Source organism: Tinamus guttatus, unplaced genomic scaffold (genome assembly GCF_059628265.1).
Source record: "Tinamus guttatus ecotype Peru unplaced genomic scaffold, ASM5962826v1 Tinamus_guttatus_pri_ptg000621l, whole genome shotgun sequence".
NCBI lineage: Eukaryota > Metazoa > Chordata > Aves > Tinamiformes > Tinamidae > Tinamus > Tinamus guttatus.
Genome location: NW_028289155.1, coordinates 1 through 251761, shown reverse-complemented (window position 1 = coordinate 251761; position 251761 = coordinate 1). Strand labels below are relative to the sequence as shown.

The window sequence follows — 251761 nt, the reverse complement described above, 5'->3', positions numbered from 1 at the left end:
GTTATCATCTGCCCAGGCAATTTTAGGAAAAAACTATAGCTACTGTGGATCAGACAAAGGATTTTTCTGTTGAATCGATAGCTAGCAAATTCCTAAAATGAAAATAAATATATGAAGATGCTGCTGGTGCTAAATACTGTTGCGTAGGTTTCTAAGTCTGCTGATATTTGCCACAGTTATATTGCAGATCATGAGCAATTCTTAATGCTCTTTGCTGAAAAAGTGAGCTGCTACATTTTAAGCATGATTTAATAGAGCAAACACATTTTGACAAGTACGCTGATATTTCATGCATATTTTGATCACTTTGATGAAGTTTTTATGCATTATCCATTGCTATGACAATTAAACCTGTAGTATAAAACCTGAAAGGGATTAATACCATGAGAATATAAGTAAGAAACATTTTCCTAAACAGGAAAAAACTGCCATCATCCTCTTTCCTAGAGAATGAAGATAATCTATCAGACTATGAGAGTTTCCACAATAAAAGAAGAGGAAACAGAGAACATGTTACTACAGTAGCATTAGGGCTGGTTCAATGAGCAATCAGAATATATGTATCCAATTAACTTAGCCCTTTTTTCTATTCTCAGTCTGTTTGCACATCAGGCCTGTTTCCTGTGAATTTGGCTTTGCTGTGTTAGTACAAAACACACTTCGGCATCTAGCTCCTTTGCAAACTGTGCTCATGATGCTTTTTTTCTATTCACTGACTGGATCAATACACATTTTTAAAAAGGATATTGGATACCTAACATGACCTTTTCTGGTTTGACTGTTTGTATAACTAATCATCTTGAAATTCTTGCATTTTAACAATTCAGAAGCGTATTCTTAGATATTCTCCAGAATACTATAGTAACTTCCAACAACTTCCTAACCTAGAGCTGTCTTTGCATTTAGTAGTCCTAAAGGAATTTTCATCAATGAGTTTGTCCAACAACTTTTGAAAACATGTAAGCTTTTTGGTATTTCAGCAGCCTATTGACAATTGCATAGTTTAAATGGATATTGTTTTGAACCTACCATATGCTGACTGTGTGTGATAGTCCATCATTCTTGTATGGGAATATGCAGTGAACAAGCTTTCTCTACTCACCTTCTCCTTTGCACATATGATTTTATATTATTGCTTCCTTTTGCCCTCTTGTAGGCTGAAGAGTCTGAGTTTATATAGCCATTGCTCATAGGTCTGCCAGTCCCTGTTGCTTGTCTGCATTTTGCCCATTTCTACTGCATCTGTTTGCATCACATCAGAACTGCACAAGGCATTGCAGATAAGGATGCCCTCTAGATTTATACAGTGGTATGATAGTTTTGTTCCCGGTTCCTTTGCTAATATTTTTTAACATTTGAATTGCACCTTTGAATGCTCCTGTGCACCAAACTGACAGTTTCATAGATCTATTTATTATAACACAAGATCTCCTCCCTGAGTGTTAATAGCTCAAAAGCCATCAGTGCATATGTGAACTTCAGGGTTGTTTCTCCGATGTGCATCACTTTACATGTATTTATATTAGGCTTTCGTCAGTCATTTAATCATTCAGTTACTTGAAGGGATTAGGTCTGAGGATACTTTATAGTCACGCTAGCAAATCTTAGTGTCACACCTTTCCTTTCTCACTTATTGTCTGTGACATGTTGGGTGTTCTGTCTTTGTTATTAGTGTCAGAAGTTTTAATCTTGTCTCCCCTGAAGGTGATGGATACATCTGCAGTGATGTCAATGGGAAAAGACGTATGGCCTGCACTTGTCACATTATGTGCCCTTTCCATGTGGTCTGCATCCTGTTGGTTTGATTTGGTAACTGTTAGTATTCATTTCTTTCCTGTTCCATTGCTTCCAAGCTTCCAAACCACAATAAAGATGCAGTCATTCTGCCCTGGAAGATAATAATTTCATTACAAGTTTAATAATAAATCATCAAATAATCTGGCATTTTGGGGTTCTGGGTATGATTCTTGCTGTTTTACTGCTAGTCCTTGGGAGATTTTACTATCTGAAAAATTTAGTCACTTTATGGAGATAATTTATCAGTGGTTTGAAAATTGGACATGCAAGATTTATGGTTCAGACAAACTAATGATCTCTTTCTTCAGTGCTTTATCAAAGTCTGGTCTGCTGCCCATAAGCTAGTCTATGTCTTGGTGGTTTTAGGGGAATATGTTTTGGTGATTAATAATGTGTTTTTACCATCAAAAATTATTGCACTGAAGCCATGAGAACAGTTTGGATTCCAGCACATTTATTAGATTGTATCTGCCTATGCCATTGATGCCATTGTGACAGCTTCCTGTATGTGCTTGTAATAATAATAATAACAATAACGACAACAACAACAACAATAATAAAAGCAATATGGGTATTTGCATAGATTGCTGAAAAAATATCAGATAAAATACATCTGTGCTTTTTTCCGTTCTGAGAAGGTCTTGAATTGCGGGCTTCTGCCAGCTGACAAATTCCTTGGGTCAGGTATGGTTGAATGAGTTTTCACCTTGGTAAGTCAAAATAAAGATGTGTGCGTGGTTATTTGGGGAACTCACAAGGTGAAAGGAATATTCCAGTTAATGGCTTTTGAAAATGCAAAGAAGCTGGGAGAGTGCAGATGCTTTCAAACTCTGAAACAGTTCACACTCTGTTTAGGTTGCATCTATGATGTGACAGAACAGAGATATATGTCTTGACAGGAAGAAGCCAAGAACACTCCCTTTCTTTTAGAGATATTTCTGTTTTTCAAACACTGAACAATTTTGAGACAGGGAATTTCTGTGTTCCCCTTCCTATATATTTATATTTTTATGTGAGGCACATTAACATTACCACTCACTAAAACTTCTTATTAATAAATAGCGTAACCCAATAAAATGCCTTTCCATGATTTAAAAATACCTTATGGGAGACTTTTCAGAAGCACAGCTGGCATTAAGCTCTTTGAAAGCTCCTTGAAAGTCAACAGAAACTGTTGTTACTTTTGCCCCGTATGATGCTGGATGCAAAATGCGTATGATGCTTTGCTTGCTTCTGGGGTTGCACCCTTGTGCTTTGGAAGTAGCACAGTGTCACTCTACTGTGAGAAGTGAAACCCAATTTCTTTTGGCTTCTAATGAAAACAATTTCCTACTTTGGGAATTAGCACCCTTCTGCCAAGGCATTGATCCACAGGCACACGACACTGCTTGTTTCTCCATTTGCAGAATAACATTCTGGTGTGTAAGGCACCACGATGAAGTAAGGCTAGAGAAAAGGTGAGAATGTGGAATTGTTGGCAAAGGGTTTTGCTTTATTTAATTTTCCTTTGGATGTAGGCTGGAGCTGCTAACATTTTGGTTAATTTTCTTCCCAAATACAGTGTTTTATAACTTATGTTTTGAATAATCTCTTCTGACATACACTCTATTATGTCTATTGCACTCAATAAAACAGTTTAAAACACTAATTAATACCTACATTTCTGTATCATATTCTGTCCAGTCTTTTTGTTAGGCAGACACATTTCTTGTCATTTGTTGATGCATCTGATAAATGTGTTGAATGTATGTTTTTATCCTGCTCGATCTCTAGTTACTTGCATATTTAGCCATTATACAGTGTCACAACATCTACTTGTTAATAAGAATATGAGCTATCTGGCAGCCATTTTCTAAGTGTTTAGTAGTCAAGAAAAATAGGGAACATGGAGTGTATAAAAGATAGATTTTTCTCTGTTATCTTAGAGTATATCTGTACAATAAGGGCTTTTTCTTAAAAAAAAAAAAAAAAAAGCTCTCCTAGAAGAGCTGTCTAGTGTAAAATGCAGCTTAAAGTGCAGCAAAAGCTGTTTTGCAATGTAGCTCAATCACCTTTCCAATAGCAGAGCATACCCCAGACTCTTGCATGAGGCTCCTAGACTAGGTGGCATAGAGAGGTTAGCCAGAAGGGGACAGAAGGCAAGTGTGGGGGTGTTAAACTCTCCATATGCACCTCGTTTGCAAAATTTTACAGTGTGCACTCAGCTTTGCCAAAGCATTGCAGTGAGACCTTTGATGCAGAAGACTCAAAGATGGTTGTGTCATTTTCTCAGAGCTTTCTTCCATGCACATGTATGATTTTGTAACTGCTTCAGGCCACCAGGCTTCTGCATGATGGAAGGCTGCAGGAGGCTGTGTGTCCTTGGGGCAGGTGCAGGTACTGTAATCAAATTCAGACTCCTTAGTGTCAGTTTTGGCAGCTATTTCACGGTGCACCCAGTGTGACACCCTTCACTTTCAAGTCTCAGGATGATACTGAGAACTAGTGCTTACTAATATTCCTCAAGAAAAAGATTGCATCTCAAGTGACTTTTTTAAGGAGTCGCGAAGACCAGTGCAATCTTCAGATCTTTCTCCTGCAGTCAGCTCTTTGAAAAAGACCTCCCCTGCCAGTTGTCCCAGGAAAGACTTTGTGTCTTCTACCAGCTTTGCATAAATGCTGCAGTACATTGACTTATGGAATTCTGTATCCTTGGTGTGGAAACATTGACAGCTGGATATCCTGTGCCTGGAGAAATAAGCACCAAATTCAGGAAAAAGAGAGGGATTTGAGAGGAGTTTCAGGAGATAATATATACCACATGGGCAGTCTAAAGAAGCCTGCTTCATGTGGTTAAGACCCGTATGGAAAAGAGAAAAACTTGAGTTTTAGTCACATGGCAAATGCTTTTTTGTATGTTTTTCAGCTGCTGCATGCCTGGCAGCAGTTTGGATAATGTTTGGTCCTTATGGAACAGCAGAGATCAAGCAGGACCAAGAGCTGTGTAGGTGTCTCTTGGTTTCTCTAGAACTTCTAGGTGTTGCCTGTAGAAGAGGCTTCCTGTGTGAATAACGGTTGTGATTGCATGTGTCAGGACAGACTTTGTGTGTAGTTTTAAAAGCACAGCTACATCTATTTATTCATTCAGCCTTGCAAAACTGTCATGGAAATTTATCAGCTCAGCCACAAAGACTAATCTTCCAGCTTTAGCAGGATGGAAATACTAATGACATTTTACTCGTCCATCAAATATAATTACTTGTCCCAGCTGAGTGGGCAAGTAGAATTTGCTAGACTCAATTAAATACCTACATTTAGGAGAGTTTATATGATGTTCTTGTTGTAAAGTACTTTGATTCTTATCAGAGCTGTATAAATTAACCACTTCAGTGCTTTCTAGGAAATCTCATATGGGTCAGAACTTGAATTCATTGCCACCTTTTGTGTTGTTAAAAGTGGCTTACACTGAGAAGCAGATAATAGAAAGTGTCTACAGTAGCTAAAAAATTGCCACTGAATGCAGTAGCAGTAAATACATAATACTAAATGATATATAATGTATGAAAAGACCAGCATTTTCTCTCTCTGTCTGTCTCTCTCTCTCTCTTTTTTTCTTTATTCTTTTTTTTTTTGTGAGAGTTTATTGCTTATTTTTGCCAATAAGGAGCCACATCTCAAACTGAGATGAAACTGGCAGCTACCAAAACCAAGTCCAGCCTTGGAGATCCTCTACAGGAGTTTGAGAAGGGCCCTCTTCCCCTGGGCTGTGACACTTGTGAGAGTTCCCTGCTGTGCCTCAGGCAGGCAACCCCTGGCCATCTCTGCTGTCCTACATAAGCCATTCTTGGGAAGTCCCTTTGCTTGCTGCACTTGTATTACATATCTCTTTGGAAGAGCTAGAGAGGGAATTCTGTGCTATCCTGAGCACTGGAATCTGAGATGCAGAGGGATTTTAGAGCATCTTCACAACGTGGTCATACCTTCGTTAGGTTTGTGATGAGAGAGTTCTCTGGAGCACACAAACCCCATGTTTGTGACAAATGTGTCACATAAAGCTCTGGGTAATGAATTTGTCCATATGAGCCTTCTTTATAGTTGCTGTGAGTCTGCTAGTGATCTGAAAAAATGATGGGCAAGTAGTCATTGCCTAGAAGGACTGTGCAGCAGGCCCATTTGTCCCTTTCCTTTTGAGGGAAGCAGATTCTTTGGGCTGTTTCTTAGGACCTTCTACATACCTTAATAGCTAAAACATTTCTTCCAAATAGCTAATTCCCACAGCTGCAAAGCCAAATGTTCTCCAGGTGGTAGTTGTAGGTGTAATTTCTGACAAAGAGGAGATTGGTTCAGGATTTATGTAATGAAGTCCTGGATGTAGGATAAATTGAATAGCTCCATCTATTCTGACATAAATCATAAAGCACCTGCAGTCTGAGTGACTGTCCCTTAAATGTCACAGGTACATGGGTCATTGCGGAAATATTACAGGTTTGAGTCATACAGTTAAATAGAATCATGGAAATCAGAAATCAAAGAGAGCTGTCAACCCATCAAGCTCGTCACCTCACTTGTACTGAATATGTTCTAGAACCCAACCAGAGTAGTGTCTCTTGGCTCCACTATCAAATCAATTTAGTGCTAATCTTGACAGATACCAACCAAATGCAAATGGTAAAGGGCTCCAATGACAAAAAAAAATGTGTTCAGAATACCATTTTTAAAGTATTCCTACTTAGGCCCTGGAGGGAATATTTCTGAATACTGTAAGAAATTGAAATAATGACAAACGGAAGAAGACCATCACAAGACAATCTCAGAGCATGCTCTGAGATGTTTTACAATTGATACTATAACAATGTGGAAAAAAAAGAATAAAAAACCATTTTGTTTTTAAAGAACTGAAGTCTTCCATCCGTATTAAAACCTCTTGACCATCCACCAGTTAATTGATCCTATAGCAACATAATGACCATTCAGCAGCATTAAGCATTCAGAGTTAAGTAACAAATCTGCTCAGCCAGACAGTGGCATTAAATAATCATACATACATAATCTCAACTAGTCAATAAATCAAAACTACAGAAAAAAAAAATCATTACTCCCTCTCATGTTCTTCCCAAAGATCTCTACTTCCTTTCCAACAACTTTGCGTATAAAAAGCTTTTTGCAGGGTGCCTTCTGGAAGGCCATCCTGTTGAGATGGCTTGGACAAGGAGTGGGAACGGTGCCAGGCCTCAGAAGGAAGGCTCTGAAGGGAATCCTTCCTGCAAGAAGTGGTTTTCTATTCATGTGCCTCTCCTTCCTGCAAGTGAGGAAAGATACTTCTGCAGAAAAGCAACTAGTAGTTAAATCTGTTATGACTAGATTAATCTTTGCTCTCACTTGCTGCATTTTTACAGACCACTGGTCAATATACTTAGTTTCTTACCGCCTTGTTTTTTGCTCTACAAGGCGTGAATCATATCAGCTCCTTCCATCACAGGGAAAATAAATATGTTGTAAATTGTGTGACAGTCAAATACTAGACCATGGGAGCCGAAGAAATATTTAGAGCAAATTATAGGGCATACTAGATCGCAACTTGTGAGCTACAATCCACCCAAACACCAGTCAGCAGAATCCCCATCTGCTGTGTGTGAAATGCTCCATGGTTATTGCTTCATACATGAGTGGGTACAAAGTGAAGCTTTCTCAAGAGTGTATTATAGGAAGTCCAGCTTATATTTGCTTGGGTTTTTTTGTGTCTGAAAGTCTAGGAGTTGTCTGTTGTTGCTGAAGGTTATTGTAACATCAAGGCCTTTTGTTTGAGCACAGCTGTCAGGTCTGTCTCTGTGGGTCATCCCATAGGCTGGAATGTGAGCCATAGGAGATGAGGTGGTGATCAGCTCACTACTGGGAGAAAAGCCATGGTGTGGAGGTGTTCCCTTGCCACCAGCTTCATTATTCTTCTTGAAAGAGACATTTCTTCCTGGTGCCTTCCCTGGTGCAGATGTCACAGATGGTGTGAATACATGAAGTGTGGGATGACAGTGAACTGGAATTTTCTCAGAAGAAAAATGTCTACAAATTTCCAAATAATGCTTCTGAAACTCCAAAATAAACTTCCACAGTTTGTTCTTCTTTCTATGTGATGCTAAGACGATACTATAATAATACAAACAGCTCAGATTTGAAGGTTACATTTGAAGAATAAAAGCAATGAAGAAATGCAGATGGGATAGAAATGCAGAAGAAGGATGAAAGAGCTGTAAAGACCAGATAGAAAATTATCTATCTGAAGCAGGCAGGAAAAATAACGTGACATGTAGAAATGCTTAGAGATAAACACTTTATGAATATTGATCCATATTATTCATGGCTTCCAAAAATGTTTTTGGAAAAGAAGTGGCAGCCCCACCTTAGGAAATTCAATGTTTGAAGGGGCAAAGACAAGAAAAGGAAGAAAAGTGCTTGCTATGAATACAGATATGTTTCCTGTATACTATTACAATAAATAAACTGCTCTGAAATTATTCCCCTCTGCTGCCCCTTACAGTTATCGTCCGATAACTTTTGGTTGAGAGAAACATGGCATTTCTTGAAAAAGAATCCAAATGCAAAATCAAGCACCCGTAAAACCAAAGATTACACAAAGTCTGAATTTGCAGTTCCTATAAGCTCCGTATAGCAGTTCTTGCAAATTACACAGAATATAACAGTTCAGGGTCACCAATGCATCAGCTCTATAAAAATGTGCATCAGGCACCCGAGCTCCCTCCAGTGCTGGCTGGATTGGAGTCTCCTGCAAATCTATCTAGACAGTAGCAGTATGTGAACAAAACCCCTGCTGATTGCGTGTGCAGCACAAGCCCAAAATGAGTTTGTCACTCTTTTAAACTGCCGCATACATGGGTGGAAAATTGCTGGAGAGTGAAACGAAGAAATGGCAGAAGCGGTTTTGTTTGCTGTCAGCTACTGGTTGCAGGTGCCCTTATACGAATATGGTGCATAACCAAGCTCCTGGCAGCACAATCTGTGCAGATGCACTAGCATCAAGGATAGGGTGTTCAGATGTCAGTCAGAGGTGACAGGGGTCATGTTCCTGGATCTCAATGGTTCAGTCACAGTGTTGGGCCTCTCGGTTGGCCTTCCAGCCCTTCGCTTCTCAGCTGTGTTGCACTCTAGCTCCTAATCTTACAATTGCATGTTTGAAAATAGCCAGAATCTGCAGGTTCTTAACAAGCTGTATGCACGCTTGCAATTGCAAAGCTGGAGTCTCAGCTTTTTTATTCTCTAGGGTAGCTAATATGCCTATTTTTCTTTAAATGAACTCAGCACATTGTGTCACTGACCTTTTCTGGGCCTCAGGATTATCCTAGTTTCAGGGAGTTGTTTTTTTCTGCTTATTGTAGGTTTCCAGAAAAGAATGGGGAAAATCAGTAGGTGGACTCCGAAGGCGGTAGCATACTAGAGAAAACACTGTTTTATAAACTAACATTTCCTAACTCAGCCCATGTGCCCAGGCCTTAGCTCTACTCCTTTTGCCTCCTTGCCCAAGCCTGTGTCAGAATCACTTCCATCCACTCTTGCCGTTAGGCCCTGCTTCATTAGTTGTGACTGCACATGGGAGGCCTTCTCCTGAAATGTGCTCAGTGTTTGCCAGCAGACACACTGAGAACCAAAGATACGAAGCCTCTCAAATGGCCAAGTCCTTAATGGGAATGAGCAGTAGCTACCCCAGCATATAATACAAACTGGAGCAGTGCGTAGGGTCATGCCTGTCACAGGGCAGCAAATGACTTACATAAAGAAGCCCCTGTGATTAGGAACAGGTGTCACATCACTTTTTCTATTAAAGTGATCAAATGGGTTGAAATCCCCAGTGACTCTGCTATTGAGGTTTGTACTCTGTACAGCATAACACAATTGACTGGGCTCTCAGGGGAGAGGGAGCTTTACACAGGAAATGAACTCTGGTCGGCTGAATTTTCTTTAATAATTGCCTGTAAGTCTATTATGTGTGCACCACATAAAATAATTCAAATAATTACAGGTCTTCCATTTTTTTTTTTAAGACCAGCTTGTTACTTAGGATGATATTTGTCTTGAAAAATCAAATGCAGTTATTTACTCCATGATCAAATGCAGTTATTTATTCCATGAATTGTTTCTTCCTCCATCTTCATTATATGCAGGGATTTACCACCGACAAAGTAAAATCCCCTGAAGGAAGGCTTAAAAGTATAGCAGTATGTGAACTGTCTGAGCAAAGTAAAAGGCATTGAAGGGTTAGGCTGATGCTTCTTGCAGCATTAATGATGAGTGGAATGAACACATTTTTGCTGTGCACAGGTTTTAAAAACTGTTCCTTTGAGTCATGAGAGGAAATGGTGACTTATGTGGTTATGAATTATCATTTTCTTCCTAGAATGAGAAGGAAAGAAAATCTTCTAGGTATTAAACCTCAGGTGAAAATGAGGGTGGTAAGGGGAACTGAGCCTTAGATAAATATAAAGTTGTTTTTCTGTTGAGATAAGTCACCTGCTTCAGCTAACTGCATAAGCGAGAGCAGAGCTCTGCAGGCCTGTAAGTACCGAAAAACACCAACACAGAATCTAAGGAGGGTCTGAGCGTAACTTATTTGTGCTAAAATCACCAGCTGTTAAAATCAGATTGCCCCAGCTACCATGCACAAAAATGCCATCTCTGGGAATCTTAGTTTTCCCATCTATATCCCAGTCACGGAGGATGTTTGGCTCCTCAAATTGTCACTATCTATAACAAGGAGAAAAGCCACTGCTTCTTAGTACTGCATTTTTCAAAGGCCTCTTGTGTAGCGACAGCTATGAAAACACCAAATTTCTTCAGAGACCAATGAATTCTTCATGTGCCATGAAAGACACTTTCTGTAACCAGGTATATAAGAAACACCTGGCTGATCTGGTCCCAGTAATAGATTTATGTGGTGTCCTCTAGACTACAGCCATCTCTCTCACCCTCTGGCCATAATCTCTGTTTTCTCTCAACCATAAGGAAAGGGGTCCAAATTTTTCACTAGCTGCTCAGGAAAAAAAAGGACTTTGGGCCTGAACCAACACTCATATAAGCAAGTGACAGCTCTGTAGTTTTGCTTTAATGTGGCGAGCGTTTACAGCAAAACAAGACTGACTTCTTTGCCTTGCCTAGGCTTGTTGATGGGGCAGGATTTATGCTTTTGACTGGGGCTGGTTTTAGTGTGTTGCAAATCAGCGCCTGGGCAGGGCAGAGGCGAACGTTGAAAAAATCAGTTTTTTTTTCTCTGTGAAACCACTTACAATCTTTGGAAATCTGCTCTTAATGGTCTGCACTATGTCCTCAGCCTTCCCAAGGAACAGGCTTCCATCTCCCTTCTCGTGAGTGAAAGCCAGGGCAGGTGTGTTTGATTCTTCTTATTTTCCAAAACCTTGTGGCTCACAGGGCTCTTCTAAGAGGCTCTGAAAAGAAGTGCTTCTCCCTGCAAGATGTAACGCCCTTGTCTGACCACACAGGCTTGTTCAGGAGACCAGCAAAAAGGCAAATTCCGCCCCTCAAAAGCTGCCTTAGGCAACAGCTTATTTTAAGGGGCAGGTGAAAATTAGGCACTGATTTACAGCAGTTAGTGCTATTGCTCCTGTACCAAAGCATGTAAAATAAGAGTGCAAGCACAGATTTTTCCTTGCAATCAAACAGTTTCTGGCTCTTCTTGATTTGTGCAAGTGAAGTTTTGGATTTGAATTTCTGTTCCAGGCTGTGTTGTGTGTGTGTGTGTTTTTTTTTCTTCAGTATAATAATGATATATGTGATAACGTAAAAACCAACACCGCATTAAGAGGTTGGAATGAATTCCCAGTATCTGAAAGGGCAGCATTCACACTTTTGTGTCAGATGACATCCCAGCAATTTTTTTTTTTGTGAATGCCCAGTTCCATTTGCTTTGTAATTAAGCAGTTCTACCTCATCCCTAAATCCCATGTCAAATGTGGTATCTTTTGCCACTGCTGCCCATGGATTGCAGTCCTCCTGCAGGTGTGCTGCAGAAAGCCATGAAATGCAGCTGCCACAGAAGTGCCTGGGAGAGCAGGGCCCAAATTACTCCAGCTGCATAGCAATCAGGCTAAATTGCTGTCAGTTTGATGGAAAGGACAAATAGGTTGACAATAATACATGGCTGTATTGACAGACAGCCATATAAGAAACACATATATAAGCTGAATAGAAAAAAAATAAATAAAAGGTAGGGCAGGATTTCAGTGCATAGCCTAACAATTAGATTGCCCGTTTCTGTTTTATTTCTCCACTAAATGCTATTATACTTGACATTTATGTGTATTCACCACTGTAATTTTAAATTGTATTATTGAAATAAAGAATGGTATGTGAAAGCCACAAGTAATGGCTCATTTGATGCTTTGGCTCATTGTATTTTTGACTTACAAAAGACTTGGCAAGTGGACTTGTAATGATGGGAAAAAATACGCATGGTTTGGACATGACTTTTAAATGAATAGAACCATCTTTGCAAATGCATGTTTGTGGTCTGAAAGGGAGGGTTCTCACATGGGGCATTTTGTAGTCAGAAGTCTACATACAGCTGAGCAGACTGCTAGCAACAAGCTGTGGGGGAAATCATGTGAAATGATGCTTTTTCTGATATTTTCTAGTGTAGCCAACAAGTTATGTAAGGTTCAGTACACAGAGGTCAGCCTGTTTCAAAAGGAGGCTTAGAAAGAAGACATGAAAGAATAACAAAAGGATGTGGAAATGGAGCTGGAGCACAGAATAACTTGCAACAAACAAGCAAGCTAAAAAACAACAGGAGAAGGTACTATAAATATACTAAAAACATGAGGAAAGAAAAAAAAGTGAAAACCAATTACTTAATGTGAAAGGAGAACGAATACCAAATGACTCAAAAAGGCTGAAATATTGGATACCCTCTCAGTTTCATTCTTCTCAAAGAAGTCTAATTGTGGACTAATGCTTTACATGATTAATTTTTGCAAGGAGAGAGGGGACCAGGTAGAAGCAGGAGAGGAGAAAGGGTTACAAAATATGTAGATAAGGAAAATGGATTTAGTTCAGGAGTGCCTGATTAAAGTTGCCCCTTGGTACCTGGGGGATTGACCACAGAGTTCTGATCTACCAGTACTTCTCTTTGGGGTATGGATGGAAAGCTAACAGAGGGCACAGCAGGTCATCTGAAATGGAAGAGCGACCAGCATGAGAAGTCCCCATTTGAAGGGGAGAAAATGAAGTTTTAGAGGGTGGTAAACCAGCCAGCTGAACTTTGATAGCCCCGAGGAGAAAGGACCTATCCATTTATAAGGCTGTAGAGGATAATAAGGTGATAAAAATAGACCATGTGGATTTGTCAAGTATAAATTGTGTCATCCCTGTAACAGAATAAGAACTGCCAAGTGGATAAAAAGTAAGTGGTAGATGTGATATATTATGACTTTAGCAAGGCTTTTGACACTGTCCCAAATGACATTTCCTAAGCAAACCAGAGGAATATCCATTAGGGTAAAATCATCTTGAAGTGCATGTAAAGCTGCTTGAAAAGTTATCAATGGTTTTCTGCCAACATGGGAGAGCATTTCCCTGGAATTTACCAGGCATCTAGCGCTGGGCCTTGCTGAAGTCAATATTTTCTGTAATGATTCAGGTGATGGAAGACAGTGTACTCTCCTGATACTTCCTTTTGATGCCAGCCTAGGAAGGCTTACAAACCCTCTGAAGTACACAGTTACAGTCCAAATTGACCTGGATACACTTGACAAATAGTTTGAAGTCAGTAAAGTGAAATAAAATGGAAAGAATAAAAAATAAGTTTCTAAATTTAAAATTAAATCAAAGAAATGCTAACTACAAGACTAAAGGAAGATGAATTGAATGCAAAGATAAAAAATAGGGAATATATGTTGAGGCAGGGGCAGCACAGATAGAGGCCTGCTGTTAGAGTGAATAATAAGGTGTAGGCATTGAGGATGCTGTTGTAAAGATACAAGTGAATGTCATGGGGATGTATAGAAAGGAGTAGCATGAGCAGGATATGGGAAACTGTTATTCTGCTCTATAGCCTTTTCTATGCTTTGAGCCACACTTTAAGAACAATATGCACAAATCTGAGGAAGTCCAGAGGAAGCCAACAAACATGACAAGATTTTATTAAAAATAGTCTCTGTTCGGAAGGCTGAGTTTGGCATCTCTAGTGTAGAAAAAAATCTTAGAAAAAAGAGAGCAGTGAGTCAGAAACAGAGTAAGAGTAAATGGACTTAATTTTCAGTAAGATTTAGGTTGAGTATCAGGAAAAACTTTATAATTCTAAGAATAATTAAGCATTGGAACAAGCTTGAAATGAATAATAATAGAAATAAGAAATATGACCTTGTGTGAATAAGCATAATGCACCCAAACTGGTGATGCTATTTGATAGCCCAAAGGAGAAAAGACCTCTTCATTTATAAGCCTGCAGAGGATAGTAAGGTACTAATAAGGTTTTCTCTGTCCACCACCCAGGAATATTTGCAATCATCACAGCTGTGATATGAGGACCAAACGTACACCAAGATAGCTTCTATTTCCTTTTACTCATTCTTTGACTGCCTCTACTCTAAGGCAGGATTGCAATTCATCATCTACATCCTTGCAAAGTCAGTTCTTCCTTTCTTACTCATTGCTAGTTTTTTCCATAGGGTGTCTCAGATTCTGTACAGAGCAAGTTTACAGTTGCTGATTCCTGTTGCTCAGCAATGTTTTAATGCAACTACATGCATTATATTTTATATAGTACATATATATGTTGCTATAGTTTAACACAAAATATTATATTCAATAATAAAATAAACTTTATTTTAAATAATTTAACCAGGGCAGTTTTCAGTGCAGGTTTGCAGATTATAATTGACTATTCACTGTCGTTTGACCGTGTACGCTCTGGAGGATGTGCATGAGTAGACCTGTATGATCCCAAGATACTGAATGCAATCCTGGTGCCATTGAAATAACTGATGATCATCCTATTGATGTCGGTGAAGTGAGAATGGTACCCAAGTAGACTAGACCAGAAAGAAAATGCAGTCAGTTGGAAACTTAAAAATTATACCAAGTCTGAAGGCATGATGAGATCTGTATTGCACACTTAAGCAGAATGGACTCCCAGATTTGTACATCCATATTTGTCAAGCCTAGATGAAGGATTAACTACAGAAATCCATTAGCTGTATTACTGTAGTCTTGCATTTTCTGTACAAACTGTTCCCAAAATATGCCAAGTTATTATCTTGGCCAAGTGCTGAGACAATACAGGATTTTTTTTTTGTCTTTGCATTTTCTGGTAGGAGAAGGTAACTATCCTGCACAGTAGGACATGTGAAGGATTTTGGAGAACGATCAGCACTTGCAGTTTTTGCTAACTGGGATGTGTATAGGTCACAGTCAATATTTCAGTGAAGCTAAATCACTAATTTCACATTCCCTATTAGCATTCCCTATGTAAGCTTTCTCCCCCAGCCCCACAATATGCACATAGACAATAGGATCATGGGGGCTAAATATCTAGACTTTTGTAGAATATCCATGTTCCTCATAGGTAACATACTATTAATCATTCTCACGGATAAATATCATTTGCAGCAATGGGTAAAACACCTTACCGGTGTATTACAGAGATGGAAAAGGTATATCACTATTCCCTGGTGACTTTACCATAAACTGAAACAGATAATTTGTTTTGGATACTGGATCAGAAATATTTTATTTCATCAGTAAATGAAACAAAATATCTGTTCTGTCTTACTGGTCATAGCTGCAGGCAGTAATATTGACTCAACCAGCAGAAACTGAGGGTTTTACGACTTTTTTAGGAAGATACTTAATTCCATTTATGGAATGTCCCTTTTTTAACATTCTTGTTTATGAGAAAACAAATGCGTAATGCAACACAGAACGAGATCTTTTTATGGTGCAAATTCTGATTGAAATTGAAATACATTCCATTTCAGAAATTGCATGCTGTTCTGAAAAGTTAAATATGAGCTTGAAAAGGTGGAAATAAATTAGGTTTTTTTTTATTGTCTCGCTAGTAAACTTTAACAAATAAAATTTAATATCCTTGAAGGACAAATGATTCAAAGCATTGAAAACATAAAGCCTCTATGGATTTGGGTCATGCACTCAATCATTTTTTCCAAACTTAAACATAAGCTATGAGAACCACTCTTAGTTCTTTATACATTAAATCTTGGTCTAACTCCACACTTCTGTCACAATTTGTTATTGAGATATAAATCACTAAACAGAAATCTGCATAAAGCCTCATTATAGAAGGAGCTTCTGTTAGTACCATTGATTGATTTGCTGATTTACTGCATGCTCATCACTGATCACAGTAAGTTCTCTTTTTGCTAAGTATATTCCACATGCATCATATGAAGTTTGTATATATGAACGCAAATATACAGAAGCTGAGATACTCAGGCATTTCCAAGCCTGGTTGAGCTTGATAAAAATCATAATAAATCATCATAAAATTGCAACATGCATTTTTAATTATCATCCCAATTAAGGAAATTACTTATCCCTAAAAATGTACTTCCATCCCATTAAAATCCCCAGCATTTAAGCTTATGCTTAATTCTGTTAAGCTTGTGTTTAAATTTCCTGAATTCTAGACCTTGTATAATATTTATGTTTTGGTGATCAAATGCTCCAATGTGTTAAGTGCACATGCTTATGCTTTTATATTTCTTTTTCTAAAAGCAAACAAAAAAGCAACCTTTCCTGTTGATGCTTGTGTTAATACAGTGACAGTTTATTTCAAAAAGCAGCTTTGGAGCCTGACAGATATTTATACACAAAGTCTGCTAGACATGTTAGGGCATATGTAGGCTGAAGTATCTAAAACAGACTCAGAGTTATCCAGGTCAAGATCTCCTTTGGTTGAATAGGTAATAAAGGACATTATTTCATGATTGCTTCGAAGAAGTGTTTTCTCCTTTATTATATTTTCTTCTTTCAAGGGCATGCTCAGATTAAAGAAGGATTTTATAAGGTTTTTCAGTGCTATTGATCAAAGTAAATGCAGGTGTTGGCACTTTTTTTCCCATCTGCAACTAGTCAGAAAAAATACACCCATCAAATTCAGGACACTCTGGCCACAGTGATGTATTTATTTCTACTCAGGTTTGACTGTCATCCTTCATACCTACCAGTAGAAGCAAGGTGGAGAAAAGCTTAAGAAAACATAGAAGATGAAAAATGTTTTCTTGGTTCAGTCTTGGAAATTCTTAGTTTGAACGTGGACTTTCTTTTGGGGTTTGGGCAAGTTGAAAACATTTTACCACCTCTGAAAGAAGGAGAGTTAATTTCTTTTTCTTTTTTTTTCTTTTTTTTTTCTATTTATAATCTGTTTTGTCACTAAAATATCTGCGAGGAAGAACAAGCATATCTTGGAGGCAGAAAAATAACATCTGATGTCACCTTGGGCAGACAGCTCATTTGAAGTATGCAGTGGTTTTTTCCTGTGTGTGCCAGAGGAGTCTGGGCTGTCCTTGGGCAGCTGTTTAGAGGAGGATCTGACCCTCCTGCTCTGTGCCTAGTCTTACGACAGATTTGCAGAATATTGGGCTTTTCAATATTTGTATCTGCCTTACCTTAGGCTGGCTGTGCTGTCCTGCAGCGTGACATGCAAACTCTGTGATACACCCAGAAGTGGCTCCGTGCTTGCAGAGTTCAGGTGTCGCAGCTGACTTGTCTGCCAGACTGGATTTGCTCCATTGGTTTGGTTTCAGCAGACCATTTCTGTTAGACTTTTTTGTTCCTAAAACTGTGAATCTATTAATTTTTGAAAAGTAATTTTCACGAGAGTACTCTATGGCTTCCAGTGTAATTCTCATGTTTATTCCAAGCAGTATGGTGACAAAAACTCACCTGTGTCTTCTGTTAAAATCATTGTAATCCATGTTAAATTGCATATCTTTTGACTGGCTTTTCTATTTCAAGATTTCCAAGCTTCTAAGATGCTTGACTATATGCAAAACAACATCAAAGTTTGCCATTCAGAACGGAAAGATGAACTCTCTTACTTGAAGATTTTGACTCCTTTCAAATTTTAGTATTGTGCCTGCCTTTGATGTCTTTGAATACATCAAATGGTGTGGCAGCATCTGTCCCTATGGCAGGAGAGTGAGAGAAACTTTACAACATTTCTTGCAGTTCTTAGTCACTTAGGAGGCTGAAGAAGGCGGCTGGATCTTAGATTCAGATTGGGATAGTGAGAGGGTTTTTTTCCTTTCTTCTCTTTTCCTTTGCTGAGGAATATGTCCCTTATGCCACAGGGCACGAAGGGTGCTGCGCATTTGAACTGCATTGAGGAAAGTCTATCTTTAGTGAAAGGGATGTTTAAGAAACAATACCTTCAGTCCAACTTCTGTATAAGTGCTTTGAATGAGCTCATCAAAGAAGCTGTCAGTTAGGCAAAGGCATTTTGGGCTATACATTCCTTTTATTTCTTCTTCTGTAGTTCCTAGATGTCAGATCTTTTCTCTCTGATTTTCTTATTGTTCTCTCCATCCTAGGTAGTAAAAGCTGAGAAGGATGAAACCTTGAATAAGCAAGGTACTTACGCAATGGTAGTTTAATTAGAGTTAGAAAAACTATAATACTATTTTGCTTTAGGTTGTATTCTTCTGAATTGTTAAAACCACAGTAGAATGTCACGTCCTTTGGTTAAATGCAGATATTTCAGAACAGAAAAGTCTTGGCTGCTAGAGCCATTAATCTACGGGCACACTAACTTAATAAAGCCGTCAATGTCATTGCTTCCCTATTCCCATGCCCAAAAGATAGCCTCTAAATTCCTTTCAACCAAATGCCAGTGTTATTCATTGTGTTTTTTTTTTTTTTTTAACAAAGACCCATTGGGCTTGATTCTGTACAAAACAGAACAACCAGATGGTCCCTGCCCTGGAGAGTTTGACTCGGAGCAACTTTCTTCTGGCAACTTTCTATGGTTTCTCTGATTTGGACATTAATGCTGGCAGGCCACAACTCTTTGTTAGCTTCTGCTCCCCCCTGCTCTTTTCATATGTTACAGATGCTACAGTGAGCGGAGATGATCCTTTTGATATTCATCCTGTTCTTTACAGCCTGGTGTCACTTTATAAAATCATTTAGATGCTGGTGCTGAGTTATGGCAGATCTGCCTTATTCTTTGACCTCCAAAAGCTCTAGCAAACCGGTAGTTGTCTGATGCATTACTGCCCTTCAGCAAGAACCCCAGAGTTCTGGGTGAAGGCAGAAACATTAAATATTTAGTCTATTAGGGGAAATTACTCTTTGATGTTGAGTAAATTACAAGAATTACAAGGGTTTCTACCTTTTATTAATAAATTAAGTCTTATTCCTTTTCTTCAAATTGAACAATAGTTTAAGCAGAATGAGAAGGGATAAAGGAAGTTACATGCCCTTTGCTGTGGAGAAGAAATCCCCTCACTTTTCTTCTCTTTACCTATGTTTTCACTTGAGTTCTCCAAAAAGTTTTAAGCCCTTTCTGATTTTCCTATAGCACTTTTCTGCCACTGTGTTGGTTTCTTTTCTTTCCTCTCTGACCTCACTTCCCTAGAGATGAAAAGAGAAGGGCAATTTGGTACATTCTCCCTTTCTTTCAGATTAACTGGAAAAGAAGGAAGAAGAGGAAAAAGATAAGAAAGGAAAAACTGGGGAGGAGAAGGGCAGAGAAGAAGAGTGAAGAGTGAGGAAAAAGGAACTTTCTAAGTGTTATCTGCATAAGTTTTTCTGTATATTTACTAAAAAAAAAATCTACTTTTTTTCTATGAAAATTTCACCTGTGAGATATTCTTTGTAAAAAGCTACTTACGCTGAAAATATCTTTCAATTAAAAATAGCTTTTTTGATGACCTCTATTGTCTTTTTCCTTTGATTTTTTCCTACATTCAGCTTTCTCATTTCGCTTGTTGGGATGTGCCAGAGCTAGTCTCATATTTCCTTTTGCATCTGACACCACACTGAGCTGCCTTCGGTTTCTCCCCAATTACTCCTCCTGTCTCCAGTGCTGTTGAGTTTTCTGAGGGTTTTGTCTTCCTCTGTGTTGCCACAGTGCTTCATTTTCCTTTTCTCCTTTGGTTCATCTGTCCTAGAAGCCAAGCTCCTTTTCTCTTCACCTTTCCATGTATTTCTTGAGCCTGACCTGGTGACTTCCTCAGAGAAGGTCACCCCAGGGTGGTGCATGTTCACAGCGCTCAAAGTCACCAGCATTTGTACACAACTATAGTTAAAGGGTTAATAAAATAATGCAGTGTGAGTCTAAAGCATGTCAGCTTAAAGGTTATGCAATGAATTCAATTAAATTGGCAGTGCAGATGCAGGGAGGCAGGATTCAATTCCTTCTCCCAACTGGCAGTTATCCTCCCTAGCTGTCACTAAAAGGAAAAAAAAAATCTAAGTCCTAGAGACATCCCTGACTGCCAGTGCAAATATTCGCGTGAAAGTACAATAAAATCCTTAGCACATAGATAGGACTTATGCCTTCTAAGTAATGTACTTGACAGTCCTTAATCCTGTTGACTTTAGGCATTTTCTGAATATTCTTTATACATTTCTGTAAGAATTATCTGAAAAGTAGGACAGCAGACTTTCCATCAGAAAATGGTACGTCGGCATCAAATCCATTTTGCAGCTAGCAGATGTAGATTGTCCTGGAAGTAAATGGAGGATTTTTGAAGATAAGAAGAAACACCTTAGATCCAATTACAAATAAGAGAAGTAACCTCAAAGTCAAAGTGTTTTGTAAGCTCCAAGCACTATGTCAGCTTTTGGTCTCCCAACACTGTGGCTGACCCTATGATTCAGCATGAATATATCACATTTATGGACATTAAGGTCAAAAGGGACTGTCCCATCTGAATTCCTGTGGACGTATATAGAGGTCACTAAACTTTCCCCCAGACATCCCTGTATTGATCTCAATAGCTTCAAACAGGCTAAAGAGAGGGTTTTAAAAACGTGCTGTGGAAAACAAAATCAGGGAAGGAAATGCAGATGTAGCTTAGGTTCTTTGTTGTGGTCTGAATTATAGTATTTTAGAATAATGAATTATAAATAGATGTCTCCAGGTTATAACTGAGCTAGACAGGACCACATATCCTTTCCGTGTAATAGAACAAAAAAAATGCTTTTTATACAGAAATATTTTAAACTCGCCTATTTTCTATTTTCTCCCATAATTTTAAACATAGTTGGGAAAAAGAATGATGTCGTGGTCATGGCAGCTTTACAGGCTGGTGGCTGCGGATAACTCCTGGATACTGTGTGCACAGCCTGTTCTGAAGTGATATAAAGCACCAGAGGTGGCTTAAGTACTCAGGTTCTGATACCTAAATACCATGTCTATGTGTAAGTTTTAGCTGTCTGAACTCCTATTACAGCCTGTGTAGATCTAGCCAGTCCTGTCAACGGTCCCTGGAGAATTAAAGATTTTGAGAGACTAATAATGATTCCTAACTTGAAGTGCTTTCATTTGCAAGTGGAATCCCACCCTTAGTGTCCCATGGCTCTTGCACGGATTAACTGGGAGAGCTGTTGGGTTTTTAGCCATCTCCAGGCTACTGTTCCTACCTCTCGGTTCTGGCATTTGTCCTGTTCCCAGTGCATCACCGCATCTCCTTCCCCAAACCCTGACCCTCGGTACCACGTTTAGGGATCCACATAGAAGCTTCAGGAACAATTTTTCAGTCACAACAGCGATCAGCAGATTTTCCCCATGTGAAGTCCATGTAATTCTCTGCCTGCCTCTTTGTCAGTACTGGTGTCGTTTCCACCTCTGATAGTCCAGAATATTAATTATCTCTGCCCTAGCTAGTGAGCCTGACCTACTGGCTACCTCATCCATCCTATTCCTGTTTGAAAATGTATTACTATTAAAAGACTTTCGCTCCCACCCCAACAGAGGTACAGCAGCACAGGTGACATTGCTGTGAATCAAGGACAACAAAGCATCAGTAACACAACAACTCTTTGTTCATGGAGGGGAAAAAAGAAACCAAATCAAAATACTGCCTCGGTGGCAATTTTTACATTGGTTGATAGTTCCCCACAGCGTGCTAGGTATTTTCCAGATGTGAAAAACTCAGTCTTCACTTTAACGGCTTCACAAGTGTTCCTAATTAAACACCATTCCAGCACATAGTTTGGCAGGTTGGAGAAAATTTCCTTGTAGATGAATAGCAGCGAATCAGAACATCCTTGTTTGTAAAACAGCCACTGGTCCTCAGACAGGTCCTCAGACAGCCTGCCAGGCCGCAGGCTCTTAAAATTGCCAGTCACCAGTGCCCACATTGGAATAAAGTCACAGTTACTTCAGTTGCTTACCCTAAGGAGCTGCCAACTCAGTCACACTCCTAGAGGGAAATAATCACCCTGTTAAGGGGAAATAATAAGTCTGTTAAGTTTTTTATTTGTAATTGCTATATTTTGATTCAGTTGTCTTATAAACTCTTGGCTTTATTCTCTTCTCATGCGAATTGGGCTTTCTTTATAGAAAAAAAATGCACGCCATATTAATAATATTACTTTTCTCAACTGTGTTAGGGATATAATTAAACTGAATGGAAATAATAATTTTATGTAGCATTTTCGTTACAATTTGGGCATTTTACTGACCATAAAAAAATCTGAGGAAGTGGAAACCATTTTCCTGCCTGCTTTCAAGCAATGCATTTCTTTTTGATGGGCTTCATGATCTTGTTCTTTTGTGTTTGCAAAACTGCTGCTTTCATGGCCATGACTATGTCGTGATATTTTTACTTTTATTGACTACTGTAGGACTTTTCTCTGTGATTCTTTCCAGAATGGTGACTCTGAAAAAAACCCAAAAGAGAGCTATCTTCTTTGCACTAGTAGAGGTGGGACATGTTTTTATGATAATTCTTTATACAGATACTGATTTGTGAGGTATGAACATCTTATATAATTCTAACGAAAGAATGAACTCTACTGAGCATTAAAGTTAATCTAGACCCTAAAACTACCAATGGTGTGACAAACAGCAAATAACCAGAGCAAACATTCACCTTTTTGTGGAGAGATACTTTTCCTGACAATTGTCAATGTCTTTTTATTTTATAGGTTTTCTGTGCACATTGTTTAACTTCATTTTTTCTGATGTAGAGCAGCATTTGTAAATATCCAGATCTTTAAGAAAATGCTATTTTCTTCCTCAGTGCTTGGCAAAAGGAGCAAGGAACTTGAGTTTATGAGCTTTTCTGTAAGGATTAAAAAGAGTAGTTGCTTCCAAAGTTGTGGATCACTGCCTTCCTCTCTGAGAAACCCTGTCAACTTTTATCTGCTTTTGCTGTAAGCCATATACCATTGCCCAGCAGACCACTTCCATGCTACAGATTGCAGTTTGCAAGTCAATTACAAAGAGCTTTAATTCACTGAATTATTCCACAACTGACAGAATAAAGCCACACAGATACACAATATGCAAACAGTACAATGTAGTATACAAATACACAAACACTGCAACACAAAATAATATAAACCTTTTCTAGTGCCTCAGCCAGTGAATCCTGCCAATGAGCCCACTGTAATTGGCTTGTCAAAATAAATCAAGACTTAAAATCTGAAGAAGAATTCTTAATTTTACTCCCATCTGTGTGGAGTATGTTCCCTGTGGCTCCAAAAGCACTGAAAAAAAGTCAACTTTTAAAATGTTAAACAGGAAGCTAAGGAGTTTGATAGTTGTGCGTCAAGAATGTTATAGGATATCTAAATCACTACATGGGATGAATAAAAAAGTGGATCCTCAGAAAAACAAGCCCTTGTTAGGAGAGAGCTGAAGTCTTGTTGCATGGCACCCATGGTGTTTAGGCAACCAAAATAGACTCTAAGGGTGGGATCTAAATTGTAGGCAACCAAAAGTGAGCCAGCTATCTAAGCTCCCATATAAATCAATGGACTGAAGATGAACTTTATGTAGAAACCTGGATCTCATCAATTGAACTGTGCTTTCACCTCCATTAGCTGCAGTGACGAGATCTCCATTGCTGCAGTGCGACCTGGCTTGCATGACCACACTTATGCATCAGTCTGCAAGACAAATCCCACCCTCAGTGATACATAATGTTCTTTACCTGCTTTGTTTTTCAACATTCCATGATACTGGCTATAAACAGTTCATTATAGCCTTGGGGGAGGTTTTCATAGTGGAGGTGGTAAGTTTTGACAGAAGGCAAAGAGGACATTTGGCCCAAAAGAGCAGCGAATAGATTTTGGTACTATAATAATCATTCTTGCTATTTCCAGATTTAAAAAATGATGAAAAGGAACCAGTTGATGAAGTGCTCATTCTGGGTTATTTAAAGTTCATACCTGATGATCTGTTGAAACCAGAACTGTTGTTTTTTACCCTTCTCTGTTGTTTCACAGCCATCTATACACTGAGGGGAAATTCAGCACTTTTGCTTAGCTCACATGTGTTAGGTTTTCTGCACAGCCCTTGCAGCTAGAAGCAACATTTCCAAAAGAAAGATGCAATATTATTTCATGTTAATGAAATGAATGTGACAGCAACCTGAAAACTTTGCTAATCACAATTCTGCCTAGGGATATGAGACAGAAAAGCATTACTCCTGCCCTGTTTGGTAGGGTATTAAATACTGATTAGACTCCACTGAAGGTAACAGGTGCAAGAGGGAGAATGAGCCATCCATGTTTCAAGCAGTGCTTCATTTTGTTGCAGTGGGTAGTTTAACCTGTTTACAATCTATTTTTCTAGCTATAAAAATGTCTACAGATGATTCAGAATTGACAGCTCCGTGGTGGGACTTAGCACTTTTAGATGTTACAAACCCCATTAGTCACAGTCCGGCTATCCCGTGGCAAATCTGTTTCTTCATCTTTTTCCCCCTTTCATGGTGAAAGGAGATCGCTGTCCCATCACTGGGGACATGGCATCTTTACAGCTGTATCTCCAACTTGTCACCGTGAAGCTGCAGCTGTCAAAGCTGTTGAATAGGGAGGACTCTGCAGCTGTAATCTTGGATGGCTTTTGGAGAGATGGGGGACACTTGTCTTCCTTAACTTGCTGCGGCAACAGGCACCTAACCTGCTGCTCTGTCCTAAAGTTTCCACCATCTCTCTTGGTAGCTTGTTCTAGCCCGAAGAATGAGTGAATGAGGAAATCAAAAGGGGCAATGCAAGATGCTTTTCAAAGCATGTTTAGTTTAAAAGTGTAAAACCAGGAAAGAAGGAGACGTTCTCTCTTTCTCCCTTTCTAAGTAAGAGCTCTGATAAAATTTAAGTTTAGCCTCATTGAATCATGTTCCTCTCTCTCATTTCTGTTCTTTAAAATGATAATTTTAGACAATCAAGCAAGACTACATCTCGTGACAATTAAGGGAAGTTCAGTGGGAACAGATTGGCCTCTGAGTTCATAAAGCAGTTACCTAGAATGATGCCAGGGTCAAACAAATTATCAAAATCCGTAATGTTACTTTATGTAGGGGACAAATAAAGTGTTAGATGAGGGCTGGGGCTGCAGGAGAGACGTGTTCTGCAGCTACCCTTGGGAAGTCACTGTATTCTGTGTCCCTCTGTTTTCCTCTAGCCCTCAGTATGGATTTTTTTTTTTTGATGGTAAATTCCTAATGGCAAAGACTGTCTCTTGGTAGATGTTTGAATGATACCTAGTCTGTGGGCTGCAATTTCAGAAAAGGCTGTAGGCAAAATCGTAAGGATCATTAATTATCCCTTCTGTGAGTAATTGCATTTTCTGGATGAGCAGATTTTTTTGCAGAACTATCAGGTTTCTAAATAACAGCATCTTTGCATATAAAAAATGTAAGGAATAGAAAAAAAATCTGCCCTGAAGCATATGAAAAAATACAATAACTGAAGCAAGGCCTTACTAGTTCTGTCTTCTATTTTTTTTTTAGACACTTTTCTATGATACTCAAGGGGACATCGAGTCCCTCATCCCAGATTGCAAAGTGGCCAATGATGCAATGAAGTGCACAGTGACTCTAGTAAGGTGTAAGGATAGTCAAGGACTCCAAGGTGATACTGGAGAGCTTTTAGTATTTCCCACTCAGGAAACTTGAAATCCAGTGGGCAAAGTGCTTAGGTGAATTTAAGCCTTACTGTGACTATCAGAGACGTCTGATTCACGTGTAACCATTATTAAAAAGAGCATGGTTTTCTACTTTCTAGGTTCTTTGCTGTTCAATTGTTTGGTCTGCTTTCAGTTATGTGATTGTTCTCTTCAGCCTTTGAGTATTGAGGTCAGCGAGGGACCAAGCTGTTTCTAGTTGTCCTTGAAATGCAGGCAAGAGAGGCTATACAATGTCACGTTAGCATGCTCCTTCCTCTGGAGTCGATTCTTTTGAAAGGGGAAATGAAGCAAAATGTTCAGTTTAAATACACCATTTAATCCTGTTGGATTGTTTTCTTTGAATTTGAGGTAGGCAGGTGAATTTCTAAAGTCTCAGAGGCAGTTTTGATAGCAGGAAACAAATGTGAGTGGTTTCATGTCATGCAGTGTAGTGTTTATGTAAACTGCCTTTCGAGCTGCTAGGTGCCCGGGAATTCTAGAAGTGCATTTTTGAGGTACAGAAGCTATTTTTATGCACATCTAGTTAATTGCAGAGCCCCATCGTCAGGGGTGGCACCCCTTGTTTGAAACAAAAGCTTGGTTTGGACTCCTGTTAGAAGGAGCGTTTGGAGAGAGCAGCCAGCCTGGGGCTGCCCCGCAAGTGAAGGCCAGCCAGGAGGCACAGCAGGGCTGGCAGGAATGTTGCCAGCATGGGCCAGTCCAGTAGTGCAAGGCAAAATGAGCATCACAGGTGTGGGGACAGTGGCCTGGGACAGGCAACTGGCTCCATCTCGTGCAGGTCCTGTGCCTGCAGCCTTCCCCCAGGCTGTGGTTGCGCTGTGTCCAAGCTGGCCTGGAGCTCTGGCAGCCCCAGGAGTGGGACGAGGATGTAGAGGCTGTTGCTGCACCCACATTGCTACCTGGTACTGACTGTGCTCCTTTTTTGTGTTTCCTGCCTGCCCCTGAGTTAGAGATTATAATGTGGCCCTTCCTCTATGGCCAGCCATCCACATGAGTTTGTTGAAGGCTGCTCTCATACACGGAGATTATTTCAGGCGTGAGGTTTTCCAGTGCAGTCTCTGGTGTCAATCCAAATGTCCTTTGCATTCTTATATTTAGGTTCCTAAGTCATATTTGACTATGCTGTGCTGGTCCGGGAATGCAAGCAACTTTTTGCTCCAAATGCAGACATCCAGTGAGTAAGAAAAGAAAAAATAATCAACTATAAAATATTACAACTACAAAATATTCTACTTGTTTTTATTAAACACTATGCAATGCTAATTATATAAATAACAAATAATTTGCAGGAGAACTCAGTTATACTCCTGACTTCTCCAAAACCAAGGTAGAGTTGTGAAGGAAAGGGGATATTGTAGCACACCAATGTCTTTGTATGCTTTCCTTCATGAGGAACCTGGAGAAAACTAGAATTGCTGACACAGAACACAATGTAACATCCTCATTCTGATGTTGCAGCAGTTCAGATCCAATCTCTCCCTCCAGGGCTACTCGAGGATTTTGTAAGAGCTGAGTGGATGTCTCAGTGAGACAGGAGGTGTCGTGATTGCCATTGCTGTAACTCTCGAGATATTATGGAGAGTCTGTTTGCATGATCTGAGGTTATTTGATATCACCGGTTCTTTGGCAAATCAGAATAATTGGTTTCCATTTAAATGAGAACACAGAAACATCAGTAATTCCCTCACTAATTGTTTTGTGTTTTGAAAACGAGCCGTTGAAGGAGGCTGCACCATGTTATAGAGGACTCCAGCGTCCAGTGCTAGGGAATGCTGTTTGGAGATGAAAAGGAAGGTGGAGATTTACGGGCATAACTAAAATAGCGGTGCCCCCACACAGTGGCATCTCTGCATGCAGCACACGTGTTCCCAGCCACCTGGCCTGGTGGCAACCCACAGCTGTGTGTCACAGCTGGAGCCAGCCCGGAGGGGAAGGGCACTACATCAGACTTGCTCTGTTCTCAAAATAGAGAACTTAAGGAAATCAAGGATCTACAGTAGAAAAGTCTGCTAGAAATGCAGCCACATTTTCTGATCAGCCTATTATAAAAACATAATTTGCTCACTGTAAAATGAATCCCTTTTCTTCTTTGCTTTCATAGGAAGAAATGGGAAGTGGCATTAAAGTTATTCTTAAGAACTTGAATAGGAACTTCTTTCTTGAAGTTTTCAGTGTAGCCTTTGGCAAGAAACACTAAAGTCGAAACATAAGGCACAAAGTCTCTATGCTGGTCTTTCCTATTCAAAATAAAACATAATATCTGCAGGGGAGAGAAAGGAAAATGGAAGTGATTGAACCCTCTAGGAAAGTTGATCTTAGAAATAAGCTATGATAAAAATTATAATGAACAGCAGCAGAAGAATCCTTCTTGTAATGTTGTTATAAGAAGGAGCAGAAGCCTGGTGTGGCCTTGCTTGCATGTGGAGCTGACAGAGCTCCCCACATCAGTCTGAAACTTCAGTCTTCAGTCTGAAAAGCCGGAGCCAGTGACAAGTTAGAAATAAACCTCAAGGAGGTCTTGCACTTTTAGGAAGATGCTACCTGTGAGAGAGGCAGAGATTACACAGGGAAAAGGCATGCAGAGCAGCATGTGCATTCTGCAGCGGCCTTTGAAATGGTGGGAATCTCAAAATCATTGAACTATTATTAATAAATGAAGAGATCATGCTGCGCTGTAGTATCTAAACAATTCCAATCTGCTAGTTTGCCCAGGAATTTTAAAAACTGAAATTTGAGTTCTGATAGTGCGGTAGTAAGTAAGGTACAGCTGGCCAGCCAGAAGGTGTGAGGTTTATTACCAAGGGTTGAATATCTTGTCTTTATGCCTGCCACACATCACTGTGAAATGGTCTCAGTTAGGATTTAAGCCTCATTACAAAAAGCACGAGTGCTTGATTTTGAGGTTATTTGCAGTCCATTGTTTGTGTATATATATACATATGCATATACCTACTTTTTATAGGATTTAAATTCAGAAATGAAAACATAAGATCATGTAATCACTTTTAAGGGTCAGCTATCCCTGTGTCAAACCGTGCAGTTTTGCTTGACTAGAGCACAGCACCCTATTTCCACCAAAGTTATAAACACAGGAAAATGTTCCCATTCTCTTGGAAGTGACGAACACCTGTTTGGAAAATCAGAATCTCTGGTATCTCCAGATATCACATACAGAAGATCATTTTGTTTGGCAGGAGGGAAACGTTTCAATGTTCTTAAACCAGTTTTGTTCCAGATTGCTTAAGTGAGCTATAATGGGTGCATTGTTTTCATTCAAATGTATTATTGAAGATGCTGTTCAGAGGCCACGTGCTGTCTTCTGTTCCTGGGCCCTTCCTCAGTGTAAAGGGTATGTGATTCTAGACATTTATGTCAACCATACAAAGATTGTGACACCTAAAAACCAGGTTTCTAAAGCAAATGAGGCTGCCTTCCATCTGTGGTGTGACCAGTAGAGCTTTCCAGTTGCTCAGGAGGAGCAGCACACTAGCATGTAGGTGAACTTAAATGAAAACATTTGCACTCACATCGACAAAGCAGAACATTGTTTTGCAGTAATGCTGATATGAAAAAAAAAATGTGTGGGCAGAAATCTTCTATGAAAAGTGTTGATTTTCTGAAAATTGTTTCCTACAGCAAAGAAAAAGTTATTTGAATGGTATATTCCCAACCCACACTAACACCACGTCTGTCTGAATCTTAGTATTGCCATCTGGCACCCAGTTGGAGAACCACAACAGCATATGTTTCTTTTACGTTACTATTTGATATTTATGAGTAAGACAATTTGATAATATATTTGGTTAATTACCTTTTAAAATTGCCTGTCCAGGAAATTCATGGGAAATGTGGCATTAAACTTTATTGAACGTAAGTGAGCAGGAAACTGTTTTCAGCCTTAAAATAAAGAGGAAATCTAAAGCAAGAGTACAGCACTCAACCACAGTGCAAAGGAAAAACTTTTCTGCAACATGCTGGGTTGATGGGGCAAGGTTTCAGTTCCCAGGCAGGGAGTAAAGAGCAATCAGATGGTTAAAATGTCCATTTTCCTGAACAGGCTGCTTTCCAAAGGATATAGGAAATTTTGATTGAAAATCAATCAAAATCATTTTGTTTGAGAAATGGCACCATGATGTTGCCTGTCATTCAGGTACCTCACTCCTCTCAAAGGGTAAGCCTCCTTGGAGAGACTATAGCTATGGCTATGTCAGTAGCTAATGCACGGCAGGAGCAATCAGGAAAGCAAAACATGGTATGGGGGGTCCTGCACTATCCGCATTGCAGAGTGGAGTTAGTTGGATCTTCTGGACTAAACATCTCTGCTATGTGGGTGACTTGAAGCTGCCTGGAAGAAGACACCTTTGCTTCTGTCCCAACAGACCACGCTGAGAACATCCCCACTGCCTTTTCATCTGCTTCTTATAGATGACAGTAGCACTTCCAGTGCCCTACTGTGCTCATGTATCTGAGGCACCACACGTGAAACAAGCTTTATCGTATCCTGAGCAAAATCAGTAACTAAAACACTATTTAGAGGCTCCAGTCCTTCTAGACTTATGATGAGTTTGCAGAGCCCCATGATAGCTGGTGTTTCACATGGTGATTTAAGAACATATGTTGGGGCATGCTCAGAACATGCTGGAGGACTTCCCATGGTGAGGTTTACTCAGTGTTTCAGGTCCTTAGGGGCTGAAACACATTAAATCCACAGCTGGAGTGGATGTGGTCTTCTGATTTTATTCATCTGTTTATTGTGCCAGACCCACTTGGTAGATAGCACCAATACATGGCTAGCAAGGATGATAGTGGCCTCTGCTTCAGCAGTCAGTAGTACTCTGAACTGAACGCCTAGGTCAGCTGGCATTTCTGATGCCCTCTCCTCTTAAGAGCTGAGGCAGCGTGCCATGAAAACCTCTTATCCCCATATAACATGGGATAATCGAAAAAAAAACTCGGATGGGAGGCAGATGAATGACAAATCTCCATTACCCCCTTGGCAGAACAGTCAAGTCTAACTATTTTGGTTTCTGAATTAAATCATTTACTGTTGAACTATTCAATAATTCAAAGAAAAAAATAGCCTTTTTTAGTGCCACTCATTGTGAAATACTTACTAAATACATACTAAAATTGTTTTACCTTTGAAAAATGTTTTGATCTTCCCTAATATTTTTTAAAACGCCCATATATACACTTACCCGAACAAGAAAAAGCTGTGATTCTCTTAACACAGCACAGCAAGGGTAGCTGTGAAGGGTGTTACAGTGCTACATGGAAGCTTACATAGAATAGCTGTCATTGGAATCCTGCTGTAAGTTGTCATTAATTAATGACTGCAGAATTTTTATTATTGATAGCAGTTTTAGAAGCAGAAATATCAAAACCTGATTCTGATCCTTTAAATTATAGCCAAAGGTGTTGAGGGAAGAACTGCCACCAACTTCATGGGAATGTGGCTCAGATTTTGAGAGACTGCATAAAACTACATATTACTTTAGTAGAGCCTCATTTCACAATGCAACATAATTTAACAGATTTAAATTGCACAACAAAGAATGTCCTATTTTCTAGGAGCAGTATAAAACCTAAAGGTACCTTTGGAAGAATGTGTTCAGAGAAAATGAGAAAGGAACAGATGGGAAAGCATTTACATAGGAGATGGCAGGCAATTTTATTTTTTCTATTGGCATGCTAATTAATGATCTTTCCAAAGAAGGAATGCTGTATAAATCTCCTAAAGGAAGGATAATAGCAAAAGATACAAGGTCAGACATACTGCTAAACTGTGCATGAATTTGAATGCAGAAGTATTGCAAAATCATGTGTCAGATTAATAACCTATTCTAAACAAAATCTTGAAGTACTTGGTAAATACAATTTGAAATGCAGATAGGAGATATAAGGAAGATGCACTGGAATTTGAAGCTGCAAAACCTAAAGTCTTGAGCCGTCCTAGATTGTGCAGCAGTATTTTGTCTAAATCCATAGCAAAGACTGAATATTGAAATGGAAAGGGGAAATTCAACATTGTCATTTCATCCCCTCCCTTGAGTTCATGGATTTCTTTGAAGGTCTGTGTAGTTTAGCTGAGAAGTATAATAAGAATGAGACTTCAAAGGATTCAGTATAGCCAAGATGATAAACATTCAAAAGTGTGAAGCTTTTTCTATAACTTAGAATAATACTAATAGCAATAATATTCATAATACTTGATGTAACTAAAATCTGTGTAATGCTATTACGTCTGTTGCATTGGATAGTTAGCAATTATTCAGTCTGCTCCAGAAGGAATATGGTTCACAGCTATTGCATAGTCTGAGTCTTAGTGTCCAGGGCACTGTTCGTGAAAAGGAAAGAGGAGAGGAGAGGAGAGGAGACGAGAGGAGAGGAGAGGAGAGGAGAGGAGAGGAGAGGAGAGGAGAGGAGAGGAGAGGAGAGGGGAGGAGAGGAGAAGGAGGGGAGGGGAGAGGAGAGGAGGGAGGGGAGGAGAGGAGAGGAGAGGGAGGGGAGAGGAGAGGAGAGGAGGGGAGGGGAGGGGAGGGGAGGAAAAAAACCCATCCAGGTGCCTTAGGCACACCAAAACCATGTCAATGTTGGATTTTTCCCCTTTTCATAAAATTAATGGTGAAACTGTCCAAGGTTGCCAAGGAGGGCTGTGCCAGAGAACAGTAACCCAAGAATCTTCTTCATTTCAAGCTTTGTCTGAGTACAAGACCATAGCGTTTGTGTCTCTTTCTGCAGTCTTTCTAGCTTCATCTCTCCCACAGAATCACAGAATGGTTGAGGTTGGAAGGGACCTCTAGAGACCATCTAGTCCAACCCCCCTGCTCCAGCAGGGACACCCAGAGCACGGGGCACAGGGTGGCATCCAGGTGGGTTTGGAAGATCTCCGGAGAATGAGACTCCACAGCCTCTCTGGGCAGCCTGTTCCAGGGCTCTGTCACCCTCACAGGAAAGTTCTTCCTCACATGGAGATGGAACTGCCTGTGTTTTAATTTATACCCACTACTTCTTGTCCTATCACTGGTCACCACCAAGAAGAGTTTGATGCCATCTTCTTCGCATTCTCCCCTCAGGTATTTACATATATTTATAAGACTCCCTCTCAATCTTCTTCCCTTATCTCTTATTCTTTTTTGGCCCACTCTATTATCATTTCTCCTGAGTTTCTGTCCCTGCAGCTGTCTGAGAATTCAGGGTGTTGGCAACTATAGGTGTGCTGAATCGCATTTTTAAACACATAGACATTGTAAACCTAATATATGTTGTTAGCTGGAGACCAAATGGGAAATATTTTCAATAGTACAGCTGTGAGGAGAGGAGAATTAAAACACTTATTCTGGGGGAAAAGCCACAGGGCTATGCTGTGAGCAACAGGTTGTCTAAGGACTGAGATTCTGGGAAGAGTTTGATCTGTATTGTCTGCAGGAAATGTGTGCTTGCACAGAGCCCAAAGTGCTGACTGTGAAACTCAACAAGGAACTGCTTGTTCAGAGCAGGTATTTGATCCTTTCTTTGGATCAGATCCACTTGTGAATGGCTGCAGGCTAAATTCACAGGGAAGACTGAGATAAACTCCATAGTTCACCATAACTTCCAACTTAGGCAGAAATAGCTTGCTGACAAAGTCCTTTGAGCAGAACAGGGGGAACCTTGGAAATATGGAGCTACGTGGTTTATGTAGCTCACCATGTAGGACCCCTGCATGCCATCTAGACTGTGGAACCCAACTGCCTGCCCTCCTCACCATTCCCAGATATGCCACCTCCAAATACAGGCGTGTTGCTGCTACTCTCTCTTCCCTTTACAACCACCTCAGACACGGACAAAGGGCTGGCAACTCCCTTCTTGATTCAGCGCATGGATGTGAATGAGGTAGAGTATCTTAATCCTTGAATTTAGTCATTGTCTGTCAGCTAGAGCACTTACCTGGGAGGTGAGAAAGACAGATCTCTGTTCCTACTCCACAGTGAGGAAGGCTGGCAAAAATTATTTTAAATATGTAACTCAGATGGAATGGCTTGAACGGAGAAGACGTGGACTTATATCCTGTTACCCACGCAGCCAAAGAGAGAACAGGTAGTAGTTTGGGACCTCAGATGTAAGAAGGAATTGTAGGCATCTAGCTGTGGATGTCATTGTAAGCCAGGTGTCCAAAATCTTAGACATCTAGTCACACCAGCAAGTGGAGTTTAGGAAGCAGTTCTGTTCATTCTGTTCTTTCTAATTCCAGTTGAGCTCTTTTTCTCATTCCCTATTCCTTTTCTTTTTATTTTCATAGCTAGCGGAAGCAGCCCTCTACACAGGAAACTTACCGTGACTTACGTCTTCTCACCTCTTAGTGAGAAGCCAAGGGCACGAATTTCACGAAGCAGTCATATGTCCAGAAATTACCTTTGCAGCACAAGGACAAAGCTTCATGTATCTGCAAATTAACCTTAGGGAACCTACGGGAAAACCAGAAATAGAGAGATGGGATGGAAGAGCCTGAACAGTAGTGGCAAAGACTTGATTGTCAGAAGTAGCAGTTCACAGCTAATAAAGTCTGAGTTTCAGCACCTCATCAGGTGGGAACCAGTCCCCATTCTGACATTTTAAAAGAAGGAATTCAGGTGGAAGAAATAACCTTCATGATTTTGCTCTCTACTTTTAAAAACATACGAGATCGAGATTCATTAACTTAGAGGACAAGCAAGTAGAATTCAGAAAAGTACATGTACATTCAAAAATAAATACAGCTACAGATATAACAAGCCAAACATTGAAAATTCATTTAAACTGGAAATTTCAGAAACATGATTGCATTATGCACTGCTATATTTGCATGGAAAGGTGCAAACTTGTAAGGATTACATGAGCAAAAGAAGCTAACCCATTTCGAACAATAACATTTTGAAAGATTTTATAAAACAACCAAAATTCTAAAGGTAAAGGTGGATGTTAGCTCAGCTGGATTATCATCTAACCTAATAGAAAATGAGACTCTGGCAATAAAATAAATAATGCTGTTTAATTACAGTCATGACCTTTAGTAATTGCTGCATTATTGCTTTGTATTGTAAGAGATTTATTGTATTTACTGAAACAATTGTTTTTTCCTCTGCCAAAACCATCAAGCATTGGAATTAGAAATTATCTATTAGATTATCTGGTTTGTGTATTCCCTGCTGTGCAATGTCTTGTCCGGCTCTGCTGTAAATATCAAGTGATGTTTTGTGCAAAACTCACCGGAAGGTTATTCAATTCAGCTTCACTGAACTTACACTGGAAGCCTATTTGCCTCTATTCAGTTAAGATATATGATTAATTCTATTTCATTCCTGCATGAAAGTTTTTGTATGTTTGTTTATTTGTTTCATGCTTCTCTCCATGGAATACAGTTTGGCCTGCTGCTGCTTTTTTTTTATTATTATTTCCTTCTTTTTCTTGAGTTAAAGCCTTATTGAAAAGGGAATAGTTTTATGTCTATGTACACAGTTTTATATACGACTGCTTTTCTGATACTGAGGAAAATTTGAGAAGGTGCATTTCTGCATCAAAATCATACAACATTTGTGCAATTATTAATGCAAAATAAGGCAAACAATGACCACCTTAGTTGGGGCCACCTGAGAATTTAGAGTTAGGCGCACGTGAATGCTCAAAGAAAACAGTCACTCGCATGGTAGAAGAGAAAGCCCAGACTTGCTGGAAACTCAACACTGTATTAAGGAGTTGGAATTAAGTAATTTACTCATATGAATAAAGCATAGAACATTATTTTTAGAAGCCTCACTGTTCTGATTGACCCAATAATTTTTCTGCTAATCTCATGGCTGGTCCTCCTGAACCAAGGGCTATCCCCTGTCCTGCAGAATTCAGAAAGTAACATCATTAATGATAATAGTATGATTTTGATTGAATTTGCTACCTTTTAGTCCAGCACATTCCACTGGGGTCTGGAATCTCATTTCAAAGGCAGATAAGCTACCTCAGCCAAACTTTCAAAATCTCATTCAGATTATTTAATTGAACCTCTCTCTCTTGCATGTAGATAACAGCTTATACTCAAAGATTTAATAAGTGTCCTGGTCTAGATAGTTCCCTCTCTGATCATTAGAAGAGGCAGGGCCATTAATATCAGCTTATCAGGTTTTGCTGCCCTGTCATATTTTCCCTTCTTTTAATTTTACTGGAAGTCTTACATTAGCACAGTGCTTCTGAAGAAATGTACAGATTTTTTGGCCTGATCTTCCTGCTGCTTGTTCATACTTTGAAGTGCCAGGTTATTTTGTTGAGCAGCCTGTTGTAGCAGCAAGCCTTTTGTTTCCTTCTTGTAAAAGAATAAACTCACGCTTCTGTCACCCTGACTGCCAGGCACGTTCTCCCCTATGGCCGATGGATAGAGACAGACCTAGAAATCCTTCCTTGCTCTCCATTTGGCAAATCTAGAGCATGTGCTGCTTCTTATCCCCTCCCTGGGCTAGGTGTAGTAGATTACAGTGCCTCATCTGTGTGCTCCATATGCTGACATTGCTAGGAGGAAGGCGGCTAGTACTCAGCTCTGCAGATCTGTGCTTTACGACATTCGGTCTTGAGCCCTTCTAGGTAGGGAGTCATTCAGTTTATTTGTCCAACATTGCAGTCTCATGTTATCTCAGGGTGTGATGAGCCATGGGACTGTGCATCAGACTTTCTGCAGCTAGGAAAACCATTTGGAGAAGCCTGTGTCCACACTTTCTCCTGTCAGACTGCAGAACTTGTCTAGCTGAGTCCAACCTGAGCACAAATTTGCGTGTCCAATTGGTTGTATGCAAGATAAATTTGGGTTTAAATAGATGTCTCAGTTGTCTCCAGAGACATTCCTGAAGTCCATCACATCCTCCTGGGGTGAGCCCTGTGGTCTGTATGCTCTAAAGACAAAGCAGATATCTCCAGATCCTCTTTTTCACTGAAAATTTTCTGAATAGTTCATTTCAATTCAAATTTATCTTTAATTGACATCCAATTGACACATGAGAGGCTCCCAAAGTCCTGCGCTAGCTCACTAAATGCCAGTGACAACAGAATAGTGGCAACTTCAAAGACGCAAACTAGTCCAGACATCCAACAGCGAAGCTTTATTTAATCATCTCACTTATATGCTGAATAGATTGCCTTCATCTTTCAACATTTATAAAAATCCACAAAAAATGCGAAAAAATGTCCTACAATGGTCCTGATATTATCTTCTACAAAGAAAAAAAAAATCTATAACCTTTCAGAGAACTCAGCAGGACATTGCTTTTCCTTTGTTCCCCTTATCGTTCTTTGCATTCAGGATGAAATTAATGATTTTCTCAGACGCTTATTCCCTTCAGAAGTATGTTTAGAAAAATCATCTGTCTTGGCAAAACATGCAGAATTCTTCCCAAATAGGTCTTTTCTAATTAATGAGTCTTTCCTCAAACCTGAATGACCTTCACAAGCTTTTCAATTCAGAGGATATAATTCTCAGCCCACAGAAATGTTGGTCCTAGAGTGTGCCTGAAAACAATCTTATGAATGTGTATTAAGCCACACACAAATGATGAATTGTTCCAAATGGGTATTAGCCTAGTCTTGTACTTGCTTAATGTGCCTTCCAACAGAAGAGGAGCCGTTTTTAAGGGTGGCATCAGGAGAGAAAAAAAAAAAAGGAAAAATGGTGGATGTAGTTAAACCATAGATAGCTATAGATAGGAACTGCCATTTCCTACTCTAAATAGGGAAGAAGATTATGTTCTATTTTAGGAACCATTCTATTCCAGATAACAACATTTCCTCTGTCTGTCCTCACTTTGTCAGGACAGGAAATCTTTCCTCTTGCCATCTCACTTTGCTTTTCAGCACCCTCCTCCTCCTGTAACCTTCTCTTATTCATACCCTTCTCCCCAGGCTGCTTTATCACTGTTTTCCTGAGATTCTCTATTTCTTTCTTCCCTTGCCTTCAATCTCCTCAGCTGTGCTCTAAGAGGATCTTTCTTATCCCGTATCGTTCAGCTCCAGGCTTTCCTTCCTATCCGTGCTCATAAATTCTTTCTCTCACAGTCTCCTTTCCCTCCCCTTTCTGTGCAGCTCAGGTAGAGGCAATCTGCATTCCTGTGCATCCAGAAACAGCCCAGCATATGCCAGGGCTGCACATCATACTGTGAGCTTTTTGCCTCTTCCTTAGAGCTCAGCAGCCACCAGGTTTTCCTTCCCGGTGCACTGACAGTTGGAAAAGGCTCTGCCAGAGAACCTCTTTGGCATATGTGGTTTTGAGGAGAGGTGGGATGGCATTACATAAATGTTATGCCATATTTGGCAGAAATTCCTAGAACTGAACTTTCCGTCCCTTTGCTATGCCTGTTGCTCTTCACCAAATACTTGTGTGTTTGTGCATACATACATCTCTCCCTCAACCACAATGCTTATGTGCTTTATAGAGACGGGATGTAGATCAGAATGGTTATTCTCACTCTAGAGGTGGTGAGACCCTGCATGTGCAGGGGGATTGGACTAGATGACCTCTTGAGGTCCCTTTCAACCTTAAGCATTCTATGATTCTATGATAACTGATTTAGGAGAAGAACCAATTTAGGCAAGGTTATGTGGGTCACAGGAAAGTTAAGAATGGAGTCCAGAGTCTTGAACCCTATAAAATTATAATCATCCCAGGTTGACAGCAAACACTCAGGCAAGTACAATGGTATGTCTGCCCTTGATATGTCACTGCTCAGCCTCGTTTTTTGGCATGAATTTGGATACTTTCAATGTTAGAACAGATGTAGGAGGAAGGAAAAGTGAAGGATAAAAAGCTGTTGTTGGGCTTTCTATGGAGTCTGTGAAGCTACATCTACTGTATGACTGCATTGAGCCTTTGCGCTACTTTAGTTGTTTATATGAAAAAGGCAGTCAAAATATACAATTGAGTGCAAATTAGACACCTGGCCATTCAGGTAACATACAGAAAAAAATCCACAAGTGACATTTTCAAGCAGAGATAAACAGTCTTTTGGATGCTGTTCCCACACTCAGGGCTGCTTCTACAGATGCACTTTTGTAAGACTGGGTTTAGTCCAACCAGTTTCTATTGTAAAGCAGAAAGAACAATTCTGGCAAATGCTTGTTGTAGGAGAGAGGCCACACAGATGTGAAGGATGAGATGAAAGAGAGGAATTTCAGCAAAACTCAGCAGGGTTATCAGCTCTGTCTGAGCTCTCTGAGCAATGAGCCACTCTTTTATAATACATGTGACAATGTCAAGTCCCTCTGTCCACCTAAGACTTGGCCACACTGGGCTATACATGCCAGGTATGGGAATGACATTTGCTCACAGCATCAGCTTGAGCTGCACAAAGTAAGGACGGTCTCTGCTCTGCCTCAGCAGCATCAAACAAGGCTGATGTCACCTGTCACAGCGCAGCTTGGTATCATCTCTGCTCAGTGCAACGCCTTCCTGGTACAAACCTCTCCAGTATAAGTTCATGTAGCAAACTGCCTCTAATGGCTGGTGTAGTCCTGTGAAACTCATGGGCAAAACATTGCTTTTATATTCTACGACTGTAATTTAAGGGAACAAATACAGGCCAAAAAAGAGTATATGAATTTTCCTGTCTTCTGAATGCTTTCATACATACAGCTACAAGGAAGCTTTCAGTGGCTCAACTGGCAGAACAACAATTCTATTTCTACTGTCATTTTCAAGCCTTATTCAGTTTCTAACAATTAATGGGATAAAATAATCTACTTTCCTGTGTTATTAAAAAAAAAAAACAAAAACTCATTCAATTTCTCAACTTGTACCAGCGTGTTCTAACAGAAACTGAGGCAGTTTGCCAAAGGCTAATGATTCAGTTTTATATGATTAGTTTCTTTAGCCAGATCCAGATATTTAAAGGAACTAATAATTTGTTACATTGCTAATCTCTAAATTGCCTGCAAAGACTCACATCTAACTACAGCACTTTAGTACTTCAATCATGTTATTCTTTTGTTAATATTTTTCTTCCATGTTGTTTGGAATCAATACACTAATGTAAGAACAGAGTAACTACAAGATTATATGACCCATATAATTTCTCACAGCTTGCCATCAGAAGGAGGTATAAGCAAAAACAACATAACGGAGAAGCAGCTAGATAGAAGCTGGAGGTATAATTAGAGAAAATTATGTGGCTATGAAATTGTCTGCCTTGTACTGTATATAGCTGACCTTGATGTTCAGTCACACTGTCCTTAGCAGGGGACAAAGCCTAACCTCCTGGCAGTATTTCTGCAGTTCAAAGCAAACTCTGGTATTACAGAGTGACATTTCAGTGGTGCCTCGTAATTTAGGTTGCCTAAATGCCTTAGCATAGGCTCAAGTGCAACCTGGAATAAAGTCTGATATTTAGAAACTTAATGAAAATCAGTCGCCTTTAAGATGCCCAGGCTAGACCTTTGGATCCTGGTATGCTCAGGATTATTGATCACTCATAAACATGTAGTCTTCTTGCATACTGTAATATATTATCCTTCTTGTGTGTCTCTGTAAGCATCAGCCGACACAACTGGGGTTCATCAGCAAACCTTCAGGCATCTGTACAATGCTGACTGTAATATTGCATTTCCTGGTCCACCTCATGGACTTAAGTTCATAAAGAGTTTAAAAGGCATCTGCCAAATCTTCAGATAACAACTGTGAAAAATCTTTCCTTTTTCATTGTGTGTCTGAAGTACCTGTGGGAGCTTGGATGTTGACTCTTGAAGTCCGAAATGGTCCTTTCTTCTCCCCTGGCACTTTACTGGGAAAATCTCAATTTAAAAAATATATATTTCTTAATTAGAGGGAAGAGGGAGAGCAGTAGTTCTTCTCCTATAATAATATTGACTCAGATTGGACTCCATAGCCAATGCCCATCAAAATTGTCGTAAAAATTAACATACGAATTACCAGATCAGAATGTCGTAGACTAATGCTCCATCTGGTCCAGTGTTCTGTTTCCAGAAGTGGCTTACACCAGATGCTTCACGGCAGTAATAAAATATTAAACATTTAGAGAGTGCCATAAGTGCCTTAACCAACCACTAACTTGGTCATTGGGCAGCTGCTAGGAAATCGAGTAACACAGGGAGCCTGCCAGCACTTCTGCTTTTCTAGTAAATAGAGCAAAGAAAAGCATGTCCCTGTGGAATAGCAGTATCTGTGAAATCCACTCCTGTGCAAATTCATAATTCATCCTGACCATACATGCACACATCCAGATGCACACACAAATCCTGTTCGCTAAGTGCAAAAATGTGCAGTGATGGCCATGCAATGATTTCATCAGAGGTGAAAAGTTCCTCAGGAGACTTGTGGGGTAGATTAGTATTAATTAAGCTAAAACATTTCCATCTGATCTAGTCACCCTAGGCTGCCTTTATAATCAAAAGAGCAATATGAGCACTTCCAGGGCATGACTCTCCTGACCTGGTTTAGATGTCTACTTGAGGACGCAGTGACTCCACTGGCTCCACTTACTCACTCTCTGTTGACTACAAAGGGCTCCCGGCTGACTAATTCGGATGGAGACCTCTACAGTGGAGATGTCTACATTTTGTCATATGAGTCCCACCATTGTGCCAAAGCTAATATTTTTAAAATAATACGGGGTTTTAAAGAATTAAGATCCAAAACAGTTAAGACACTTGGGCACATATTTCAGTCTGCCCCTCTCCTTAACTTCCCTTTCTGCCCGGACAGTAATTACATCTAATGCAGTCTAGATGATTATGGGAGTAGAATATGGAACTTTTTAGTTTTAACTAGCAGTTCAGAATGATCTGTCTTCATAATGACCAAAATGTGTTAGCATTAGATGGCTGTGAAATGGGTTGATTGCATCACTAATGGTTGATGGCCCTCATCACACCGAATGCCTTGTGGTTTAACAGTAATTGGTCACCTTGGTGGAGACCTCGACAAAAAGTCTATCTGAACAGAGACAGTGACTAGGCCTACATTTTTCTTGTAGGTTTTGTCCTTTAAACAAGGTGAAAACACTCTGAGAGGGAGGTTGCATGACCTGTAGTTGTAAAAAGAGTTGTCTGCTTTTCCCAAATCTGGCATCTCCTAAAATGTCTACAGCTGCATGTGTTCTAATTGCTTTATATTTCTGTGTTTTTTTATAACTCAGTATTTAGTTATCTAAAGCACATTTTCTTAGGGGGTGCAAAAATAATGACACTCAACTAGTTTTCTAAGCATTTTCTTTTAAGTCTATTTTGTTGATCTTTTTTGTCTCCTGTGGTAAGGGTTTAATTGACTTATGGGCTAAAAATGGCAACGGAAATCACAGCAAGGCTAGAAGCCTATTATCATTCTTAACAACCCAGGTTTACAAAGGATATATAAACAAAAGCAGAAAACTGAAAACCAGAAAATGCATAGCATTGTGTCACTAATCAATGTCAAAGAGCAATATAGAACAGAAAAGAAAACACATTCCCCCAAAGAGGCACCTGCTGCTACATACTGTGCAGAAATCTTTACATGTATCTTATAAGGTAGAAGAACTGAAACTGTCTTTATAAGAAGAAAATATTACAAGGTCTGAAAAAGAATATTACACCATGGATGGAAAATTAATTAGTCAAATATGAGGCCAGGGATTGTTTATCTGTTGCGACTGCTCTAGAGACACACGATAGCAGTTTTATTTATCTAAAGAGTAACCGCAAAGAGGAGGGGAAGATATCCTTAGATCTTGTGTATGTGCAGCATGAAGTGATGGGCTTGAAAAATTAGCTTTCTAGCCGTTGGATCTGGAATAGATTACTTTGGTTGCTATCAGATTTTCATCGGGGAAGGTTTCTAAGACAGGGCTGGGCAAGCATCTGTCATGAATGGTTTGATTCTCTAGTCCTACTTTCTAAGCCTTTTTTAGTTATTATTATTTTGCAGAATCATTTTTCTTTATTTCATAGAACTTTTTAACAAGGTGCGATGTGACTCAACTGTGTTTTTTTATCTGTAGAATGGGTATAGATGTCCTGATATCTGAGCTCAGCTCTACTATGGAAAGTAGTTAGTGAAGCATGGCCTTGTAACAGCTTGTCCTGAAGGTTACTGCTCATCTGAGTAGCCTCAACTATGCTTTACCTTAAAACTGAGATACCCAGAGACATCTGGTAACTCAGAGAACAGTGTATTTACCTATGGTATTTGTATTCTATGCTTATTTGACAATCTGTAATTAATTTAGGGGGGAAAGAGCACAGAAATCAACATTTCCAAAGTTTTTTTCGAGAGCCACTCAGTATGTGACCTTCGAAGTAATAACAAAATTTGCTCCAACTGGTTCAGCCAACTCAGAGTGCTGTCAAGTGCATTGGATCTCCCTCACTATTGCACTCTTTGAGCAAAAGGGACTCTCATATTGATTGATAGTCCACAACTCCTGTTACTTTTCCTGGTCCTCTCTGCAGTCTAGAAGTTCGTGGTAGTAGGTTCCTGACTGCCTCAAGTGTGCTACTGCTGTTGCTGAAGGAGCTCAGACTTTCTTCCATGGAGTCAGTAGCACAAATGAGGGCTTGTTGTTGCTACAAAACTGCCATGTGGGTTTCTCGTGTTGTAGAAACCATATATATAAAAGGAAAATAAATTATTGACTGTATTTACCTTAGATATTAGTTTCTGTAGGAAGCTTTTGCGTCTTGGGACTACATTTTATGAAGGGACTGTGTATCTCTTGGATACCATGGTCTAAACACTGGTAGAGATGTAGCAATGTTATTGCTTTGCCTGTTAACCTGTTAAGTGCAGCACCTACGTAGAGACACTGAAATGCAGAACATATGCGATGTAAGGATTCTTAAATGCCTCCTACTGGAGCCCAGTCTGTGTAGCTGAGTTTAATGAAGACAGTTCTTGCAAAAATAGATTAATATCTAAAAGGAATGGAGCATTTTTCTATGGATAGTGATGATGCCTGGCTGTCTTGGAGTACTTTGTTTTGCCCAGAGCAAATGATGAATTTCTACAGACTGGAAATCAGCCACTGAGTGTAGTTTTTAATAACTAAGCAATAGGTGCTACTTTCAGTAAAGGCTCTACGCCTACATTCATATCTGAAGAAAGGCTATTTTTCCTTTCATATTTCTTCAGCAGAGTGCATGGATGTGGATGAAGTATTCGTTTGAGTTAATATATATGCAAATAGCAGAGACCATTAAACATACATTATCTCCTCCTGCTAATGATGTTTAGTACTTTCACACTGCTGTAGTGTTGCTTCTTAGCAGTGCTTTTTCTTCGCAAACTGCTGAGTCTCGCCCGGCTATTGCTGGTGTTTGCAAGGAGCAGGGAGCAGGTTTAGAAATTCACTGTAGCTCACAGTTTGAGGGGCTGGAGGGTAACAACACAGGCGTATGGAACTGCTTGTCCTCAGCTTGCCAACATAACTGTTTGTACAGCCATGCTGTGAACCAAATCAATATGCTGATAAGTGAACCCGTCTGCCTTGAAAATAACCTGGTAAAAAAGATCAATTTTCTGATCTATCTCACAGCATGACCCCCATGAGCAGTTACATTGGCACAACCAAAGAGGCAGCTCATTGCCACGTGCTTCACATTTAAAGTGGGACATAATTAAAACTGCCTCCTTGTTTTCCTTCTGTTTTTATTGAAGTAAAGTGAATGTGTGTTCATGCTCAGCCATCTTTGTGGCTCACATGTGGCTCTTGCTTGGAAATAGCAGGTATAAGAAGGGCTGAGGATAGCCTCATTATTCTCCTGACAGCAACAGTCAGCAACAAAGTAGACCATGTAGAACAGCTCTGGGGGGGACTTACTGCTGTGCTGCAAATGCTGAAAGATGTCTGTGCAAAGACCTGCTTCTAAGCACACAGCAAGATCGGCTCTGTCAGGGGCAAACTGAATGCAACCTGTCCTGGTGGCAGAGAAAGAGTGAAACGCATCAGGTTTCTGGGTTTTGGCCAGAAGATAGCTTAGGTATGAGAAAATTCTGCTTTCCAGGCATCTAATTATGACCCATGACTCGTTCAGAGCAGAGCTGGGCATGAAATCAACCTGTCACTGCAGCACTAGCATTTGCACCCATTTTCATCACTGAGCTGTACTAAAGCATTGCCAGGTCTCAGCTGTTACAAGATCATCACAAAATGAGATGAAGAGTTGGATGTTTCAGTGCCCATTGTTTCACCTCTGACAAGTGCTTCTCCTGCCATAGCTACCCATTCTGTTTGTTTGTTTGTTTTCTTGCTTTCTTCATAGTTTCAGCTTCCCACTTGCCCTGCAAGTACCTGCCTATTGAAACCTGAAGCAGATTTCATGGGTAATATATGCTCACCAGGAGTGGCAGAGGATCCTGACTGACTCTCACAGCACAGCTGAGCATCAGGTCAAACATGTAAAGAAGTAATATGTTTAACTCCCTCTTGAATGCACCATGGCCAGGATACATCTCTGTCAGGAAAGAGTTCAGCATGGGACATCATGAGCTTGCTTGAAATAAGGCTTCTCTGAACAGAGATAGTCAGATTGTGCTGTCGGTTTACCCTTTGCCATCAATATTTGCTTCCAAATTCTTCCTTTTTGGCAGAAATATATTTTTGGTAGATCCTAAAGCAGCTGCCTCAGTTATAGTATTGCCAGCTCCTCATAGGAGGAGGAAATTGTTAGCAACTTTTCAAGGTATTTTTCTAAGCTTCTTTGATATGTATTTTCATTTTAATGATAATTGGAAATAAATGTATTAGTAAGAGCATAGCCCTATGGTGTTACTAGGAGAGAAACCGACATTAGGGACTCTCCTGGCTTAACTAGCCTTGTTCCCCTCCCCAGGACATTGCATAATCCAGTCCCTTTCATAAACTATTCAGCCTTGATCTTGTGATATTTTTCTTTTCTATTCTTACTAGTAATTAGTTCTAGAGTTAGGTGGTTAGAAACCATCTTCTGATTTTTAGCTTAAATTTATTCTTTTTTTTACATACTTTTGTGGCTGTCTCAGTGCTGACCTTGCGTTTAAATTGCTCTTCTTCCACATTTCTACTTCCTTCCCCAGTGTATTTGTAGATGGCAGTCATATCCCCTCTTAGCCTCACTTTAATTAGGCTTCTGTAGTGCCTCTCATATGGTAGCTTCTCCTTCCCTCAGTAATCCTCCAGCCAGTATTTGCTGTTCTGTTTTGCTCTCATTTCTCTTGAATGCAAGTGACCAAAATTGTGCTCAGAATCCCCAGTGAGGTGTCATCAGAACTCTGTGCAATCCTATTAATTTTTCTCAGTCTTTACTGGAAACACCTATTTCAGTACCTCCTAGAACTACAGATTTCTTTTTCACCACCTTACACACTGGTAGCTTATAATCCTCCTATGATCAGCTAGAACAATCAAATCTTTTTCCTCCCTGTTAATTTTAGGTCTGCTGTAGGAACATGATTATACTTACAGGAACATCCATGCAGCCCCGTTGCTTTCAGCAAATGTCGCTGAGGTGAGAATCTGAGCTTGCAGTAAATACTCTGGGATGACTTTACTCCATTATATTTAACTAAATTACGGTGTAAAGGATGAGCAGTTCACCTTACTGGAAGCAAAGCAGCAAAACCCATAGCCATTACCGGCTAACACAAATAGCATGTAGTGTGTAACCCTTGAAGGCAACCATATGGAGAAAGCTTATACTGAGGAAGAATCTATAAGGATTAGGAGAGAGTTTGCAGTGAGGAATCATTTTTCTTGACAAAAGTGTTTATTCATTGGCATTTTTAAAAACCATCAATATGTTCTTTTATTGCCCATGGTCTGCATTTGCCTTTGCTGTCTCCCTTTCTTCATCTAGCTATTTCTCAGTGTCATTCATGTATTAGATGTTCTGTGGTTTAAAAAGACAAGGCAGTAGGTAGAGTAACATTTTACATGTACTGTTTGAAAGCTTAGTTTCAGATCAGAAATTCTGGAGAAGAAGCAGGGGGGCATGAGGAAGTGGCTTGGTAAGTAATAGCTGGCCTCTACCCTGAGCTCCTCCACCTCTCTCATCTTAGCAGAAATACCTTGAAAATGTCAGTGCTTTGACATCTGTGGGTTTTCAGGCTTTTAAAATCTAGCTATTTTCCTGAAGTGTGCATGTCAGGGTAATAAGTATGGTGAATGAACTACTCCAATTTGTTTACCAATCAGGATTTTATCCTGAAATGATGTTAAAATGCGTAGGTGTTGGAAGTCAGTTTTCAGCAGTTTATAATGTCAGAAACCCATAAATTGGTCAAATCATTTTGGGTGATTCTGAATAGCATTTAATTCAGAAATAACATTTTTTTTAGCTTCTATTCATAACACTCAAACCACAAAAAATAAAGCCATGGGGTAGCATCACCTTGACCTTGGTGTGGTCACACAGTGCTATTTATAAACATTGACCACCCCAAGCAAAGGAAGGTATTGAAATATTTTTGCTCATTACAATATGTAAAGCTGAAAGCTCATCTCATTTTTTGAGGACAAAGAAATATACAGCAAAATCTTTTAGTGGTCAGAGAGACCAGTTCGGTTTAATGATTCAGTATCATTTTTATAACTGGAATTTGAATACTACTTCTGTACAGCTGTAGATGTATAGTGATATATACACAAAGAGAGGAAGAGAGGAACAGCACTAAAATACTGACCTATTCAGGTGCTCAACAGCTGTGGACCCAAACTCCACTAGACTTAGTCTTGGAAAGATCCAGTATTTTTCTGGACTGATTCAACCTGTTCCATGCTTAAATGACTTTCTGAGCAGACGAATCCAATTTCCTGGGTCGGGTCAGTCAGGACAGCAATTTCTGTAGCATTGCTCTTTGTTTCATGACTAGAATGTGTGTTTGTGAAATGAGGCTGTCTTACAGAGCGTTGAAGATTGAGTTTTGGAGGCAGAAGCCATTACATGAGTTGCAGCATGTCTCTTTAAGAAGATTTATAATTATGTTTATTTTTTTTCCTGGTGTAAAGGCCAAACTTGCATGAATTGCTTACTGGACAGACAAGTGTTAGAATGAAGCTGTCAATCCCATTTTGAGCAGAGACACAGTTAGATGCAGAAGCTGTACGAGTATACAAAGAGCAGCTCCTTAACTGCTCCTATAGTTAACACAATTGTTCCCAGGTCGTTACTTAACTCACTTAAGATTGTGCTACATGACTCAGTTCTGACAGATAACATCAAGAATATTTTCTAGAACGTCCCATAAATCTAACTAATCAAAACTAATGTAACTAGTAATTAACGCTAAGGATTTTGAAATATTCTTATCTGTCTTTTCAATGACAAGCAGTTTAGTAGAGTATTGACAGAACGACCAAAAACTAATTTTGAAAAACTAAAGTTCGGAATAGTGCTGTTAGATAATTCTGGAACTCATTACGGCGGGGAAGTACTTACAGAAAATCTAGTGATTTACAGTAAGATATTTTATATAAAAACTACATATGAGTCACTTTCATTCTTTATTAAACAACTATCAGATTCTACTGCCATTAAAATTAATGGCAGTGCTTCTAGTGGATCAACATTAGGAATTTAACATCAAATAAGAAAATAAAAAAATCAAATAGATCCCTAAATCCAGTCTACCACTTCTGAAAATAGTACAGAACTGCTCTTGATGTCAACCAAATCTGGTATTCACTTTAGAAATGCAGTTGTACATTTAATAAAACATTTCATAACCATTACAAAGCATGGGTCAAGTCCAGAATTTATTGGTCAATGTACATCTTTATGAGTATTTTGCTTTTCAGTTTCTCAGTGACTCATTGCACAAATAGACCCTTAGCATTTCTGTCTAGACCTTTCCTTGCACAGGAGGGGAGAAGTTTCAAATGTGCTGCATCATTATTAAGTAATAATATCAAATAATGACTTTAAATACTGATAAATAAATCTGATCACGATGTCACCCTGCAGAGGGTTTTAAGACTGTAAAGAGCAACTTTCTGTGATGACAGAGTACCGAAATAGGGAATATGGCAATGAAATTCATAGAATTCATATAAGTAGCATTAATCCCTCTGCTGTGAATGACTTTCTTCCAGATTTCTAAGCTGTAACAGTATCGTGATTTCAACAAGAATTGACACTAAAAAGGGTGTCCTCTGCGAAGCTACATCTGCAGATGTGGCTCCTTCCTCACCAGAGCAAAGAGTCAGTGTGGAGATGGACTTCGAAGTCAAGACGACCTGTAGGAAATCACAGTGTTCTGCAAACAGCTCTGTTTTCTCATTCCAGAAATAGCCATGAAATAATGAGCTGTTGTTTTACCACAGTGATATATTTAGGACACTTACTGCTTTCTTTTCCATTTCCTGAAATTATAAAAGGGAATAAGAGGGAAAAAAAAATCTGTATGAACAGTAAACCAAAATGGCTTTTCTCTTTTTAGGGAAACCTATGAGATGCATATCATGAACCGTATTGTTCAAGGTTTTTCTATGCTTGGGAATTCTCATGGGATTTCTATCCTGGAAGGACTGTCTAACAGCAATCTTTACTTTAGAAGGTGAATTAACACAATCTGTTGTATCATCTGCTGATTTTCATGAACCTGCAAACTTCACATCTTGGACCCTCTACCTTGTATGATTTCTTTCTGAAAAAGTGCTAAAGGGTTAAAAATACATCTGGCAGGAGAGACAGAGTGCACGATAGCAATTATATAAGCCTCATATCCTTAGGAAACCAGAAAAACACACTAATAACCAGTACCTGAGCTATTTCTCGGCATCATTCCACTGCAATATATTGCAAACACTTTTGTAATATCTTGTAAGTTCCATATACTTTAAGTAGCTTTCCTTTTTTTTTTTTTTTTAATACAGGATTAAGACAATCCCTGTGTAAAGACTAATCATGACAGTGCTTTAAAGTGCCATGACTGTCAGCTCACAGTTCTTATTAAAAGTTGGACAGCTGACACAACAGCATCTTTTTTCTTCCTACCAACCTACATCAAGTATTGGATGGATGTGATCTCAAAGGAGGGTTTTTTTTTTAATGTCATGTTCAGCTATTGGTTACTTTATGCTGAGCTGTGAACTGTGTGGTTATTGGAAGCAGCATTAAAAGCTAGGGAGTGCCTCTGTTTTCAAGAATATCTATCACTACTGTTGTAGACACCCGACTGACTGTAGAGTATATTTGCAGCCACATAGGATATATATTTGACCTGCAGACATCAGGAATGAACAAATCCAAATTGTCCAGAGTGAAGAGATTTAAAAAATTGTGGAGGGTGAGTGAAAAATATGCATTAGTTTATTATAGAAATTGCAATGGAAATAAGTTACAAGCAGGTGATTTTGGTGTTTGAAGACCAAATGTCCAGCTGCATGTATGTTATTTGATCAGACTTGTCAAAGCAGCGTTTAATTATGTGTTTATTTGTTTTGTAGGTTAGTTTCATCTTTACAAATTTCTTTCTAGATACTTGTGAGAAAAGTTTTTAGAGCATTTGAAATGGTAACGACATTCATAGATTAAAAGTACTAGAGAAGGCTAATTTATTTTCTTTTCATTGTCCTCGGAATTCACATTTAAGGGAATTTGGCTATAAAGAAAGCATAAAAAGAACTTTTACACTCAGGGTATATATTAGACCTTAGCTGTGTAGTAGAGGCTTAAAGTTCATGTGGCATTGGAATATCAGATGACAGTCACATTAATTTAAAAATAATAGAAGTTCATACTTACTTTTTAAATGTCTGCATATTTTATAGAGTTTTATAGAATATTTTATAGAATAGAAATAAGACCACACAAAGAGATCATTTGATGCAACAAGTGCAAAGGGCATGTATCTGATGTCTTATGAACTGTTTTCTACCAGTTTTATTGAGAAGTTTTGGGTCAGTTCTCAGTGATAAAAATGAGATATTTTAAAAAAAATTCAAATCAGTTGCTTGGATGCTTTCAGAATATGGGAATCTCATATCATTTAATGAACTTAGATTGTCTTGCATATAACAGTTACACAGAGTTTATTTTCTGTTATCTGAAACTGTTGACTTGCTTCCCAGTAAAATTGATTTTGAGTATTTAAATTTAGCCTCGATACGAGATTCTGTCAACAATAAGAAATGGTTGATTTCCATGATATACAGCAATTTGCAATCAGGATGTAGAGGAGTAGAGATTTTTTGACACTTAAACAGTCTGCCATGAGAGTAAAGTCTGTATTTATGTTTTTGTTTATAGAAAAATGTCATTACCTGAGTGAAAATTATATTTTAATCATCATACATGTTTTATTTGTACAAACAGACACAGTTTCCTTAGAAATTAAAGCATATCCATTAAGCATAAGTAGATATTATATTATATTAAGTGACATGAGGTAATTACCACAGTCAAAGCATGATATTTAAATGGGCTCAGGGAGCGGTTTAGTTTTAAGAGACAAGATGTCCTTCTTGAATAGAAATATTTTATTTGCATATATCTATGTATGATGCCATGCAGCTGAATGCTTTACCTCCTATTTATATGAGCTAATAAACTGTAGACTATTAAGCATCCTTTAATTGATGTATTTTCTGCTCCTGTCCCTAAAGCAGTTGTCTCAATTCCATCATTGTGATACCTGATATTTCTGACTTATATAGTTCAAAATTAAATTTCTGGAGAAGCAAATATCAGTTTTAAATGTTACTGTTTATTTTTTCCTACTTCAGATGATTCTGAGTAAAAGTGTGTCAAAATCCTGAAGCCAGCTTTTATGGTTGAGATTAAAACAATAGAAGTAGGCATTTTATTGTGCAGTATGTACATTTTTAATAAGCCATAATATATTTATGCAGGAGATTATATTTCTATGACATGGCACATACTCCCTTCCTCCACTTAACTCTCAGCATTAACTCGCTCAATATTTATGGATATATCAAAATTATGATTTACAGTGTACTTATCGCTAACATCCCTTGCAATAGCTCTCTGTAGTTCTTGCCATCTTTGAGAATAGAGTCATAAAATGAAGAGATTAACACATAATTAAATTAAATCCTTAATTATTTGGGGATGATGAATTCACTATGTGATTCCAGAAAAGGTATAGAGAACCTTCTTCGCAGAGAGTATAAATTGAAACCAATGGAGCTATGATGATTTATGTCTGCTGGAGGATCTGACTCATACTCTTAATTGGCTACTCTTCTTTTAAAAACATATTAATAAGAATTGGATGTAGGAACTGTTTATTAAAATATGAAGGTTTCAAGATAATTTTGAATTATTATGTACATTCAGAATAGCATTGCTTGAAAATTATCAGTCATTTTTCACATGAAATAGGATGTCCTTCAGCAAAAGGCAGTGAAACTTCACTTTTGTTTCTCTTTTTTTGACCTCTGTGGAAAGCCTCTCACCATGTTCAATGATGTCTTGATCTGGCCCATGTTTCAAGTGGATCTCCAAAGTATTGGCATATATCATGGACCGCTCAATCTTCTGAAGTGTTCAGCAACTATCTGCTCCTACCGATTAAGTGGCTGATAGCAAAACACTTCTGAAATTATGACCAACTCAGCTAATAGAGGACAAAAAGCCAAACATATTGGGAAGCCAGGAAAATTACTTAGGGAATCAAGCACAGCAACAGCAACAAACATTCAATCTTACTACACTCAATTTTGAGTTTATTTGCTTAAAAAAGTCTCCCTACAGTCCATATAGGCCAGGTTATAATGAGGATTGAAGATTATAATATTTAATTTACCTACTGAGGAGACTTGAAAATTCATTCATTGGTACCATTGTTAATTTTGAAGAGATGTGATTAATATTTGTAGCATGCTCTGAAGGAATACAGTGCCATTTTTGTTACTAAAAAATAAAAGCAACTGTTTGTTATAGAAACATGAAAATTGATATAAACATGTATAATGGCAACGTCAAAGCCACTGAGTCTCTTGTGCAAAGCTTTATTTAGAAAATGTTTAGAGCACACATTATTTACTCAATAGTGCAACCCATTTTGATCAATCATACAATAAGTGTTTAAGTTCCATATTTTTCATGGATTTTTGACCCAATAGACTGTGACGGCTATAAAAAGCTATTATGGCCTTTCGTGCCAAGTGTTTGAAGGGGATGTTTGGAGTAAATATGGCTTTAAAAAATCTCTATAATTTGCTCTGAAAAGTACTTATAGTGATGGGCTGAAACAATTCCCACTCTTCGGGACTGTCTCATGAAACCGTCACTGTTTCCATCAAGCATCTGTATTTTCCTACCTCATAATTTGTTCTACTTGTTCTACTGTTTGTTCTTTATAATTTGTCCTACTTTATAATTGTTTGTAATTTGTTATGTAAAGCGTATTTTAAGTCATGAATCATTAGAAAAAAGCATTGGTTCTGGAGCAATTTCTCTGTGTATTTCATTGCTTCTTAAAAACATATCTTGATAAATATTATTTTAGATACTTTGCATTAGGATGTGTAGGACTTGTGATATAAAAAGCAAGTCTTATTTAAGTGCTTTTAAGATGCAGTAACATTTTAAGTGTTATTTTCTGACCCTCTAACCCTAAAAGCAACAGAGCTAAAATGATTAACCTCTTATCAGAGCGTATATCCAGTCTTGTAATCCTGAACTTGGATCTTGCTTTCATCCTAGCTCAAGTAGCTGTGACTGCAGTTTTATTTCTGAGCAATAGGGTTTCAGTTTCCAATTAATGCGGTCTCATAAATTCTGTTTGCTCCCCATAACGCATCCACTGGCTAGCAATACAGTGTGGATTTAAACCTTCTCTTAGAATAGCATTGCTCCCATGCAGCTTGCAGGACAGATACTTATGGGTCGTGCTTTGCCATAGTGACTTGCAGGGATTCTACCTTTTCTGCCCGAAGAGGCGTATACACCTGGTAAAAGCTAATGGTGCAGGACTTGTGCAAAGTAAATCTGTGTTTTAGAAAGGAAGTAACTCAGAACATTCCCGTAGGGCTTATCTTCCACCTCTCCTGATCATAGGTTTTAATCTCACCCACTCCTATTTCAAGGACGCCTCCTTCGTTCTCCTGTTCTGAAGCAGGATGGGAGGGAAAGGCGAGTGGAAGAGGAGGCATCCACAGATCTTCGGATGAACCTCGCTGAGGGTAGGCAAGGCAGGTCTGGGGCAGCCTCTTGCCCCTTGGTGAGCTGTTCCTCGCTGCCCACAGTGGAGCTGCAGCTGCAGTGTGAGCGCTGGGGACCTGGCCGATGTCTACCTGGTTAGGAAGGAATGGAGCTTTAAGAGGCAAAAGGAGGGGGTGAAAGCTCCAGGTTCAAAGCACTGGGGAGAGAGGTGGACCTGAGGCCTAGCTAGCCATCCTGGAGCACTGGAAAGCTGATGGAAGGAGGAAAGCTGCTTTCTCCTATGCACAGAACAAAAGAGGAGTCAGGATTTATAGCTGTGTTCCTTTCTTCTTTCTTTCCCTTTGATGGCTTTGCCATTCATTGGGGGTGGAAGGGAAGGGAGAGGAAGGCAATGGATCCAGCAGCACCCAACCCTGCTATTCTGTTGCAACTACCTGCCATCACTGGGAGTCTTTTTTCATATTCTGGGCCTCTAATAGCCTGGCTAGGAAGAAGGTTAGTGACTAGCGTGGCTAGTAATCCCCTTATTTGGACAAGAATTCAGACCCAAAGAGGGCTCCCAGTTGGGTTTCTGGCCATGCTGACCTGGAGTCACCTCCCTGGAAGCCCTTTCGCTAGCCAGGTCAGGAGGCTCCATCATTCTTCCTTCCGGACTGCTGGTTTGCACCAAGGACACAGGACACAGCCCCACTAAGCAGATTCGCTTGGAAAGTGTTCAGGTGGATGGACGGGGAAAGCTATTAAACATCGAAGAATTGCATGTAAATGGGGATCAATCATTTATTGCTTTTTGTTTATGAAACTGAAAATGTCGAATCACTCATCTCTAAGAGACTACTTGGCACTGCTGCTCTGTGTGTGATGCATTTTGCTTTTGAGAATGACCAAAAACAAACAGTATTGATTTAAAATAACAACAGAAAATATTTTAATATGTTCTTGGGCATGGCCATTAGTGCTGCAGAAGTCTTCCCTGAAAAGACAGGTGTTGTATTCCCTGCACTGTCCTTAGTTATTGAGGTCTGTCCTGCATGATATAAAAATAGTGAAACAAGCTATAAACTATTATTAATGTAGACTTCAGATTTCGCTGTTTTTTTCTCCTTTCACATCTCTTATAGTGTTACTAATTACACTTAACTATTAATATCTGGTGCATTGATTCAAACATGAACTACTTAATTCAGTGCATAGGTAAGTGATAGAACTATCACTGCTCATTCTCCAGTGTCAATAAGGGACTCCCAAGTGTGGTAAAGCTGTTAATTGTATATTAGATTATGGAATTTATTCATTCTTATGAATCTCACTCACCAGGATTTAAATTACTTGATTTAATTTTTAAAAAGTACTTTGTAAAGCAATTTGAAAATGTATTCTATTGCAACTTTAGATTAACGTGTATAATGAACTAAATTGCAAAAACTATTTGAAAATGCTGCTTCTACTTTTGTATTTTACAAGCCCCTTTGGCTAAAAAAACTATCTAGAAAGTTAAGGCGCTGATTTTGCAAATTGTTTTACAGGTAAGTAATTTCATTCATGAAACAACAGTACTTTAAGTTTTTGTGGGGCCTGGAAGGATTGAGCATTTATTACGTCGTCAGGCAAAACTACTGAAATAATTTCCACTTAAATTAATTTGCTGTATTATTCAAATTGAATATAGCTAGATGTTCATTATCCTGGTAAAACTGTGCCGTTCTTATATATAGCAACTGTAATGTAGTTAAGCATACATACCCAGATGAAGAACCTGAAGATGGTCTTTGGGAAGATTGTGTATTCATCTCAGTTACTGTGGGAAATGTAGGACAAAAGTTCTGCAAGCATCAAACTGTGAGGCAAACCTTGGGGAAAAGGACAGATTAGGGCATTTTGACTTTCTTAGCAAGTTCATTTCATTATTTTGTTGGAAAATACAGGAGATGCTACTTATTTATTAACTTTATGTTTCATTTTGATTTGCACTAGAAGTAGCGATGACAGTAGAACCTCTTTTAGCTCATAAATAGCATTTTAAACAAAATCTTACAGAAGAAATAATCCTCACAAAATATGCCACTGTGGTCAAGAATTTTAAAAACATAAAGCTAAAATGGAAAAGTCAGCAACCAAATGCAATCTTCATTTAAAGAAGTGTTTTTTTTTTTTCCCGAGAATAGTTTTTAGTCTATGATTCTCATTTCGTGATGGAATAGACTGCTAATAATTGTACATATATTCTTGTCTGTCTTATTGATGCTGTGCTGTAATAATCACTGTTAGCAGTGAAAACACACTATATAAAATTTGCTTTAGCATTTCCAGTCAGTATTTTCACTATGAATTCTGAGATCCAAAGTTTCTGGAGGGAAATCCTGGCCTGCTTGAAGTCATTGGCAAACAACCAGCAGCTTCAACAGGTCCAGAATCAGATGCTGAGGGTCTTCTGGGTGAATGAATCTAATTTATAAAACCAGGTGGCACATGGCATTAGATTCATTGCATTTACAGTTAGGTAGCTCCAAATGGTCTGTTCTTATTTAAATGATATTCAACATATTCTTAATTAGTTTATTTTTTTTTTTTTAATTCTAAGTAGAAAGAGAGGAGGGATGGACAGCACTACAGTTCAGTTCTCCTTTTGAGGAACATTGGCAGCTTATTTGACTTTGAATTTTGCATTATTTACCTTCAGAGTGGAGAGATCTCTTATGATCAGAATTCAATCTCTATTTCGTCTTTTCTGAAAGTGCCCATGTGGGCTTGTCAGCATGCTTTTAGCTCCTACAAGCAGAGCTTCTCCGTGCTCAGTGATGCAGAGGCAGTAGCGTTTCAGTGATTTATTTCAATAGCCATCATGATCTTCTTGTTGGTGGAGTCTTGGGTTTATTAAACTATAGAAAGGCTCTGTAATGCTGTTACTAGATAGGGCTCTGTAATGCTGTTACTAGATAGAAGTTTCAGTACAGTCCCCCAAATAAAAATATGAATTCCCAAAACATATCTAACTTTTCCCCTCTCTTCCCAATCAGGGAAAAGGATGAAAGCTGTGAGCTTTTTTTGTTGTTGTTTTCTGAAAAGTATTTAATTTGGAAGAAGCTAGAATGTAATTTATTTACATTCTGCAAAAATGTCATTTTATGCAAAAGTTACTGTAAGATTTCCCCACATTTAACATTACACTGGAAGTGCCACACTTGTGTGCCTTGAGTGCTAGAAATCCCTTACTGGCTGGTTGAATTGCTGCGTTTCCTCTGTGAGAGAACAGGCTGACGATCAGTGGGTTGAATCACTATTTACTTGCAGTTCTGGTTGTTCGTAGAGGCCTGTTGAGACAGATGGATGATCCTGCTCAGCCTTGCGCGAAGGCACAGCAAGGGGCAGCTTCTGCCCTCAAGAGCTTTCGGCACGAGCAGACAGAGAGGCAAACAAGGAGCAAAGACTTGCCAAAGGTTAGGTCATGGTCCCCACACTGAACACGGACCTCATCAAGTTTCTTCCTTGCTCACTGTCAAAGTCATACGCACGGATGCAGAGGTTTTACTCCAGAACTCAGTTACTGTTTGCTTTCTCTGAGTGGAGAGCAAGTGCTTGTTACCCGAGGAGTCGTGCATCTTTGGTGCTGGAAACAGCTGACGAAAGCAAGGAAACGTGAGCCTGTTCTAAACTGTCACCTGTAGAACAACGCTGCTGTTTAATCTTGCAGGCAGTCTGTGCTAAATTGAATATTTAATCTGAAAATTTTATCGGCTATACACATGTAAATTAATGTGTAGAATTTAATGCAAGTAACACAGCCAGCGGAGGTCTACCTATAATCATTTATTATTGCTATTTTTTAAAATGACTGTTGAGATACCAGGGACTCCTCTTGACCTTGTCTTCTTAAAGGGCAATGATGACTTCTCCTTCGCCCAGCAACAGCAGTGGAGGATGGGAAGGTGAAAGCACCCTTGAAATGTGGTGTGGAATATCTGTTTTGTAGATAATTGCAGCATTTAGAGAGGACACAGAATTAATGGTATAGTGTCCTTGTGGCAAAAAAGTACATGTATTAGAGAAACATCGCTAATGGCTTAGAATGCTTCTGCAAATGCAGAAGTTCGTGTAATTACACAAATACGGTAAGTGTAGAAGCTGTGTAAAAGTAATGATTTCTGATAGCAGTAAACAAAATGTCAACTCTTTCAGTTCATAAAGAACTTGTTTATGTAAACTCTGGAGTTTACTGAACTCTAAGGACTTGCTCCCTTTGCTCAAATGCTTGGCGAAGTTCTCTGGGACAAGGAAGCCTTGCCTATTTGTGTCTTCAGGCAGGATGACTAGCCTGGCCACACCACATTTCATAATATAAAAATCGGAGTGGTCTTTGGTCTAGGCTGAAGACACTTTAAGATGGATGTTTGCCCGGGAAGATGATGATGTCATCCTTCCTCTCCAGTGAATTTTGGGCAGTTTTATTGCAGAGTGACAGAGAAAAAAAAAACTATTTCCTATCCCTAACAGCAACTCCCTAATCCATTTTGTCCTTGCCTCAGACATGCCATTGTCCTATTTAGGGTAGTTTTTTCTTTCATTATGATTTCCTATTATTACTCTTGGCTCCCAAGTAAAACATGCATGAAGCAAAAGAGAAGCATATTTGTATGTGCTGGCTCTGCCTGTTCCACTCTAAAACCTATAAGAGGGAAAAAGGGGACCTCTTGCACCCTCCTGAAGTCGGTATTAATTTTGTCATTCTTGCTGTTTGAAAGGGAAATGCCCTTTTCATTTTCTGTACAAAGGCATGGACAACAGCTGGAGTTGAATGATGCCAACAGCTCCCCTCATGCTGGTAGGAAGCCCAAGAGGCATTTTAATAAGCGTGAGGAGGAATGGAGACCTGCTAGGGCACATTCGAGAGCATGTAGCTTAATTCAGCCAGCCCCAGAGACTGAGAAAGGGAGGATAAAGGTCTTTCTCTTGTTGACTGATAGTCTCAACCATCTGGGAAGGCAGTTTTTGATATTGAAAGCTCTCTATCATTCATGCCAGAATTTCCATTTATTTTGAATGTTCCCATTCAGTTAATGTGTTAAAATAGCTGAGCTGCGGTAAGTATAATAAAGCTGTATCTCACAGATGTCGCTAATTCAGGGAATAAAGAGGTGCAGTGACTCAGAGGAGAGTGTAGTGATTTATCCCAGGATGGTATTCACAGCTAGAGTTGAGCCTTCTACAAAACCAGAGCCTTTGCAAGAAAGGAAGGAGACCTTATTTTGTTGGCCTTTGGGGAATATGATCTGACTCCTACCTAGAAAGTCTATGTTATGATAGCATTTGGGATCATCTGGTTTGAAGTTTGAATATCATCTGTACAAAAAGTGAAAGGATTTCTAATGAGGATTTCTTATAATTCCTTCTCTTATCCCAGTGGTGTTCCCCATACTGCTGGCAGCAAGCACTTAATGGGCAATGTGAATGAAGCAACGAGGTTTGTGGCTGCTTCCCACATTTTATTGCTTCTCTGGAACTATTCCCGACAACGAAGAATCTCTCAAATAATGACTTAATTGCCAATAAGTAGATTGGGTATTACTGTCCTCAACATCTGCTACAATTTCAAGCCTACATATAGCCAGTGCATAGGGCAAAATGTCCCCTTGCAGAAGGACAGATGATCCTACGTCTTTCTTCCCTTGCTGAAGAGAAGTCCCTCTTGGATCTGTGTTGATAGATGGCTCTGACTAAAAGCCACACGAGGGTGGGATGTGGCTCTGGCCTATCAAGAAGAATGGAGCATTAGGCAGTGATTCCAATTGCAAGAGTAAGGCAGGAAGAATTTCATACATCCCAAAATCCCCAAGGTTTTAAGAGTACATGTTCAATCTTCTGCCCACTTTTGAAAAATATCAACAATAGTTATTAGGTTCAAAACAGGATTTACTAGGAATAATCCTGTGGGCTGTGTTAAATAAGTATTTAATGTTTTTTTTCCTGCAGCATGTAAATCCCTGTTGTCTTAAATCTAGATGCCTATCTCTGCAGCATGAGTGTCTTTCTTCAGTTTTACTGGAAATGTGTGGAATTTCAATCTTCAGTTCTTGAAAATTCATATAAACTGAGGGAGACTTCAGGAATAGATTTTTTAGGGAAAAGGAAACAATTTTATGCATTTTCCTTATGTATTACAACAGACATTTTTTCTTTATAGAGATACTGCAAAGAAATGTGACACACAGAGACTGCTAACTCTCAGCTTCAATCTTGTCCCCTGTCAGCTCTGCCAGAATCATTCGCTTGCTCAGGAAATGCAGCGCTAATGTCATATATTACTTAGAATAAATTTAGTTTATTTTTAAAGCAATAAAATAATAAAGCGAAGCTGAGATCTTTTTGAAAGACACAGGGATGTTTCCCCACAAATCATAAGATTTCTGGTGACTCATAAATTCCTTATAGATTCTTACTAGACAACTTTTTGCCTGTTAAATGTGAACTTGCTTGTGGTGGATTTATCACTAATTGGTTTAGTCATCTTGGTGTTACACAAGCTGATATATAAAAATCACATTAAAAAAAAAGAAGAGCAATAGGATCTTACACTAGGAAGCTTGTGCTAGAGGTAGGACAGTCTCTCTGGGTTTGCTTTTAGGAAGGCATGGCTGCTCCAAGCCCACTGTTCGGTCTGGAGAGGAGAAGACAACGGGATTAGGCAGTGGCTGCCAAGGAGAGGCTTGAGGAGATGCAGAGACTTGGGTTCAAAGCCTCAAAACTGAGCTCACACCTCTGCTTTCTTTTCCCTGTGCATGGAGATGGTGACCTAACTCAGATTCTGATCCCTGGACACCAGGTACAACCCTGGAAGCAGCTACACCATGCAAGTGGAGAGGAGTCCTGGTGACAGGGCAACCCCAACACACAGGGAACAAGAGCATATGGCTCCTATAATAAGCCCTCTGCTTGTATTCATTTCTTTCCCATACTCCTATATACCTTGTTGCCTAACACTACTTTTAATTTTTCTGCTCACAAATAGTCTACAAACACCTACGTGGTCTGAGGTCAGCTCAGGAACCATGGATGAGGAGCTGGAAGCACCTCGAGAGGGTGTTGGAGACAGGGCGAGCTCGCTGTAGTTCGTTATGGAAAGCTCTCAGGCTCTTTCCTTCACCCATGAGGGTGAGCGTGCTCCTGCTTGCTGGTGATTGAGTGCTTAGGAATATGCAGGAATGCCCTGGAGAGCTCACCCTCACACTCCTTGCTCGCCCGGCGCGCCGCTGGACGGCCTGGAATGCTCTGTGCCTCCGAGACCCTGCCGGGCTGGCGCGCTGGCCTCTCTACCCTGCAGGTATTTATAAAATGTCTCCTTTTTCCTTCCTTGTCCTTTCTGCACCTAAATTTCTGCCAGCTGTGTTACACCAGCACAATAGTGAGGGGACTTTACTTTCCTGATTTATCATAAAATATCCCAGAGCATATCCCCATGATTTCTCTTCCTGCTGTATCAAACTCAGAATTTTTTTTTCCTCCTTAGTCCTGTCTTTCTTGCTTTCTGCTGTGAATTCATTCATCTCCTTCAGTACTCTTTCCTGGGCTTACATGTGGAGTTAGAGGAAATGATCAAAGGGCTGGAACAATTAGCGTATGATAGAACATTAAAATATGTATAAAATGGTTTGACTTAATGATGAGTAATGGAGACAGCTTTATATCAATTGACATGTTTACGAAAGATGTAAACATGAGGAAAAAAGGAGATATTTATTGCAGCAAGGTGGAGTTTAATTTATATTTAAGGAATGAAATTTTAAATGGAAGCATGTACACTGCATATAAAGCAAAGCTTCCTGCCTGTAAAATCTCTTCAGCTATGGAATAGTTCCCAGGGGATGCAGCTAAATCCCTTTCCCATTATATGAAAATTTTCAACTGCCCCAGAAGAAACACTAAAATATTGATTTAGGAGAACAGTCTTGCATTGGTAAAAAGATGGTCAGAATGATCTATTTTTTTTTTCCATTACTAATTTCAGGGATCAAATGGTCTCTGAATTTGCCAAGCTCTGTCGAAGGTACACAATCTCAGAATTGTAGTTTCTACCTTTTGCCCTATGTAGTGAGGACAAACAGCAACTAGTGAAATGAATTCTAGCCTTCACAAGGCTGCATCTTGTCTAATTGGTCTGCAAGCTATATGATATTTTAGTTTGATGCTGCTTAAGGGAAAAAAAAAAAAGCTTAGTGTTTCCTACTTGCGTCAGCAGTGGTTTAACTAAAAAAGTATTAACCTTTTTCTTTCTAGCAGAAGGAGTGGTTGTGCAGTGTGACTGGTGGGAGCCTTCTCAGACTATCGTCTCTAGCAAAAGTTTTGCTCATTCCACAGTATTTAGAATTTTTCCAGGACAACACAAGCAGTAGTTAATTCTGAAACAGCCCTCTGAGGCAAGCAAGCATCGATATCCCCATTTTTACAGGCTGTCCTCTTCAGAAAAATGTTAAATCTCTTCCAGAGTTGGAGTCTTGAAGTTAACATCGACTGCAGCATTAACTGGGATTACCCAGCACCTTTCCAAGCCAGGTTACATCTGAGTGGCTGCAAATGTGCTTAGCTGCCCAGCATTAGTCTCCTGAGTTAGAAAAAATGTTTTTACAGTGCCCCCAGGGAACTGATGTCAAAGGGAGAGTTGTAATGTAAAAGTAATGTAAAATTACACTGGGCCAGCAGCTGCAGTCTTTGGGAGATATAGGGTCATGGGAACCAATAAGAACAGTATCTCTTCATGGCCTTCCAGAAAATAGTCACATTTTGCATCGCCAAAATGTATATGTAATTCAAGGTAGTGCACTACAATACACTTTGCTGTTGGGAGCCGAGAGATGGAAAGGAAGAACTCTTCCCAAGGCAACTCTTACAGAACTAAATAAAACAAATTTACTTCTGATTTTAAATACTCAGCCAAAGACAATACAGAGATGATGTGGCAGATTAATGTGTTAACAGTTGTGCAGAATATATGGAATGTATAATTATGTGTATAATAACTGTAATAATTCTGATAAAGAAAATGATTGTGAAAAAGAAGACAAATTGTTAAAATCAAAACTGAAACATTCACTCAGAAAACAGTAACCAGTAGATGACCTATTAGGGAAGAAAATCTTCCCTAACTTACCTCAGTTCATAAGCCTAGTTAAGATTCAGGAGATGTTTTGGATCATCTGCTGCTGTAAAGCTCTACCTAAAGCAGATTAAATGCCAGAGACACCATCTTGGTGCAGAACCAATCTCTCCTTTATTATCTTATCACGTATATGAAGTTATCTTAATGCTGTAAGGTAACTCAACATTATTGAATTATCCTAATACAAACAAGGTAAACAAGTATCTGTATTGCTAACATGGAGTTATTTTTCTCTATACATGGTAATGAATATATGTACTTGCTGATCTGAATCTAAGATGACTTTCTGACTTCTACCCATAGAAAGCTGTGGGTCACTTCTGCATCTCTTTAATTCTAATGGTTTCTTTATTTTCTTTTCACATAAATAAAGCTAAGCAGAACAGATGAAACTTACAACTGCTACTTGTGTATGCTAAGCTCCTTCACGTGCTATTATAGGATTCCTCATATTATCCTTTGCTAAGTGATACATATAGGACTTCAGTAAGAATTAAGATTAAATGAAAGGACTGCACTTAGCTCAATCTTTTTGCTGTTTTTAGGCACTACTTGGGATTTGTCAGAGTCATCTATGGATTCATCTCATAACTAGCCGATAGGTTTCCTTTGAACCATTAAGTCTCACAGGTCTCTTCTTCCTAGATCTGAAGAGGGTTGTGAGAGGCTCTTTCATTTATAAGCTCCTGGCATACTCAGATAACTTTCTTACATGATTCAACACAGTATCAAAGTCCATTATTTACTTAAAAACCTTAATCCTTCTTCTGTCCTCCCTGTGGTGGAATACAGTCCGAATAGCTGGTGGGTTAGTTACAGGAGCTGTACCCTTGTTGGGAGATTTTCCATGTAAATAAACTTTTCATCAATGGCAAAATCACCTCATTTGTGAGTCCAGTGCTAGGAGCAAGAATTCCTTTTATCCCCACAAACTCAATACATGGACAGGAAAAAAAGGAAAAAAAAAATTAACAGGCTCAGAAACAAAACAGCAGTTTGACACAGACTGGAGTTCTTGCTATCAGAGACCATTCAAAAGGATCCAGAGGCAAATTCTGTGAATTGTTGTATTCCGTGTTCATGTGTGCACATGTATATTCACATATACACATATGCACTCAAAGGGCATGCATCCCATAGTTTTATTACATAGGAGTGTGTGTATGTGCAGGTACATGTACAATAAAGACTCAGAGGAGGGTTATATTGCTGCACCAAAAGGTGTTCAGAGAGAACTTTGAACAGTGTAGAGAGAAAGCCATTCCTGCAGTACAAACTGGGGGGAAGATGAGCCTCACTTAAGTAAGTGAAATGAACTCTCTATGGGTTGAAAAACCTTTCTTCAATACTGCCAAACCTTTGAAGCAAAAAGCTTCATATTGTGAGGAAATGTTTGAAGTAAGAAAACCACCTGCCTGTGGGAAACTTGTAAAGGATACCCACCTGCACCGATCAGTGTAATTGCATAATGCAAGCTAATACTATAGGTCAGTCTCTCTTTATGCTGCATATTTCCCCAGCCCAAATGTCAGCATTTAATTGATGCACTGTAGCTTTAGATAAACTCCTAATGAATGCAATGTCATCAGTACAGTGTGACAGTGTACAGGGCCACAAGACACAAGAGTGGGGACAACCAGCCTTGCTAGTTGGCTGACACAGAGTGAGAAAACCTGAAGTTCCCTAATCCAGAGACACAAAGTGATATATTTCTACGTGCAGAGATTGAGTGCAAGAGTGGAGCTGTCTGGGCTTTCACATCCTGGGGATCTGGCATGGGGGCAGAGGGGCAGAATTCATAGAGAATTCAGCTGGAAAGAGAAGCAGATAATCCAGGTGGAGGTTTCTCACTTACAGAGAAGCACTGCCCTAATGATTTTGCAAAACTGCCCCAGTAGAGTTGGGCCACCACCACTACTTTTGCCCAGGCACCAGCACCTACCTGCTAACTTTTGCTATAGGTACTATGGGCTTGCAAGAGTCCAACCACTAAACACCAAGACCACACTTGAGACCTATGGCTATATTTCTTGAGATATGTCAGCCTAAACTTGTGACTAGTGTTTGCCTCAATCAAGCTCTGTCAGCTGTTCTCCGTCACAGTCACAACCTGTGTACCAAAAAGGCTAATCAACATGAAAGGAAAGTTGCAGTCTGCTCAGAGTTTATGATGCCTGAGGAGGTGGTAAAATAACACTTGGGTAAAGGTACTATTATGCAGTTGCGGTAGATATATACTTTTTTCTGCAAGGAGAAAATTACCCTGCATCATTATTATTATTATTGTTATTATTTCTATTACTATTACTGTTATTATTATTATTACTGTTATTATTATTATTAGCAGTGCCCTGATTCCTCAATAGTTGCTATAAAACACTTGCATATAACATGGAGGGTACACTATGATGGCTGTGCAGAGTCCAACAATCTGACTGGCTGAATGTCCTTTACCTTGTGAATTGTGAATGTCCTATAAATATTTTAAAACTTCTGCTTCAGTTACAGCCTGGAGGAAATCTGTACTGAGGGTTCGTTTTTCTGACAGCTATCTTCAGAGCTGCAATTCTGTCTGTTTTAGCTGTTGAAAACTGGATGAAGAAAAACAGGCCATTGCTAGTTTGGGACTATTCTCAAAGCTTTTTTGGTTCTGTAGGCTTATGTTGCTGACATCACCCCCTTGCATATTCTTTCAGTCTCAGGCCATTTTCCCAGACTGGTCCCTTGGTAAGACCTATTTCAATAGGCTTTGGGATCTGCTGAGTGCAATGCTCTTGCATATCTCACACGAAAGGCTATAGGAGACGTCAGTGAGGACAGGCACAGCTGGGACAACCCAGTGCCCTCGGTCACTAATGCTTTGGGAATCATTTGGTTTACCCTGCAAATTTATAATCTCCATTAAATATATATGTATGTAATATTCCCATATTTCACAAGCCTGCTGGGAGGGTAATACCCCCTGAGGAGTGAGACTTGTTCAGGCACGGTGGTTAGGACTGGGTTTGTGAATACATCAATGACAATGAAATACCCTTGAGTAATCTCTGTCTTAAAGCAAAATTTGGCTTGCCTGATGATCCCATTTTGTCTTGTTGGGTGACTAAAAGGTTATCATAATATCAGGGGATCATATAATTCCTCTGCTGAGTGGCTACATGCAGTGGGGCTACTTCTTTTTCTACACAAGCATGAAGGAAATTAGAGTTTCAGGATTCTGTGGCTAGGGCAATTGCCATAACTTTAGGATACACAAGAAATAGAGCGTCTGTTCAGCCGTCATTTCCATTAGGGTGACTGATAAAAAGGTGACAGTTAACTCCAGCCTATCTGTAACAAGCCAATTATATTCAATAATAGTAGGAATAAAAAATAATAAGAGTTAGCATTAAGAAATACTCTCTCTACATTTCAACATATTTTTCTGAGCAGCTTGCATTTGATATTTATACCTACCAATTATCCATACATATTAGCTAGAAAACTCCTAGCCTGGCCAAGGATTTAGAAATATCTTTTATTATTAACAAATATCTTGTAATATATACATGTATTTTACTTGTGCAGACCTAGAGTCATCTTACCATTTTGCAAAATTTAGGCTGACTTAATCCCATTGAAATGTTTCTGGGACAGTTACTCCCGTCATATCTTGTTTTCTGCACTCTATAATAAGTACCAAGCAATTACTCTGTGGTTATGTAATTTGCAAAATTGATCTGCTAACTAAAAGTCTGATTCACTGACAAAGAAAAAGCAAAGGCAAATGAAATGTCTTATGTAAAGGTTAAGTGCATATTTTATTTGCTGTAGAGAACATCCTAGCAAAGCTGGGTGTATCTGAACAGCCTTGTGAAAAGGAAGAGTTTTTTTTATTATTTAAAAGTGATTGTTCTGCAGTCAGTGAAATTTCTGAATCCTGACTGTTGCTGAATGTCTCCTGGGTAGATTCTCCATTGCCTACTAGTATGATTGTGTTTATCCTCTCCTAATTTCTTCCGTGGGGATGATAACTCTTGTCTTTCTTCTCTACTTGGCTGCCTATTTCCACAGAACTTGTGGGAACTTTAATATACTTGTAAACTTCACTTCTTTGTAAAATTTGGTTGAGAGTAGCCACAAGTTCAGAACTTAGCAAGGCAGACACATACACACACACACACACACACACAGCATAGTGACCTTGGCTTTGTTCCTATAGCAAAACAGATTGAAAAGTCAGATTAAAGATAAATCAGTCAGTGAGGAGCTCTATGAATCCTATTTCCCATGTTTTTGAGGAAGTTCTGGTGCTCTGCAGGGTCTAAGTCCAGCCTCTTGCTCTAGGTGTCCCTGCTTGAGCAGGTGGGGTTGGACTAGATGTTCTTTAGAGGACCAACCCTTCCAACCTCGACCGTTCTGTGATTCTGTGATCTGAGGCAAGGGCAGTGAGAGGGGTTGTAGATAATTCATGAGTTGTTAAGGATCCTCTGCAGCAGATTTTCTGGAAAGAGAGTGGGATATATGACAAAGAAAAAAGTAGAGCAAAAGCTGTTGTCTGAGTGGAGTGTGACTACACTGTAAATGCTAGAGACTGCACGAGATGTTTACAGTTTTGAGCCTTCCTGTTTTCAGTGATTCACATAAAGAAATAATGTGCAAAGCTCCTTTTCCCTGTGCTCATTTTTTCAGGCTTTGAAAGTAACAGAATTGTTTCACTAAATTATGAATCTGTAGCCTCACAAGGCAGATTCAGTTTATATTGTGCTTCATACAGTAAAATGCTCCAAAATTTGTTAAAATAAGAAAAAATTTGATTGTTGCCTATATCAAATCCCATTCAAATATTTAGCATGAAAATGTTTTTGTAGTTTATGTATCTGATATCTGAGACTTACAGCTTGTTGCGCCGTTTCCATAGTACAAATACCTTTCTCAAAAGACCATAGTGTAGAAAAGGAGGCATAAGTCTCTAATCTTTGCAGCAAATGTGTTTCATATCAAATGAGACTCAGCTGAACATACGCTCCTCAGGGAATCAGGAGATTTGGATATTCCTTGAGCAGCTTTCAACCTGTGAGCTCACCTGTGAACCACTGGCACTATATTAAGTGGAACACAGCCTTTTCTAGCACAAGATGAAATGATATTTAAGCATCCTATCAGTTAATGGGCAATTAGCACAAGGCTTTGTTCATTATTCCATCGAAAAATCGCTCTCAGTCAAATGACAAACAATGAGAAATGCTTTAATTGATCCTAAATTATTTTATGGTAATTAGTCAGCTGCAGTCTTGAGGAAGCAAGTTAAGGGTAATGGCAATATTTCCTGGAAAAATATTTGGATACAACAGGGATTAGCTTGAAACAAGGTAGGGCTCTGTGGTCCTGCGTGCACCAGCAAAGGTATATGCCTGTACCGTAGGTCTCCGTGTTTGCCATGTACTAGTTGAGTGCCTGCCAACTCAGCGCAAATGTCCATCCAGCCAAAATTCTGCCCCTTTTCATGTCTTAGGTCATGCTTCACACTTTGTCCTAATGTTAATAACTCTATAAGACATAAATAGCGGAAACTTCATGTAATTTTTAGGCTACTTATGACCTCTGTTATAATATTAAAATCACATAAGCACAGTTTTCCACCCCATTGCCCTCCAGTTACAGTGATGTTTTGCTCTGTCTCTTGTTAGTGTGTTGTTACTTGTTGTGCTGTGGCTCTTGTTTGAAGGTTTCTTGGTAAAAGTTTAAAACCCACAGACACAATGTGATGAATTATGGCACTTGCTTCTTTAATGCTAATGGAGTGGTTGATTTTAGCATGAAAGTCAAAACCATCCCTAAAATTGAATGTATACAGCTAATTCTGTAAATGCATGAAACTTTTTTTGTGCATTGCAGTATTATACTTGTACATGTAGATTGATGCTATTAATGGTAATGCACAAAAAAGCAAGCAAAGGCATGAACCAACAAATTATTTAGAATCAGTACACTGCAAAACTTACATGATAACTTTTATATTTCTGAGCATGAAACATACAATTTCTGCTTTAGTCATAATCATAGGATAGTCCAAACGTCCTGCATGTTACTCTAATAAATGTGTGTTTACTTTATCTGCTGTTAAATATTACATTAGTGAAAAGTAATTTTCTTTTTCCTGACTATAGTTACCAATAAAATAGTGTCTATTCCGGACAGGTAATTGAAAAGCTAGTGCTATTCCTGTCAATGAATACAAAAGGTACCACAAAAGGTAGTCTAGCAGCTTTTCTTGTATAGTTGTAATTTGCACAGTGCATCCTGGTTTTTTCTTCTCTAAATCAGGCAGCTGTACAGCAATTACTGTCAGCATAAATTGAGCAAGCTTGCAAATTGTCTTCAAAGTCATCCAAGAAAGCAACTTTATCCTTCAAAGTAACTGAAATATTATGTTGATATTATATACAATTATTCAGATAATTTATAACTTTTCTTTGGGACAAGTTAAGTGCACTTTATGTGTTCTATCTGGATGACTCCTAATGCATGGAAACATGAATTATTTATAAGTTGTCTTCTGGTTATAGGAGTCTTTATATAGCTTTTGTTTGCTAATGTATTTGATAGGCTATTTTGTGCACTAACACATTGTATGGATAATGCTAGCAATAAAATAAATACTAAATTATACATTCTGTAGTTCTGCATTAAGAGCTAGTGCAGTGTGATTCATCATTTTTCCTCTCCTCTGCTTCACAAATCTGAAGATAATTGATACTCTGAAGCTATCATCTAACTCATCAAAAATACACTCCTGCTGAACTATTACTGTATATGTTGATGTGAAGTTGGCATTCTTGATGAATTTGTTAAAGCAGTGAAAGCCTAAATATCTAAACCTGAAAGCTTCAATATAAAACCCAGATTCATTTTTGACTTCTAAAATTTATGATAGGAGCAAATAGAATTTACTGTTATTAACCCAGAGAAATAGCTGATCATAAACTTGAGTGCTCATGTTTGAATTTTGACCTCTAGCTAAGCTGATGATCTAACCGCTCCTTCACATGTCCCAAAAATATGAGAAAAAATATAGAATATGAGAAAAAAAAATAGAAAAGAAAGAACAATCTTATCCTCTCCTTTTGCCCTGAAAACATACAGAATGCAAAAGGATTACAAATGTTTATTTCTTTTTTTTAAATTTCAGTGGATGAAAATATGGATGAAAACTTTGCTGATGCAAAATCCATGGATGTCTCTCAGTGCAAAGTGGTGAATCTACCTGGGTACCTGCATAATTTTAGCAATATAATGTCTTGGAGCTGGTAGATGGACTTGGGTTCCCTTTTACTGGGGTTTGTAATGAGCAGAAAAGGTGTTTCTCCCTGTGAAAAGCCTGTCCATTGCTCTCCTGATGAGTTCTTTGCAGTACAAGTGAGCGCAGAGGGTTTGGAAAGGACTCTGTCAACATGAAGAGCTCTAGAGTGCGAGTGGCACGACAGTGGCCTCTTGCCAGAGCCTCTGTGGTAGCAGCTCATCACATCTTTCCCCAGTCAAGAATACCTGTCATAATAATTAACAAACAGGATTAATACAGTGTAATTGTGTAATACAATGGTTTGAGTACTTATCATCAATTAGTAATAGAGCTAACGGTGTTCACTTTTGCCCAGGGGCACCTTGCACTTTTGAATCTCCTCAAAGACGTCTGAGAACATCAGAAGATGCCATTTACAGGCTAAACTTGGTCATTTTGGTTGGTCATACTCTCCTTGGAAGCAACTGCCAACAAGATAGCATTGCTCACGACCAAGGTCTTAATAGACTTCTACAGTATCTCAGAGTCCTTATTAACATTAATATCTCCTGTCTACTGGCCATCTTTGTACAGAGTTGCTCTCCAGCCATGGTTTGCACAACTGGATTGGACATATCTTTCCCTCAAAGGAACTTTCCTATTTCCTATCCCATCCTTGACCAGGTGACATTTGATCACGACTTAAATATTACTGCCATCTCTCTATACACGTGGCAATGCTAAATCTGACTCAGGCATATAAAATGTAACCTGGTGGTTTTAAGTACTTTGGGATAACATCACTGTTCAGCTTAGCGAAGGATCATATTATCAAAATGTAGTTGCTGTGGTAAATACATGCCTTTCAGGTATGATAGCAATGGATATTGCAGCAGGGACAGCAAAAGAAAGAATAATTGTAGAGTACTGGAATAAGATACAAACATAGTTGAGGTGAGAACAGATGTAGGAGCGGGAACTGTCTTCTGAATTAGTGAGAATTACATTCTCTGCATGGAATTTATGCTTATGACTTTAGCCTAGTATCTTGGACCATTTCCATACCTGTTTAAATCCTTAGGTCATGCTCTTCTTTTGCCAGAGCTTGTACCGTATTATATTTCCTCACAGCTAGTATCTGCATATCTTTCAGTCCTCACTGAATGTTAATTCTATGCCATTACTGAGAGGCCCCAAAGGAGAAAATCCCATTGCATTCATTAGAAACTGAATTACAAGAAAAAAGAGTCTGCATTTCCAGTTTTTCACCAAGTGAGTTCAGATGACCCTGGCACCAGATCCTTGCTCTGGAATGGAAACTGAGTCCCGGTCTGTCTGGTTTGCTCAACCGTGTCAAAAAGGTGTTCATCTATTATGTTTGTGTCAAGTGTCTTGCCTCTGGCAAGAACAATATGTAATGTTTCAGAAAATGAAAAGGACGAAAAGAAAAAAAACATAATGCACTTAGCCAGTTTCATGACACTGTTAATTCGTTCTTGGTGCCCTACAGCCGTTTTAGTGCATCCTCCAGCCTCAACTCTGATGGAACTTGTTTCAGGTTGTATAAATAAAATAAATGATTATTGATCATGAACATTTTAACGTATATTCAAACTAGCCTATCTTAATAAACTCGGAGCTGCTTTCCCTTTGTTTTTAGAAAGGAGCAATTTGGACACAATGTCTAACAGCTAAAGAGAATTGCAATGCAATTTTTTCCAAGTTTCATACAGACAAAAATAATTCTTATTTCATTTGAATAGTTTAGTTTCACTTATTAAACATTTCCCATTCCTCTTTTATGCATTCATATATCTCCCCATATCTGTCTGATATAAACAAAAAGGATTCTGTTAATAGTATTACACCATTCTTAAGGTGATTCTCATTCCCTGGTCATTCTCACCTGTGGATGAAGCTTTTAAGTGGCTGAAAAACACAGTGCATGTGTTAGCATTTCATGAGTCAGATTAAGAGTTATTACTTTGAAAACAATCTACCATTAGCTTTTTAAATTTGCTAATGTTTTCTTAGTGATGTGCTAGAAATGCTTTTCTTTTCTACTGCATTATCTTTCCTTCTGTTCTACATTTTTATTGCTTATGATAAACTTAGTTGCTGGTCATTTGAGTACATTAGTTCATGGGAGCTATACATACCAGAACAAATTGCAAGAAATAGATTTTACTTGTAAACATGTTATAAAGATGGTGATTTCTATTTTTTAAAAAAGATTGTTCCATTATTATCTTAAAATTTTGAAACCCTTCTAAAGTTCCAGGAGAGCCATTGGTGAAAAGTCATCAGAGTGTAGTTAAGAGTGTGGAGGGATCGGCAACTTTGATGGAATCCAAATCTTTTTAAACTTTGTGAATTAAGATGTAAGCACTTATTAAAACATATCATGATTCAATTAATCCAGAATATAATGGAAGTATTGTTTCTATATTACTTAATCTTTATGCTTCTTATTCCACAAAATATTTCAGAGAACAACATGATGTACTAGTAATGATCACTGCTTTAACTAGAGCTTATGAAGTTTCTCCACCGTCTTGCAACTTCCATGGTCTTCTCATACTAGGGAAGCTTTAGAATCAAATACCCCTGGAGTAGAATTCTCCATTCTCAGCACTTGCAATGTGATGTTAGGTTGTTCTTTGTTGTTGTTGTTTGTTTTTTGTTTGTTTGTTTTCATGGAAATGTAGTTACATGGCAAGTTAAGGGCGCACATACTACACTACCTCCTGGTATTGAGATGAATGTGTAAGAACTGTAGGTGACAATGTGGGTGACCATTCCCAATGATGATGTAACATATATTCCTAATGCAACAGTGTCTTATTTATAAACTTTGTCCATTCTGTTTCATTTTGGCACCTTTAGAGTATCTTATGCCTCCAAGTGTATCAACTCTCTAAGTTTGCATTGGAGAGTTATGTATGTCAGTGTACCCGCACCTTTTACAATGGCAGAAATCAGGTAGAAAATTTCACATCTTCAGGTGTTCTCTGTCACCTGTTCATCTCATCTGTGGGCTAGTCCTAATCACGTAGTATACTTGAAAAGTAGTTTCTCACTGGACAGAATATGGAAGAGAGCGTTGGACACTTCGCAGATCCGGTTTGGCCGTGCTTAGCTTTATTTGTGATTAATTGCACCAAGCCAAAATGAGAGCCTCTGCAGAGCCAATTACAACAATTCATCCACATTTAGAATTACAGTTTCAGGTGTGTCAACTGTGGGAGACCCCAGCTCATTGAGTGAGCTGTGATACTTTGAAAGGTCAGAGCTAGAAGGCAATGCACAGCTAGGAAAGTCTTTATCTAGAGATTCTCCTTGGTCCAAGAAATAAGAGAACTGCTTACTTGCCCTCCTTGTATCTGTCAGCAGAGGCTACTAATAGGTCCTTTCTTTTTGTCCCACATGATTATTCACACGGATTTTAGTCTTTTTCCATCTTTCTTTCTAATAAAAGAGCTTACAGAAGTCAAGAGTAGTGGATATTAACTCTCCAATTTATTTTAAGTATGTTACAGCAGCCAGACTTTTCAAAAAGAGCAAAGCTAATATCTTCAGAAGTTTTTCCCTGTTAAGATATAAATTGCAGACTCTCCCCAGTATAGCCTGTAGAGTCATTGTTAAGGAGATTAGGCCATTTTGCACAATCGGGTTTAGAATCCCTTCATTTAATAAAAAACATGAAGTTAGTGTGGTCATCCTGAGGAGAAGAGAGAATATTAATGAGGGAATCATAGGGTTTGATCTCCCAAAATAATTTGATTAGTTTTTATTTTAACAAGGTAATTAGAAAAATGATTCACATTTTACTGATTTCATTTCCTATGGTCTGTATAAGGACATAAAATTATTAATAAAATGTCTATGTGGAATACTAATTTAAGTATATCTTCTTACATGCCCTACTTAAATTTTGTGTTCATCATTATTCTTCATGTATTGCAGTGCTTTACAACTGAGATTTCTGAGATATATGCTATCTACTGACATTAATGGGAATGGCACATCAAAATCCACTAGGTGGCTTTGAAAATTTCAGGTATATTTTCAGTGTACTGTGAAAATACTGCTAAATTTATCCTTAGACCATCCCTTAGAGACAGGTAAATATCCTTTAAAGGGTTTTTTTATAGAAAATGAACTGTGCAGAACAGAGACATGAGAGACATAATGGGCCTTATCCTATTGACTTAATCTGGCATTGGAGGTATAATGATGAGCCAGAACAATTGAGCATTCATCAACAAAACTAGCCTGATATTTTATCTGCCTAATACTTTTAAAAAAAGATGAGGTAGGTAAAAAAATGCAGTAGTCTTGGATTTCTTTTTCTTTTTTAATGTGTGAGGCAAGCGAGTAAATTTTACAACACAAATATTTTGAAGTGGAAATGTATTTATATTTGACACTGTGATTCCTCCTGGGATTGTTACTCTGGAACTCCATATTCCCTTGACAGAATGATATGAAAATGTATTATCTTCTCTTCTGGATCCATGAGCACCTCTGATCATGACCATCACAGGGCAGATAGCTTGGTTACTGCAGGTAGTCTAGGTCACCCATAGATAAGGTAGCTGATCTGCCATTAGACAAAAAAGCATCTTTTTTAATTGTAGTCATTTGGTATGAAAATTTGGAGGGTTTTTTTTTTCCTTTTTTTTTCATCCTAGACTTACATCTTTCAGCTATGGCTTCAATTCTCCATCTCCAAAATTGAGATTATCATTAGAGTTTAGTGCTAGAGGTGCAGTGAAGATATGATCCATTCATGCTTTCAAAAGACTGGCATATTACAGTAATGATAAAGATAAAGAAATGTCCTGGACTTACAAAATTTATAATCTCAAAAGGTCAGGCAAAGAATGTGAGCAAAAACATCAATATCCTTGTTTTACGGCTGAACAAGAGAGCCACAAAGAGAAGTGATTTGTCGAATGTGGTAAAGCAGAATTGAAACAAAATACACAATTTGTGATGTATCCCTTAAACACAGGACCATTTTTCCTCTGTTAGCATAAGTGAATGCAAATATTTTCATTGATTGTCTTTAACCATTCACTGTTTCATCTCAGGAGTGAATTAGAAATTAGTGAATTAGTGAATTAGTGAATTAGATTTCATTTTAAGATTGCAAGTATTTTAAAATTAACAGGGTGAACTCATTGTCATAGGACAGTCGCTTGTCTTTGGCTCACGACCTTGCTCACACAGAACTCTTCCTCAGCTTTTTGTTGCCCTGCTCAGGCACTACTATTAATAATCCAAATTCTACCCTTTTTATGGCTTCCTATTATTTTCTTCTGTGCTTTTTGACTTCAAGATCTTTGGACTGGAAAATCTGGCAACTACCAGTCAGTTTGATCTGTTATTCACTCATATTCAGCATGAGCTTCCTTCAGACAGTCATGAATGCTGCATCAGGCTTGCTCTTTTTGTATAAGTAAGGATGATCTCTACAGCTTTGCTGTGTTTTGTAGAATTTATTGAGGCCTGAGGCAAGCCGCATTAAATAACTTATTTATTTAAAAAATGAATTTATCCGAGGAAACACATGAAAGGGCTGGAATTACTGTGGAGAATGGTTCACCTTCAGGTTAGAGCTCCGTTTCCATGCCGAGTGACGGTGCGCACAACCGGTGACTCATGCGATTATTGTGCCATTGGAACAAGCTGTCATCGACTGATGCATGATGCCACCGGCAGGACACTGTTTCCTAGCAACTGCGGAGAGTTTGTGTCTTTACATTTAACCCTTCCAAATTTCAACATACGCTTGGATGCTACCAGGATGTGTTTGCACAGAGGCTTCTGCTGCAGTTTAATCAATACTTCTATTTCACTGTGCTTTGAACAACGCGGGGCAGGCTAGAGGGCTTCTACAAATTGACTTGGCTAAATCAGATGGATCAATCCATGATGCCGATGTGACAGCTTGAAACTTTTTCCCCTTCTCTCACCTTTCTTTTTCTTTTCCTCATGCCTGTCAAATGTGGATTTGTTTCTGCTTTACTGTGTGTCCAATAATTGTTATGTTTTCATTAATGTCTACCTTAAAACATGCTTCTCTTCAAGGCTCTGGATTCATGACACATGAAAGGAATTTTTTTAAATGATCAGCTGGTTTAAATAAGCCAGGGGAAGATCTAGTGTCAATTTGAACTGGAAAATTTTCACTTTGTTATGGATGAATGGATACAGGGTTATGTAATGCAGTGTCCATATCTCTGTTAGGGCAGGGATCATTTTTTTTTTCTATTCTGCGCAATTCCAAGCATACTGGTGGATCCATTCCCAGCTGTTGTGCAGGTGGTTGGAGACACTCAGAAGACTGTTTTTACTAAGTGATGGCTGCCAGCTGCAACAGCAGAATGCATTTTTTTATAGTGGTTTCTGGAGCTGAACTCCTTAGTGCCACCACTCTGAATGACTAAATTGACACCAGTTTTCTGAAACAAACAAACAAACCAATGGCAGACTGGTGCATGCAGCTCCATGGTGTGCTTCCTATCACGTGTGACACTTGTGCAATGTGCTAGTGGGATAGATGTCCCCAGGTGCAGGGGAAAACTGGTAATGAAACTCTTTGCAAAGTCTTTCACTGCACCCTCTTAAAATATATATATATATAGAGAGAGAGAGGTGGATTTTGTAGAATTCAGTCTCAGCAAACTGAGTAAAAGAAACCACAGTGTAATTGATCTGGAGGTGTGCAGGAATTAACAAGGCAAGAGAAAGCGCTTAATAGCTAATGTTAAAGAGAGGGCTTATGCACTGATCAGTGTTTGGTACACTGACTTTTGACTCATATTGGAATTGCATTGACTTAGTTGTTCACATCACTCCAGGGAGAGGTGTACATATACATGGAATTACCTCTGTGTTTTGGCTTTGGTTTTATGAGTTAGATTTCTTGTTGCCTATCTCAGCCAAAAGACAGAGGCTTATGAAGAGGATCATGGCATTTAGGCTGCTCATTTGTACTCAGAGTCTGAGATGAACATCTAGCATCTGCTCAGCGTGTGCACCTTGAAAATTCCCAATATTAAAACTAAGCAGAGTTGCTCCTTTCCCAGGTTGCATTGTAAATGACCGAAAAGGGTGGCAAATATGCAGGCACCAGCTGCTCACACTGTCTAGCTTTCCAACATAATCTTGTGAAGGTCCTGTGATATAAAGCCCTTCATTTGTCCCTACTTTCTAGGTCTAGAATCCCTATTGCAAAGCATTTAAGTAGGTGTCATTAATTTATTTTTGTGAAACATCTCACTGCAGTGACAACCTTACTGAACGAACGGAAGTGTTTTGCTATAGAGAAATCTATGTTCATTAAAGAAAAAAGTTTCAGAGACTTCACAGGTTGGTATGATATCGCAAATCTTTCAACATCTATTAGAGCTGAAACTTGGGGCCTGAATGCTAATGATGCTGAAACTTAACCCTGAGGTGATCTTCCAAAGTTGCCTAAGGAGGTTTTCATAAACCTGCTCTACAATATCTGCTTCTTTGCCAGTGAAAATTAACCTCTACTTGAACAAAAATGAAACTTCACCTAACTCATTTAGAAATAGCAGCGGAAAAGAGAAAATCAATCCATAATGAACAATATCACGTTAAGAAGATCTAATTAGAAATGGCTTCTCCTTTATTGCACTGATAATGGTAAGCTTTAAGAATGACATCATTACAAAATCCAATATCTTATAACTGAGTGATTTTTTTAAAAAAAGCTTAAACTACCTGATCAATAACTTCACACACTGCATAACTAGATTGCATCAAAATCCTTAATAAACGCTGATGTCAGAAATGTGCTAATTTATTTTCAAATAAATGATATGTTATCTTGTGCTGCATGTACACCACATTGATGTTTGGGAAAAGAGAGAATATCTCTTTATCCACGTCACAATCAGAACAAAGTTTTCTTGACTTAATCTTACTTGTTTTTCTTCAGCTACAGCTGCATGGAGCAGTTTTCTGAATTCATGCATCGGCTTCTCCCTAGAGATATGTTGTTGGGATTTATATGCATTTTTTAAGGCTGGGACTTGAAGATGTATTAGAAAAACGGAGAACTCATCAAGATAATTTTCTGTATTATCTATTTAAAAGCTTTTCAGTATTTCTTCAGAAAGAAACGAAATTACAAAAACTTCTATTAACTGGAAGTAGACTCTAACTATAACTTTTTTTGTCCAAGAACTAGCTTCAGTTTTGCAAAAGCAACACACCCACTAATGACATTTTATTCAGCCAGTGCACGATTTAATACTTAGGACAATACATCAAGGTTTGGATGCAGCTAAGACACAATAATGTGCTGCATACCCGTTCTATCCAATGGCCCAAGGTATAATTTGCCAGTGGCAAAATTATTTTTCTAAATGCATACAACTGATCTGGACTCAAAAATGTTGCCCACTGAGGGAACAGAATATCTAATGTGTAATCTTTTTGTAATGAGCCTATTACTCTGGTTTCTACGTAGAGATCTACCAGGCATAACTGTGGGCAGTTTGCTCGCACTCTCATTAAAAAACATCTTAGTAAGATTTGCTGCTGTTTGGCAATTAGCATGGCTAGATATATTTGTTTATAACAAGACCAGGAGATAATTAATACATTTCACATAGCAAGTTTCACTCATGAAAATAAAGAGGAGCAAGATAAGATCAGCTGTGTTTTCCTTCTAAGCAGAAAAGTGTTGCAGTAGTTTCAAAAAGTCTAGAGCAAGGATTCAAGGTTACACAACAAAAGAATTTCTGCAGCATGGAACTTAACAGATAAGAAACAATGTTCTGCCCATAATACTTCTAACTGAGATTTGAATTAAAAGAGTCAGGGATATTGGCAGTGGAGATGAGCACTGTAATGTACTGTTCTGTAAAAGGAGTTCATCACTGGTAACCGACTTTGAATTATGCTTTACTAGATTTCTTGCATATGTCAGAAATAAGTAATTGCCAATTATCCTGCTCAAAAGAGCTGGTGGGATACAATCATTTCACTTAAGCATAAATGCAGAGCTGCAGAGAGCTGAGGAAAGAATTCTGCAGAGGAGAAGCATCAAGAGATAGTTTCTGAAAAATTGAGATAACTTGAACTCTCCTGCAAAGGCTAATTTTAGCTTGGTTCTAGGATACAGGCATTTGGAGGTACTGGATAATCTGTAGCAATGTGCCAACTGAAGCAGTGGGTTAATCCCCGCAGTATGCTTACTGAATAAGGCAATATCATTAACTTCATTTTTCTCAGAAGAAACTGAGACACAAGAGGCAGTGGCTTGCTCAGAGTAATTGTAGGAAGAGAGAATGAACCCCAGTCTCTTAACCTCATCTTCCTATTCAGTGGATTCTCCTTTTTCTGGATAACTAGGAGAGAACTAACTAAACAATATTACTCCTTAAAATTTGGATTGTGTTTCTTTTTTTGTCTTTATGTGAAAACTTATCAAATCCATATGGGAGTATATTGGATGGTTAAATCAGAGCTTAGAGTCAGGGCTTCTGAATACCATCCTGGACTCTGCTATCTCATTTTAGGGACAGCAAGTTAATTCATTTTGTTTAGTATCAGGATCACTTACTAGTTTCCCCACTGACTAAAATGTATATAATTATACAGTGATAAGGCAGTCCTATGAGACATTCCTAGAAAGGTACACCTGGAAACTGCACACACTAGAAAAAAAATGAATAAAACAAACAGGAAAAAATCAATACAACCATGTCATAATTATAAAACTTTGCCTATAGATATAGCTACTGATCTGATATAACACCTGGTGTGACTGAACTCCCTCTTGCATTGAGATGCTAAGTTTGGCTCCGAATGTCAAACAGTTCTAGGTTTTGCAGATTTTTGTGCTTTGTGTATATGTTTGTGTTATAAGCGTATTTGATTAGGAAGAGGTTGTGTAAATAGATTGCCATGAGTCAGACTTGATTGCAGCTCAGAAGAGCTGGGAATTCTCTATGAGGTATCCTCCTGGTCCTCACTACCAACATTAAATTCCTCCGGACCTAAGGATTGCAGACAAGGCCTGTAATAAGTGCATGTGGGACAGCCAGCGCATGCCCTGCAGGCAAGAGAGCGGCAAGATCACCTCCTGCACTAGCTATGGGAGAGCTGTACTGGACATAGGGGTGATTATCATCTAAGCCTCCGCAATCACAGCTTTCTGCATGCGTATTAACAGCCGGTGCGAGGTAATGAGCACCCCTGCAAAAATAAATAAATAAATAAAAGAATGCCTCTAGGAGCTGTTCCCTGAAGCCATAGAATTCCGGAGTAGCTCTTTTCATTCCTGAGTGCAGAATGACTGGCCCTACCTCCCGACTTACTGCTATCCATGCTGGGCCTTGCATGCTGGGCCTTGGAGAAGTTTGTCAGTCTCCTGTGACATCTGCTCAGCACGGAGTAATCTGAGGACAGGACAGGACATATCTCCATATGAGGAAGAACTTCTTTACTATGAGGGTGACAAAGCACTGGAACAGGCTGCCCAGAGAGGTTGTGGAGTCTCCTTTGGAGATCTTCCAAACCCACCTGGATGCCACCCTGTGCCATGTGCTGTGGGTGTCCCTGCTTGAGCAGGCGGATTGGACTAGGTGATCTCTAGAGGTCCCTCCCAACTTCAACCATTCTGGGGTTCTATGATGGGTATCTGAAAGTGCAAAGGGGATTCAAAGTGCTTTTGCACCATTGCAGTATATTGGCTGCGTGTGCTGGAGTCAGGGTATAGCATTAGGCCTTGATCATTCTTCTGTTTCTAGGCTTTGGTTCCTAAAACAAAGAAATGAAACTGCTAAGAGCAACACAACAAGGGGTGAGTTTCACTCCGGAAGTCAAGTGACTCCCAGATTACCATTTAAATTAATTTGTGAGGTTTGGCCTGACCCTTCCAAACTATTTAGCTGATTTGGCAGCCGGAATGCAAGGCAGTGTGGGGACTGCTGGCTGCCTAAAAATTCAGAGGAGAAGCTAGGTAAGGCAGTTGTCTCTAAAATGAAAATCTTTCACCTTCTTAGTCTGTCTGAACCTTAAATTTACAGAGGGAGAATTAAGGGGGAAGGGGCTGGTAAATTTATATGTCAGTGAAACTCCGACGAGATTAGAGATAGTTGCTGTGATTGTGCCGTGCAAGCCACGGTTTCACGGGGTAACATGTGCCTTCTGGTCTGCAGGGTGATGCAATGCCTGAACCTGGCACGAGGGTTAGTTGTTTGTCCTCCATCAGTTCCATACCAACATCAGCTGAAATAGCTTCACCCACTCCAGGAAGATAATTGCAACATCTATTGTGTTGAAACATCTATTGTGCCCATATTGAGAAAATAGGATCAGAGAAATGTTATCTTTTAGATTAAAGCAAGTAGAATTACTTTTTTAAAAAAATCTTTTTATTGTGAATAAGTAGTGTGTTTACATCCTGTTTCTCAGCTTGCCTGGAGGCTTGATAACTCAGGAGACAGGATGACCCCCTCAAGAGGATCCAGCTCCTTATCCTTCATGGGAGCCTGTGGCTTTGACAGGATTCAAATCTGGAGTGCAAAGTAGACCGAATTCGCAGCACTGCCTTCTGCGGGGAAACAGCTGCTGCATTTTAATTTTTGACTGGAGAGAAAAGTAGGTTAGAAGGTTCTGAGTTACCCCCTGGAGCTTCATCTGTGTCTGAGTACATAACAGCTCTCTAGGAAAAGAGTGGCATGGCATTTTCAGTCTTTCTTCCTTGCAAAATCTACTGCACGTCTTGCTGCCCATGCACAAGGAGAAGAGGAGAGTAAATCTCTGCAATTAGCAGGATATTCTGCATTGAGGAGCTCTGGAAGATTTCTTTCTGACTTAGAATAGGGTGCCTTTAAAACAACTGGTTCGTATTGTTCACTTGACAACTTTTTGTACTACAGAGCTCCTAACATGCAGCAAGCTACATCCTGGTTTGTTGTTAACCTGCTCTGTAATGTCGTATAGAGGTTGCAGTGAAAAGAAACAAGAACTTAAAAGCACTGATGTCAGTCTGTTGGGATTTCAGACTCCAAAATACAAGTCAACAAAACTCATTTCCGTGTATATATGTGACCTAGTCATTCCAGGTGCTCTCTATAGTCATAGAAAAGAAATTGGCAGTTTAATTTAGGTCTCCCCAATCTTCGGGTTGACGGTATTGGCAGATGCCTGTTGACAAGAAAGCCATCAATCGTCCAGGGAGCCCTGGGTGACTAGCTCAGATGTGGCTGTCTTCCTTTAGGCAGATGAATCCCACCTCCAGGAACTGAAGTCTCCCTCCATTTTTAGGACTCTTCATCATCATCCAGCTATGTACCAAGAATAAATCCACATCTAATATTATGCTTTCTTTGCAAAACTGTGGCAGAAGTCTGTTCTCCTCCTCTTCTGGGTTATTACCCAAATATCATCCGGAGTACAGTGTGCCTGGAAGGCCTTTTTGGAAATGTGCTCTTTCTTCTTCAGCCCTTCCTTATATCTATTCTGAGAATTACATCCTGTTAGAGTAACACGCTTAGTACCTTGACCCCAACTTCCCCCTTCCCATCTTATTTTGGCTCAGTTGTTCTGGCAAATACTGTAGTGGTTAGTGGGTTTGGCTGTATCTGCCTGTTCTTTATAAAAAACACTGAATTACTTTTCTCCATGCATTTCTGTGTCCCCTCTGACTTTACCTCTTCCTGAAACAAGAGCTGCCAGCACATAACACCTAGCCCTATGTCACCTTTTAGGAGCCTTTTTAATAGATGAGAATCTTTTTTAATAGTGGCTCTACCACTATGAAGTGAGAATTCAAATGGTTTAAAACTAAAATATACATTTACTTTGGTCGCTCACCTACTTCATTGCTGCTCTGCTACTGGAGTGATACCAACCACCCTCAGTGATTTATTGCATTTTAATTTATTGAACTGTTCTTTCACCTTTTTTTCTCAATACATCTGCCTTTGCAATTGCCTCAGCTTCATTACCTGCAAAGTGTCACCTTGGGATGGATATTTCCCCTTCACCTTCTGAAGTAAAAGAGAGATGAAAAAAAATCCATTTAGTTTCTCTGCTCCCTGACTGAATCATTTAGCTTCTCAGTCTCTTTGATTGCCCCTTTTACACCATAGTGGTGCTCCTAACTAACTTCCCTTTGGGCTTCGTGCAGCTGATGGACTGGTAGCTGGGTTATTACTCAACCTCCTAGTTTTGGTTAATTCATCTTCACCTTTCAATCAGCCCCTCTTTGGTCCTAGGTTTGCAGTAGATCGTGTGAGTGACTTTATTACTAGCCTTACTTTACTTGCCTAATCTCATGCATCCTGCTGGATAATTACATGTAGGGGAAGAAGAGCTGTCTTTTAGTTTTGCTTGCTTAACTCCGGACTTTTTTTTGAGTCTTACAAGCTCTGCATATTTAAACTACATGCAGATTTTTATTATTATTATTATTTATTTATTGCCAGAGATATCCGGGGAAAAAAGAAAAGGATTTTAAATAGAAAAGGAAGTCATAGTAAATTATTTACAAACTTCTTGAAATTTTAGAGAACAGCAAAAAGTCTCTTAAATCTTTGTAGCAGCAGATAAAGAACACCTTGTTAGCATCCCTGGAGGTTTGCAAGTTAGTAAACAAAAGTAGACATTGAACGTAATAAGAAATAGTCCATCCCCTGAAGTTTGTGGCTTTAAACTACTGCAGGATGAGAGGAATTAATGCCTCTTCTGCAGGGCTTTCTCTCTGCTGGTGATAGGGTGGAGGCCTGCAGTACATGACCGCCTGTTGGCTCTTTTTCATCCATGTCCTTGGACCTAAGAAATGACTGTGTTGAGAGCACTATTTCTGCTGCCTCTTCTGCTGCTGCTCCTAGCAGAATCTAACTTTAAGATTAATCTGTTTTAAATGTGGCTGCTTTGACTGGCTGACTCAGTCACTACTAATTACAGAGCCAATGCTTGTATAATACTGGAATTTATGTAATTCTTTCCTCATTTTTCCTTGACTGCTTTTCTAATATGAAGATCTGTGTTTATTCCCGTTCTACATTATATTCTTTTTTTTTTTTTTTTGCTATTAGAAATCTCAGCTTGTCTTTTCTCTTTTGTTTGCTTACTTTCACGGAAAAAAAAAAGGAAATTTAAAGTCATGGGAGCAGATTCTGATCTCAGTTGCACACCTAATTTGTTCCAAGATTTAAACATCAAGAATGATGTCTAATATATGCATTGTATATAGCAGCACTGTGGTTAATTCTCTTTTCAGGTGTCTTGGATTTATTTCTGTTAAACTATTCTTCTTAGATCTACTTGCCAACATCCAACATACTATTATCTGATCCCTATAAATATCTAGTTCTTCTCTTTTCAGGTCTATTCATCTCACCCAATTCTTCCAAAACACTGTTTGGCTTCCTTTCCCCCTCTTCCCAACTTTGTTCTGACGGTCCCTTAAATATTATTATTTTTTATTGCCAGCAGTCTGCATAATTTTTGTGTAAATCAAGCTTGCTTAATAAGCTCCATCTTCAAATGTTTCCTGGTGACTATTTCATTTAACCACCATTCTTCCAGCTTGTCATGTCCTCAGCACATGGAGACAATGCAATTATGTTGTGTTTACTGAGCTATGTCTGTTTAAAACCTCTGTAAAATCTGTAAAAAGCAAAAGCTGGCAGTTAAACCTGCCATTGTAGCGATCGGAATATAGAGCTTCACTGTTGGGTTATAAAACAGGTGAATGTCATGATTCAAGCGTCAGCTGAAGGGCACACTAAAACAAGAGCCAGACATCATGCACTTTGCAGCACCCTGAACTAGTTCTCATTGACTGGCACCTCTGCCTGTCCTGAGCTGTCTAAAGCAGTTCACTGTTCTTTTATTTTCTAACCCACTTTTTGGATTGAGTTCCTGATTCTGACATGATGAATTCAGCAGCTCCAATTTGGCCTTCTACAGCATTCTTTTATATCCCATTTAATGACTACATGCTTTATATTGAACTTTATGTTTCATTATTGTGGGATTTGACTATTTCTGCCATATTAAAGGTGACCTTTAGACTACATTCTCCAAAATAATCTACATTTCTTAGAGTTGACCTCTCCTTTATCAATCCAGAGACTACATTTCCTGAATTACATATATAGATCAGCAGCTATTGACAAAGTTCACTGTCCAGTTTTCAAGCCCTAGAAAAGCAACTTCTCTAACTAGTTTCTCCTGTGGAAAAAAAAAAAAAAAAAAAACAAGAAAACCACCTTCCTCAGCAATCTCTAAACTTCTGTGTCATTACCAGTAGATAACCAGTATAACTGAAAGTGCAGAGGAATCCATATAAGACTCCCTTTTTGAGAAACCAGCAGGCACCTGAATGAGTGGACTCACTGTGAAGAGGAATCTACAGTAGTTGCTACCTGTCCTGGCACCTATGAGTGTCTTCTTGGCAGTAGAAATTTTGTAAAGTTGTATTGTTTTCATCCTCCTAGAAGACTGATAAGGATACTAACCTTTCTACCACACCCAGGCATCTGAAATGGGAGGTCTTCTTGTATGGCTTGTGCAGCATAACAAAAATTCTGCATTAAGACCATGGCCTTCTCTAAGTACACATGGTATTTCATTTAACCATCAGGAGTAGTTAACATAGCGCTCCTAGAGGGGAAGCAATAATTTCAATATAAAGGCATCTTATAATATAACTGTTCTTCTACAACTATAAACTGTTCTACAAAGCAGTGCATTTATGAGATGTCTTTTGTTGGTGTAGCTTTATCTACTATCCTAGAATGCTTATTCTGGCTCTACTTGCCATAACTAAATCAGTAGAAACATTGGCCTTTGATCAGGCCAGCATGCCATTAAGTCTTGAATTGGGGTGAGAAAAGTGCATATCGTAGACTGACAAAAGACGTCACTGGGATGGAAGAAGAAAACTGCAGGGTTAGTCCATGTTATCCACGGGTGGTGCAAATCCAGCTGCAAGAAAAAACCTCTCAGGTTTTGCATCAATGTATTAAAGTTTGAGGTTCAGCTGCTGCAGTAATAGCACCAGAACGTGAGCAGAGAAGGCCGGGTTGCAAAATAAGGGCTGTTCTATCTAGGAACCAAAAACTAGAGAGAAAAAATACTTTTATTCTACTTTATTAATGCAAATGTTAGGAAGGACTGCATTGAGTGTGTCCTGCTTTGTTTCAAAGACCTGCCATTTAGAAGATGCCTGCAGGAAAAATTCAATAAGAACATATCTGTTTTTCTCTCACCAGAAATGTCTTTGTCATTAAAGAGGGGGAAAAAAAAAAAGAAAAAAAAAAAAGAAAAAAAAAGGTCTGAATCACCAGAATTGCTTGGAACTGAAGAGAACATAATGAACAGAACTTGCTTCAGAGAAGTTTTCCTTTCTAAAAGAGTAGGAGAAATGAAGCGTCAGTGCCTAGGTTTGCACAGGAAATCTGCAAAGTCCTGATTAATACAAAAATTTCTCAGTTTCTCATTCTGTGCCTGCTCCTCCTGTTCTTTCAAGCACTAGTATTTAAATAAAGAGATAACTAAATAAATAGAGCAAGGCTAACTGCTACAACTCACAAGACCTCATAACATAGAACTAAAACACTCATGTGGTAAGTGGGGGGACATGGGGAAGCAATTAAAACAAATTGCAAAGCTTATGGATAGAAACAAAAATGAGGGCCTTTCTATCCCTGAGTAATCTCAGTTGCCAAAGTACTTGCAGGTGGTTTTCAGCCTAATCATGTTCAGCTGGGAGTAGCAAAAGGGACTCTGAGTGCTGACCCATGGTAGGTATCTGGACTAACCTGCCTCTAAAATAACTGGGGATTGAGGGAACAACTGACTCCTACCAGAGCTTCCTTGGGTGTGTTTTGCAAAAGGTTCCCAGGAGAGAGATATTCACACAGAGGTCAGTAATCTTCCCAACCTCTTCGTCTGTTCTTATATGGACTTTGTCTTAAAAATTATCGATAGAGTCCTGGTGAAATTAATGCAAAATAGATTTTGGAACATAATGAAAATTCTCTTCTGACAGTCTTAGGGTTATTGCAGGCAATCTAAATTCCGTAACTCCTGAATTAAAAAAAGCAAATCCCTGTTTAGTGGTGTGGTGTATTTGAAGAGGATATAAATGCCTTCTGTGTTTTTGCTTAGTGTTTTTTTTGATAATGAAAAATGCAAATTCAATGAGGACAACATATAATGTCCTTGCATGCAATTTTTTTCTTCTTGCAGAGGAGATATGTTCAGTATTTTTAATAGCACCATCTGTCACAGTTGCAAGTGCCAAGTTGCAATATTGATCTTGTCACTTTGGGGAACGGTGTGATATTCAGTATTATAAATAACGTTTTTCTTTTTTCTGTTCATGTGTTTAGTTCTTATATAGAAACCAAACTCAAAAAGCTGCTCTTATCAGCTAATAAGTTATTTCTTAGAATCTGCAACAGAGGTATTATTAGGACTGAGAAGCAATATTTGTGTTATTAACTGTCAGACCTTAGTAATGTGAATAACTTAATCTGTCTGTGCAATTTATATGATGACAGCGATAGTTGCAACTAAGCAAAGATAATGGCTTCTAGTGACCGTAAGTCATCACTGGACACTTGTTTTCTCTTTGAAATAGAGATCATTACGCTGATGAGATTTTAAATAAAGAACACTCAGGTTGAGGTTATAAAGAAAGTATTGCATTTCTCTGTCTTATGTATTAAACAGCAGGTCCCTGGGTGCTTAAAGGCCCTGTCTCCTTAGTATTTGAGACCTCATTGGCTGGATTTTTGCTTTAAGTCTTCATTTAGGCTGCCTTAGAGAAGGGAAAATGCAGTCTGTGGCTGACTCCTGTTCTAAGCAGGCTCCCCAGAGAGATGGGGCTCTGCCATCAGGCTGGGGTTATCAGCGACCTTGTAGGGCTCCGTGTGCTGCTCTCCTCAGTTCAGACAACTTTTCCCAGCAGCGTGCTGGCTGGACCAGGATCTCCTGCTAAAGTGGAAACCTCTGGGTACTCTCCTACCCCATTGGCATTGCTGGAATTAGATCTGCTTTTTAAAAAGCACTGGGCAAAACCCTGGCGCTCTTAGACGGCTGAAGGCAAAGATGCTGGGCAGATATAAGAGGGTTACATTGCCAACATTACCAAGTGGTAATGATATTTTCCATATGATATATGGATATAAGGATACAATTTATGGGTATTCCTTTTTTTTTGTTTTGTTTTGGGTATTCTGTGTATCTTTTGCCTGTTATAACAGAATTTCTCTTGGGATTTGTAGTATTAAAGTGTTAGAATATAAATACTTCAGTAATGTTTCTCCTGTTAGTCTTCCTGCTGCTGAACATATATTTATCCCCTGCATGCAATTTCACTCACAACGTCAAGGCAGCACATGGAAATCATAAGTACTGCATTTTATAGACTTTTTTTTTTTCCAACAGTTATCATTAAATATCTCACTTGGGGAGAGAGAGAGGAAAAAAGGCATTTACATAAAACATCAAAAGTTTGTGGTAAAATAATCCACTACAATACTGTACTTTGTTTCTGACAGGCTGTGCAAATTAAATTAATCTAGAATATTGCCCAACTATATTCAAGGTTTGGATTGGTTCTTTTATTTGTTTTATTTCCTTTAACTTGAAAGAGATTTACTAAGTGCAGTATTTCTGCTGGAGGAAAATGAAATCTAGCAGATAGATTTCCAGGTGCTGAATGGAGGGTTCTGGAAAAGCTGTTCTCTAAAACATTGCTTGTTTCTGCTGCTTGCCTGCTCAGATACCTGCTCAGCTGTGCCTGGCTGTTAGTGATTCATTAAAGTGCTACCTGTTATGAAGGATAGCCAGGTTTGCAGCTATGGATGCAGTAGAAATATATGCAACTGGCACACTGAGTAGCTTAGAAAGTCTGTACAGTGTGGGCTTTTATAAGCAGTTTATAACAGAAATCAGTCAACTGCTCTGAAACACTCTTGCAGATATGGGTAGTGGCCACAACCATTCCTTGCTGGGGTTTTCCTGTGTGTGTGTCACTGCTTCCAGGTGTTGGCTGTTACTTCAAGCTCCTTTACTGAGGCCCATTGGACTTGAGACCATGATGCCTGGCTGAAGGTGGAAAAGGAGATGATAGTAGATGAGTGTTTACTCATCTTTTCTGTCATTTGGTGGCGGAGGGGAGCCACCACGGTCATTACCAGGCAGCAGGGTGCTGTAGGGGTGCATTGCACAGGGAGCTCACGTCCCCACCGTGCCTTACGCGTGTCCATCTGCCTTCCCCCATGCTCAGGGTGGATGAAGCCACAGACTGACCACATAGGCAGGAGTAGAGCTGCTGGGAAGACAACAGCCTCCCTCTGCCTTGGAGGTTGCAGGCCCCACAGGATGATGGCTCCAGGCAGGAGCATCGGGGGGACAAAGCTCTGCAGGGAGACATGTCGGGAGCAGGGAGGCAAAGGGCTGGTATGGGGAGCAGGAGGGCAGGGCGAGAGCGTGTTTGGTTGGTAAATGAGCAGAGAGAAAGGGAGGGGAAGGGATTATATGAATCTCTGTGATCAAAGAACAGATTCTGTGTGCTCGCTTCACCCTGAGGTGCATCTTCTGCCTGGGCTGGATTACAGGGCTTGCTTCTGAGCAGAGACTTCTGATGCAGATGCAGGTATTTCTTCTCCTGATCAAACAGGAGAGCTGCATAGAGTTACCTAAACTGTCTGATTAAGCTAAATCCCCTAAAAGGCCTGTGCTGACAAGGGTTCCTAAATATAAGATCTTTTATATAGCTGCTTGCAGCCCACACAGATGAGGTTCTACATCTGGAAAATTAAAATAAAAAAGCTGGGGAGGGGGCAGGAGGAGAAAAAAGAGCAATTAATATTCTGAGAGAAGGAAGTGGCAAGTGCATCCCGGAGAACACAAACCAGAACACGGGCATTGCTAAGAGGAAAGCAGAGAGAGATAGGCACTTGGAGTGGAAATTAATTAAACAGCAGATTTAATCGGAGGTCTATGGGCATTGTTCTGAAAGAAACCATGTCAGGCCTATTGCTGTTAAAGTACTTATATCTGTAAATAGATTGTACAAATTCACAAAAGCAAGAAAACATAAAAAGCAGCTGTTTTGGAATTATGACCACATGAAGTAACTGTGAATAGTAGCTATTGCTGAGCTGTAGCTATCAGCATGCTGAATGTGTAGGGACTGGTATCCTGCATGGTAGCTAGGAAAGATGAGTGCAGAATGATGCAGTCTTGCTTGTGGAGGAAGACGATGTTCTTGTTGTTAAGACATCAGCATTAAGGAAAACATTTGTCTCTGAATATTAGCAGAAAGAAAGACTATATCCGAGTTGTCTGGTGTTAGCGATTGGGCCAAGTATCATGAAACTTCTTTATTAGAATGGTTGCAAGCACTTTTAGGAAGGTTAAAAAAAGACGGTAATGTTAAATGTAGTAGGACTGCTGAAAATGCATGAGTGCTATAAATTTCCTTGTTATTGGAGGTCACCCAGATCTACATTTCCAAAAGTGGCTACCTGGTGTCTGGGTGTCTCCGTTTCCTGATGTAGACATCTCGTGTGCCCAGTACTGAGACATACTTTAGATCTCCCTTGGGAACATGTTTCCTTTGCCCTGAGTATCCGAAGATGCAGCTGGGAAATGCTCAGCACTCATTGTTATTACGGTGTTTGCCGAACCCTTCTTTGGAAATGAGGTGTGTAGAGTCAGCCAGAGAGTTCAGGACTTTTGGGGAGTGAGCACAAACCAGGTGTTTGACCAAAGCTTAGTTTAGTTAGCTTAGCTTAGGGCTGCCCTGCTCCTTGCAGTAGCTGCAACCACCTATGCAATTGAAGCATCCCAGAAAATAAGAATGGGAAAGAGCTCCAAAGGTCATCTAGGTCAGCCTCCTGTCTGAAAGCAAGTTTAATTATACCCATGTCACTCCTGAGAGATGTTAGGTTGCTTCAGATTTTGCTCTTTAAATTAAACTCTTTCAAGTTATTCCTCAGACGTTATGTTTCTTGGACATCTGTTATCCTCTTTGGACTTCTCCGTTTGCTTTGTGTCCTCTCACAGCCCAGGGCCCAAGTATGGAAGATGATACACGACATGTGACCTTTACAGCTGTGGAAAGGACTGAGGATCTTACTCCTGTTGTTTTGTACAGTTCCTGGCTCCCTAGATGGGTTTACTCACTGACTTGGTGGCAGGGTCTGCAGAGACCTCCTTAATGACTTGAAGAGCTCTTGGGTTCATATTATGGGCTGCTTCAAAAAACAAACAAACACCTGGGACCAAGTCTAAATTCACAAACTTGTAGAAATTGCCTCAGGGTAAGCAATTCAGAGTTGATTGAAAATTAGTACACAGTTTTTGATAAATGGCAAAGAATCTATTTACAAGAAACTACTTATTGCAGCTGTCTCTGTTAGGTCAGGTCTCACTTAGCATCTTCATTTAATGATCCTAAAGGAGAAAACAGCCTGCTAATGATTTTGTGTGTGAGGCTATATGAGGAGGAAATGTGAATAATAGACAGGAAAGAAACAGACTACAAAGATACACTGGGATGGTAAACTCCCACAGGTAACAGTTAATTTTATCCCTGAGTAATATAAATTAATGCATTTGGGTGAACAGAGGAAGGAAATATGCTTTAAAAACAAGGTGAAAAGGGCCTAACTGACAACCTTTAAAGAGCAAATAAACTTGAGTTTATAATGTGCTTTTGCTCCAAAAAAAAGCTGAAACCAGTTTGTACTACTCTAGGAACATACTGGAAACTCCTAGTTTGTAGGAATCTCTCATTTCTGTTGGACTGCTACTGGTCTGCATGCTTTCCTGCTGAAGAGAGATTTGAATACACACCCAAAAAGATGAAGGGGAAACTGTAATGAGACCAGAACTAGGATAGGCTAATTAAACTGAGGGACAGACAAGCCTAAGGATATAGGTTTCAAATGGAAAAACAGAATTAACATTATACAAAAGGGAAGAAGATGAGGAAGTGGAATTAAGAATGGGAAACCTGAGCCACCAATAAGGTATCGGAGTTGATAATGTGTGATGGATAGTCTAGCCTCTTGCTTAGAAAGGCTTAGGCAGGGCAAGAGCAAAAATCAGTAGGGAAAGGCTGAATTGTTGCCAAGATGTCCTCATTCTTATTTTCATTTTTTAATAACTCTATTTTTCACATGCTTCTGATGGAGAAACACACAAGGAAGCGTAACATAAATGAGAATACGGCCTTAAGACTCTGCTGAAAGCAGGTTCCCTCCTGATGGTTTAGCCCTTTAGTCCCTCTGAGGAAAAAGAGGAATGCAGCAATCAGACATATCAGAAACTCAAAAGATTTGGCTGTAAAAAAAATCACAGAATTTTATTTCAAATGATTTCTTTACTTCCACTTGTGAATGTCTCAATGCCATTGGAAGAAAGAAAAATACCCTTCTAAGCTATAACACATCCAAAAACAAATCCCAAATGAATACATGCATATGCATATATAAAGAGAATGTTTAATTACTAGTTTTCTTTAATAATTTTTAGGCTTCTTGTCAAATACAGTTGTCAGTACCATATTTATCCATTTTACTTCATCTGCCTTGTCACATCATTCCACAAGAAAAATAATCATTGCCTATCTTGCTATAGCTTTGGGAGAATAAATTCAAAAAAAAAAAAAAAAAAAAAACCTCTGAATATAGAGAAAGCAAACAAAAAAAAAGGATAAATAAAAGCTATGCCAGTTACAGTGCAACTGGAATACAGCTAAACAGCAGAAATGTCCTTAAATATCTCACAAACAAGATGGCAATGTAGAGGTCAATGGGGGGATTAAGAGACATGAGTAGGGAGTGACAGATGAGGCTGTCACTGCAAAGAGCCTTGGTGAATTTTTTGCCATTGGTATTAAGAGAAAAAGCTGAAGGTCACATTAGAGACTAGAATACATTTTCCTGAGGGCAAGATGAAATGTTAAAAGGTTTTATGATTATGCTAGAGCAGATAGTTAGGCAATTAGAACTGTTAAAAGTTGACAAGGCACCAAGTCCAGATAAATTACATGCCAGAACTGAGAAGGAAGCGGCAAGTAGCAGTGAAAGCTTTGGCAGAGATTTTTTTGATAGTTCTCCAATGATGGGGTGGTTCAAGAGGACTGGAGAAAGAAGGGTTCATGCAGTTCTTATATACAAGTGAAGCTCAGAGAGAGAAAAAAAAAAAGTCGGTGTAGATGCAATTTGTTGGTAATAATGCAACTGATAAGGGAGAAAAGTCTCGCTTCTGTAAGTGCGTGATAGAGGATTGTTTGCTTGGACTCCGAAAAAGGGAGTTCTTGGTTTATAAATATCCTTGAATTTCTGAAACACATTATTGCACCAGGAGACAAATATCAAATAAAGTATATATTTTATCTGGATTTCCTGAAAGCATAGCATGCAAATCATTGATCTAGTAAATAAATCCCCATTAGCTCCTGAAAATGATTAAAAATTAGCTCAGGAAGAAAGAATAGGTAGTGTTATAACTTTACAGAGGGAGAAGAGAGCTGCAGGGCAAACTGTTATACTAGTACTAGCATTAGGTGGGCTCTACAGATTCTTATGCAGTGTTCATACTGTTTTAAACCATGGAGTTAAGTTATAATAGAGGAAAAAGGGGGACAAATCTTGTCCTTCTTTGTGTACCTGGTGCTGCAGCTCAGGTTCAACAAGTCTCAAAATTGTGACGGACACGAGATACCCTTTAAAGTCTGTGTAAAATCTTATGTCCACCATTGGCAGAGGCTACCTCTGAGGTACAATTCCATACTCAAAGGAGCTTGATTCTGTCTGGGTTGATGATTGGCCTTAAAAGTATTAATGATGGCAAAATAGATTGTTTCAAGCATGGCTGAATGTGATGTCACAGAATATTTAACAGGAGATGAAGAATGTGGTATGATAGTTTCAACCTTTTTCTCTCTGATGCATTCCTTCCCTAGGGAGTTTTCCTATGCTTGTTCAGAGAAAGGAGCTGCCAGAGGCGATGGCCATGGTAGCTGTCAGTCTCCATTCTGTGTGTGATATTTTGCTTGTCTGTGAATGCATGAAGTGATAAAAGTTGGTGTTACATTGACCCTGTTGTGTCAAAGACAGTAGAGGTATACTGGAGGGAAGGCTTTCTTTGCTGCTTTTTTTGTGCATATCTTGGGTATTTTATAGACTTTTGCAGGAAGGAGAAAGAGCTGTAATAGTTTCATGCAGATGAGATTTTTATACAAAACAGGTGGAATTATAGTCAGACTGTGACATTGTAGAGTTTGTCCCATGATGTAGAAGGAGCGTGCTTTTCATGCATGCTCTCCTGCAGTTCTGTGTTGTATTCTGCCCTGCCAAAATAACCCTCTTGCATTGATCCGGAAGGATAGGAATTGTAAGCAGTCAGCACCTTCAGGGATATGACACTGCAATAATCTCCTCCTCTAGCATAATCATCATAGCTGAACCACTGTTAATGTGTTTGCAATTCATCTGTTTGAGCATTTAAGTAGTAATTATTAGTGGCACATTCTTTTGGGTGATCAGCCCAAAGCTGCACTGGAATAGTGTGACCTTGAGGTTTTTCTATAGACAATGGAAATTAGTTGATAATGGACAACAGTAATTGCTTGGATGACAGTGCACCTCTGGAGCTACATCACCACAATACATCACCAAGGCCAGGAGCTTAGCAGAATTCGGAAAAAAAGGAATTAACAAAATGCAAACAAGATGTTAAAATGCATTAAAAAAATTGGATGGAGGATAATACAGAGGGTAATTATAATGTAATTATATAAATATAATTATAAAAGTAAGCTGTAGCTTCATTGGGAACATTGCATTCAGAGCTGTGCCAAGAGATGGTTTATGAGAAAGCTTTGAGCATTGGGCAATTCTAACACTCAGATAAATTGTTAAATATTGTTGTTACTTCTCCTTTGGAAAAAGGCAGTGTAAGGAATATCCAACTGCAACACAGGACTTTCCAGTCAACCTGTGGGCCAAATCCAGCTTTTGAAAGAAGTATTCTGCCAAGAATCAACTGATTCCAGGCCAACTTTTCCCCTGGGATCATTAGAGGAAGTGCCCTGCCTGTGCTTTGAGACTTGACAGATCATCTGGATATCTTTTCTCCTTCCTCACAAAAATGCCAGGAAACGATCATGGACACCTGTGAGCAAATACATAGTTTTCTCATAGCAGATACACAGGAGGGAGAACACTTTTCCTTCTTATCCACTTCCCCAGACTTTACCTGCAAACAGTTGTAATGCTATAATGCATGATCTGCAGAAGGTGGATCAAAAGCTTCTGGATAAGTAAAAAACCTTTGGATACCTCCACTTTTTCATTCAAAGCAAATATAAGGAAATTACTTTCCCATGTGTAATTCATTGCCATGGGAAGGTACTGAGCAGAAGAATTCTTCCAGCCTTGGAAAGAATATGGAAACTTGTATCAAAATTAAGAATGTGGCCATTGCTCTTCATTAGTTGTGACACATTTCTGGTAGCATGGTAAAACTCATACTGCATTGCCGAAATCAAATTTTAAGTATTATAGATACACATAAAAGCTAAGCTAGGAGCTTAGCATCCTTCCTGTCTTTTATGGTTTTTTTTGAAATATACCCATTTAATTAGTCCACTGATACACTCTAGCCAGGTTTCTAATCCTGTGCATACACAGACAAAGAACATTTGCAATTACAAATATAAAGTTTAGAAATAAATATTTTAGAAGAAATATTCATCTCTCATTCATAGGAAACTTTTTATTTTCATTCAGAAACGGCTTTACCCACAAAGTATTTGTACTTACAGGCTCCCTATTAAGTTTTTATTACAAAATTTGTTATACTTATGCACTCAAGCAATTTGGTATTGCTGTGTCACAGATAATGCTAACAGAATTAACTATGAAAATACAAAAAGCCTTTATATATTCCATATTGAAGACGAGCTTAATTTCATTTTTGGCTAGGAGGCCTTCTTCAAGATGAAAGGAAAAGTATATAATTTTTGTTATCCTTTGTTAAATTGTTTTATTTTTTTTCCTTTTATTATTTTTTTTTCCATGAAACTTGAAAATGGGTAATATTCTTGTGATGGTTCTATTCCATAGTTTTATTGCTGGGACAATATTGTTTCTGTTGCAGCTAGTGAGCAGTGGTTTTTAGGTGTTCTTAAATAGATCTGAGCGTGAAATGGTGATGTTCCTGTGCTTTCCCAGGCTTTGAATTCATTAGAGCTAAGTATTGTCAAGTTTGCTAAATCTTCTAGGGGAAGAGCCACTTCATTGTCACATCTGAATGCTCAAGAAGTAATAATATATACAAAATGAAAAAATGAGAATATCGACATTTTTAAAAGAAATTTATTTTGGATCCTTTGTATATCTTTTCTGGAGTTTGCTCTTTTGCTATTAATCAAGTCAAGCTTTTCCCTTTTTCAATGTCTTTGTATTTATGGTGTCGTGTTTGCCTTGCCTTTGTCAACTGTTCTTGTCAAAGAAGTTCTAAGCTGGAGACCAGAGGTGCTCGAGGTGTGGGATCAGCTTTGCTGTGTTCCCGCAGCCAAGCGTGGTGTCCAGGCTGCTGCCAGCTTCTCTGGGACCGCTAAACTGCAGCAATGTATTTTAATCTTGTTTTGTTGGGATGGCTCTGCTGTTAGCTTGGGACCATGTTCGCTCTTCTGTGGCATAGGAATGTCCTTTGAGGTGCATGGATCAAATCTGCTCTGCTTAAGAGATGTTGTGCATGCTGTGGTTATGTTCCTGCTCTGGCCCTTCAAAGGCTGGGGCCAGGCAAGTCCCCTAAGGTGGACAAAGGGGACAAGGTGAAAATGCTATTGCAGTCACCAAAAATCCTTCTCCCAATCCTTCTCCCTCTATTTGCTTTGCCTGTTTTCCAGAGTACCTCTTTCTATCAACCTCTCCAGGCATGCGTGTGTAAACTACTCTTTTTCTCATCAATACTTTTGCTCTTGGCTTTGCAAATGTATTTTGGTCCTGAATAATGGATGCATCTCCAAAGAAGTCTGGAGGCGACGGGGGAAGGTGACTAGAGCCCGCTCCTAGTTGCTGGCCAGCTTGTCATTGAGAGTTGCTTTGATTTGGGAACAGCTGCCTAGTTTCACCCCAGCAGTGACTATATTTCTGCACTGGGTAAAGCAATTATTGTCGGTATGCCTTGTAAATTTTGAAAGGCATCTGTTGTTCCTCTGAGGTGAATGGTGAAATGGAAATTGATGCTGATAATAAACATAATTATAAAGAAGGCTGCTGGAAAGACTCCTGATCTGTAAGGGGAAAAGTGACATTTTAAGAGCTGTGTGTGGATCTAATGAGAATCGGTATTGCCTTTTAAAGCCTCTTAGTGAGGTTGGAATGAAAGATCTGATAAAGTTGCCTCCATTATGTGATGCTATATTATGTTAAATTTCTGTTTTTATCAAATGTACATGATGGCACAATGAATTAGGTAGTAAATTCTTGCTCCCTCTATCTCATTTTCAGAACTGTGGGGTTTGGATTTTTATTCTTTTTGTGTGCTTTGTGGGTGGGTTTTTTTTTTTTTTTTTTTTTTTTTTTTTTTGCATGGGTATGTGGGACTTATTTTATATACATGATGTGTGTTTTATTCTGCTTTTAATACAAAAGGGATAAGAGACAGAGATTCCTTTTGAAACCTTTTCTGAGTTCAGCAAGGCTTAGACTGGTAAATTCCAAGCCTTCATTGGGGAATTGTAGGGCTGCAAAATACCAAGAAAAATATGAACCTTTGTGTTTGTTACAAAGCCTTAGGCTTGGTCTGCCTATAGAATACAGTCTTAACTACAGTAGTGACAGAGAGGAAGAGGATGAGCATAGGTGATGTTTGAGAAGATTCTAACTACTTGGCAGTTTGTACCAGGTGTATAGATTCAAGCCCAGAAATTTCGCTCTCTAGTTTAGAGACTGTTTTGTGCAAATGTCAGTGGCAAAAGAGTAGAGTTGAAAATAGCTTTAAATAATTACTGTGAAATTAAAGGACTATTTTGAAGTTGTAATCGAGTTTGATGCATCAGGATTATGTTATTGGTAGCAGTTTCTGGCTCATCCAACGTTATTATTGTAGAATCAATGTTTTTCATTTAATGTTTTCTGAATCATTGTAGTCTTCTATGGTGTGTAATTGAATAAAAGACAAGATTCGCTTGGAAGAGATGCAGATACAAAGTACTAAATTTCTCAGAGGAAGAATGTTTTCACTTTGTTTAACCCAAAACATCAGTTTATTTGCAAATGTAATTGATACTGGCTTGAATAGCCTTCCTAGAGTACATTAAGTGGAATAGCCATCAAAACAATATTAGATTTATGGCAGATGAGTGTAAATAGTGCAGAATTAACTGTAATGGATTCTGGACTCTAAATACACCATCATGGCCTGGTATGTACATGGATCAGATACTTAGTCATGTTTTTAGATGCCTTTCCTGTGAAAGGGGAAAAAGCCCTGTGCTTTGACATACCCCCTAACATTCATTTTACACAAGTTAAGGTGTAACACCGAGACATAGGATAATCCCAAAACCAGCATAAAGCCAAGGTATTGGCTGCAGACTCAAAATTTCCGTACCAGAGCCTGGTGCAGTAAGTAGAAAAGTAATGTTGAGTTCATGGGACTGTGCTGAACCCCAGAGCGTGGGAACCTGCGTGGGGAACTGCACCTCTTCAAGTCCTGCTCAACCCAAATGGAGATGTAACGGGCCCAAAAGCTATTGAGGGCTGATGTGACTCATTCAGGCTTTTTGTATCCAGGAAGGGTACTTTGAAATGGTCTATGAAAGGAGGGGAGAGATGTGATGGCGCAGACACAGAGACTGTATTGTAGCGCAGGGTGCCTCAGAAGTGAGTAGCAGAGAAAGAAACGTCTGTCCGACACTGACTTAGTCAGAAAAGCTCGCTAGCAGTTAAAATGATCTCTTTGCAAAAAGAAAACCATGAACTGGGCAGATGGCAGGCAGAATACTCCTCTTTATATTACAAGTTATTTTCAGCTGGGACTGTTGCTGTGTGGAACCGATCTCCAGCCCGAAGCACGGGGAAATCCTGATCTGTGTTGCTCCTGGGTGCTGTTGTAGTACAAACAATTAAAAATGAGTTTATTTTTCTTTTAGCATCATTACAATAAATTCCTAATATGCTGACTATATTGATTACATGCTACTCTACTGCAGCATTATTTTTTTCAATAGATGCCTTTCAATTTTCACTTCAGCTCTCAGAAATGGATTTTCATTTATACTGTATCTGCCTTGCACTTCCCTGACTACGTAAGGAGGCTTTAAAATGGATGTGCCTTGCACTCACAGCCACTCAGAGCCACTTTACAGTTCCAGAGCAATGTCAAGAAGTTCTAGTGTCCAGGCGAACACTTGTAGGACAGTCAAGGTGGAAGTGCTATCAGCCATTTAAAACAGTTGTCTATCTTTTGATTAGAGAACTTTAAAGCTCATTTGTGGTGCAAAAATTTGAGAAGTAACTTTAGTTTGCTTTAGTTAAGGAAACTATATGGAATTCTCCAACTGCTTTGCTGCAAATTTATGTATATACATTTGTATATACATACAAGTAAATGATATTGCAGACTTTATTTAGCAAAGAAATACAAAAGGAGTTCATTTTTATTAATGTCATCCTAATGGACCAGCTGATAAGAAAATGGTCTGTATATGAAAATGCAATACTGATTGGACTATGAATGTATATTTATATGCTTTCTACTACTACCAGAAAGATAAGACAAAAACCTCAGGCTAGTATCTAGTTTGTAGTATGAACTATTTTATCAGGCACAGGTCATGCTACTGCCAATACTATCCAAGAGGAAGTCAGTTTAAAGAAAATATTAAATTAAACCTTTTAAAACGAGAACTGGTTTGTTGGGGACTTATGTAACTTATAATCATGTGCAACCTATTCCTGGCATTTGTGAAGAGAATAAACTCTTTTGGAAATAAGATGAATGTTTTGGACATCTTATCTCTCAACTTGACTTCTGGACCTAATCAGAAATTTGATTGGCTGGTTAGAATTTTCCCCTTTACTTTGACTACTCTTTGACTACTGGAAGAGGCCAAACTGTTAGACCAAGTACTGCTTAGGTATCCTGTCTGTTAAGGGTTTTTGTGATGGTTTCTCTTTCGTGCTCAGATTTACTGGCAAGGATGAACGTGTATATTTTTCCCGTCAATCTATTATATTTGCTCCTCATATTAATCCCTTCAGAGAATCATAGAACCATAGAATCATTATTGTTGGAGAAGACCTTCAAGATCATTGAGTCCCACCATAAACCCTTCCAAATCATGCCTGCTAAACCATGTCCCTGAGTGCCTCATCCACCCGTTTCTTGAATACTGACTCCATCACTTCCCTGGGCAGCCTGTTCCAATGCTTGACTACTCTTTCCAGGTAGAAATTCTTCCTAAAGTGTTACCTGAACCTCCACTGGTGCAACTTGAGGCCGTGATGCTGGGGCTTGTTCTCATGTAGCCAAACTGCAACCCAAGGTGAAAAGCGGATGTCCAGTAGATCAGAGAATTCTTTGGTTTGTTCTGTAAGGCATATAGAATTTTGACTTCTTTATTTTTTCTTTTTTTTGTTTGTTTGTTCCCACAACTGGCCAACTTTTCACTGCTCTGCATGTCTTTGTGTGCATCCACTTTCCACACTAGCAGAAGCCTTGATCTATAAAGGACTACAGAAATAGAGTGCTCATTCAATGAATAAATATAGGTCTTAAGATGCCTACTATCCCTAGAAAATAGGCTCAAAATAGAATTTTGCGGTAATATTTCTCGGGTGCATCAAGTCTGCCTGTTGCTGTTTTAAAACGTCCAATCTGCTCTGCAGAGCAACAAAGTGAGGGGTGTTGGGACTTCTTTCTTCAAGTGTCAGAGTCTATATGGAGATGTCGCAACTTCTTTCTTCCAAATATCAGTGTGTGTGTGTATATGCAAGTGAACCTTCATAATCTTTTCTAACATAACAGGTTGTAACTGCAGACATTTCACATTTGGAGAGTAACACATTGGGTAGAGTTAGACAGAGACCCATGGTCTTCCAGAAAAACACACTGTTAACAGAGAAACATGATCCAAGCGTGCGAGTCTGATATTGATTTGCTATTGCCTCTTATTGCTGATAGGAGCCAACAGCTTAGAATCTTTCCATGCTTCATCTTTCAAATAGGCCATGGGTTGTGATAGTGAATGGCTTGACTGACAGCATAGAGATAGAGTGGATGCAATTTTTGTCTCTTTGTGGACATTATTTTTGTGCTATATTATACTTAGGCAATGGCTTGTGGCATTTGCATCTGTGATGTACAGATGATCTGATTCTTTTTTCTTTTTTTCCCATTTTCTGATTTTTACATTTTACATTTGTTCTGTTGGTATATCTCAGACATGTATGTAATTGTATATATGTTTTGTATTTGTGATAAATGTTTCTGCCTGTGAGACTGTTTCCTAAGGGATATATGTTTGGGGGGAAAAAATGCCTATTCTTGTAGAGTTAGGTTTTTGGAAGCAGGTACTTCAAAATTATAGACTTTCCTGTTACTCTCAGATACCTCAAATTTCTGTCCTTATGCTACCTTCTGAATTAAGGCAAATCATATTTTCTGTATGAGATAATTTGGAAATGCGCTCATTTATTCAGCTGTACGCTGCTTTCAGATGTTTGTAATGTTATTTCTTTCTGCCTTTAAAATATGATAGGACAGGAAGGTTGCAGGTGTCACCTCAAGCAACAGCACATGGAAAATAGTGTTGCTGGACACAAACTCATGGCTTTTGTAAAAGGCAGCATATTTGTTGATTTGAGTATAAAGAAGAAGTTAAAGTTGTGAACATCTCAGTAAGTAGTTATATAATAATGTTTGGAGGCTACTATATAATTTTAGTCTTAATCACAAAAAAATAGTAAAGCCATACTCAGAATTTGTTAACCTGGCACATTCTACTGGGATAATTTTGGTTTACTGACAAGATTTACTCAGTTGCTTGATGTTTACCACGTCTGGAACTCTTTAGCAGTATTTAAACATCGAGAGCAATCCCTGTACCCAGATCACTGCCACTTGCTCTCGCTGCTTCAACCTTCCGGTACCTGACTTGTCAATCCCGAAGTAACCCCAATTTGGGGTGGGAAAACACAAGGAGAGGTCTCAGACTCCACAAGAGACTCCATCCTGCTAAGGCTCTGAGACATCCCGTTCTGCTGATGTTATTTTGTGGCATCATCAGTCCCAGAGGTAATGTGGGCACACACGGGAGCAGGACAAGAGATTTCCCTCGAAAGGGTTAAACCAACTTCAAGGAGGGGGAAGTGGAGGCAAAGTCCAGGTGCTCTCTGCTCTTAAGCACAGAGCTGAGAGCTTTTGTGTTTCCTCTTTTTGCCGCAAACTGTGTTTGCTGCCCTTGCTCCAGCTCTGCTCAGAAGCCTGGAGTGGCATCACTCCAGGCCCGCCACATCTCTGCAATCAATGAACATCAGGAAGGGAGGATATCTTCTATCAGAGGTCTTTTGCTCTATTCAGAACCCACTTTTTTTTTTTTAAAAAAAAAAAAACAGAAAAAAAAATTCAGTGGAAGTTATAGAGCATCTAGGTCTTATACAACATTTCTGCATGAATTTCAGTGTGGGAAATTCTCCTGAGATGCCAGTGGATCAAATAAATGGGTGAAATGGGTGAGAACAGGACATGGCTGATTCTTCCTGGCTTGATTTAACTTACTTTACTTATTTAGATTTACGTATTGTATGTGCTTGTACAGCATGTGGAAAGCTTGCTACTTTCTGTACGTGTTTCCTGTGAGTTGGGGATCTGGTTTGAAAAAAATAATGTCAGAACTGAGAAGTATTCTACTGAAGCAGTATGAACAGATACATAGTGCTGTTGCATTTTTGAAAAGCAAAAGCAAATCTTCAAAGGTGGTCCAAATGGCAAATCGAAACTGCCCTTAAAAGGCAAGGGATTGCTTGGTTCCTATTAGATTATCATGAGGAAAGTGGACTGTAGAGGTTGTACCAGTAAGAAGTCGGATCTGTTCATCCTTTTTTATTTTTATTTTTATTTTTTTTCTACACTCTAGCCTTGGATTAAAGATGTATCTGAGCACTTTGTTAAGAATTCTGGGTAGGCTTTCCCAACTTGCCTCTTTTCCATAAATAGCATTTCCACTAGAGGGCATTCAAAATACTGGCAACAAGTTTTAGTTGTCATTTGCTTTAATAAATATATTGTACAAGACATACAATCTAGAAATATGTGTTCAGTGTGGGTACTAAAGCCCACACTGGCAGGGAAAAGTCAATTAAGTGACATGTTTATTTTATCCAGCTAATGAAGTAGAATTACTCCTAGATGTTGCTTTCTGCCTCTTCCTCACATCTTCAAAGGCTTGAAAGGAGGAACCTGAAAATATTGTAAGTTTTTTTTTTTTTGTCTTCTCTGATAATAAAAAAGAGAATTAGACAGGAAGCATGTTGGAAGTGTATGCCTGCTTCAGAGAAGACTAAGTATCTGTTTTTGTTGTTGAGATTATAGAAAACTCTATTTTGGGGTGCTGGAAAAGCTTATCTACCATAGAGCTCGTAGGAATGCAGCAACATATGTTTACCGTAACAGCTTTCATTTCAGGAGATCTACAAACACTTGGAAAAAAGCCTGCACCAGGATACCAATGTTTGGAACCATCACAGCCCACATCAGTAACTCCGGGAAGGGAGTGTGGGGGAACACCACAAACCATCCAGCTCTAGCAAGCAATGTGGGTAGGCAGCGAAGCTGATGCTCACATGAAAATATTAATGTAGGTGCCAGGGTTGACACTCTGGCACTTCCTGGTGTTATTCCAAAACGCTTTTGAGAAGTTGCTACCATGTGTTGATAGATCACCACTTGTGGGGTCCCACAGCATCCCCCCTTTGGTATCATACCCTTTGCTGTAGGCTGTAGCAGGTCAGTCCTGTCAACCCTGTAAGATCTGGCGGTGAAAGCTGTCCTGTTTTATCTGCAGAAACTGAGGACATTTCGTCCTTAAGCCGGCATCCTTTATGAGACCTCATCGGATGTGGTGGTATAACTTGCACAACTTACACATTCATCTTAGAAGTGTTATGTTATTATAGGCATCCATCTACTTTGAGTGCCAGTATTTGCGTAACTCTACTATTGAAAGTATACGGATCATGTTGTAAGTTCAAGTATTTTTATCTTTTTTTGTTTGAAGATGATATAAAACTAAATGAAAAATAACAGCCATTGCAATGAAAAATCTACTTCATAAAATGAATACTTAAAAATCCACTTGCTCCAGCTGTGGTTTTTATGTACAAGGATCTCTCAGGCAATTGTATATGCTTACATAAGATCTCTTTCTCAACATTTACATTTAAACCAGTCATCATCCTATATCCAGATCATTTATTCATCCTATAAATCCCTTCTGTAACTAAAAATGATGAAACTCTCCCATTTCTAAGTGCAAGGCTACTAAGTAGCCTAGTATATTTGCCAATGTTTTGGAGATCTGGATTCTCTGCCTGATGGTAATTCAGAGATTTATTTTGTTGTGTCTGTGCTTTTAATCACTGACCATCTCTTTTGCATTTCCTAGTTTGGGTATTTGAGCCATGAAATATATATTGTGGTGATTCCATAGAGCTAATGTTTAAATATAAAGCAAAAAAAAAAAAAAAAAAGAAAGGGCAGGGGGTGAGGAGGACAAAGAAATAAATCCTTCCAGTCCTAAAGCAGCAGTAAAAAGGAACCCTCCTGCAGCAATGAGAGGTGGACTCAGCTGCTATCCAGAAATAACCAGAGAGGGGGAAAAATGACAGTGAAGATTGATCCCCAATAACATGGGGAGCAAAAATACTAATCCAAGCTGTGAGGAGGCAAACTTTGAAAAACTGATTTGGAAACTATTCACAGCTGGCACTGAAGTTGGGGCCTCAGAAGTCTCTCTTGTGCAGATAAACAAGCTAGAATGAGGCATCTGTTGCATTACAGTTGCCAAGGTCACACCAGCAGGAACAGACAGCGTGGAAGGAAAAAGGCAGCAGCAACAGCACGTTGCCAAACAACTATGGCAATGCAAATCATGTGCCTTTGAGGCAGTATTGATGTATTAAACTATATTCGCTGACTCGAAGACTAACCCCTTGGTGCATCAAAAGTAACTTTCTGTCAAATATAATCCACTTAAACAGTAAAGTCAGACTATTAGAACACATGCTTAATCCTTAGGGTAAGCAAACCCCCGTGAATATATATCCAAAAGAGGGAAGGGCAGAGGTGTCTGTTTGCCACCCAAGCGTGATCCAGTTTAGACAGGAAAGTGCTATGCAAAATAGCTCCAATCTACAGACAACCAAGCAGACTTCATGCTTGCATCTCAACCCTGTCTCATTTGTTTACCAGGAACTTTGGGATCTTCAAATTTGGAACATCACCAAGAAACAAATGGTGGAAGAATACAGTCACTTAGACAAACCTAGCATAATCACTTTAAACCACCTCTCGATGCACAAGATTTTTAATAAGGCAGTGAGAAGAAGACTCTGTGATGCACAAAAAGTAGCAACTCCATGGGGCAGGTACATAGACCCATGAGTCACTCTTGACATTTCAGTTCTGTCAGCACCATACGTTGAATGCGGAGGAAGAGTACAACAGATAACAACAGTCTTCAGGCTCAGAGAGCTGAAGTGCATCCCCTGTAGGAACAGATATTCATCCAAATACCAAATTAATGAGCACTGACTAAAGAAACTAGTTTTAATCTCTTAAATGAAAATACCACATCTTCTTAATGATCTTGGTCATGGGTAATAGAAATGTGATGTATTTTTTTTTATCTGTAGCTTTATCCATAATCTACTATTGCCTCTAGCATGCTCAGATAACATTTCAAACTTGGAAAACCATCCATCTGAGCAGATCCCCAAGCCACAGCAGTCCTCAGTGGAGCCTCTCAATTCAGCCAAGTATAGAGATTCCCTCATGACTGTCTTTTGGCAAAACCAAGTTATAAAAGACAACAGGAGAGGGATAGCAAGAGCAAGGCTGTTTACAAGATAAAGCTAATTAAAACATATCCTTACAGGCCAGGGCTTTTTCTCCCTTTATATAAAATTGTTTCTCTGAGGTCCTTGACAAACTGAGAAGTCTTGCCGAAAGATAGGAATTACTTTGGGATGTGATTAGATGGTTGTGTGGTCTTCTAAAAGGTAAAGTTGAGAGGCAGCACTGGAGATGGTATGCAATCAATAAGAATGTTAGAAGCCTCTTGTAGGAACAGAGCTGCATGTCAATTGATGTAATTGTTAAGTCTTTCAAACTTCCAGTTCTTATTGGGGATATTTGCTGTGCAGTAATGTAATTTTATTATTGTCACGTTCATGAAGAGTGGAAAAGCAAAAACTGAGCTTTTAGAACAAAACAAAATGAAATTCTCCCTCTCTGAGGCTTATTCAGATTAGCATGGAGAAGAGACTTTCAGAAGGAGCAGACAGGATGTCTGGTGACATCTAGAAGCATAAACTTCTGTAAAGAGATTTTTTTTTTAACTAAAAGCAATAATAAGCTCCCCAAAGATGTGATATGCCTCTTGAGCTTCTGAGCTCTACACTGAAGAATGTTACAGTGTCATTTATTCCACAGGCAAAGACTAATGCTACATACGTCTGTATGTAACAGATGGAAAAACAAATACATGTGATTAAAATTCTTGAGTCTTTGACATAGGAAAGAGATAGAGAGTGGCTATGTTCAGGAGTGAGATCCTCTCAATAACCAAGCACGGAGATGGAGAGTTACCGTCAGATTGTGTATCATAGTGATTTCTTTAAATGATGCTTTTGGTGGATGATATGCCATTTGAGGCAGCTCCCTCCTGCTCTGGGGCCACATGCGTCAGGAGTGCTTGATCTCCAGCATGGTCTGTAGCAGTGGATCATGGATCCCTCAGGCTCCCTGCATCTGTGGTAAAGTAACCCAGAACGGTGAAGGAAAGGCCATGCCACAGGTGTGTGTGTGCGTGAGATGTTGGTACAAGGATGGGGAGAGCAAGATGCATTTCAGGAGAGTGAATCAGTTGCTGGTGCAGGATCATGATGGCGCCAAGGTTAGCTGTCCTGGTACAGACCTTTCCCACTCTCAGAAGTCCTCTAGGAAATTTGGAATGGTGTGGGGAGAAGGGGGCTGCGAGTGTATTAAATTAGACCAAAGCAAATGGACTGCCCTCTCCAGGAGTATGCTAATGATCTTAGAAGCATGGAACATGCTTCAGCTGGACCTTATTCTCTAGGTATTTTTCTATTACTAGAGGAGCTACTAGCTTTGTGTGCTTGTCCTGCTTTCTCTTTCCTGGAAAGCAGCAGAAACTAAACACTGTTCCCCTTGCATCCTGTAGGCTGTTTTGATGCAAGCTAAATCAGTTGCATTTCAAATGACTGAATGCTAAAATCCAGGCTGCAATATTGTTAAAAGCTCTTCTTACCCTCCCATAGTGGATGTCTGAGACAGCAGACTCCTTTTCACTTACTTAGTTGTCTTATTAATATCCCCTAGCTCCATAATGCTGTATCTTAAAACCTGTAATCTGTAGGACTTTTCCTTTGTCCTGTGAGACAGTAAGAGTTTGTGCATTTGTTTTCATGTTGCCACAGATTGCCAGAAGACATTCTTTCTTGACCATGCACCTTTCCTGAACTGCCCTTTCCAAACTAGGCAGAAAAACAGGATCACATACGTACTGAGGGACTGGCTGGTTGAGTAGAGTTTTCTGCTGGAAATATCACATTAGCACCGCAGGTACTAGCAGCTTAGAGTCACTAAAATTTCAGTTGGATCTGGTATTTATCTTGAAGAGAGAGAGCTGCAGCAGGCTGTGCAAAGATATAGTTAACCAAGCGGTATTCATTCCTACACATGGGCTTCAGTTTCCTTAATGTAGGAATGAAAGGGAATAAATAACCTGCTCTGGCATAGCCAGAACTCCAGGTTTCAAAGGAGCAGAAGGGCTGTGCCTCCAATAATAAGTGCTGTTGCTGCTGAAAGCTCGTTGGTGTCCTTGCTTAGCTAGTAATCTCTTGACTAGCAGCCTGGGAACTCTCCACACGTGCAGGCTGCTGTTGGATCTGGCCTAACACGTGGTGCATGTGAATGCTCTGCACAGACTCCTCAGAGCCCATTGCAGCTTCCCATGCAGGGGCTGGATCCATACTCAGCAGAGATATCCATCCATATGGAGAGGCAGGATCAAGTATGGTCATCTTAGCAAACAAATCGGCTTAAAAAATTTTGGGGTGCAGTAACAGGTTGTTTCTTCCTGTAGCATGTGTTGGTGTAATGCATGTTCATTGCAATTATTGTTTTGGTTTAGGTCGTAAGAGTACATAGGCTATCATGGCAGTGACTTTTTAAGATTTTTGGCCCACTTTCTTTTATAGAACCTTTGCATGTTATTTTCTGTTTGTAACACACAAGATGTAAAATGGTCTTTGACCCCCAGGGAGTTTTGTGGTGGTTGTTAAAATGCTCTCCAAGGGAGTGCGTTTTGAGACTAATTCTAGATCCTCTTCCAAGTGGTCTCGGGGAATGAAACACTTCCCTTTTAGCACCAAAGATTCTATGACACATGTGTGACTAATTTCTTACAAGGTAATTAAAAATTATCTGTCCTACTGCAGTGCTATGTGGATTTGTTGAAACAAGCAATCTGGGTGAAGATGAGCTGTGAGAGTGAGAACAGGTCACTTCACCTGCCGTTTGCTCTTCTAGCAGTGGCAGGAGAACAGGCTGTCCCTCTTGCTAAGGTGCCAGAGGAGCTAATTGATGTTAAGAGTGGGGATACTGTTCAGGTGGTTGTAATTGGTGTGCTGGACATGCCATTTGGTTAACAAGGAGAGCTCTCTGTGGTCATAGTGGTTGACTGCCTGGTATGAAGCTCATTCATTAACAGAGGGATGCTCAAAACCAGAGGTCAGCTTGCGCAGTGGGGAGCAAGCTTGGAGAAAGCCCTTCCATGGCACCCAGAGTGGCTGTCTGAGACAACCCCCCCCAAACCCAGGGGATTGGCAGCAGGGGAGGAAAGTCCTGATGCATCCTGCAACCCATTGGGGAGGAAAAATGTGCAGCGCTGTGATTAGGCAGGATGCTAAAGGTGGGTACACTAAATGGTACAGTCTGCACAAATCCTTCTGCCTGGCTAGCTGCTGGGGCTGGCAGAAGCTGATCTTCCCTGTGATAGAGAAGTATTAATCTTTCACAATTGATGACTCGGCCAAGCGGTGAAGTTGGTACCCAAACACAGCACAGAGATCAGGACAGACAGCCTCAGACGTGCTTGTATGGAAGAGTATGATTCTGTGTCTGTTAATAACCAATGTGTCTGAGTGGCAACAGCCACTGTCTGCTCTTCCAGTGTTTCCTCAGGATGCCGGTTTGGCATCCTCTGAATCCCTGTGATGGTGATGGAGAGCTAAAGGATGTGGTTGTCTCCTGCTTCGGCATCCCCCTGGTTCAGGAATGATGGAGAGGTACCACTGGGCAGAGATACTGGAGCATATCAGTGACCCTGGGATCAACGTTTCAAAATGTCAGGATGTGCAGTGAAAACACTCAGCGTGGCAATGCACCTAGGCAGTGGAACTGAGCCACATGCATTTGTGTGGTTAACTGCTGGACTAATTAGCACAATTAACTCATAATGTATCTGACAATAAGCTTATTGGAAGGAATCTAACTTGTAAGGAAGAACGGTCATTTCCACAGCTAGTGAAAACTGTGTCTTAAATTGTTAACTGTGAACTAATTGAAAATGCTTGGAGAGGGCATGCAAAGGTAAATAGGAGCAAATGTATTTATTTTTGAAAAGTAGAGCTAACAAGTTCAGTGATTGCCAGTGTAAGTAGCAAGGTGTGAGAAGTACAGTGAAAGGGACTATGCAATAAGAAGGATCAGCTTTGCAGCAATTTCCAGGGCATATTGTAAGGAAGCACAAAAGCAAGATGCAGCTTGCCTTGGTTTGAAGTCCTCCTGGAGATAAAAATAGCAGAAGTGTGGAGTAAAGCTAGACTCAATTGCTACCCCCAACAGGTAGAAAATATACCGAACCAATTGGAAAATTCAAAGTGATACAGCTGTACAAGTCTTTGAACATAATCCTGTTCTGATGGCTGGAGAAAAATGCATGGGGAAGGGTAGCCTCAGTATAAACACCTGCAAAATGTTGTAACTAAAGCTACTGAGCTAACTTAAGCTACTGAGACAAAAGAGATTAAATTGCCATGTATGCTGGGATTTTGCTGTAGTACATCCCTGCAAGACATTGACACAGGCAATTAGAATTCAATGTAAATTATTGTTTCTTGTTAGAGAGGTGTTTTTCACTTTTTTAATGAGCTGTCGCCTAGATCCTGGCATCTGGGACCAGACAACATTGTCCAGTTTCCTGCCAGCAAAATTATGTCTTGCAGATTTTTTTGTCAGTTTAGATGAGCTGATGTGCTATATTGTGGTGAAAACGCAGAAACACTTAGGAGGTTTTAGTGGTGGTTAGTGGATAATCTCTAGGAAAGCTCACCCCGGTGTTAACCTGGTGCTGCTTTCTGCTGAGTTGTGTTCTTGGTGAATGTGACCATGTCTAACAAACCTGTGATGTAAAATTGAGGCTCAAAAGGGACATAGTAATTGATGGCCAGGTAAAGAGTTTGATAGTTCCCTTACTTATTTTGGCTGTCTGCAGATTTAGCAGAGACACAAGCCCTATGTCAGATCTAGCCCAGCATGTTGGGTCTGCTGGAAGGAGGTGAGGAGGAGGCAAAAGCAGTGTCATGGCAGGTTCATCTCAGCCCGTGTTGAGGTGAGCTGGGCATTGCATCAACCCTTGCAAGTGTAGAGCAACCATCATGCTGCTCTAAAATGTAGAGTAACCATCATGCTGCTCTATGTTTTGCCAACTGCACCAGCTGCCCCCAGGGCTCCCGTGGCCGTACGCTCCACGTCTCCCTCTGGCACCCCTTGTGCTCATGGCGAGCTGAGTAAGTGGTGCCTTGGTTGACATCGTCGCCGTGTCCATGGTCAGAGGGCTTAACAGGAGTGCAGCACCGTGGGCAGTATGAGCGAACGGGCAGAGCAACCTACATGGCAGCTCCAAGTTTGTGGAAGGCAACAAGGGTACCGGGAAAGGCAAAGGGGGTATAGACATGTGCCTGGACAGGAGCTGGGGACACGTGACATCCCAGCAAAAGTACCACCAAGCAGTTGGCTCACCAGAGATGGCCGTGCACATCCCGTTAGTGAGAATCCCATCTGTGTGCCCTGAAGGACTCCTGCGTCCTCCCCAGCTGCCCTGGGAGCTGTCCCCTGAAGGGGAGAGAGGGCTTTCCCCCGGGATGCCAAGTGCACTTCAGAGCAGTTTCCCTCCAGAACCAGAATCACAGAATCCCACAATAGTTGCGGTTGGAAGGGACCTCCAGAGATCCTCTAGTCCAACCCCCCTGCTCAAGCAGGAGCACCGCAAGCAGCGAGGAGACAGCAGCAGGGAATAAATCACGGGGAAGCCGGGAATTGGTGACCCCGGGCGCCCTGCGGCTCCCTGCGCCCGGTGCCTGCCCAGCTCCACGCTGCACCGTGCGAGAGCGGCGCGCCGGGCTGCGAGCCGGCCGGGCATGCGCAGCGCCGCCGCGGAGGTGGGGAGCCAGGACCACGGCGCTGCCTCCCGCTCCGAGCTGCCAGTTGCTGGTTGCCAAGCAGTTATCATTGTTTCTCTGACGATTGCAGAGGCTGTTGCTAATTGAAGAAGCCCCCACAGCATCCTTCTATTTTATTTTTTTATTTTTTTCCCTGCTCCTTCTTCTGCTTTTATTTTAGAGGCTCAAGGGAGAAGGCAGCTAGACTAGTGCTTTTTATAATTTTTTTTTTGCACTGCATTTTTATTTGTTTCTTCTCATGGGGGTGGGAAATTTCTGACATGCTGATTAAGTGATGGACTAGTTACTCATCCTTATTCCTTCAGTGTATGCGTGCGTGCATGTCTGAACACACACACAAGCTTACACACATATCCACACACGCACACACACACACACAGTAAAATCCTGTTTGCCACTGCAGTGGGCAAAAATAGGGGAGCATGACTACAGCCAAGGAGCAAAATGCATCAGGGAAACAAGCCCAGCAGCAAGAACAGGTAATGCTTATTTTCCTTGATTTTTTTTTTTATTATTATTAAACAGATAACAGATTTGCATTGCATCGCTCTGTTTCTTGTGTGATTTATTTTATTTTTTTTGGCTTGCATTCCTAGAATTGCCAACTGAGTTAACAGCCAGTGGCAAGAGGAAAGTCCTGGGTAGCTGGGTTCAAGGTCTGCCTGCTCAATGTGTGTGTGATGGGGGGGATGGACCTGAAATTGTGCTATTTTTAACAGACTGCACCGTTTTTCCGAGGCTGGAGAGGTTTGTTCTGTAACTAGTTCTGCATGTGCATGCGGCTGCAATATGTTGGGACAGAGGCCCCTTCTCACTGGAGTCATCCCAGCTTTGCCTTAGGAACTTGCCTGTTTTTTTTGCAGCTACTTTGCAGGCAGACATGAATTTGCAAAAGTCGGTTCCAGCTCCTTACTTTGTCAGGCACTTTCAGTGAATCTTTAGCCAGATGGCACTTCAGGGTACAGCATGTGCTGGGGTGCTGTCAGTATCCAGGGGCAAACCCCAGCTATAAGGGCATAACTCTCATGGAATTTGGTGAAAATTACACTGCTTGCACCCTGGTGGAATTTGATTCATTTTCCTTCCCTTGGTGCTTTATGTGTTTTGGTAGAGGCGGAAAGTTAAAGACTTAGTTTTCTCTCCGACCTCTGATTTTGATGGAAGTATTCCTATTTCGTTGCACTTATGAGGACAGAATGAAGTGGAAACTTTCCCTGTCCAAAGGCGGGGGGGGGGAAAAAAAAAAAAAAAAAAAGAAAGCAGAGGGAGGTGGAGAAGGGCACCTTGCTAGCTTTAAGTGGTGGGTATTGCTAGGAAGTGGTGACACAGAAAAGTCGGACTGAGGTACTTGGGCTCCGGCTGAAGGCTGCAAAGACTCGGATGCTCAACAGCTCCATCCCGCTCCCGACCCGGCTCCCCTCCGTGCGTGCGGATTCCGGCAGCGCCGCTCTCCCCTTCCCGCGTCCATGGCCTTTCATTGCCTCCCTAAGACGCTGGAAGTTCGCTGCATCGCTTGGGATGGCATGGGAGTCTATTTTAAACGGATCCGTTGGGACACAAATTAAATCTTAAAATAGTTCTTCCTTGCTTGATGGGCTAAGAGCCTTGCACTATTTTATTTTTATTTTTTTATTTTTTTCCCCCTTGGTGCATTTTTTAGGGAAGTGCGGAGGGGAAAGCATAGGGCACCCTCACGCTAGAATTAGCAGGGTATAATCTGCATTTTTCAGGGTGACATTTTACTAATAGCCAACACAGGACTGATGGTTCAGTTGAAATAAGAAAGCAACTTTGATGCTGAGAGTGAAGAAACTGCCTCCAACTAAGTCTCCTTCTGCAGTGCTTTTCTGCTTCTCTTTCTATTGTTTTCGGAGTATGTATTTTTGTCACTGTTTGCTGCAGCTTAAAATTAATACAGCTGTATTTGTGGGAGGAAGGAATGTAAAAATTGCCGTGTCTGAACAAAGAGAAATGTGAGGCTCTCTCCTCCCCCTTTTAAAGCTATATAAAAGTGACGATTTTGGTAAGTCAAAAAGTGCAAGTCTTTTGCCTTTTATAAAGAGTCATTGTTTTTATGGCAAGTAGTGTTGCCCATCAAGTGCCATTTTGCTAGTGACTTGCTATGTCTTTGCTACTTCTTTTTTCCTATATGCAGTAAAATACCCAGAATATGCTTTCGGTATTTTGCAGAGACTTGATTGAATATATTCAGTAGTTGATTGAGTAGCAATAATATTCATGTGGTGTGCTTAAATATTCTAGAAGTACACGCGCTCTCAGCTTTGTCCTAGAGTGAGCATGAAATAGAAACATCAGGCATATATAAATATCAATGATATTGATGAATATTAATGTTTGAGTCTGTAAGCAACTTTCCTTACTCCTGTTTTTTTCTTCTTTTTTTTCCCTTAATGTGTTATTATTAAAACGATTTGACAGTGGGGGGGCAACTCTGATTTTTGCCCGTTGATTTCAGTGCACTTTTATCTTTTTAAATCACATGCAGATCTAAAAAGTAGTTTATAATTGAACAAAGACTCTATCCAAATTCTGTATCCTGTGGGAAATTGGCCTGGGTATATCAAGAAATACTGCTTATTTTCTTGCTAAAAAATGACTAAGCAACTGAAAGCTGTACCTGGGATAACGCTGAAGGCAAACTGCTAGTCTCATAGCAGAGGGTGCAGTCGTTTTCAGGAGCAGCTGCTGCTGTCATGAGAGATTGTGACTGTCCATTTCCTGTATTCCTGGTTGTGGCATCTCCTTGTTTGGGAGGTATGCAAGTTACAGCTGCCTGAAGTGTATTCCCTGTCTCCTGCCATGCTCGCCAAAACAGAAAATAGTCACTAAAAGATACCACAAAACAGCAGGGGGGGAAGTTTAAAAACATCTGCAGAAGCTTTGTGTGGCTAAGTGGAAGTCTAATCCACACATCCATAGAGAAAGGAAGATGAAACACATCTTGAGATTTGTAAAAAAAATAATAATAAAATATATATATATATATATATAATAAGAAAAATTATTAGAGGGTGGAAATATGCAATGCCTTACCTGTTTGAAATCCAGGAATAAACATCCCTCTCTTTGTTAATGAAAAATGTCTCTGTAAAGTTTCCTCCTGACCAGCAATGTTGGTCACCTCCATTCTGATTCAACTTTCAAGAATTCTAATAATTTGTTTCCTTGCACATCTGTTTCCTGAGTCTGAGCTTAAGTTTTTGCCTTTATTGTTCAGAAACCATTCAATAAGTGATGGGTGATGCTGTCTGTTAGGTGCAATAGCTTGATCAAGATGTAAACTGGATGCAGGTGCCCCTACACATTTAGGTGCTTTTGCCACAGCACTGGTTTGTTGTTCAAATGGTTGGAGAGGATGTGGTGCATTGTACAATAATTACTGCTGTATTTCTGCTAGATCCAATGCTCGAAAGTCCCTAGAAAAGCTCGTAGATGTTACTAGTTTAGGGACCAGGCTTAAGAGGACTAATAAATGTTGGTCTCCGTCTTGGAGATGGTTAGCTGTGCACCTGAGTATATCATTAAAACCACTTTTCTTTAAAAACAAGCAGGCAAACAAAAACCCAAAGCAACAACAACAAAAAATACCCCAAGAAAATAGCAACAGTAGGTCAAACATTGGGTCAATGCACTATAGTAATTTACACCAGCTGAAGATCTGAAGATAGTGTTTTAACATAAGCCTGAAAATGTATTTGCCTAATATATTGCATGGAATTTAGCCTAATTCTTCCTACTTTTAATGACCTTTGGGACTGAAAATATCTCTACAGTCATACATAAAAATAAGGAGAGATTTTTTTTATGAAATGTGGTAATAGGCATAATGCTAAAATGATTCTTTTAAGTATTTTTAAAACTGAGTCAGCATATCAAGGACATCAGGATGACAAATAATCAAAGAACACCTTTATAATCTTTGAAGGGTTGATTGGTTAATTTGGTACTTGAGCATTCAGAATAAATGATTGTTCCTGTTCCTTTTCCTGTATAAGGAAGAGCTGTCATGGATTTATAGGGAGCAAGATCTGGCTCAGAAACATGCACATATCCTAGACAAGGTTATTAATGATTGTTTGCATGCAGCTCCATGTACAAGACCAAAGATTAGGTAAGGAGGCAAAATAGCTCAAGGGCTGCTTTTTATTGGAGTGAGCAGTGTTAAGAAATGGTGTCAGATCAATAGAACAGTTCTGCCTATTAACTGTCATTAATATAATCAATTTCAAATTTTACAGCACAGATGAAATTCTAAATCGTACGTATCCTAAAGAGGAGAGAGAACATGCTTAACGTGGAAAACCTAGTCCAAAATAAGGAATAAAAAGATGGAAAGATTAATATTTCACACTTCTAATGTTCCCCTGCCACTCAGCACTTCACAGAAATAGCTTATAGTATGTTACAGAGTGAGCAGTTTTGGAATATTTAATATAATATGCTAAAATGCGTCTCTGTTGCAGCAAATTTGCCTAAAGAGAGAAAAGACACCCTTCAGGTGCATTCTGCAGGCTTTTCCCCTACGTAGCTGTATTTCAGGTAATTCTGGGATTCCTGAAGGGAGAGATGTCAATCCTTGTGTGCCCTGTTGTTCCCTTTGAGGTCATAAGTTTCTATAACCATTACAAGCTGGGTTGTGTATTGGCACCTTATTCCCAGAGTAGACTAAACCTAGAAGAGACATTAGTGAACTATCTATGCCTGTGTCTACTTTAGGTAGTGATATGGACCCATGAGAGAGGTGTTGAGCTCCCAAAGCCTGTATACACGTTTAGGAGGTGGAGGAAGGAATATTTCATGCTAGGTCTAGACTGGTGTCCATTAGTGGCTGAAGAGCATTTTCTCATTTAGTTTCCTTCAAAAAGAGGCCAGTTTGTATGCTCTGAGACCACTTTACAGTGTGATCTAGAGCAGGGTAGTTGGCTATGAGCAGGAGGTTTGTCTCAGTAGTGCACTTCTAGTCTAAATGAAAATACTAGGTGTACTCCACGTGTCTTCAGCAGGGATAGGAGAATGTCTTTGAATAAGTGTAATTTAATGTGAGCTGTGTTCCTGGATCTGAAGATATTTTTTAAATGTTCATTTTTTTTTCCCCAAGAGGTATGACTTAAAATCATTCCAGATCTGCTCTGCTCTACCTGAATGCTGTCCAGTAAATCTTTGTCACTTTTTGAATGTTTCATCTGAAAGTTTCAACTCTCCATAACACCAAAGCCTCCTTACATCATGGGAGCAACTCACATTGGCTTCAAAGAGTGCAGGATTCCTTCACATTGTAAACGGGTTGCAGCAGAGAGCTGGTTCAGCCACATAGTATATCTTGTGAATGTTAGCTGTCAAAATAGGGAAGGAAACTGCCCTTATATTTGTCAATACCATCCACAGTGTATCCTGGACTAAAAAGATCCACGACTGCCTTTGCTGCATATTCTTAGCAACATTCAATCTAAGACTTGTAGATCTTTATATTTGGAAGCAGACTGCATGTGCTGCAGGAAAGCTGGGATTTACGGTGCTGTTAATTGGTGTAGTCGGACTCCCGGCTGTGGAGCCCCAGCGGCACAAATTCCATGGAGAGGGAGATGGAGGCGCAGCGTGGCATACCTCTGTGCCCTGCATTCAGCGGTGGGCTGGGAATAGCGTGGCCTGGAGCTGTGGAACAGGTGGGAGTAGGTCTCCCAGGAGATGAGCTAATTTAGCATATTATCTCAGTGACTTGTGATAGCAGTGCTCCTATGTTCTTGGCTGCAGCTGAAAACTGTCATTTCCCAAAGGTGAATCCTTGCTTGTGAGAATCCCTCTTTCTCGATGACTTGATCCAGTGTTTTGGCTCTGCTGGTTATGGTTGTCCAGAAAAGAGGGAGCAATGTCCGCCCACTTGCAGAAACTGGTTAGCAAGAGAAAAGAGAGGAGAAACCTGACTTTGACTTGCACAGAAAACAACTGTCGTTGTTTCATAATTATTATTATTTTAATGAACATTAGGAGTTTCAATGAAGTTTTTTAAGAAAAGTGTTGGTATAAGACAATACTGTTCTTTGATAATAAATGCTCTATAAATTATGTATCTTATTGTAGACCCAACACAGGCGTTCTCCAGGAAGTCACAGAGCACATTTATGTTTCATTCTGTTAATGGCTTCTGATCTATTTCTCAAGAGATTAAATTTCCGTAATAGTGCTCCTGAGAACACTCTATTCAAGAACATGAAATTGCATCAAACTGGCAGGCTTTTCAAGCTGTTAATTTGCTATGTGGAATGCAGGCAGCTAAACAATGAGGAGTGGGGACATAGATGACGAGGAGCACATTTGGCGTAATACCAAAGTCTTGGAAGAGGAAAGCTGTAGAAAAGTGGGTTTTTTTTTTTTTTTTTTTTTTTTTTGGCATTCAACACTGAAATGGAGGTGCCTCTGGAAGACCTCGTATGTGTCAAGACTCTGTTGTGCTTGTGATTTTCCATGTGTACAACTTCTAAGTGGTGGTGTGATTCCATAGCAAATTACTAGAGACTCCATAAGCTTCAAATCGTGGTTAAAGTCAACAGGGACTCCATAAGCTTCAAACTGTGGTTAAAGTCGACAGGTCAAGCAGAGATTACCCATGGGAGGTGCCATATCATTACTCCTTGAGATACTACTGGTTGACTTCTGCTCTCCCTATTCTTGGCATAGATACCTTGTGTTGCACTCTTTCTCATTAAGTCTGTCTTCTAGCTTGGACAGAATAACCTGTCTGCAAAGTAAATGAGTTATCTAGGGTTTATACAATTAGATTCACATTCCACAAGCAAAGGAATCTTCTTGCAAAACTTTTTTTCTTTTTTTTTTTTTTTTTTTTTTTTTTGTGGTGCATTAACAGAGCGCTATGCACTGCTATAGTGACTTAGCAAACTGTTTTTACCTGCTTTCATTTCTTACACCTTTAGTACTGCTGCTTTGTGATCTTTCTAATGCATTAAGTTGCCATGAATCATGGTCGCTTAAGACAATTTTAGAAAAGGTAGCACTTTTAATACAATAATATATATTATTTATGTGTTTTTTTTTTCTGTATATTTCTAATTGGTCTTTCTTTCTTTCATCCTTTCTTTCATCCTTCTGTCTGCTCTTCCATGATTCTAAAGTAGGATTGAGTGGAAGATTCAGAGAGATGAGAGTGCCAACAGCAGTAGAACAGAAAAGTTGAACTTATAACACCCCCTACACACACACACACCCCTTCTCCAAAAGACTGTCAGGGGTGCAAAGAACTACCTGGAGAAGAGAAAATAGTGCGTTGAGCAAGCTTGCAGAGCTTTTTCTAAACAGGAACTTGAAAGGAGACCTGTATTTGAAACCAGTGAGGGTAATCGAGAATGGAAGAATCAGTAAGAACTGCTTTCTGATTAAAGACCAAAGCTTGCTTGGGATTATTGGGGGACTGTGAGTGATGGTTTGGCAGCTGGAGCTCAGGACTCCGGTGCTTCTTGTGCTTCAGACTTCCTACATGACTTGGGGCAACTATGTTAGACATACGTCCTCAGTGGTAGTCAACATCTACCCTCATGGAACTGTGGGTGTCCGTGGTCCCCTTATATTGGAATGTAGTTTTGCTGTTTTTTTTTTTTTTTTAAAGGCATTTTTATACCTGATGGTATCTTGTGAGATAAATACATGAAAGATTATGAGGCTCAGAGATGTTACAGTAATTGAGGCTGCACAGGTAAGTACCTGAGATAGCAGGGAGATGTACTGCTTGACATTTAGAGAATGTACGGAAAGGGCCATAACAGAAAGCTTAAAAGCTAATACTCCTTCTGAGGACTTAGATGTGAATAAGAATTTCAGCAGAAAGTAAGATCAAGGTGAAGGTAAATCCTGGTAAAACTTCAAATAGTTATAACCAAACTCTCAAATGAGAAAGAGAAGGAAAACTCATGGAATTTTAGGATTGCTTCTCATCCTGAGATTTCTGGAACTAGAAGCATATTTACAGCTTGAGGTAATATTTAGACAGGTGCTTCTGCTGTTACTAGCATAGTGCAGAAAGGCCTTTTCTGAGGAGGAAAAATTAAGTCCTAACGATATGAATACTACAGTGTCATTAGGAGCCCATAGAGCTGAAATGGAAAAGTAAATACTGTGAAGATAAGCCAGGAAGATATGTGATTGTGATCAAGGCTATGAATGAAACCTTCCAGAAGTGGAAGTCAGAAGAGTGCTAGAGCTCAAGGTCTGGGAGGGTTTGTGACAGCTGGTATAGCTGTGAGGCAAGGTTAAGGCTCAGAGCCTTGTGAGTGTAGAGGGGAAGGCTTTATGCAAAGTCGTGGACTTGGAGAGAATTGTTAAATAAGATGGAAAGGAAATGCTCACCTCCCATTTCCTTGGCAGGACGTGCATAAACTTCCGTAGAACAAGAAAAATGAGTTTTGGGAGGTGCAACTTAAATATGGTGGATTTGGAAGTAAAGAAGCTTATGAAGGAAAAGGAGGCTGAAGATAAGAAGCGAAGCAGGGGAGGGAGCAAAATTAACTACAGCTCCATTGTACAGAGCAGCAATAACACTTCGTATTCCTGGGGGAGCTTTTGGCTGAGGACCTCTAAAAGCTTTACAAACCATAGTGAGTGGTTTCAGTGCCCCAGGAGGTGGCAGTGGATGCTCTGAGGGCAGCACAGGGGCACTGTGGTTGCATTAACAAAGATTGGTGTACAAAGTGATGACTAGCCACAAATCTTGCAGTACAGAGGGTGTTCAGAGAAGTCTTCAGTCTCATCTTTGCCATGTGTTTGTGTTGGGTGTTGTGTTGGGTAAAACTGCACTTGTCTCACTCTTTCAGTTCTTGCGTGTAACTCTGTTTTTCTACTGCCTACCTTCAGGGAAGCGGTCTGTGTTTTTACCATATCCTACCCAATGTCTCTTCAGAAATACCTAGCCTTCAAAATAGGTACTTTAACGTGTTAAGGCATTCTCTTTTCTCTGGCACCATGGGATGATGTGTTTGGGGGAAAACCAGCAGGGATCTTTGTGAGAGAAACCACCTCCCGGAGGAAGAAAAGGGCTAAACTGCTGTCCCTGCCCAGGGAAAAGTCTCTGCTTTCCTAATGCTGCCTTGTATGCTAATTCATGGCTGAGTGCCTTGATTGCCTGTACCCATTGCTGCCTGAATAAAGATTTTCTGAGGGAGAACCTGTGCCATATGCATGTAGTATGGTAATTGCCTAGCAATGCGTGGCTATTACTGTAATGCGATACTGTTTTGTGGAAAAAAACTGCAGGTAGAAACTGCGGATAGATGATGATGTCTTACAGTGAAATTTGTCCTAGTCTGCTGGGCAACATCTGCTCACAAAGGTGTAACTGTGACCCCACTCTGGGATCGTCTCTGGCTGAATAGTCATGCAGAGCCACCATCGCAGTTATGTCTCGGGCTCCTCCAACGCGCTTGGTGGTAGAGGCTGGTAATGGGACCTTCTCCTTGGTCTCTGCAAGCAAAACTTTCTGCTCAAAGGCATCTTAGCTTTAAAAAAAAAAAAAAAAAAAAGTCAAGAATGTTTGCATACAGAGAGTAGACTAAGCTCATTAGAATTGATGGGTGTGGAGATGGAGAGAGTTAGTCGATAGTGGATAGAGATAAGTCACAGGGAAGATGTCTAGACCTAGGCCTTATTCTTTTGCCTCATGCTTTGGGTGGTCACGTCTCTTCAGTGGATGTATGAAGTGGCACTATCTTCTCACAGGAAAGCCTTGTGTCCATGTCGCACCAGCTTTCACAGCTGCCACTGGACAAGTCTTGACTTAGGGAGGAACCAAGGTCTGAGTATCCCTCATGGGAATAGAGGGATGTGACATACTGAAGTATTTATGAAGAGTTGAGCTGAGTTTATAAAGCAAACAATGGGAAAACCTGTTAGGAAAAGAAGATTTTGAGTAGAATAGCAAAAATAAGGAAATCAAGACTTTTTTTTTTTTTTTTTTAACTTTTCAGCTTATCTTCCTGTATTTGTCAGTCTGAAAACAAATGGCTGGGGTTTTTTTTGTTTATAAAAACCAACAGACATGAAAATAAAAGTACAAGGATCTACAATCCCTTGACTAAAGTAGTTTATATTACTGCTTAACTGCTGCTGTGCTTGAAATTGGAGAGATAATAAGCCTTCAGCTGAAGCAATTAGTCTGCAGTTTTTGACTCCATTACCTTCACTTATGTCTCTAGCTGAATAGTTGCACTAAGATATTTAAGGCTTAGTTGTAGTATGTTATTGTCAAAAATGAATTCATAACTTAGACATTGATTTATTGCTAATTTAGCTTGTCAGAGATACCATAATAAACATGTAATTGACTGGGGGTGAACGTATGCAGTTGTATATTATGTGAAATTTATTTTGTATTTTAATTGAGCTTAATCATACCCTGTGACCAGCCTCTTAATTTCTGTGTAGGGTTTAAAGGGGTCTGATAGTTAATCTTCATATGGTTGTAGGAATTAATTAATGTACATTGAGTTGTAAGCAGGCTTGGGACAGCCTTGCACTTTGCCTTCCTGTTTTCACGGCCAAGAGCAAATGCATATGCAGCATTTTGTGGCTGATGGTGGAGAGAAACTCAAGGATATACAGGAAAAACATATTGCCATTCAGCCCATACAAAAATGAGAGAGAGCAGAAGAAACACAAAGTCATTGCTTATTAGATGTACAAAGCAGGCTTCTGCAAAGCAGATGAGATAGCTTGAGGGAAGAAGTAAGCAAAAACTCCAGGCTCTTTTTTATTCTTAGATGTTGTGATAACAGATAAAGGAGGAGAATTGATCAAAGTGAGGAAGGATAAGGAGTCTGTCTTTTTATTTATTTATTTTGTATTCCTTAAATTTCCTTTCTGTTAGATGCTATTGCACTGAGTATAATAAGCATTGACTTCTCCTCACAACACAGGAAATTTGTATAGAATCTTCTTTTTTCCCTTTAAGAAGTCCTGACTCTTCACAGTTTAAGAGAATGTAGGAATACTACTGACCTTCTTTTTAAATATTTTTAATATCGCAATGTTTGAAGCAAAAGTTAACTTAGAAATACTCCTGAGAATACTGACCCACTGAATGTAACGAGTATTTGAGATTAATATTGCTCAACTTAATCGGTAGAGGCTTCAATTGCATTAAATTGAATTCTTTTCTGTGGTCTTTTCTTCATAAGGTGTAATACATGGTTTTACATGGATTATATTGATGCTTGACTTTGCTGTTGCAAGTCATGCTATAATTAGAAGTTTTATTTCCACACTCTAAGTTAAATCAGCCAGATAATACAAAGAACAGTTGTGAATGTATGGGACAGCAAAATCCAAGGAGAAATTGATTGAAGTAGCCCTGGAAAGTACTTAGCACATAAGACTTGTCCATTAGTAAAATGTATATTGATTAGCGAACCTTTTGACTTTCCTTGCTAAAGGCTTTTCAGTTCTCTCGATGTTTAATTACCCAGGTATCTCTTGGTAGGACTTGCCAACTTTAGTTACTAATCTTTTACATGGTAGCCATCACTTTCATGCACAGGTGCCACAGCACCTTTAGGGTTGATAGTCAGTAAATAGATGATATCTGCACTTTGTTTTTTTATTGTAAACAAGAAAAAGGTCGTTGTTGATATAAGGAAAAAAAAATCAATCCAAAGACTGAAGGATCAGTTAACCAGGTTATAATCTTTATTTAAAGAATATCAGGAAGCTTAATGTTTGTTACTTGATGTGTCTAAATGCTGTTTGTGCCCCAGCTGCCCCTCCTGCAGTGTTGACACAGGACTTTGCACAGTGAAGGATGGTGTGACATTGTCTCCTTGTCCTGGGTTTGCTGGTGCCCTTTCACCCTTGGTTCCTTAGGGCAACACAACCGTGAACCATAGGCATGTTTTTCTCTCCCCAGACCATACAAATGTCTGCACTTCTTCCTCCATGTGGCATGCTTGGTGAGAGAAGAAAGCTGACCAAAAGAGGAACTTTGTGTATTAGGGTGACCAGTCTCAAGTCCGAGTGTGACTCTGCTCTTTTGGTCCTAGTGTGTTAGGCAGAGAGAGGAATAGGAAGGGCTGTCAAAAGAGTTCAGAATGGCCATATTTAAACTGTAGGTGTTTTGCCCAGAATCTCGTTTCCGATGGTGGCTGTAAGTGGATGCCTAGGGATGAGTAAGAACAGGACAAGCATACGAAAATACTTCCCTCAAGCTCTCTCCCAGCCTATTTTCAGCCCGGTGACTTCTTAAGTTAGATGTGATTTCTCTCTATTTAGTAATTCACATTACATTTCTCTATCAAGTAATTATCCAATTTTCACTCAAAGCTTGCTAGAGCACTGAAATAGCCCAGGCCTTCTCGAGTGCTCTTCCCTTTCCATAGTATTGTTCTTGGAGACCAGAAGCCTGTGTTACTCTTTATGGGAGCCTTTGATACAAGTGAGTTAGAGTGTGTATCAGCACTGGTAAGAGGTTACATGTTAATAGAGTATCTGTTAAGCCTATAAGGACTTCTGGAAATTAGATGTGTCTGGAATATGATGTAGAGCTGTTCAAAACCAGCGGTCAAATGGAGAAAAATTCAAAGGTCTTCATTGAGACTAGGCTATCTTTCACCACTGTGAAAACCCTTATATAGAAAACTGAGGCTTTAAATCTACACGAGCACAAAACTTATTGCTAGCTGTTCTTTTCTAGCTGGCCCCTTCTCTTTTCACATGGGTTTTACAGTACAAAAAAAGCCGAATATTGTAAATGATCTTCTCTGTACATTTCTATCATGGTAGAAACAGTGCTATTTCACAGGTCAAATTTCTCCTATTTGCTCTGACATGTGAACTCCAGTGGAGCTCTGGGGAAAGAATGGACTTAATGATTTGGACCATGTTATATATCACCCATGTTTACATGCTGGAACAAGATTCCAGGTCTGGTCTTCCTATCATTCATTTCAGGAGATTGACTGGAGCACCTGTTAGCTCCCATCCTCTTCTTGTGGGGAAATAGTGTTCAGACTGGTCTACCTGGAGGTAGGATGTGACTAGACTGCCCCTGGGGAGCAGGAGTGTAGGCCTTCTGCCAAGCCTCCCTGCCAAGTAGTGTAAACTTCCTATAAATTTCTACAGGTTCCTATAAATTCCAGAATTTTTCCATCCCGCTATAATGCTTTTAGCATCTGGGTATATCAGTAAATAAATTGCCATCTTGTGTCTTTTGCCAAAGGATTTTTTTTCCTAGCTCTTCAGTGATCCTAGTACAAATTACAAGGAAAAAACACATGATCACCAGGTGTTACAGTGATCAATGGCCACTGTCACAGGCTGAGCCAGATTTGAACTCTTCAGTGTTTGCCTTGGAGATTAGAGATGTTTGGAATCATAGTTGTACTACTTTTTTTTTTGCTGTAAAATGTAGTTCAATCATGCAGCAGTATTACCATCAATTCTCCTAACTCATAAGATTTTGAGGATACCTTTCAGATCTACATATTTGGAAATTTCAACACTTTTGTACAGTAAGTTAACTTTTGCTTAATAACTTAAAGGCATCTACATTAAAATAGAGGGGGGAAAAAAAGAAATTCAGCTTTGAACGGGTGGGGACTTATCAAAACAAAGAATTCTCATTGTTCTGAAAATTATTTCCTGCTGTCAAAGTATGTTATAAGCTCTATGGTTTTGTATCTTTAAAAAATGTGAAAAGTTGAGTATTTGCCCTGATTTCTGGTATAACTAGACTTAGTAGCCCTGCATCCTCCCAGTCAACATATCAGAAAATCGTGGGATCACAAAGCTCTTCCCCATCTTGCTCTAAGATGGTGTGTTGCTACTGCTATTTTTTAATTTTGTTTTTAAAAAGTCTGTTTTTTGCACACAAAGATTTGACATAATTGAGTTCTCCAAGAGGACATGTATAATACACATGAGAAATAATGTATGTACTTGAAGGCTAAAAATATAAGCCTAAATGAATCCTAGTGGGATGCTGTGTTCTTGCTACACTTCTAGTCCTCTCACTGAACCTAGAGCTTATTTCTGTTTGCTCTTTTTCCCATTTTGTTTATCTTTCCCTTGACCTCTATTTAAAACAAAAACAAATAAGAAAAATCATATGTTTTTGTTTTTCATTTGGACTGGACAGCTAAGTTGCGGTGGCGACTGTAACACACAGGTTCTGCCTGATACTGCAGACAAGAATATATGTGCCAGAGGTTTCGTGCAGGCAGCAAATGAGTGAGCACGGTGGAGATGCATGAGCATGTTCTTTCTCCAGGGAGACAACATCATACATTTTTCAAACCGTGTAAACCAGTTCTATATGCTGTTTTGTCCTGTTCTTTTCAGGTTCCTATACTTTTGACTACAAATACCTATGGTTTTCCAGAAACAGTGCATCTAATATCCACTAAAGCTATACTTTCCCTAGCCAATTTCTTGAGTAGATGGTTTGTGTCAATCAAGGAGAAACTTTTCTGGGGAGGAAAATGGAATTAATTTGTTTCAAGCCATTCATGAAATACTGCTTGTGTTTTTCCGTATGGCTGGCTCCTTGTCAAGTGCTATGCATAACTTATTTATTTTTATGGCTGCAACTGTTGATGAAAGAATAGATGACAGTTGCTCTAAGGAGACTGAGTTTAGATGACACTGAGATGTTTGTACTTCATTACTTTTCATTGACTTGACAGTTTCCATACAGTTTCTTTCCATCAAAATGGCCTTCAATTACCAAATGAAGATTAGTGCATGGCCCTAAGCCAAAAGACTGTATAGTAGCATTTTTTTAGTTGTTATTATATTCTTCTTTAACATGAATAATATAACTAGCTCAAGAGTAGTTGGACTTTGGTGAGTTTTTGGAAGATTGATTTTTGTCAGCACTATGCAAAAGGGAAGACTTAAGCCTTGCTGAAAAATGTGTGACCCTGACTTATCCATTTGCACTAACTGTCTTTGAAAATTTTAGATAGCAATATATATATTTTTTTCTTTTTCTTTCATATCTTGGGAGGGACAAGAGTACACTCAAATACTGTGTATTAATCCACATTATTATCTTAGATGAATAGAGTAATAACAACACTTACCTCTGCTTTGTGAACCTGGATTAAGCAAGAGAAGTCTGCAAAATTTATTTAAAAAAAAATAAAGAAAATCCATTTGTGAGTTTTGCCTGCAGGAATTATGGATTTTAGGGAAGCAAGGTCTTTTGCAGAAGTTGCTGTTGCTAATCTTTCGGAATCTCTCCTGGGAAGTGGTGTGTAAAGGGGCTGGGAGGCTGGAGGCAGTTTTGCTTCCTACTGCCTGGCTGCGCCTCTCTTGCTGCCCTGGTTGTGCTGTTCCGTGGGGACGCAGATGGCCAAGGATGGCATTGAAGACTCCCGTCCGTTTTTAGCAGCAGATTCAGTGCCTGCGAGCCATTTGCTCTGTTGTTGTTGTTGTTGTTTTGTTCCATCTTATAAGCAGGAAGATGCTTCAAACTTGCGCCACAGAATACTCAGGATGAAGTTTAAAAAAAGCTAGGATAGCTCCCCCTTTTTAAATTCGTTGTTATTTATGGTATTTCAGACAAATGCCATCTTCAGATTTCTTTGTGTAATGAAAAATGTGGTCTTGCCTGTTTGTTGTGAAGCGCGGGCACTCCACAGGGATGAAACACAGCCGTAATAACTGGAAAATTTGCAGCGTCTTATTTAGGTAGCTGGGATTTGGCAAGAGACGGCCAGTTAACACAAAGCCAGGAAGAAAATCAAATAGCTGTGGGAGACGTTGAAAGTAACAGATGAGAAGAGGTTGCTTGCAGAATTTTGATTCTACACAATAAATTATTGCTGGCAAATTGAACTGCTGCCCACTGCTCAGTGATGTTAGAGAGCTGGCAATAACGCGTATTTTGGCCAGGCAGTCATCTACTATCTTTTTTTTGACAGGCAAGTAAAATCTGAATGAGGAAAAGGAGTAATTAATCATTACTTTATATAACCTTTACCAGCATAATACAGTCTTGACATTTGAATCCCAGTATGCAGTGCTCATTTAAATGAGATCTGTTTTTTCTATTGTTGTGAGATCCAGGGGAAAAAAACATGTGGAAGTACTTGGGGGTGTTTCAGGGGGAGTCTAATAGAATTAGGTGTTCAAATCCAACTGAAAATGACAGTCTCAAATGTTTCAGCTTACTGTATAGCACACACTTGGCAAATAATACCCAGGAGGAAAATTGTTGAGTCGTGATGAATTGTTGAGCATCCAAAAGCTATTGTTGGTCTCACTGGGGACTGCTGAAAGCTCAGTGCTCTTGAAAATCAAGCCAATTACGTAGGTGCTCATGCACAGGCATTGAAGGCTCACTTTTCTTGTGCATGAAAAGGGATGGATTTTTAAAATCTTTCTGCTGTTAGTGGACATTTATTCCCACTCTTCTGCCCCCAGCGCATTTTCTTCAGAAAACAACTAAAAAAGACTGCGGGCTTTAAACAAACATTTTCAATGCCATAGAGTCAAATTAGGGTATTTAGCTTTGGGAAATGGAAGGTGGTCTTCTGGTTGGTGTTAAGCATGCCAAGGTAACAGTATTTCAGATTTTAGGGCATGAGATAATCCTTCTGAATTTGTTTTCCTTCTTTGCATCCAAGGGATAATATTGGAACTGATATGCTATTTTAGTGATGGAATGTAGTTTTGTTTTCTTTTTTTAATTGGGTTTGGAAAAACATCAAGACAGGAAATGGTGTAAAATAACTGTTTATATTGTTGGTAATAATGAAATATAATTATATGGTTATTTTATTTAAAAACATCCCCTTAAAGAAAGGTGTGTGTTTCTGAAAGAGCTGACCTAGCTGCATGTCATGCTTAACACTTTCTTCATGTTTTGTCTTCAAATTGCTCTTAAAATATTCCTCCTGATATCTCAGTGATGTAGGTAAACTGTATTACCTACGTTTGGCAGAAAGGGAAGCTCCGTATAAGAATGAAGTAACTTGCCTAGGGCTAAATTGCTCCCGTGTTTCAGCTTCCGAGCCCATGCAATGCAATGTTGTTCTGTGCTGTGGGGACCTACCAGTTGCGGTCAGCACTAGCTCCAGGCAGTTTATTCCAAAGGTGTAAATGTGCCCTACATTGCCTAAACATTTTTGAAAATGCTAACAACGATTTATTCATTCTTTCATCCGTTTACTTAAGATTTCTGCTTTTCTAAAGCGGATCTTGGCATCTTTATGGGCACCTCTGGAAATCTGACAACTGTTTAAAGAAACACTTCCTGAAACAGACTCTAATAAGAAGCTGTAGGTTGTAACATACTCAAAAATAAAATAAAAAAATAAAAAAATAGCTATACACTTGCCTTTAACTTCCCTCCCCATTTGAATAGAGAACTGAGGCACTAAGAGATCATGCAGCTCCATACTAGAATAGGCACCATCTCTCAGTCGTTACATACTTTTGCCACTGAACTAGTGGCATTCTCGTAGGAAATTTTGGCCCCTGGTGTCATCTGGAACATGCGAATGTACTTATTTCCCTTGAGGGGAAGAATTTGTGCCATTTTGTAGCCTGCAAAAAAAAATGGCACTAGGAAGCTGTTACCATTGCTGCTATTAGCTTTCCTACCAGGCAGACAGTTCTGTGGCCATTTGTCGTTGCACTGGAACAAAGAAATATGAAGAGACTGCAGAAAGATCCCAGTTTTTCTCTTTTTGTTTTTCAAGGCTTGGCAAAATAACTGCATTTTCAGTATGGCTCAACTAGTGACAGCAAGGCAGATCTGGCAAAAGGCTGGAGGAATGGGGGCCTTCCCTTGAAAACAGGTGAAAAAATGGGTTTTGAAAGTATTTTGCGGGAAAAGAGGAAAAGTCAGTAGTAAAGTACTAAAATAAACCATCACCCACACTTTCCTTGAGTTTCTTTTAGGTAATCCTGCATCTGAAATTAAGGATGATTTCTGTCTTTAAATGCTCTGAGTGTGCTTTCCTCTTCCCCATAACTCTAGAATTATGAGCCGTATCAACCCGACTGGATGATCCTATCCTTTCCTAGAAGGCAATGATTCTGGCACTTGGAGCACCTGCAACACATTTTTTTTCAGGAATAAGAATCCAATTAAGATAGATCTTCATTTCTAATGATTTCAAATGACTCTCCTCCTTTGGTGTAATAGTTTGATTCAAAATGTATTTGCAGTGCTACTCTCCTGGTTTGGGGCAACTGAAATTGGACACCCGGAATTAGGAAACACTTTGACTTGAATTCTCTGCTTCCCAGCTGTGCAATGGATTAATGTCTTCTTTTCACCATGTAGAGGTGCTATGGAAAGAAAGTGGTGAATATATGTAGCAGTCAAATATTGTAGTGATGAGATGCATAGGAACTGCTATGAGAAAATTGATATCTTTGCCTTTAAAGCAGGTCATGACTGTGTGCTGCAAATATGGCCACACACACAATGGTGAGGATGAAATGAAATATTGAGGAGGCCTCATTACATGCAAGCACCAGCCCCTTGATGCTGTAGGTGAAGCAGAAGGAAGTGTGTGTGAGCATGTAATTAGACTCTCGCACAATGCCGACGTGCAAGGGTGAGTTATGGCTTGTGGACCTTGAGGCTTAATTCTGACATTTCCCAACTTACTGCTCACACATGCACCTTAACCTTCTTTTAAAGTACATTTTATCTGTAATTGCTGAATCAGGGTGAGACCATCAAAAACACTCGGCACTTTCCTGTCTCTGTTGCCACCAAAGATAATAGGACCTCATGGACTTCAGTGGGAGCAAAGTTAGGCCAGTGCTGAGCACTATTCAAGTCACAAGCTACCATTAGTATTGCAGATTCTCTGCAAAATATCCTGGGAAAAAAGAATGCAGTACTGAAGAACTTGACAGAGTTCATGCGTTATCACTCCTAAAGACTGTTAGCTTGCACTATTAAGAACAGCCCTGTAAGTGATATGCTGAAATTAGGTGTTGGCAGTGTTTATGTTGTTTGCTAGTGCATAACATGAGCATGCACAATTTCTCATATTAACCTTGAATGCAGACTTCACTGACCAGATTCTGAGCTTCAGAAACCTTGAGGCAACCTACAAAAATGTTTTTATGATATGAACTGAGTGGCACTGAAATGACCCAGAGTCGAGTTTATATTATGCAAGCATCAGAGATCAAAACCCTATTGTGCTGAGTCCTTATCAGACACTGCCAGGGAGATTTTAAACTGACAGGCAGTTTAACCTGACAAAATGGAAGGAAAAAAAAGAGAGAGAGAGAAATTTCTTATTCTGTTTTACATACTGAGGAGACAGACTCTGACTTGCAGGAAGCTGAACTCACTTTGCATTTGCTTAAGAATTGGAGACTTCTTCCAAGTCAGGCAGGAAATCTCTAGTAGGATCGTTAATAGAATCTAGATCTGTCAGGCTGTAACTGTAATTTTAGCAATGTAATTGCTTTCTCATTTCCTTTTCAGATTTATTCCTCAAGCCTGCATGCTGAATTTCTGTTTTTATCTGCTCTTTTAAGTGTCCCTTTCACTTATGCAGAGTCTTATATTAGTAGCAAATAGTTGTCTTTCTCTGGAAAAAAAGGAAAATTTGTCTATTGTAGTTTTCCTCATAGTGTCTCTTTTGGACACTAAGCTTTGGAAATTGGAGTGTACTGAAGTGAAGGTTACAAAGTATTCCCACTTTGCACAGTGAGGCTTCAGGTGAGCTAGCAACTGAATAGAAATCCCTGTCTTATATTTAGAAAACTGTCCACTTTGGGAAAGTTTTTTGGAAAAACATCTGTCAACTCTCTCTTTCGTGGAAGCACAGTGGTTTATTTTATGTTTTTTTTTCCCATGTTTTTTCGTGAGTTCCACCTACCATGGTGATGTAGAATAACCAATAGCAATAATAAATAGCTTCAGTAACTAGGTGCAGACTGAGATGTACAACCAAGAAGAACCTCTTTGCAGTAAGGACTATAATCCTGATTTCTATTTCTGAGACAGCTACATCCAGGCTAAATGTAACTAGACCAGAGGGATTAATAATAGTTTCTTGGATAACAAGAAACTGTTTTTTTTTTTTTTTTTTCCCCTGGGAAAACATTATCTAAATCTAATTCTATTGACCTTTCAACATCTCTGAGCAAGCAAATTTAGCTCCTATATTTAGCTTATAACTTAGTTATTCATACTGCAATAATATCTGGTAACTCTAGTCATGGATGGGAAGATATTATGATAGCTTCTGTTTCCAAAGAAGTATAAAGCAACAGAGCATGTTGATAATAAGCACAAATTGTGAAACAGAAAGAAATAGGAAAGCAATAAGAAGGCCTCTCTCCTCCTGGGACTTGATAAGGCTTCTAAAGTGCAGAACTGTATTGAGCACATTACAATATCCAGTATCAATGAGTAAAAATGAATGATGTGGACATCCAAAACTAGTGCAACTGTTTGGAAAATAAGTGATTTTTTTTTTCCCTCATTTGGGCTTTGAAAGGAAAGAGACATCATGAAACAGGGACTTGCAAATGGAGTCCCTTCTCCAATTTTGTATTCAGGAGGGAAATTCAGAGCACAGCACAAAAAGCCTGGCTGGGGGTTGGCATGAAAGAGAGCCTCTGCATTGCTTATTGCCTGCAGTGGTTCTGGCGTCACGATTCAAAGGGGAATTTGAACAAAGTGATTTCATTATTCCTCCTCTCACAGTATTTCAGTGCTTTCTCATTTATGAGTGCTGAACTTTCTATTCAAAATTTGTTTTAAATAGTATTGCTGTGTTTTGTTTCATATTTACTGTGTTTATTATTGGCAAAACAAAAAAAATCTAACAAGCCTAATGAGATTATAGCAATCCATATGATGATGAGATTTTAAATGTTAGATATAAATTAGTTTCAGGAATAACAAAGTTTCAATCTCTTATGCAGCAGGAATATGTCACTATGTTACCTGTCAACCATATGTTCTTAAGACTAGTGAAGATTTCATATGCTGTGCATCCTTGGGCTCTCAATGAGTTCCAGAGGTCTCTGTCCCATGGTGGCTTGAAATCTCATTCCTTTATGAACTGAACATCAAGATTTAGTCCTACAAGGGGCAGGATTCCCATTGCTGAAAGACTGCAACCAAATTTTGTGTGCTGGTGTGCTCCTCTGTGTTTCATAGGCACCTATGAGCATGCTGCCAGGACCTCAGAAGAAGAAAGAAAGAAAGAAAAGAAAAATATTCAATTTAGCTGATTTAGCAAGGTAGAGCTTTAGCCCAGTATAGTTCTGTAAGAAGAAGGAAATATATGAAAATGAGATTTTCCCCAGAAATTGAATTATGGAATGCACTACAAAGATCCCATTTAATCGGGGAGTTAATGACTGAAGTATTTTTATATTCCATTTCCTCTGAGACCTAAGCTGTTTTTCCAGGGCTGGCTGAAGAGTTTATTCCTCAGCTGAATAAGAAGAGCGTTTGTCAGCACTGTGCCAAGGGGACCCTAGGGAGAGGTTTGTGGGAAGTAACTTCTGGCAGCCGCTACAAGGGTTGAGCTTTTCAGCTCTTGAGCTGTTCCCTTTCTGCAGGTTGATTCCTTGAAGGACCTGGGACATCCCACCCTCTGCAGAGTACCCATTCATCTGTCTGAGCTATTGCTGGGCTTACAAGTGACTAAAACACAAATGGATGCTGTCTAGCCCTTAATGAATGAAAAGTGGGTTCTTCATTGGGGCTCTTTTGTTAGAGCAAAAAAGATATGGTCTGATATCTGCAGCAATTGGTATCAATGCTCAAGGTGTAACCTTCTCTGAATCATAACTGAAAATACCTCTAACCAAGCTGTTATAACACACAACAACAACAAAAAAACCCTCAAACTTTAATTATGGGAACTGGATTACTGTGTATAGATAGGGAACAATGTAGTGTAACCAGTAAATGAACATCAGGTTTCATGAAATGTTAGGATTATTCTTAAGGCAAGTGTATCTGGAGCTACTAAACTCTACCACTTTAAACACGATCGTCTTTCTAATTATATTGATTTTTTGCACGTGTGCCCATCCGACTCTTGTTTTCTTTCCCAGTAACTCACAATGCTTGCTAAAAGCTCAAAAGCTTATTTATCTTCCATGAATGCTAGACAATCCATGATATTTCTGTGAAATTCCATTTCTTAGCAATCTGCTCTATATTATATTTTTTTTCCAGATTTAGCCACAGGCTAGAATGTTTTTTATCTAATATACAAATTATTCAAACAGGTGATGCCTGAGAAGTATTGATGGAGTTCTAAGGTTATAAATCTAGAGAAAATCAGGATTTGCTTAATATATTCCTGAAGCTTCTTTCTGCACAGCTGTTTTAATAATATTCCAAAGCTTTCATGGTCCACTGTTAAGTAAAGGATGCCAGTTGTATGAATATGGGTAAATGTTTGCACTGTACTTATTAATTACTACTAGTTAAGAACTCTAGCTTTAGTTTTTTGTGCAGTCTATCTGATACATGGGAGATATTTAATAAGTCTCCAATTACAGATCTACAACTAGCTCTGACCTCCTGGTAGCTGCATTGCCTTAATGGGGCTGAGAGATCCTCTCTGTGTCTGCTAGGGCAATGTCAGTCCTTAGAAAAAGGAAACTGTTCCTGCATTTTGTGTATATGCATTTCTGTCCATTGGCAAACATGCAGGCAGGAATGCCTTGGAAGCAGGTTCTCCTGTGGTGCACGCTACAAATCTTTCCTTTTGTAATTTGAAGTAAACACTTGGAGTTCGGCTTGTAGATTATATACATCAAAGACATTACTAATGTCTCCTAATAAGCAAAATTCTGGTTATGCATAATGGTTGCTATTTATTTTAATGATATTTCCCAACTTTTTGTGTGTATGACTTCTGAATGGGCAGTTTGGTACATGCTATTTCTGCCCAGTTTTATGGTTTTATTGCCAATATCATAAAATGTCTGCTATTTAATATTTTTATTTGGAAGCTGCAAATAGAAATTGGGAACAGGCTGCCCAGAGAGGTTGTGGAGTCTCCTTCTCTGGAGATCTTCCAAACCCGCTTGGACGCAGTCCTGTGCCACGTGCTCTAGGTGACCCTGCGTGTGCAGGGGGGTTGGACTAGATGATCTCTAAAGGTCCCTTCCAACCTTCACAATTCTATGATTCTATGTTTAAACCTACATTCTTCTAAGCATATCTACCATGACAGGCCAAGCATAATATCATTGCTGATTATGAGTAAGAGTATCATATAATTTACTAATGTCTCTGAAGACTAATATTTTGTTTGATGGACCTACAATATATTTAAATTTCAGAAAAAAATAAATTATATCTTTTTCTAAATAGTGAGTTTCAAGAGCGGACCTACAAGAACACGTAAGTAGGAATCTACCTGAGAATATTCTAGTAGCGACTAGCTTGGAGACTGAATCGCTGTGGTAATTAATGGTTGTATAAAGCCTTTAAAGTTGCATTTTCTTGTAGAGGCAGTAGGAAGCCAAGTAGGATGTCCAGTGGCATCTAAAATGGTACTAGAGCTCTATGAATACAGAATAGAATCCTACTCATGTAGTTAAGTATTCTTTCTGGTTTCTTGCAATGCTCTCTCAAAGCTGATATTATCTGCCTTCCATGAAATCCTGCAGATCCAACAGCAGCATTTCATTTCTGAGCATTTCTCAGCAGATTTTTCCAGCTGACACTTTTTTTTTCTTTTTAAGATTTTAGCAGAGTTGTCTTTTCTGTAATCTTTTGTTTCCCTTAACTATGTTATGCTGTATACCTAGGCTTAGCCAATAATCATATACTTTTACAAATGACTTAAAGAATTTAAGATAACAAATGTCTTTATAGAGAAATTATTTCAACTTGTGCTGAAAAGAGGAAAAAAGCTGACATTTACAGAATACTTCTTGTCTACTTGAAAGAATTACAGCTAGGATTACCTTCATTATTCAAGTTTCTAGTACATAAAAGTGATTTTATTTTCTATACTTATCATGAGCTAAATATTGTATTTATGAATCACAGTATCTGAAGGCTGTTGCTTCAAGAAAATGCACGCAATATAGACTAAATGATTATGAAACAAGTTAAATCTAGCTACTGTTTATGTAGTCCTCTAGAAATCCACATTAGTATTCTCTAAGAATGATAGGAGACATTATTTTGTATTGCTCAGCAAAGGATAGCAATTATTGCCAAAAGATTATGTACTTAATTGTTGTAATTTGTACAGAAGAAATTTCTCAATTGCTCACATTGGAGCTAGAGGTGAACCAGCATGTACCTAGAGAGAATCGTAAAAAAATAAGTGTCTCTTCAAAGACCAAATTCCTGAACTACTTTTTGTTATGCAGAAATGCAGCAGGGAATGCAAATGATACAGTGGCTGTATAAGAATCAGAAAAAGTGTATCAGAGTTAATTATATAGACAAGCAGTGTGTGACAAAAAAATGTAATAAAGTTATTTCGCAAGATTCACTCATAGTTAAAATTGCACATTCTCATTGGACAAAGCTTTTCCATATTGTCATTAATGTCTCTTACATCAAGTGAAATAATCTGCTTTAGGCTTGTTTGGAAGGACACATACAATCATGCTCTCTGTCCCTTCCTGTGTCTGTCTGTCCCTGTTAAAAACTTTTGAATCCCGCAGACAATTTGGCCAAACTTAACATAGGTGCAGTAATGATCACAAATGCAAAAATTACTGGCTTCATAATAGAAAAATAAAAAGGCTAAAATTAATACTTCCTCAGAGATAGGATACAAAATGGGCTCAGCATTTACATGTTTTGGTTGTCCTGCAAGCTAGTAATCAGCGCATTTAGTAGTTTCCTTTTCCATGGCCAATTTTCTTTCTTAGGCTGCAATCCTAGCTAGAAAATTTTTGTAAAGCTTACTATTTTTATGTGGTTTGGGTGAGATGTGATGCTCCATTTTCAGCAAAGGTAATATTCAGGGAAACGACATCAACCAAAATCCGTAAACCGTATGTAGACATACATCCAAAAATGGGAGTTAATGTTTAAAAAAAAAGTGTCTGAATGATGAAGTTTGAGGTTCTGAGTGAAAAAATGATGGAAGCTGTTTCCTTTGGCTGCAGCCTCAGGAATCCTGTAGGTTTTAGCACTTGTCCCACAAGCTTTCCTCTGCCAGAGAAATTCAGATGTCACAGTGCTTTTTGTCAGAAGCCTTGCAGCTCGGGAACAGTGCTCTGCATGCAGGGTGATTCCCAGCAGGATGGCAAGTGTTGGTAAATGTGAAGCTGATGGCTTTTTTTCCCCCCCCTTTTTTTTTTTCTCTCCTCAGGGGAAAACCAGAGCAAGGCTCTCACAAATTTTGTAAATCACAACTCAAAATAATATAATTTGCTTGAAGGACTCCAAGCAGACTAATGATATTGAGTAGGAACTGCGTGTGTGTGTTCATATGTGCTTGGTAATGTTATATTTCTTTCCCACGTAGGTCTAAATAGGCAAGCAGTTAACAGATGTGACAAATCAGCAATCCTCAAATGTGTAATAAGGCACTTGAGCTTTATACCTGTAACACTTAGCTTTCCTTCATTTCCATAGTTTTCTTTGCTTCTTGTCCATCAATCTCCCCTCTCCCCATATTCTTGTAACAGACATGCATATTTTATATATATATATATATATATATATATTTATTTATTTATTTTCTGCCTTAAACATCTGAATGATCTTTGGGCCAGTGTCCATTTTGAATAAATTACTGCCTCCAGTCTTTTATCCAGTTCTATTAATATCTACATTCTTGGTTAATGCCAGTTTTGCTTATATTATCCGCATAATGAAGTTACAACCTTGTATCCAATGATGACTTAATGACACAATGATGACACGCTAATATTTGCCTTCAAATGAGCCTGTAGAAGTCCGTGTGTCCTCTACTTTGCCCCTGGTGTTTCAGTACTTCTCTGATGTCCAGATGCTGCTGTCCACGTGCAACCATATGATCTTCACTGAGACACTGTGGGGAAGAAAATGTGCCTCTGAGCACACTGTGCACAAACACAATAATGACTAATATTAGGTGCAGAGTAATTTCAATTTTAGATGGAATTTGCTTCAATAGCAGATATTTTTAGCTTGATGAACTCCAGTAGTTCCAATAAGGGCCTGATATGCTGAGGATATCTGTTGTGCCTCGTTATGATTCCCTATTCATGGCAATGCTTTTAATTTCTATCAAATGCAGTTGAGACAAAAAACTTACAGCTACTTCAGAGCCAGATGAGTGTCACCAGGCAGTTAAATTTTTCAAAATGTGTTTAAAAGTATACATGACTTAGTTTCTAAACCAATGCATTTATTATAAACAAAGCTGCTGTATGCTCGCTTTTTCACCCTTATCTTTTGGACTTCTTTCCATTTCTAGTTGCATAAACATATTAATTATGTATCTGTAATGAATAAAGTATAAGTTGTTATTGCAGTTAGTATGTTCTCAAGCCTTTATGTTAATGCTTGTGTCATATTTATTGACAAATCCTGTATACCTGATATCTGAAAGTAGACTCATTAAACTTGGTACAAAGTTTCTTCTTCATTAAGGACAGTTTATAAAACAAAGACAGGTGAGACGGTGACTTTCAACTGAATATTCTTCTCTCGGTGTTCATCAAATATTGGAAGTATCCATGAAAACTCATTTTGTTTTCTTCTCCTCCCCTCCCTATATAAAAGGGTAAAGCGAGAATCAAAAAATACTCAGTAGTAGAGCTTTAAAATACCACATTTTCAGGATATTGGTTTTTTTTTTTTTTTTTTTGCAAGATTTGCCCACTGTCTGCTATGCCAAGGAAGCAATCCACCGCAGAAGAAAAACAAATGGTATTTTAAATGGACATGTAAACACAGCACAAAAATAGTTTATTTGTTTTAAGCATGGATATATCTATAGTTATTTTTTCTGCCTTTGCTTTCTATGTTTCAACCATCAAAAATTCCAGGTTTTGATTTCTCATTTTAGAGAGCTGCAGCAAGTCTATTGTGCTGCTCCTTATCTCAATTATAGGGGATGTGGCCTCTCGACTCTATCCCTAGATCTTCCTGTACTAAAAATTGCAATTAGTCACTGAATGACATTTTAATTCATGTAACTATATAAAGCATAGTATTTTCTTGAGCTATCTATTTATGAAAGCCACCCTACAATAGTAGCACCTGCATCGAGCAGAGGATGATTAAATATTAAAATGCCTTAGTGTGTTTTCTGAAAGAGCACAGGATCGTGTGTGTGTTTTGCATGCAATATTTTAGAAACATTAAATAGCCACTTTCCAATTTTGTATGTGCTAACCACAGGTTCTTCTCTGCACAGAGGATTTTCAGTCTTAGGAATGTAGGTTATTATTTAAACTTTTCAGTGCTTTGCTATATCTTTTATGTGTTTGGGGCGTTTAACAATTCTGCTGCTTGTTTGCTTGGGTTTTAACAGGCTGATCCAGTGTGAAGCCTCTTCACAAGCCAGTGCTCTGTATTCTGATGCAGGAGGGGAGCTCTTGCTGAATCGTGTGGCTTGGACAAGGCAGCAGGCGCTGGCCTCAGGGCACTGAGCTGGCAGGAGAGGATGGCTACGACTAGGTGTGTGCGAGAGCGATAGTTTGTATCTCTGTGTGCAGAATTGAGCTGGAGATGATTCCCCCTCCAATGCATCTTAGATAAGAGAACCTCATTCTTTTCTAGGTGGTGATGCTCTGTTTTTAACTGCTGGCATTTAATTTGTCCTTTCTGAAAAATAGCTACTACTAACCCAAGTCATCTCTCACTAAGTCCATTTTTCTCATCACTACCAGTTTCTGAGTTATCTCTTGTTCAGAGAAACAACAACAACAAAAAACAGTATTATGAAAGATGAAATTTTATCCTAGCTTACCAAGAACAAAGGATGCCTCATAACTTTAAATGATGGTACAATTCCCCTTAATGCATAAAGACAAATACACATAACCTTCCCAGGAAGTGGAAGAGTAAGAAAACTTCTCTGACCTGAGATTAGCCTTTAGCTTTCATCATAAGAACTGAAATGACTGAAATGCCTAAGAACCCAAATATAATGAAATAGGCCTTTGGAAAGCCTGAATTATCTGCTCTTATTGAAGTAAATAATGTTATTAAATTATTTGAAGTGTTCACTCTGTTTGGGAGTTTTAAACTAGACCATATAGAGACTGGGGTTCCACTTATCTAATCCTGCCTTCTCTCTGAAGGATAGCTCTTTACACTGAAATGTGCTGCTATCAAAGAGTCCAGCTTCTTCTGGGTTCCTCGTAGTTGTCTATGGGGCACATATGCATCTCTCTGAGGTTAAAAGTGTTAGTGACATTTCGAAATAGGGTAATAGGGTACTGAGTGGGTACTCAGCTAGAGCATCGTTCTGATCCTGAATATAGAATCTAAGGTTCACTTTGTTGTTTTGTTCAGTTTGAATTTTTTTTTTTTTTTACATGACTGGAATTGTAAAGTACTGGAGAAATTTTGCCAGTGTCCTATTTCAAGAAAATCTTATTAATCACTTTCAAACATGCTGCATAGAGTTTCCAGCTGTGTATATTGTTGCTGAGGAAGGCAATTCCAGGCTGATATTTTCATTAATGATCGCAGAACATTTTGCTGACTTCCAAACATTGAACTGAGAGAGGTTATACGAAAACTTTTTGTGGTGTGAACTACATCGTAAGAGAAAAGTTATACCCTAGTCCTATTCTATCTCCCTTAAGTATTATACTAAATCAAAGGAGCAGCTAAAGCAATTACCTGCAGAGAACAGGAGTCTTAGGAAAGCACTGCAGGTGTTTCTAACTGTCTCCTAATACGTTGGCAACTTGCAAAAAATATTGGGAGTCAAGTACTTGCAAAGGGTTTTAAGTACAGGTCGAGGAATGTACAAACATGAACATCAGCTTCTGCGAATCTTTTGTGGTATTCCATATATCAATGTCTTTCGACCTTTATTATTAAGGATAGCATGCTCTTAAATAAATATAAAAAATAGACTACACTTAACTTCAAGTGTTACTTCCACTTTTCTCTGTTTTATTTAGCTACTTATATTCAGGTGCAGGAATCTCTGTTCCATTTTTGCAGTTGTTTCATGGGTTGTCTTGCCCTGCAATGTAGACTGGCAGTCATGATAGTTTGGGAATCTCTGAGCCAAACCTTTTTCTGATGACTAGTTCCCCTGGGAAAGCTCATTCATCTAAATTCTAAGTTAGAGGATGATATCCACTCAAAATTTTTCAAAATATATTTAAAAATTAGATGTTTGCAGTTACTGAGGATAGCTGAGCATTCCTACTTCTCCATAGTACACATAAACCAGGATTTTACTTCTGCTTATAGCTAGTTATGTGTTTGCACATTTCTGACTTATTGCTCATATTGATATATGACATGAGATGGTTGTTTAAACTTTGTCCAAATGCCATTATATTTGCATCGTATTCTAAGTATAGAATTTTTGCAATGTTTTGCAGTGATTCATAATAGAGGCAATGATTCAGAATTGGGGGGAAATGACTGAATATTCCGACTGCTCCTGAAGGCATTTCTATCATAGGAAGATACCAAGAAAGGATGTGAATATAGCATCAGAAGGATACAAATCATGTCAGAAAAAGAAATTGGGATGTGAGAATAGAGTGTTTTGAAACACTGTATTGGGTGGGAGATAAGCCCGTAGAAGAGATAAAGTCAGGTATTTATATGTTCCCACATGTTCTTTGGGGAAATATAAACTTCAAGCTTAGATATTTCAGAGAATATAGAATTTAGAGAGCAGCAGTTATGGAGGAATAATTTAAAAGCAAAAGAATTAAAAGCTCCTCTGCAAAGAGAAATATACCTTGCTTGATAGAAGTGCTTGCTGCTTTTAAAGTTTGTATAGTAGGTATTAATGACCTATTTGATGTAAAATATGTTCTTCATCCTTGGTTGGCATTTGTAGCACTGCACAAACTGCAGCAATACTTTAAGTACTTTATCATATATAAGTAGTGAAAGTTGTCTTATTTTTCTATATCCTCTTGATAAATGATTGCTTAGCTCGTTGAAGCAAGACTGTTTTATTGAATTCTGGTGGAAGCGTCCATGAATGATGTATAAGGTCTCACTTAATTGGTCTTTTGGTCTTTCCATTGTCTCCTGAATTCACTTTGCTTCCTGAGTAAGTTTAATGAACTTGCTGTCTGTAGAAAGCATTAATATTGATATTGCAATAGTGCTCAGAAAGTTAGGTTTGGACTGGTCCAAAGTGCTATGCAAGCACACATAGGTTTGGACATGGGACCAAACAGCTATAATTTCTAGTTGCCAAATCTGTTACTTTAGTTCTGCATGATGCAGCACTTAGCTTAAAACAAAACGAACAAATGAAAATCCTCTGAAACCACCTGGTGGTAATTACTACTCATCTGCAACAAAGATGTTGAAATATGCAGCAGAGCAGGATTCACAAGACTGAGAAGTGGGGGCCATTAAAAGCAGTCTGGTCAGACGGTCCATGTTCTTGACTGGGAACTGTGCAGGAATAAAGGCAACAGGTAGTTCTTTGGTCTCAGCAGCTCAGCTTTCTTGTGGGGGAATGGTTTTACCATTTCTGCAATCACCTAGTTCTCTCGAGTACCACTGCATGGATGCCAGGTAACCCAGCCTGAATTACTGACTGCACAGTGTGATGAAAAGCACAGGCAAAAACATGCTTCCAATGTTAAGCAAGTAGTAAGGGCTTGCTAAAGCTCTCACTCCCCAGCTTACTGAAAGAGTGGTGTGGAATGCAGAAGTGTTGGAAAGAAGGAGTCGGCCCCTTACTTTACTGAGAGTGAAGGAGTTTTCCATAGAGATGGAGACAGACCCATGAAATAGCTGTTGTACACATGCACTAATTGGGCAACCTGACCCAGACAATCTGTGGGCACCACAGCTTCGCATGGTGGTGCAGTACCAGGACCCTTGTGGGCCTCACAATCCCATATGAACCTCCCAGATAACACATGGATATCGGAGATGCCAGCCTGGGTTTCTTGTTACCTGGACAACTGCTCCGATTCCAGGCAGTATTTGATGATATTCTGTATTTATTTCTCTAGAGATATGAATGGTAAACAAAAGCACTCGCAGGCTGCAGTTAGAAATATGCAAAGATGGAATGATGTGCAGGCAGAATTATTTATTTTGATTGGGAGATTGGACTGGTGCGGTCACAGTCATTGCGATCACCTGAAAATACAGTTACAGAAGGAAACAGAGAGGTACTTTTCAAAGAGTACTAACGCAAGAGAATTGGACTGAGTTCCTACTACTGTTTCATCACTGATTATGAGTGTAAACTTGGTCAAATCACACATTCATCCTGGACCTTGTCTCACTTTCTTGCTCTAAGACCTCTGTGCTTTTAGTTCATAGGAATTCTGTAGGTAAAATTGTGCCAATTGTGCCAAAAAGTGTTTTTGAAATTACTAGATAAAAACACTGTATCAACGTAGAGCCCAGTTAAATTATTTCACCCTGAAATAACCATACCAAGAAGTTGCAGCAAATTTTGTAAAAGCAAGGCTGGTAGTGACTCTAGAATTGGATTATTTCACTAGCATGGCCATCCCAAAGGTCATCTGGCCCTACTGTTAGGAGGACATTAAAATGAAGCTCCCTGCTCTGTTGGTGTGCAGCCATTCTGAATTGTTTATATCTGGCAGATGTTTACATGAGATTTGCCACCGTGGGAAAGAAAATGGATATGATGAAAAAGATTTTTCCACTCTGTTGTGATGGAGCCCCTACAATTCCTCAAACTCTGATTTTACATTCAGAAATGTGTTTTCTGATTTTGTAGCTGCAGCTGGAAATTTTGCAGAGAACATGTCTTATGCCTTGTGTCTACCTTCCTGCCTCAAGTGAGTTTGACGAAATACTGTCAGTTATTCTCATCTCCATTGGATTTATTTTCCCATTTAGGCTAAGGAGTTTCAGTGTGCTCCGCAGTTAGATACATCTAGCAGTCATGGTAGATTTATGTCTGCTTTTTCATTTTTGGCTTATATGGTTCCGGTTGGCTTTTTTTGTTCTATTTCATTGTTGTTACATGAAGAGAGAAAATAGAAAAGCAAAAGACGATATTGAGTCTTCTGACTTCTCACTCTGATTTTTATTAGTTTATGTCCTACTCCCTAGAAGTGGGATGTTTAGAGTTAACTCCTGATACCTTCTGAGGAGTATATGCATTTTCTTTGGATATGACCTTCACACACTTTCTGATCAGATTTTCAGATCTGCTTTTATGTTCTTCCTTCTGGTTTCAGGAGCAACTCTGAGTGTTAAATATTTGTTATGGAGCTTTTAAGTTCTACCCTTTTACTCCCCATTTTCATGTTTCTGAAGTGTGGCAGGTCAGGGGGTGCTTTGCTTCAGTACATAATACCTCTAATGTGAGGGGAATTATTTGATGTAGTAGAGCATAAAGCAAGACACGATCTTCATATATCTATGTAAAGTGGTCTGGGAGGGGAAATAAACTGGTGGCTAAATTAATTTCAGAGTGATCTTTAGTAAATTGGGTTGTTTTAGCTAGGGGAGGACCAGCCCTTCGGTCAGTGAGTCTCCTGTATGGTGCTTCTGAGGATCTACAGAGCAGTGCTTGCAAATTGAGAGAAGAAAGAAAACCAGAACGCTAAACCTGCCTAAATAGGAAACAAAACAAGAGCAGATGGTGATATGGTGTGGCCTGGTTCCCTGTTACTATTTACAGCCTGCTCAAGGTCTCACTTCCTATTTTTACAAAGCACTGATCTTTTGCAGAGCCTGCTTTGGCCGTAAATCTCCAGTCTTGCTTTGCTGTTCTGTTGTTTCTGGAAGATCTCCAGCCTAAGTTCTGTAGGCTCCTCTCCAGCAGTATTCCCATGGAACAAGCCCCTCAAAATCTTTTCCTCCATAGTGTGAGACACTTCAGGCGTCTGAAAGGGCTGCAATATTAAGTTGCAAGTGGAGAGCCTGGCAGGTAGCTGAGCCCCTTTGAATGGGGGTCCTGGTCATGTGGCAGATCCTGTCATCTCAGCTCAGTACAGTTCATCAGGAACTGCATAAATCTAGTTGCAGGGAAGCATGAGGTGGGAAGCAAAAGTGTGGTGTTACACTGAATATATGAAACTTAACAGATCTGAAAAGCCCTTTTGACTACGGCTGAATAATGCAAAAGTCTGGCAGGGTGGAATACCTGCCATCATTATGGGAATTTTGTATGGGTTGCTGGAGAGCTTGTAAGACTCTCTGGAGACTCAACAGGTACCTCAAAGCATACTTCTAAGTCAAATAAGACGTGTGTGGGGAACTAAAAACATTTGCATAACCTTGATATGTCTATGTAGGAAATAACTTCTACATCTGGTGAATAAAATACTGTGTAAACTTTCCATGATCAAAATATGACATTAACACAAAATGAATTGTAATTAATCTCAGTTGACTGATAATTACCTGTAAAATCTGATTAAAGGGAAAACTAAATTTGCCTGCAGTAATTAGTGTTTTGAAACTAAGTCTATGTTCAGGTAAATATGTCTAGTTTGCTGTGCTAATTTATCACCAGTGATATTTATGAACATTTTATTTTATTTATACAAAGGTTATAGAGAATGAAGGACAAAATTAGAATAATGAATCTTTGTTTATTAACACAGCAACAGAACAAATATTGTATAGGCCTTTTATAGACTCCAGCATTATAATATTGTCAGAGAAACAGCATTTCAAATCTATTAGCATAGAAATAGGGTTATTTCCTGTTACTTCAAGTGTTTTTGCTTGCACGGGTTTGTCATTCAGCTGTCAGGAGAAAGGCAACAAAATTCCTTGTGAATTGACCCCCAAGAAAGGACTGGTGATTCTGTTATTCAAAGACAAATGGATTCTGAAATATTCACATAATGAAATTCACAGAGCAAATGGACTTTAATAGCTGAAAGGGTTTCATAAAGAAACATAAAATCACAGCTGGACATCCAGGGTGACTTTTCAGTAAGGAGAGAAAGCAAGAATATTCCACTTTTTGATGTGATTGAAAGGAGTAGGACACACAATTCACTGTTCGGATAGGTAGTAGATCCTTTACTCCATCTGTTTCTTTTTAGCACAAATTAATTGTCTCAAGAATATTCCTATACCAGGAAAACTTTTTGGATGTTATCCAGAGATAACATCCAAGGATGTTATCCATATCCCCCCTTAACCAGGGGGGTTGGACTAGATGATCTCTAGAGGTCCCTTCCAACCTTAACAATTCTGTATGTAATGTTCAACACCAAAATGAGCAAGCTACAAAGTATTTTGTACAGAAATCTCACAAACTTACTTTTGTACCACTACAGAAAAATCTAGCATTCAAAGTGCACCCAACACATGCTATATCTAGGCAGCACCTCATTTATTCTGAGGGGAAAATGCACCTATCCTATCTCAGCCATCTAACCTTAATCTCCATACAGCAAGATTTTATGGAAATAATCACGTCTTTGCACAAACTACCTGAATACCACATGCATATGCACTACTAGAACATGTTAGGAACTTTACACTACCACCCCATATGGGAATCCGCACAGAAAACCATTCCTTTATTATATCCTTCACTGGCAGCATAATATATCCTCACCGCCCTTCTGTCCTTCAAACAGCTCTCCCAAACCACACCAAACTGGTTATCAGAATCCAGTTTCCACATGCCATTAAGCACTGTGGAATCAGATTATGTCAGAGCAAGAAATTTTTTTTAAAAAAGGAGCTGCCATATCTCTAAAGCTACCACAAAAAAAAAAAAAAAAAAAAAAAGCTCTTGCCAACAAGTCCCCGCTGCACTTTGCACATGGAAGTCTTAGAGTGTGATGCACTGTCTGTAATGCACTGAATGCCCTAATGAAGCTAAATGTGTGAAAACAGACAATGACTTTATACAAAAATAAATTTGCACCGATAATCAGAAAAGAGCAGAAAATCTGGTAGAAAGAGAACATTTCTTGCAGGCAACTATTTTATCTCTGACTTCCTGAGCCTAGTTCTCAAAGGAAACATATAAGATATCTTTGAGAGAGGAAATTGAGGTCTAAAATGCAGTTATTTTGGTTGTTAGAAATATGGACTTGAGTCATTTTTATGCTGCATAATATTTTTTTCCTATGCCATATTCCTTGATAAACCCTTTCTGTTCTACCTTCTGTCCAGCTGATAAGGAAATGAGCCTTATCACCTCTCCCCTTGGTTACCCTTCATAGCACTGTTCTGTCAAGTTGTTTAACTGATTAACATAACTAAATGAAGCTCAGAACAGTGTGTCCTAGGTTGTACTTAACTTGAAGCTTTCTGTCTCCCTTTCAATCCAAATTGAATCCATTGTTCTAATAAAAGATATTTAATCTTCAAGTCATACTAGTCTTCCCTGGGTAAAAACATTGTATTTAGGTATTTACTGCCTTACTGCTGGTATATCCCTTCTGAAATTACTCTCCTGTAAAAACAGGCATGCAAAAATTGAAATCAATTTTACTGCTGAAATAGGAATTGGAAGAACTTTCTTGATGTGACTCCCTTTCTCTGTTTCTCATTAGGGTAAGGATGAATGGATGTTCTCCTGGTAGGTCTGTGCCGTTGTGGGCTGTTTATACCAAATCGAATAGGAAAACTGTAGAAGTTTTCAACTACTCTCCAGAGAAATGCAGTCCTGAATCAGATCCTTAACTCTGCCCTGTTGTGCCTCAAGATTATAGTATTTATGGTAAATTCCAAAGTGATCCCATTATCTTTCTTGTGACAGCATCTGCCTATGCTTAGTAAATCAAGGTGGAGCAGAGTTTGATTTTGTATAGAGAAACTGATGAAACATTTATATAATTTAAGCTTGATTATATCTAGGCAGTCTCATCATTTTGAGGGTCTAGTGTAACTGAGAAGAAAACTTATCCATAAATACTAATAGATAGTATGTATAAATGTATATATTATATAGTGCCTATATTTTTCAATATTTCATCATGTGTTACTGTTAGAAGGTTAGCTATGCAGTCCACAGTGATCAGAGTCTTGTTTGACTGTTTGGGGGGTTGCAATTTGAGTTCTTGAGCATGCCAAAATCTTCATGAGAACATTAAACTGAACTGTATGTAACTGAAACAAGTATCATATGTGGCACTGGGTGAATATTTTCAGGTGTCAGAGATTATAATTGTGGATTGTGAGCTGATCAGGTTAGTCTTCAAAGTGGACAATTCCATGCTCAAATGTTAGTCAGAATTCCAAGTTGAAAGTTTTATGTACGTTAGTAGAAGATTACTGTCCTTTAGGGTTTTCCATCCACTAGCATTAATTTAGCTTCCTACTGTCTTACAGACCTGCTTGCTTAATTCTATAATAAAATTAATATTGAATTTGAAAACAGTCAAGTTGTGCATCTGTGGAACTGTGCTGTTCTATTTTTATTACCTTCAGTTTTCCTTCCTTCCTTTCCCATATTCAGTTGTTTCATGAGGTGCAAATAAAACTGCACTTGTATTTAAGTCAAGATGATGCATCAGCTGCTATGCATGCAGCTGTGAAGCCAGCTTTGACTAGAACCTGTTGCAATAGGAATGATGCATCAGAACCTGGTCTGATGTGTAAAAAAAAACATAGCAAGTGCATTGTAATGAGTCCTTAGTGTCAGACTTTCAGGCTACAGCGTTTATACTCATTCTGGGATGAGAGAGCATCTCCCATTCAGTTTATTGTGCAGAGCAGGAGGTTAGCTTGAAATCCTAGCTCTTTAAAAAACATGTTTTCATTTTTCCTAGCTGTATTTTTCTGCAGCAGTTTCTTTGATACTTCCTCATATTTAAAATCCACCCATTTTGCTGTATTCTTTCAGAACAGCTGTGTCACTTGCTCACAAAAGCACAAATGTTTTTGGCCATTAACTACCAAAGAAACTTTTTTCTCTTTCTAACATTTACTTGCATCCTATTCTGGAATAGTCATAAAATTGCATCTCTCTTTTATTGGCTCTGTGGATAATAATTGAAATGAATCCTAAAAAGCTGAACTACTGGTACCTCCCTTGGCAATCTAGCCTAATGGAAGTATCTACAGAGATTATTGTCTATTTAGAGGGCAGGGAACATGTCTGTATTTTATTCCTGCAAGTGGAATTTAGGCACTCTAGAAATGTCATGAAGAAAAATATCTGAAGTGCTGAATAAATAATCTCATGACTGTTTAGTTTTGTCCCAATACCACTAATGCAACCTAGCTTCTGTAAATAGGACTGGAGTTCTTCAATACCAGCAGGTTGCTACTCTGGCACATGTCCACCTCAGGGAATTTTGTCACCAATTTTGTAAACACAGTGAAACCAGTGTATCAGGTCCAAGCTTCTTCTAGTTAAAATTATTTAGAAACCTGACAGAGAGAAAAAGGGTAAAAAATCTCCTCCCTCTGGAGAATCGCTGACAGTAGAAATTAGCGATGATTTAAGAGGCTGGTGACCAAAGTTTCATAAAACACGAGCCTTCATTGAAACGTAGTCACAGTGAGCAGCCGGTTGGCTCTCTCCAGCATCAGGCTGGTGTTCACAGTTCACGTGTCCTGTTGCTGAACATAAGGGTTTCACGTGGTAGGGTGGTACGTAGCAGTTTATATGAAAGGTAAGGTCAAGAACCTTTCCCTGATTCTGCTGAAGAACCAGGGGATACACAAAAAATGACACTTCTAGTCACTTGGAGGCATGTCCTACAGTGATGTAATTGAAATGCAGCAAAACTGTCATTTATAGATAAACCTTCTAATCTGAGTGCTGGAAAAGGGTAGATTTGAGAACTGTGTACACCTGCAGTTTTTCAATGTCTTTTTGAATGTGAACAAATGTTTTTGAATGTCAAGAGTTCGAAAAGGCATTTGTAGAATCAGATGGGGAAAAAAATCTCTTATGTGAAACGCACCCCCCCAAAATTATATGGTAAAAGGCGCAAAATGCAAATTGACAGAAATTGCTGGGTGAATTGTTCTATGGACAATTTAGGGATAATTCCATTGTTATTTAATTGAGTGAAGAATGCATTTCTTTTGATGATTAATATCAAAGATCTGGTAAATATCTAACCAGATTAAAAGATCTGTGGTTATAATGCACTGACTAACAGGATTTTAACAATGTTCTCTTTATGCAGTGGCCATGTGAGGTTTCTGGCACAGGGAGGAAGAGAGATTTCTTTTTCCCCTCTTAGTGTTGAGACATAGCTCTGATTACTGAGGCTGATTCTTCTTTTGTAGAAGAGACAAAAACAGTCAATGATTCAGTCTATTAAAGCCGAACTGTACTGAAATGACTGGTGATTCTGTGCTGGAAATCAGCAATGGGCTACTGCTTGCATTAGAATAAAAACCAATGCTGATAACATCATTGATTCGAAACTATCCAGTCTACATCTTTAACATTCCCAAGAAAAACGAAAGGAGAGCTAACTGCTGAACTAATCAACAGAGACTGAGCTTCTCTCCAGCAAACAGATTATCTTCAAAAGAAAGAAAGAAAAAAATAGCTTAAAAATGGGAAAGAAAAAACTGAGCAAACAGATGGGAAAGATGTATAGAGAGGACTATAAAATGGAAGCTCTAGAAAACAGCAGAGTGTCAGCGAGCTTTATGTATTTCTGAGGCAAGAATCCAGGTAAGATTAAACCACTTAGCTTCATAAGAAAAGGGCAGAGCAATCTCTTTCTGCCTCTGACAACAGAAGAAGGAGGTGTGGAGATGTGAGTTCTCTAAGACAGGCTTGCATAACTTTCGGTGCTTGTATTCAAGTACCTATTTTTCTCATAATTTTTCTACAGTTGTATTTTGTGTGTCACTTTGACCCCAATAACCTGCGGGCTAATCAGGTGCTTGAACCACCGGTTAAAAGAGTAAATGGCCTAGCAAGAAAGCTCAGCAAGATGTACTGAATGAATGCAGGCAGGAATAATGCAAGTCTCCGTGAATTTGGAGGAGCAGCTCCAAGCGGGCGGCCCTTGCAGCCACGGCCGACTTCAATCCGCGCCAGCTGCTCCGCCGCCTCCTCCCACTCCCGGCGGGAGCCGCGGAGCTGAAAGGGCTGACGCTGGTTCTCCCCGCTGGAGGTTTCGGGAAGTCTCTTCAGCATAAACTGTTCCTCTCGGCTGTTTCAAGTCTCCGAAGGAGGTGTGATCAATGACAAGTCAGGGTGAATGACAGGTTTCCTAATTCAGATCGTGACCGGCAGTGAGTTCAGTATTGCCAGACTACTGATTAGAAGATCTGCTTGAACTTGGCTATCTTTTTCTTTCCCTTGAAATATGCAGATTGTGTTAAAAATGGAGAAATTATTCCATATCTATGTCCTCAGTAATGCTTTAGAACCATGAAACTGAAGGAAAATCTTCATAACACAGAGCTGGATTCTCAGTAGAGAGAATTCGGTTCTAATGTTTGCGGACATGCTCTGAACTGTCCCAGATGAGAGCGTGGCCCAGAAAAATGACAGCTCTCTTTGTGTACTATCCCACCGCTGTGCTTTAACTGGGATTATCAAATTGCCTAAGAGAGTTCGGGGACTTCATTAGGTTTTTAATTTCATTTAGGTGTTTTGAAAATGCCAGACAAAATTAGTGCATTTTCTTCCGCTGTAGACTGGACAGTCTTTTATTTCCCCCCTGTTGTGCAGGTGAATTTGCAGGGTGAGGGAGGATGGTAGAACCGCAGTTCTGCTCCTTTCCCTTCCACAGGTAGCAACACCAAACATTTTTTTTTTCTCTGCTGCAATTCCAAAAGCAAAAATGAAAAATGGATCTGAAGTCTGGGGAAAAATTTATAGATTTGAATCAAATTGACCATTTTGTTATCTGTCTTGTCGTGTGGCTAAAATATCTTTTAAAAAAAAAAAAAGTTTGAAAAGGGGATAGTTTGGGTCATTTTACTGACATGAGAAGGAAAATAAATCAACTATGTATTAAGTTGTCAGAATCTCTTTGTTGTCACTGGTGCTGGAGAAGTGTTCTGCCTCTTACATTTTGGCTAGCTCTAGATGTGCTTTGCCCCTGCCCATCAGGACTGGCCTTCTGGCACGCTCAGGTCAGTGACAAGGCTACTTTCATAATCCCAGCACTTCACCCAGGCTGCACATAGACAAGTCTGTACCTGCCCCCACATAAAAGGGTTGGGGCTAGAAAAAGAGGTCTTGTTTATTTTTCTGCCAGTCTCAAGTTAAAAGGTATTGAGGTTATCTACAGCTAGCAAAAGTTTTCTGCACTCCTTCCTACCCTTATTCCAGCGGCAGCTTTATAAGATGATGTTCTAGGTGAGGAGAAGAAGTTATTGCATAATAAGTTATCTAAAATTTAAGCTAGTAAAATTCTTGAATTTCTTGGTATGATGTCATGAATGCAGATCAGTTGAAACACTACAGCTATCTCTCCTTCTAATTATGTATCTACTGTTTGAATAAAAAAAGTTAACCACATGAAGATTCATTTAAAATAATAGCCAAATAAACTACACTATTTTTCTTTAATCTCGAACCAATACTTTGGTGCCAATACCAATAGGGATTGTTTCATTAATACATTATCTCCGAAAGACAACTGGCTTTGTTGGAGTTGAAATAAGACTAAATGGATCTGCTATTGTAGTTAATCTGTTAAATCACAGCACTTTCCTCTAAGTTTGTAAAATAATCTTCAGACTAATGAAGAAGGGTCAATCGTGCATTTTTGCTAGAAACAAATTGCTATTAGTTGTGTCACGATCAAGATGAGGTCAATAAGTGCTGCATTCTTTATGGGCTAGGACAGTGCCAGAAGATAAGTCATTTTTTTCCTAGATTTCAAATCTGCACATATGAATGTCTAAATTCTGCAGTGTAGAGTCTCTCTCAATAGCTCCCATTGTTTGTACAAATATCACTGCTTGTTTCATCTAAAAGTGACCCGTTGCTGAAGCAGCTTGCTTAGTTGAGGACAACTGGTGTTTAATGCTGTGGTACAACTGGGAATCATTCAGCTTCCACAGACCCTTCTGTGACTTTAGGGTATTGAGCAACTTTGGAAAAATAAATATTATCCACAGTGCCACTCTTCTGGCTTGTGGTTCACTGGTAGATGTGGACCACGGGGGAATGTTTGTGATAAGTAAGATCTGCCATATGTTGAGTGGAAGGGAGGGATATGTTAGCTTTTAGTACCCAACCTTCTGGTTGACGTCTCAAGGGATAACAGACAACGTAGAGCCATCTGCTCTGCTGTGCACCTCTGAACCCCTATGGAAAAGGTCTAGCTGGATCAGGAGGACACTGGCAATAACAGTGACATTGACTATATTTGAAAAGGGCAGGCAACAGTGAGGTGCAGGAAATAGAGGAAAAAAAAACCCAGCCATCTCAAAGGGGAAGGGACATGAGAAGCATACATAAAATGCCTGAGTAAAGTAGACCTCAGCGCACATTTTTTTCTGTGTTAAAACCTTTGTTCAGAGCTGGAGTTTGTTGCCTTTGTTTTGTTTTGCTCATTTTTTTTTGTAAGAGAGATTTGGGTAATCTTTGGCCAAGATAATTATCTGTGACCCAAGGTTAGTACAATCTTCAAAAAGGACAACATAGGAGTATCAAGCCCTGTTAGCTTCTGTGAGTAAAGGGTACTGGGAGCACCTGCTGGGAGGTATATTCAAGTGAGAGAGAGGAATGGAATCATGGCCTGGTAAACAGTCATATAGCATCTCAGAGACTTGGGGAGTCTGTAGGGGGACATAAGTTGCACCATGCCTTTTATTTGTGATTAGACTTGAGGAGAAATACTATTTTTGTCTAATAGAAATGCTGAAATATTCTCCTTAAAAAAAAAAAAAAGAGAAAGAAAGAAATACTCTTTTTTTTTTTTACATTTCATATGAGAGAAAAATAAACTGAGGCGGTCAAATAAAAATAAAATAAAATAATAATGGAACCAGTAGCACAGAAATGAGGGTGTTTGCAATGCTCCTAGCTCCCCAAGGAATGCTCTGTTTGGCAGGTAGATATTCTGCACTGGGTATTTCTCAGTCTTTCTTATTGCAGCTGCATAAACAATCAAATATTAATTTGACTAGGAAAACAAATTGTCCATGTGATGAATAAGACACTCAACTGGTAGGTGAGAGAAAAGGTTCAAGTCTCATCTCTGAATCTGTTAAAATAAGAATTTTTCTAACCTACTTTTGAGGTGTTGATCTTTGTCACGGAGCTATATATGTATTTTTTTCTCTCTGTATTGCTGTTTCCAATGGTCTTTTTTATGTTCACACCATTCTAAACATAAATCATCTTTCCTAATGAAGGCTTCATCAAAATTGTCACATTCCACCAAAAGTGTTGTTTTTCATCATGAGAAAATAACATTGTTTAATCATCAGATTAAACACTTTTATTTAAACAATTCTAACTAGCTGTTATGAAATACCTCTTTGAAGGGACCTCATAGTCTCCCTCCTATGAAAGAGGAAAAATGAAAATGAAAAAAGCCCTTTTGCTCATTTTGCCTTTTATGAATTGCTATGTATTATATGTATAATACTTATAAGTATTATATTGCCTTTTGCATGTTGCCAGAGACTTTGCTATCAGAAAACACAATGTGGTCTCCTTCTCTGTCCAGCTATTGCCATTATTATTGCCATTGCTATTACGTAGCCAAGCACACCATGCTTTGCCTCAAGAGAGCTCCCCAGCCAAGGCAGTTTATTAACCTAACTCAAGAAGTGACCTGTAAGATTAGGTGTCCAAAAATGATCATGGTCAGTGCATGGATATACTTTAGGAAGGGAACAAAATTGTTTTGTTGGTTGGTTGGCTGGTTGGTTTCGTTTTTCAGGAGGGGAAGGGAATCTCAAAATAGAAATTTTAACATGCCAAATCAGCATTGTGAATTAACTTCTCTTACCTGTGCTTGACATTCCCAGTCAAGTGGAAACAGAGCACACACACTTCACTAATATTTCTATCTTTCAGATGTTTGCATCTTTGATTTTGATCTGTACTGATCATGGTAAGGTTAATAATCAAAGATAATACCCAGGGCTCAGTCTCCCATTTTTTTTCTCATAATTCCCTCAGAATCTGTGCATCTGAGAATAAGAGACAGATATTGGATGAGACCCAGCAGTGATGTTCTGAACCGAGATGATGTGCTTTGAAAACTAGGTCTAATTGTTGCTTCATTTCCTGTGCCTCCTCTTTGAAGTTAATGAGGCTGGCATGGGAAGAGTGGCATCGGCTGCTGCTTTTGCTGCCTGCTTCGGCTCATCTAAAATTTTAAAAGCGGTTAAGACACAAGAGAATTGTTCTTGAGATCTCTGTTACGTAAGAGATACAAGATTTCCAGTTATTCCAGGAGAAGAGCTCGGACTCTTGTTGTCATCACTTTTAATGCTGTTATAACAAGTATGCTCTGTATTTGTCAGTATTGCAGCAACATAGTGTGTTATTGAATTCAGCTGGGTAGCAGCATTTGCCAAAAACGCTCATCCACCGAGGCGAATAAACAAAGTGTGGGGTTTGCTTTGTTTTTCTTTCTTATTAGATTAAATGATTAAAAGCCAAGTCACATATACTTCTCTCTGAGCTATTTTAATCAGCAAACCTGCAGGAGCAAATGTATTACAGGGGCATCTGTTATGGGAGGATGGAAATGATCACAGAGAGGTTTGAGCCACATAAGCAGGAATTTCAGAGGAAGGATAAATCTGTTTCTTAATGCAGTCTAGTTACAGTGCTCCCCACGGCCAGCCCCACATTCAACTCTTGCCACTGGAGATATAGTAAGGGCAACAAGGAAAATTGTATTATTCAGGGATCCATCCTTAATTTTGTCACCCCGATGATCTTTTGCCTTAGGAGAGGGTGACTTTGCCAGCATGAAGCATGCAAAATCTGCAAGTCATTCGGCCACACTTATTTGCACTTGTCCTGCTTGTGCTCCCGGGCAGCTGATTGCGATCTCCAGAGGGCTCCTGAGAACTCCAGGTGCCAGGGCACCAGCCAGACCAGGGATTGGAGAAGATGCTTGGTGTCGAGAGAGGAGCTGAACATCCTTCTTTGAACCCCTCTCAGCAATAGCAGTGCTGGGAGCCAGTGGGGCTCATTGTGTTGCTGTTTGCGTCCCACAAGAGGCAACCCAGATGCCAGGGCAAATGCTCGCTGGTGGGAGCCTTCAGGTGTCAATGCGAGGTCACTCGATGGGAAGCCTTCGGAGAAACATCACAGGGATGAGCGAAGAGGAGCATTAACACTCCTCTGCCTCTGGCCACCCTCCAGGTAGTAGTAGCAAAAGGGCTTTTATTTAATCATTGCAGAGATGTTGGTCTCAGGAGTCCAAAAATCTTGCCTAGAGTTCTCCAAAAATTGTGGAGAAACTGTAGCATTACTTTGCATTGCCTCTTGGTTTTCTTGATTCCCAGGTCAAATCACATTATCAAACATTTTTCTTGCACGAAAGCAGAAAAATATATATCTTTAAGAAAAAAAAAAATGATTCATAATCACATGATGAAAGGGACAGAAGCTTTAAGGAAGAATCAGGAGTTTGCCAATACTGATGAGTAAATCCACATGCTCACAGCTCTTATTGAATTAATAGGAGATTTGGGGGTTGAAAGGCCCTGGAAAGGAAAGTTTTAAATCATTAAATGCTCTGATTTCTCCATGGAGGCATACTTCTTTTAAACTTTTATTTACAGCCTTCTGGTCCCTTTTCCTCTCTAGTCATCTTTGCTTATGTGTAGCCTGGCATTACAGCAAACCATGCTGCCACTGCCCTTGGCTGAACACTGGGCCCCTTCTCTTCCCCCGAAAACTACTGTCTAAGTAAGAAGCAGAAAGCAGCCTTTAGCAGAAGATGAACAGCAGAACTGCTTCCTTAGGAAAGGTTTTAGAAAATAATGGTCTGTAGCTTGTACAGATTGGTAATTGGAGGGAATCTGAGGTTTGCTGCAGTGGTTCTCCACTGTGGGAGGAGGAGACTTCACTTCTATAGCAGCTGGCCTCGATGTGCATCAGGCATATTTGGGAAATCTCAGCAGTGGCTAATCCTTTTGGTTTTCTGTTTGGCTGGAAGTGGGAAAGCCTATTAAAAATGAGCATGACTTCTGACGATCCTTGAGCTTTTGGGTCATTAGCAGACAAGGGCAGTGACTACCTGTTTTTCTAGTAAGTTTACTGTCCTTGCTGGCATGTAAAAATACACTGTGATATAAATCTGAGAGCTGTTTCTGTATTCTGAGGGAGAAAAAGGTTGGTGCTTGGAGACCTGGATGACCAGTGCTGTCCTGTGTGGCCCTGGAGGTCTCCTCATTCATTGCAGACAGTAGGAGTTCAGTCTCTTTTTTTCTTTTTTTCGCTGTACCTTGAGCATCTTTCAGGGAGCAGGGTAGTAGTATCTCGGTGCTTCCCAGGAATTTTGGAAGGACAAGCGTACTGGAGATCATGAATTGCCTGAGCACTGTTGTACTGTGCAGAGGGCATCTGTAGAAACTCATCAAAGATCCATTTGTGAAGTCCTTATGAATTACTTAAAGTGAAGCTAATATAGTTTAGCCTGACTAATGATTTAAAAATCAAATCAAATGCTCAATCAGATGAATGAAGTTGTGAAACTTTTTTTTTCTATTTATTTTAATATGATTGGCTTCTGTAAAGCATTCCTAAAAGCAAGGAGTCCTTTTGCTGATTAATCTTATTTAGCAATCCCCACAGTCCCACAAGACTGAACTGATACAAGCTGTTTCGTTCTGCTGTTTCAAAAGACAGATGAAGTAAGGAATTAATTATAATATTGATTCCAAATGAACCATGTTAGATTAAACGCTTTGTTCAATACCAGGTAATTTTTAAAATATATTAAACAAAGTATTATTTACAATCTCCACTTAACCAAGAGGATCCAAATATTTTATGTGACTGAAGAAATGGATTCTGAAAAATAATTGTAAAGCCTAAATAAGTAGGGTAGGCACACTTCCGAAAGTTTTTTTTGCTTTAAAAAAAGAACATAAAATGTCCTTACAAGGGCAGACAAAGCATTCATCTAGTCTAGTGTTTTGTCTCATACAGTGGACAGTAGCAGATATCTGAGAAAGAATAAAAGGAAAGGTAAAAGTGCAGTTATATTTTCTCAGAAGGATCTCCCTTCTCCCAGATATCCCTGGAAAAGAACTTCCACAACCAAGGATAGACGTCTGTATATTTAACCGTAAATATTGTCACTGGTATCAGTGGCATTGCTATGGGTTTACACTATCAAAGCAAATGCAGTGTCTAACTTTTAGCTTTCCACCAAGAGAATGCCATTTGGTGTCTTTTGGATTGGAAAATAAATAGAAAAAGGAGATTTTTTTTATTGCATTATACCTCCATAAGGCCACATGTACACCTTTAATGGGAACCAGAATATAATAAAAGCCAGGAGTGCAGGAGCATGTCAGTGATAAAAATCTCACATCAGGATTAAGAAGAAGAATTATACGGCAGTTTGCTGCTTTTTTGAGTCTGAAGATTTCTCTGAAGAATATGAGGCGTAGATACAAAATGTTTCTTGCTGACAGAGATGCTCATATTGTTGCTATGTCTTGCTGATGTTTTTCCCTAAACTGATATATTTAAATAACATCTAAGGTTTGTGTCCTACAGTCCTATCAGTTTTGACACTCTTTAAGCTATAGAAATTGAAGCAAGATCAGTATCTCTGAGCCAAAAAGACTTCTTCAGACTGTAGAATTTTAAACGGTAGCCAGCATCTCAGGATTGTCCTGGCAGCTGATCTTAATGCATGGATCTCATGGTCCTAATTCTTCCTCTGCCTTCCAATGAGTCAAATGTCTAGTGTGTTGCTAGGTTGAGATATGCTGATAAAGATGCCACCTAACAGGAGATGGAAAAAAAGTAAAATCTTGTATTTCTACGTTTTGCCTGTTTCTCATCAGTTACCTGTTGCTTGTGCTCCTGATTAATCTTAAAGTCTGAACTATAGGTCCTGAATATCCTGACTAGAGTAAGAAGTAGATGAGAATTGTGAGGGAGACTCCTGGCTTGCAGTATATTGTTTATGAGGCTGTGAGAAATTCCTCATGGAAGAGTCAGAGGCATCTTTTAAAGAGAGTTTATGTGCTGCCACATAGTGAAAATTAGATTGCGCCTATAAAGCAGGTCTCTCAGGAAAGAGAGGTAAAATCCTGGAGCTCAGTAGACCTTCTTTCATAACTATATTTTGAAATTTTCTTAGCCATTTTCTGGATGAAATCTCACCAAATCCATTTTCTCTGTGATGGTGACTCAGTGGGATTGCTCTGTACATACTGATTAGACTTCAGAATACTCGTGCATAAAAAAGAGCTTGAAGTCAGGGTGAATGATAATATTCAACTAACCTTTTTCTAGCTAAATTTCATTTATGTCCAGTGTGGAGAAAAGCTGAAGGTTTTTTTGCATCCTTTTCCCTGGACAGAATGCTGGAGCTCCTGTCTGCATAGATAAAGGCAATGGCAATAAATTTCCACTCTACAAATGAAACATGTTTATTCTCTGCTAGATTTTCACTGCACAGCTTCCTTTCTTTCTTTCTAAGTTGGGTATACTAAAGTATCTTATATTCTGTGATAATTTAAAGGGTCTTTTTTTATTTTTATTTTTTTTTGCATTTCACTTTTCAAACTGACAGCAAAGGATTCCTACATAACTTTTCATAACTTTCTTTTCAGTATTAGGAATACCACATGGATAGGCAGTCTTGGCATTGACTTGAGGCACAAACGATGTTGAGTTCAGCTCCGTCTGACAGGCACGTCCTGTGTGACTTTGGGCAGTACGAGTTTGTAATAGCCATTTGCTATAAACAGAGGCCATCAAAGATTGATGACAAGCCATTGGTTTGCAACAGCTTTAATGGGTTGATTATCATACAAAATTTATGAGTGTTTAGCATGCATGTGAAGATCTGCTTAAAGAGAGTTCGAAAAGAAAAAAAGGAAAAAATCGAAATCTTGTAATCATTAATCGAGGGCAATTGCACCTTCAAAGAACTCTCTACAGAGTGATTTGCAAGTCTACGGAGTGAATCTGGATTGAGAGCTTCACCTGATAGAAGAAGAAGTGGCCAGATCCTCATAAAATATTCTGTGCAGGGCTTCTGCCTCTGCAGTAGACTAATAATCAGGGAACCATATGCTGCATTTGCTACTTAAACTGAGATAGCCATCATTTCCACTAGTGAATAATGTAATATTTTGCATGTAATTAGGAAAAATGAATTGAAAGTGTATCATTTTCACATATATGACAATTAGAAATGCCCCGAACTGCAATTTATGGGCATCTATGCTTTGCCATTAGTCATCTTATTTACTGTCAAGTAAATGTGTTTTTTGTAGAATTCCTGTGAAATTGCAATTACATCTAGAGACCAAGTAGATTAATTTCATCTTCATGTACTGTATGGATCTTTCCAGAGGTATTCTGCATCCTCTCTCTTTCTGCTCCATTCATGGATGATTCTGAGTCCAGTAAGACAGGGAGAAGGGTGTTCTTTGCTTTCTTCAAATCAAAACCTGAAATAATATAATTTTACTTCCTATAGAAATACCATGTTTCCCTCTGCCACTGACTATCGTGGCAACTCTGAGCAGGCAGAATGCATCACTTTTATTGGTTGGAACTCCTGGCCTAATCCAGCAACCTTTCCTCCCCTTGCAAAAAGCAGTGCAATTTAGAAGAGAAAGGACCATAGAATCAGGCTATGACAGATGAAACAATCGAGTTCTTTCATGAGATAAAAGAGGATAATAAATCATGCCAGGGTTAGCATTTGTTTTTCTCTTTTGGGAACATGTGCTTCCAGAAAAACCCTCTCCTTTAAAATGTGTGTGGCATATATGTATAGTTCCTGCTTTGAAGACTAGTTGAGATTCTTTGATATTAGTTAATAAATTCAAGTAGTGCTTGGAGAATGTAAAGAACCATGCTTAGCATTTGTATTCAACACACACAACCTTAATACATATATGACCATGCACTAGTGGAGTCAATATTTATACTGTAAGGCAGAAGAAGTGTCACAGCTGTGATCGTATGCACCCATCCTCTCTCCCATTCGTTTTCTATGCTTGATGACTTCAGAAATGTATCCAAGGTTGTACAGTTGCTTTCTTCAACATTTATTGCAGACTCTTGGAGGGACGCAGTGATTGAGGCGGGGAACTGCAAGAAAAGAAGGGTTTTTATCATTATTAAAGCAGCTGCTATGGATAACTTTTTTGGGGGGTTTTCCCTGTTAGGAAATTGTGATCCTTGTTTTCTGCTTATCAAGAACTGACCAAAGAGGTGTTTCATCTGGAGAAATCCTGAATGTCCAGAAATGCAATTGAATCCAAAAGAGTCATGATCTAGATAATAATAAATACAAAACTGCATGTTTCAGAAGAGCTGGTCTTTGGATTCCTATCTGTGGTTTGGGTTGAAACATGCTCTCAAGCAGCCCTGTCCATCCCATGTAGCCATAAACAGGAGCTTGAAGCAGTGCTGAAACTTTCCCCTTGAGACTGAGCCTACTGCAAATATGCACTTGCCAATAAATTATGTAAATAACAGGAGAATCTAGACTTCACACTATGCTTATATTTCATCTGAGAGTGTAGAAATGGTCTTGGGAAACTTTGAAGGGAGTTAATAGTCATTTAAAGGTGACAAAGTGGTGATAGTGAAAAGGGATGGGTTGAATGGTGCATTGTGGAAATGGATGGGTTGAAACTGGACAAAATTAATTAGTGAAATAGCTGTACTGAGTGTAGCCACAGAGGGAAATAAACTTTGTGAAATCCATGAGATTGGGCTTTAGGCAAAAGGATACTGTGTGACCAGGGATATGGTGTTGCATCCAAGTGCACACAGGCCATGCAACCCTGCTGGGTTAGTATGGTGTTAGTATAATTTTAGTTTAGTTTTTGTAAATACCTAATGCTGATTTCTTTTAAAACATCCTAAACTGGGTTGGAGTATTTAGAGGCAAAACACATTAGCACTCATCTGTAACAAATGTGTTGCATATTCAGATTATTCATAGGGTGCTTTGGAGAATAAGCTAGTAATGGGTATTTCACTGGACATGTGGAGTTTGTGGTTTGTGGTAAAGGACAGACTAGCCATGGATTAGAGCAGATGCTGGTCATTACTTGTGCCAACGTGTGACTGCATTTAATTATAATAGCAGTGCTGAGGCAGATTATTTTGTTGGGCTCTTTACGTATATATCTTCATAGTGAAGTGAGTACATTAGAAGGAACTGTTGCATATATAAAGTGCAAGAACTACAACACGCTCATTTTAATCATGTCTGCATGATGCAATGTCTAATATTGGAAAATTGTAGTCTTGCACGTGTTTTCAGGAAGATCCTTAGCTTGAGAGCAATAGGTGTTCTTCTCAATGTGCCGTGAGGATTTAATGCATTTCAGTTTGATGGAAGCTACATTTTTGCTTGAATTCATGAAGCAATAGAGTAAACTCTGGTTGCACATAATAAATATACCTGAACACCTTAAAATACAAATATAGCTCACCATTTTAAACCACATTATGTGGAATTGTCTATACTGCAATATGATTCTCTCTTGGAGACTGTTTTATGTTTATATGTTCTCACTGGTCATATTTTCAATTTTTATGGGTTATTTTATTATTGTTTTGCTAATGACAGTCAAGCCTGTTTCTTTCTCTCCCATAATGCATCTTCAGCAACAGAAAGTGTGGTCTCCTGGCTGTGAGTTTGCGGTTGTGGAATAATTTTTAGCAATTAAATACACTATTGACTAAATTGTTCCTTCTGTTCTATAATTCCTCTCACTACACTCTGAATGGGGAACAAAAAAACAGCCACAAAGAGCACAAATTATAGAGAAGAGAGCTGTGTAAAATTACTCCTCTCTGACTCCAGCTTCTAGATCTACCTTTCAGCTTCAACAGCATCTTGTGGTCAACAACCCATGCTGCTCCAGTAGAAAACCACACTCCCCATGCAGCAAATACTGCATACAGTGAATACAGCTGGAAGCAATATTGCCTTTTCTGATGTGCTTTGGCGTAAAAACCAGAAAGAAGAGTGAGCTTAGCAGTTGGTGGCGTTACAGTGTCTACAATGTCTTGGGAAGGCATGTGTGGCTTGGGAAGAGGTTTGCTCTAATGTTTATACTTTGATGTGCTTCCCTTATACCTAAGGGAAAGTCTATCTGCTTTTTCCAATGCTTCTTGTCTCTGCCTATTTTGTAGATCCTGTACTGTCTGCATTCGGTGTTATGGCTTGATTTCTCCTGGGCCTAGTATGTAGTTTTAATGCAAGATGAATTACAAAGAAATCAGATGAAAACATCTGTACCTGTTTCTTTATACGTGTGGAAACTAATGAATGCGGCTCACTTTGCTGCGCGTGTTTGTTGGACTGCTTTCTAAATCAAGTTGCTGTCTACTTGGTGGGGTCACTGTTATCCACCAGTGTTCTCGGTATTGGTGTTTTATTTTAAGTGTTCGCATATATCTTTTGTTTTCAAAATAGTGATTCTATCCTTTTGTGTTATACTGTCACCTTGTTTTTCACCCTATACTTGTTAGTATCCTTGTAATAGGGAGTTCTTCATCCATTGCATGATTCAGTGATCTCTGAGGTGGATTTTCATGTGTCCTCAAATTATGCTGTTCCTTTATCTTAGGGAATTTCTGTTGTTTGAGGTTAGAGCTTCTGATGCTTTTATTGTATTTGGAATGGATGCAAAATGAGGAATTTCAGCTTAGTATGTGGTAGGTTTTGACTTAAAGTTAGGTGTAGCTAGTTGGGGAAGAGGAGAGGACCACCCCCAACTGTAAGAGTCTGTGGCTCATTCTGGCACCAGAGTAGAGTGAAACACAGAGTTGTAAGTGGAGATAGCCCAGAGGACTGGGAGAATCATGTTCTCCAGCAGAGCATCACTAGAGGTAAAATAAAAATCTTCCTCATACACACTTGTTTTAATTGCATATCTGGTATGGAACTTTGCCTCAAGTTTCACTAAGTTACTTGGTGAAGTTCTCTAAACATTTTTGCTTAAAAGCTACGAACACTTTTATTGCAGTGAATTTTAGTAAAAATAGGGTTTTGGACCATCAACATTTTGCTGCTAGGATACAAACCTAGTGGTACCTGGGACACTGGTTATTTGTTTTCTATGACATGTTTGTTTTAGCTAAGACATGTTTGTCTTAGATGTAGCTGTGAAATCCTGTGTTGTGCTGGATCTTATCACAGTTTGCAATCCTTTTATTACACTGAAGTAACAAGGGGATCATTTCATTCTTTGAAGCTCAGTCTGCAACTGACCTTCACTTAGGCATTTTATACTATATAAATATTTTAAGTGAGCCATGCATCAAGATTAATGTACTAGGTGTCTACCAAATCATTAACACTGCAGGATGTAATGAAGTTGATGTCAGGGCTTTTTTATACAGGGTTTGTTATCATTAAGATACAGTAATCATGTAAATGTGAGAGCAGAATCCCATTTCCTCTGCATGTCCCATCTCAAACAGATGTGGTAATGTTAGGAAAGGTAAGCAGTAAGGTAGTAAGTCAGGCATGATTTATCTCACAGTGCTGACTGAGTTCTGATTAAATAATGTACTTCATCTTCTCTCAAGGAGATAAGGATTTACCTTATCTTCCATTTGGCCTCAAAACCATAATCTGGATAGCCTTAAGACAGAGGGGAGACTTGTCAGAGTAAAAACCAAAGACTGTAAGGAACACAGACCAGGCTGTGAATCAAAACTCAAAGTTTACAACAAGAGTTGAAAAGTCTAATCTTTTTCTTCAGGGAGAGGCAATAACTGAGCAAGAAAAGGCAATGGAATGGTACTAACCAATTGTTAGGGCAAACAGGTTAAGAATATAGAAGAAAAAAAATCAAATTCCACAAATTCTGCTTACAATTCCCAAATTTCAATTAATACCATCCATTAAATTTATTCATTTAGTTGGGGTCCCCACACAGGCTGAGTTCTTCCTAGGAATGAGGAGGAAAAATTACTTGTAATGAGTGTTTTTGACAATAGTGAAAGGTTCATTTTGGCATTTTCTTTTGTTTCCATTCGAGTGCATCCCAGCTGGTGAGGACATTAGTCCATTTGATGAACACGAGCCATGATTTGTATTCAGACAGAAATTCTGTGTATTTGAACCTGTGTTCACACTGAGAAGACTTAGTAGCCTTCCTGCACCTCCTTGTGAGCTGTAATTAGCCACCCAAATATTCACTGATGCTCCCTTGTTATCTCTGGCACCATCAGCTTCTTTCTCCTTTGCTTGCTATAATTCAGCCTTTCTGAAGCTTCAAGGACATTGATGTGGATTTGTAACTGTTTTGAGCTCTTGGTGATTTTCTGACTGTTTGGACTCCTTGCAAATTAATTGAGATACTGGTGTTGATTTTCATGCTTAATTCCATTTTTCTTTGTGTTGTGCCGCTCTTCTATCTCAGGTACCAACTTTGCTGTGCCTGCTCTTAGGACCTCTTGTGAAAATGCGGTACCTTAATTATCTTCCTCCAGCATAAACTACTTTTATCTTTCCATTCGCTTTAACATCTCATTCATCACTGGCTTTTCTCACTCCCTCATATCAACATATTTCAGTGATCCATATTAACAGTGAACTGTCTTAATGATAATCATCCCACCTTGGCTACAGTGATTCTTTAGTCAGGACAGGAGACTTCTCTTGATTATTTTTTTTCTGTGTCTTATCTCCAGACAGTTTTTGGAGATGGAATATTTGAGTTATGTCCTTGCTACTGCTGTGTTTTTTGCTCACAGTCTTCACATTCTCAGCTTCATTCTCAAAATGTCATCTATCTCCTTCGAAATATCAGAAGGCCTCCTTCTAAGTTGTCAGTACATCTTTACAAGTATTTTATTTACAGGGTAAAATATCAATACAACATTTTCAGGTGACCAAGTCCTTCAAACATGTCATCTGCTAATAATATAGTTTTTGAAAATAAAAGACCATGGTGGCCTAGTATCTAATAGGTGGGACGTAAGGGCATTTCTAAAGACTTTAAACTTTACATTGATATGTATACATTGATGGTTCTGCCTTCTAAACTGTCCTGTCTTTTTAAGTAAATTGTTCCTAGCTGAAGTAAACTTTGTTTGTTTGTTTTCGCTTTACTTATTTTTGTGAGAAGTAACTAACAGGAGATTTAAATGATCAATTTATAACTATCTGAGGTTTATGCCTTATTTCACAGTGATTTATTTTTTACGTAGAATGTACTTTTACTACAAGTGACATTTCAATAGTGTAATGCAGTCTCTGGAGTCCTTGAACTCTTTCCAAGCAGTGAGCGTGCTGGGGTCTAAGCCAGTTTGGAAATCTGTCTGTTGGGTTGATGGATTATAGTCCATGTAGTGAGCACTCAGCCTCCACAAGGTTCATGGCATCTTCACCTTTAAGTATCTAATTTATGTAGAAATGGCAATAAATTATTTAGAAGGGCATGCTTGCTGATATCAGCAGTTCTGGAGCAAGTAAAAACGGTATGACTTTGAAAATCATTGGAAATGTTGGCAGATATTCAAAAGTTCTTTATAAGTTCAGGCTATTAAATATTTGAAAAATAAAACAGCTTGTTTTTCTTCTTTTCCCTGAGATTTTCCTATCATTCCTTTAGAAATTTATCTGATCTTTCTTGAAATCAAGTCCTCACTGATTCTGGAAAAACATGCATCTCAGAGACATATGAGAGGATAATAAATGTTCCATATGATATAAACATAAAAGACCTTCTCTGTTGCCTCCTGGTTCGTTAAGAACAGTTTCCGAAACCTCAGATCTGAACCAATAAACTAAACGGTGTTATGGGCTGTTCATAGACTGCAAATCACCTCCATATCACTTAACACTTTTGCACTCCCATTCAGGTTGGCCACCTAAAGCTCCTGGGTCTAACACAGAACCTTAGCCTAGGAGAGGGCTTGTTGGTGGGAGTCAAAGCCATGTCTGGGAGCTGCTTGGGCCAGGCCACGTTTAATTACTCAGCATAGACGTATCTGGGCAAGGATCTGGTTTAGCACAACATAGAGCACATCTGGTAGTATGAAAGCTTGCCCTGGCAGCCTAGCTAATCCTATTGAAGAACAGCAAATGTTGACACCTCAGGTTAAATACCTAAATCTGTATGATAGCATCTACCTGAATGAACTTCAGTGTTTTTCCCATGCTGAACTCCTAAGTTCTTTATTATATCGACGGGAATTTGAAGACAACATTTTGAACACAGTGAGATAAAATTAACATATATTAATATACAGGCTTATTAGAATTTGCCTCGGAGGACAGAGCAAAACCCAAATGTGTTATTGCTACACTTGGAGTTTGCAAGATACCACCAAACAGAAGAACATTTGCAAGCTCTAGCCCTCTCTCTTTCCTCCAAAACTTCCTCTCTCCCTACCAAATATCCCTCCCAAGCAAACACATTAGGTAAAGACACAAATGAAAAAAATATCCTGGTGAGTTTCTGTTTGGTTTTAAATGAAAGTTAGCATTGCACTGCTTTGTTAGCTGACCATCTCTTACCAAAAGGTTATGTGGTCCTTGGATTAAAGAGAAATATATAGATAGATAGATAGATAGATAGATAGATACTGAGAGACTGGAGACTTGGATTAGTACCACTGACTGGCTGACTTGCTTTGCCCATTTTTATTCTGTTCCTCTAAACCTCTTGCCTGTGAAATGTGTGTAATGCGCTGCAGAAATCACCAACTTGGTACTTCCAGGGCTGTGATGTGTAGAAATACTATTTAACCATGTACCTTTGTTAATGCATTGTGATGGATAATCTAATAAAATGCAGGTGCAGTGTCATGCAGCTGTGCTGATTCTAGTTCTGGAGCCTATTCAGATCCAGATTTCTTTAATGATTTTCTTTAATCCTGAAATTCACTGACATAGTGATGCAGCCTAATTCTTAACTTCTTCTTAACTTAAATCTGTTTATCTAAAACTTTTATGATTTTTTTGAGAAGTCTAATTGAATGTTACAAACAGGATTACATTTTTAACCTCTAAAGTATAGCCTGGAATGACTATGGGAGGCTGGACTTAAAGCAGTTTTCTGTTACTCTTGGTGACAGCATAGTAAGCTTCTTCTCATGAGTGTAATGTGCAAACAGCTGCTTTCTTAGCATGGAATTGGTGGCTTATGATTTCTGAAGTCTCCTAATGATTTGGAAAGCTAGTGTTTTTTCACGTGAGAGAGTAACTATAGGCCACAGGATCTGGTTTCTGTGTGTGAGCATGACTTGTAAAGCAGTTAAAAATATTCCTTGTTTACTATGGTAGGCAGAGATTGTTCTATCTGATTAGTTTGGTGCTTTACTGAATGTTATAAATGCTTAAGTGTGTGTGGTAGCTTATTGTTTTGCCTAAAAGGAGATATCCATCATCTTTAAGTAATAATATTATTTTAACCAATAAATATATGGTAAATGTAGCTGCTTTTTCTCATGCTTATAAGCCAGAATACCATATAAGAATAAGCCGTTTTAGGCATAAGTCTACTGTAATATGCTATCTTAAGATGGAATTCAATAGCAGATTATAGAGTTTCTTGAAGTACATCCAAATTCACATAGAATGTGCTCATATTAACAAATTAATTCTCTGATATTTTGTCAATTTTTGTCAGGTGGTAGAGAAAGACTCTGAATGCACTTTGTTAAAGACAGGGTTGGCAAAAGTGCTTTAACAAGTTCAGCGAATTTCCTGGTTTTCTGCCGCTTTCTGTCTTAAAAGCACACTAATGATGTTAAAACATTTCAGGTTGTCAACACTGATTGGCTTAGCAGAGGCTTTAGGGTCAGCGCTGTTTCTTACAGTGAAGCTCTTTCCATGTAATGTTTGGATAGTTTCTAACTCAAGGAGGTCAAAGCTTTGATGAGAATTTTTAAGTTCTACTGTCAACTCTAGCTATTAGCAGGATTATAGCCACCATAAGTAAATTGTCTTTTATCGTTGGAGTTGTACAGCATGCCTATAGCCTGCACCTCACCCTCATGCAATGTAGCAGAGACCAACATAAGGACCATTGTGTCCTTTGGACGCTGCAACATTTCTTCTAATAATTACCAATTTATCCAATCATCCCATTACCTCAACAGGAGGCTGCCTGAATTCAGAGCAATCAATGAATGAATGATTAGTCAGAGAAGGAATTATAGCTGAAAGAGGAGCAAAGAAGAGGTGTTTGTACATAAAGTTTTCTTTTCAAATAGCATCAGTTGTGCTCACTGATTTTTGTTCTCCTATACATTCCTTGGATGCTGCAAGAATGTTTTCAGTTTTGCCTTCCTTTCTAAGCATTTTTAAATGCTTTGATGTGTGCTGGACTCTTTTTTTATTCTGTATTTGGACACTTCCCTCAAATAAAAGTTTGGATCTGTCTGGCTATGTCAGGGAAGTTTTTCTCTGAGAGCTGCTATAATCAGTAAGTCACCACCCATGTCTTTCACTAGCTGGACTTCTTATAGGGAGGAAGACAATTCAGAGTTACAAGACAAAATAAAAATAAAGGTTGTATCCTAAGACATGTATCCTAAGACAGCATGGTCTAAAAGATGATTAAACTGACTGAGGTGTTTCTAGAAATAGTTAAACCACTTGGAGAACTCTCAGTCCAATTAGAGAAGACAGTAGAGGATGTCATCCTCCTTCAACTCAGTGTTCATTTAAAAAGTTTGTAGGTATATGAAACTATAGGTATATAACGTGATTCTAAAATAAGAAAAGTACTGTGTGAAAAATGAAATGGAAAAAGCAATCATTGTGAAGATGGAACCAGGAGATTTATATTTCACATTTAATTTTTAATCATTATCAATTTCAATAGGGAAGTGAAAATAGAATATCATCAACTAATGTAAAGGGGTATTTTTCCCAAAAATGTTGAAGTCTTTATTATGAAGTAGCACCTGTTACTGCAAAGAAAGTTATTAGATTGTATAAGCATGCAGTAATTCCTGTACAAGAAATTAGATGAATAGCCCATAATAAATCATATACCACAAGAGCATGCAGTTAATATCAAGATTAATTATGCACTGATTTGTAAGTCATTATAACACAGATAGCAATATTGAGGTTTAATTTTTCTCTAAAAACTGATGAATTCTGATATGGCTATTTAACTATTTATAAGCACCCTTGAGATGCAGGCTAAGGCAAGACAAGAAAACGTATTACAAATTCATTGGTTTGCCTTGTATAATGGAGTGGTTAAATCTCCAATATCAGTCATACCAACGCTTTTTAATTAGAGTTTCTGTTTGCTGACCCAACCTTGTAAACACCTCTTTGTTTTTGTATTCTGAACTGGGTGGTAGCAGTTTGCTTTTACACTTCTCATAATTTTTCCCTTGTAATGATTACAGTGAGCCACCACTTTTATCTGATTTATTAAAATGATTAAAAAGCAGGAAAACATGGCACACAGTCTGCCGTCCTGATGAAGCTTTATGAGATGTTTAATATGCTGTTTGTGTCAAATATAAATTACATTCTTGAGTAACTGGTGTGTTAGAACCCATAATATTTTCTTTCCTTCCCTGGAAAGATCCATGTAGAGGTAAAGACAATCATGAGTTTGGTTCAGCTCTGCACACCGTGTGCCCAGAGGGCCGGGTGTGTGGGCAGGTGGTGCAGGAGCTCGTGCACGGGGCAGGTGTCCTCGCCCTGGGAAGGGGTTTGAGCAGAGCTTGCTGTTTTCCTTCCCAGGACGGGAGAGAGGCATATCTGACTGCCACGTAGCACCCCCAGGTTTAGGGAACCAGGATCACATGATGTGTTGCAGGACTCATATTCTGAACCAGAATCCTTATCTAGGATCCTTATCTAGGAAGCCCTTAGACTCATATCTGCGCCCACTGAATTCCATACAACTTGAGCACAAGTTTAATTGATTTGTAAAAAAAGAAATGTATCTCATTAAATGTTTTCCTAAGTCCTACTACTGTTCTGTCCTCCAGGACACATGAGACCAAAGGAAACCATTGCCTCTGCCCAGGCCCTGCTTTCTCTTGTCCATGCCCAGTTTACAGCATGGGAAAGAGAATCCTATCAGAAAGGAGGGAGAAAAGTCATAGTGCAGTATCATGCATTAACTGACAACGTTGTTCCTTAATGAGTACGGAAAGGATATAACGAAAGATTAAGCAGAGCTATGGGTTTTAGGAGCTGACCATAATATACAGTGTTAAAATTGTATTTAGATGGAGAAATCAACATCACTCTAAGGCACACCCTGTGTAGTTGCTTAATAAAACATAGAGAAACACACCAAAACAATCATGTTTTAATTTTTGGAAGTTGTTCCTGTTTACTATTCCTTTGCTTAATTGCACAATTTTCTCTTAAAAAAAAATATGCCTGGATACACACATGCATGAAATTTTAAATTCAGAAGAAATACACACCCCATGCCTTATCAGTTTAAGGGCTTGGCTTAAATTGTGCATACAAGCCATCTACACTAAGGCAAACACCATCCCTAATAGGTATGGGAAGTGTTTTTGAGGAGGCTGATATAAAGCATGACCCTATTACCGGGCAAGCCCAACATCCCCACCTGCATCCACTCATGGTCATGCTCTTGACAGCCTCAGGCTCCCTGCAAGAGGCTCGAGCACTTTCCTGTGGCTTCTCTGACAGCTCCTGTGGCAGCAGAGGGAAACAGGTTTCCTTTCCCTTCTGCACAAATGTTTTAATAATTGATAAGGAAAGTGGTAAACCGGAACCAAACATGATATCTATTCATGCTGCATAATAAGCGTTAATAAAATATACAGAGATTGCATCTACCTGTGCAGGAGAGTAGAAAAGGAGCAGCACACCCAGCGGTGTTCTGCAGGCAGGGTTCAAACAGTCCTCCCCTGACAAGGTGATGAAGAAGCTCTGATTGCCAGCAGCGGTGACAGTTGATTAACAGTAACTGCCTGCTCTGGTTACTCGAAACGATTCCGTTGCGTCCCCCTTGCTGCTTGTGCCGCAGATGCGCTGCTTGCGGGTACAGATGTAAGACCAGGGAACATGTGTGTCGTTATCTGGCCTTGGTGGTGAGACGGGCAGCTGCTTGCGTGGGGCGTAATGTGCCCAGGGTGAGACTTGGCCTCTAGTGCAGAACAGAAGGAAATGAAGCTGCTCCTTTGCTGCGTGCCCCAGCCAGCAAACTGCTCTTGTGGCTCTCCTGCGCTGCAGCGTTCCTCAACTTTCCCAACTAGAACAGGCAAACGCTGTGGAATCAGGCAGGAAAACATTAGGGAGAATGCTGGCAAGCACTGCCCCTAAACCAGCCTAGGGTTTCCCAAGTGTTGATTCAGGAACGAACACTCTGGCTTTCAAAAACTGCTGACCTGTTTCGAAGCCCCTAGAAATATATATATATTTTTTTCCTGTATATGAGCAGGTACTTTGGCTCTTAAAGGGAACCCAAGAAATGGAAAGAAGCTTAGAAAATAAGGCATGGAATTTTATGGAGTGAAACTGAATGAACTCAAGCACCTAAATGGCTTTTAAACTAGCCTCGGTTTCATTACAATTGCCCAGATGACCCACAGATGACCTAATAACTCCCTATTTATTTCCACGAATCTCAGTTTATGAAGTGAGCATGTTTCATCTCCGCAGGACTGTGGAAAATAAAACTATGGGGAAACCGCAGCAGCAAAACTTGCAAATTAACAAAAAGTCAGAAGGATATAGAAAACATGGCTTAGCATCTCTGCTAATAGGATTAATAAAGTAATGGATCAATTTCTGGGTTAATTACTGGATCAACATCTGGATCGGTACCAGGGGATCCTGTCAGTGGGCTTCTGCCATGTATGGTTAGTCCCTTCTGCCTGAAGGGGAGCCCATGGAGTGACCATCTGATGGCAAGAAGGATTAATTCAAAGTCAGTAAACTGAACTAGTAGAGGAATGGAAAGGTCTATACAAAATAGTCTGTTAGCCATTTCTCTTGACTGGCCTTTCCAACCGTCTGGGCAACAGATAAATGTGCTGTTTTCAGAACTCGGTTTCCTAACATGAATACAGAAAATGAGAAATTGTTTACTAATTATGATGAATGTGGTATGTGAAGTGTAGATAGTATAGAGCAATATAGGCTCTAGTCTGTGCTTAGTGCCAACCCAAGTGCAGAGCAGGGTTAGTCTTTCAAGGGCTTCTGGGTTCAGAACTCTCGTTGTCAAAGGATCAGTGCTATGCCATCCCTGTGGAGGATGATGACTCCCTGCCTGGATGGCAGGATGGCAAATGTTCTCATTTCCCATGAAAAGTTTCAGGACAAAACTTCCTGGCATTTCAAAAAAGAAAATTTGATATGAACTTTTAGCTGTCTTTGCTATGTGTGCCAAACACCTTTTCTTGTTCTGAGTTTGACTGTATTGTACAGTGGCTTGTTAAGAGCTTGGGATATTGATTATTTCACACACCATGTCTTCAACCAGCATAGGGGATGTGCTCTATGACTCAGTTAACCATACTGAGTGTGTCTGGTCACATGGAACTTGCACCTGGACTCCTGATATCTCTAGAATTATGCTACCAGTCCTAGGGAAGAATAGAACTGTGCTTATTACCTGTGAGAGATATTTTTAAAATTTTATTTATTCTTTTTACAGAGGCAAACACATTTAAACTCTTTGTCCTATCCCCCAGTTAAGCCTGTCCTTTTTCCTCTCAGGAGGAAAAAAAAGTGAAATCACAAATAAGTAGTGATAAAGCCATTAAAGAAAACAGAAATTAAGGGAAAAGTGGGGACACACAAAATCATATGTATGTGATTTTTAATAGAGTGTGGCTGCAAACTGAGCCTAGGTTAACTGCCTCAGTATTTATTGAAGTTTCTCAGGCAGATATGGTAGCCCTGAGCTCCATGATTCAAACACAGTGTTGCTCAAGTTGCCCAAGCTGGCTAGTGAGGACACCTCACACCAACCACCATCATGCTGACACGCAGTCAGCAGTATGCATGGTTAAGGGAGTGCTTTCACGTTTGCAGGTCTCTCTTTCCTTTGGGAGACCCAAAGAGGTCCATGGGAAAGAGGGGAAGAAAGAGGGGAAGAAAGAAGGAGAACAAAACTTTTGTTTCTGTAGTTCTGTGCCTTGGTTGAGTTTCTGATGACATATTTTTCATTAATTATTCACTGTAGTCAGAATCTCTCGCCATATGGGGAGGGGACTGACTGAAACCATGAACCTTGGTGTCACTTGAGCAGTGTAGCTCGATCCTGGCTGCAGGGGAAGGGGCTACAGCTATTGACTTGCCAAGTGGCTCTCCGGAGGAGTCAAGGCCCAGCTCCTCACAATTTACAAAAGAATAGTTTGTTTCACATTTCAAAGAAAATTATGGCTGATGGGTAAAAAAGAGCTGAATTCTTGTAAAGAACTGAGTAGGAGTATGTGTAGGGGAGAAATCTCTGCTTTGCTGTGCCAAGAAATGGAAAGAAAAAAATTACATGTAAATACATATTCCTTTGCTCTAATGCAGTGAATTACTGAAAGTCACTCCTTCAGCCCCGCTATGTGGTTTGACAGCAAATTTTTCAATTTTTAGGTGAAATGATGGACTTTGAGCTTTTTTTTTTTTTTTTTTTTTTTTTGGACTGGCAACCAACAGAGCAGTACTTGATACTCTCTTAATTGATAGCTCAAACCTACTATAAAACAAGAGTATAAGTGGCATGCAGCAGCCTGTTTAGACATGGAAGAAAATAGTCATATTTCTTTATGTGCCATTAGGTGAAGAACTGCTGGCAGGAGGGGTAGAAAATTGCATGACACTGAAAAGGACAGGCAGTCCAAAGTCCTGGAGTCTGACTTGATCAGCAATGTCAGGAACAGTGGAGGAGAGAGGAATGTCAAGAGCTGAGCAGCCTTGACCTTTCCTCCTCAAGGCAGAATTTGGCAGTGCCTGAAGGTTTCATCATTAAATAACTGAGGGTCTTTACATTGAAAATTATCTGCTCTCTATAGAGGCAGATTTCAGGGATAAACCAGGTGAAGAGCTGTTGAGTGTGAAAAAGAGAAAACTAAGTATTTCTATAAGAGATTTGGAGGGAAAATAATGCAGCACTGTTCAGTCCCTCATTTTGTTGCTGGTACCTTTTGACAAACAGAAATGACCATTGTATCAAGTACATATTAGTCGTGTCATATTCTTTCTTCACCTTGCTGACACAGAACAGGCCGTTAAATCTTACTATCTTCCGTGCCTTTATTTTGATTCCTGAGTTTGGTGACAGTTAACCTCATTTAAGCAAAGCACAATGACTGATGATAGTTTTAGGAAAGACTTCATAGAGCTGTTTAAGCTCAAGCAGTTGTTCTTATAGCAACTTTGTGTGTGACTGTGGATGCGCTTTTACTATACAGGTATGTGCTCTTACTATACTGGTACTCCAGGCAAAGAGGGTAGTATGTGTATGGATTGTAGTAGGAGGGGAAGATGAGACTACAATTTGCTAGTCAGAGAAGGGAGGATGGAGAGCCCACACATGCAATCTACTGGGTTTCAATTTAGTGAACTACTATTATTTATTCGATGCTATAGAGATAGGAATCTATTTCAGTTGTCTTGAAAAAGCGGGACTTCAAATGAGTTTTGTTGTCCTGTTGCTTAAAGTTAGTTGAAGCCTGAAGGTGTTGGTTTGGCTCTTCCATGTAGATACCAGAAGTCTTGCAGAATGGATAGTTTTGAGTGCAGAAGCAAAATCTTGTTTTTCTAAATATAGTGAAACAGGCGTGAGCAGAGGTAGAGGGACTGTGATTTGGTGGGTGTGAGTAGAGCTGACAAATGGGATATGTCTCACCAGAGTGACTTTATATTGCCTTGCACAAAATGTTGGGCTCTGAAGGCTGGCAAAAGGGAAAGAGCTGCTTCTACTTATGATTCAATGTTATCTTTCACTGATAATAGCCTTTTTGTAATCAAAGAATGTAACGCATGTTGGTGATTTTTGTGTGTGCACCGATGAGCAATACAATCACAATGCAGTTTTAAATTAAATTCTTTTGTTCCTTTTGCTAATTTCAGTTTGATGGTTTCCTCCAGTGCCAGAGCCTAATTTAAAGCAGGAAAAAATCCCTTAAATTGATTTTTAAAAATGCACTCACATACACTACATTAACCTTTTCATTCCCTTATGGTGTATGTCAAATCAAAATCATCCCTGTCACTCTGATTATGGCAGAGACAAATATGTATGAAATACATTAATTGGTAGAGTTCCTATTCTTCTCTGTACAGATTGATCATATAGTAAATGAAATCCTGGTGGTGCTAATGTTTGTATTTCTCTTTAAAAATGACTGTGTCCCTGCCCTGGGTATTTGCCTTCTCCTGCTGCCATATCTCATCACTCCAGAACTGTCTTGTTAGTTATGGGAGCATTTTTTCCTTTGGATTTAGATAAGGAGAACAAAGGCACCAAGGATCTAGGCCTAACTTCTGGTGAAACTGCAGGGAATGAAGGGTCTAAACACCTTTGAGGACATGGCCCTGTATGTGGTACAATGCAGTATCATCCATTTACCTTTTGGGTGGTCCTGGGGAGATTGATGTAGTACCCTGTGAATAAGCTAAATAGGAATGCTCAATAAGGAAATCTATACTAGCAGAGTTGTTGAAGCATCTCATGAGTTTAGCATGTGTGTAGGTCTCACAAAGTAAGTGCAGTAGACAGGGAGATGAAGATGGAGGACCTTATGGATCTGTTCAGATCAGGAGCTGATCTGAAGCTTTTCTGCACCATGTGCAGTAAAGTTAGTAGACTTTCTGAGACAAGTCCAAGTCTCTGTGGCTTTTTTACTGCCAGTGAATGAGAAACAGAATGAAATCTCCCTCATCACTGGGCCTGTTAAGCAGTATGACGTTCAGGAGTGAAATCACAGCTTCCCTGAGGATGAAAGGTTGGCAAAGTGCAAAGAACAAACTCCTTGTGGTCCTTGGGCACTTGCCTTTTCCTTTCACATCTCTGAAGCATTTGTTTTTGTGGGATGCAATGAAACACCCACATACAAGTCATCATGTCTGCTTGTGTTACTTCTTTCAAGTCCTAAAGCACATTTGTTTCAATAAGATATTCTTATATTTAACTTCTGTTTCAAATGCAGAAGGTACCTTTTTAGTCCACACTCTCTTGCTTTTGACATCACATTTGAGAGACTGACAAAATTAAAGGGAGAATTTTGATTACAGAGGAAACTTTATGCCTTGAAACCAGTGAAAAGAACGCAGATAAACCAACAGTGTATTTGAGGAAAAGAAATGTTATTGTCAGTGAGGTCTTCTTTCACTCCTACTAGGAGGCTATTGAGATCAATTGTCCCTGAGTGAGATTAGAAATGATCACTGTAATCCAGTGGCTTTGCTACAAGATGGCAAAGACCCTTGTGAAATAGATCTTACTGGAGAAAAAATAGATTGTGTGTCAGGTAGTTGGTATTTTGAGTTGGATTGTGGATGTTTCTGTTCTGTTAATTCACCTACCTGTATCCAGAATATTACTGAATTATGGGTTTTTATTTCAAGTGAAAAATGAGGAAGAAAAGTGTTCCTTTGATACAGAGAGTCACACTTCGGTGATTCTGCATCACAGTTAATATAACACAATATGGGAAACAAAGTTAACCTATTGCTTTCCTTAGGAAAAATGACTTGGTGTTGGTTGTTTGTGTTTACAGCTGTCTAGAAAGCTTTGAAAATGAAAACAAATGCCTCTGAACTTGTTTGTAATGTGCTGTGAGAGCCCTAGTAAAAATAAAAATCAATTAAAGCAGACCAAGCATAAGACTCGTAAACCTTTGAAGACCTTGGAGTCACTTTGTCTGACAGCAGCGTTCAGTCCTGAGCAAGTCCACTGACATTTCACACCACAAGCCCTAGTACCCTTCAAAGAGCTGTAATTCTTCAAACTGCAATTTCCCTAAGCTAGGGATGGACAAGCGCCAATAGGAATTAAGACTTTCTTTAAACTTCATGATCATCAGGGTATCCAGGAAGTGCCTGCTATTACTTAGTTCAAGAATATCTGGAAAGAGCAAATCCCAGTGGGAGAGGAACTGAGATGTTACATGGACTCCATGGGATTAGAGAATAGACTTTGCTTTATTTGCTGCTTTCTGTTGGGTAATGAGTCCAGGAATAAAAGATACAGGCATCGGAGAGACAGAGAAACTAAGCAAAACAGATCTTGGCTGGATAGGCTGAGGTGAATGGGTCTTATCAGGAAAAGAAATTCTGGATCTTACCCCACAACCTGCTTAGGTATTTCCCATTTAAAGACATAAAGAACATAGGAAACAGGTAAGATATATCTCAGAGTGAACAGATGCAACAAGCCCACACTTACACATTGCTTTTGCAGTGCTGAACTTGTTAAATGTATCCAAAAGTTGCAAATACCTTTATTTTTTCATGAAAATCTTGCTTGTGTGCTACAAATGGGACCAAGGCCTTACAGCTCCAAACATCAAATATGACTTTACTGCTTTGTCTTTTGATCCTAGAAACAATAGAAAACTGAAGATTCTATTAAAGATAAAATTGTAAAATAAATAGCATCTTATGGAAATATTATTACAATAACGAATAATACAATTGTATTGTCTTTGAAAAGTCTGTACATCAAACAATTTGTATTTCTTAAAACATCAAATGATTGGTGTTTGAAATAAGTTGTATAAAAGTTGTACAACATTAATCTTTGAATTTTAGCATCTGGAATATCTCCGGAGTTTGCATTTTACATGCCTTGTATGCCATACTTGGGAGGGGGATGGAGTTGAATGAGACTTTATGTAAAACAAGTTTTAAGACAAATGGGTAAGGCGAATGGTCGTTGCATCAAAAACAAGGCCACTGTTTAATGCTGAGGAACATTTGCTACATTATTTAACATGATAGTTTAATCTCAGTGGAGCAGAACATCATTAGAATCCTGCTGAGGAAAGAAATATGTGAATTTTTACTGGTTCTTTACTGAACTTGGAGATCATTTCAGTGTGCATGCATCAGATCATGTCATGATGTCTATTCTGTGAGTTTGGACTTTGTTCAATGAGTAAAAACTGTTTGTTTTGTCTCTTTCTTAAAGGACATTCAGGTTAATCTTCATTAGTTAGGAAATCGTATTATTATAGGCTCTGATCTGTTATTTCCCTTTAAAAATTCTCAATTGCCACCACAGCTTCCTCTTCCCTTCAGTGTCATCCCACATGATCAGTTTGCCCTTTGGCTTGATATGCAGCTGGCTCCTCTTGAACTTCAGGACTCAGGGCATTGCTGCCTGACCCTGGCTTGCTTTGGTTGGGTTGTGTCACTGCTGTGTCGCACCCTGACCGCCTAATCTAATCCACCATCATTTTGTAGGAAGCAATGATAAAAGGAACATATTTTGAACAACAACAAAGATTTATTTCAAACAGTAACAGTAGTGAGGGCTCTTCTCTATTGCTTTCTGTTCACTAAGCTCTGCTGAGTGTTAATGAGAGTCTACATTGGCCAACTGAAGAATGACCCTCCCCTAGCCCCCAGCTGTTTTAATTCACACATGAATTCATGTAATAATTACTATATCACTGATGTGTTTGCAAGTAATCTGGCAAGGTATTTTTTGCTTTCTTAGCATGCAAGGCAGTTTCTACCTCCAGAGCTTGATGGACATCTCAGAAGGATGCAAAATGAAACTGATAAACCTGTTTGCTTCCCACCTGCTGTACACAGCATTTGTGTATTCCAAATAAACTGCTTCTGGCTGTTTCTGCAGGTCAGCAATGTGAAATCTCTGCTGTCTTCATGGCTGTTTCTCAGATTGCTCAGAAACAAATTATTTAGGAATTAAATTTTGTTCACTTCATATCTTCCTTCCTGTGCTATTTAGAAAGACATTACTTAGAAATTAAATTAGAGACAAAATATGTCTATGAGTTAGGAAAATGTATTATTAAGCTGAATTTCTAATGCTGTCTTCTTAGCCAGGGAGATTAAACACTTCACTACTTCACTTATCACAAATTTTTCAAAATCTTCATAGGTGTTCAGAGTCATAAGCTGAATGATACTGCTTTTTATTTATTTTTTTAATAAACACTGTGTGTCTAAAATATGTAATTGCCATTTTACAAATGTAAGCAGAATGTCTTTCTGTTGGATTTAAGAAAGGGGAAAGACTTGAAAGACTGTTTTTCTAGGTTCTCAAGTCTTGAAGAAAAGCTTCTTTTCGTATTTCTTGAGATCATCACACTTCAAAATATAGAGTAGAGAAATGATATCCTAGCAAGCCTTGGCAGCAACCCTTTGCAGATGCTTTCTGGTGTGTATGAGCTATATTAGGGCTTCAATGACCATCACAACTCAGCTTACAATAGAAGCAAAGCTTCCACAACATTTTAGTGGCAAACCTGGAGCAAAGCAACTGCTGTAGGATACAGAGGTCCTGCACATTAATGATACAGTCTGTAGCATTTGGGCTTGCCAAGTCTGTTCATGGATCTTTTCAGAACACAGACTCTTATGGAAGAAAATTCATAGCTTCAAGCCAAGTACCATGGCAGATACTTCATCCTAGAGGTGGATTTGTTTCTGTTTTAGGAGATAAATATGTGTGCTTATATCAAACACTGAAATAAAATCAAAGAAATGCAGTTGATTTTACAGGGTCTATCACTATTGGGAATGGATCTTTAATTATCTTGAATTACAGTAGCGACTTGGGGTTCCAGGGAGGAACTGGAGTCCCACTGTGCCAGGAGCTATAAAACATCTAGGCTACAACAGAAGAATGAACGAAACTTAAGGTGGGAAAGTGAAGATGAATAAGATGACCTTAAATCAAGGCTATCACAGTTCTTGCCTAAATGTTATCTCTAATCACACCCGTGTGTTGCACTATGCCCTTTCTCCTGTGCTTGAGTCACAAGATGATCATGCTGTCAGCTGGAGATACACTTGCTGCTTCTGGTCTGACTAGTGTTTGGAGCTCAAAATTTTGTCATCTTGAGATAGCCTTTTGGCAGGATTTTCAGAATCCATGTTCAAATTTCTAATTTATTCTGGAAATTCCATTATTCACTCTATCCCAAAGCACTAGGGATATTCTGTGATTGTGTCAAATAGTAAAGTTGCATATTTTTACTTTGTAGGGTAGGAAGATGTCGCTATACTCAGGTACAAAAGTCCTGTGAGGTGCCATTTCAAAATGTAGAGAAACTAAATTAATCATTTAGTGCTGCAAGATCTGGAGAGGATCCAAAACCTTTTCATCATAATGCTGGTAAAAATGATGTGAAGTTATTAAATATCCACTTCTGCAGAACCATACAGCCAGGAATTCTAGATAATACTATGTTTAGATATTTTTACAGATTTTTTTAAAGTTAGAGGTAGCTCTAGGTTTCATTTGTAGCTGACACAGACTGGCTTTGCTCCAGTGGAGGCCATGATGTGTGGCAGTCAATGCTAGCTGAGCCTTCTGCTCTAGCGTTGTGGAAGACCCATCGTGTGTTAAATCTAACAGAGAGGTGTAATGTGCAGATGGCGTTCGTTTTCTCCTATTGGTTTTGTAACAAAAACATATAAGACTGGAAGTTCTATCAAAGCAGAAAATATGTAAGATTTATTTTTACAAAAGGGTCAACATTACAGATGCAGCCTTTTTTTCTTGCTCATTCTCCAAAGTTCTGTTATTGCCAACCTCACAATATTTGCGTATGTGTACCTGGCCAAAAATTATGAGAGCAGACAGAGCTATAGGAACAGAAGGAGTGGCTCGAGGACATTTATAAAAGAGGTTTTCATGTGTGAAGGGTAAGATTGTTGCAGGTATGCAGACTAAGAGATTTTTTTTTTCTCACTGTGCTGGAAGCAGACAGAACTGATATTATTAAGCTGTTGCTCCTTATTAAGAAAAAGTATCTTTTATCACTCGTAGCTAAAGAAAAGCGTGGTGTTTTACCTTGTGTTCAGATGAAACTTCTTGTGCTTGAGTTTGTGGCCATTGCCTCTTGTCCTGTCTCTGGCCAGCACTGAAAAGGCTCTGGCCCCATCATCTCTACCTCATTCCTTTAGATTCTTCTCTGAATTGGTAAGATCCTCCCTCAGGTTTCTCTTTTCCAGGCTAAACAAGCCCAGCTCTCTCAGCCTCTTCCCGTAGGAGAGATGTTCCAGTCCCTTCACCATCTGAGCAGCCCTCCAGTAGTCCCAGTAGCAGCATGTCTCTTTGTACGGGGGAGCCCAGACCTGAACACAGGACTCCAGATGTGTCCTCACCAGGGCTGTGTGTTATTGTATTAGGATATTTCCTAAGAGCTATAGCCATCAAGGAGGATTGCACTGGGCCAGGCACAATACCAAAATAATTCTTGCCAACAAAGACCCTAACTAAGTCCTAAATTTCCGACAGAAAAGGCGATGGAACCACACGGGAGAGGAGTGCAAGTAGACAGGATTGATCCGCAGTGGCCTCAGCAAACCCCTGGCTGTGGCTACTGCTACACGCACACAGGCTTATTGCCATTTTCATGGTGATTAATATTTCATTTTTGCTGCACAAGGTTAATAACCTACCAGGATGAGGTATCCATTCCTGCCCTCATTTGTAATACTATCTAGCGGCTGCAATCTGCAGCAATTTTATATTATAAAGAACTAATTAACAACAGAAATATTTTTCCACTGAACAGCATAGGAGTTTTACCAGGCATAACAGTGTTCCTAGGATGTGCCTTAATTCCTGAGCAATATTTTTATTTCGGTCCGTATTCTGAAATCAATGAGATTATTTCCTGGAGAGGTTACACTCAGTATGGTGGGTCAGGAGGCAAATGTTTTAATTCAGAATAAGGTGGTGTGAAAGATGAAGGTAGAATACGTATTCCTGCATTAACTGTGTGTTTGCAAGCTTTCTAGAATATTGTTTATTTACTGTGTTTACGGGAATAGCATTTCAGGTCATACTCAGGTTATTTAATTAAAATTTTAGAAGCAAATCAGCAATACAAGAAGCAGAGTTTGCAGGCATGGCTCAACAAAACTGCTGCTATAAACCCCGTTCTGTCCCTGCCGAAGCCAATAAAAGTCCTTGCATCTACTTTTCTTTCATGCCAGTATACATCCCTATTTATTTATTTAGTCTGATTTACGCTGGTGTAAGTGAGAGGAGAGCTCAGTAGTCTCCTACATGCATATGTAGCAATGCACCTGTGAGATTTTCCATGGATGCAGATCAGTTCACGTATCCTGTGTGGTCTTTAAGGGAATGAACCAAATAGGACATATCTCAGGGCCCTTTTCTTTAACTTTTGCTTGCAGCAGAGCCCAATAAGAGGCATTTGTGGAAAACTTCTTCCATAGGGGAATTAGCACTGTCAGAAGAGGGTAGCTAGGTTAAAGGAGAAAGGAGGCTAAAGTCTGTTGCATCAGTGGCCCGGGTGTAGGTCATGATCCACTCCAGGAGCAAACATTGTATCCAGAAGAAGCAGTTTAACACATCTGGATTTTGTTGATATTGCACAAAAATGGCAACTCCTTGTTGAAAAGGCCTAAGAGCTCCATTGTGGCTGGTGCAATATGGATATTTAAGAGTTATTGGTCCATGACCAATATTTCTTTAATACCAATACTTAGCAAGTGATGCCCCATATTGTCTTTAGCAGTATTGACATGCATATTAAAAAAAAAAAAAAAAAAGTGCCTGAAGAATTTTTGTTTTAAGAATATATTGCATGCACCTAGCTGGCAACCTCTCATCAAGTTTCAAATAAACACGCCAGAAATAATTTTGTTGACAGCATCTTGTATTGGAGCATTTCCATCCTTCATCCATAGCATGTCAGCACAGTGATTCTTTCACAGGCAGAAAAATATGTCCTTGCAGATCTATAGCTTAAAGCCTTAAATACTGTAGATGTCTGTTTTATGGCTTCAAAGTCAACTTCACAGGTGGGCAACATTATTTTTCAATCATAAATGGAGATGAAAGTGATAACATTTATAGGTTTTCAAATACAGCATCAGTGAAGTGTGCTTATTTTAAAACCTGTGGTAACGTCTGCTTTACTTACCTAATCTTAAAACTATTAAGGTTTTATGCTAGAGAAAGAAGTGTATGTGTGGGAAAACAAGCTGCAAAGGAAAAATAAATAAAAAAAGGAGAAAAACAGACTGAAGCTTTTTATGTTGCTTGCAGAGGTCGTTCAGACTTTGTATTTGTTCTTCATCATAAGCAGAAAGGACATATGACTGCTCAAGCTATTGCCTTTTCTTTCCCAAAGATTCCATTTAAGATGATATTGGTAATATAATTTTGCCTGAGCAAAAAAACACGTTTTCCCTATTTTCATTTGTGTAATACGATGTCAGATTTTAGTATTAAAAACATAGCAACATCTTCAGGCTTAACAACCATGATTAATGAGAGGGGTCTGTATTTAAATCCGCATACCAGGATCTTTCAGGAAAGGACAAATTATGCCTTGATGCAGCACAATGGAAACAAGCATTTTGGGAAGCTGTTTTAGAATTATTTGCTGACTTGGATCTTTACCTACTTGTGGCTTAATTACACATCTTCTGAGGTTCTTCCTAAGCAGGGTAATAAACACAGATACTTTTTTGAAGCGATACGAATATGAGGTTCCATGTTTGTGGGAACCTGTTTTTGAGGGAATTTTCTGTCAAGCCCGTGGAGTATTAGAAATTGGTAGAGAAGCCATAATCTTCATGGAGTAAAAGGCAGACACAGTTACACAGCAACATCCCTGTGGAATTAAGAAAAATACAATTTTTTCCTGGACTTAAGGCTTTTGTGCTAACATATGTATGGCATACTGTGTGTGCTGCAGATGTCATGTAAGAGTAAGTGACTCCTTCAAAAGCAACTTCAAATGAGTGAGAAGAATAAAAATCTTGCTTTCCAAGCCTGTGGAAAGAATGAAGCTGTTTATCTTTTTTTGTTAAAATGTCATTTATCTTATCTTGCTTTTTATCAGAGAATGTTTCCTCGTGGAATTTTGAAATTTAAATAAAACGGTCCTTTTAGCTTCCTTGCAGTGTATTAAAACCCATTCCACTTGGATGTAAAATTCAGACTTTTGCTTCAAATATTTTTCAGCCCTTATTTGCAACTGTTTTATAAACGAGAAGAGTAGAACATAGTGGGGTTTGCTGAGATGCTGTACCATATAGCTATGACAAACTTCTGTTTCTTTTTATAATTATATCCAAAAAATGTAAAGGCAGGGAAGAGGTATATATTTCATTGTAAATCAACTCTACATCAAGAAGTCTACAGTTTTCATCCTATTTGAGACCTTTCTCTGTTTTTTTGCTTAAGCTTGTTGCTGGTCAATAGTGAATAAAGCAAAATTGGTTTGTCTGCAATGATTCAATAAGTTGGTAAATCTACTGCTCTATACCCCAGCTCTGTGATTCAGGAGGAACTGTCTGCAATTAGGAGCATATGGCTTTTGTGCTGTGGTTTGTTGTCTACAGTACTCCTGGGGCAAGGCTGTATATGTTGTCCTTGTATATTTGCCCAACAGATATCTGGATTCTGTCATTGTATTCTTGAGAAGCTGTTGAGTAGGATGAAGCCTGTCCTTGCAGAACTGATTTTTCTATTAGATAGGCAAACTCTATGATGGTATAGGAATGAAGATTACCTGGGGCACATTCATAGTATTTCATTGACTAGCCATACTCTTAAATAAGAAGAACCCATCAATGGTGGGTTGCAAAATGTAGAAGAATGTAGGGCATGTCTGAAGGAATACTGCAACTGGAAAAACTGTTCTGAAGTAACCAGGAAAAATATGTCCAGCATGAAAAATAAAGGATACTGTAGCTAAAAGGTATCTTTTACAGGTAGAGTACTGCTTCCTCCTGTTTCTTTCTATACAGTGTTTCTGTCGGGCTTGTAGTGCTGTCTGTATCTTACTTCTACCTCATTGTCCAGGGCAAATTGCTCAAACTGGGCAGTGGTTGGGTACCACCACAGAATTTTTTCAGATACTTTGTCCCCCTTTTTCCTTTTGTCCCTGTGGTTTACACTGTGCCTTATTGTGAAAGGAAAAATATTTCTGCCACTGAGTAACAAGACCAGGATTCATTTCCTGGATTTATTTCTGTTTTGTATGCAACCCTGGGAAAGTCACAGAGTCTCTTCTGAGCCTCCATGCACCACCTGAAAAATGGGGGCCCTATGACTTTCCCGACTCACAAAGCAGTTGCAAGATTAAATTAATTAATATTTGTTAAGATGCTTAGGGTGAAAGTGTTCTATAAATGCCGTGGTTTATAATCCCACCTTTCACTTGTTGGCAAAATTGCATCTCTCAAGGCTCCTGACCTACTTTTCGGATTTTTTTCCTCCAGTAAGACATAAACTATATGTTTGTTCCATCTAATTATTTTTCATTTCAAATACAAAGCAAAGTGCAGCTGAAGGAGAAGCAAGTAGGAGTAATAACTTTTACCTCTATTACCAGATAGGAAAGAACTCTCTTGTTAACTGAAGATGTAGAATAAACAACAGATTTACAGATGGTACCTCTATTTTTAATGACTCACAGCTTAGCTCTCTAGTGCTCACTCATAACCTTTTTCAGTTAGGTTAGATGCCAGAAAGTATAGGAGAAGAGTCCCAACATCATCCTTTTTTTTTTTTTTTTTCTGTAAAGTAGATTATTGATACAAAAAAAAAAGTTTGTTCCACATTATTTTCCCAGTGTTTCCCTGACATCAAAACTGACATTTGCCAAATTCTCTGCTCATTATGTATATATATAATGGGAAGTGAAATTATCCTCAGGATTGCAGAAGAACTGAATCTATTACAAGGCTTAGTCTTTTTATTTTTTTCCAAAGAAAAGAAAGGGATAAAGTGCAATAAGTATTTAAGATCTTTTGCATGTGAACACAGCACTTCATAAAATCTTCACCGTGAGAGCAGAGGTTGTACACATGTAGAAGACATATGGTAAAACCACATTCAAGTCAAACCAGTCAGTCAATACTGATGGAGTATTTATTCTAATATTTTGAGATCATGATTAAATATAATGTAGATGTTAGACATGGCATGTCAGCATGTCCTTAGACCTACCAACGAATGGCCTGAGGGAGGCGTGAAGTTTTCTGAGGCGATAAAAGGTCACGGTGGGGATATTCTCCTTGGTTTTTAATTTCTATACATGACCCTGTAAATTATTTATCTTCCCATATCCTTCTCTGGCATCTTATCATCAAAGTCCCTTTAAAGCTACTGCAATACTCTGTTCTCAGCCTTAATGAGAAGAGGTAATCAATTGCATTTTAATAAGTGAATTCAGCTATGTCTTGGTACAGGCCGCTGGGGCCTGGGCATGAGGAAGTGGTGGGAAGGGTGGGTTGTGTTGCTGTGTGTCCTCTGGCCCTCCCAGTCCCTTGGTCCTGCCTGCTTGAAGACCACGTACCCTGTGTTGGCCTTCTGCTCTAACCTTTGGCTGTTTTCCCCTTGTTCCTAATTAGTGGCTGCCAAATTATAGTTCTGCAGCTTTTAGGGGCAGCCTGGGGATGGCAGATCCTTCCTCTTCATCCCTCTGCTCCTGAGGAGGAGTCTAGGGAATTAGAGGCAGAGGGAGGTGGCTGTCAGCAGTGACAGTGCCCCAAGGATCAGAGCAAGGCTTACCTGCCCTCACACAGGAAAACTCATCGCAGAGGTGAAACACCAGATTATGCTTGACTCCTTCCATTTATTGATTATGTAATCTGATGTGGAATGAATTAAATTAATACCATGATGTATTAAACTAGCATGAGCTATGGTTAGCTTGCTTGCTTCCATTATCACAACTATGGAGTACATGGTGTGGTTTTACAAGAAAACCTTGCTGTTTTGTTTCCTTGTCTAAGCGCCCTTGCTAAATGTTCACTTTCCTTTGATATTTCTAGGAGCTGGTGGGGAGTAATCCTCCACAGAGAAACTGGAAAGGAATTGCAATTGCCTTACTTGTTATTCTCGTTATCTGCTCCCTGATTGTCACCTCTGTTATACTCCTGACGCCAGGTATTTATCACCTTTAACTCACTTTCATTGTGTTTTTCCTCTGTAATTTCACACTTCTAAGGGCAAAATGGGGATTGCAAAATGATTGCAAATCATCCTTACTGTTCTTTAGAGTGATGTGACATTGAGTTCAAGGCTTTCTCAGGTAGATTAGTTTAGAATTTTGCATTTCTATGAAAGACTAGGACAACTGAACTGAAGATACTAGTGTGAAACTTGGTTGCCAAAACACAGAGTCATTTAGATACCCATGGTATCAGCTGTGAAAATGGACTACTCAAACAGTACTGGATGCTTATATTTAGGCACCTAAATCCCATCCAATCTGCCTGTGTATTTGATTGATTTTAGATCAGACTTTAATGCTACAGCTTGCCAAATCAGTTCCAGATAACTATGCGCTAGATAGCACTTAGACAGAAGGTAATTAGTATCTTCCCAGTGAGACATTCTTTAAAATAATCCTATCACCAAGTTTCAGCAATGTTCTATACAGATAGCCTTTGTAAACTCCTCGCAGTAGCTGCTGAGGCTATAGCCTTGATTTTTATGTGATATCATTGAGATTATTGATCATTGCATGTTTATACAGTAACTTTCTGAGACTAGTTACAGAGCAGAAATAAAGCGCTTTTGTGGCTCTGAAAAGCTTGTGATCCAGAAAAGAAAAGGCAAACAAATGAAAGATGAGGCACAGGAGACAAAAGGTGTCACGAAAGGTTAGAAGTTACAAACCATAGAAGGCAAGATGTTCCCTGTGGAGATGTTTAGAAGAGAAGAAATGGGGATCCTCCGTGGATGAGTGCAGGCGGATGATCCTAGGGGACAACATGATAGAAAGTAGTCAGCTGAGAAGAGGAACAGAGTCGAGGAATGAAAACAGTGTGAAGAGCATAGGGTGATGAAGTGACAAAGATGAGATGTAAGTTGTGAGGAGGAAGTTTAAAAGAGCCTGTAGTACGTGAGCTGACATGCAGTTCAGCTCATGTTGGCTCTCCTCTCTGTCTCAGCTCTCACTCTACAGTTCTACTGTAGGGTAGGCAGTGATAAAGTAAGAAATACAGGATTTCACTGAGTTAAATTTGAAGATGAGTGAAACAGTCCTCTTTCTGGTCATTTAACTTCATTCTGTGTGCAGTTTATTTCCTGCTATCCCAAAGTTTTCAATGTGCTGAAGAATTTGGTGTTGGGTCCTTGGCTGATATAAACAGATGTAGCATTAGCTATAGTGGTGCTGTTTGAAATGCAGTGGGGACCTATCTCTTACTTTAAGACTTTTTAACTATGTTAAAGATTTTATCAGGGTAGAATCTGGAGATTTCAGCTGGGTTAAGGCACGTTTGCATTTTTTGACTGTCATGCCAGACAGTAATTAAATTCAGTAATGTTAAGATTTTATTAAGGTTTTTCTTTAAATTGTTTTCACTAGGGAGCAGATTTAACACCCTTGGACAGTTCAGTTCATCTAAATGTTCTCTGAGATGCTTTGGTTGTATCTGTTGGGATCTGTAATCCCACCAGGAAAAATATGTTTGCAGTGATGAATATTGTTCCTTCCCCATTAGCTTGGAAATGTTATCTTTTATTTTACAGAAGTATGGTGTAGACTTTTCAAAAATGAATGTTCAATCTTAGATTCCTAAATTCATATTTAGGGCCTTCCAGAAATTGTCAGTAGTTCAGATAAATCAGACTGCATAAATATGAACATGGTTACAGCTCCCACTTATATATATATCCATATAGATAGATACATGAGCAACAGTTTAAATATACCTGCACAGTCTCCCATACACTCTAAATTGGAGTCTTTCTTTTTCCACGATTACCTGTAATAAGGATTTTTTTTTGTAAGGATCTTATATGATGTGGAGTCAGAATAAAATCCTTTGAAAATTTAGCACTTGTTTTAATTCTGGGCTCAGCATAGATTTTATGTAGGACTTCTAAATTTTGCTCCAACTTCTCTATAGAAGAAATGACACATAAAACTCACTAATGACTGTTAAGACTAGAGGCACTGCAGAGGTGGTATTGAGGCAAGTGCCTCAACAGAAATAATGTACTCAGCATTGACACCCTACAGTTCTCTTCTGAAGTAGTGTGCTCTAATTTTGAAAGACAGGAGTACACATGAGTTATTATGATGAGTTTTTATTTTATGTGGTTTGATATGGAAATGTGGAATCCACATATTCAGTATTATACATAAAATTCACATGTGTATTTGTGTGTTTATATTTGTATGTGCGTACGCAAAAAATATAGTCTCCTTGGGATGAATATGTGTATATGCATATAGCCATAAATCGCACAGTTGTTAGTATGTACTTAGCAACAGCTCCAAATAGCGCCTTAGAGGGAGTCTCTTTGTTTATATCTTTGGAATATCCAATGTCATTTTCTTTGCTAAATTTTCATGGTTTCTGAGATTTCCAATTACTCTATTTGCTTAGACTGGATTTGGATTGGAGTTTCCCTGCAGATGTTTCAGAACCTTCTCCCACATATGATTACAAAACTTTTGAGCTCAATACTGTGTCTGTATTATTATTATTATTATTATTATTATTATTATTATTATTATGGATGCAGTCTGCTTCATGGTGAGACTCCATCAAGGATAAAATCAGAGAGTTTAAGCTGCTGCTGTGACTTGGCAGCAGCAGAGTTCAGTCTTCTCCTGGGCCACTGGTCCTGGAGCTTGTTACAAGGACACACTATGGTGCAGGGTAATGGGAGGCTCATTCCACAGGCTTTGCCTGCCAGTCAGTGTTAAGTGAGACATTGAGATTGGCTTGGCAAATGTAACAAGTACTGAATTGCTAATCCTGACTGTAGATAGTACTTCCTAGCAAGGTAGGATTGGGGAAAACCTAGGAGCCTGTCCAGAAGGGGAAGAAAGAGGGGTCTGCACTTACCTTCCATATAATTCCTCACTAGAGGAGATTTGTTTATCCTTTGGCAGCCAAATTGAAAAATAAGTGATAAATGTTTGATTCAAAGCAGAGGAAAGGACAGAGGATAACAAAGGAAGGCAGTGAAGCAGCTCTGTGAATGTATGTTCATGAGAAACTGCTGCCAAGTGTGAGAGCAGCATTGGTGAAAAAAAAAAAAAAGACTCCCAATTGGAAATGTCTTAGGTGGGGTGATGAAGTCTGACATGGGCAGAACAAAATGCTTGACAATACTTTAAAATTTTTAGGTCTTTCTTCTGATGACAATGTTGGAGTTCAAGCTGACACTGTCCTGCCAGTACAATATCCCTTATCCTTTTACCTCTGATTTTTTCCACTAACACCTGTCCATAGTGGCCATCTCACTCTCTTGGAAGTCGCCTTCTTTCAGTATTTTGCCACTGATTTGAAGGCCTATTTTTTCAATGCTACACTAAGGCATGTGGTGAGCAGATGCTATAAAAACAGCAACGAACACCATGAATGTCTAAAGAGAGTGATTTGAGGCATGTCTGGAATACAGGGTAGAATGCAGGCTTGCAACTGTGTGCAAAGAAAAATGGTTAGTTGGACCCATGTCTTGCATCACGGTGGCAAGTTTCCCCTCCACTGTGAAAATCTGCACAGTCTCCTGCAAAAGAGTGAGTGAGATACAATAGAGAATGAGAAAGGTTTGCTTAGCAGAGCAGATGCCGATTAAGCTGTTTAATAACTGAGGAAAAGGGATTTATTTACCTTCTTGAGTTTCTTTTGCAAATCAATTCACAACCTTAAAAAAGGTTTTACCTCTGTATTCAGCTTTGGAAAGGCTGAAATCCCTACTAGCTTGAATTTCTTTGAAGGAAGACATTAATTGTGCATAAGATCAGCTCACAAACTGTGAGCACCATTTCTTGCATTCAGCAGGCATCGTAATTACAACAGCAGTGCTTTATTGATAGCTAATGTTTTGATCTTATTTTATAAAACTCTAATAACAAATCAATATTCCTGTGATTTGTACGTCTTTTGATAGTCTAGAACAGCATTTTCCAAAGAAGCAATAACTGGTGAAAGCTTGTATTTAGTTATAATATACTGCATGCGTGCAATCGCCTACTCTGAAGGAGTCTATCACGTGTGGGTGAGACCTGCCATTCCACCCACCTCTGAAAAATAAGAAGCTCTTCATATAAATGATAAATGTGTGGGATTTCACCCTAGGGAATGAAATCCCTGACTGATGATTGCTCACTTGTCGCAGTGTGTGATAACTGTATGAGTCCTCTCCGAGAAGTGTTGTGTGTGTATTTGTATTAACACACGCCGAAGTTAATATTCATGTTCACACACACACACATCAAAGAGAAGATCAAATTCATCAGAAACTTTGCTTCAAAACTAAAAAAAAAAAAAAAAAAAAAATCCATTAAACATTTTGCCTAGGAAAAGACTGCTGTATAAGGCCCTCTGGTAAGACAAGCAAGGACTTTCTGCAGCTCTCTTCCTGAGCTTTGTGGAGATATATATCAAGTTTGTTCCTTTCAAATCTGACCTTCAGATGAAGAAAAAGAAAAAAAGAACATCCAATTCCATATTATTTTTTTTAAAAAAAATCAAGGAAACATTTTTTACAGAAATGATGCTGACGGTAGTCCTTGGGTGGCATTAATTCACAGTACACTGTCAGACAGCCAAATGCATTGCCCAGTGATCCTAGTGTAACTTTGCTAGTCAGGAGTAGCAAGGAAACGTCCTTCTGTGAGCAGCTGTGCAAGTGTTTAGTTTGTTTATTCGTAACTGTTGTATGTGAATGTGTCTTATACACCATTTTAAAAGCATATAACATGGCTTATACACCATTTTTTCTCTCAGCATGTGCTCAATGCTGTTGTGTTGGTGGGATTTGATTTGACTCTCATGTCCCGCGTTCTTTGATTCCCCACACTGTTTGTATGCTGCTGTGCAGTTAGCACCTGGTTGGCAGGGGCATCTGGGCCCTCTCATGGTGGGGATATCAGTGCAAAGGAGGTGGTGGCACGTGTCTCATCCCCTCCCTCCATAAACCTAAGGAAGCCCCAAGGTCTCTGCAGTTGTGTGTGGACACAGCTTGTGTTCTCCACCTGGTTTGTGTTCATCAGCTGGTTCACCAGTCACAGCTTAGACTCTACAGAGTGCTACTGGGGACAGCGTGGATCCTACAGTTGCAGTTCTTTCTCTGCAAATGTTTCCATGGGTGTCAGAGGAATGGAGAAGGCATTCTTAAAGAATGCTCCAACTGACCTGACCTACGTATTAGATAAGAGATCAGTAAATCTTTTTTTTTTCACTAAAAATCATTGATTTTTTTTTCTCCCGATATAGAAGGAACTGATGTTATCCATGGTGCATTACAGGATCTATACTGCTGGAGACAGTAACAGTCTCCAAGAGAAAGATGTTTGAGGGAGGCTGATGTGCATGTGTGCTTCAGTTACTGCCTCTCCCTCTTCCTGATGCCCTTTGAGAGGTGTTTGAGCTTCCACGATGCTGTGGTGAGACCAGCCTAACGTTGGCACAGAGTGAATGGTTGTGCCTGTCCCTTGCTGTGTACCAGGAGGAATCGAGCCTTGGGATATAGTTTCTTCTTTGGCATGACTTCTTGAGAACTGGTGCCTGAACCAGCTGTGAACCTGCAAGACTTGTGCTCTGCATGGCCTGAACTTACTGGGTCCCCAGCACAAGGACCTTGTGCCATGGTGGGAACTGACTGCAAGAGCTTCCTCTGACCTATGTTTTTCCTTTTAATAAATAAGATTATGACAAAGAACTTGGCATGACATTATCACATAGAGGGATTTGGCAGACAATTTGTATTAGTGTGCTTTGTTCCTTTAGAAGCCAAATTCAGCAGTGTGATTGAAAGCTCGACCAGGCTTAAAATTATGAAATTTTCAGAATATGCTATGTTTTGGTAAAAATACTAATTTATATTATAACAGCTTTTAGTGGGACAAGATATTTTTCGTAGTTAATTTGCAATGCTTTCAAGTAGCTCTGGAGCTTCAGCTTAGTGAAATAAAAATAGACTTTTCTCCTAAAAAAAAAAAAAAAAAAAAAAAGCCCTGAACACTGAAAGGAATTTGTTTCCACAGTTTCTAATCACCCGTCTGTTCAGTCACTGTAGCAGGTTTAGTACTAAACAATGTTAAAAATACTTAAGGCTACATGATGCCAGTAGACCTCAGGCACTAGAATGCTATAGTGATGAGAGACACTGAAGCACAGAGACCTGCTGTGGAAATCCTCAGAATGTGGCTTAATCTGCTTCATTAGAGAGCAAACACATTTAGGACTGATTGCAGAGATTCCATGAAAATGTTTTTCAGAAAAAAAAAAAAAAAACTGAGATGCAAGGTGTACGCTTTTCATCTGTAAGATGAACTTAACGTATACACTTTATGAACTTTAACATATATGCTTTAATGATAGGCCCAAGAACCTCTGCTGTGTTTATATAACCACTATATTACAGAGAAGTATTGAGGCAAATGAGAAGATATTTAACTACAGGAAGAGAGGCCAGTGGTCAATCTCAAGAGGTTAATTTTGTGCCTTGTTTAAAAATTCTGCAACACCATAAGCTACTTTCTAGTGTTTCCCTTTCCCTTGCCTTTCCCTTGCCTTTCCCTTGCCTTTCCCTTGCCTTTCCCTTGCCTTTCCCTTGCCTTTCCCTTGCCTTTCCCTTGCCTTTCCCTTGCCTTTCCCTTGCCTTTCCCTTGCCTTTCCCTTGCCTTTCCCTTGCCTTTCCCTTGCCTTTCCCTTGCCTTTCCCTTGCCTTTTTGTAATAAGTAACCACACTTTCAGTCTTAAAATTGTCATTTAATCGTTATTTACAGATTAATATATATATTCTTATTGTTTCTGTGTCACACAAGACTTAAGATGATTGTATGAAAGACAGCAGAAGAGGATGAGTGTATCTTTGCAGGGTAAAGAGTGTGCTACAGAACAGAGAAGGGTGAAGGAATTGAGGGACACTGTCTGTTACCATCTGAATTTCCAGAATCTGAAAATTGCAGTCTGATTCTTCAGTTTGAAGTTTGCATGCTGCAGTCGAGTATGCAAGTGAAGTTTTATGTCCTTTTGCTAAAAATGAAGATTATTATCTACACCACCTTACTCAGGGGTCACATCCCACAGGCTTTTCAAAAATATCTGTGCAGTTGAGTGCTGGATTCTTGCTGAAAGTCCTTTGGAAATATCTAAAATAATCTATCTGCAACTTCAGAAGTCAAAATACATCTGCAAGTCCAGTCCTGTGTGACATTTTTAAGGGAATAAAAATCTAAATTCTGGAAGCTTGGTTACTTTATAGTTTCTATTGTTTCAATTAACAATTGCAGAGCAGCCCTAGTATTCAGAATAGTTTTAGTATCTTTCAGTACAGTCAGAACTGTGTAGGGCTGTTCTTACCTTTTTTTTTTAATTTTTTTTTTGACAGTGTGTATGTTTTGAACCATACAGTGATGTTTTTGCAGTTATTGTATTCAAGCTTAAACAGCTGTGCAGTATTAGTAAGATGGTCTCTAACTATGGACTACAAACTGGTCCTTTTATAATGCTGACACTACAGAGGGGCCTGTGCACGGCAGAAAGCTCAGTGTGGATCGTTGCCAAATGAGATATGATATGGCGCTCATAGCTGCTCTATTTTCAGATGCATCTCAAATTAGCAGTAAAAGCTGTTTGCTTTCGAATGTTTTACAGTGGAAGATAACAGCTTGTCTCAGAAGAAGAAGATAACGGTGGACGATCTGTTCAGTGCTGATTTCAAAATTCACGACCCGGAGGCTAAATGGATATCTGGTGAGTTAGACCTCAGCTGCAGTGTCTTTTCTTCACTTATTTCACTCTCCTGGTCCCTCGTCTTATTTTCTTATTTATTCCATCTGTTCTTTCCTTTGAAATCCTATTCTCCAATTTCCTATTCTAACTTCCCTCACCAAAAATATGCAAACAACAAGGCTCTGTTACTGTTTCTTAATACACAAATCCCCCTGGGCTCGTGGCCGTGCAGTGAAAACTGCAGCCCTTGTCCCCAAGAGCTTCCCGAACTCCATAGGCAATGGGGCAGGCAGTTGGAGGAAGTGCTTGGAACGCTATCACGAGCATTATTTTGCATAAACAAATCTTCTGGCTTATGGTCCCTCATGAAAACATTTTTTTTGCCGGCAGAGAGGTGAAGTGTTGCTAAGTAACTAGCACAGCAGTGGTCCAGCAGCATCTGGGCCAGTGCTTGCATGCAGGCCTCTTCTCATCCTATATTGCTGTCCACTTCCCATTCCAGGAATAATCCTGTAATTAATGCAGGCAGCTTTTGCCCAGGTAGGTGTGTTGTGAAGACGTGGATTCCCGCTCTTGCTGGCACTTGCTGCTCCCTCAAGAAGCCTTGGCTGGAATAAAGTGACTTTTGGCACACCATTCATTTGTGCTCCAGTCCAGCTTCTATTATTAGCTAAACTCTTAGTCTTTCTTCTGAATTTAGTGGGGAACTGGATCAAGTCCTTCCTCGTGTTTGGCTTGCCTTGGCTGTTATGTCCATGGGGAGCAATTTTAATACCAGAAATGAAAAGAAAGAGCATTCAAGGGCTGTGCAGAATTAACACATTCCCCTTCACCCTCAGCCCAGCTGTCTCTGACTTTTCCCACCACTTCAGCTGTGCCAGCAAGAAGCTCCTGGCAAACACACGTGCTGCTGGGCCAGAGCTCTTTAGGAGGTTGTGTACCCTGGAGGAACACTGCAGCCCACAACCACTTTTTGTGATGAATGAGGACAGGAATATTAGCTGTGCCGCGGGCAGGAGTTATTTATTTAGCTTTCTGCTTTAGGCACTGATGTCCCTAGTGGCCCTAATGAGGGGAGAGGTGCTTTATTGAGACCTTTACTGCTGATTTTTTATTTGGTAGGCTATGTTGGAATGATAATGAGTTAAACGGACTTTAGTGGGAACAGAGAATCAAGCATCAAAGTAAATAGTTTATTACCTCTCTCTGTGATGAATACAGCTTTTCATGGGTACAAGATGATTTTTCTACCCACAAAACTGCAGTCTTCTGCACAAATACAATAGTCCTGTGTTTTTTCCGATCATGATCACCCACTGGCACCATATACACTTTTATTAAGAGTCCAGTAGTGTCAAGCTTGAAGCTCAGTCTCCCTCCTGCTGCTCTTGCTGACTCTAGTGCAACTTAACATCAATCAGCCTTGCTCCAGCTGAAGTTACAAGAGTATTATTTCTGTAAAGGACAAAATACAAAGTAATGCTGTGCACACCTGTGTTGATATTTTAGAAGAATTTGTCCTGCTGCTGTACTGCTAATGTCACATATTCTGGTTTTATTATATCTAGACAAATTTCATGAAGCTGATAGAAATTCTCTAGATTTACCCCTGGGTAACTTAGCTTTTAAGGGCAAAACTCTAATCAGCAATGACATTCATCAAAGGACCCAAAGCCATTTTACAACATTGGTTATGTTTTTGCATTATAGTTGCTTTGCACAGCTCTCTGTAGCTGGGTAAGTGACAAAATCTTGATTAAGGTCACTGACAACTGAGATGAAAGACCAGTAGCTCTGATTCCCAGGCACATATTTCTACTGTTCTAATATTCTTATTTTATTAAATGCAAATGAAAGACTCTGAAAATGCCTAAGTCAAATTTTGGTGCAATGAGAGCGCTGCAGTGGCTTAGCAGAAAAAAAAATGTATTTTTATAAGTAGGACTCAACGGACAAAATGAGTTTAAGCTCTGTGAGGAATCAGCACAGTTGTTAGAATGTAGTTAGTTGTAATATATCCTTGTTTTCCTTTTTCTACTGTTAATTATACATCAAAATATTTTGGTCATTCAGAGAGCTGCAAAACAGACTGAGAAATACAATCATTTTGGCTCCTTTCAAATCTACGTTTCCTTCTTTTTTTTCCTCTCTTCATTATTGCAGAAGATGGGAGTTTGATAGTCTCACTGAAGATGAAGCATGTTGCATGTTTAGGAGTATTTGAATCATCCAAGTGATTTTCTTCCAAAATAGTTCAGCTAGTAAAACATCTGTGTTCTTTCAAATAAGCGAGAGGCTTTTTCAAGCACACCGAAGGAACAAAGTCTTACTTTTGACTTCAGCAAATCTTAGACCGAGTGGTAAAATTCCAACGATTACCTTTATTCAGGATAGTTTATGCAGGATAGCAGTTAAAACCATATTGAGAGCTCACGGAAGTTGCTAGGATGCACTGCTGTTTAATTTTTTTTTTTTTTTTTTTGATGCGGTGGGTGGGTAAGGGAAATAACAAATTTCCAGTCAGTATCTATATCATACTTTTGATTTCAAAGGAGTTAAGAAAATGATACTCAAGGTCAAAATCGACATAACTCCATTTCCAATGCAAAGACTGCAAGCTTTCCTTAAGCTTTCAATGGTGACTTGAGGTGGCCCATGGATATGTTTGCATCCTTTTTATTGAAACTGCTATTAAATTTGCTGGCATAAAGTGAGAGATGAGCTCAAAATCGAATTTTGTCTGAACCTCCTACAATTTTAATGTAGCTGCTGTAATTCTAAATTCCATTTTGTGTTTTTCCTGGTGGTTTAAGGCGAGGAAGGGATGTTTTGTTTAATCAGCTGCAGCTTTTGGGGCCTTCCTCTGTGGCAGTCCTCAGTGTCACTGCATTAGTAAGAACGCTCCAGAGTGGAGCAACATATGTCATAGACCAGAATTAATTGCTCCTGTATTTGCTATTAGTTCCATTTCTTCCAAGGATTGTTGTTGCTTAGACTTGCCCCATAGCATTTTTTAACCCTGGATTTGCTGTGAGGGTTTATTTCTTCGGGACCGTATAGAAGAAGGCACAGCAGTATATATAGTAGATATACAGCAGAGGATGTTTGATACGCTACTGGCGATCAGATAGCACACCACCACATCCACCTTGCCTAGCAATCCAACCACAAATCCCAGCTGTGGCTCTTTTCCAGATACATCTATTCAATTCCTCATCTCTTGCACCGCTCTATTCATCATTCCGTACATCGCATCCTGCGCTCTTCTATTATCATCCGCTATTGTGAGCTTTCCTTAACTGTACAACTGCAATTATGTTGTCCATATGCTAAGCATGCATGCAAGCTCCAATTATCATCTGTAATATGCTCATTTCACACTGTGTATCTTTAAATGTTGTATTTGGACATCTCCTCATTTGCATATCCTCCTCCATACAACATCGGAGTGTCCTGCGCAGCCTTTTGTTAGTCCTCTTCTGAATGGCAGATGGCCGGCTCGTTAGCACAGTCTCCACTGCTTATCAGTTAGGCTCAAGCACCACATTACCTTGCAGTTAGACTTTGCAGTTATTAGGCCTTTCCCATATTCCACTGATCTGTGTTTCTGGTGCAGGATTTTAACTCCGATTTGTGAAAATCTCTCTGCAATCCTGCATAGTTCCCCTACCAGTTGCCCAAAACCTGGATAAACACAGGTGTTAATTCTTGATACTGAAGAACAGCTGACTTGTCCCCAGTACAGTAACTGTTGCTGAACACAATGTGAGAAGCAGATTGGATTATGATTTTTTTTTTTTTTGAGCTGCAATGAATTCTGCCAGTTTTGAATCTGTCTTCCTGGTTTCTCTTCCCTATCCCTTGGGGTCATGACAGCAGTGGCCATTTTTTGCAAGGAGACAGAAAATGATCCTGATGCTAAGACAAGCAGCAAAGACCAAATTTCCAGCACCACTCTTGGACAGTTACACCTATCTTTTTTTTTTTTTTTGATTTGATTTAATGGTAAATACATATTGCCTGCACTAAAAGGGTTTTTCTGCTATTGTTATTAGAAAAATACAATAGCAGCCTATAATATACTGTCCTTGGTTATTGTGATTCATTGGGTGCAAGATGCCATGATTATTTCTTGGAGGATATTTTCCAGCCTTCTTGCTGGCATCTGGCAAGACAGAGTGCATATAGCAGTGGTTGCTGCCAGGGTTTTAGGCTTTTTGGCTGTATGTTAGTGACTAGAGGCTCTGGCTAGGAGTGTGTCTTCTCTTGCTAGACACTGGCCAGACACCATGGGCCAGGCCTTCACAAAAAAGGTTATAGTGCAGGTAAAAAAGTAAGGGGTGAAGAGTGCAATTTACCCACGCAGTGAGGAGCCCCGAGGCACAGAAACGCCAAAGAACTTGCTCAGATTCATAGAAAGTTGACTAAAAAAAAATCTGAAAATCAAGCCTAGCTGTCACAGGTTCCTGCTCAGCTCTCTCAACCTGCAAAATTGGCTAAATGTTGTTTCTTCTTACCCAGAGAGGAATAGAGAGCAAATTAGCAAAAGGTTCTGAATGCCATTTTCAGAAATGACTTAGTTATTTGGAAACCTCGCTGGCAGTGAGAGCCAAAACCAATCCATGTATAGCTTCTGAAAATGGAAATTAGTCTTCTGTGTCAAAAGTCCTCTGAAAAATATCCTAATAACTGATATCCTAGTAGAGTGGTCATTTTGTCTGTAATTCTGAACTACATGTGTTTCACTGTATGTTTTACTAATAACATTACAGAATCTTTTAAAGTCTAATATTGAATTTAATGACCTAGAACTAATGCATTTTATTTACCATGCTGAAAAAATTGTCTGGTAGTAACTGAGGTAATTTATTTCAGTTTACCTTTAATAATAGTGCTTAGATCAACAAACTTGGATATCCTAAATGCCCCCAAGCCTATTCTGGGCAATGTTAATTCATCGCACTGTATTGATAAAAGCACTGATGCATTTCAAATGATGCAGATGCATGTGGAGTAAATGAATTATTTATAGTTTGCTTTACATAGATATCACAAATGTTGTAAGTGCTATTTTTTTTTTCGTTTTCATAAAAGGGTTTTTGTTAAGGTGCTACTCTTACAGCACTGAAGACTAAAATTACATCATTAGGGAAATAAAACATGGTTACCTGGAGTGCAGGCATCGCCAGACTGCTGAATCAAGGGACAAAACATTGACTGTGGGCTAGTGACCATCTCAACTGTAGGGCAGTGGGTGACTTTCCTTGGGCTGCTAAAGTGAGTGTAAAAATCATTGTCCTGAGTTTGTCGCCAAAAGAACAAATTCCTCCTCCTTGTGCAGTGCACTTTCCAACCTTGTGTGGGTTTTTGATCTGGATTAAGAAAGTGGTATAGGTCAGTGCAAGGGTCCTTGAATGCAAGTGCTACATTTGGGGCCACAGACTCATCCCAATTCTCGACTTAGGTTAAATGGGGGTAAAATAGGTACCACTCCCAGATGCTTATCTTGATATAAATCTAGCAAATTCATAAATGGCATTCACCCTGTGTGAATATTTGCTTTGTTTCACAGCTTGCTAAACTGAAATTCCACATAATTATTTTCAATGTATTTTATGTGAAATTTACGTGAAAATGATTTAAAAGAAAGGGCTTAAGGGGCTTGATGGTTCAAAGAAATCTTGTCCTGCTCCAAATTCTGGTGTGGAAACATCATATCCTAACTGGTGCTTTGGCTTTGCAAATGTCCTTGAAACATTTTCTTCTATAAACAACTAGTTATTGGATGATCAGCACATCTGTTCATGGCATTTAAGGTTTGAATGAACTGCCAGCCCTTAACTACAAAGATCCCCACTGCCTGGAGGAGTGGTAGGGGCAAAGTACTGAGGTAAACACAGGACTGTAAAGGAAAAGGCTGATTAGAGAAAAGAAGGAGCATTGACTGAAGGAGAGTCCAGGTCTAGCAAAGCATGGGAGCACCTGGCAGTGCTGGACCCACAAGTCCATGTGAAGAAGAGGCCAGGGTGGAATTTGGAAACTGTTGGTTGCTATTAATAAATACACAGGTGCTACTTAAGTAAGTGCATAGCAAATGTCTAGGTAGTGTTGGCAGTGAAAACCTCCTTGCGCTTTAAGATGTTTAATTGCTATTCTCAGTCTAAATGCTTTGCTCATGTCCTGTGTTGCCAAAACAGCATAAATAAAGGGGTTTATCTAGGCTGTTACAACAGGAAGGAAGGCAGGAATCTGTTAAACCATGAGAAACATAGCTTAGATTTTAGACCTGGATTGTCTTCTTCAGGGATTTCTGCAGATTTCATATTCCGAGAGCACTAAAGGGAAATCACGTCCTTCCCTGCTTTTCATCTGCTGGGCTTTTGCCTAGGTTCAGGCAGTGACAGTAACCTGCACAGTAAAGACAGAAAACCCTGCAGTTAATGGCTTTTTAATGTACTATAATAGGCCATGGAGAACAGCCTTTCTGCCATGTAGCTGTTTTGCTCATTACTACTAGATAGAATGAGATGAGAAATCAATTTAGCTCTTTTAAAAATTAATATAGTCTGCAGGAGCGAGCAGGGGATGCACTCCATACCTTGTCTTTAAGAGTGACCCCGTGTGTCAGCTCTGCAAGGCCGGGACGCTGTAGCAGTAGACCAAAAACCTAAGAAAGTAAGTCCATAATGGTCAAATGCTATTATTATTATTATTATTTTTAAGAATTATTTGATGTGCCTGGGTATGCTCCAGGTTGGAGAAGTGGGAGAGCCCAGAGTCCTACAACAGACAGGTCCCCGCAGGATGTCACAACAAACAAACACATTTACAAGCACTGCTCTGTGAGTGCCACCACGCAGCCACTGGATGAGGAGGAGTATCATGGCCTCACTTCTGCTTTTTCTAGGTTTAGGTGGCTTTCGTGACAAGCACATTTACTGTCATGTTTAATTCTGATACTATAATATTCATTTGTGCAAGTAGTGAAACATCTTCTTCCAAAAAAATATTCTTGATGCTGCAATACTTACATTAGAGGATTTAAATAGATTTAAATTAGAATACAGCAAACAAAGACTGTAAGAAAGGAGTAATAGCAGAGTTAAGGAATGAGTCTGGGCTGCAATAGTAAAGACAGACAATCTTTTACAGTTGAGAAGGTCAAGATTTTCATGCACCTAAATGTATATTTAGGAACCTCCATTGGTGACCTACTTTCTCCAAAGCTTTCTGAACACTTACCCTTCTTCTTGATGTCAGTAGAATCTCAGCAGCTCTGAATCAAATGCCCTACTGAGGTACCAAAACATAGCTCTAAATACCCCAAAATGTGTCCCCTGACATTCAGTGTAATTCCTTTGCATTGACTCTACATCACTGCATAGCACCAGGTTGAGTGAAGAGTCCAGTCTGAGGGCAGGAATGGTGTTGTGGAGGTCACCTTTGGAAGGTGAGATGGAAGGGAGCCACGAGGAGGGCTTTGGAGGAGCCCTGCTGGGTGGTGTGAGAAGGAAGAGGCTGCGGAGTCACTGGTGGGATGAGGCCAGGAACCCGGGAGTGCCTGGCATCCACAAAACTGTGGTGTGAAAGGAGGCTCGAGGAGCCTACGCAGGGCTGGAGCTGTGAAGAGGGGTTGACAGGGAGCCTGGAGATCAGGAAAGTGGTGTGAGAAGTGACTGAATTGCCCAACACTAAGGGCTGGAAAATATATGCAATTGCTTGGGGGATTTTGTGGGGAAGAGTTAATGAATCAAAGAGGACTGGAAGGGGAAGGATATGGCCTGGAAAGTCACTCTGGTTCTAGCGATAGTTCTACCAACACCAGTCCCGGGTAACTAACTAATTCCATTCTCATTGATTTTTAAGAGAGAGCAGACAGGATATACTTCCTCCCCACAGGCAATCTGATGGTAACATGTTGGAACAGCAAGCAGGTTTCCAATACTTTTTATAGCCCTTAGTGAAAACAGATTCCCCATTTCACTTTCAAGCCCAGCTCCACTAAAGTTAGTGCTTTTCTCTCCAAGTAATCCAAAAATGAGACAGTGCCTCCTGCTGCAAAAGTACCTGCCAGCTATCTGGGAATAATTTGAAGCAGTAACAGGTATGGAAGCCCTTTTGCACATTAAGTTTGTTTGCAGATTTGAGGTCAGAAGCCATGAAAATTTAGTGGAAGCTGTCCCTGTCGTTCCTCCCCATGTTCATCCTTCCTGCTGCACCCAGCGCACAGCAACATCTCCAGGCTTCATGCGACGTGGTCCAGCACGTCCAAGAGGGTCCAGGTTCATGACTAGGGACTAGTGCAAAGCTGCTGAAATCAGTGCTGGGTCCCTTTGCCATTCTGGGCAGAGAGAATTGCACCCAATTCCCAGAGGAGGATCTTTTTATTAAAAAAAAAAAAAAAAAAAGAGAGAGAGAGAGAGAGAAGAGCAGGGCTGAAAAGGGGAAACTCTGCCATAGGAGGCTACTGCCTCTGTGGGTGGCTTTTGAAGGTGCAGCTCACATCAGTGGTTATTTCTACTGTTAGGAAAAGAAGCACACACACCTGTTCTGCCTCCGTGCTTAAAAATCGGAATCCAGGTTGGAAAGGATCTAGTTTTTCTTCTTTTTTTGTACTGATTTGAAATCAAACCCAGCTGCTTTCAGAGTCAGTGTAGTTGCACTAGTTTTACAGGATAGCAAGGGGGAGGAGTAGAAGACTTTCTGTCTGTCTGTTGGGTAAAAACCCGGATTGCATGTAGTCGTGCAATGAGTATGAGTTGCATCTATGTACAACTCATAGATGCATTTACCCGTTTACCCTTGCAAAGTTAGTAACTTGAGCTGCCAACTGCCCCCATCTGTCAAGTGAACCGGTACCAAAAGTGGCCCTGGTGTCCCAGAAATTGTCCTTAATGTGCCTTTGAAAGGGTGGTGGTCATTGCAGCCTGGATGGTTGAACTTGTACTTAAAGTTGTTTCCTTTGCCTCTTCAGGGCCACGTAGCACTGAAGGGAGAGAGGAGGGAGCAGAACAAGGAAGACTGGACTAAGGGTGGGAAAGATCTGGGAAAGCGAACATGTAGGAAAAAGCCGAGAGAGGAAATGAAGTGCATAATTACAGGTTATGCCTACATCCTGCTGGGACCTCCGGCTGGGTTTTCCAGGACAGATTATGTCTTTAGGCTTGCTCGTTGTCAGCCTTTAGATGCCTTCTTATTTGGAGGAAATCTGCATTTGTAATGGGCTTATTTTTGCTTCCCTAGGCAGAAAGAGTTTCACTTTTCCACACTGTCCCACCCCAATCCGATTCCTTTCTGAAGACTGTGGCTCAGCACAAAGTGCATTTTCCTCCCTCTGTCACTGTCACAGAGCCTGCTCCGCTGCTCGTAGCCATTTGTGCAGCATGGAGTGCTCACCACGGGTAATTAGAGCAGTGTGTATTCTTCCACGTGCTCTCTGCTAATGAACATTAAATAAATATATGCAGAGATACAGCAATTTCTTAATTTAGAGATGGAAATATTGTGTGTCTGGTGATTAAACTTTGTATCAGATACTTGTAATTGAAAATTTAGCAGGCAAAGATTTACTTATCTAACAAGGAAAATCTCTTGTGAGTTTGGATCTCCTGGCCATGTTCAGTGATTGAACATATTAGAAGCAGATTTTTTTTCTTTTTGTAGAAGTGGTAACAGACTTCCATAACTAATTAACTGAAATTTAGAATGAAATGATTATTGCTTATCAAAAGAACTACTTTAAAATGCATCTATACAAATCTCTTATCAATGAAAAATCAGTTAAAAGCAGAAGAGACCAAAGCTTTGCCCTTCTGGATGTTCTGTTTCTGAGGTGGTGGTAAGTGCAAGCAGGGGAAGGGGCGAGTGCGTGAGATCATCCCCCAACTGTTCCAGCTTCCTGCTTCTTTTTCTTGATCCTCTTGAGGTTTGATTATTTAGTAGCCGAAAATATATTTGTCTTCCAAGTTACTTCTGTAATATCCTTGAGTCTGCATAAATGTCTTGCATCCAAAGTGTCCTTTCTTAAGGACAGGCTTGGTACCTGTTGTGTGAAGGACTAGTTGCTGCTGTTCACTTCAGTGTTGATCCCACTTGCTTTGCTGGATGGTTTTTAGTTCTGGTGCTGGAATATATGGTAACCCCCAACCACCTTTCTCCTGCTGCTCATGGTTTTGAAACACCTCCAATATATTCCCACATTCAGTTGTTCCTCACAGTGGACACGGACCAATACCTTGGCCCATCCTTATCCTTTCTTGAAGATTTCTTTAATATCTTTTTGTATTTTTATACCAAACTTATCATATTTGAGAGGAGGGGGTCAGAACTGCACACATGTAGGTGTCTAAAATAGAAGCATCAAGGGCTTGGCTTCTTAAATGTGTTCAAATGACTTGGGTTTCATGATGTTTTAAGGCAAATGTATTCATAAATGTAATTTGATTGATCCCAAAGAGAAAGTAGATTTTGCACTGCATTGGAGTAAAATCTGCATATCTCTGGTAGAAAAGGTGACTTTGCAAGTGATTGTGAAGCAGAAGTTGCCATACATGCTGCAAAATAATCCCTGAACTAAGCAGTATAACACCTCTTTAAAAAAAAAAAAAAAGGCTTATAGCTTCCAGCTTATCAGGAAAAGAACTCAAGGTAACATAGCAAGTGTAAAGAAACGAAAGAAGAAAAGAAACATGCAAGGAAAAAGGCAGTGGAGAAAAAATGTCTATAATACTGGATAGTTGGTGAGAAAGATTTCTGAACAAGCAAGCAGAAGCTGCGTGGCCAGGCAGGGCCTTCACAGTGCCACCATCTTGGGGTAACCTCCAATTTTTACTTTGCTACACCTAAAGTACAGGTCTCTGGGGCCAGGTGTTTTACAAGAATGCTTCCTTTAATTCAAAAAAAAAAAGTTAAATAAAGTCTAAAAGTATTTAGTTCTCAAAAATAAGAACTTATTTAGTTCTAGAATGTGAATGAAACAAAAATAATGTTTTATTTGATTAGAAAATATATTTAAACAATAACCGGTTCTTCTGAAGCCATAATCTTGATTTTTAAATCTTTCAGCTTTTAATAATGCACAAAATTGAGACAATCAGTCCCAAAGAATATTAACATTACAATGTGAAAAAGGTTTCAGCATAAAAGCAAATCTGCAATAAAAAATGGATTTGTATAATTTTATTTATATTTTATTTATTTAATTTTACCATCATTTATATCATGGCTTTTTGGCATGCACTGGACTTAATGCTTGTAAAAGCACATGTAAAAGTGAACAATACTTTGCAAGGTTGATAAATTCTGCATTTCCAGGAGACGTTGGGATGTCCATGTCATCGTCTGCGTGGTCATGTATACCAAATAAGTCAGTCCACATGTTACCCAGAAATGTTGTTCTTGCTGTAGGAATATCTGACTGTAGTGGTACCTCCAGGTGGATTGAGAAGTATCTGCAAAACTTTGACAAAACATTCATGAATTCTGTTGGTCAAGGGTTCCAGAAAGTATTTATATCCAATAGTCTCATCTATTATCACCCCAGTAAATACTCATTCCCCAATTGGAAGTCAGTTTTCCCATGTCCTAGTGAACAAGGGTCCACATGGAGAAGCTGCTACCACAGCTGGCACATGTTGGTCATCCAGTTGGCAGGATCAGGAGAAACCAGGGCCAGATGGACTGAGACCTTCTCCTCTGCACCATTAGCTAAGAGGGCTAATGTGTGTAAGCCAGGTAATACAAAGATATTTTCACTGTGTTTATTCTTATTACTTCAATTCATGGACTGACTTATTCTACAAGATGCATTTCCTGGAAGGATTATTCATAAGCTAAGATGCTTATTAATAATTTGGAAGTATCCTTTCTTTCCTTACTCTTCTTCCCAACGGGAGCATTCTTACATTTCCCCAGCCTTTTTCTTATTACAATGTGTGTCTTATGTGTATTTATTCCATACATTCAGTATTTTCCTTCTTCTAGATTTTATTTCGGGGTAACAGTTGTGAGAATTTTCTGTCACCTTTTGCATTTAGCATTTAGCTGAAACTGAAGTCAGGAGTCTACACAAGATATGGCCTTAAACCCAGAAAAATGCAGTAAACTGTTGACCTTTATTCTTTATTTATTATTTCTTTTTCTATTTTTGCATTCCTCAGAAAAGGATATTTATACAAGTAGAATTTTATTCCAGTAATTATCATATTATCTTTTTCCTGCCTTTTTTTTTTTTTTTGTTTCTATCTCGATGGACACAGCATGCCCAACACAGCCATATTATCAAGCCAGGATAGATCTGAGTATGGAAGACAGGAGAGGATTTGTTAGAATTCTATATTTTGTATCTGGTGGGTTTATTTATTTATTTATTTCCTTTAGAGCAGGAAAGGGAGAACATAATGATCAGTGCTCTGTTGCCATCAATTTGTTTTAAGGGAAACAATATTGGTTATATTGAGGAGAAAACAATACTAAAAATAGTATGTTTTTACCCAGTTTGAAGGACTCTTCACCATCACCTTGATCACTACAGTGAACTTTGGTTGGTCCATCAAAAGAAAGAGATTGCAGTGGGAAAAGGAAAGGTCCAGAGAAGGACCTTGTTTCTCTGCCTCTCTGCTTCTCCATGGCAGAAGCATGGAGAGGCACCATAAAAAGAAAAAAAAAATTAATGGCTGAGGTGATAAAGAGGTGGTGTAAGGATATAGAAAATAACAAAATATATTAAGTCACATTCCTTTGTTTGAATAAGATCAAGGGGTGTTCTATAGTTACAAAGCTGTCAGCTGAATGTTTTTGGCCCAGGGAACCCCTTGAGAAGGTTTTTTGGATGAAATGTTGGTGAGGATTCAAACTGGAGCAGTCATTCCTTTGGTAGAGCCCCCACAAGGAGCTTGCTACCTGCAGCATGGAGCTAATCAGGCTCTGCAGAAGCTGATGCTGCTCTTCTGGACTGACACTGCCTGGTGTTAGCAGAAATTCAGTTAATCACCTCGCTGATTTGTTATGGGGTTTCCTGTGGGAGCCGGCCTGGTCAGTGTAGGCAAAGAGCTTTGAGACTTCAAGGGAAAAATATATCCTTATCTGATGCAAATTTTTTCATTCTCTCATTTGCTGTTAATTTAAAACTCATTAGCTTGCATGCATAATTGCAGCTTGTTCCTCCCAGTAGCCATCCCCTTGCATTTGGTTACAGTGAATCTCTGTACCCTCTCAAGTGTCTTTCATTGCTAGGTCCTCTACCTGCAAACACTTTCAATTATTTATTAATAGGTCTTTGCATGTGTTGAACACGTTTCCATAGATTCTGTAGAGCAGTGCCCTCTTGTGACTAGTCCAAAACCAGAAACCACAAGCCAGTAGCAGAAATGTGTAGGATGTTGTTGCGTTTGATATCTTATTGGTCTTGCACATTCCAAGGCTTTGAGCTTCAGTGATGACTACATCTTTTTCACACTTCTTTTACAACTGAGGCTCAGCGTAGTCATAGGCAGTACCATAGGCACATCCGGAGTGATTAGTTAGTATAAAAGGGATCATGAAGTGCTGCATGCAAAGGTGAAGCTTAGCCAGCACGATAGACACTGTCTGCTTTGCTTGTTGATGTGCACAGCCCTGATGCAGCGTGTCCTGAAACATCGGTTCTCTGTTCATGGCGACAGTAATGAAAAGGAAAATAACTTCTTTAGGTGTTCTTTGTCACAGCCACTAACAAGTGGAATTTGGTTAAGGGCAAAGAGCAAGAGATGAGGAAACGCACAGAGGGATTAAGGAGGCAAGCCACAGGGTCATATTTGAATGAGAATTTATTCATGGATTCCTTTTCTTCTCGGGTGTCAAGTGGATTATTACTTTTATGTGCAGCACTCATGCTCCCCTGTGTGAAGCCAGACCAGATGAGACAGAGAAGACCTGGCGATTTTGGAAGGGAAGAAGGATGTCTATGTAGGGCTCAGTTTTACCTGGCCCAATGGCTACCTTTGTCGAGCTGGGGCTGTAACAGGAAAACAAAAAATAACGACAAAAAATAACAACAACAACAAAGTAATGATTATTGAGGAATAACTCCTCCTACTGAAGAGTTTTTTGTAACAAGAAATATATAGGGCTTTCAGAAAGGCAGCAGGATGGAGTCGAAATGGATTCACCTTTGAGGATTTCTTGTTCATCTCTCTCCTAATTGCAGTCTCCTGCATTTTTCCCCCTGCTATGTGTGTTATAAAAGCAGAGAGATGCAGGGAAGAGGAGTTATTTGAAGTAGAAATGAGTTCCCTGTTTCTCACAGGGACTTCAGCTTCTTGTGCCTGTGCCACTGCAGCATGGTCTGAGCCTGTCGAGCTCTCACATTAGGGCTCTTTGAAGCAGACTTCAGTCTAGCGAATGAGGGGCAGCAGTAGAATTATTTCTGGTTTCAGATTTGGAACTAAGCTTTCATAGGCGTGGGCAGCCTGGATTTCAGTCATGGGACTGAGACCTCTTAGCAAGGCAGAAATTTTTTTTTTTTTTTTTAGTTTTGATCTTGAAAACTCTGGATTAGACAAGACAAAAAGAGGAACAGAATAATATTACTGATTTTTACAATTATGAGTTTTCCCAGGACCCAGCCTTCATAGAGCTTTTGGCAAGCTAATTTGTAAGTTAGACTTGCATACTGCTAAGGGTTTTTTCCTGAGCTACGGGTGTGTTTTATTTTGCTGGTATGGCTGTAAAAGCACTGCATGGGTGCACCAAGTACAATCTGCTTTTAAGCAAGGAACAATTAAAACTACTTCTAACGTAGTAAAGCACAGCCACCAATACATTATACAGCATTTAGCTGCATTATTCTAAATCACCTATTTATAAAAGGTTTTCCTTTCAGCTTCTCGTGTAAAATAACTAACTAAATAAATAAAAGATAGAAGCAGTAGAAGGCTAATGACCCATAATGCAAGAACGATAAAAAGGGGATTTCAGTTGTCTCCTGGAATTAAAGTGATGTTGTTAAAAGCAAGCTGCTCTCTGTCCCCTGTTGCTTCCTTGCCTCAGTCTCAGGCAGTATAAGAGACTGTTGCTGATTTCTGCACTGCAGATCAGTAACGCAGAAATAGCAAGAATTGGTGGTGAGGGAAGCAGATTTAAGGCAAAGAGCTGCAGTGGGGGAGCTGATGGCTGATAGATGCCCTATTCTATAGGATGAAGCTTAAGGAGAAGCTCTCCCTGGCACATGGACAGAATGAAGGTAGCTTCAGATCCTTCGCTCCGAATCCATATTTCATTGCCTTTCTCCAAACTCACCTTCTTCTCCTCACTCTCTCCCTCTCTCTCCATTATTCCAGCATCAGTTTACTGCAACACCAGGGGATGGGGAATGCAAAGCCTCTTCTGCCTCTTTTTCCTGGGAAACAGCTCGGTACCAAAACAGGCCTGGCTTGTGCTTTGGGTACTGAATTTCACATTCAATTGTTTATGAGTACATGAAATAAATATCAAAGAGATGCATTGCAGTAAGTCTTGAAAGAACAGAAGATCATAATATTAAAAGTGCAACTTGATTTGGGGATTGAATCTGTCTGGCCTTGAATCTGATTTTATTTTTATTATATTCTCCACAGTTAAGTTTTACAGCACTTAGGGACTATGCATGGTCTTAGCATCCATTGACCAATTACTGCCCATGCTGTCCTGAGGAATACAACACACCTGCCCCAGGGAACACAGGTTTGAGAGGGCCTGTTCTCATTACTATGCAAATGCTCTTGGCTTCAATAAAGCAGATACTGTCCTAAGTGAGTAAATAATCCTGCAGGCTTAATAAATAAGATTACATTTCCCCTTTCATTAAAGCAAAATAAAAATAGCATTTATCTGAACCTACCTGGACTTGTCCTTCTTCTCCCTTGTTCCCCCTCATATCATAGTCAATCTTTTTCATCCTATCTGATACATTTTGTTAATCTTTGATTGTTTTTTTCTGTCAGTTTTACTTTTCTCTGGTTAATTTACCCTTTTCTGTGGTTTACCTCATTGCTTTCATTATTTCCCAAGACCTGAGGCTCTCTGTCTCAAAATTAGCCTCTGAAGACAGTAATGCTGTGGTTGTGCGATCTCTTTCAGCATTAAGGGCTCTTTAACCATCTGGGCCCCATGCAGCGCATCTTTATCTTATCCCATTTGCTCTTCCTTGTCACTCAGAGCTCTTTTTGACTAGAAATGCCAAGTTCTCCACAATTTAAATTCCCTATGTGTTACAATAGGATGTTAAGGGGAGTTGTTTAGACACCTGGTTTTAATGTACAAAGCTGCTGCTTTGCTCAGCAGTCCTGGGAGCTGTCGCGAACATGGCCAGTAGCAGCCGAGCGCGCAGCGGTTTTGGTGCCAAGCGGGGTTCGGGTGCTATTCTAACAGTTAAACACTGCAATTCAGGATAAATTGGCTTCCTTACAACAGGGCCCATCCTCCCCAAAGGCTGTAATCACTGCAGCCGGTACTTTTCTTTACTGTGCAATATCCCAGGTTTGTTTTCTCCGGGCAGACCCCTCTCTCAGCTTGGGTGTGCATGTCCTGGGAATGAGTTTGGCGAGTTGTCCAAGACCTTGCAAGGAGCAGACCTGCTCCTTTCGCTATCTCTGGCTACCATCTACCAGGCTGGTGCTCACCTGGCCCCTCAGGAAATTTGTCTACAGACCAAATAAGCAGAAGGTTTTGTTTTCGTTTTAATTTTAAATCCAGTTCCCACAGTCATGTGTTTTTCCAAACGAATATGGTTGTAGTACTGGCCTTGGCCAATCTTTTCTGTTTGAAATACCATCTGTCCTACACTTGTAACCTTCCTTCCTGTTATCTTGTTAGACTGTAAATGCTAACTAGTAATGTCCAATCGATACTTCCCTGGGAGGACTCCAAGAAACCCTCAGCCAGCTCAGGAATTGCTGTCAGTGTTTGAGCAAATGGAAACTGCTGTTTGTCCCAACACTGAGCTCCCTGCATGGTGGTCAGGGGTATGAAACACTCGTGGAAGAGCTTTCTTTCAGATGTAAGATAAAATCCTGAAGTCCTGACTGCTTTGAGTCATTAAAGCTCCCACGATAACTTTTTTGGAAGAGATGGGATGATAACATCTTTCTCTTGACTCATTTCCAGCTCCAGTAATTGCCTTCAATTGAATAGGAGACGGTATTTTCACTTTACATAAAGCTCAGAGGACCCTTCCGAGCTCCTGACCTTCCAGTTAGTTGGTCGGATGCTAACTGCCTGCCAGCTGCCATGGGTAATGACAGAAGGGAGGCCTAGCATCCCTACAGGTGGGCAGCAGAATTTGCTCTTTTGGGCCACCTCTTGCAGTGGTCCTGTGATATTAGATATGACAGTGAACAGCTAAATCAGAGCCATGTGCATTGCCTGTGCGATGTGTGGAAGCACCATGTCAACTCGCTCCAGTAGGGCCTTCTGCAGTCTGCTCTGTCGACACAAGGTAATTTGTTTGCTAGTCTTGCTGTCACATTTTTATCCAGAGACTCATTTATCTGAAATTGTTCTGAACTTGAATTTCCTTTATTTGACAATCTCCCTTAATCTTAGGGATTGAGAACAATAATTCCCCTGATGCTGCCTTTCATCAGACTTAGGCTCATTCAATTATCTTTCGTGCCTGTGGAGCTGAAACTACAGGAGTCGAGATGTTGCTTTTTCATTTAAGTCTATAGCTCTTAGTGACTGGTGCTGTCCTAACAATCTTGCTATTGCTTCATTCTTTTTCACTAAATCTTATTCCTAACCTGCTGCATGTGAATTTTACTTTTCTGATTTTCATTCCCTGCTTGTTAAACTGATAGAAATTTTCAATTTCATTAAATTTTTTTTTAGAGCTGGCTTTGAATTCTTATTCCTTCGTATCTTTTATCACATAGTTCTGGTTTCTACTTTCCATAATCTCTAGCAAATAATGAAAATTCTCCCCAAATGCATACCATCCTTACCAATTATCTTATAAAAGTGTCTCTCACATCTAATAATATATACTTACTTCGTGTCATCAGAGAGGCATTACAGCTATAAATTCTTGAGTCTTGACATTAATGCAAATTTGCATTCCGGTAGCTGGAACTTAACACTTTAGGTTTCCTTGCATCTGTCAGTAGTCAAACTCACTTCTTAAGAGAGAAAATAGTCCCAAACTTTCTTGTCCCCTGTGTTGTCATTTGATGCCTAGTTTGAGAATCCCATGAGCACAACGATGAAGAAAACACTCTGTTGGGTCAGACAAGTGTTCCTCCTGCCCAGTGAAGTATTTAACCACGTCACTAGCTGCTCTCCTTTCGGTAGTCCATCACTGAGCAGCACTGGCTTAGGCATGGCAGAGGGTATATCCCTGCCTTTTTCCTTTAGTATCTGCTGGAGGACCTCTTGTACATGAATTTGTGCACTCCCTTTTTGAACTTGCTGATAGCATCTGCCTTCACATCAAATCTGTTCCCTGCACCAACAAATTCTTGCAGCTTACTGCCTGTTGTGTTAAAAAAAAAAAAAATTTTTTTTTTTCCTTTTTAATACCTTCAGTGAGTTCTGAAGTCCTCAATGTTCTAGTTCTAGTGTTATAGGATATGGTAAATAACAGTCCCCCATTCAGCTTATCTGCTACCCTCATGATTTTGTATTCCTCAGTGGTATCACGTCTCAATCTTTTCCATTTCTCCTCCTAAGACAGTTTCACCTTTCCTTTAATTATTTGAGTTTTTGCTCCTGTATCTCTGATACAGAACCCAAAACTACACAGAGTGCTCAAGGCATGTGCTATGGATTTATATCCTGGCAAACAATGCATGACCTTTTGCTCTCTTGAAAACTTTTTGTTTTTTTTGTCTAGCTTTTTGTTGCCTTTTGGATTGCCACAGTACTTTGAGCGGATGATACGGGAGGACTCTCAGTGACGGCCTCATGATCCCTTTCCTGAGTTACGACTCTCAGTTCAAGTTCAGCATCATGTCAGCACCAAGGGGGCCAGGTTTTCAGAGGCCTATGCTTTTTCTGATGATCGAACTTTGTGAAGGGTTTGTCCGGCTTGCATGCCTCAAAGTGGAAGCATGCAAAATTTCTAGCCAGTTGTGGCCGTTTATAGTCCCTAATGTGCCCTTAAGAGAAACCACAGCAATTTTATCTGGTTCCCCCCTAAATGAGAGGAGAGGAGGCAGCTGCCAGGCTGCAAAGCCGGTGCATGTGCTGCTTCTGTCAAATCTGTGGCTCAGCAACTGCAAGCTACTCCCTGTAGCTAGATCTGTGTTTTAATGTGTGTGTTTCCTGCCTGAATTTAAGAAAGATATGTACAGAGAAGTTAGGAATCTGTGATGCTGCACATATATCATCTGTCTTGGGCTTCCTGCATTCACACATTTGGCTTATCAGTTTGCTTTGGTTTTCTTTTTACTTTTTTGCCAAGACTCCCATTCCTCCCTGCGGTCTTGGAATAGCACCAAGGCTGTTCAGCTGTTTCTAGTAAACATTGCTTTTTGTCGTCAGTCACTTTTGCAAGTGTGACTACATATCTATGTCTACAAACAGATGTGTAATATATTCTACCAACCAGTCCATTTCCTGGAAGTTGAAAGAGGGGGAGGAGTTGAGTATGTGAACTCTGCTGTTGAAGAAATCCATTATATAATGGAATAAATGGCTTTATGCCTGAAAGTTACAATTTTCAGCATCATTTACACTGAACACTCACCCCAAAGAAAGGCAGGTATAAAAAATGAGATGCAGTGGTGACCTTTATCAGTTGTGGTGACAGCTATAAATCAGACTGCAAATTCTCATCAGCCCACTGGACAGAATTCATTACAGACAGAGATTGCTGCAATGCTTTTTGTCTTTGATTGAGGTACGTCCCATTTAAATAAATGCTCTTTCACTGGAACAAATCACACATTTCAAAGCAGAAGTCCAAGAATATTATTCATTGATTTTTTTGAAGACTGAGATAATACGACTTACAGACTAGCAAAATCTCACTGTGTTTTCCTTGGAATATAATGCAGATCAATTTGTTCTTCTTTTAGGCAGGCCAATTTTCTGTTCATTAATTCAGGCTCTGTGTTGATGGCTTGTATTGAATATAATAGTCAGATTTACAGGCCTAACAAATCAGCACTGCTTGCTTTGTTCTTCCTTATTCATACCAGAAGTACATACAACAGATTAGCACCTGATTTCAAACTTGTTCCACTTCAAGAAATAATGGGAAAGTCTTTCATTGCCTACTTCCAGCTGCGGAGCAACTTTTATGCAATCATCTTGGAATTATATACCTTATCAGTCTTATGTTTTTGAGATAATTGCAAGCAACAGCATAGGGAGTAATAAAAGGTGAGCAGGAATGCTGTTATGAGCAGTAATGCAACCTCAATCAGTTCGTGCAAGAAACAGCTACCAAAAATTAATAGGCCCCTAATAGGCCCCTTTGCCTGTGTACTAAACTTCAAGCTGAGAAAAAACTTTCATTAGGAAATATTCTGATAGGCTTAAACGTTTTAAAATGCCTTACTGGCCATATTTAAAAGGAGATTTTCCTCTTCAGAGCTCAGTACGTGACTGGAAAATATTATTTGTTGCTAACCCAGGATCATTATTTAAATAGTAATCTGTTTCAAAATGGCTGATAATTATGTAATAGTCTCTCTCTCAGCTCAGTTACTCCTATTTTCCAAAATACCTGAAAATAAAATGTTGTATTATGTAAGATCTTCTTATAGGAAATGATGTTTCAGCCTTAATGGTTTAAGGATATAAATGGACAAGATATTTAGAGAGTGTTAATATGTTTTATTATAACATCTTATAGGTTGTCGACACACAAGCATTTCTTCATGATCTGGAGAAGAAGCTGGGAGTTGAAAATACAAATAAATCTGTGCTGGATCAGACCTCAGAGATCATCTGCTCCAGCATCTGGCCCTGACAAGAGCAATTGCTTAGGGAAGAAAGACTTTAAAAAGTGGGCAAGGTTTTCTTGACAATAATTCAGGATATACTTTTAGTCTCCAGAAATCTGAGGCTGAAGGGCTTTCTGAAGATTGTCTCCCTTCAAGAGCCATAACTTTGTTGGGCTTTTCTTCCACTTTTATTTTTCTTTAACATACATACAGTTTTGCCATCCACTGTAGTCTGGGACTGAGACTTCCACAGTTTGTTTACCTTTTGCTCGAAAAAGTACTCCCTTTGATTTGCTTTGAGCCTGCTATTTGCTGGTGTCATTTGATGCCTCCTAATATTTATGTTAGAGGAGACAGGCAGGGAACAAGAATTCATTATTTATCTTCTTGATGATGCTTATGAGTTTTGGGACTCTGTTCTAGTCCTGTTCAATCAGTTCTTCTCCAAGTTGAAGCACCTTAGTTTATGCAGGGATAAATCATATAGAGCAATATCCTTCCTTGAATATAATCAGGCATGCTTATGAAAATTCCATGGGCCTTGGACAACATCTCTGAGGAACTAATAAACACATTTTAATATTGTCAAATCCAAACAGGAGCTCTCTTCATTATTCTGGTCTCAAATATAAGTTTTAATGTAACAGGATTCTGCATTTTTTATTTATGAGAGAAGATGTTTATAAAATTTATGACCTAACTAAAAGAAAGTACAGAAAGAGAGGAAACACTAGAGATTCTTTGAGAACTTTGGCCAGGAGTCTGAATGGCTGCTGCCGTGGCTTGGACACATCTTCGGTCTCTAAAACCTTATTATTTGGGGGACATCAACCATAGTACAGCAACACCTTGACCTCAAAGAATTGAATTCTTCCTATTCTCAAAAAATAATATCTCTTTACAGAGAGTGTTATATCTGAAACAATGAAATGTATGGTGATGAGTGTTTTTATTAAAAATAATAAACAAAGTGAAGAACTTTTTCTCTGCACTTCGAAAGCACTTTGCAGAGATGGTTAGTGATTGTGATGGGAATGATTATCAACTGTTTAAAATATATTATAATAGTAATAATAAATAATGAGGGAACTTGTTAGGATTGAACAACAAAATTTTGGCAGAACTGAGTCTCTGGAGCTGGTGCTTTCTTTGCAGGTTATGAACCCTGGGCACCTATACCTGGTATAATGAGTTAAGTCAGTATCTGTATAAATGCTTAACAATTTAGACTCACCTTTGACTCATCACAGAACAAGCCATGGGTTATGTTTAATCATTCACGTGTCCCCAGTACTTATGGGATTCACTGTGGCAGTCACCCTGCAGTAGTGTCATAGCACTGCTTGAAAGTAGGAAATGAGGAATTGTTTCCCTAACGAAAACCGGAGGCAGAAGCGAGGTAAGATCTGCTGAATTTAGGTCTTAATTTAGCAGGTTATGAAAGGCAATGACACTAACCTCATATCAAGAAAAGCTGCTGAACCTTTTAAAGGCAATGTGCTCGGGACTTCAGTTTTATCTTTTATCTATGGGGTAGTGTAAACACTGATCAGGCTTGAATTTGAGTTTGTGAATTTGTGAAGGTGACAACCCTTTATTGTTGCAATGTTTTTTCATCTTGAGTCCGACCTGCCACTCACCCCTCATTTGGTGTCTGGTTTATACAAATACTTCAGGGTTTCAGTCCAGTAGGTTTTGGGCTTTGAAAGCTGGAAACTGTCTTCTGCCAGTGCAGCCCCTACCATGGGGGACTTGGGTCCTTGTTCAGAAGTCTTATGTGCTGCAGCAATCCAAGTGCACAACACGAGCAGGGATTTTTCATGTTCCATGTGAAAATAGTAATTTCTTAGCTTACCTCTGCTTCTGGTAAGTGTGCAGGATAAGTTGTTGGCAGAGTTAGATAATTTGTACAGTATTTGGTTCAAAAACCTATTGTGTTAAAACATGATCTGCCTTTAACATTCAGAGACTTTTTCTCTTCAGTTTTGAGAGACTTTCTAAGCATCTGGCCTAATAAACTCCCACAGAGATTAAGAATCTTGAAAATCTTTATGTGCAAGGAACATTTTTTGACCTTACCTTTTCTACTGTAGAGGGTAGACAGTGATCTTTGTAAGTACATTCAAAACTAGGCACATTATTGCATTCAGTTCTGGGAAAGAGTGGCAGAATAAATATGTGACAAATATTACCGATATTATTTAATGACTGTCCTGGAAGTCGTTTTAACAAAACAGTAATGGCTGTGTTAAAAAAAAAAAAAAAAGTGATCCCTAATGGGGATCTTCCCAAATGTCCTTTTGGTTCAAGCCCATAACTAGATTCTGTATAAACAGATAATTCCAGATTTCCTTAATGTTCTTTTCTTCTCTTCCTTGCAGATCATGAATTCATTTATAGAAACCAGAATGGCACTGTGATTCTGAGGAATGTTGAAACTAACAATTCAACAGTATTAATAGAAAACAAAAAAATTGTAAGTATTTTCTATGATGAGCAGAAGAATTTCGCAGTTTCTTTCAGCTGGATCAGTAAAGCAGAAAATGACTTAGGTTTCCACTTCTTGTATTGTCAAGCAGATGCCATGTGGTTGTAATACTATGAGCTAAGCAGCTACTGATAATGTGAAACTAAACTCAAATTTTCTTTGTTAATCTGTAAGGTCAATCCTTTCATACTACAAAAAGCACCGTATAAATATTTGAAGCAAGTCTTACATATCATATATAACTGAAAGATACCTGATTTGAGTCTTTGTACGCTAATAGAAAGACAGCTGTTACAATTTGGGGGCTTCTCTTACCATTCTCCACATTTCTCCATGTAAAGATTTATTTTTTTAACCTGTAGATTTGCTGATTTCACTTGCATAGTGTTTGAAGTGTAATTTCAATGTTGTTAATGAATGGTGCTGATGAATAGAAGTGGGCTTAATGTGAGAAAAACCCCAAGACATTATTGGGAAAGATGTTAGGAGGTTGCTATTAAAATGAATTAAAAGAAAATAAATTCACAGCTGAGGCATAATAGTATTTATAATAATGAAAGTGTTTTGTAGCATTAGTTTTGAGAGCAGATGAAGGCAGCATTATGTCAGAAGTTAGTACATTAAATGTCAGACTGTGTTCAGCATCTCCGGTAAAAATGAATAGGTTATTAAAAGCTAATTCCTGAAGTAAAATACACTTATGTTTGCCCTAACAATGAAATATGCATCACATTGTCCTGACAAAATTGTTGTTTACACAGTGTCTGCCTAAGGTTTTGGTTAATTTGAGAATTCCTGGTTGTATAATATCATTCCAGAAGAACAAAGGCAGAGTAAAGCTAACATGGCTTATTTTAGTGATCCAAGATCTGCTTGTGAGCTTGACCTTATTTCAAAACACAAAAGTAAATTTACAAGAAAACCATAAAACAACATTCCCATTGCCTTTATTCTGAATTAAAGCTGAGTCTATGATTCGTACAAAATTAGAACACAGTTTTTTTTTTTTATTGAGACCAAGACATCATTGCTGAATTCTTGTTACTGGACCCAGTCTAAAACGCTGTATGTTTCCATTTAACCTTCATGCTTTGCTACATCATGTAAGCAATCCCCTTCTACCTGAGCATAACCCCTTTCTTTACCACCTTGCTCTTTTGCTTTTTTCACATTTGTGTCATCCAAAGGTCCACGGCTTAAAGTGTCTGTCTCACCCATTGGTGAGGGTAAACCTAACATTTCACTGGAAATGTTTCTCCAGTAGGGCCAGTGCAGATGAGTATCACAAAATATATTTTCCCTAGCTATAATTTTAGAATACTGTCTCTCCTTGTCTACTCAGGACCGGGGAGAAGTTTTCATACATTTTTTTTCCTTGTCAGTATAGTCCACTGGCTTGCATTAGCACCTGCTGATCCCCTTTTCCCTAGTTTTATGTAATGATCATTCTTTGATCTTTTGATCATTTTTTTCTCTATGGAGAAAGTTCTCACTATGCTACGAGTAAAGGAATAGACCGGATTCCTTTAATCTAAGGTCTACTGAATTTACTCTACTTCTATTTGGCATTGTTTCAAGATCGCTGCTTATTTTCCTCCTTTTTAATTTTTGCCATTTATAAGAAAAGGACAGCGCTACAAGACAGTCCTACTTTCATGCTGCTTGTTTGGTCCTTGGTCCTCTGTCCTCTCAATAAATAATTCTGCGGAACATCACCTCCATTTTCATGGAAAAACTCCCCGTTTAAGAGCTTCTGTTGTACCTCATTTGGACACATTGCCTTTTGTTTTCATCTTTCCCAGCCCTGTGTCGGAATAACTTTTGCTACCTTGGCATGTTGTTCTTTCTCCAAGTTATTAATATATCAGTAAACAAAATCTGTCTTCATGCTGACACTGCTGGCTCTCACATTCCCCCTGGCACCCCTCCATCCTAAACCTCTTTCACTCTTCAATACCCTCTGTCTTTGGATAACCCATGTGATTCCTCATGCATCTCCTACAGTCTCGCTGACCTTGTGGAGGACTCTCTTTATTTGATGCTGTACATTTCCCTGAAGCCCAGGTTCCCCCTTTCTCCTTGGTAATCTCTGAATGACTTCCATCTAACATGTTAGGGGAGAGGAAAAGATTGAAAAGGAATCAGGTGAACGGCGTGGGGGTAGGACCTCTCATGGGCGTGGGACCTCTCTTTGACCTTGATAATGTGTGTGCTGGCACTGTATATTAAAACACAGTGGAAAGGGGAAGGGACATCTGCGCTGTACAAATGACAAGCAGAGCAGGAAAATGATAATTCCTGACAAATCTGAGACACCTTGCAACCTCTTATTAATAAGAGATTGTTAATCTCTTATTAATAAAAAGCTGGTGCAGCTTTTTCGAGAGTCCAGATCAAGGTAGAACTGGAAAGCTGTATCACCACAGCATCCTCCAAATTTTATGGCTGTGGAAGATGGGCTAGGATTCCAGGCAGTCTTAATTGGGACAGACACTGACATCTTTTTTTATCAATAATTTGCTCTAGCAGGTATTGACTATGAGTTATCTTGGGTGCTTTGGCCAGTGACAGAGGGGAAGGAGACATAAATGAGAAAGCTGTCATCTATCATGAGCTACCACTACCTCTTGCCCATAGCAGCCCTATTAGCCTCTGTTCAGTAAATTTATATTGGGAATTCTGATTTTTTTAGATAGCTGCCTGGCCTCGGTCACAATGCAGTTATATTTTCTCCTAAGGGACCACATTCTCACCCACATACCATTTCTATTTTTTGAAAATAGATGTGACATATTATTTTTGATGACATTTAGTCAGGCAGTATTCTTCATCTCTGTAAGAATGGTCATAACAGTTGTTTTTAGATGTTAATTCCTTCAAAACTGAAAAAAAAAAGCCCTATCAACATATAATCTTTTTTCGTTTCTTTCCTAGGTCTCCTTAAAAGCTCTTCGATATGAAGTTTCACCTGACCGGGAATATGCCCTTTTTGCATTTAATGTTGAACCAGTAAGTAAATAGATTTGATTGAAAATATACAGGCAGTGGTGGACTATTTTTCTCTCTCACCCCCTTTTTTTTTTTTTTTCTTTTATGGCATAAGCAATATTTTCAATTAACTGATTCTTATGAAAGAAAAGAGAAAACTCTCACTTGGATATTCTGAAAGCATGTCATACTGCCATCTAGTAGAGAAGAAAGGTATAAATTACACTGTAGAGGAAACACTGTCATTGCCAGAGTTTTATAGGCTTGGGGAGGAGAAATGTAAGGGCATGTCTTTGCTACAAGGATTTCTGTTCCTCTTTTGAGTAATTTTTTTCATGGTGCCTTTTTCAGTCGCACCATAAATTTCTTTGCAAGAACAAAAAGCAACTATCAGTGTCTCCCATAACTGAAATAATACATTAATTATGGTGTTACCATTCCCAGTGCTGCAGTTAGGGTTGAGCTATCACTTTCATTATAAATCCTTTTCTTCAGAGGTTTGGGTATTAATCATCCACAAGAAATCACCATTGGGCTACTACTAAGTTTCAGGTTATCACTATTTTTTTCTACCAAACTTTAAAAAAGTGTAATGAGTCATTTTTAAATGGTGACTAAAGAGCAGTCAGATACATGAGAACATGGGATGAAGTTCTTAAGCATGAATAGTATTTATTTCCTTTTTAAATTCTGCTGGTATATGACTCAAAATATTTGAAATATGGCTATGTACTACTACTTCATTAAATTGTGTCTCGTACATTTTGTTTCTATAATTTATAATTGCACCGATTCCTCAAAAGGCAACTAGCAACTACTAGCAATTACTAGCAACTGTGACTCTTTATTTTTTTTTTCATATAATTTAGTTTGTGCTACTAACCAAGGGAAATTTGTTGGTCTTTGAGGTAGTAGAGGTTGTGACTCTGCTGTTCCCCATTTCATTTCTCTGTTGTCATCTTTGGAGTTATTCCTGACTCACAGAAGTATAGAAAGTCAGGAGAACCATGGCTGGTGTTAGAGAAAGGTCAAACAAAACTGTATCAAAAATTTTAGGAGAAATTCATGTTTGCTGAGAAATTGTTGCTGATGCCATTTCACTGGTCCAAAGCTCATCAGAGTTCTAAACAGAGTTGTATGAGGAAATTTTAAGTTAAATCTAAATATGAGGAAAAACTGCCTATTTACCACCAAGCAAGCCAACCTTTACCCTGAAGGTACTTTGCTCTGTTCATCAGTGGTGTTTGATAAAAATCACTTCTTTTAGCAGAGCTTGGACTTGGGCTGCTCAGGTGCCAACACTGTGCCCAGATGAATGGTGCAAGATAGAAGAGCACTAAGGGAAAAGAACTTCTTGAACTCCTCCAGGAATGAGAGAAGAATTTTCATTCCTAAAAAGCAGTTATAATGAAAACAAAATCTCCTCTATAGCCTTAGCCTTTCTCCACTAATAGAGCTGTACGATCTCAGAACTGCCAAAGCTGGATGGTACAGGGGCTTTGGCACCTCACACATCACATTGAACATGCAGAAAAATGCTTGTCTTGGGCAAGGAGGAGGAGGAGAGGGCACGGAGAGGGATGAGCAGGACACGCTTCTTCCACACATCTCAGTTCTTGCAGGTCTCTGGGAGGCTCTTCACAGACTCCAAAGCAGTTGCTTGGCTTTAGGGCTGGGATTTTGGGAAAAAATCTGTTTGTGGTGCTGAAGATTCATGCCTGGAGAAGCAGAGGGCACCAGGAGCTCCCTTCTTGACATCATGTGCTGCTCCAGAAAGGAGAACTCAAGCTAATATACAGGAATTCTGGTCTTTGGAGAGATTTCCAAATGTGCCTAGGTGCATATTTGGTCTAAGAGAACTTAGCTAAGTAATTGTAAATTGTTCAAGTATTCATATTTGAGGTTACAATAGCAAGAACTCCTGAAACATTTTTCAGAAGTACAACCAAACAACCGGCCTCCCCCTTTTTCTTAAAGAATTGCACTTACTTATAAAGGCTATGAAAAAGCTTTTTTTTTCTTTCTTTTCTCCAAAGAGGCATATTAATAGGGAGTATAAGTTTCACTCTTGAATATTGTATCCTTGAGCCATGTTTTGTGGCTTTTAGTTTATTAAAGTTGCAATAACTTTAAATTACTTATTCAGCTTTCTTACCACTTTGTATGCAGACCGTGGCTACAAGTAATTGCACATGTTTGTTAGCTTCTCACATTTTCTGTATTTCAAACTATGTTCTTGGATAAAAGTCAAACTGTGCTGTTTTCTTCAATGCAAGAAATTGATAAACCAAACCCTGGGCAGTTGTCCTTGTTGCAAAGTCAAAAGAGAATTTCAGGAAATATCGTGGCAGAGTATGTTTTCTTAAATTCTAATTCTGCAAATCCTTACACCTATTGAAACTGTTGTGTACTTAGTTTATATATGTCAAAAGCAAATGCTATATGTTAACTTTTACCTTAAAAATTTAGCTTTATATTTTATTTTTACTTTTAAATGTTTGTGAGTATATGCTTCTGTTATTTTTATACAGTACACGTGCTGTATTTGTATGAGTGTATGTCTTCATATGCAACAAATGAATTAGTAGTTATCTGAATTCCGATAAAAATGCATTCAGCCTCTATTTTTAATTCCAACTTGGAACAAGAATCAAAATAGACAAGCATAGTGTGTTATTACAATGAGGTAAAGCATTTTAAGAAAAGCACTGCAAAGTCATTTTCTGCCAGTAATAGCTTTACTTCTAACATGTTTCTATTTATTTGCAAAGAATTTCTGCTCAGTGTTGGTTCTGGTAAATGGCACTGACACCAGCATTGGAATAGCATAACTCTGAACTGACAAACACACATTTTGCTAAGATATTGAAGCAACTAATGTGTGTTTTGCTGTTATATGACTTCATCATCTTAGAGGATGGTGAATTAAAGTGTTTCCTGCAATCCATTTCTCCTAGAAAGCATGGCAGGCAGTGGTGGGACTGTTGTCTGAATATTGTAGCTAGTCAGGCTGTCGGTTTTCATTCTATACTTATCTTTGTACTGCTTATATTTGCCAAGCCTTAATTTCTCAGGTACCATATTCTGCCTAAGCTTTGTGCTCGTAGGGATTTTTTCCCAGCTCCTCAGGACCCATGTGCTGCGGCCCTGGCTGAGCTGAACTGATCTGAGCCAGCCACACTTGGGTGGATTTGGGCTTGAATCACATTGCTGAACCTCTACAGTCTCATAGGAGGGATCTCGTAAATAGGAATAGCAACAGGCAACCTGCAAAAACACTGTAGCAAATCTGTCGTTTGGAGAGCGATGGGATTAGAAAAACAAGAATTAGCCAGAGCCCCATAGGCTCATATAAATTTTTGTGGGAGTCTGAGTTAAATAGTGCAGTTGCTGTAATTGGTAATAAAAGAGAGGAAAGAAAATGAGAAGAAAAGTGATTTTCTTGAGTGACATGGTGAGAGATTAAATAGAGACTATTTAATTGCCTTTATTATGAATAGCTGTCATTGTAATGCAGCAGTAAAGAAAAAAAAAAAGTCCCAGATTCTTCTTAAAGCCATTTGTTTGTCGCTTGCAATTTACCAGTCCATCACTGTGTGTGAGCTAGTTAAGAGCAATTACATATAGGAAACCCAGGCTGATTAACATGGACCAAAATGCTGAAGCCTTCTGAACAGGAATTAGGGCTTAGGAACTTTTAGGGCGGATACGACAGACATTATTATCTATTTTGCAGTTAAAGGAACACATTTTTATTCTGCTAAAGACTGCAAAGAATTAATCATCATCATAACTGGAGCAAATCCAGCTTTTTTTTTTTTTTTTTTTTTTTTTTTGAATAGTTATGTGGCAAGTTGAGTATTTCTTTTTGGCCTATCTGTTGCCATAGATCTCCCAATCATTTGGAAACTCTCACTGCTGCTGGGCTTAGGTTGTTGCTTAAGATGACGAGATTGTGAGTTTGATTTTGGCCTTGACGATAGCCTGAGCTAGAAGCTGAAAGTCTACTGGGGGCTTAAGCAACAACTGAGCAGTTGTTTCATGAACCAGGTCTCTGCTTGGGGTAAGGAAACCACGTTCCCATTACACAAGAATATCTGAAGGATGAGAGAAGAGCAAAGGATCCGAGGGTAATGGTACCAAAAGAGACCTCAGAAAGACCCAGTTCAATCACTCAACTTTGTATTTAGAGCATGGATGAAATGGAAAGCAATATTTATAGAACACAGATGATGATGATTATTATTACTTGCTTTTACTATTTGTCTAAGTCTAGTTGCTACATTGAATAAATGGGTTTTGTGCTTGTAACTCCAATTACAACCCCATACTGCCTTAATTAGTCATGTAAAAATTAAAATAATATAATACTTGTAATCTCCAAAACAGTAATGAATATAAATATTCATGAATCCACACAACGTCCTTCTGAGTTAGGTGAGCACTATTATTATGATAAATACGCCACTGAAAATTAGGCACTGTCATAGCTCTCATCAGTAACACTGCTAATATTGTAGCTATGATATTTATTGCTTAATTGAAATAGATTTGCCAGTACTAAAAATAGATTTCCATAAACCTGTTTTCTTTCTGTGGCAATAACTATATTTCAAATTCATATTTTTAATTTCCTCCCAGTGTTGTATCCAGGACCAGTAAGAATGCAGGGTGATGACACTCTATAAAGGGAGCACAGTTAAAATATCTAGCCCATAAAATCAAGTTATTTTTTAGCAATTTGTTTTAATCTTTGGTATAGCAGGGAATTTGCTGTAAACAGGTAGAATTTCCTAGCAAAATGAGAATTTTAAAGGGAAAAGCTTTTTATTTTCATTCCCATTTGTTAATACAGATGCAGAATGGAATCATTGTCGGTCACAAGCCACATGTATTCCCTCTCCACTGTAGAGCTGTAAAATATAAGAGGCATGTTGACTGTTATCAAAGGCTATCTTCTAAAAACATTTTTTTAATTATTGACATTTTCAAACCACCGTAACTTCATTTACCCATGAGAATGAGTTACACATTGTAAGGATAAAAAATTGTGGCTTCATTACTTACATGAAACTTGAAAAAATATCCCTAGGAATGGAAATTTTATAATAGTTTTATATTTTTTAGTATTTTTCTATCTTTATGTCCAGGAGCATGCATGCATTAATGTTCAGGTAAAATCTTTTCTCTTTTCTTAATTCACTGAAAGAAGGATAGTAGCAGTCAAGTGTTTAGTGAACTAATGGAACTCTATTGACTAGCCACTCATCAAATCTGTTATAACTTGTTAAATCTTGCATCTTTTCATGAAAAGAGCATCTTCAGTAGCTTCTTATAGAGCAGATATTGCTAATGCTATTCAGATAATATTTATTATCTTGGTGAAAGAGTATCTTGCAAAGAGAACTCACTATGGTCTTCATTTTACAAAAGGGGAAATTGAGACAGAGACCCGTTAGAGCCATAATTCAAGAAAAACTCTTGTCATTTTTGTCTGACTTTAGGTAGTTGATTTAGGACACATAATCCCGATATTTATGATTATAAGACATAGAGCACTAGTTCTAAGAAATGTTCAAAACTTCTGAAAATTGCATCATTTATATTTACATACCTATGTAGGATTTTAACCAGTTAGTTATAGGGAACCAGAGCTGAAAGTGTAGTCCTTTTTTTCTCTGTATCTTCCTCTCTATTTTTCTTTATTCTTAGATCCTGTTTTGAGTCATATATTCCCACAGCCCATAAAGATCCTTTTTTAAAATTATGCTCTCTAGTCATAGAGATAAGGAGTACAGAAGTGCTCCGACTTCATTTACATAACAAAACTAAGGCTCGTATGTCCAGAGGTATTGTATTAACAAGAAAGTATTGAGAACATAAATGAGGTTAATTTCCAGGGTGAGAGTTTACTTTGGATTCGAAGCTGTAGCAGCAGCTATTATTTGAGAAAGTTTAGAGGCAATCATTATGGAAACCTAATTTTAAAAGGACAGTATTTTTTCTTTTTTCTTTTTTTTTTCTTTTCAATTATAAATCTAGTCCACTTTAAAATACTCTTTGTGAAAGAGGGTTTATCTATTCTAATCTCAAAATCACCATGAGAAAAACACTCCTAATCTGCCTTTTTCAATGTGAGCTATAGGGCAACAAGGTAGACAAAAGAGGATTTTAAAAGACAGCCAAGAAGGTTGATTGCAAAACACTTCTATAGTTTTGTTTATTTTCCTGCACCGTCAGATGGGATGTGTGCAGCTTCCCTAGGACAGCAAAGCTTAGGAGGCACCTTTGATTAAATAAACTAAACTCAGTAACAAACAAAATCTGAGGAAATGGGAAATTTTATTACAAATTAATCACTGTTGAGGGAGAAGTCGCAATATCCTGGTCAGACACATGGACATACAGAGTTTTAACTTCTGATCACTGTCTGCTTTCTGATAGATGTTGTGCTTAGAAGAGAAATTTTGGGACACCCGCAGAAGACTGTAGAGCAAAAATTAGTGGCAGGTTTAATACTATGACTTCTTTTGAAGGAGAAAGTATAGAGTAATTAAAACATTTAATGTAAGTAATTGTCAGGACAAATTTGGGGGAAAGAATCCATCTCCATTGTTTATTTGTGTTGGAAGAGCCTCATTGTTCATTTCAAATTCCTACAAAACTCCAACAGAAAATTTGTCCCTGCATGATTCTTTGTCCTTAAAAGCACTCCCTCTGCTTTGACAGTGATTAGCTTAAGTTCGGAAAATTCTCTGGCTTCAGCAAGGAGGCATATTGGGGTTAGGGCCTGCAGCCCTCCTTGGAGCAAGCGATGAAGCTACCCAGCCCCCGGGGGTTCCACCACGTCACTCCCCATCCCTGGGCAAAGCTTTCAGCAGGATGTTGGTGCTTATGAAATGCTGAGCTAGGCACACTCATAAAACATTATATAATATGCTGTCCTGGCCAGGGGGGCAAAATTTTGTCCAACAAGTTTTTGTAAAATCCTCAGTCCCTACATTCTCTTTTTTCCAATGTGTTCTTCTAGTGCTCCCTATATAGCAGTGGTTTAAGTAAAAAGTGCACCAAATCTCCATTTCTTACCAAGTTTCTATTCTAGGTGGTGGTGTTCAATACAACAAAATGCTAACTGAATGCAAGTGAGCTTTGACCACACAGTGTTCTGTTCTGAACCCAGCTGCTATGTGTTAATCTGTATGTTATTAAAGCTTTAACTATTTTATATTAAAAAAAGCGGATATAACTCTTGCTGCTCTTTGAATAATGGAGATAAATGAAGTTAGGATTAAATTTTTCACCTTTACATGACGGAGTGCAAAACAATATTTCAGGCTAAGCTCGACAGTCTTGCTCCTGTAGTAGAGGCTGACAAACTGTATCCCCTGTTTATTCACAGGCAGAGATACACATCAGTAAAGTGAGAAGCAAAGCCACAATTCCAGGAAAGACTAGAGTAATACCAAGAGTCAGAAATAATTAGCCTGTCATGCAAGAGTACATAGGTATATTATGTATTGGTATCAGCTACCAGCAGCCTTCCTAAAGAAAAATATTTTCTTTAGCAAATTAGATTTTCATCAAACAGAAAAGAGAAAATAGAAAGACTCATAGCAAAACACTATTATACAAAAATAACACTTTTTTTTGCTTGGGTATTATATCATTTTTCATTCTATTTCCTTTTCTGGGTGTACAGACAATCTAAATTGATCAGAGAGATTGATGGAGATTAATGTCCTAACAAAATTCACAAAATATCTTTGAAAATAGCCTGCAATTTGTTTTTAACTGAAACTTATGTAAGGGAATTGTACAAGGTCTGGTAGATAGTCAAAATCAGATAGACAGCAGTAAAATGGTCACAATTTTCTCTCTTGCACTTGTTTGAGAACGCGGTTTAGTGAAACCCAGGGGAACCTTCTGTGCTTTAGTAGGAATGAAATATATATATATATATGGCTATATTGGAAGAAAACCTTTTAGAACTTAATAAAGAACTAGTTTTCCTGCAATTCCAGGAGCTTCAGGACTATGTTAAAAGTGTGTTTCTGTTATACCATGATTTTATTTCCAAAGCTTTTAGACACAATATAAAAATCCCATTTTTCTGTTGCATTGTGACAGTTACAGATATTTGTTTTAAAGTGTGAAGGAAAGAAATATGGGAAGGGTAGGATTCAAAATGTGAAAACAGGAGTGATTTAAAAGGCATTGGAGAGCAAAAAGCACAAAATTAATTCTGGTGTCTATGCAGAGGTATAGGAAGTAGTTCCAGCCTGCAGAGGGATCAAATTCCTCTGATCCCCAGACTCTTATTTATTTATTTTTAGTCACAGAAATAATAAAAAGCATACTGAGTGCCCCCTTCTGGAAAAGCAGCTCTTGCTACGCAGAGCACCTCAAAGAAGTTTCTATATTCAGAGATGCAAATGTTATGAGCTAAATGTTATCCTTTCTAGCTGAGTCACGCGCCTAAATCCAGGGAAAGTGCAGCTCTGCCTCGACGCTGAGCAAGTTCCTTTTCTCTCTCTTGCAGGCTGCAAAACTCTGTCTTTGCCAGTGATTGTTTTAAAAGCAATAATTAACAGTCCTCTTTGGGCAGCTAATGATCCAGATTTGAGAATGATTTTTTTTTTCCCTTCCACTCCCTCCTCAGAAAACAAAACGAAACAAATAAAATTAAAATAAAATAAAATAAAATAAAATAAAATAAAATAAAATAAAATAAAATAAAATAAAATAAAACAAAACAAAATAAAATAAACTTTCCAAGAAAGGGAAACAAATTATGGGCTTTGGTGGAAGCTTTGAAATCATGAGCCCTCAGACTTTTAGGCTCAAGCATGGATGAGTACCTGTGGAGCAACGTTATTAGTGCTGTTGGGGTGAGGGGGATGTGCATCAGGCAAGGAAAAGGGGATGCTCTGGACTTCTTCCTGCCCCACACTTACCTCTATAAAGATAGACTGGGGTGGTCCACAAAATGCCCAGTTGTTAGAAGTCTTGCCTGTGATTTCGGTTGATTTTACCTTGTGAATGTGATTTTACCTTATGAGAATAGAAATGTCACTTCTAGTGACTTTGATCCACATATACCCCAAGATACAGCTCAAAGTCTTCTGATCTCACAAGGAATTGGAAAACGAATTTCTCACTGACCAGAGAGAGCATTTTTGGACCAAGGTCCCTAGCATATATCTGAATACTCTTATTCTCCTTTCATATCCACTTTAGTGCTCTTTAACTTTTACTCTCTCATGCCTTTTGAAGGTTTATGTTTCCTGTCTTAGATTTTGTCTTTGAGCCTTCTAAGTTTGCCCTGAGCCTATGAGCACTATGAAAGACTTCAGTGGCAGCGCTAGCCTCTTTGTATTACTCACCCTCTCAATTGCTATACTGAAAAAGCAATCCTTATATGTTAAGAATAAATTTTAATAGAAAGAACATATGTTGTACTTCTGTAATTGCTAATTTCTGCCACCAAAGTGAATTATTTAAAAGTGAATAAATTAATTAGATAGACTAAGCATTCAGCCCAATTACATGGCTTAGTTCTCACATAATCACTACAAAGCTACACCATTTGGATTGCAAATACCACAGAACTGAGTTTTTCAGTTATTAAGCACTGATTTCTCATGTGCTTTGGCCTGTACCACCAAAATCAACAAAGGTGAGAGCCAATCAAGAAAATGTAGACACGAACCGAACTACATCTGGATCGGCTACCTTGTGCTGCCTCTATAATCAGTGAAGCCCAGGGTGCAAATCTGAGGCTAAAACAGATACCAAAGAGTGCCCAGAGGAACCATGCCATAAGCATGTTTTGGATGATGTAGTCAGCAGTAGAAGTGTAATGGTCATTAAGAGGGAATGAGAAGATGTTTTCAATGGGAAAGATGTCCATCAAGGAAGGCAATGGGCAAAGTGTTCGAGCAGCAGACCTAAGAGCCTGGGCAAGTGCTGCAAGGACGGATCACTATATATATACTATATATATGCTAATGCTAGCCTTCTCTACCAATCTAGGTATTGGATTAATATCAGGGTTATTGATAGTGAGCTCAATGGACTTCTGCTTAAACCCAAAAGAGCTGGGGTTTTTTGTTCTTTAAAGGGCTTCTACATGAATCTGTAGTTAAAGTTTCAATTCATTTTGTTTCGTTCCTTCATTTCATTCTGATTCAAGTGGTTATTAATTTTCTTTTTAGCATGTATAATTCATTGTTTCCTCCCAAATTTGCAGCACTTGAAAGCATAGAATCAGCCTTCTGAGAATTTTAGAAACAAATGTTCCAATTAGTTAAAATGAATTAAAAAGTGACAACAAAAAGGAAGAAATCCAGCAGGTCTTTAAAGTAATTTTGACTTAGCAATGGACTGCAGATGCTATAAGACAATCACAGATGTATGTTTTGAGTGTTCGCACAGGTTTTAGTATTTTCTGCATTTTCTGGATTTGGGATAATTGTCATCTCCTCTGAAATGTTTCTTTTCCATAAGCTATGTACTCATTTCACTATAATGCAGTTTTTTTTTCTTTCCCTTTTGTTTCTTTTCCTTAGATATACATGTTAGAATGACAGCATTAATCTTGTGCTAAATAATTTCATTTTTGTTTCCCAGTTTCTGAATAGGTCTTTAAAACAGGCAGGTGCAGTACTTAGAGAATTCATGTCTTGCTTTATGTGAAGCCTATTGGGCAGCAAGAGGGGAATGTGAGAGTTTACACCATGTAATGTAAATATTGATAAAAGTTTTTTAGAAAACACACACAAAATGAGTTCATTACGCATCAGCCTCACTCGTGGTTCTTAATAACTTGCTTCCATCTGCTCCCCACTAACCTGGGACAGAGGAAGCACAAATGCTGCCGTGACAATGTTACAGAGGGTTTTGTAGCTGCCATTTATTTACTGGTAAAAAATGGCACAGTAGTCCTGCAAGTCCGTGACTGCAAGCACTTACTCTTTCAGCTGGTGCCAGCTCAGCGCTGCGAGGGACAGGTGGCCTGGGAGCAAAAGAGGCTTTTGTAATTGCTTGGCAGGGCAGATCTGTATTAGAGAGCAGCAGCAGTTGGCAGATTGGATTAACGCTCTCCTAGGGGCGAGATCTGGCACACGAGCTGTATGTTAATACCTGTAGCTTAAGTTGATTCTGGAGCTGCATTTGCAACCAAAAGTGTGTCCACTTTACTGCCACCATGTCACCAAAGCATAAATCCTAGAGCCACTGTTAAAACAGTGCCACTCTTGGCACTGTTTGGCAGAAGAAGGGTCTCAAAAGTGCACTTTGGAAGCAAATCATTTAATAAAGAATTATTATTATAATGGCAGCATTATCTTATGGACATCCATCCGTTACTGTAGTGGCTACTGCCATCACTCTTTATTTATGACTACCTTACACTGCAAACCAGAGGTGACACCTTTTGTGAAGGGTTAATTCTTTGGCTCAGCTGCTTCACAGACCTCTGGTTTGGGAGCTGGAAAATCAGATTCTAAGCCCTCTCTGTGTTTGTAGGAGAGATTTACATATTAACTGTGGGTATTGCGTGCAGCACATGAACCTACTGCAGCTAGCTTATGTTTGGGTTACAGGAGCTCCGTGGCATGAATGTGCTATCAGTTCCTGATGTCACCTTGCTATGAAAGTGTTCCTGCTCCAAGGAGACCTTTCCAGTGGGGGACAAAGGACAGCTGTCTTTATATGCTCTTGTATCATGGGGTATCTGTTAGATTCATTCTCTATTTACCAAGAACACAGGTTGCTTATAGAAACCAGTTGCCGAATGTCCTGGATTTCGGTTGACCTCAAATCCTTCTTCTAATCACCTTTCCTTATCAAAACTATTTCTACTGTCTCTACATAAGCTCCTCAGATGCCTCGCAGTGTCACAGCCCCCTTAGTGTGCGCTTGCGGTGGCTGTGACCACATTACACATGCGGTTAGTCATCTGGATATTGTGCCGTGGGTAAGCGCGATCCCAGTCCTGTTTTTGATAACAGCTGTGGGTTATTTGGCTGCCAGCTGAACCAAGGCACAGGAAATGCTTGGTGATAGCATTTCATTACAGTTCTCCTAATTTATCAGAGGCACAAAGAGAAATATGCAGTGTTCCTTGAGGACTGTAGGAACAGACTGGCACACGGCATGAGACAGTAGTTAGGGATGTGTTACTTGGGAAGGAAAAGCATGTACATGGATAATACACTGCAAAGACAGAAGAGAATTTTCTGTTTAAGAAAGAAAACAAAATAGATCAGAATTGCAATGAATTCAAAAGGCTCAGTTTTGAAGAGCCCTAAGATTATATGGCATTATTGATTTGCTTGGTTCTTGCAAACAATCAATCTGCACTGAGGTTAGAGTACAAAATACTGATATAGATTTTGTTGTTTTGGATTTCAGTGACACAAAAGGAATAGATATTAACGGCTTTTATTTATTTATTTATTTATTTATTTATTTATTTATTTATTTTTAGGGACTGTAATCCTATATTTGTTACTAGGGAATGCATATTAGGAAAAAAATTGTGCTAATACTTTGCTAAAATAGTTAGGGTAGAGCGACTACTGCCAACCAATGTCAATACTAAAAGAAGAAATGAAGAGATCTAACTGGCCATGAATAATTCCTCAAGCTGAGACAACAACTACTCTTTTAAATCAGAAGTATATAAGTGAATGAAGAAAAAATGAACACTGTAATATTATTGAATATGAAAAAATAAATTTTACACATATATATAACTGAAAGATTAGAAGTTGAGCAAAAGGGTTGCCAAAAAGTTAGTGCTCAGTTATAGAACAGGATTTTCCATCTGCTCCGAAGGACAGTTCAACACATAACGGGAAGAAAAGGGTATGAGATTGGAGTGGTTCAAATTCTGTGTCAGTTTTCAGGTTGTTCAACCAATGGGATCATATAGAATTTTAATCAAGGCAACTGATGCTGACTTGTTAACTGAAAAGTTAACCTTTGATGTTAACTTCTGTAAAAAATCTTCCATATAGGTACAACAAACCACTTTAAATTCTCCAAAGATTATCATAAGTAAGTATGGCAGTGAGCTATTTTTAGTGAGACAGTTATTCTTTCCTCTGCTAGAAGATTATAAGAATGACATCTGTTACCCTGTAAAAATAATACAGTGCTTGCCTCTTGGTGACTGACCAATACACAAGTGAATGTGACAATGTAGCTGTGGCTGTGGGTCATCTTTTGTTCCGCATTGTATGTGCATGTAGTAGAAGGAAATGTAACCTCTAGCTAGACTTTTTTTGGTGATTTTTTCTGGTGAACTTGTTTTTTTTCCCCCTGTTCATGCTGTCATTAGATAACAGCATGCTTATTGCCAGGACAAAGCTGCAGCCTGGGGCATGAACAAGATCTATGAGCTTTAATTCAGTTTAAACACCAATTTAATTTATTTGAATAGTCACAATGAGCAAATGGGTCCAAACTCATTCCCTTCTTCTTAAATAACATATACTTGCTATTTAAGCTAGTCTTACAGGACTAGAGCCTGTCTCCTTAGAGGTGTCAGAAGTGCTTTCCAGTAGACTGGAAATGTGGCACAGAAACTGCATCTTCCAGTCTGTTTCTGTAGTTCATAGGAAGCTGAATTTCCTCCTTATTATGGAAATTAGAGTGGGAGAAACTCTGCTCTATTGCTATCTGCTCAAGATCATTTGTAATCCCAGGATTATGAGGTTAGTTCCAAGTTTCTTTTGTTGATAGCATAAAACAAGGTCAGGAGCTTCACAGAAAAGTGTTTCCATATAGAATCAGTTCCGTACTTTTCTCAGCTGGGAAGAGATAATTGCCTTTCCTAGACATGAGTGAAAATGGATAGATCTGCCTCTTAACACCCTTTATGATTTCATTCCCAGCAAAACATGCACATGCTGCAGAGGATAATGTAGATTAAAAGTAGGCAGGATCTTTGCCCTGACCTGGGATGAAAAGCCCAGTGGGAGTGCGATTCTGGCACAGCAATTTCAGGATATTGACTTTTTCAGCATTCATTGATCACAGCTGGCACGGGAGTTTTTGTGACCTGATTTTGATAATACCTAGAACCTAGATACCTAGTGTTTTGATAACAGCTAGGAAGCCAGCAGTTTTAAGTCCATTTTAATGTATGTTTACAGTACAGGACAATATTGACAAAAGCTCTGCTACTTTTGAATATGCCTCTCTCCTGAGAGGAGTGCTGCGCTCCAGGTTTCAGACAAAAATCAAGGCTAAGAATATGAAACCCAGGCAACTGCTTTTACTTCACCTCTTGAATGGATAGGGGAAGTACGGAGAATTTTATTGATAAAGACATCAGAAACAGAGAGCTTAAAATGAGGATTAACTTTTCAAGAATTCTAAGACTTCTTTGGATTTCAGAAGTATGCTAGTCTCCCTATCCTCCTCTATCCTGTTTTTATTTCCCTGGGGTTTTTAACTGGTAAATAAGATGAATATTCTTATTCAACTTGAACCCATCAGAAATTTTTATTGAGATATTAAACAGATGTATTAATTTCCTGAAATTCTAGAATAATTTGATTTGGGTTGCATTTCTAAGAGGAATACAGCCATTTTTGTTTTCCAAAAGACACTAAGTGATGTTTCTCTTGTACCTCTGTTTGTTTAGAGGGTTTACTAGCAGGGTGTTTTCCAAACATGTTTGAAATAGGAATGAGAATTAAATTTGGGTTGCGTAGGTTCTTATCTTTAAGAACTAAAATAATAATTAACATCTGATTCTGAAATCTTTACAGTATTTACATGAACAAACCTATTAATTTTAAGGATTTATTTGAGAAAGTATTGCTCCTGTAAATGAATTCTGCCAGCTACAAGCCTTTAAAGACTACATGGTAGATGCACAGTTAATGTGAAATATTTCAGAGTCCTAATACTTGATGTAAGGGGAAGAGACTGATCTCTCCTTTAAAGTGCATTTCCACAAGGTCTGGCCAAAGACCAAAAGGAGTTGACTAGTGATGTTCAGATAATAAAGGAGATCTCACAGGAAGAGCAGGCTTGGCTGCTTAGGCCTCTCTGATCTTCAGATGACAACTGTTGGGACTCTGCTCCTACTGCCACCCTTTGAAATGCCTTCAACTTTTGTTTTCCGCACTCCTAAATTATCTTTTTCCAAGGGAAACTGTTTTACCTCAACCTCTGTTACTTGTTCTTGCCCATCTCTCAACTTCAGTAGCAGGGCTGAGGGGACAGAGGAGGGGACATCAGCATATGTCCTTAAAACATCCCCTGGTAATTTTTCCTTCTGCAGCTTGCCATGTTGCTCTGTCTTCTCATGAAGCCCTCTGCTCACACTGATGTTTTAGTCTGGCTTCTGCCCCTGGTAGCAGACTACACAGCATGGCTTGTCATCTTGACACATTTTATATATTTATATCATTTTCTACATCTTACTACCAAGATGTTTTGAAGACAAAAGCTGCTTAATAATTTTGTTATTGTGTTACTAAATATAAAGAAAAAAATCAATTAATACAAGTCTTACTTCCAGCACATATAAAACTGCTTGGGACTTTGCAAAAATGGTTTGCAGACACACCATGCCAATATTTTACACACTGCCCTGTGTGGCCTTTTTGCTTTATTGACAAATTCACTCTTTCAATGCCTTCTCTTTAATTAATTTTAGCAGTTTTAAGGTTTCAGCAATCCTGGAATACAGCCAAAGGCCACGAGCTTCAGTCAGATCTCTAATATTAGCGTTATAACCTTAAAGTGCGCTTTGTATCTTTGGTATAATTGGATGTATATAAGATAATAGTGATTTATTTGGCATCGTCTGAAACAGGTAGACCTATAAAGAACAAAAATAAATGCCATCTTTTATTGATTTACTTGTGGCTTGTACACCTTCCCAGATATACTTCTTCATCAGAGAATGGCCTAGCCAGGAGTTACATTATGTATTTGAGTGCCTAGAAATAGCGTGTGATTTTTGGGACATAACTTGCTGATGTTTGTCTTTACAATGGAATAAAGAAATTGTACATGGCAAGGACAGAGTAACATCAGTCTCTGCTTTTTAAAGAAAAAAAAATGGTACCTTCACTTCCATACTCTGGTGTAGCTCTTTTCAAGGGTTGTTATGCCATATTGTAAAGATCTAATGTTTGAATTTGAATTGTAGCAGAAAAGTTTGTTTTAATATATCTACTAGATGATGTATCCCATGTTCCTCTCTCTCTCCACTGAGCCCAAACAAGATGCAAGGCTGTTATACCACAGCTATGCAGGCTTGTCCTTGAGACTGACTTACATAAAGTCAAGTCTACATATCCTGTGATGATAGTGCTGTCACCACAGAAGCTTACAGTAATTTCCATGACATTTTGTGGTTTCTATGAATTTTCAAAAAAAAAAAAAAAGTCTTGTACAAAAACAGAGGTACTAGAAAGAAGATTTATGATAAACAAACTTGATTTATGAAGCTAGTCCTCGTTCCCTAGGACAGAATGCTTTATGATGATACTGGAGACCAAGTGACTTAAAATTTTAAATACATGTCAAATGGAATGATTATCATATATATATATATATATATATATATATATATATGCAGTAGCTTACAATAATAGGACAGAATTGAAGAAGTGAGTGGAAGAATCAAGCACAAATTCATATCTAAATCCTCACACTAGTGCCCTGATTCCAGCATTGCTAAGCATTGCCCACCTTGTTAGCCACAGGTTCCTGTAGCTCAGGAAGGTTTTGTCCCTAAAAGAAAATCAGTCCAAAAAGCCTTAAATAACTGGCCTTGTTTAGCAAATAAATAGTCTCTCCCTTCTGAGATGACCTCCCATGAAAGCTGCTGAGCTCCTCCCCAAGTCACAAGGGGTGCAAACTGATACGAAGATGCATCTTGGCAATTTACCAGGTCAAGCAAACTTCAGGTCAGCTTTGTGGCCCAAGTCAATGAGGTTTCATTTGCTGGCTGACCCAGGTGTTACCATCTGCTCTGAGTTCACCCCATGTCAGTGCTTGTTTTATTTATGCAGGAGTAAAGCGGAGGAATATGCGTTATATCCCTGCTGTGCCTGGTGATAATGATGGAGAATGTCTCCAGCTGACCAAGGTGTCCTCGTTAATGACTCTGCTATATTTAGCTGTTGCAGAGAGCATGTGCCCCCAGTTTAATCAAAGACCTGGTAGCCATGGCAACGACATAGAGCATCTGGATGTATACGAATTGCCAAACACTGTCATAAAGTGCAGGATGAAAAGAATACACAACCATGTTGGGTGAATTAATGTATTGTTCTTTTCTACTACAGAGTGAGGTGTTTCTAAGAGATCCCTAGCCATAAATGCTAGATTTTTTTGCAGAGAAAAAGAGCCTGCTAACACAGGTGACCATTACTAATCTCTTCTTTTTCTTTCTCTCTTTTTTTTTTCCTGTTAATTTCATTTTGCAGGTGTATCAGCATTCATATACAGCGTATTATGTCCTCAGCAAAATACCTCATGGGTAAGCAATTATTCAATGTCTTCATTTTAAAATACAGTCATTAGGATTCTGCAAAATAATGTGTATCGTGGTAAATGGTTTTCCTGTGACAGCCCTTTGCAGTGGTCTGGCTTTCAGCTGCAGCATCCTCTGTGCTGTGTGTTGCACAAAAGATGACTTTGCCTGGAAACAGAAGTACTCAGCTTCCCTAGAGTGTCATGCTACATGAAATTCATTTTCCAGTTTTCAAGTTTTTGGCTAGAATATATAGCTGTGTTGGCATCTAGCTCAGAGCCTCTTTCGGATACTCACCAGAGGCCTGTCAGGGAAGCTGTACAGGGGGGTTTAATCCCTTGAATTTGGTCAGAATCAAGGCATTGCCTTGCAGTGTTGAATCTCCCAGCAGATCCCCATGATGTGGGCATCCTGTCCAATATCCCATCTGAAAGGAAATAGACCAGTACTCTGTTCCCAGGATCCTGTTGCTTCTTCGGTGCAGGCACTGATATTAATATTGAAGACAAGAGCATTCTGGATAATAGTTTATCTTTTTAGAGGATATGAGGTAAGTAGACAAGCAAGGATGCCAGATAGACTTTACAAGTGTTACCTCTTTGGATAGTGTTTCAGTCTTACCTGAACTACATAGCTCTTTTTAATACATATAATACAAAAGTAAACATATCATAAGTACAAACTTCTGTTGCACAACAGCTCTTCATTTAAGGCCCCCAGTTCATTGAAAGTCCTCAGACAGGCTTGGTATTTAAGGCACTAATTAGCTTAAGGGGATTCTTTTACAGCTTTAACTAGTTTAAATTCCCTTTTCTCAGTCTGTGTCTGTGATGTTGCATGTAAACTTCTGCAGCTCTAACCCCATTTCCCTGCAGCTAGCCTCATTTATGTTGTTTGTCTAGGGTTTAGCTCATTACTTCTGTCTGTTTCACCCTTTAAAAGACATTTATTTATATATATACTTTAATGACTGACCAGCTGGCCAGGAATGTGACTCCAGCATATCAACAAGGCATATTTTAACCATTTAATAATACATAATGTTTCACAGTGACATTTACGCAGTATCGATGGCGATGCACAAGTTGCACAGATAATTCCTCCAGTCATTATCAGCAGAAAATACAGCTAAAAACCAAGAAGCTTTTGCCAGGCTTTGTTTTCTGCAAATCACCTTGGGGATAACTGTAGAAATGGCAATTAGAGAAAATATATAACAAAAGTTCAGCTCTGTCATCTCTGTAGAACTTTCTACCTGGCTCTGGTTCTAAAACACACAGTTTCTGGGTTCCCTATACTAACTCACTTATAAATTATGGAAAAAAAAAAAAACAGGTAGCAGATACTTTGGCTCCTACAAAGTTTTTAAAATACCTACAAGGTAATGATAGGTTCTTAGGATAGTTCAGACCAGAGAAGATCCCTGGGAGTCCAACCTCCTGCTCAAAGCAAGGTCACCTATGAAGCAGGTTACTCAGGGCTTTATCCAGCCTAGTTTTGAAAATCTCCACTGATGGAGACTGCACAACCTCTCTGGGCAACTCGTGCCATTGTTTGTTTCCCCTCATGGGGAAGACGTTTCTCCTTATATCCAGTCTGAACCTTTCTTGTTTCGTTATACACATGCTTTCTCTCACCAAGAGAGTACAAGAGGGATGTGGAGCTGCTGGAGAGAGTCCAGCGCAGGGCCACAAGGATGATCAGGGGCCTGGAACATCTGCCCTACGAGGAGAGGCTGAGGGAGCTGGGCCTGTTCAGCCTGGAGAAGAGAAGGCTGAGAGGGGATCTAATCAGTGTATATAAATACCTCAAGGGAGGGAGTGCAGAGGACGGGGATGGTCTCTTTTCACTGGTGGCCACTGACAGAACTAGAGGAAATGGCCGCAAACTGAAGCATCGAAAGTTCCACAGGAACTTAAGGAAAAATTTCTTAACAGTGAGGGTGACAGAGCACTGGAACAGGCTGCCCAGAGAGGTTGTGGAGTCTCCTTCTCTGGAGATCTTCAAAACCCGCTTGGACGCAGTCCTGTGCCATGTGCTTTAGGTGACCCTGCGTGTGCAGGGGGGTTGTACTAGATGACTCTAGAGGTCCCTTCCAACCCTAAGCATTCTATGATTCTCCCACAATACGGAATCACACAGAGAATGGATGAGGCCAGGAAGAGCCTCTGGAGATCCAAAACCCCTGCTCAAGCAGGATCACCAAGAGTAGGCAAATACCACCTCAGTAGCATTTAATACCGGAATATATTTAAGGGCAAAAATACCACTGCAACACCTGACTTTTAGAGGGCCGTGGCATCTTTCCAATCCAGCTTCTTTGGTGCAATAACCAATGGGTTAAACAATGCAGAAGGATTAACAACATATGAACCCATTTCTGAGATTTTTTTTTTCCTAGTTACATTCTTACTGATGCTACTGATGTTCAGATGTTCTTCAGGGATAATTCTAAGCACAATTAACCCCTCAAGTATTTTTTAAAAAATGCTGAAGTAACTTTCTTTGATATCCACCTAACAAACAGGAAACAGTATTTCATACAAAAATTCTATAGCAGACACATTCATACATTTTTAAATCCGTGAGCCCTGGAGCTCATGAAGCCTGCTTTCCTACAGTCTGTGTCTTGTCACTGACCCACCTCAAAAAATCATGAGCTCTATGATAAGGTATTCCCATACATAGCTGGAATAGTTATAAAACTTCCCAGCATCATCCATGCCAGTGCACTGATGTCTCAGTGTGACAGACTCTAGATGTCAATATCTTTCTTTCCTCACCTTGATCTGGTCTTGTTTTGTTGCTTTTGTTTTGTTTTGGCTGGGGGAGTGTTTGTTGATTGTTTGCTTGTTTTTTGTTTCGGGTAACTTGCTGAAATTAGCTTGTTAGTTGTTAGATGGGAAGTATTGGGGATGATGTGGAGCTCTGGAAAGGGAGGTGGTGCCTGGAGGCACACAGCTGTGCCACCTGTGCAGTTGTTGTATGTTTTAGTAGTAACTCATTAACTTTTGCCCAGAGCATGAGACTTTATCATTTCTTTGGATTTTCCACACTTAATTTAGGATAGTGCATAAAGAAAGAGGCAGATGCAACAGGTGATATAGAAGGAATCAGCTGGGCTGGCAGGAGAACCCCTTGGAAGAAGGCAAGAAAATCTCCTCCCCTCATATTCCTATGGGAGGGGGGTTGAACAGGGCTGTGGGTCTACATGACTCTTTGCTGGGAAACATGATCCTACTCCATAACATCAGCCCCTCTCACTAGACCTTCACTCCAGGAAACAGGTTGTGGCAGCGTGAGGCTCCCTGGATTTTCTCTACCCTCTTCCTTGTCATTGCCTTGTCAGGAGGATCAGGTGGGTGAGGCTTCATACCCACTCATGGCCTTATCACCTCCTGCTGACTCATATGGAAGCCAATTAATCTCATCTGTGGCCTCACTTTAAATTCATCTGCCTTCACAAATTGATTTTTAAAGGGAAATTTCTGTTTTTTTCTGTGCTGGGTTCTGCAGACACGGACTATGTGTAAGGTCAAGACAGCCTCATAGCACCAATTTTGAGACTTTGCTCAGAGCTTTCCATAGGTTTGAGGAGGCACTCTGAGGGTGTCTTTACTACACACGTTGGCCAGCAGTGTTTCTAGTGTTGTGGTGCTGTGGCTCCATGTGAGCTCCTGAGGAAGCAAAGTCCACAAATGAGCAGGAGAGAAGCAGGTTTGCCCTCTCCGGGCTGGTGAGCATCTGCTGCTGAGATAAACCCACCAGCTCCTGTATAAAATAGAAAATAAGACAGAGGTAAAAGAGAGTGAATATCCCTTCAGGGACTGTGTGGATTTAAATCCCACTCACCCACTGATCCCCACCCCCCAACTTTTGTTGTTGTTGTTTCAGCCTTCTTGCAGCTTTTGCTGAAGATTCAGGGGTGAAACTTCTATGGATCTTGCCACATTTGGATTTGATGGCCATGGTTATGGAGCTGCTTTGGGGTTTTCACAGGGGGCACGCTATGCTCTGCAGTTTTGCTTCCCCAGAGATGAGGACCTGGGGGTGCAGGGTGATGTTCGGGTTCGGCTCAGCAGCTTTCCCGTGTGCCACCCATTTTCTCCTGCCTTTCCCCAAAAGAAGCTGCTGCTGATGCTGGGTGCCATCTAGTGGAATAAACTCATGCTCCTGGATGGGATGTTTGCTTGTACCAAGCAGCTCCGCATCATCCCATTTCGCTTTTCTCTGTGTGGTGCTGCTTTTACCGACAACATTACAAATATATATTCAAAGCTCCTCTTGTAACTGCACACTTTTACCTGCCCTATTGTAATTGCAGCTAGTTATGACTTATTTGTAGTGTGACAGCATCCGCAGGGCAAGATGTGAACTAGGGCTCTCCTGTGTGAGGTCCTGGCCAAAATGGAACAAAAATGTCGTGTCTGGTTATTTCCTACTGCTATTTCGCTTTGCTCTGGGGAATATAAATTCAGTCAATACAATGTAGGCACCAGGCAGTGTCCTGGTTATGAACTCTAGCAACCTAAAATTGTTTTACTCTTTTGTGGCTTTCAGTAACACTGCTCCTATTTAGCGTATTATGGATGATCTTAGTCATTCAGGTTCTTCATTGTAATTGGAAAAATGCTTAGTTCATTTGAAGTTTTTATGGTCAGGCCCATGTTTCCTAATGAATACCATTTTTCAGCCTTGCCTCTTGGCCTTGAAAAAAATATATATATTTACATTTAATTTTAAAAATACTCTAAAAATTCTCTTCAGTATTTTTCAGTTGCAAAGCGTATTTGTCCTGGCATTTCTCCCCCAGCTTGTGCTACCCGCTGCCCATAGTATATTGGCCAAGGTTGGCCCAGAGGTGCCTGTGCTGATTCCAGACCCTGCTGGTGGACCTCTGGCCCGATCTGCTACTGCAGTCCCTGAGCAAAAGTGACCTTTATATTGATATCTTATGGAATACCTCTGTGTTTAACATTTCTCAGTGGCCAAAAGAAAAGCAATTTTTGCAGTGTTGTGTTATCAATCCCCAAAATAAAAGCCAGCATAAAACACACACTTCCTTAAACCTCCTGGCCTTCATCCATTTCTGAATGAGCTGTTCCCGCTGTGCACAGCTAAGTGGACAGGATTACTCCTGACCCCCAAGTAAGTCCTCACCACAGTGCAAGCCCATCCATTTGGGACATATTGGCACGAGCCTCTATATATGCTTATAGGGATCAGAGGAAAATTTACTTCTTATTCCACTCCTGAATAATTTTGAATATGGGGAGCATGAATTTGCACACAAAAGCTTCTGTGCAGGGTTTGCACTTCTTCCCAAATCTGTGTTGCATAAGCAGAGGACCTTGGCAAGTCGACCAAAGGAGCAATCAGATTGAGTTCTGCTCTTCCCACCCATGCCGCAGAGTGCTATAAAATAGTTCAGGCATCCCCAGCTAAACTGCCATTAACATCAAGAGAAGCCCCATGTGTGGAGTGAGAGCAAATTGCACGTTGGAGCTGCACAGAAGTGACTGCAAGAAGAACTTAGCCCCTGGTTCACTGCAAGAAGATTTTCAAAGTGATGTCTATAGATTACTCTGCAGAGTTCTCATAATGTTCCTACCTCCTTCTCTTACATGAGCTATTCATATGAGAGAATTAACAGTCAATTAAAAAAAGATCTATATACAAAACTAGCTGTCAAGGTCTTATGTACTGTATAATATGTTGAAAGATAACAAGGTTTTCTTTGCCCATGCTCTTATTTCCATGTTTACATTAAAAGGTAGGCACATTTCTTATTTAATATTGTAGTTAAAAATGTATAAATATATATGTAGAGAAGTAGCATTGCTGTTGAAATCTTCCTTTTTGACAAAGCCTTTTTTGTTTTGTTTTGCTCTGGTTCATTTTATTGATCCACTTCTATAGCAGTCAAACATCTTTACAAATTGAGGAATTGTCTCTGCTTCAGTTTTCTCATCTGTGAAGCAAGGAGAAAAATACTGCTTACCATGCAGAGGCGATAAGTGATAATTGCCATGGAAAGTGCTGCATGATTTCACTCTCTAACGTTTATAAACCAATAGCAGAGACCACATTTTATTTTAGGAGTACTGTTTTGAATAAAATCTGTTCTCAGCTAATTAAATGTTACTTGTAAGACCTGAATGTTTTCCCCCAACAATGATACATAGAAACTGAAATAAGTCCTTATAAAAAGGTTTGCAATATGAAATTTGTTCCTAAAAGTAGAAAACTGTATCTTGCAGTTGGTGAAAAATCTGATATCGTTCCTCTGATCTTATCTGCCCTCCCGCTGCTGCTAGTAACCATTCCAACACTTTTCTTGTCTTGAGGTAGTTTATATTGTGAATTCAGGCACCTCTGCTGCACAACTTCATGCATCTTATGACAGACTATAAATAACATCCTTATGATCTGATATGCTTACTCTGTTGTATTTTGAGAATGGAATACTGGCCCTGGGAATGGGCAAACTTGATAGCTTGACTGTGGAGCCTGACCTTGAATCTTCTGGAGCGGTGTAGGGATCTTCCAGATGATTTTGCTGGAATTAGGATCAAGCCTTGATGGAGTTATTGGGCACTGGTTAAATCCTGTGCGTGTTTATTGCTTGGAGATATATATACATATATATCTACCTTTTCAATAAAAAAGCACCAGTATTTTATTAAGCAAAGGAGTTCCTTGGGTGTCACTAACTTTTAAGCAGGTTGAAAAGAACCTCAAAAACCTCAAAGGTCTATGCAGGACTCTGGTCTATGCTGGCAGGAGGAAGGAAAGGAAAATTCACTTCCTGGAGGAAACACATTTCAGCAACTCAACAGGATCCTGTTTCCCCAGAGGGTTCTCAATCCATTCTTCCATATTGGTCACTGCAGCAGAACATTTCTTGGTCAGTGATGTGAAATGCCACGTTCCTGTGTGGGCATAGGAATTCTTACTACATGTTTCTCATTTCCAGAGTAAGCTGTGTTGTGGGTGGCCACCTTAGAACCCATGTGTAATAATAATAATAAAGAATTGTCCCCTAATGGGTGGATTTGATATTAAGAATTAGAATAATGACTGCTGAGACTGGCTGGCACAGCGAAGGGGAAAATCTTGGTAATTAATAATTAGATGCAGTCGTTAGCAGTTTAACAGAGAATAACCCAGCAAACAACTTTCCACTTTTACAAAAAAGTAAACAGGTCAATAACTTATGGTTCATCAGTAAACTGAAGCATATTTTTAGAAAAGGAAGGATCAGAAAAAAAAAAAAATTGAGGCACACTCCTGTATAGCGTTTGTCGTGGCAGTATCCCCTGCAAACAGAGGAAGGAATCCTCTTAAATTCTGTTCTCAAATAAAAAGCGTACTGTCACTGAATGCACACACGTTGCATGCCCCTCGTTGGTGGGAAGATCAGCCTAGATTTGGGAATTTTCTTGTGTCCTACATGGCCGATGAACATTTTCCATTTGCCTTCAGGCTTTATTCAGCCTCCAAACCACAGAAATCACCAGAAAGTGCACAGACATCCCAACAGTGACTGTCACCAAAACACAGCACTTTGGTCAGAGTTTCCTTCTTTATTCACACTCAATGAGTTCATGGACTTTGGACAGAAAAGGAAAATAAGGGTAGCTGAAGGAGAATGTGTAAAACTATAGTTTTAGCACAGCTGTATGGCAACTAACTGCTGACTTTGAAGCCCATACAATTGCTCTGCTTCCATATATGACCCTTCCAGAAATAAAAGTAAATGATGAAAGTTGTTCTGTAGGTGATACTTTTCAAAGTGTTTTTCTTTTTCTTCCCTTCCTTCCTCTCTTTCCTAATGTTCAAGATTTCAGCGGATTTCTTGCGAAAATAGGAATGAACACCAGGCATTTCCCCGGGGGCCTCATTTTTCCTGTGCCCGCCGTTGGGCTGTGGGGACACCCTGCAGTCTCAATTAGCATTTGCTGCTATGCAGGGATGCTGAGACTGTTCCGCCTGCTCCAACTCTTAGGGCGTTTTTGTTTCATTACGTTTCATTACGAGAAATGGGCACTGCATGTTGCAAAACACAACCTCAGCTGTGATGGGCCCCAGAATGAAGCTGGATTTGAGGCTTCTCTGAACCTGAAGGACTGGGTTCCTTGTGTTATTGGATTTATTTGGGACTGGGATCACATTGTCTCTGAGGAGCATCTAGCAACCCATACCAAAGCGCTTGGGTGGCTCACCCGGGCCTTTTCTTCCTTGCTGCATGGTTCTCTGAGCTCTGCACTTTCAGCGTCTGAAGCTGCTAGGCAAATTTAATGAGCTCATTATCTATTTTTATCCCCAAATGGTTGTTCTGCTTCATTTTGGAGTTCAGAACATACGGGTAAGGGAGTGGGGAGATTTAGGAAACGCAAGAAAAGACCTTTGGGTAGAGAAAGGATGCTACAGCCAGTGCACTGCTTCACTTTGTTTCCATCTCGAATGCCTCCAAGTCCCAGGCTGTGTTCAAGAAAGGCATTCCCAGTGCCAGGGCCATGCCCAGCACTGGATATGCATGGGCACTGTGTTGAGGTCCTGGCAAATATATCTCAAGGGAATACAGCAAAACCGAGGACAGTGGCAGATGCCAGAGTTTGGGGCAGTCTTTCAATGTTCAAAGGCTCTGAGACTTTTCTAAAAAAAAAAATCTTTTTTTTTTAAGTTTGTGTATCAGTCACAGTTATGAAGTAAAATTAGAGAGGCCACTGGGATTTACAAGGCAGGTAGGGCTTTTCTTGCCAAGGTAAACCCTAAGGGAGTCTCTTTATGGAAAAAAAAATGGTATAACTCCGGGCTGATAGCTCAGATTGTGTCCATACCAGCACTTTACCATTAAACTTCTGTTTGAGGAATGACTCACTACAAGTTTGGAAAAGATGACACAGAAATAGCACAGGTTGCTTTCCTGTGTCCCACACATGAGAACAAGCTACAGAAATGAGAGGATCTTCCATATAGAGTTGTGAAGATAAAATGTACACCCCACTTCAAAAGTGAGCCTTTCTTCTTACATATGTAAATGAGGTTTAGACATTTCTGGCATACTTGAAGAGATACAGCAGCATTTTGTTCCTCTAAATAAGCAGAGCATTTTACAACCCACTTTTAAATTGTATCTAAAATCAGATTAATTGCAGTAGCACTATAGATATGGCAATAATGACACTTCTAAATTATGCCTTTTTTCTTTTTATCTGATGAAACCATGGTGTATGCGGGGACAGGGTCATTAAAAAGCAGTGTGTTTCAGGACTCTTGAGAACGTACACACAGCTCTCCGAGATCTCCTTACGCTGTTGACATGAGGTGATACAAGATTTGTTCAAAGAGTTTCCGAAGAGAGAGACTACTGAGTCATTCTACCTTTATCTGAACCCAATAACACAAACCGTTAGCTTAGTTCAGAGCACAAGCCCAAGTATCAATCTCCTGCCCCAATTAAGAGTGTGACTAAGCAGCCAGTGAAGTCTTATTGCAAGGAAACATTTTTACTGGCTCCAGAGATCACACCTGCATCACATTTGAAGTACTAATAATCCCATGCTGCTCTCTGCAGGCATCATATTCAGGTGCTATATTTTTATTAGAGATTGTAAGCCAGACGAGGTCAACTCGATGGAAAACTCTAAGCTTTCATCACAAACATCCTTTTCTGGTGACTGCCAGAATCACCGTGAAGAACTATGTGATGGAGGGCACCTATGCTCCAGAGTAGAGATCAGAAGGGATCCATGTTCAAACTAATCTCCTAATCTTTATATTTGTAAGAAAAAATTAACCATTGCAAATAGATTTAGCACTATTTTACTTCTTAAAAATAAAGAAGCCTTTTTTTTAATAGGTATGTCTAACACCAGACAGGACTCGTTGCTGTTCGGCTCTTCCGTGTTCATTTGTAAACATCTCAGTGTTTGTTAGGCTGCTTCTATTCAACCTGTATTTTTCCTCCACCTATTGTAGATATCTGATCTTCCCATAGCTACCATCATGGCACAGAAGCTCAATAATTCCATCCACCCTTCTTGCTATCATTCTTTTTTTTTTTTTTCTCGAATTCTCTTTTGTGAATAACTGGACATGAAATCCTGCTAAGTTCTGTGAGTTACCTCATGCCTTAAGTACCTCTAAAATTAGTCCTGGCAGAAAAAAAAAAAAAAAAAAGCCTAGTTAGAGCAAAATAAAACTATATGAGTATGAGAAAATTACTTTGGAGTGGTTCTGTTTATCACCTGAATGCTATCACCTCTCTGACTTCTTAAGGGAGTAGATATGACTCCAGGAACAATTTAAACAAAAAAACATGCAGCAAAAATCCCTTCTGTCATTTATGATTTAGAGGGGTCACATGAAAAGCATGATAATGCCGTCATTTAAAAAAATGATGCTACCGGTATCTAAGGCCCATTTCCACTGTTTGCTTACTCAGGGAAACCAGGAGATTTTGATCATTGGCTTGCTGACCTCCAGCCTGGATTACTGTGACTCTTAGCTCCGTACTAGTCTCTGCTGGATTTTTAAATCACTTTTGTAGAACTTCACTAGAAAGAGAAACTTGTGCCATCATTTTACACAATTCGCAGGGGAACTTTGCAGTTTCTTTTCTGAGAAGTGATTGATTTTAAATTGGTATTAGAATTTTGTAAGATTTTGCAGGTCTAGTATCAAATATTACTTTGATAGATGCTTGACAAACACACATGAGCTATAATCAAATAGGCCCCTGAGCTCATACTGTTGGCTGCATCTGACTGGATTGCCAAATCGGGGATAAATGTCTTTTAGATTTAGTTTTTGTCCTCTATACTTTAAATCCAGGAAATCGATATTTCTCTGGACAAAATGTGAGGTGAGCTCTGTTGTTTTTAAGAAGAGCTGATAGATCTGAGCATACCTGCAGATGAGATAAATCACTTCAAATTGCTTTCATTACCTATCTCTACTTTTAATCATTGAGAAGTGCTAAAAGGAAAATATGTGTATGTGTGAATGTATGCATTAAATATTTAATAGAGAATGAACCTGAACAGAAGAGCCTTCCTAATCTATTTAAGCACTTATATTAGAATTCAGGGAGGGATACTTTTAGTTGCATCTTCTGACAATCTAATTTCCTGATTATCTGTTCTGGCAAGTCTTTGATTCCCATCAGTACTGTACATTATTCTATCTCCCTATGAGTCTCTGTGGGGCTGTGTATCTCCTGGGAAGCAATTCTCTTAATGGCACCTGTCTCCTCTCCTCCTTTTCGAATACTGAAATAAACAAGTTATTTAATCCTTTATAAGGATGCTGTTTCCTTCCTCCAGAAATGGTATTCCTACTTCTTGGATATGTCTCCCTCTTCTCCAAGTCAATATCTATGGTTCTTTGTTCACTTGTAAACATATATCTTTAACTTATTTTTATCTCTTTTAATTAAATATTTCTCCAGATCAATTTTTTATCGTATGTCAAAAACTGTTAAGTATTACAGCATATACAGATCTTTATATTATTTCCAAAAGAAACTCTATCCAAATATATGAATCTGTATTGGAAATTAAAAGAAAAAGTTATTAAAACAAATGCTAGCACTAACAGAAAAACAGCCCATACCATATCCCAAACTTTAACATTTTTCAGTTACAAGCTTTTTCCATCTGGCATTGTAAAATATTTTTCCTGGTATTCT

At 39.2% G+C, this 251761-nt stretch overlaps 1 protein-coding gene across 1 annotated transcript; it reads left to right on the top strand.

The window, feature by feature from the left end:
- The first annotated feature begins 112566 nt into the window (after window positions 1-112566).
- On the top strand, window positions 112567-240076 carry LOC148592297 (A-type potassium channel modulatory protein DPP6-like). Its single transcript, XM_088535248.1, has 6 exons — window positions 112567-112690; window positions 188301-188415; window positions 196101-196199; window positions 219463-219557; window positions 222504-222578; window positions 240020-240076. The coding sequence occupies exons 1-6, from the start codon at window positions 112634-112636 to the stop codon at window positions 240074-240076; spliced, it is 498 nt and encodes a 165-aa protein (XP_088391374.1). The 5' UTR covers window positions 112567-112633.
- Window positions 240077-251761: the final 11685 nt, after the last annotated feature.

Bases quoted from the DNA above. Each gene is read 5' to 3' on its own strand.
- LOC148592297 (XM_088535248.1), top strand. From the start codon at position 112,634: ATGACTACAGCCAAGGAGCAAAATGCATCAGGGAAACAAGCCCAGCAG. The intron at 112,691-188,300 runs GTAATGCTTATT...TGATATTTCTAG, and splicing joins AAGCCCAGCAGCAAGAACAG to GAGCTGGTGGGGAGTAATCC. The intron at 219,558-222,503 runs GTAAGTATTTTC...TTTCTTTCCTAG, and splicing joins TAATAGAAAACAAAAAAATT to GTCTCCTTAAAAGCTCTTCG.